The 287,671-nt window shown below is 35.0% G+C and overlaps 19 protein-coding genes across 47 annotated transcripts in view; 4 read left to right on the top strand and 15 right to left on the bottom strand.

Annotated features, from left to right (window-relative positions):
• LOC129789723 (uncharacterized) overlaps positions 1 to 10,644 on the bottom strand; it is a 274,016-nt gene extending 263,372 nt beyond the window's left edge. Inside the window, exon 1 of one of the 2 annotated variants that reach the window (XM_055826739.1) lies at positions 9,837 to 10,644. In XM_055826739.1, the coding sequence (XP_055682714.1) occupies positions 9,837 to 10,007 (171 nt within the window). In that variant the 5' untranslated portion in view covers positions 10,008 to 10,644. The remainder of the gene's footprint in view (positions 1 to 9,836) is intronic. The other variant, XM_055826740.1, reaches the window with a different exon arrangement.
• Positions 10,645 to 54,813: 44,169 nt separating this feature from the next.
• LOC129789684 (gastrula zinc finger protein XlCGF57.1-like) lies at positions 54,814 to 56,304 on the bottom strand. Its single transcript, XM_055826686.1, has 2 exons — positions 56,092 to 56,304; positions 54,814 to 56,019 (listed from the first exon to the last, which is right to left on the bottom strand). The coding sequence occupies exons 1-2, from the start codon at positions 56,215 to 56,217 to the stop codon at positions 54,886 to 54,888; spliced, it is 1,260 nt and encodes a 419-aa protein (XP_055682661.1). The 5' UTR covers positions 56,218 to 56,304; the 3' UTR covers positions 54,814 to 54,885.
• LOC129789606 (NADH-ubiquinone oxidoreductase 75 kDa subunit, mitochondrial) lies at positions 56,287 to 60,496 on the top strand. 2 transcript variants are annotated; one of them, XM_055826544.1, is made up of 4 exons: positions 56,287 to 56,363; positions 56,559 to 57,819; positions 59,400 to 60,183; positions 60,245 to 60,496. In XM_055826544.1, the coding sequence occupies exons 2-4, from the start codon at positions 56,573 to 56,575 to the stop codon at positions 60,383 to 60,385; spliced, it is 2,172 nt and encodes a 723-aa protein (XP_055682519.1). In that variant the 5' UTR covers positions 56,287 to 56,363; positions 56,559 to 56,572; the 3' UTR covers positions 60,386 to 60,496. The 2 variants fall into 2 exon arrangements, with proteins under 2 accessions (XP_055682519.1, XP_055682520.1); XM_055826545.1 differs by having other exon boundaries at positions 56,295 to 56,444.
• Positions 60,497 to 61,377: 881 nt separating this feature from the next.
• LOC129789561 (transcription elongation factor SPT6) lies at positions 61,378 to 77,488 on the top strand. 3 transcript variants are annotated; one of them, XM_055826424.1, is made up of 9 exons: positions 61,378 to 61,596; positions 61,925 to 62,006; positions 67,313 to 67,617; positions 67,739 to 67,759; positions 67,893 to 68,056; positions 69,774 to 73,792; positions 76,445 to 76,584; positions 76,684 to 77,069; positions 77,147 to 77,488. In XM_055826424.1, the coding sequence occupies exons 1-9, from the start codon at positions 61,558 to 61,560 to the stop codon at positions 77,364 to 77,366; spliced, it is 5,376 nt and encodes a 1,791-aa protein (XP_055682399.1). In that variant the 5' UTR covers positions 61,378 to 61,557; the 3' UTR covers positions 77,367 to 77,488. The 3 variants fall into 3 exon arrangements, with proteins under 3 accessions (XP_055682399.1, XP_055682401.1, XP_055682400.1); XM_055826425.1 differs by having other exon boundaries at positions 61,394 to 61,596; positions 67,739 to 67,753; XM_055826426.1 differs by lacking the exon at positions 67,739 to 67,759.
• LOC129789641 (membrane-bound alkaline phosphatase-like) lies at positions 77,433 to 87,304 on the bottom strand. Its single transcript, XM_055826626.1, has 4 exons — positions 87,130 to 87,304; positions 86,769 to 87,070; positions 85,629 to 86,480; positions 77,433 to 77,942 (listed from the first exon to the last, which is right to left on the bottom strand). Exons 1-4 carry the CDS (start codon positions 87,236 to 87,238, stop codon positions 77,526 to 77,528), a joined length of 1,680 nt encoding a protein of 559 aa, XP_055682601.1. The 5' UTR covers positions 87,239 to 87,304; the 3' UTR covers positions 77,433 to 77,525.
• A 439-nt stretch (positions 87,305 to 87,743) lies between these two features.
• Positions 87,744 to 90,601, bottom strand: LOC129789651 (alkaline phosphatase, tissue-nonspecific isozyme-like). The gene is made up of 2 exons (XM_055826641.1): positions 88,349 to 90,601; positions 87,744 to 88,280 (listed from the first exon to the last, which is right to left on the bottom strand). Exons 1-2 carry the CDS (start codon positions 89,603 to 89,605, stop codon positions 87,933 to 87,935), a joined length of 1,605 nt encoding a protein of 534 aa, XP_055682616.1. The 5' UTR covers positions 89,606 to 90,601; the 3' UTR covers positions 87,744 to 87,932.
• A 261-nt stretch (positions 90,602 to 90,862) lies between these two features.
• On the bottom strand, positions 90,863 to 92,658 carry LOC129789646 (alkaline phosphatase-like). Its single transcript, XM_055826635.1, has 2 exons — positions 91,327 to 92,658; positions 90,863 to 91,221 (listed from the first exon to the last, which is right to left on the bottom strand). The coding sequence occupies exons 1-2, from the start codon at positions 92,602 to 92,604 to the stop codon at positions 90,877 to 90,879; spliced, it is 1,623 nt and encodes a 540-aa protein (XP_055682610.1). The 5' UTR covers positions 92,605 to 92,658; the 3' UTR covers positions 90,863 to 90,876.
• Positions 92,659 to 93,211: 553 nt separating this feature from the next.
• Positions 93,212 to 96,699, bottom strand: LOC129789648 (membrane-bound alkaline phosphatase-like). Its single transcript, XM_055826638.1, has 2 exons — positions 95,381 to 96,699; positions 93,212 to 95,319 (listed from the first exon to the last, which is right to left on the bottom strand). Exons 1-2 carry the CDS (start codon positions 96,647 to 96,649, stop codon positions 94,975 to 94,977), a joined length of 1,614 nt encoding a protein of 537 aa, XP_055682613.1. The 5' UTR covers positions 96,650 to 96,699; the 3' UTR covers positions 93,212 to 94,974.
• Positions 96,700 to 96,782: 83 nt separating this feature from the next.
• Positions 96,783 to 99,705, bottom strand: LOC129789649 (membrane-bound alkaline phosphatase-like). The gene is made up of 2 exons (XM_055826639.1): positions 98,396 to 99,705; positions 96,783 to 97,218 (listed from the first exon to the last, which is right to left on the bottom strand). Exons 1-2 carry the CDS (start codon positions 99,650 to 99,652, stop codon positions 96,862 to 96,864), a joined length of 1,614 nt encoding a protein of 537 aa, XP_055682614.1. The 5' UTR covers positions 99,653 to 99,705; the 3' UTR covers positions 96,783 to 96,861.
• A 716-nt stretch (positions 99,706 to 100,421) lies between these two features.
• Positions 100,422 to 102,201, bottom strand: LOC129789652 (membrane-bound alkaline phosphatase-like). The gene is made up of 2 exons (XM_055826642.1): positions 100,909 to 102,201; positions 100,422 to 100,831 (listed from the first exon to the last, which is right to left on the bottom strand). Exons 1-2 carry the CDS (start codon positions 102,175 to 102,177, stop codon positions 100,502 to 100,504), a joined length of 1,599 nt encoding a protein of 532 aa, XP_055682617.1. The 5' UTR covers positions 102,178 to 102,201; the 3' UTR covers positions 100,422 to 100,501.
• A 1,467-nt stretch (positions 102,202 to 103,668) lies between these two features.
• LOC129789743 (calmodulin-A-like) lies at positions 103,669 to 174,425 on the bottom strand. Of its 14 annotated transcripts, XM_055826781.1 has the most exons (10): positions 149,075 to 149,246; positions 147,736 to 147,979; positions 132,175 to 132,553; positions 126,381 to 126,422; positions 115,372 to 115,522; positions 115,244 to 115,305; positions 110,939 to 110,972; positions 108,579 to 108,680; positions 108,140 to 108,424; positions 103,669 to 107,789 (listed from the first exon to the last, which is right to left on the bottom strand). In XM_055826781.1, exons 3-10 carry the CDS (start codon positions 132,262 to 132,264, stop codon positions 107,758 to 107,760), a joined length of 798 nt encoding a protein of 265 aa, XP_055682756.1. In that variant the 5' UTR covers positions 132,265 to 132,553; positions 147,736 to 147,979; positions 149,075 to 149,246; the 3' UTR covers positions 103,669 to 107,757. The 14 variants fall into 14 exon arrangements, with proteins under 14 accessions (XP_055682756.1, XP_055682757.1, XP_055682762.1 ...); XM_055826782.1 differs by lacking the exon at positions 147,736 to 147,979 and having other exon boundaries at positions 132,175 to 132,372; XM_055826787.1 differs by lacking the exons at positions 126,381 to 126,422; positions 132,175 to 132,553; positions 147,736 to 147,979; positions 149,075 to 149,246 and adding exons at positions 170,402 to 170,484; positions 173,645 to 174,425.
• On the top strand, positions 119,881 to 125,809 carry LOC129789778 (troponin C-like). The gene is made up of 6 exons (XM_055826830.1): positions 119,881 to 120,095; positions 121,693 to 121,723; positions 121,811 to 121,954; positions 125,179 to 125,295; positions 125,415 to 125,546; positions 125,638 to 125,809. Exons 1-6 carry the CDS (start codon positions 120,093 to 120,095, stop codon positions 125,664 to 125,666), a joined length of 456 nt encoding a protein of 151 aa, XP_055682805.1. The 5' UTR covers positions 119,881 to 120,092; the 3' UTR covers positions 125,667 to 125,809.
• Positions 155,083 to 157,200, bottom strand: LOC129789701 (vitellogenin-1-like). The gene is made up of 2 exons (XM_055826706.1): positions 156,498 to 157,200; positions 155,083 to 155,813 (listed from the first exon to the last, which is right to left on the bottom strand). Exons 1-2 carry the CDS (start codon positions 157,023 to 157,025, stop codon positions 155,166 to 155,168), a joined length of 1,176 nt encoding a protein of 391 aa, XP_055682681.1. The 5' UTR covers positions 157,026 to 157,200; the 3' UTR covers positions 155,083 to 155,165.
• A 4,951-nt stretch (positions 174,426 to 179,376) lies between the features above and the next one.
• Positions 179,377 to 183,694, top strand: LOC129789749 (derlin-2). The gene is made up of 4 exons (XM_055826793.1): positions 179,377 to 179,807; positions 180,000 to 180,233; positions 182,188 to 182,474; positions 182,556 to 183,694. Exons 1-4 carry the CDS (start codon positions 179,715 to 179,717, stop codon positions 182,692 to 182,694), a joined length of 753 nt encoding a protein of 250 aa, XP_055682768.1. The 5' UTR covers positions 179,377 to 179,714; the 3' UTR covers positions 182,695 to 183,694.
• On the bottom strand, positions 182,955 to 194,758 carry LOC129789734 (protein phosphatase PTC7 homolog). 3 transcript variants are annotated; one of them, XM_055826759.1, is made up of 5 exons: positions 194,388 to 194,758; positions 190,231 to 190,410; positions 189,845 to 190,161; positions 184,893 to 185,031; positions 182,955 to 183,982 (listed from the first exon to the last, which is right to left on the bottom strand). In XM_055826759.1, exons 1-5 carry the CDS (start codon positions 194,596 to 194,598, stop codon positions 183,933 to 183,935), a joined length of 897 nt encoding a protein of 298 aa, XP_055682734.1. In that variant the 5' UTR covers positions 194,599 to 194,758; the 3' UTR covers positions 182,955 to 183,932. The 3 variants fall into 3 exon arrangements, with proteins under 3 accessions (XP_055682734.1, XP_055682733.1, XP_055682735.1); XM_055826758.1 differs by having other exon boundaries at positions 183,896 to 185,031; positions 194,388 to 194,710; XM_055826760.1 differs by lacking the exons at positions 182,955 to 183,982; positions 184,893 to 185,031 and adding an exon at positions 185,215 to 188,647 and having other exon boundaries at positions 189,820 to 190,161; positions 194,388 to 194,712.
• An 899-nt stretch (positions 194,759 to 195,657) lies between these two features.
• Positions 195,658 to 196,718, bottom strand: LOC129789756 (uncharacterized). Of its 2 annotated transcripts, none has more exons than XM_055826801.1 (5): positions 196,463 to 196,718; positions 196,213 to 196,394; positions 196,037 to 196,142; positions 195,812 to 195,966; positions 195,658 to 195,756 (listed from the first exon to the last, which is right to left on the bottom strand). In XM_055826801.1, the coding sequence occupies exons 1-5, from the start codon at positions 196,628 to 196,630 to the stop codon at positions 195,687 to 195,689; spliced, it is 681 nt and encodes a 226-aa protein (XP_055682776.1). In that variant the 5' UTR covers positions 196,631 to 196,718; the 3' UTR covers positions 195,658 to 195,686. The 2 variants fall into 2 exon arrangements, with proteins under 2 accessions (XP_055682776.1, XP_055682777.1); XM_055826802.1 differs by having other exon boundaries at positions 195,658 to 195,744.
• Positions 196,719 to 196,814: 96 nt separating this feature from the next.
• LOC129789787 (transcription elongation factor SPT4) lies at positions 196,815 to 197,468 on the bottom strand. The gene is made up of 4 exons (XM_055826839.1): positions 197,359 to 197,468; positions 197,190 to 197,296; positions 197,074 to 197,129; positions 196,815 to 197,001 (listed from the first exon to the last, which is right to left on the bottom strand). Exons 1-4 carry the CDS (start codon positions 197,425 to 197,427, stop codon positions 196,883 to 196,885), a joined length of 351 nt encoding a protein of 116 aa, XP_055682814.1. The 5' UTR covers positions 197,428 to 197,468; the 3' UTR covers positions 196,815 to 196,882.
• A 187-nt stretch (positions 197,469 to 197,655) lies between these two features.
• Positions 197,656 to 204,870, bottom strand: LOC129789695 (transmembrane protein 165). The gene is made up of 5 exons (XM_055826697.1): positions 204,101 to 204,870; positions 203,484 to 203,888; positions 199,710 to 199,994; positions 198,171 to 198,356; positions 197,656 to 197,960 (listed from the first exon to the last, which is right to left on the bottom strand). Exons 1-5 carry the CDS (start codon positions 204,242 to 204,244, stop codon positions 197,775 to 197,777), a joined length of 1,206 nt encoding a protein of 401 aa, XP_055682672.1. The 5' UTR covers positions 204,245 to 204,870; the 3' UTR covers positions 197,656 to 197,774.
• A 9,330-nt stretch (positions 204,871 to 214,200) lies between these two features.
• On the bottom strand, positions 214,201 to 278,497 carry LOC129789639 (broad-complex core protein isoforms 1/2/3/4/5). Of its 9 annotated transcripts, none has more exons than XM_055826616.1 (9): positions 266,716 to 278,497; positions 231,143 to 231,342; positions 230,862 to 231,050; positions 229,238 to 229,385; positions 228,849 to 229,106; positions 228,525 to 228,771; positions 228,314 to 228,456; positions 226,728 to 226,781; positions 214,201 to 215,228 (listed from the first exon to the last, which is right to left on the bottom strand). In XM_055826616.1, the coding sequence occupies exons 1-9, from the start codon at positions 266,729 to 266,731 to the stop codon at positions 214,804 to 214,806; spliced, it is 1,680 nt and encodes a 559-aa protein (XP_055682591.1). In that variant the 5' UTR covers positions 266,732 to 278,497; the 3' UTR covers positions 214,201 to 214,803. The 9 variants fall into 9 exon arrangements, with proteins under 9 accessions (XP_055682591.1, XP_055682592.1, XP_055682599.1 ...); XM_055826617.1 differs by having other exon boundaries at positions 214,201 to 215,225; XM_055826624.1 differs by lacking the exon at positions 214,201 to 215,228 and adding an exon at positions 217,246 to 218,367.
• Positions 278,498 to 287,671: the final 9,174 nt, after the last annotated feature.

The following is a 287,671-nucleotide window of genomic DNA, read 5'->3' as shown; positions in this document are numbered from 1 at the left end:
AAATAATTTTCTTTTGCGTAACTAACCTAACTTACTGACTTTAATAATGGGAATTAGGTTAGAATTCTAATCTATTTAATTTATTTTTTTTTATTCGAATTTCACCAAAAATATTTTTTTTAAAGTTGAAACCTTCTATCCTATTAAAGAATTTTGTTAATTCTTAATATTTTTACAGAAGATTCAAATAAAAATAAATTAATTTTTATTGGGTAACTAACCTAACTAACTGACTTTAATAATAGGAATTAGGTTATAAATCTAATCTATTTAATTTTTTTTTAAATGAATTCGAATTTAACCAAGAATAAAGACTTATTTAAGTGATAATTAGGCTTATCAAACTGAAAACTCTTTTACCAACTTAACAAACCTAGCTTCCTAGTCACAGCTTAATTCTTTTTATAGAACTTTGAACAATTTTTAAAGTAAATTAATTTAAAAAAATATATTCAACTGCAATTTAATAAATTCGAATCACATTACTGCGAACCAGTTCACGTTGGATATAAAAAAAATATCCCACCGCCCCATGTAGACTATCACTAACTCCTCAAGTCCACCAAAGAGTCTTGTCTTTTCCCTTGCAGTGCACTGGTACCGATAGAGATCTCCATGTACAAGCAATTTAATGGCATTTTATCCACTCTGATGCATAATAAATTTATTAATACCGCGTGTTCCCATTCACTGTAGCACCAAGCAGTGGATATTGGAGTGAAACAGGAAATTTTTATTGTAAAGTAGGAGTTTTAATAGGTACACACTAAAATGATTTATTTGTCCTGAGACACACACAATTTGATTGACGAACTACGTGACATGGCAGCGGAATGTCCCACAATTGCACCTTTTTCTCTGCCAGGTAAAATTTAATTTCAGGTGCAAAATTCATTTCTGGGGTGATGGATGAAAATTTGAAATTCACTCTTGATGCTTATCCTGGGGAGAGAGGATGAAGTGAGTGCGAATTTTGGGCAATGGGTGGTTAAGGAGTATGCGGGGAGAATCCTTGGGCGAGGGAGTAAATTATGGAACACACCTCAGAGAGACAGGTCAACCCCATGGGTCCTTTGAAACTTCGTCACTCGAGCGTCTCTGTCTTGCAAAAGGTGGGTCCATTCAATCTAAAGCTCCTGATGTGTATATTAATATGGATGCTATGTACACACATACATATATAGTAAGTTTTTCCTTTGGGGGTTTGGGTGGCGACTGTGTGCGGGTGAGGTGTGTTGAGTACAGGAACTTTTCCTTATACACAGACACATACTGTGTGTGTGTGACTAAATAGATTTTGCCAGTTAACTCCAACGACCCCCAGGATTCAGTGTGAGTGTGCTTAATATGAAAGCACACGGGAGACCAACCACCCCACCCCCGCCACGCTTGAAAGTTCCTTCATATTTAAACCACCCTCGACCACACTCAATGCCATAGAGTTACAATCTTCCCGCAGTTACACAATATAAACCCCGGCCTCAAGTACAAGTTTTGGGTAAATATTCGTCTACATGAAACGCTGCGGAGGCTCAATTGTGCCCACAACTGAGAGAATTTTCCATGAGAGAGAGCTTTTCCCGCACTATGCGGCTCCACTTTATACCATGGTGCACGTGAGCTCTTCCCCAACCATTCCCTCCTTCCCACCCTGTGTGTCTGCCCTCCTATGCTGTATGGGCTCAAGTGGCAGACACACGATGCTTCATCCGCCACACAAATTACACACCTTTTCTCGCATTTTTTAGGCATCACACCATGAATTTGTAATGGGGCATTTGGCTACACTACACACATGAGAGAGAAAGCAAAAAAAAACCTTCAGCCCCTCCGGGTCAAGGTGTCTAGCCCACAGGGGGTTAGTGTCATTGATGCAAATAAGGTATGTTCAACAAGGAAGGGTTGCGTGTCAATCTTTAAGCGATTTTTACCCCAAAGCAACTGAGAACCTTAAGAAGAGAAAAAAAAACCAAAAGCAGATTGAGAATGGAGATTTTAAGATGTCAAAAAGAATTGATTTTCCCCTTAGATTGAGCTTTTTTTGCAGGTATTGAAGTTTGCTCAGAGCCTCGAACAATTGAACTGATTTAAGAAAATGTATTTTCCATTTATCTACCTTAAAAAGAATTTCTCTTTACTAATTTCTATTATTAATAAAAAAAAGTATTTTGACGATTTTGGATTGACTTTAATTCGTAATTTCTTGTGGAATATTAGAGATTATAAAAAATTCCTTAAAGTTGTAGGTCTTATGAAAAAGAGCAATTATCCATGAAATTTATTTTTATATATTTGAAAAACATGGAAGAGGGAATATGCACGAAGTTCTATTTAAAAAATATACTATGTAGAAAAGGTTCTAAAAATATTTTCATTCTAAAATTAATATGATTTCTGATTTATTAAGGTAATGAAATGAAGCTAGATTAAGTTATTGAAAAAAAATGAAAGTCTCCCTCATAAATAAGGCCCACCGTTAGCTTACATCATATAAGTCCTCTTCTACTTTTCTCCTTTATAAATAAAAGACAAAAATGTATCCTTTCAGTCTGAAATAAATATTTCTAAACTCTACGACATAAACTAATATTAAATTTAATCTAAAACATCTTTAATTAAAAATAATGTTCGTTATGCAAAACATTTTCCGTACAACGAATGAATTTTCAAACCCAAACCGACTTATTTACAACAAAACTCCACCCAATCGTTAAGCAAGAAGAGAATAAAATAGTCAAAAATTAAGCAAAATAGAACGTTCCCAAAATCCAGATTATAAACTGATAAACTCTTCATCCACATCAACACGAATTATTTTGGGATAATAGATACCTCAGCTTGAGCACATAACTTCACCGTGAATTACTATCGCGTCTTTTTGCAACAGTTTATTTTATGATAATTTAATTTACCACCTACTGTTTTGCCTCTTCTTAACATGGAAACATGACTTGGTTGTTGTCTCTCCCCGTCATCGCGCATAATATTCCTTCGCGACTCATTTCCAACTCTCTGTCCAAATTCGCCGGTTGACTGTGAAAACTCCCCGCAATGTTGAAGGTGAATAGACGCGATGTTTTTGCAAAATATAGCGATGAGAAAAAATTGGGGGCTCATCGGCGGAATTTACGACCATGAGATTCAGTGATTTTGTAAAATATTTTTAGGAGAAATCGCGCACCATTTATGTCGCGGAAGAATCACTATAAATGCTTGACAAAAGCTCAACATGATCCAAATGGTTGAAATACTTCATAAAATATCTTGTAAAAAAATCTCAGCGACTAATTATGCAAATTACTTCTCTGTGTGGTGATTTGCGGATTGTTAATTGCTGAAAATTTCAAAGAAAAAAAACATTCCAAAAGAACGTGAAGAAAAGAAAAAGAATCTCTATCTTGCCCCTGTGATGGATTGAGGAGGGCATAAATTAATAAAGCCCCAAACAACTACTGCATTTCGAGGCGGGTTAAGATAAATTTCGTCTTCGCGTCGATCAGACGATAAGAACGGAATTCACGCGGAGTCAGCGGAATAAGCAATGGGAATCGATATCGAAATGCTGCGAGGATTCTTTTTTCCCTACAGCTAAAAAGGGGCCCACGGTGGATGGGAAGAACGAACGATGGGGTGAGGGAGTGGAGGACAAAAGGCGAGAGAGCTCCGGAGGAGCACACACGTCGTCAAGTTTTGGGTGAAAATACATTAGGAGCCATGGCACACAAGATGTTGGATGTAAGCACGGATCTCGGTGCGAGGGGAAGGAGAAAAGAACAATATTGTGTTTCGAAGATCCGTTTTATAGGTCACTGAGCAAAACGTTTAAGTTGTCTATTCTAGTACAATGAAATGTACTATAGCATACGACTCCGGGGATGCTGCCTTCCCACCCCCTCGTACGGATCTTATTTAAGAAATTCTCTTCCAACCCCTCGTATGTGTGCTTTCGTGTGATTTATATGCCTCCTAAATATATGCTTTCATATATAGTTTCAAATTGTCTTACATATTTGTGGAATCCCCAGCAATATATTTCTCCCTGCCGCACCCCCAACCACCCCACCCACCCAAAAGAAGAAAAAAGCTCTCTATGCGAAAAAACAAGCATTGGAGATGACTTTGATACGATGGGATTCACCCACCGCAACCCACTTACAATTTACAATATAAAATTACTTTTATGGTTTACGTTTTATTTTTGCAACCAGAAAAAAATTCTAGACCATGCCTTACGAATGGGAAATCACGCTAAGAGCCAGGAAGAATTCGTACAAGGACAACCGTAAGAAGAAATCCCCCCCATTGAGAATCCTCCCCCTGAATCACCCACACACACACGTGGGGGTAGGAAAAAAAGTGTCTCTGTATTATTTGTGTGAGACACGAGACATTGGAGATAAGGCCACCCCCTCGTCGAAGTTTTTCCTTAAAGTTTTGTGTTGTGCTTTTCCCCGTCGTTTTTCAGCCTTCGCATGTGGCTCCAACATCTTCCGAAAAATATTGTGCACACATTTTCTATGCTCTTACGTGTTTCCACTACATATTCCTAGCTTATATGTACTACACACAATTCCAATAATTCACAAAAGCGCCACACCCCCTAAACAAGAATGCACTGGGCGATGTTCTTAAAAGCTTGTGCCAAGTTGAAAGATGTGTTAGGTTATGAGAACTAGGTCGTTGGGAATTTAGGGAAAAATCTAGATGGAGGATTTTTGTGCATTTATCTGACTACAGACCTTAATCTTAAAGCTCTTTTAGGCTTTTACGAGCCTTGAATTAAACATAAATTGGAAGGAAAATACGTGGAATTTACGTAGGAAGTACGTAGGCTTAGGTTTCCTTAATCAAGGCTTAAACCTTTAAGGTCCGCGACTAATCTAGCGAGTTTATTGAACTAAAAATAAATTTTATGGGTTCCTTTGAGCTCAAATAAGACATTTTTAGCAAAATATCATAGCTTAAAAATTTTCGGTTTTTCGTCCTTCCTGATCCTGTGAGTCCTTGGGGATGTCCTTTTGGGGTCATAAAATGAGGGATTGTAAAGCAATTGTTTTGTAGTAATTTGGATTCAATGTCATAAAATAACTATACAAAATGAAACATTTTCAAAATCGAGTCTTTTGAAATGGACCTTAAAGGGTTAAGTTTTTAAGGCAAACTTAAGTTTTCTAGTAATTTTTTAGATCGACCAATTTTTTTTGTTGTTAAGTTTTTAAGATTAAAAGGTTAAATTAATCTGAATGGGGACTGAAAATATTTTTGAATGATTTTTATGAATCTGACCGTTTTCGAGCAACGAAATTAGTTAAAATCGTTCAAATACAATACCTTCAATACAAAAAAATACTACTACTAAAAATTCATTTAAATTGTAAATTTTACCTAAATTTGATATTTAAGAAATCCCTTATTTAGCAGCTGAATAGTTTAGACTAAAGGACATCCAGCCCTTCTTTTCAAAACTATAAAAAATATTTCATCTAACCTTTTTCTTTAGACAATTTGAAAGCTCAATTAAGTCAAACTTTCAAGGTAATTTTACAGACAAATTGAAACTCTCAAGATTCTACAAAACTAAATGAAAACTTAATATTCTTAATATTCTTAATCATATTCTTCACGCTTCTAGATCACTTAAAACTCACCCTCAAAAGTTTATGATTTTTCATAAAAAATAAAACATAAACTCGACTTCTACAACATGAAAAGATCTCTCTGGGATTCGCCCCAAAAAGAAAAACATCCCAAGTTCAACCACCTTCTTCCCTCAAAATTTAAGCTTATGGATTTCTCACAATTCCAGGTGATTCACAAAAGCTGCAATTCCTCTCCCCAAAACGTGCAGAAGAGAAAAGTCTGATGGAATTGTAAAGGTTCTTGTGAGATTCTCATTGTAGCATCCATGGCTCCTTTTTTGTGTGTGCGCTTCTTCCCGTTAATATTTTCCGTATATCCACTCACCCATTTTCTTCCTTTTTCCTCCGTCAACGAAAATTACTATGCAGAAAATGATGGAGGGATTTTCGGAGCGAAAGAACACCCCCAAAGAGGGTTGGTGTGGGTGTGTGTACCCCCCAAAAAAAAAAGAGAGAAGTGTGCTCTTCGTGTGCCGCCTTGTGACAGGGGAGGGGTGGCTTTTTCTCATTCATACTGCAACAGAAAACTCCACCACCGGTGAAGGAGGATGGCAGTGGAAGAAGATGAAGAAAAAAAAGTAGAGGAATACATAAAATTGAGCAAATATGAAACATTCTTGCAGTATTTTCCATGATTAATTCCTTTGTGAGTATTCTGTCTGTTGAATTTTTATACAGCCTCAGGGAATCGACGGAAATACTCCTCTCTCGGTATACAAGTCGAAAAAGAAACATTCTCTATGAGAGATTCATATATAGCATAAAAATTTCTATATAGTAAAAATAAGAGAACGCGGAGGAACAAAAAAAATATGACAAATCCCATTTCAACCTCATATCTTTGCTATCATATGAGGCTCTTTGCAAAAATGTTAATATATCGCGAAAGAGGGAGGGGTTGGGAACTTTTTTTTTCGGGGAGTGGGGGGGGGGGCAAAACGAAAGAAGTCACTCCCGGAGAAAAAAGCTCCAACGATGCGATGGTTTAAAAAAAATATCATCCAGCGCGAGATTTGTAGAAGAGAAACTTTTCGTGGAAGGCTGAGGGAATGGGTGGTGTTAACACTCCACCAAACCCACTGTGTGATTCCTACTCTACTCCCCCCCCTCCCCACCAAAAAACAACCCGCTGTGAGGGATGAATTTTGCGTGGCGGATAAATTAAAAACAATTTACAAAAGTGGCACAACTTCCTGAACGCTTGGGCGGAATAATTGCGCAGGGGTTTTGCTGTTCTCTTTTTTTTTTCTCAACTTTCCTCAACATCACCCGCACATGCAAAAGGGGGTTAAGGGGAGGAAGGGTGGTACTGTGTGAGTATCTCAACTCTTGCTTGGTTGTGACATTTCAACAATTTTAAAAAGAAATAACATCCCTGACAGGGCGCATTGTTCCAATTTTTCTGCCATGTCTCTTCGGCGGAAGTTTTTTTTTGCGGAAGGAAGAGCGCGCGTGGTTCCATGAACTTTTGCATAAGTCTATGAAGGGGGTTGAAGAAAGTCTCCGCTGTGCGTTGACAGCGAGTTCAATTAGAAAATGTCACCGGCGGCAAAGATTTCAGCAGAAATGGCTCGGAAATGGCAAATAAAATAATAATAATAATAATAATAATAATAATAATAGAATAATAGGGGATGAATATTTGATGCAAAGAATCTAAAGATAGGGAAGAAAGAAAATATCAGGGGTGTAGCTAGAAATCTTTCCATGAAGGTACTACATTAGAAAACAAATTAATGTTATTTTTTATTATTTTTCATTAACTCTTGGAAGATTTTACTAGTCAAGGTGGCCAAATCGAAATTTTTTAATCAAAAATCTATTAAATCGTAATCTATTAAACATTTCATGATAAATATTACATCTGTGTATAGGGAAGTTTCATACTTCAAGATCGTCGAAAGAAAACTTTGAAAAACATTTTCTTTGAAGAGAAAATTAAGGTCAAACTTTTAAGGGTTAGAAACCTCGATCCCCTAAGTGTTAAGGAAAAGTTAGAAATGGATTAAGAAGAATGTTAGGAGCCGAGATTTATAAAAATTATTATTAACCTATGAAACAAAGGCGGAAATATTAAACATAATTCGATAGATTTTATGATTTTTTAGTAAAAAATCGTTGGAAGTCCGTAGAATAAAAAATGCTGATTGAAACTATCAAGTGTTATTGAATTATTAATATCAATTTTCAAACATAGAGCCTAACTACATAACAATTTCCTAGCAATCAGAAAGAAAATTGGATGATTAGTGAAATATTCATAATTTATTAACAATTAAAACTTTTGAAATTCTATTGAAACTCAATTAGCAGTCCATAGACCTTAAGTTTCAGGAACTATCACAGCTATCTATAATATACCTTTAGTCGATAATGAATTTGTTAGAAAAACTAAATGAAGAAGTCACATAAATTCCCAACTAACTCTTCAGAAGTTTTTTTTTTAATGAAAATTGTTTATAATAAAAATTGATTCATTATAAAACTTTCTTTTTAATTCATTTGAAGGATTTGAAGCGTTTAAAACTTTTTTGCTTAAAGTTTTCTTGAATTGCTGAAGCAAATGATTCTTTTGATTCACTTTGAATTACAACGCGCAGTTCTATTAAGAATTGAAAGTTGATTGTTCTATACGGAATATTTTTAATCACAAGTGCAACGAGGTTTAAATCTAAACTCAAATCATCATTTTTTTTCTCAACTGATTAAAATAATTAAATTATTCACAGAGAATTCATTTTAGAAAGCTCCACCCACAGCATTAACTCCAAAATTAGAATTAGAAGAAAACTTTTGAATGAAAATTTCGCTCAAGATTCACTTCAATGCAGAATAAAACCAACACTCAGCAGCTAATAAATTAAATATCGTCGCACATTTAACGACTAGAGACGTGATATTGCGGTGTACTTGAAACCTTTCCACGTTTTGCAAATTTTTCACTGATTTTTCATTGCGTTTCCACGTTTTTCCCCACAAAAAAAACTACGATGTTGTGTGGTATTGAAAAACACAAAATATTTGAAGGAGTAGAAGAACAACAAAAATCGGAGATTTCCACTTCACTTGCCGGCTTTTGCTCAAAATGCAAGAAAATTCTCCCCCAGTGGTGCAATTTTAGGTGTGTGGGTGGGCTGTGTGAAAGCCCAAAAGAGCTCGTGATTTCCAATTTTCCCATCACAACATCCAAACGGATTTTATTGACAAATTTCTATGAGAGAACTTTTTGTGTGATTCTGCTTTTTCCAATTTGCTCCGGGGATTTTGGTTGTGTACTGCACTCTTGCACTCATATATTTTGCCTTTTGCACATAGAAAAATTCAGTTTGGAGGGATTTTCATTTTGTTGCGGAAAAAAAGAGTCCAGTACAACCACGGGGAAAGCATTCACAATTGACTTCTCTCTCTTCGATTTATCCACCAAGTTGACACACACAAGGAGTTTTTAGGGGAGAGGGGAGCAGAGAAAAATCTACGTTCAAAATAGATAAGCAAGGAAAAGTTTTTCCTTTTGTAAGTATCGTAATTTTTCTGCAATGCTCGGAAAAGTCCAATGGGAAACATTTTAACACACATAGCCTGGTTTTTCGTGTATATATGCGGAGATTTATGGTCATGTGACGAAGGGGGAGAGAGAGCACACGGGCGGGAAGTAACAACCAACAACATAGCACAAAAAAAAGGATAAGAAAAATACACATAAAACACTATTTAGTTGATGGTGGAGAAGCACCCAGATGTGGGGCAGAGAGGGTGGAAGTATCGAAGGAGAGCCAGAAGGGAAATACAATGGGAAATGGTATTTCTATTTCATGTACACCACATAAAATATCTTCTCCTACATATTGTTGAGCAACACATAAATCTGACTCTGGTGGAGCATTTTTATGCAAATCCACATCGCACTTTTCTTTTGCTCCACTCACTACCTATAATATGCTACAGGCTCTTGTATGTATGTAGGTATAAGGGAGCTCCAAAAGCTTTTTTTTTCGCACGAAACTATGTATGTTTTGCACTCTAAAGTTTGTGACGTCGTCCACACAGCATAAGGGAAAAACATTGCACATAAGACACACAATTATGTCTACAGCCCCCAAAGCTCCAACAGCAGCAATTAAACATGTGGGGGGTGGGTGGATGAATGGGGGAAGAATGACGAGGTAAAAGAAAAAAAAGGTGGGTTGCCCCCCGTACCTTTTCCAAGCATCCTTCGCGACACTGCTGCACTCGAGACGGCGGAGCCGATTGCTCTGAATGGAGGCCAGAGCTACTCCTGGCTGCCGTGAGTGAGCCCAGCATACACAGCATAGCTGCTGTCAGCCAAAAAACACCAATTTGCTGCATTTTATCACCACTAAACACCATTTTTGCTTTTTTTCTCTTTTAGAATTTTTTCTCTAATCCGCTTTTTCGTTGAAAAAATAAAACTTGCGGAACGCTCAAGATAACACCCAAAAACCAAGAAAAATTAAACAAACACAGTGTAAATCATAAAACTATGCTGCGGGAAACAATGTAAAACTTCTCCAAAATGATAAAAAAAAAATCAGAGATAAAAATGGAAGAATTACAAATTTTCTCTTTTAGAGAATGAAGATGTTTTTTTTAACACTCAAAACAAACTTATTAGAACGCAAAAAAACTTCACACAAAACATAAATTTTTTGTTCACAAATTTTCTCTGAAAACCCCAACACTGGTGTCACACACGTAGCGCGACAATTGGATTTTTTAGGACCAATTTAAACATCCTCCAAGGATTTCAAAATTTCCTTGTTTGCGATTTTTTTTTCAGCGAGCTTTTCACGAGCTTTCTTTTGCAAAAAAAAGCTGCAGCACGAAAATTCGGAGAGAGATGATTTTTTCTCTTGAGAGAATCAGCTCCTATTGATTGCGTATTCGCGGAACACTTTAACCGTGGTTTTTGAGAGCAACGGCTTTAGCACGACCTTCGTGGGTGAGAGCCTAAACTAAACTGTTGGCTGCGCGAATGCAACTAAACCCGAATGTTGTCCAGAGGCCTTCGCGACTTCAGCTGTACCCACATCCCGTCTCTTTCTATTGGATTTCCGAGTGAGATGCCCCTACATTGCAGTGCGGTGTGTAAGAGCATAAACTATGCTCAGTATACGGAGAAGAATCAAGTGGGAGCAAGACAGCAATTTATGCTCACATTTTACCATCTCATCTATCCATCTCCGGCAGAAGGGGACAACATAACCGGGTACATCGGAGAAAGTGATCAAATGCGTAGTTTGTCGTGAATTAGAGGAAGATAGTGCGGTAAAAGAGTTGGACAAAAAAGTCACATTTTACCACTCTTTTTCCCCCTTGCAACATCATTCCTCTCACTCTGCTTCAACATAAGCAGCAGCATGATTTGAAATGAAAAAAAAAAGTTCCCTAAACTTGCGGGGAAAAACGAGAAAAATCAACATGAGAGTGAATGCGACAACTACATATAGGCATGTTTGGTGTGCTATGTATGAAGGAGTTGAATTGAATTTGCATTAATTGAAGCTTCCCGGAGCAATGAATGAACGAATGAATGGGAGACAATTTAAGGAACAGCACAAAACTTGAGATTAATTAAACCTAAAATAATTATTCCTAATTAATAACACCATTCCATTAGCAAATCTTACGGGATGTGTGTCATCGGGAAGCTCTGCGACAACCCCCCATATATGTATATACGATGGGGGGTCGTCTTTATGAATTATGGATCACCCCCCAACACACACCTAAAACGGCTGCAGAGTTTGCTAATACTAACATAGCGTGGGGGAGGCAACAACCCCCAATGACGGGAAATAGGGGTTGGCAAGTAGGAGTTTTCAATCTCACAATCCCCGTGACACAGATTGCGGGGACGACGGAGGGTGGTGGGGGCAGGACAAGGAGCCCATACTATGCGAGGAGGGTATATGATTAAAGTGCATGTCAATTAGTATCGATTCTCCCTTTAGTATTATGAATTACCCAAGCTCGATGGTTCACATTATGGAAATACCACAAATTCCACCAAGCTATTGTACCACCCCCTCCGCCTTCCCTTCTAGGTGAATTTCTTCCACACAGAGAGCACACACACCCCCATTACCCCCGGTGTGATATGTAGATAATTAATAAATACAAGAATTTCCTCACTGTGCTGCAACGTGACTCTGCTAGACTTGCGGGGGAACAATATAAAAGTTGGCAGTGAATTGCAAAAATCTCTGCATATCTCTCCACATCCAGATATTGCCATCCAATGCATTCAGCTGTGCGTTCTGTTGGGGATACCAAAAGAAGAGGAGAGGATGGTAGCGCAAAAGAGGTGCGATGTGCAACAGAAAATTATTCTCACTACACCGTGTACACTGTAAAAATTACCAATTTTATTTCAGCGAGTTTTTGTGTTGGGGATTTGTTTTACAAATCTGCTAAAGCTATATAGGAACTACACTGGTAGAAATGGGATGTAAAATTTTTTTTTTCATAACTTAGCATTTCGTAACACGATCTGACGTTTATGCGTTGTAATTTGATTTTTAAGCATTTCGTAGCCTAGAAATTGAAAGGTGTTGAACAGATTGGAATAGAAAAGGTAACTTGGAATATTCTTTATTCCTTAAAGCTTTAATTTAGCTTCAGGGCCACAATATTTAATAAAAAAAATAGTTTTTTGTTTAATGGACGAAAGAATTTTTCTAAGGAGTGTTAGTCTGAAGAATATTTTGAATTTTTAAGAATAATTAGAATGATCAGAACAATGACAAATAAACCGAATAGTAGCGGATAAGTAATCGGAATATAAAATACGAATAGTAAACACCTCATAAAATTTGAATACATAATAATAAAATCCGAATATTCTGAAAATTAACAAAAATTCCGAATATTTCCAATTCATCTCTTTTAAATCCAAATATCAGAATATTTTTATTCAAATAGTTGCCCCTTAAAATTATCCCCTAAATTTATATTTTCAAAGTTTTAGGTTTTGTAGTTTAGCTTTGAACTAAATTTCTCAAAAAGCTGTAATTTAACGGGATATTTTTAGTAGATATATTTATTCAGTTATATTCTGAATATTTATTTTATTTCTTTCTAGACTTTTTTTTAAGTCTCCGAATAATTTTTCATAATTATTCCGAATATCCTTTTTTATCCGGATAAACACTCCTAGTTTTATTTAGGTATTTCGTATTAGGCATTTAATCTTTAAATATTTTATCTTTTTAAATTTATTTAAATCTTTTAAAATTATTTAATAAACCAAAAATCATCTTTTTCTTAAATTAGGTATGTGAATGAATCTTTAGATCAAGAATATTGGAATATGAAAAAAAAACTTGAAATACATTGAAATGAATTATCAACATTTTGAAAAAAAAAATCTATTAAAAATTCTTTAGAATAGGGGATAGAATACTTAGGTAAATGCTCCTAAACGAGGGAGACTTCAAAAATGATTTTTTTTATTTTCAGAAAAATATATTTAAAACACCTAAAATTACTTTTCGGAAAAGCTAAAAAAAAGTAAAGAACAAAGAATTTTAATAAGAATAAAAACCCAATCAAAATTCATTTAAAAACAGTTCTATGTATTCTCATTAAAAAATTATCCTTTACTTAAAATACTTCTCAAAGAATATTTTAAAATTTCCTTCATGAATTCACTTTAATAGCTTAGGTTTGTACGTTACGAAGAAATCCAATCTAGGAGATTTTAATAAAATTATGTTTTTCCTGGAAGACAAATTTAGAAAATATATTTCTGAGAAATGTTTTCAAGATTTTCTTTTTTTTTTATCTGTGTAAAGGACGCATGGATGTGCGTTTCCATGCCATGCCGTGGATACACTGCCCGAATCCTCGCGCCGGAGTTATTTCTTTTCGTGCTTCTTCTTTCCCAGCAGAAACGGGGCAAGAGTAGAGCCGACCAAACACCCAATGCATGCATGAATCCGGGCAAGTCGGCTCACAAATTGTCGACAATGGTCACGAGGAACCTAATTATGTGTACCAGCCTTGTGTCGCGCAGACATCCAGTCGCACTGCCTCCAAGACATTTTATGTACAAAACGCAACAGTAATTAGCGTGGATTATGTTTCTGTTGATTTGCTTTCCATACTTTTATCTCATTTTGTGCTTCCCATGCGCTCGAGCTTTTTTTTCTCTCCTGCACTTTGGGCTGGTTTGTTGTGGTCTTTCCTTTCTCTCGGACTCCTCTATGTTGCTTCAGCACTCCTCAAAATGATAACTTTTTTTTGTGAGTGTTGTTGTTGTTGCCCAATTTGCGACACAGTGCTGAATAACAACCAAAAAGATCCCCTTGAGGAAATCACGCTATTGCTCCTCGCCGTCCGTGCGATGAGAGCGATGAGAGGCATGAGGGGAAAATGGGAATAAAGAGAGAAAGAGAGAAGATAGGGAAAGTTTCTTTTGACACTTGCATAATTAGTATGCACATAGTGAAAACATTAATTCTCTGTGAGTCCAAACACAAAACAATTGAAAACAACTTTGATTGAATTTGCAAATCCCAGGCTTGCCATAAAGTTTACCACCCCTCACCCCCACCCTCTGTTTCCATTGTATATGTACGTGTATATAGTTTGGCCCACCCCCTCCAGGAGTAGCTTCTCATCCACATGGATTCCGTCGTCCCTTTGAACTATGCACAAGACTGGCAGCTCTTCCTCTATACCACCAACACTTGCCATGGGTACCAAACAGTTTTAGCATACAAGCAAGCAAGAAGATGGTAGCTGGGAAATGGTCAACTTTATCCTCTCAAACAAAACTTAATTCACATTTCCGTACACTACTCACATATTCCGTATATATGTATGCATGGGGCTGCAAGAAGCTCACTACTACCCCTCCTCTGTTTTTCCACTAAAACCCTCCCAACTCACCCCATTCTCCCCTCGCCCCAGAGTGCATGCATATAATTGTACGGAGGGAAGAACAACCACAACAGCTAAGTACAATATCTTGAGCAAAGCACAAACTGCATACAAGCGACCCATCCTCGCAAATGGCGGAAGGGGTGAGGCCTCCAGACGACCCCAGACTAAGTGCGAAACTCCGTGGGATGACAATGAATCTTCTCTTGCCTCGCACCACACAATCCCCTAACGATCCCACCCAAGGAATCAACGAAGATTTGCTACTTCTAATTCTATAAAATACACACACACACAGGATCCCCCGCCCCGGGATGAATTGAACTAAAAGTTCCACATCCCCTCATGCTTTTCCTGGGATTTTCACATTGCAAATATTTATTATTGAAAGTTTTACTTTTCGACCTCGCACGGACAATACGCCGGAGAAGCCCATTAATTCCTAAATTCACACAGAATTATTCATATGACTCCATCTAAGCTAATCCTCCCCACACATATAGAGGGGATGATGAACTATTTAATTTTAGACTTATATTACCAAATGGATTGTCTTTGAGTGCAAAAACCTCTAATTCTTTCAGCCAATGAAATTTATACTTTTGTTAATTCTGTTTAATTTTGGATTTTCCGCAGGAATAAATTTTCAGTTAGTATTAAAATTTAAATAATTTATTAATATAAAATAATTATTGCAAAAAGACGGAAATGCATAAAACAATAATTTTCATGAATTAGTTTGAGGTGGAATATTTCAATATTAATGTTGATAATTAGTTGGTTTAATTTTAAATTATTAATCAATGCTTGACCATTTAATCTGTATTTAAAAAAAGTAATTTTCATTATTAAAATCGGCTCAAAAATAAATCAGAAAGGTCCTTTACCTCATGAGAATGGTGGAAAATCTCGTAATTAATTATTTCTTAATTTAGATGAAAGTTATGCCTGAAGTTATGTCGAAAGAAGTTTTAATTAGCCTAAGATTAAATTTTAGGATTTGACATTAAAATATAAAAAATTGCAGTTAGAATACTTAAAGGACCTTATGCAGTTTTCTGGAATTTTTGATACAATTTTTATCATAACTGTACACACGCAGAATAAAATGCTGTTTTAAAATTTTAACGAGGTTCTTCATGGATTTTTCTTGCAGTTTTAAATGCATTTTTAACGTAATTCCCTAACGTATTTTTAATTTAGGTCTTTATACAATAATAACGCAGTTTTAAATATATTTTTGAAGTAGTTCCTAATTCATTTTTAATTCAGTTCTTAAAACAGTTTTAACGAAGTTTTAAAGCAGTTATTGATGCATTTTCTCGCAGTTCTTGATACATTTTTCTTGCAGTTCTTAATAGATTTTTCAACGAAGTTTTAAAGCAGTTCTTGATACATTTTTCTTGCTGTTCATAATAGATTTTTAACACAGTTTTAAACAGTACTTTATGCATTTGAAGGCAGTTCCTTATACATTTTTACCACAGTTCTTAAAGCATTTTTTTTTATTATTCAGTTTTTATTACAGTTTTACCATACAGTTTTTATGCAGATTTTTCTGATAGTAACCATGCAGTTTTCCTTGTAAGCATGCAAAATACATTCAATTTTCTCGTTATATTGAAGCACCTAAATGCATTTTTAATGCAGTTAAATACGCACTTTTCCTGAAGCCTCAACGTTGAAATTTAATAAAAAATTTAAAATTTTGCAAAACGTAAACATTTTAATTGTTCTAAAACTACTTTACTGCAAAAGAATCAAAACTTTTCAATTGGGTGAGTATTTTGTTAATAAACAAATATCGAAGCTTAGCAAAATGAAAATTTCCAGATGTTCTGAAAACTTAATCTCATAGGTGTTGTATTCCAAATTGTATACCGGTAATGGATTAACGACTTAGATTAACTTTTACAACACACCGTTGAGGGTATTCTAAACAAGCAATTAGAGTTCTAAAATTTTTATTTTCTATAATCCTCCCTGGAAATTCGTCAAATATAAAGTAAATTCTTTGACATAGCCCAGTATTGATAAGCAAAATAATTCTCTTTGTGCTATTTGATGAATTAAAATTGAATTGATAAAACAGAGAGATATATGTAGGTATAAATTAACTTGATATTTAATTTAAGGATTTATAGCGATTATGGTGCTTCGGAAAATGTAATTCAAACTGCCATTGAGCAATTTTCTAAATTGACTTTAGTAAAATGATGCTCTTTCAGGTTAATTATGCAATGAAATTTGAAAGCTTATTTTCCTCTGTGTATGTGTATCATCCAAACATGAGATTTTAGCCGTGCAATTTTCATAAACTCATTGGCAAACTTCATCACAATTGAGTGCAATTTATTCCACGATGGAAACAACCCAATTGGTTTAAAAATAAATTGAATTTGTGAAAGTAATTTAAATAAAACTGATTATATTAAACACAATCAATCGATTAACATTATTTGCAACAGCAACAACAGCAAAAAAGTAAAGTGAAGAATGAGTGGAAAAATGTCCATGCAATGTAATTAAATGGAATTCATTGTTATATCCACGAGTATTACAAAACTTTCGTGATTTAGGGTCACATTTGTGGTGAAAAATGCATACGATTAATTTGAATTGGACATGGGGGTGGAAAAATTTGGGGATTTTCCGGTGGGTGGGGGCGGGGGGGGGGTTTGAGCATTTAAAGTTCTCTACTGCAAAAGCCTACAAATTCAGCAATAGAGCGTGGATTAATGATGTCGTGTGGGATTAAAATTTGAGATATGGTTGAGTTCAGCGTGCGGATTAAGTATTAATTTGTAATCCTTGGTGTGTGTCTGACGAAGGAAACCGTGCACCATGAAGATGGGGTTTCTGGGGGGTAGTTTAGCACCCCTAAAAACTTGCGGTGTACTCATCAAAAGTGATGTACTCTTCGTGCATCGTGTAGCAAAAAGGGGGAAGGGGGCAAAGAAGAGGGTTGAGGAAACCAACACTTTGCACCATAAACTCCACTTTTGGGAGAACAAGCTTTTCGGTTTTGGTGCAACGACAAACTTGTGGAATATCTTACAATATATACACACATAGCACACATACTTTAGTAACACATAAATCCAATATTGTCATTAAAATCAAGAAACTTAGTTTTACTTTTCAATTTTGCATCCTAATTTCATGTAGACGTTTTATGTTTTCCTTCCACCCCCTCACATTTACCCTAAATCCCCATTCACCAGCCAAGTTGCCCAGTTGGTGCTGAAACTTTGATTGTACACCCCCACCCAGCCCCGTCATTGAATACCTGCAGCACTGTGTTTTTACCACCCTGATGAAGAGTTCCACAAGTTGCTGCGGGGTTGTCTCTCCTGCTTGACTTCGCGCACTTGGTGGAATAATCAGAAATATTTCCCACTTTCAGCTTTATGGTGCACATACACCCACTTTTGAGGAAAACTTTCATGTGACTGAGGGGTCGTCTTATCAAAATAAAATTAGTGTAACTTGACACTTTTTCAGTTCTTTCTTTTACACTCCACATTCATCCGGCTGTACTACCTTTTTCTCCAACCGCTAAAAATGCCAGAACTTTGCGCACCAAACTTACATCAACAGTACCCTCCCGGAAAACGTGAAGCAGGCATTTTTTGATTTTTTTATTTAGAAATTTTCTCAAAATAAATTCTTTTATTTTTGCTAAAAATTGTTGTTTAACTTTTTTTATTGAAGAAATTTTTTTTTCTTTAAAAAAAATTGATGGGGTATATCCTGGGAAAAAATTGAGCACTAAGACTATGGTGGACGCAAGACGAATGATTTCAGAAGACGATACTGGAGTGAATTACTTCAGAAAATGGCTCGAAAGATAACGTAGAAAAGTCATAAAAATCCGTAAGCAAAAAAAATAACTGTGAGAGAAAATTAATAGTGCAAGACATGAGTTTATTCATTTTAAGATTTTTAAGGAAGTTTTGTTAGAAACACATTAAATGATTCAAAAAATCATAGAACTTATAAAAAACTAAAAAAATAAATGAATTGATTGTCTATTTTACACAGAAATGCGAAATTATAGAATAGATAGATTTGTAATTTATTTTCTGGGCACAAAAGGTATTTGTTAAATAGGATTTTCAAAATGGCCGCCATCTGTTGTTTTTCAACATGGCGTTTTTCAGCCCTATTTTTAGTTTTAGAACTGATTGGTACATTTTTCTTCATCAAAAATTAAACTAAATTTTTAATTAAAATAATTTTTCTAAGGACAATTCTCTGTACACTGTCATTCAAATTTTTGTTGCCAGTACTCAAACTAGCACTGACGAAACTTTAGTAGAAAATTTTTAGTAAAAAACGTTCTACTAAAATTCTAGTTCACAGAACTAAAGAATTTAGTAGTTATGTATATATTGGAAACTTTAGTGAATAATTTGACTAAATTGGCTACTAAAGTTTAGTTTTAAGGGTGTAAAACACACTTTAGTGAAGAGAACTAAAGAGTTTAGTGAGACAAGTCAAAATGACTAAAATTTCCAGTTATAGTTACTAAAATTTTTAGTTAAAGGTCAATTACTAAAGACTTTAGTAGCACTTTACTAAAATTTGAATGACAGTGTTATAATTCTTTCCATGTCTATTTTGTATCTTTAAATTATGATACACACAAAATGAATAAACTCCTTTCCACATCGGAAATTCTTTTTGGCTAATTTTTCTTGGAAATCTGAATTTTTTTCGTTGATTTATTGATTCATTCCACCCTCTTTTCCACTCCTCCTCCCCCCTATTTATATGCTCTTTTATCCAGGAAATATCAACCAAACTCAGACGAGCTGTACAAATTTAGGGCAACATCATAAATAGAAGTGCATTTCCTGTTGAACATAATTCACCCATCCACCTACTGTCTGACACATGGATAAAAGTTGCACCACCCCCCGGCACTACAAGTTTTCAACATAAATTCTCACAGGGTAAAATACGAAAATCATGAGACATGGGGGTGTGGGAGGTGGGCTAAGTGTCAGAAAAAAAAGTTTAGGGAAGAGAGTCTTGCATGTGTGAGACGCACAACTTTCTAACCCACCAACTTTCTTCCTTCAAGACATTCGCCTTTTTTTTATTCCTTCTTCACGAACACCCAACTAATGCCCGAATGCGACTCTTTTAAGAGCTTCTCGTGTACAGCTAGACGAGCTAGACCATAAGACGACAACACTACTTTTCTAGCATAGCACTATGTGCTTTCCCACATGGGCCCCGAGGCCATACAAAAACTATTTCTCTGTAAGACATTTATGCCAATTTAACTGCGGCCTCCAAACTTTGTGCAATTCAATAGACACCCCCCGTTCCACAGCAGCCCCACCGCCACCCCCGCACAAGTGTGTGACTCTTCTGGGGGGGAATCTGAAAATGTGTTGAACGTGTTATTTAATAATAAAGTCTGTCGGCGTGTGTGAAGCAAAGTTGTGGAGTTCTCCAAACAACAATATGTTGAGTTTTGGGGTGGTTTCTGGTGACTTTCACCCCCCTCGAAAACACCGTTCTTGACGGGGATGGGATGCTGCGGGATGTGTGCTCCACATCCTCACACACCGTCATCCATCTTAAATGTCGAAGAAGTGGAATAAATCTAATATATTTGGTGGTATGTGCGCAACAATGACGCAAATAGAGAGTTCGCAAAATATTAAACAATCATGGCAAACAACTCGTGCAAATGAGCTTCAGTGAGCACACGGCGGAGATGGTGGGTAAAGGATTAAAGATGATATTCCAGGGGGAAGGGTGTGTAAGGCGCCGTGAGGGGGGGGGACGATGCTTGTTTTCAAGCACATATTGTGGGAACTTTGAGGAAAATTCTGAGAAATCTGGGCGTGATTTGAAAGCCTAATAAATTATTAATGGATCCGTTCCATTTACAACCTTTTCAAACTTTGGCATCTTTCGCCAAAACATCTCAAAATGTCTTATATCAAAATATATACATATACATTGAAAACTTTTTGGGGATATGTCTCTATCGCAAAGGCTTTCAGCGAAAATTGCGGCAAAGAGGAAGAGTTCTGCTGTCAATCACCTGTTTCGCGCATTGAAAACTGATGAATATATAACTTTAATTAATGTGTTTTAATCAAGCTCAATCGTCAAAATATGTAGCACTGTTGCTTGAGCTTTTTGCACCTCTTCAGTATAGTTTATGCTTAAAGAATTGAAATAACCTTGAAATGAACGTTTTCATGAATTAATTTAGGGGCATTCAAGATCAAACTTTATGAACTTTTCTTTGGAGCTTTTTTTATTATTTAATTTTAGCAATTGAGCAGTGACGTGCTAGGCAAGATGTTTAGGTGTTTGAAAACTCTAAAAGTTTATTTAAGGGATGAAAAGAATTTTTTTTATCAGATCAAAGTAATTTTCTAATATGAAAAATGATATTTTAAACGTTTTAAATTGTTAGAACGTGTAACGAACGTTAAAAAAAAACGTCAGGAATTATCAAAGAAACGTCAAACGTTGGAACAGGAACTTTTAATGTTAGAAAAAGTAAAATGTTAGGAAAAGAATGTCAAATGTTTAAAAAAAAAATGTTAAAAACTAAAAAGGAAATGTCAAATGTTGACGAACGTTAGAAAAACGTCAAGAATTATCAAAGAAACGTCAAACGTTGGAACAAGAACTTTAAAATTTAAAAAAACGTAATATGTTAGGAAAAGAACGTCAAATGATTAAAAAAAAATTTAAAAACTAAAAAAAGAAAAGTCAAACATTGATGAACGTTAGAAAAGAAAACGTCAAGAATTAGTAATGAAACGTCTAACGATTGCTGAAAATTAAACGTCAAGCTTTCGAAAAGAATTTTTAAGTATCAGAACAAGAACTTTCAAAGTGCGTCTATAAGATATTCTTTAACTCGTCTTAACCTTATTTTCAAATTGTGTCATAAAAGATCCTCAAAGGGCATATTTTAAAATAAATAAATAAAAAATAAATAATAAAAAAAAAGTGCATGAACTCCTTTTATCAAGAAATAAATCTGAGAGATTTTAGCTGTGTTTCTTTCAGACACAGCTTTTGTGTACCGAGCAAAATCGAAAGTCGTCAGATCGGGCTCAAACTTGGGATGAGCACGAATTAGAGTCCCCACATTCCAAAAAACGTATGCGCCAAAAAAATTTTTTTTCCGGCCGGCCGTCCGTCCGGCCGTCCGTCCGGCCGTCCGGCCGGCCGTCCGTAGTACAACGTTAAATTGCAAGAGAACGGTAATAGATAGAGACTTGCGGTAAACGGTAAAGTTTAAATATCGACTGGAAGACATCCGATTATGATGTCAAATTTTACCCCCCACCCCCCCGTCCGCCATTTTGGATAACCTCAAAATTTTGTTTTCGCTATATCTCAGCCCCTGTAATAGCTAAAAATCTGAAATTTTTATATGTTGTAGGGGCCATCAAGACCTTTCCAACGATACCTCATTTTCGAAAATCGGTCAAGCCGTTTAGTCAATATGGCCGCCACAATTTTTCATCGAAAATCGACCATAACTCGAAAACGGCTTGACCGATTTCGATCAACCCGGGCTCAAATTAAAGATCTCAACAAACCCTACAACTCTCTAGAACATCGAAAGTTTCAAAAGTGACCGCTAGGGGGCCAAAAATCAAAAACAAAATTTTCGATGAGTTTTCGATGAATATCTCGAAAACGCCATTATCGATTTGCTTCATTTTTTGATATGTTATAGCTGACTATATTATCTAGCTCCATGCCAAAAATGAAGAAAATCTATGTCGCCGTTCTCGAGATATAGCCTTCCAAAGTTAGCATGTCATATCTCGGGTTCTACAAGTCCGATTTCGATCAACTCAAGCGCAAATGAAAGGTTTCGTGAAACCTTACAAATGTGTAGAACATTGCAACTTCGAGAAATGACCGCGAGAGGCGCTAAAATCAAAAACAAAGTTTTCGAAAATTTCGAACTCGAATATTTCGAAAATTCCATTATCGATTTACTTCATATTTTAATATGTTATAGTTGAGGTTAAGACCTTTCCAACGATAGCTCAAACTCGAAAATCTATGGAGCCGTTCCCGAGATATGGCGTTTCAAAGATTTCTTAGGGTATGACTTTTCAACTTTTCCCGATTTTGCGCGTATTTAAATTAATTTGCGTTCTAGTTTGCTCTCACAAAATTGGTACACTGAAAGAAACACAGCTCTCGTAAGCTTGGTCAGCTTACCAGTACATTTCTAATGAATTTCGTAATAAAGCTCACAATTAGTTGGTATACCACAATCGTGGCATACCAAGTATTGTAATCGTCGGAAAAACCGACCCCCTCAGATCGGGCTCAAACTTGGTATGAGCACGTTTTAGACATCCCACATTACGAAAATGGTGGTGGAAAATTTTTGATCCGGCCGGCCGGCCTGCCGGCCCGGACTCCACATTTTGCCTTATAACTCAAGAGTGGTAACCGATAGAGACTTCCGGTTTGAAGTTTTCTATAGAAATGTGGGTGTAAAATTTCATTTTTTCGCATTTTCAAAATCCAAGATGGCCGCCGTCCGCCATTTTGAAATACCGTCGATCAGTTCCCTTAAAGCTAGAGGTCTGAAATTTTAGTATGTTGTAGAGCTCAGTGAGATGTTTTCATCAACAAATCATACTTGAAAATCGGTCAAGCGGTTTAGCAAATATGGCGGCCTAAAGCAAAAAGTGTTTTTTCGATATAACTCGAGAACGGCTTGACCGATTTTGACCATCTTGGTATCAAATGAAAGGTATTGAGAAGCCCTACAACTGTCTAGAACATTCCAAGTTCCAAAAATGGCCGCAAGAGGCGCTAAAAACAAAAACAAAAATTGCCTAACTTTAAGGGGCTATATCTCCCAACATCTGTTATCGTTTTCCTTTAAATTTTGATATGTTGTAGCCTGACTCAATATCTTTCATCAGTCCAAAAATGAAGAAATTCTATGTCACCGTTTAGAAGATATAGCCATTTGAAAAATTCTTGAATTTTAAAAGTTCTAAGAGTTATATCTCTTGAACGGATTGTCCGATTTTGCTCAATTTGGTATCAAATTAAAGGTTTTGCAATTCTCTACAACTTTCTGGAACATCAGAAACCTCTAAAACCATTCCTTGAGGACAAAAAGTCCAAAAAACTGTTTTGGTAGAACAAAAATCCGCAATTTTGTGTTCTGGAGGTGACCTTGAAATGTATCGAAATATATGTCAGATTATAGCTTATTTCAATACCTTTCCAAAACTAGTCAAGAAATTTCTGTATGTGCAATAGAACTTGAGATATAACCATTTTTGTCTTTCGAATTGATGAATTTCATAAAAAAAATCAACTTTGCCTACTAATACTACTTAAAAATTAAATTACAACGCATAGACTGACCCATCCGCGTTGTGGTATACCAACTTTAATAACTGGACGCGTTATGATTGACTTTCCCGAGAAAAACCTCATCGTGATTATTTCAAGAAAATAAAATTAATAATTCACAGAACGTCCGCAATGAGAAATTCTCATAATCCGACACACCACTGTAAAATTTTTAATCCTCAACATTCAATTTTTTTTTTTATTTTCCAGAAGTTTTTCTTCTAAGCATATAATTTTTGCAACATAATTTTAAAGTCTGCTAAAAGAAAAAAACCGGAGAAAAAAGTATGTAGATAGCACTGACGGTATGGCATTTCTGCTTCACAAGCAACAAACCTTTCAAGAGAAATTCATTAGTGAACCCCCGAGAGAGGATGAGGGCAAAAACCATGGATTTTTCGTATTTAATCCCGTCCACCTTTCTTTTTTTCTTCTTCTCCCATCCATGGCCCTCTCAGCTGGAGTAATTTGTTGGTTTAGGAGTGAGGGGAGGTGTGGGGGTGGATGTGGGAGCTGCGGGTATTCTTGGAGATGGAATTTTTCTCAAAAACAAAAGGAATTTTCTGCATAAAATGGGTACCCAATGACGGAGGTTTGTGGGGCGAGATTAAAAGACAATAAAAATTATGCAAATTCCCGGTTAATTCTCATGATGTTCGGGGTACTTTTGGGTAGATGCGGGGGTGGTTGGCTAAATCCTCTGTGAGTGATGAATGCAGAGAGTTCTTTATGGTGCAAAAGTTCACCCCCTGTGGGGAATGGCTGCAAAATTGTGTCCCTTGGGGGTGGTGGCTGTATGAATGGATTAAATCTCATAGATGAAGGATACTCTGCTCTCTCTCTCACCCAGAGTCCGGAAGTATTGTAAGGAAATACTTGGTGCATTTGTGGGCACTCCTTGCAAGTTATACCTTTAACAGCTTCACCATGGAAGAGCAACATTGCTGCCAAAAGTGATTAAAATTCATCTCTCGGAGTTCCCACCGTGTATGATGTCGTGTCAGACACTATGGTGCCACACGTAATTTTCCTATTGCAAAATACCAATGTGAAGGGTCGATGGAGGAGTCACATCGGGTGAATACCTTCTCACAGTTGGTGGTTAGATGGGATCTCCCTTTTTTGCGGACGAGTGAAAGGTGAACAATGGGGACTTTCTTATCTCACCTTGCTGCTTTTTTCTCCTCTCTTTCGCCTCCTTCTATTGCTTTCTACCCTCCATTCACACCCCCAACAACGAAGAGACTCCCCGCAAGACTGCCCAGAGGAGGTGTTGTGTAGTATAGCAAAAAAAAAAGCTGTTCAGGTGAATTTAAAAGAGAAGAAGCATTGTTGGCGTTACACCAAAACCCTGTTCAGGGTTTGGATTCAAAAGAAATCCGTTCAATACATTCAATGCACATCATTCTTCCGGCAAGTTCTACTCACAGAGAATTTTCTTGGTGGTGAATGTATTGAGTGAGGCCTGGGGCTATTCTTGACTTCTTATCCTCCGCAACCTTCTTTAACTATCCAGCGCTGCTAAGACCCTATTGTCTGGATCTTGTCTCGAAAAGAAGGTGAAAAGAGCTCATTCTAGACCGAAGTCAGAAAAGGGATGATTTACAAGAAAAGACAGAGAAATGTGCATAGTCTTACATACATACTTGAATTACCTTCTTGTTGATTATTTACATCTTTTTAATGCCCTTTAAAGTCTCTTGAATAATTTTTCACTATTTTCAGAATTTTTTTTCATAGCAAATATTTAAAAATTGAATAGAATATAGAATAAAATCCATCCCTTATTCTCATTTAATTCACTTCATTTTATAATCTCAAATAAATAATTTTTAATTCAATTCAAAGATCATATTCAAATGCTTTCCATGACCATAGCCAATTAACTCTCTAAATGCGACAAACAGTCTCAAGAAAATCCCAAAGAGACCCTTTCCAGCTTCCAAATTATCTCCTCTTATCGAATATTTCGAATTTTTATGAAGATTATTTTTGTCTCTTCACACACTCAGTCTTTTAGTTATTTGTAATGCAAGTGTTGAGTTCTTTTTGTTCGCTCACTATCTCCAAACCAATTAAGTTGAAGTGATAAATTTTAAGAGTTCATTGAGTGACTTTACAACCATGTTTTTATCACACTTATTGTGGTTTCTTTCTCGTTTTTTGTTACAAATTTCTTTTCAAAACTGATAAAAATTATTTTCGTTAAAACAAAACTTTTAATGGGATTTTTAAAGTTTTTTACCCACAAAACCAATAACTTGACTTGACTGTCTAACTGCCAAATATAAAGTTTGGAATTTTGTGTGTCTGGTTGAGGGAATTTTAATAAGAAAATTATCACAGGAAGTGCAGTATATTGTTGGTGGAAAATCGGTGTGAAATGCAACGGAAGACTTCCACAGAATCTCATAAGAAAAGCTCTCTCATGTAAGCTCGGGAGAAAATGGTGAAAATACACCCATTTTGCCACAATTTGGTTGTTGTATGAAAATAGATAGATAATTTACGAATGAATGAACATTGCCTCTGTGAATCCTCTTGAAATCATCTTTTGACTCTCTGAGGGGGTGTGTGGTGTGTATTAGAATTTCAGTTTGCTTCCCGCCGACAAATCAATTGCTCTGCCGGAAGTCTTCATCGGAAATTCAAATACACCATATTGTGGCAGATATTGGCAAAATATGCCACAATCCCAGAATTATTTCCTCTCTTGAACATCTCTTTGTAACCTCAACCAGCAAATTTCATCCCTCTGTGAGCATCTCTCTGGGTGCATAAATACATACAAATATCATACATATTTCGCCTTGGTTGCAACGTCTATATATAGTTAAATGGATCGCAATATGTAACCGGTGCTGTATGCTGTGAGATTATGTTGCTCCTGGATCGGTGCAACGGATGAGGAGGCGAAAATGCAACATTTCCAATGTGAAAGATTTATTTTCGCCATCCAATGCAGTGTCATTTGACTAATCAGTGTAAATTATCGTGAAAAGGAAGCAATTGCACCGTCACGCGAGGCTCCTCGCGCGCAATGATGATTTATGGATGAAAACTTTGACATCAAGACAATCAAATTTACTCTCGACGATCTCTCACTACAAATTCCCCTCGATTTATTGCAAAATTCATCATTTCCTCAATTCCCTCTTCGCTCTCTTTCTCTTCCTCCTCATTTTCTTCATCTTCTCACCCAAAATCCTCTGTGTGTGCGCCTCCCAACTGGACATGGGACACGCTCTGTGATCTCTAAATCCCATTTCCTGGACACCCCTATTCACTCAATAAAGGTACAGTGTCCCTGCGAGCGAGGACACGATAAAATGCGGATTATTTCTTCCCTCTGCACAGCTCAGGGCCCCTTTCATCCTCTCAGAAAAAAAGAAGAACCTTATATGTAGCATTGAGTTACTTCCAGCAAACATCATTTGTGTTGATCACAATTACTCCCGGAGCTGCACCATCTATTTGATTCCTTATGCTGCGTGAAAGAAGGGCCAAAACGGGGGATATAAAGTAGTATATGTTGAGGGAGAATAGAGCAAAAAAAAACGAAATATATAATGCTTATTACCAACACTAATAGTATCAAACAACAATTGGCTTTCCTTTCACATATCATCCCCTTCTTCATGATAAATTTGATAGTCCGGATTTTAGCAGAAAAGGATCTAATTTAGGGGTTGATTCTGCCGAAAATCTTTTCTGTTACTTTGTGTTCATTTTTCTTTAAAAAATCTTGAATCGAAATTTTTTGTATGAAAAATATTTGAAGAATTTCGAAATTTTGCATCGCATTGAGTAAATTTCAATTGCTGGATCCTTTAAGGACTTTTTTGGAAGATTTTTGAAACAAGAAATCATTTATTTTTTCTTTTATTGAATGACAAGAACGATTTAAAGAATTTCAATCGTCAAAAACTTTCAAGAACTTTTAAGTTAAAAAAAAAAAGATTTAGGACAGAATTGACCCCTAAAAGTCTTCTAAATTTTTTATATCTTCAGAATATTAAAGAATAAAATTTATTTTCGAGTCAAGAATCCCTTAAATACTCTGAATAAGGCTTCGTTTTAGCTTGAAAGGTATTTACCCGCTTTCCTTAGGCGAACCCTCTCATACGAGGAAATAATCAAGATTTGTATAATCTTAAAGATAATATAAAATGAAAAATAGATTGTCAAAGAGTTTTGTATTTTCCCACTTGAAAAAGCTTCCAGAGATTGATTTTTTTTAAATGTGAAAAATGACGTCATCTTTGTGATTTTTGTCTTTTTCAATTGATGAAGTAATTCTCACCGATGAAACATTAACGCGTATGTTTCATGAATTTAAACAAATTCATTTTTTTTTAAATCTGAATCTTTGGAAGCTTTTTTCAGTTAAAAATTTTAAGTTTTTTGTTTGACAACTTCCTGTTATTTTTCTGTGGAAATCACATAAACTCCTTTCTTTCAATAAAATCGGATATTTCGTATCGAAAACCCAACCATCTTCGGCTCTTCTTTTTCTCAAGGGGAGTAAAAATGTGTTAAGGTTAAAAGAGATATGGTGAATGAATTTATCCGAATGTGTGTGGCTTTCATCGTTAGTGAAGTGCCAAAATATTCTCCGTATGTGCACATCACACGCAGAAAAATGTCCACGACAAAAGGATATGATGGCGGAAAAAACTCACTGTCACTCACACGAGAAAAATGGAAAATAAGGGACGAAAAGGGAAGAACGCACACAGTTATATATAGAAAAATTCCTCATTTCATCCCAATTCTTCACGCTAAATTTGATTCAGTTACCGTGACTAATAAGTCCTACCAATTGTGGCACGTTTCACCCAATATAGGTAGCATTTATGCCATTTACGCTCAATCAATGGAAGTCGAAGTGGAAGTCCTTTTTCACGGAATCGCCCAAAGAAGAGAGAGGGGCGATGAATGTGCAAAAGGAAATTCGTGTGGAACTTTTCCTACCCCAAATATAACAAAGTTTAGGGGAAACTAAAAAAGTAAACGGAAAATTAAGAACTTTTTCCGCGAAAAAGCCCCCAAAAACTACTTCATGCGGAGTGTTACGCTTATTATGTATGTACATAGCTGGAAAAAAAAGTAGTATCATAAAGTTTTATCTGCTTATTGTTCCCAGCTTTTACAAACATCTGCGAGCCACCAAATGGTTATATAGAATGTATTTTAGTATAGGATGGAAGGTATTATGTTTTCATTGGCAGATAGCCAGGTGAATTAGCTATAAAACTTGCAGAAATTATATTGATTCACTTTCAATGGGATTTGAATGTTTATTTCTCTTGCAAAAAGAATTAATTTTGTATTATTTTTTTTATAGGAAAATTAAAGCTTTGAGCTTTTTTATTCAAATACAGAGGAGTCTCGCAGTGAAGCCACAAAATATTAGAGTTCCCCATATTGTTCTCAGAATAAACAGTCCGAATTATTACAGAACAATCAACGAATTTTTCGCAATAAAAAGCTTTTCTTTCGAATCAAGAATTAATTAAAATTTTCCTTTGAAATATTAATAAGAAATTTTTTTTTTTTTTTAGTTTAACAAGCTTTTATTCCACAATCTGTTTCATATAAAAGTACATAACAATAGGTGGAAATTTTGTGACATAGTTTTAAGAAGTCTTGTAGGGGTTCACTCAGTAGTGAGCCACCTTTAATGAAACATTACATAAAAATGCAAGAATAAGAACAATAACTAAACATTACTAAAATCAACAACACGTCTCCTTTTAAGTCTGGTAATTTTTGGCCTTTGTAGTAGCTCTCTAACTAGTGAATTTGTATGATCAGCGACTCTCATCCCGTGCTTCTCTGTCCGACTTGCTATTTCCTCTCTGACATCCAGTAGATCTGCGCCTGCTCTAATTGCATAATTGGGCACGAACCATGGCGCTTCAGTTATGGTTCTTAAGAATTTGTTTTCAAATCTCTGCAGAATTTCTATGTTGGAACTGGATGCGGACCCCCATAATTCGATGCCATATGTCCACACAGGTTTTAAGATAGTTTTATAGAGCAATAATTTGTTTGATAATGACAGTTGAGATCCTCTTCCAATAAGCCAGAACATTTTGCGGAATTTCTCACTAAGTTGCAATCTTTTTTTCCATATATGGGTCCTCCACGTTAGTCGTCGATCTAAGTGCATTCCCAAATATTTGGCACAATCATCCGCTGGGATGGGATTACCATTCATGCTGACGGGCGGGCAGTTCCCCTTCTTCAGGGCGTATGTCACCTGCACAGATTTTGACTCATTTGTCTTCAACCTCCATCTTCCAAACCAATCTCCCAGGACATCCAACCCCTTCTGGAGTCTGAGTGAAGCTATTCTAGGATCTTCATGAGACGACAACAGCACTGTATCGTCCGCATATGTCGCGATAGTTGTGTGCAGAGTTTTTGGAATATCAGATGTGAAGAGGGAATAGAGAACGGGCCCAAGGACGCTCCCCTGTGGGACTCCCGACTTTATCTCAAAAAGCCCAGTGTATGCCTGCCCCTGCTTCACGAGGAAATGCCGACCAACCAGATACGACTCAAGAATATTGCAAAATTGCATCGGGAGGAGAGCCCGAAGCTTGTGAATCAATCCCTTATGCCACACCTTATCAAAGGCAGCACTGATGTCCAAGAATGCGGCAGAGCAGAATCTCCCACCCTCCAGATCATCGCTTATGACTTTCACCACACGGTGGATCTGCTGTATCGTGGAATGCCGGCGTCGAAAGCCAAACTGATGGTCAGGGATGAGCCGCTCACCATGAATGATTGGACTCAGCCTCTCAAGGAACAGCTTCTCAAAAACTTTCGAGAGCACCGGGAGGAGACTAATAGGTCTGTATGACTTTGCATCTTCCGCCTTCTTTCCAGGTTTGAGAATCATGATTATCTGCGCTGTCTTCCACTGACAAGGGAAAGTTTGAAGCCTTAACACAGCATTAAAAATGTGCGTGAGATGTCTCAAGCACTTGAATGAAATTTCCCTTAGAACTTCCCCGGTAATCAAGTCGTATCCAGGAGATTTGCGAGGACTAATTCTCATAATAACACGACGAATTTCCTTTGGGCTGAAGAACTTAATTCCCCTTGAAACATTGGATGCACCGACATTCCGCAGAGGTGGCAGAGTCTCACTATCCGACGGCCACGGCGTGAAGACGCCCCGCAAATGTTCAGCAAAGACAAATGCCTTCTGCTCATCAGTTTTCATCCAGCAATCATTACCGTCACGGATAGGTGGATTCGGCTGTTGGGGACGCTTCAAATATTTGGTAGCCTTCCACAGGCTGTAGTCAGTGGCTTCAGTTGGTGACAATCCCGAGAGATATTTTTGTACACCTTCATTCCTAGAATCCCTCAGCGCCCTCTTGACATCCTTAACCGCCACATTCCACGCGCGCTTGTCCTTTGGCAATCTCGTTCTTCGCCACACGTCTCTCAATCTTCGCTTTTCAGCTATCATGCTTGCAATATTTTTCGGACAATCGATTTTTGATTTTGCAGGACCACTCACAGGAGCCACAGGTGTTGCACTCCAGGCAGCACTCTGTATAGTGTAAGTTAATAAAATAACTTAAACACGGGCTGGGACTTTCGCCCTTTTTCATGCTGTGGAGGAACACAGTCTGCGGTGACGTGTGTTCGCTCTCACAGCAACAGCCCAACTGATCTTTCTCAATTGAGCTGCAGTCCTCAGCACCGTTATGGGAGAGAGAGGAATTTAGGGAGAGGAGAGGGTTACATTTGACCGTCGAGAGGGCTCTCTTCTCGAATTGGTCAATGCGCTCCTACATTCGGCCATTCTGATCTTGTTGCCGTCCCTTGGCAACTCACAGTGAATAGTAGGAACCCGAGCTAGGAGCGTAGCTCAACTAACCCGTTCCTTTAAACCCATAACACCACGAGTACCAAGGTCCGTTGAACTCAATCAGAACTAGGCGCGAATACCATTAAAATTCCGCAATTTTATGAGCGCTCAGTTCTACTTCCAGAACTGAAAGACAGAACACATCTGTCAGTGGTAGATTCGGTTCTACCCCAGCATCTCTGTGCTACGAAAGACAGAACACATCTGTCTGGGGTAGATTCGGTTCTACCCTCGCATCCCTATGATACTCTACACACAGCAGCTTTAACCTATGAGGCCCAAAACCTTCATTGGTGAACCACTATATGTAAAACATCACTTCAATTGGATGCTTCCCTTGGCATGTCACTCATGCCATTGGTGGCTCGTTTCCACCACAACATCCCTGTGATATTCCCCCACGCACACCAGCTAAACTCATGAGGCCCAGTACCTACAAGAGTCAACTACTATGCGTGGAAAAACACACTGGATGGCTCTTAACTTCTGTTCGGGCCGTTCCCATGGAGTCAAGACATATGCGATCTTTCTCGCATACGAAACTTGACATCCATGAGAGGCCCTACCTCAACTTTCTCTTGTGACTTATTGCGTCTTCAACCACGTGTAAGTTTTGAACCCTTAAACACACGTTTGTCACAACTTATTCTCACACTTAAGGTTTTCACCTGAATGGGGATGACTCTCAAAATGGTAAAGTTCTAACCATTTCGTACACTACCAATTAGTTACTCACTGACAACCGTCTTCAAATATCTTGGTTAGGGAACTTCAGATATTTTCAGATTTCAAGTGACTCTATTTGCCGAACTTAACTGTTTATGTCCGGATTGCATTTTCACTCTTGGACACAGAAACCCTCGCTGGCTTTCTAGCGGATTCTCCACTAATCCGTCTCATTTAGCCTCAACTTTACACTGCTCACCGTCACCTGAAGGAACTCAACCACCCATCATCTGCAAATAGAATTCCCCGAATTTTCCTTTATGTCTCGATACTACCCTTCTGCTGATCCTTCTACTTGAAAATCCTATGCATCACCTTTGAAGCCTCACTATCATCGTGCTTTTATCAGAGATGTCGTTCCAACGCTGGTTTCCTCGGAGTTTCCTTTGGCCACATTGAGATCCTTCTCGAGATTTATGCACATCTCTGTATAGCCCGCAAGTATTTTCTTCAGCATATTCACACGCAATCTCAGATGATTCTCCGGTGTTGCACTCATGGCTCTCTAGGGTCCGGAAATAGTTAAATCCTTCTCATAGTTCTCACTCAATTGCTTATAGCAGTCACACTCCTTGGCCAACAGGAGCATTCTCTTCTGCAAACGCTGACAATTCCCTGACGATTCTTCACGGGATTCTGAAGCTCTGCATTAATCTTCAGCAATGATTTATTCTGTGTACGCAAATCGTGATTCGGTACCTCAAGACTCTTCTCTCTGTGTTATTCTTATTTCTCTCACTCACAAGAATCACATCCTTGTGGAGGATTTCCTCAATTTTCTGCTGTAGATTCTGGGTGCAGTGATCCACTGCAATTGCTTTCCACTGATTTAACTCCTTTTCAAGTTCCGTCATTCGTTATTCTCTTCACTCTTCTCAAGGCGACTCTTGATAATGATGATTTGCTCCTCAAGCAACAATTTATTCTCCACGGTATCGTAGAGACTCTTTCCCTGTGTCCTGAGATGCTCAACCTTCTTCTCAAGATCCACTTGCTTTGAAAGTCGTGCCATAGCTGATGTGGACACATCTTTCCATTCCCCATGACCAGAGATCTCAAATTCAAGCTCCTTTATTCTCCTCCTCCACTCCCGTCATTGACTGCACGACCTCACTCAATTGTCGTTGGAGATCGCTCACATCATTATTGTAGTCACTACTCGCTGTCCGGAAGTTCTCTTCCAACGTTGCCAGCTTCCTTTGTAGCGAACGAACAATCTCCTCGTGCTTTATTCTCTCGTATTTCTTCTCATTTCTGCACTGCACGAGATCTTCCTTGGCAATTGCCTTCCTCTTCCGCAAATCCGCCAAGTGCATCTCAACTTTATGGTATTTCGCTTAAAATACCCCACTTGATCCTTAAGCCCATCAATCTTGGACGTGTAGTCCTTCTCCATGTTCTTCCGGATGAGATGCTGGTGCTCCACTTCACCCTGAAGTGCGTGATATTCGCCTTTGCCACCATAAGATCCGCGTTCATCATTTTCATTTCCCACGGACTCGATGGGGCTGCTGCCGTGGAGTTGTTAGCACTACCAACACTCGAATTGGGGAACTCATCGAGACATTTCTTCTCACAATTCTTCTCCGAGAGGGAATCTCTCGATTGGATTTCTTCTTTGCCGGATATTTCTCCTCGAAGGAATCACCAAGGCAGTCAAAAGTCAACTCTTTGGGCAAAGGAATGGTTGGAGTGTCCATCAGGAGCTGATCAAAATCTTATTGATGTTTGTGTGAGTTTCTTCCATTGCTTTCAAGCACATCTCACATGCCCCAGTTCGTCTATTATCCAAAGACACTCACTAATCCTCAAGATATACTCGGGGTGGTGACATAGGTGATCCAAGATGTACTTTTCACTTCCACAGAGCGATTCATCTTTCCCACAGCTTTGAGAACAAGTCGCGCAATTGCTGTCCGTTTCTGAAGTTCATCTTCCGTGCGCGCATCTCAACACCTTCCACCGAATCGCTGTATTGCTTCCAGAGCATTCGGAATAGCACATCTCCCCGTAGCCATTGCGCCTTTTGTCACCTTCACACGGGATGTCTGCCGTATTCCTGAAAGATAAAACTAAAGCGGAGAGCAATCACTATTCGGAAGATTATATCACATCTACGGAAATAATTTGATCGCAAACTCTCATCACTTTCATCGAACATTTATTGACTCCCGGAAGGCACACTTAGGAGTCTCTCATGATTTTAATCACTCTTTCAATCACACTGGGCCCCACAATCATTCATACATTCACACTTATACTTCTCTATTGCGATAGATTCTCGAAATTTTCCACTGATGACATTCTTTCGTGAATTTTGCATTCCGCTCCGTTGGTACAACAGCATAGGGATTATAGACATCACAGTAGCCGCACTTCCTCACTGAACATAGCTGCAATCGTCAATTTTCCTTTTCCACATCGTCCATTTCCCAGGGATCATCTCGTCACACTTTATAAGAACGGCAACCCCTGAGAGAAACCCAATGACTCGGAATATTCATCCTTCTGAGACTGCCGCTCCACTTTGATGGAATTCGCTTCACTATCTGGCACCGTTGATCCTAATAATGCGACACCGCACACCTTTTTTAGGCAACTTTGGTCTGCGTGGACCCTTCCATTCATTTCCGACGTCAGATGATCCTTTACTGCAGCGGCACTGCTTTCCCGGCACATTTTTGGCACTGGAATCGCAGAGGAGCTCCCTGAGGTGACGCCAGCGGTCCTCCGCACTTAATTCTTATTCAATCTATCCATCCGCAGCCGACGATCCTTTTCTTTGAACTTCCCGTGCTCATCATTACGCGACATGAGAATCTTTTAGTTGAAAAACATCCGCGGTCTGCCGTTGAGCTCACTCGAGGATTCTCTAGAGTCCGGAACAGCCGTGAAGAGAACATTAAACATATTCCGGGACTCAAACACGCGATTACGCGTCTCACAGGGTGTCGAGAAAGGCCACATTGTTAGCCGTGTACGATGCCAATCGCTGAATCTCTCTGATGTCTTTCTTGTATTCTGCCTTTTCCGGCTGGAACCACAAATTATTACGGCACGTGTTCCCACGTGCAGCCTCTCTCGCTTATTTGGTGCCCTCCACGGGGACTCCGGAACTCTCCATGCGGACCTTTTTCTCAATCACACACTTTTGTTCACACTACAGCACACAAATTTGTTTTTGATGACCACGTGGCATTCACTAAAACCACTAAAACACTTTTCCGCACCAATTTTCACCGATTTTTTTCCACAATGCTCCTTCACACAATATTTTCCTGGCATATTTTTATGTTTTAATGATGTCCGCATGCACCCGCAGTGATTTGGCTCACGCACGAGAATCAAATCACTTTTCCTTTTTCTTTCTTTTTTTTTTTTTTCACTTCACTTCCGCGAACTTGGGAATCAATCCCACTTCTGATATGTAAGTTAATAAAATAACTTAAACACGGGCTGGGACTTTCGCCCTTTTTCATGCTGTGGAGGAACACAGTCTGCGGTGACGTGTGTTCGCTCTCACAGCAACAGCCCAACTGATCTTTCTCAATTGAGCTGCAGTCCTCAGCACCGTTATGGGAGAGAGAGGAATTTAGGGAGAGGAGAGGGTTACATTTGACCGTCGAGAGGGCTCTCTTCTCGAATTGGTCAATGCGCTCCTACAATAGCAACAGTCAGGCACTCGACGGCCAAATCAAGATCCTCGGGCGTCTTCAGCGGAACCTCAAGCGAAATCATTTTATCGAGTGACTCTCTAAACAAGGGCCAATTGGTTTTCCTATTGCAGAGCATTGGTGGCTTTGGAACATTCTGAACCCCGCAACCGACCGACAACAACACAGGTGTATGATCCGATGACAAGTCCAGTAGTGAGGAGATCCTACATCTTCTAGCATCTACGCATTTTGTAACATAGAAATCTATGAGGTCAGGAATCTTGTCTCTGTCCGTGGGCCAGTAAGTTGGCTCTCCCCCGCTGATAAAGGAGCAGCCACAGTCATTGATAGTTTTCAAAAGTTCTCTCCCCTTGGTAGTAGTCAGTCGAGAGCCCCACATAGTGTTTTTAGCATTGTAGTCCCCTCCCGCGATGAATCTGTTGCCCAGGGTGGAGAAAAAATCTTTATAATGCTCTTTCCCATTCTTATGCTTTGGTGGACAATAAACCGCAGCGACAATCAATTTTGATCCATTTTTATCTTTCAAGCACACACTAGTAGCCTGGATGCATTCTTTCCTATAATGTCCTTCCACAACATGATAGAGATCCTCTCTGACGATAACAGCAGAACCTCCGTGACCTTTACCATCGGGATGATTTGTCGAATATATTTTGTAGCCAGGGAATTTTGCATAACTTTTGTCGGTGAAATGAGTCTCTGATATTAGCATAACGTCTATTTTATGTTGTACTAAAAACATGCGCAACTCCAGAACGTGTGCGCATAGTCCATTGGCGTTCCAAATACAAATTTTCATCTCGTCCATCATCATTATTTAACTGATTTCGTGACAAGGACTGTGAGAATATTCATTATGTTATTCATTTGATTCATCATCCCCTTCATTTGCTCCATCATCCCCTTCATAAGTGATTTTAAATCATCCATATCAGTTCTCTGTTGCTCAGAATCATATGACATGCTGTTGTGGGGGTTGTTGTTTTGTATATTTCCCTGTAGCACCTCAGAATATGTAGCCTGATCGTCAGGTGGGGAGGGAATGTTCTCGTTGCTCCGCTGTGGTGTTCTCTCTCTAGTAGTTCTTGCCCGAAGTGCTGGATAGAGCTTTTGTCTCAATTGAACATGCACAGAGCAACCCCTGTAATTGGCAGGATGGTTCTCCCCGCAGTTCACACATCTGACTTGATCATCCTTAACAGTCCTCCCACAATCCGCTGTAGAATGCTCACCCAAGCACTTCACACATCGCGGGCTGCGCGTGCAGAATGCCTTTGTATGATTATATCGCTGGCAGCGCGAACATTGAGGAATTTCTCTCTTTGGTTTGGGGGGTTCAAATCGCACAACAGTGTGCAGAAAGGTTGTCAAATCATAAATCTTTTTGTTGTTGTCCTTTGTCTTGAGATCAATGAAGAACATTGAAAGGGATTTCTTCGATACTCTGTGTTTAACGTTGTACACATTTGTAGCCACATGGTCACTTTTAAGGAGTTCCTGCTTGATCTCATCAACATTGGTGGCATGGTGTAGTCCATTGAGAACCACTCGAAAGCTCCTTTCCTTTTTAAATTGATATGTGTGCATCTCAGTCTTTTTTTCCTTTAGGACCGCCAAGACTTTTCTGTATAATTCTATATCAGTGAGTTGGATCTTCACTTGGTCATTTGAGAGAACTTTTAAATTAAAAGCTCCCTTCGTCAATTCTTGCAGTTGCTTTTTAAGAGGATCTATGCGTTCCACCATATGCACAAATATCGGTGGCGGTCTCGGTTGCTGTCTCGACTCATCATTTTGGGCATTTTCTCCCATTTCGTCATTCACTTGATTGTTGACATCCGAAGTGGTATCAGTCATTGGGTGGTCTTCATCTAGGCCGGAAAATCTATTGCTGGTGGGTGCCCCCAGCCAGTAGTGATTCAGTGTTGGTTGTTTGGATGATGGTTGTGTTCCTCTCAGCGGTGGACTCGATCCTTTCCGTTTGCTGCCACTAGCAACAGGTGTCAATTTTGCTGGAGTGTTTTCATTGGTGCCACGCACTTCATTCACCACCGACATGGCAGCAGCAGGTTGTCAGTGGGTGAGATCAAAAAAGCTCAAAAACGGCCGGCACAGGGGGGCCCACGGATAGTTTTCGCCTTATAGTTGTTTTCCGTGGACTCCTGCGCCTGAAAATATTTGCCAAGTTCGGCTCAAAGGCAAAAAATATAAGAAAATTGCCCAAAATCCAGGAGCTTGTCAAGCTATGGTTTTTAGTACTTGCCTGGAAGTTCGAAAGTATTAATAAGAAATATAAGAAAAAACATTTTCTTCCAGTCAAATCTAATGCAAAAAATTAAGAGCAAAGAAAAAGCTCCAATGCAGCACCTCACTGTATAGAAAATGGAATCATCTGCATTTTCCAAAGCATCGAACCATAAATTTCAAATGCAGAAAGAACAACTAATTTAATCTTAAGAAATTTCAATTGAAAACTCAAAACCAAAAGGTTGTTTGAAACTTTCTACATTTTATTTATGATGTTTAAACTCTCTTCTTTCGCTTCTTTTTTTTTCTCTAAACTTAATTGGCAATATAAGACTTTTTTTCCGTGTCGCTGAAAAGCAAAAATGTATCGGAAGATGGTACGTTAGTGTTATGATAAGAAAAAAAAATGTGCCGTGAGAGAGTTGCAAGATGTTCTTAGTAGCAGAAGAAAAAGCTAAAAAGTTGGAAAAGTTCAAATAGTTGAAAATTTACGAGATACTTGCCAACGAGCGTTGTGTGTGTGTTGTGTGCAACTTTTAGTCAAAAGCTCAGAGGTAGCCTGCAATGACGGGGGTGTAGAGAGGTATACTCTTTTGCTATTTATAAACATTTCACAAATATCCGATAATGCTTTGTGTGTGAACATTATCAATGCACAGATACACAAAAGAGGATTTTAATACAACACACAAAAGCAGATTCTCACGATGGGTTCTTTTGTGGGGGTGGCTTTGGATGGGAAATACGAGCTTTTCCTCACACTCCCTTCTCTCTTTCTCCGTCTTCACCCCAAAAAGAGGTGGGTGGAATTTTTTGAGCTATACTGGGTATGAGTGCCTTTTCACCAACCTCCCCCACCCCCCAACCCCCCTAAAAGGGGGGCATGAGGGGCGGCTTTCTGAAGTGTCTTGGCAAGAAATGTTTCGCATTTGAGTCGATGGGTGGGAAAATTGTATGGGTTCCGTAATCTGCGTTTGAAAACTCCTTATAGGAATTCTCCTTCGTTTGTCTTAAGTATTATTAAATGTTTATATTTCGTGCCATATATAATAAACTTTCTCCTTTATATTATTTAGTTTTATTTGTTTGAACAAAAGCGTCGACAAAATGCTTCCGTGGTTTTGTCGTTTTTGATATCATACACCCGCCCATCTGTTCCTTTTCTCCAACTCACCCCCATTGCCTCAATTTTCCACCCCCCCCCCTCCCCCCTGGATGTGGCCTTACTTCCAATTTCTAGCTATTGCGAGTGTCGTCCTTCCACAATATATATGTAGCTTTTGTGTCGCAGAGTACAAACAATATTCTCTGCACTGCCAAAATATTCTACGAAAGTATCTATATATGGATGGTATTTTGGCAACATGGCAATTTGTCGCCACCACGAAAAGTTTCAATAAATGTACATAATCATCCCCAAATGCTTGAGGGAAACTACCCTTTGCGAACCTACACATTAGTTGTGTTAGTTTTGTTCGTTTCTTCTTCACATTATAACATGTGTTTGTTGATGAGGAACTTAGAAGTGCCAAATGTTGCGTTTATTGCTTTCTAAATTACAATTTTAAACATTAATTTTCATATTTATTCTACGAACATAAAACCTTAATTTAATGTATTTACTATCTATGTAAAGTAAAAAAAAGCTTAATAGAGGCTTTAATACAACTGAAATGAAAGCTCATTAAACTTGGAGGATTCAGTATTTCTAACCTCAAGCTCTCACTTTGATTTTCTCTCAAAAATAAAATATTTCTCCTAATTTTCCTTTAAGAACATAAGTAATTGAACTTTCCATAAGTAATTGAATTAGCTATGATTGTCAGCAAAATAATGTTAAAAAGCTTGCAAATTTCTTAAGAATAAGACAATTTTTCAGTGTAATTTAAAATAATGCGGTAGATTTTGATACAAATCCTTTCTTTTCTTTCCTTACAATTCGTCAGATAAAAGATTTTTGGTATTCTGGGAAAATTTACTAAGATTTTGATAGTTTATTTCTTTCTTTAAACGGAATTTTCAAGGAAAAATATTTTTCATGGCTCTTTAAAGTTCTTTCTGACTGTTTTCTAGAATAATAAAATCCTCGTTTTTTTTTTTTATAGAACGACAACAGAAAGATTTAAAAACTCCATCTGTCAAAATCTTACAAAAATTTTAAGTTTTTTGAAAAGACAAGAAGAGATTTTCATCAGAATCTACCCCTATATTATTGTAATCTGCGGAAGAACCGACCACCTCAGATTGGGCTCAAACCTGGTATATTTCAATGATTTTTGTCTCTTTCTTCGTGTATAATTCTTTAGAAAATTGTTACTCTCAAAATGAAAAATTATAAAAGATTTTCTGCTGAGCTTTCTCTATTAGCCTTTTAAGGTCTATTGGGTTATACGCTGACCCATAGGCTCGATTTTGAAAATGTTTCATTTTGTATAGTTATTTTATGAATATTGAGTCCAAATTAGTACAAAACTATGTCTTCACAATCCTTGATCATTTTATGATCACAAAAAGATATCTCCAAGGACTCAAAGGATCAGTAAGGACGAAAAACGGAAAATTTTTGAGTTAGGTTTTTTTGCCAAAAATGTCCTATTTGAACTCAAAGGAACCCATAAAGATTATTTTTAGTTCAATCAACTCGCTAGATTGATAGCGGTCCATTAAGGGTTAAAATAAAATATCTTTAATTAAAACTTAAATAAATAAAATAAAATATTTAGATAAAATTACCCGAATTAAATGAAACCTCCTCTTATAATTATCTTATATTAGAATATAAGTTTACTTTTTGTGCTGTAATTAAAAGAAAACTTTAGGGAGCTTTCTTAATGAACATCCCCCTTCACTTGACCGCAATCCTTTTGTCTCTCACATTGGAAAACTTAAAGGACCTCCTTCTAAATGCACAACATACATACAGTGTACTAACTGCACTTTGTGGGGATTTTCTCCTTGACAAAAGCACCACATTGTTGTCTGAATTGGTAGAAGAATTTCGGATTAAATGTTGCGGAATCTCCCGCTTTTTTTTGCCTTCTTCGTCTCCAAAAGCAATTCCCTGGGATTCGTCTTCAACTCACTCCTCCCACTCCCCAAGAGCTAGCGCGAGGGTGTCCTCTGGAGGGCTTCTTGCACTAACAATGGGGTAGCAATTCCCACCCCATCCCCCACATCGTACACATTTCAATTGCGAAGAACATATGCAAAGCGCTTGCGGGGGGATGAATGTGGGGGGAGGGAGGGGTGGTGTGATACGATTTTGGCACGAGCACAATATCCACCTTAAATGGAAATCCATCCACCACCCGATATTTGCCTGCGAGAGTGGAGATTTTGAATAAACTTGAGCACTTTTAATGTGATTCGGAAAAGCCAGACATTCATGGATTTAAACTTTTCCCACTATTGTGTCCCCACACCATCACCCCCTCCGCTCCCTTCTTCCCCTGAAATTCCATAAGGGTATGTGTATGTATACACAATGTAGGGGCGATGGGTCCTCCCGGTGCGGATGTGGCGAAAAAGGAGATGTTTATCGTGAAATCGACAATTTATTCCAACTCCCTCAATAATCATTCAACTTTCTAATGTATATATTTCCACTGTGGAAATTGCGGAGGATTGTACTGGGAAGGAGCGAAAAGAAGGATGTGAAGAGGCCTTTCCACACCGCCGAAATTCCAAATCAAATTATTCAGCATTCCGTATGGGATATTCAATTCAATAATGTTGAAAGCGTATTTTCGACGCTTTTTTTCACTCCCACCACCAACCCCCTCTTTTTGGATTTTCTTCAATGGGACACACAATAGATGATGAAAATACACCCCCACACTAGATCTCCCTCATATCTACACACATACATACACTATATAGCACTATAGGGGTGCGCATTTATCTGAAAGAAAAAGCTCCTTCAAATGAAATTAATCGTATTGACTCAATACAAAATTATTTTAAAAAAAAATAGTTGAAAAATTTGCAAATAGATAAAACTATTAGATAAGAAACAAACAATGCCCCGGAAATTATATGGAAAATCATCAGCTAAAAGAGAATTTAATTTCACGCCCCATTTTATAAAATTACCACAATTTTCAATATGAGGATTTTTTTTGAAGATTATATCGCAAAATTATTTACAGTGATAGTAAAAATAAATAGCATGAAATATGATTGTTATTACATAATTAAAAAATACAAAAAGGATAATTTTGCAAAAAAACAACTGAATTGGAAGAGGAGATAAAACCACAGCCGTAGTGAAAATTTATTAATTTTTGTTTTTGAGATTGAAATTGGATTAGATTTTATCTTTGGAAATTTTTTAAATTCATTTTTGACAAAATATTTTTAAACTTTAATTGTATTAATTATAATGCAATTGTGAAGTGTTTTTCTTAGCCGAAAGGTTCTAGATTCTCTGTATGATTTTCTATGTGTTGAGGGTTCAATTCCCGTTTTATTAAAATACTTTTCTCTATTTTCGTTTCCTTTTAAAACATTTTCTAACTTCGACAAGTAATTTGAATTCTCCAAAAAAGATCATTTTTAAAATAATAACTTATTTCACATCCATTCCTTTTTAGTGCAATTGGTTAAAGCGCAGGCTTTGCTGAAAAAGTTCATGGGTTCGAATCCAGAACTGAATAATTTTTTTTTACAAATTAAAACCTACTTAAATTGCTTCTATTGTTCAACAAAATCATAAAGAAATTCATTTTACATCCAAAAACCTTCGTATTGACGCAAAAATGTACAAAAAAGCCCTCTCTGACTGATTTTCTCGTCAAAAGGGACGAAAAAGCCATAAACCTGTGGTTAATCTTCATTAACACAAGGCAACTGATATGGTTTGTGGAAGAATTGTATTTAAATGGTGTTTTTGCAAAATTGTTTGTATACATCTCAAGTTATTCTCTTTTATCTGAGCGAGTGCATAATTTGCCGCGAAAACCACGACGGGGGTGGTTGCAATGTTTCCACCCATAAAATGTCACTGGTATTATAATATTCTCACCACACACACACGGCGGAGGGAAAATATTGGATTGGTGTGGCTTAGTCGCTTCTATAACATGGCAAAAATCTGCAAAAACCGCAGACGAAATGTTGCAAAATATATTCCACCTTTTTGCCAACATCCGCAACATTTTTGGCATCAGTGCTGTTTAAATTTCAGCAGCATTTTCTGCACACAAAACATCACTAAATGCTTTTTGGATACATTTTGGGCATAAAGTGCAATTTATGATCTTCTCATTCTCACACAGCTTCTCTTCTTTCCTCCTAGCATAGGTAGCAAAAAGACGAATGTTCAAACGCGCGAGAATCTTCAAGAGAAACTCGGTAAATAAATTAACTTTTATAGTCTTCTCAAAACATAATGCTGATCTAATTTCCATTTGCTTCTCACATTTTTTTTTGCAACGTTTTCCAAAAAACCGCATATCCCCCACCCCCTTGCCACCCGAAAAAATAAGATAAAAGTGATGTGGAGAGGAGCTAAAAAAAGCACGCAAGAGGGCGAAGAATAGATTGAAGTGGGAAATAAGAGTATTAAAAAATTCCTCCTTGTGGTAGATGAAACAAAAATTCATTTTGCAAAGGATAAGGCACACACAGAGCAAAATTTGATGAACCAAATTCTTCTCTCCATAATGAATAATAAAATTGTGCCGGATGAGTGGGGCAAGAGGAAGAGGAGGGAAAAAATGAAGAAATTCGCCCTCGAGGCAATAGAATTTTGGGCCCGTTTTCTTGAGGAGCTTGCGGAGTGCTAAATTGCCCAAAGAAAATGAGAAAGAGGTTTATTGGATGATTAGAAAATCCTCAGGGTGACAGCGATTGGATTTATGCGATTTTTGTGTTATGTATGCCAAGAATGGTTGATTTCTTTCTTTCTTCCTCAAGGAATTTCGATGAAGCAGCAAGTTTGATCAATTTTTCTTAATACAATGTTTCTTGTGGGCAATATTAGATAACCTTTTTAGGACTAGAAATGATTGGTAGAGCCTTATTTTTTGTATATTTTAAAATTAAATTTTTACATTAATCCCATTGATTAACCTCTAGGCCGCCAAGCGGGGTCGTTGAACGACCCCAGACCTATATTTCGTGCTATAACCTAATAAATATAAAAGATACCATTCCCATCTTTTGGAAATAAGTTCTTTGGTTATCTGAGGAGGTTGTGTAAAAATTTCAGCTCAATCCGTCCACCACAAGAAAAGTTATTAAGGAAAATGTAGAAGAAGGGAATTCAAAAATTGGTGTAACGGCCATGCTGCGGAAAATTTCTTAGAATGAAGTTAGTCACATAATAAATCATATGGTTGAAGGGGGTTGAAGGGTTGTGTTTACTTTCTCACTTTACCATCTCAGTGTCAGAATTATCGCGAATAAGTAACATAAACAACATAAAACATAATTAGAAGCATATAAATGTGCAAAACAATAAAGAATATTCGAGAAATATTGCCATTTATCACGGTGCGGGAAGTGAGGGGAATGTGGGGAAGTAGTGAAAAAAATAGCAGTTGCGGTCAACTTCGTGGCAAATTTCTCACGAAGAAAGTGTGAAAAATGAGTGAAAAATGTTTTTCCCTAATATCTTCTTCTGCGTGTTTCCGGGTGGCGAATTTGTGATGCAAGGGGCAAGAGGACTATATAAGGAGTCTAAAGGTAGTGACCCGACAGTTCCCGGTTGTATGGTTTATGAGAAAATCGACTTCCTTCTTGGGGTCGTTCAACGACCCCACCTTGGCGCTCTAAGGAAGCTCCAAGGTCTTGGCGGCCTGCAGGTTAAAATTAGGCTAAAATGTTACGGGAACGTGGCCCAATTCCGACCTCCAGAGGTCTGTGAATAGTGAGAGAAAAAAAATGATATAAGATTAAAAACAATATTCCTAAATTTTGTGCCATTTTAAAGCCCATTTGATGCTCTTTCTACTCCCATAATTGTCTAAAATCTAATCGATTTCAAATAATAGCTGATAAAAAAAGGCCGAAGAAGATCGGAATTGGGTCACGTGCCCCTACGTAAAAAAGCTAAATTTCATAGAAATAAAAAGTTCTTGCAAAAAAATATTTTATCTCCTCCGTACTTTTTGAAATTTTATCTTGTTTCAAATCATTTCAGAAATTTTATTTCATCCAAGAAATTGTGCTAAAATTAAATAAAAAAATGTTCATTCATAAAACATGACGCAAAAGTATTCAATTTTAAATCTCTATTTAGAATTTATTTTCAAAAGAATCTTCTCTTCATTTCAGGACGCTTTCCCATAATAATGGCAAAGAAATATTTTTTCGTGGAAAAGAATTCGTGACTCTTTGGCATTTTGCAGTGAATTCAAAGGGACTTTCCAGGAATTTTTTTTTATTCCTTCATTGACAGGATTCGGGCGAGATGTTTAAAAGAAGAGCGTTGTGTGGATGTAAGTAGAAGGGATTTTGTCACCTCACAAACCCATTTTTTTTTCACAGCTCTCTCCCTCAAAAATCTCTTGACAAATTTGACTTAATTGGATGTGAAAACAACCCTCGTTTTGCTCTCGTTCGCCCTCCTTGAGAGCCTTTTTCGGGGGTTGAGATAGAAGGGAAGGTAGGTAGGTAGACACACCGGTGCCTGTCTGAGGTCCTTCTTATTTAGTGTCCGAACAATTGTGTCCACACAACACATACATGCATGGAAGTTCAGGTAATTTCCTCGAAATATTAAACCTAAAAGGTCCTTGGCCATGAGGGATGATCGTGGAGGGTGAGCAGAGTACATGGAGAAAAAAAATCCCTCGCAAAGTTCCATTGAAAGGACCGCTTTTAGAGAGAGCAAAAAGCCTTCAATGTGTGTACAAATTCTTCTTCCTCACCATTTGGCACAAATATAATTTGTATCCTTAAAAATGGGAGAGATCCTTCATTTCATGCTCGATATTGTCTGTAATTTGAAATCAAAGGTTATGTGAGACTGTGGCGTATTTTTTCTACCATTCCTCCTGCTGCATCCCCTGAAGGAATGTTGGATGGATGAAGAGCTGAGTTGAGCTGTGTGATGGAAATCGCATTCATGGTAGGTTTATTGCTCCACCCCTAAACAAATGCTTTTGTTGTGTCACCTCGGGCCCCGGGAGGGTGAGTCGGGGGTATGTTACGTCCCCCGATAAAAAAAAGAAAACCCGATATATACTTCCCTCAGCATACAACATACAAAAGAAGTTGAGAGAGAAAAAAATTCAAAAAAAAATCCATCTAGATGGAAATCACATAACAAGGAATTGGAGAATTTTATTCCACAGCACGAAAGGCAAAACAACTGAGAAATTGTGTCATTTTGCAGAGAACAAAACCTCCGAAACGAAGTCTCGGGAGAAATGCAACAATTTTATCAATTGGACAAAAAGAAGAAAAGCAAAAAAAATGGCACAGAAAGTGGAGGAAAGCAGATTGAATTACACTGTGAATTGCAATGAGAAACCATTTGGGATGGAAAAAGCAGAGAATTTCTCATCCCAACCATCGTCTGATTATCTATTTGATATTTTTATTTATCTACAAACACTTTTCTTCATCCTCCGTCTCGTGTCTTCGCTCCGGACAAAAAAAAACTTTTTCTTTTGCACAAAATAGAAAATTCGTATTCTCTCTGACCATAAGAAGATATGAAGTGAAATGGAAAAAAAGTCACGAGCAAAGGCGGTAGACTTTGCTGTTTTGTTGTATTTCTTTGGGAAAATATTTAGGAGAAAATTTTTTTGAATTTTTTTTACAAAGAGCTTGAAATTCTTATAAAATGTCACGTAAGAATTCGTGACAATTTATAGGACATTTTGTATAAGTAATTCATTGAGGATTCTAGAAAATCAATTTCATATATTTAACCCTTTCGCATCCACGTGTAATATTGAAACATGCGCTCTTTTTATCACGATATTTATTCTGTGGATGATTTCAGAGGATGTTCCTCAGTCAAACTTCTTTGACCTTTTGGGAATTTGATGCATTTATAACTTGAAAAAGCAATTAAATTCATAAAAAAAAGTTAGAAAAAATAAAATATTTCCCTTTGGGTCAGCGTATGACCCAATGGACGCGAAAGGATTAATATTCAATTCATATAAAATATATTTCGTGATAGCTTTCTATACATACCAGGATATTTAGATTTCCAATGTCCTGTGTCAAGTTGCGCATTGTTATGGGACATTTTATCAAATTGATTTGAATATTTTTTGTCTGTTTTTTTTGCCAAATAATTGCCTCAGATCGAAAGTTTTCCTTTAAATTATCAACTCAAGCTCCTTTCTGCTAAATCCTAACACTTTTTCCAGAAAATTTTGGCTTTCTGCAGACTTTCATCAGGTTAAAAAGAATTTTTTTTTTTTTAAAATCAGAATAAAATCAATCAAACATAGCTGGAGCTTGAATTTTGAACGAGATTAAACCACAAAAGTGGTGGAAGTTTCAGATGCTTTTGCAAGAGATTGATTTAGATGTTTGCATAGGATTCTCTCACTGAGAAGGGTATAGATTTTATTTGTCAAACAATGTTCCTCTCTCCATATAAGGGAATTTTTTTTGCCATCACAGATAAAGCGTTTTAGATAAAAATCTCACTCATTATCTGTAGCTTCTCGCGTGGAATGAGAACAAGGGTGGAAAATCAGTGTGAGTGGAAAATTGAGGCGGTGGGTATTGGGGGGATGGATGGGGGTGGATTTTCCAGCAGCGGTATTCAAAGCCTGCGTGGGAGTACATCGTCAAATGGACAAAACCACATGGCAGAGAGGCACGTTGGTGTGATAATTTGGTGATTTATTTGACTATGGATACCCGATTGCAGTCATGCCGAAGGATGCTGGCCGCTCATTCATCAATCCGACACTTGGTCGAATTTCCTGTGTGATGCTCACATATATGCCCCTCCAACGGTTCAATCACAAAAACTCTTTTACGATCCGAGACAATTCGTCATACACGCAGCAGGGAAATGCTCATGAAGTGGCCATGAGACGCTCCAACCAGCCACGAAATCATAAAATCATTGTACGTCCTGAAAATCCTTTTTGGCTGCAGATTTTCCCAAAAATCACACCAATCCAGAGAATCAGTGTCAAACCCTCGTACGCCCTTCAACCCCTTCTTTAACCCATAAATGAGGATGAGGAGATAGGCGATACAAGAGAATATTTTCTAATTGACCCAATTTTCCTTGCAGAAAATTTTCATCGTCCTTCCGGCAGGGAGGGGGATTCAACATTTGCGCTGATGTTTGAAAATTTTAATTAAATTCACAAAAGAAACTTCACAGCATTCAACGGAAGTTCACTCAATGGACGGGGTAGATTGAAATAAAAATATATTTTCATGTGCTAGTCTTCGATAGACGATGATAGTGTTGCACCCTTTGCTGTACTTCCTGCCAAGCTTCCGTCGTACTGAATATAATTTTCTTGCATTTCAAAGCATGAAAAATTATTACAGAAAATTGCATTTTTTTTAAATCAAGGACTATTGAATTTAATTATTTCTTTAATTTATAAAAATGTTGAAAAAATCTTTTTTTTAATCTTCATTAGTTAATTAAAAATCATAAATAGGTACATTTAATAGTCTATTATGTGTTGAAATAATTATCATAAATTGAAATAGAAACAAGGATAGAAGGTATTGTTTCCTCGTTTAAATAGGATTTTTGACTCCAATTAAATTCTATTGAATAAAAAAGAACTTGTGGGATATTCACTTAAAGTTGTAAAACATGGCGTAAAGCGAATGAAGTATTTATTTTACATTTGAATAGTAAATGCGTAAAGAACATAACATCATTTATCACAAATTGTGATTTAAATTATCATTTTTTTATAATCTGTTCTTTACGCTATGCTTATCATTTGTGTAAGAATTCATATAAATAAGAATATGCAAGTTTTCGATAAAAGTTCTTTATGTAGAAAAAAAAAAATACTCAAACAAAATTATAAATTTAAAGAAAATTATTTTCATGGCAAGAAGAATATGCAAAAAATGTTATTAATTCTTCAACATTGATTACAGCTCGTCAAAAGTTGCTTCAAATAATCTTTTACAAAAAAAATATATTTACGACTATATTAACCTAAAAAAAAGTTTAAAGGACATAATAAAAAAATTAATTTCTCTATTTTCGTTCATGAGCTGCACTTGATTATTTTATAAACCTTTGTTTTAATTCATGAAAAACAGAATAGCTAAATAATCAAGAAGTATATAGATTTAGATTTTAATTTTTTTTATTGCTAAATGTTCAAAGGACAACAAAAAATGTAAAGAATCAGATATAATTAATTTTCAAACTAAATTTAAAATTTAAATTTGAGGTTATGTCTTTTACTCGATTATCAATCCTTATTTTTCTCGTAAAAGGTAAAGTAAGGGCATTTTTACAGCTTTCTTTTCCTCTATTGTAATTTCTTTTCCAGTATTTATAATCTTTTTTTTTTGTCATTCAGTTGCGTAAATATATTAACGAAGAATTTGCCATTTACGCACGTTACCATTTCAAGTGAGTTCCGTATGTGTTATTAAAAAGTAATTACACATTAAATATAATTAGGTTGCTCTTTGATATCGATGAAAAAAGATTAAATTAAATATTCTAAATTAATTAATTTGTTTGCAAAATTACCTTTAAATAATAATAAATGTTATTAAGTATATATTTATTGTTTAATTGCCATAAAGAATCTATGTAATTCAATTTATTTCAATGATTGATGAAATGCCACAAAATATTTCTAAAATCCTTTTTGTGGGTCCTTCTTGCTGTCTTTAAGCGTTCAAAATTGGCTAATAAATATGTAACGTACAACGTAGATTATGTACCTTTCTGTAGCATATATAATTTCCCCCTGGAAAAAAAGGTAAAAAGACATGAAAGTTCGCCTTTCTTTTGGCTCTCTCTCCTAATATAAAATTATGATCGAGATAAAATTGTCTATCCTCTCCACCCCATGGAAAGTCACACAAATTGTGGTGCTTCCGACAAAAGACCTTCTTCCGCTGTCCTCTCTGTATTATGTAGCAAATGGATTGCCCATTGAGGAAAGCGGAGCGTTTGCTACATAATTTTGAGGATTTTAGAGGGACAAATAAACAACGAATTTTACGATTTTCTCCAATTCTGCCGAAGGGAGGACGGAATAGAGGAATGTAAAAGGAAAGAAAAAAAACAGCACCATCCAACTCAACAGATGAAACACGTAGAAATAGCACGAGATAATAGATAAATACAAAGACACTGAATCTGCATTGAATGAAGCGGAAGTTGACTCCGAAGACCCATTGTTGGGCGGAAGGTAGAATGATGAAGGTTCAATGAATGCTCCACACACAGTTGGTTTGAAAAAAAAAATAAAATAAAGGAATTTATCCTAAAATAAACCTTTGATGCGAATAAATTCTAAATTATTGATTTTTCCTTCGAGTTATTTTCAGATCAATGCGGAATTGGGTTAAAATAATATAAATATTTTTAAAAATTCATTGAATAATTTTTTGCATGAAAAAATGTGACATAAAAATGCCAACGCATATTTTTTCTCCCATGAAAATAAAATCCATTCTCTGATTATTTTAAATAAGTCCGGAAATCATGCAAATTATAATTCAGTTTTAATGCCTACATGCAGCCCAATATTTTATTTTTTTGTACCTTCTGAATTTTCCCTCAAAAAGCTGCGAGTTATTAATGAATTTCCGTTGCAATATCGTAAAAATTACATAGTTCCCGTATTAAATATTCAAATTTAATCCCTGGGTGATGTGGAAAAATCACAATGAAATAAAGTATTAAAATATTCAACAAAACTATTTTAAATAATAAACCGCGAAAGATGAAATTCTGATTTTACAGCAGCAACAAAAACCTCCACGACTAGGCCACAAAATGCTGCGGTACTGTTTGGGGTTGCTTTTTCTCGGTGCAACGGAAAGGATTTTGTGCTTGCGTGGAGCACAAAGCCTATCATTCAACAATTATCCCCCTAAAAACTCTCCTGACCCATGCTATAATTTACCATTTTCGCATAAATCCACTCGGAAACTACCTGGGAAGTTTTTTTTTACTACCTCCCATATTCACCTTCATAGTTTTTTGGCCACAAAAAGCCACATTTTATGAATTTTCAAGCTACAGACACGTGCGGGAAATTGTAACGCACTTAATGAGAGATTTGGAAGTAATTTTGGAAGTTTTGTCTAACTGAAAATGATAACAGAAAACTTGCATTAATAAAAAAAAAAATGTTTCCTCGTAAAATATATTCGGATTTAAGCTTCTGCTTTGAAGGAATTAATATAAGAAGACTTAAAAATTTTCAAGATGGCTGTTAGTTAGACTAATCAAACTTCATAACAACTTCTTATCTGCGGTAGAAAGTCCCGATTACACGATTTAAAAGATACTATTTAACCCGAGCCCACAATCACCTGTGAGCAAATTTCATTTAAAACATGATGACATGCATTTTTAGACGTCTTCAAAATGGCGGCCAAGATCTTCCGCCATTTTATTACTGAGAATTGCTCAAAAACTACGCCTTAATGAAGTTTGAAGTACTTTTATCGTAGATACTCTTTAATAAAATATATATATTGAACATGCAGAGATTTAATTTTTTGATAGTTTTCATGAAAGAAAATATTTCTTAAAAAAAACATTAAAAAACATACAAAAAAAATCAAATTTGTCACGTAGGTACTCCCAATTTTAAAATAATTAAAAATTTTCTCTATTCAATTTTTTTTGTATCAAATCTTTTTATAATAAAGGGGTAGATTCTGATAGAAATCTTTTTTTTTTTACTTTTCTTAAAATTCGTCAATTATAAGATTTTTTGCATTCAAGGAAAAATTTTATAAGATTTTGATATTTTATTCCTTTTTTAAACAGGTTTTTGAAAGAAAATTACATACTTTTCCAGGGCTCTTTAAAGTTCTATCTGGTTGCTTTCTGGTACAACAATTCTTTGTTTTTTCTTGATAGAATGACATCTGTCAAAATCTTACAACAACTTTTAAGTTGTTAGAAAAGACAAGAAAAGATTTTTATCAAAATCTACCCCAAAATTTAAAAATTAATTACAATTCAAAATAAAACATCTATTTTCGTTCCTTTCAGAAAAAAAAAATCTCCAATAAACCTCCAAGCATCCCAACAATCCAATAAATCACCACTGCTCCACTATTTCAGGCACTCACCTGTAGTCTACTAGTAAAAATGCTTCTCTCTAAAATAGCACACATAAATTCATTTTTTTTTCCAATGCTTCCCCCAATGCTCAAATTGGTGGCATTTATGATTTATAATTGAGGACGATCATCTAATGCAACGCGAATGGAATCCATCTCCTCCTCTTTCTTTCACAAATCATCCAACGCTCTATGCGTGTCGCTTAGCACGCTAACTTAATATTAGCCAGCTTTAGCCTGGCACAGTTTCGATGATGGACAAAAATTGAGATGAGCTGAAAGGTGCAAGATTTTTTTCTTCTTGTTCTTCTGCTGGTGTGGGACTGATCGTCTCGCAAAAGTCTCGAAAAAAAAACAATGATCGACGTCTTTAAGAATTATTGGGAGAAGGCGAGAGATGGGCAAAACAAAGCCAACAACTGTTCACAAAACCACAAATTTGCCCAATAATTGTCCACATTGGGCAGCTCCCAAAAAGTATGTGGTTAAATGTGGTGCAAAAAACATTAAGAGCCATCGAGGGAAATTAACCCAATTTAGGTGTTTACTCGCACTTTTCTAAGGAATTTTTGAACTTACCTGTCTTACCTGCCTATTTTGTATGTAAAAATTCCTATTTAAGGACCCCTTTTTAGGCACAACGAAATCGTTTATTAAGAATTATTATTTATTCAGATATTTATTCAGATTATTTTATTCAAAATGACACTCAGTGAGCCACACTCTCCCCTAAGAAAAATTGCTTATTGAAGGTTCTTAAAGACTCTTAATGTAATTAAAATAATTAAAGATTCTCAACGAAAAAGAATTAATTTTAGGAAAATTCTTCTTAAGAAAATCACGTTTAAAAAATCGTATGAAAGTGAAATATTTTCGAATATTTTTTGTCATTTTCAGAGCAATAAAGCAAAATGCTTCTTGTAATGAAATTGAAAATGGCGCCGGATTTTACGTGGATTTAATTCGATTTTTAGTACCTTTTCACGTGATGATAAAAATTATTAAAGTTTGTATGTTTTATTTCTTATTTACTTATCTTTTTTGCAATTTTTTGCAGAAAACTTACCTGAATCTGTTAAAGAATATTTCTTTTCTGATTTTTTGAATTATTATTCTGATGAAATCAGGATTATAAGGTGAATAAAATCCTATAAACGCTTTAAACCTTTTTATCAATGCTGTTTCATAATAATAACTTCAAAAAATTCAACAACAAAAAACGTCGTTTTTTAATAAACATTGATGGATTTATCAAAATTCGTTACGTAATTCACTTTTAGACAGAATAAGAAACATAAGAAACCTCTCAAAAAATTCTTCTTTAATTACAAAGTAAAAGAAAAAGCAGTTTTTTGTAATTTTTAAATTATTTATTTCTTGAAAATAATAAAAACTTTGACTTACAAAAAAGTTATTCAATTCAGATTAATCCTTTGGAGGATTTTGCTGGCCAAAGTGGCCAATTCAACTTTTTTCGATCGCCATTTCTTGATAAATTCTTCATCAGTGTATAGGGAAGTTTTTTTTTTACTTCAAGATTGTCGAAAGAAAACTTGGAAAAATGTTTTCTTTTCTGAGAAAATGAAGGTCAAACTTTTGAGGTTAGAAACCACGATCCTCCAAGTGTTAAGTGGGGCAAAAAAAGTCACCCACGGGTTTATTGGAGAAGCCAAAAAATTTCTTCTTTCCTAATGAGGTAGTGCAAAGTTTTTCGGTCATTCTTAAAGGAAATTTTCCGCTCTACAACTCTTTCTTAGATCACTTTCCTCTATCTCGTTGGGAAATATGAGTTTTTCTAGCTTTTTATAAAACATTTGAGTGATTTTTACTGCTCCACTTTCTCCTAATGTAAAAAATTGTTTTAAATAATTTCTGAAAATCAACCAATAATGCCCTAATCTCCCCTATGCTTAAAACTTCCTGAATATTTAAGAGAAATTTTTAGAAAAATTCTTAAAGAATCTTTGAGAAGAAAATTAAAAGAAAATCCTTCTTTTTGACCAAGAATTTTCTCCTTCTGATGTCCATGAAAAGGCTTGAAAGCCTCCAAATCTTTTCATATCTTTAAGTTAGAATTAAGTAGAACCCAAATAAAAAACAATTTTTTAACATTAAATTAAAGAATTTTATTTAATTAACATGAGATCAAAAATTTCTTAATTTCTTGTTAATTTCATCCCACATCTTTATCCTTTATTATGTGGGTTGTTTTGTGCCTCATGAGCTTCCCGGAATCCCCAAAGTTCATCCCACAGATGTCACAGACAAAGAGCCGGCTGTTTGGATGCTTGTTGCGCATGTGGACCTTGAGGGAAGCTAAAAGGGGGAAGGCTTTGTCGCATTGAGTGCACTTGAAGGGCTTCTCACCCGTGTGGATGACCCGATGAGCCTCCAGAACAGCCCGGCAAGCGTAGGACTTCCCACATTCACTACAGATGTGCTTCACTTTGAGCTTCAGCCCTGGTCCTGCTCCACCATCTGTCTGCTTGTGACGCTGAATGTGAGCCTGCAGGGAGGGAATCATCTGGAAGCTTTTGCTGCAGATGGGGCATCGGAGGTTGTGTCCGTGATTCCGCAGTGCTGTCGTTGTGCGGAAGCCGACGCCACATTGGGAGCACGTGTAGGGAGTCTCTCCAGTGTGGCAGTTCATGTGCATCTGCAGTGTTGTCTTCCGGCGGAAGCCCTTCTTGCAGATGGCACAGCAAAAGGGGCGCTCATTCGTATGGCACATTGTGTGACTCTGAAGGGAGTGTTTTTGCGTGAAGCGCATGCTGCAGATGCTGCAGGAGAATCTCTTGACGCCTCTGTGGGTATTTTCCGTGTGCAGCTTCAGTGCTTGTGGGCAGGAGTACTTTTTGCCGCACAGAGAACATTCCAGGCGGTTTTCTTGGTATTTTTGGGGCTGTTCTGAAGCTTCTGAAGGGATTTCCGGAAGTTTCTCTTTGTTCTCTTCCGTCTGTTTCACTCTCTTTTCAGTCTGTTTTGCTTCCTCTTCAATTTCTTCGATTTCCTCGTCAATCTCTTCAACTTCCTCATCAATCTCCGGATCTTCCTGTATCATATCCTCCTCAAAATCATTCTCATCAGTCTTTTGGTTTTCTTCCTCCTCATCAGACTCCCTTTTTCCTTCAATTTCTGGCATTTCAGAAGCTTCTCGCCCCTGAATCTCCCCATTTCTCTGCTTCTGGAGAAGTCCCTTCAACACTCCGTGAGTTTCTCTGCACATCTGCTTAAAGTTGTACGATACTTCCAGATGAGAGAAGCACAGTTGGCAGAGAAAACAAGACATCCCATCATTCTTCTCAACCTGCCAAATTTGAAACAATCCTCAATCTCCTGACCAGACATTTCAAAACTCCCGGAAATGGTTCATTTTTACCTTCAATTGCGTGCAGAATTTGAATTTCTCAAATAAATCATCTTTCCCGAACAAATTGTAACACTTTCCTGGCCTCAGACATCCCCGACAGGCTTCCAGGGGGACAGAAATTGCCGCTCCACTCATTGTTTTGTTTACTTTTCCGGGAATTCCTAACCTCAAAGATTTCTCTGCACATAACCTCAAAAACGACGTTTTGACATTTGCAAGAAAAACAACTGTCAAAATTTGTTGAAAAAGTTGAAGGAGTTTTGTCAAAAATTGCAGAAAAGGTACATTTTCTGGTCAATTTCCCCACATTTTCCAGGAGTCTCCTCAAAGAATTCAAAGAAACACCCTTTAGGAATAGTTTGGTACAAAGATTTTCACTTGTTACCCGGGAGATGGGATGAAAATTGCAAAAAAAAGTTCCGGGTTATGTAATGCGAAGTTGCGCTGAATGAGATTTTTTGCTTTTTGCGCCGCAGATTCGTCTGGGAAGATGTTTCGAGCACCACTGGCCCGGGCTCTGACGCTGGGATCGCCCACAAAGGCCGCCAGCGTCGCCGTGAGGAGCTCCGCCACTGTTCCGGCAAAAGCCCCGGAGAAAATTGAGGTATTTGTGGACGATAAGCCTGTGTTGGTGGATCCGGGAACGACAATTCTCCAAGCAGCTGCAATGGTGGGGGTGGAGATTCCGCGTTTCTGCTACCATGAGCGCTTGGCTGTGGCTGGGAATTGCCGGATGTGCCTCGTGGAGGTGGAGAAGATGCCCAAGCCGGCTGCTGCATGCGCCATGCCCGTGATGAAGGGATGGCGCATTAAGACGGACTCAGAGCTCACCCGGAAGGCGCGGGAGAGTGTCATGGAGTTCCTGCTGATGAATCACCCACTGGATTGTCCAATTTGCGATCAGGGCGGGGAATGTGATCTCCAGGATCAGGCTATGGCTTTTGGGTCTGATCGTTCGCGCTTCACTGACATTGATCATTCCGGAAAGCGTGCTGTGGAGGACAAGGATATCGGGCCACTGGTCAAGACCATCATGACGCGGTGCATTCACTGCACCAGATGCATCAGGTTCGCATCGGAAGTGGCTGGAGTGGATGATTTGGGTACAACAGGACGTGGGAATGACATGCAGGTGGGCACGTACGTGGAGAAACTCTTCATGTCTGAGCTTTCCGGGAATATCATTGATTTGTGCCCCGTGGGGGCGCTCACGAGCAAACCCTACAGCTTCGTGGCACGCCCCTGGGAGATCCGGAAGGTTGACAGTGTGGACGTTTTGGATGCCATCGGGAGTAATATTGTTGTGAGTACCCGGACGGGTGAGGTTATGCGAATCCTCCCGCGGGAGAATGAGGAGATCAATGAGGAATGGCTGGCGGATAAATCTCGCTTCGCCTGCGATGGGCTGAAGCGTCAGCGTCTAATCGCCCCCATGCTGCGTATGCCGAGTGGGGAACTGCAGCCCGTTGAGTGGGAATCCGCCCTCATCCAAGTGGCTAAACGCATTCAAGCTGCTTCCGGAAAGGTGGCCGGAGTGGCTGGATCCCTCGCTGATGTGGAAGCAATGGTGGCTCTCAAGGATTTGCTCAATCGCAATGGGTCGGAAGTTCTCTGCACTGAACAGAGCTTCCCAACTGATGGTTCCGGAACGGATTTGCGTTCCAGCTACATCCTCAATGCCTCCATTGCTGCTGTTGAGGAAGCTGATCTTGTTCTTCTCGTTGGAACCAATCCCAGGTGAGAGATTATTTTCCTCCTGATCGGCCTCAAACTTGGTATGAGCACGTTTTAGACATCCTATTGGGTTGTCCAATAATTACACGGATTTCTAACCTAAGATATTCACATAAATTCAGTACAATTTTGATTTTCTGTCTCATTCATCCCCATTGAATGTAATGGTAAAAAAAAAATGTTAGGTTAGAAATCCAGATAAATATATTGGACAAATCAATACCTACATTACGAAAATAGTGGTGGAAAATTTTTTTTCTTTAGAAATGTTGGTGTAAATTTTCATTTTTTCGCATTTTCAAAATCCAAGATGGCCGCCGTCAACCATTTTGAAACACCGTCAACCAGTTCCCTTATAGCTAGAGGTCTGAAATTTTAATATGTTGTAGGGCTCAGTGAGACGTTTTCATCAACAATTCATACTTGAAAATCGGTCAAGCGGTTTAGCAAATATGGCGGTCTAAAGCAAAAAGTGTTTTTTCGATATAACTCGTGAACGGCTTGACCGATTTTGATCATCTTGGTATCAAATGAAAGGTATTGAGAAGCCCTACAACTGTTTAGAACATTCCAAGTTTCAAAAACATCCGCAAGAGGCGCTAAAAACAAAAACAAAAATTGCCTAACTTTAAGGGGCAATATCTCCGAAACCCCATTAGGCAAATCTTTTAAATTTTGATATGTTGTAGCAAGACTAATAATCTTGCATCAGTCCAAAAATGAAGAAAATCTATGTCGCCGTTTAGAAGATATGGCCATTTGAAAAATTCTTGAATTTGAAAAGTTCTAAGAGCTATATCTCTTGAACCGCTTGACCGATTTTGCTCAACTTGGTATCAAATTAAAGGTTTTGCAAAACTCTACAACTTTCTAGAACATTAAAAACCTTTAGTTTAGAACCATTATTTGAGGACAAAAGATGCCAAAAATTATTTCGATAAAACAAAAAGCACATTCAAAATGGCGTCTTTTAGAGCTGCCTTTCATTGAAATAATTACAAGAATTTTTACTCAATATTTCACGATTTTTTTTTGTTTTTTTTTGTATTTTCGAATCATAAATGTTCTTTTAATCGATTTGCAATGTTCTAGAGAGTTGTAGAGTATTGCGAAACCTTTCCAACGATTGGTCAACGACCTTTTTAGGTTATGTAGAACCGGAGATATGAGCTTGTAAAGAAAAATCTAAAAATGGCGATATCTCAGGTTCTAGGACACCTAGGAAGTCAAATGATCTATCCTTTGAAAGATCTTCATGCCAGCTAATAACATACTAGAATTTCAGCCACCTACAACTTACTAAAGATTGCATTATAGCTCTAAAAAACGCCATTTTGAAAATTGGCCGACGTATGCTTTTTAGCGGAAAAAATCAAACCGCATTCATCTTCCTTCCTTTATTATGCCAATTTTCAAGTTTCTAGCACTGCCTGCAGTCTTTTACCTTGAATTTATACTCACAAATTAAATTACAACGCATAGACTGACCCATCTGCGTTGTGGGACACCAACTCGTATAACTGGACGCGTTATGATTGATTTTTCCATTTTTGAGCTTCTTGACATTCTCTCTGTGCTTCCAGGTACGAAGCCCCCTTGCTGAACACCCGTCTCCGGAAGGGATTTGTCCACAATGAACTCAACGTGGGGCTTGTGGGCCCCAAAGTGGATCTCTCCTATGACTACGAGCACCTCGGGAATGACGCAAACACCCTCTCGCAGATTATTTCCGGAAGTCATCCATTTGCAGCAAAATTGAAGGCAGCCAAGCGCCCCCTTGTCATCGTGGGTGCTGATCAGCTAACACGCAAAGATGGCAAAGCAATCCTGGCCAATTTGCAGACATTTGCAAATCAACTCCAGGCCGGGAAGGATTGGAAGGTTTTCAATGTTCTGCAGCGCAATGCCTCCCAGGTGGGGGCGCTCGATGTTGGCTACGCCCCGGGCGTGGAGAAGCTGAAGGAGGCTCAGCCACAGGTGGTGTTCCTGCTGAATGCCGATGGGGGCGCTGTGACGCGTGAAAGCCTCCCAAAGGGCTGTTTCATCGTCTACCAGGGACATCATGGGGATGCGGGGGCACAGATTGCCGACGCTGTCCTCCCAGGGGCTGCGTACACGGAAAAACAAGCAACTTACGTGAATACCGAGGGCAGAGCTCAGCAGACACTCCTTGCTGTGACACCTCCGGGAATGGCGCGAGAAGATTGGAAGATTATCCGGGCACTATCGGAGATTCTCAGTACTCCCCTGCCGTACGACACACTCGATGAGATGCGCAACAGAATGGAGGATATAGCGCCCCATTTAGTACGTCATGGGCACAGGGAGACGAATAATTTCACGAAGGAAGCTTCGGAATTGGGCAAAGTAAGATTTTTGTGACTTCCGGAACATTCTTTCCAAGCTAATTGCCGCATTTTCCTTGCAGGGAGCTGCCCAGAGGATTGATGGCCCCATTGATGTTGCCCAGAAGAGCCTGCAGGACTACTTTATGACCGATCCCATCTCCCGGGCATCCCCAACAATGGCTAAATGCATAGCAGCCGTCAAGAAAGCCTCCACAGCGTAGGAGAACCTTCCGTAGAGAAAAATAATTCAATAAATTCTTTAAAAATGTTTATCTGCGATCTTTGGGGCCAGAGGAGCCCCCAAAATAGAACCACTTTTTAGACTAGATAAAGCCGCTTTATTTTCTCATTCATCGTCCTAAAATAAATCTAAAACAACTTTTTTATGTACATGGTGTGCCTCAGATGCTCCCGGAAGGTCTGCTCAGATGTTAAATCCCTGATCCCGCATACATTTCTTGTGAGCCTCAATGAGATCTTTGCAGTTCTCTTCGCCCTTCTCCACAATACAAGCATCTCGGGCTCTTTTTGTTTCCGGACAAGCACAGCAGGCTTTGCATTTCTTCTCTGCAGGTTTTGGGGCACCTTCCTGGCTGGGTTTGGAGTCTCCACTGCCCATTATTGGTTAGATTTTAAGGATACGCCGGAACCTTGAGAAGCTCTGAAATGAGCAAAAAGTGAGGTTAGATCACACTTCAATGCAATTTTAGCCGCTAATTGAATGTTTCTCACGCAGTTTGAGACTCACAGGGGATTCTTCTGACCACTCTGGGTGAGAATCAAGCGGATCTTAGACGCTGTGGCCTAATTTTCGCGTGAAAAGCAGGGTGTGAAAATTCACGGGATATTTTGCAATGTTTCAACACACACCTGAAACATGTTTCATTGAATGTGTTAATGTTTCATTGTTGTTTCACGGAATGACCTTGTAAATTAAAACATGATAGTGGAGAAAACAAAAGACTTTCCTAGGAGACAATTGGAGAATTCCTCTTGTCGAATGAAAAATTTTTGTTTACTTTCGCAATTCTATGATTTTTCAGCAATTTCTTGAAGATTTTCATGTTTTTTCCATCAATATTTGTCGAGATTTGCGCAATTTCGTATAAAGAAAAGAAAACTTTTCGCAGGGCAATCTCAAACTTTCCTTTCTTCCCATGGAGAAATAAGAGCATCGTAAGACATTCCAAGGAAGCATTTTGACAACAAGGGAGATAGTTTAGGGGGGCTTTTTGCGATAAACGTCACGCCAGAAGTTGTTTGTGAAAAATTGTGAGGAAAGTGTATTTTCCTGTGAAAAATCACCACGGTGCGACGCATTTTAGCACCCAAGGAGCCCCCAGACGCCGCGAGTGTTGAAGTGAGTGCGTGAAAGTCTCTGGGAAAAGCAGAAATGGCATCATTTCTCGATTCTGAAGCTGAGGAAAGCGATGTAAGTGTTTTGCGCATCATTTTGCACTTTTCCACCCAATTTCCGTGTTTTTCCCACGCGTGGGCAGGCAAGGGAGCCCCCAAAGGGTGCGGAGGAGGTGCTGCGTGGGGCAGAAGGTGGGATTTTGGGGATGTTTCTGCGTGGGGGGAGTTTGTTGATGAAATGCGTCAAGTAGCAACAATCGCCATGTTGGCAGAGAAATTGATGAGAGAATTTTCGCGATAAAATTCCACTTTTTGCGCCTCTTCCGTGCCCCCTTTGTCTCACCTTCGCGGGTCTTCCCCTTCAACGGAGCCTTATCAGCTTGTTTGTTTTATTGCACTTGCAGCAGGAGGAGGAGTTAGAGCCACATGAGCGCAGTAAACTCAAACGTCTCAAGGCTGTGTCGGAGAGTGAGGATGAGGAGGAAGGTAAGTCAGTGCGCGGAAGTTCCGGAAACGCGACACGCGTCATGCTTTTGGGTTGATTCATCACCTCGCGCTATTTGTGGGTTTCTGGAGCACGTGAAATGCCTTCGTTGAGAAATCACAAAGAATTGCAGGAGGTGCAAAAATTGGGCTGAAGAGGGAAGCATGGTCAGGAAGTGCTTTGATTTGGGATTTGAGGTGATTTTCAAAGGGATTGGGAATTAGGTCAGGATTCAGGGGATTGAGGATTGACTCCTGAGGAGTTTTTGAGACTTTCTACAAGTTTTGTGGAATTATTTTTCAATTTTTTGAGGACTTTTAAGGAAATTTTGTCATCCCGGCCCTGAAGCATAAAAGATTTCAATTCAAAGGAAAAGTTTCAAAATCTCAAGGATTGTCCACTTTAGAGCTCATTAAAAGAGGATTATTCCTTCAATAGTCTAGGCAGGCTAAGGACACAGATTTTACACAAAGAAGAGGATTTAGAAAAATTTTTTTTTTGAATTTGTAATGAAAATTCTTTTTTTTATAAATTCATTTAAAAGTAATTTTTAATAAATTTTCTTTTCAAAATTTTAAGGGCGTTTTTACTCTTCAACATTCTATGAAATAAATAAATCCTTAAAAATTTGGTTGAAAAATTAACTTATTTCGGCATAGATTTTGAGACCTTTAGGAATTTTAAAAAATTCTACTTATTTTGAAATACTAAAAAATCTAATATTAATTCCTTTAAATAACCTAAAAGAATTAATTGAGAAAAATCTTCGAGAAAAGCTTGAAAAGAAAAGGGTTTTCTTCAGTTTTTTTTTATAAAGAAAATTAATCCATTTAGTACCATCTGAACGCCTTCTATTATACGTCGCGTAAAAAATTCATTTTTGCATTTTTTTATGCCAGTTCTCAGCATATACCCCATAAAGAGTGTCCATGGACAATCCAATGGATTGTCCATGGATTCGTCCCATGTGTCCCATGGAAATTTCTTGTTTTTTTCTTATATTCTGTCCTACGACAAAATAAGACATCCTCAAAGACATTTTCATGACTTCCGAGTCTTGCTTTCGTACGACAGATTTTGGACAGATCATAGGACTTGTCACTTATTTCCGGTTAGGATTTGTCCAATGTTTACAAAATTTTTTATTGGACACGTCAGGGGACAGTCCATGGACAGCCTATACAAAGAACATAGGACATATCCAGTGTTTAGAAAATTTTTAGAAGACGAGTCAGTGGACAATCCATATGAATAGCATAGGACAGATCCGTGTAGAGTAAAAATCTAGCAGACACCTCAGAGGACAATCCATGGGACAGTCTATACAAAGAGCATAAGACATATCCAGTGTGCAAAATTTTCAGTGGATACATCAATGGACAGTCCATACGAATAGCATAGGACAGGTCCGTATTTAGAAAAGTTCTAGCGGACGCGTCGTAGGACATTTCATACGAATAGCTTAGGATATGTCCAATTTTTTTCTTTTTTTTTTTTTACTAAAAAACGCTTTGAATTAATTTTTTATTTTTTTATTTAAAAATTATATATATATATATAAATCTTACATGTATGATACTTTGTCCTTCGGCGGTTGAACTCTGACGTCCTGGGTCTTTGAGATGTTCTGCAACTCCTGTATTCCAAGACACGGGATGCTCTGCAATTTCTGTTTTCCAAGACACGGGATGCTCTCCTACTTCTGTTTTCCAAGGCACGGTCTGAAAAGACAAATAATTTTATGAATATTAAGTAAAATCTTCAAAATAAAATGAGATATAATCAATCAATGATAAGTACCTTTTCTTTTCTCCATTCCCTTCGTCATAAATGCTGATAGTTCTCTTTGGCGAGCTTTTGTAACGTGGGAGTATCCGTAAGATAGTTGTCCGGGAACGCCGGGAACATGTAGCTGTAAGAATATTACAGAATATAAGAAAAAAACAAGAAAAGTCCATGGGACACATGGGACGAATCCATTGACAATCCATTGGGTTGTCCATGGACACTCTTTTTGGGGAGCCTGGGAGAGTCCGGAGAATAGAAGTTGTCCGGGAACATGTAGCATGAAAAGACAAATCAATGAATAATAATGGAATAATAGAAAAATTTGTCAAATATTACATACATAATATTTACTACTACTACCCCGACTACTTCTACTACATACTACTGCTACTACTACTGCTATTACCACTACTACTACTACTATTTACAGAAGAGCGCTCTTTAATTAAAATACTTCTCTTTTTACCTGCTTTTATTCGAAAAAAATCTCTCACCTGGACTTGTCGAAACACGTAACCTGTAAAAAAGAAAATTTCTATTTTCGCGTACAATTATATAAATTGCAACTTAATTTCTTATACACATCGTTTAACTATATCCTAATTAGTGTATAATGTACTTACTTTGCTATTTTTCCGGATATTTTTCCCATTTTTCCATTTTCCAACGCTGCTACACACGCACTCTTCACAGAACAAAGACATTTGAACAAACGTAAGACATATCGATGGAAGCATATGTCGAAAGTCCAATGAAAATAGTTGGACTGGCATTAGATATATGAAATTTTAACGTCCTATGATATTCCTTTGGATTAGCTTTGGACGTCTGAATTAGACGTCTTAAGAGATATCGTAGTACAAGATATTATACAATCGTGGGATATATCCCAATCGAATGTTCAATGATGAACTAATGGACTGGCATTGGATACGTCTAACGTAAACTTTCCTCTGAAATTCCTTTGGACTAGCATAGGACGTTTGAATTAGATGTGCTAAGATAAATCGTAAGATTAAACGTTCGACCATCGTTGGACATATCTCAAACAAATGTCCAATAATAAACCAATGGACTGGCATTGGATATGTCCAATTAGAATGTCCTATAAATTTTCCTTCGACTAGCATTGGATGTCTGATTAAAGTGTCCTGAGGTAAACTGTAGGATTAAACATTAGACTATGGTTGAATATATCTCAATCGAATGTCCAATGGTAATCTATTGGACTGGCATTAGATACGTCCAATTAGAATGTCCTATGAAATTACCTTGGAGTAGCATTGGACGTTTGATTATGGTGTCCTAACATACTAAGAAACATTTTGTTCATTAAAACTACTTACTTTAGTTAACTTAGAACCTTTTACTTTTAATCTATCCTGTGAGTCATGTGTGATAAATCCTTAAAGAAAACTATTAAAATCATGTTTAGCAGACGCTTTTTGATGATAAATAAAACCAAATTCTCATCTGATTTTGATTACAAACTAATTAAAAATTAATTTTAAAAGTCCTTAAGGTAACCTTAAAATTTTACCAATTTTAGGAAACAAAAGAAGATTTTAAAGATATTTTTTAAGGAAAAAAAAATTTTTTTTTCAAAGAAAGTAAATTAGTCTTCCCAACAAAATTCTTCTGAATTTAAATTTGTTCAATTTTCCTCCTGAATTTCAAATAGATTGTTTACAGATTCTATTTGGGCGGCGAAAACTCCACAAAAGCTTAAGGAATCATCTCAAATAGCCACAAATTCAAATAAAATCTTCTTCTGGAAAAGTTTACGAACTTAGAATAGCTTAAAATCTCTCAGAGGTAGAAGAGAAATTTAAATCCAGTCTAATTGTCTTGAAGAGCTCATTAAATTCATTTCAAATCCCCTAACAAAGTTTCAATTTCAAGAAATTTGCTAAACAATTGAAAGCAATTAATCAGTAATTTCCAAGAATCATCAAAAGTTCTAGTTCTTCACGGATAGGGGTTGAAAGCTTTGGGAAGTACGTCTTTCTTTTTGGACAAAATTTTCTATCCCTGGCGACGACTGGAAAAACAAAGAAAGAAAAAAATAAATATTTATTTTTGTTTGTAATTTCTGGAAGATTTTTTTACTCCCTTCTTTAGAGGAAAAAGCTGTTCAAAGCAATTTTTTAATTGAAAATTTACCAAAACGTCGCTGGAAAAAAAATGAATTTTTCCTCTAAATGAAACAGAATTATATTCGCTAAAAAGCTTCATTGATTACCTTTACATAGAAAAAGAAACATCTAATACGGGAAAATCTTTATTTAGTGTAGAAAAATATTTTCATTAACCATCAAAAAACTTTTGCAAAGAAAAATGTTTCTGGCTGTCAAAAATCTTTTTTTTTATAAAGAATTTTTTTATTGGTGTAGAAAAATCCATTTTAGCGTAGAAAAATCGTTTTTGGTGCAAAAAAGGTTTTTAAGTGTAGTAAAATCATTTTTGGTGTAGAAAAAAATTTTAAGAGTACAAAAGTCATTTTTGATGAAAAATATCCTTTTTAGCGTAGAAAAATCATTTTTAATGCAAATAATTTTTTTCAGCGTAGAAAAATCATTTTTGGTGTAGTAAAAAATTTTAAGAGTACAAAAGTAATTTTTTATGAAAAATATCCTTTTTAGCGTAGAAAAATCATTTTTAATGCAAATAATTTTTTTCAGCGTAAAAAATCATTTTTGGTGTAGAAAAAAATTTTAAGAGTACAAAAGTCATTTTTGATGAAAAATATCCTTTTTAGCGTAGAAAAATCATTTTTAATGCAAATAATTTTTTTCAGCGTAGAAAAATCATTTTTGGTGTAGAAAAAAATTTTAAGAGTACAAAAGTCATTTTTGATGAAAAATATCCTTTTTAGCGTAGAAAAATCATTTTTAATGCAAATATTTTTTTTTCAGCGTAGAAAAATCATTTTTGGTGTAAAAAAAAATTTTAAGAGTACAAAAGTCATTTTTGATGAAAAATATCCTTTTTACGTAGAAAAATCATTTTTAATGCAAATAATTTTTTAGGCGTAAAAAAATAGTTTTTGGTGCAGAAATTGTTTAAGCGTAGAAAAATCATTTTTTGGTAGATAATCCTTTTTTAGCACATAAAAATCATTTTTGGCGTGGAGAAAAATTTTTAAGCGTAGAAAAATCCTTCTTTAGAGTAAAAAAATCCGTTTTTTGTGCAGAAATAATTTTATTAAGTATTAAAAAATCATTTTTAGTGCAGAAATAATTTTATTGAGCGTAGAAAAATAATTTTTGGTCCAAAAAAATTTAAGCGTAGAAAAATCATTTGTGGTGTAGAAAAATCTTATTTTTTGACCAAAAAATCTGTTTTGAAATTTTAAATTGAGAAACTCACCAATGGGGTCAATTCGGCTAAAAATCTTTCCTTACATCAACCGCCTAAATCTTACAATAACTTTGAATCAACCCAAATGTTCCTATTCATCCCTTTAGATAAAAATTTAAAGAGAAAAGTTGAGTAAAATAAATAAAAATGAATTTGCCAGATGACGACAACAGAGCCGTTGTTGATGATCTCATTGATGATCGTGAGATCGATGAGGATTCCGACGGATCGGGCTCAGAGCGGAGTCACAAACGCAAGAAGAGCGACGATGAGGATGATCTCGACGATCGTCTTGAGGATGAAGACTACGATCTGATTGAGGAGAATTTGGGTGTTAAAGTCGAACGGAAGCGCTTCAAACGGCTCCGTCGCATCCAGGACGAGGAGAGTGATGGCGAAGACAAGGATGAGAACGGCGAGCAGCAGCGGCAGCGCATTGCTGAGCGGATTTTCGATTCGGATGAAGTAAGTTCCAGACCAAAAGCTTCGATGGCGAGAAAAGAGAAATTTTCTTTACTTAATTGGTTGTTTTTGTGTGAATTTCATGACGGGAAAAAAATTGATTTGTTGGTTGTGAAATTAAAAGGAGATTGAACAGCAGGTATCGGTCAGTGTTCTTTGGCAGAACAGAGAGGAGGGTTTGACTCTCGAGTCTTCTTTTGCATTTTGGGGGTGGTGATTGAGGAAATTTGTGATAAATTTGAGTTTTTTTTGCTTTGTTTTATTTGTGGTTTCATTAGGATGAGGAGAGAGCAGCTGAGAGGCAACATGCTCCCGTTGAGGCGGATCACTTTGATGAGGAAGACGAAGAGGAGGAATCCGATGCAGATGATTTTATCGTGGACGACGATGGGGTGCCCATAACGCAGCGGAAGAAGACCAGAAGACCCATTTTTGGAGATGCGTAAGTTGACGGTTTTTTTTTTTGTTTTTCAACAGAATTTTTGTAGAAGGTTCAAGCCGTTTAGCCAATATTCTAACCTAAATACGGAAGTTATCGTTTTTGGGAATTACTCGATAATGACTTGACCGATTTTGGTCATCTTAGACTCAAATGAAAGCTCTCGACGAATTCTGTAACTCTCTAGAACATTGTAAGTTCCAAAAATGACCGCCTGGGGGGCAAAAAATCAAAAACAAAATTTTCGATAATTTTTCGATGAATATCTCGAAAACGCCAGATTTGCTTCAAATTTTGATCTATTATAATCTACAATAACATCTTTTTTATTTAAAAAAGAAAATTAAAAAAAATACATATATGTCGCCATTTTGAAAATATTGAGTTCCAACTTTAACATATCATATCTCGGGTTCTACAAGTCCGATTTTGATTAAATTAAGCGCAAATGAAAATTTTTAAGAAACCCTACAAATATCTAGAACATTGCAACTTCGAGAAATGACCGCAAGAGGCGCTAAAGTCAAAATAAAAAATGTCGATGAGTTTTTGATGAATATGTCGAAAATGGTTTGACCGATTTTGATCAACTCAGGCTCAAATGAAAGCTCTCAGCGAACGCTACAACTATCTGGAACAACCTAAGTTCCAAAAATGATCACAAGGGGCGCTAAAATAAAAAAAAAACATTTTCGATGAGTTTTCGATGAATATATCGAAAATGCCATTATCGATTTACTTCAAATTTTGATATATTATAGCCTGCTATAACATCTTACTATAAAAAAATTAAAATTTATGTCGCCATTTTGAAAATATTCATTTCTAAACTTGACAAGTCATATCTCGGGTTCTACAAGTCCGATTTTGATCAACTCAAGCGCAAATGAAAGGTTTTGTGAAACCGTACAAATGTCTAGAACATTGCAACTTACATTAGATAAATGACCGCGAGAGGCGCTAAAATCAAAATAAAAATTTTCGAAAATTTCAAACTCGAATAGGTTTTCTTAAAAGACGTATTTTCGGTCTCAAGCTCGGCTAATTAAATTTTATTCAAGGCCAACGTTTCGGACTACATATTTAAGTCCTTCCTCAAGGCCTACAATAATATAAAAGAATAGGTAAGGTATGTCCTTTAGAGTCTTTTGTATTCTTTTATGTTGTTATAGGCCTTGAGGAAGGACTTAAATAGTCCGAAATGTTGGTCTTGAATAAAATTTAATTAGCCAAGCTTGAGACCGAAAATCCGTCTTTTAGGAAAACCCATTCATCGCCTACGGTCGTCCCTTTACTAGTCAAACTCGAATATTTCGAAAACGCCATTACCGAATTACTTCACATTTTAATATGTTATAGCTGAAGTTAGGACCTTTCCAACTATAGCCTAAAATCTGAAATCTATTGAGCCGTTCCCGAGATAAGGCCTTCTAAAACTTTTTCAGGGTATGACTTTTCTACTCTTTCCGACTTTGCGCAGACTTAAAATAATTTCCGTTCTAGTTTGCCCTCACAAAATTGAAACACTGAAAGAAACACAGCTCTCGTAAGCTTGGTCAGCTTACCCGTACATTTTTAGATGGTTCAAACCGTTTAGTCAATACTCCAACCTAAATACGGAAGTTATCGTTTTTGGGAATTACTCTAAAACGGCTTGAACGATTTTAACCAAATTAGCCCCAAAGTGCTAAAAGAAGATTTCCTTCTTTTGCTTTTGCAGAATTCTGCAAGAAGGGCAGGATATCTTCGGAGTTGATTTTGACTATGATGAATTTGAAAAGTACGAAGATGACGAGTATGAAGACGAGTACGAGCTAGACGGAGAAGGTGATGGGGAGAAGAGGCCGAAGAAGCAGGCCCGGAAGAAGACGATGCGTAAGTCAATATTTGAAATTTACGAACCGAGTGAGCTTCAACGGGGTCACTTTACGGATTTGGACATTGAAATCCGTAAGACGGACATTCCGGAACGCATGCAGTTACGTGAGGTTCCCATAACGACCGTTGATGCGGAGAAGTCAACGGAATTGGAGGCAGAGGCTGAATGGATCTACAAACAAGCCTTCTGTCGTGAACCAATCTCCAAGCAGGAAGTCTTCGGAGCAGACTCGCGCGACAGGACAAGGAAGCCTCCAAGTGCAATTGGGAAGATCAAACAGGCGTTGGATTTTATGCGAAATCAGCAACTAGAAGTTCCCTTTATTGCCTTCTACCGGAAGGAATACGTAAAACCAGAGCTGAATATTAATGATCTTTGGAAGGTTTATAAGTACGATGCAAAGTGGTGTCAGCTCATTTCGAGGAAGAAGGCTTTAAAGGAGTTGTTTGAGAAGATGCGGGAGTATCAATCGGATAAGATAATGGAGAAGCCCGATGAGCCACTTCCGGATGATTGTCGTCTGATCAAGGATGAAGACCTCATGCGATTGGAGATGGCTCAAACTCCGGAAGAACTTAAGGATGTTCAAATGCATTTCCATCTGTACTATTCCCATGAAATCCCCCAAATGCAGGAAGCCTGGCGCGCTAAGGAGCGCGAAAGGAAGCGTCAGGAACGCCTGGAAGCGAAAAGGCGTGAAAAGGAAGCATTGGAGAACGGGGAGGAACCTCCGGAAGTCACTCAAATTGATGAAGATGATGACGTTGAGATGCCCGAAGAGTCCTTAAAGCAAGCAGCCGATGCCAGGCCGTACACAATGTGTCGCAAGGGAGGAGTCTGCGGGATGGCGAAGAAGTTCGGCTTGACGCCAGAGGAGTTTGCTGAAAATCTCCGTGATAGCTATCAACGGCATGAAGTTGAGCAGGAGTCTACGGAATTAATGGAGCTGGCTAAGCAGTACGTCAATACGAGGTTCCAAACCCCAGAGGAAGTCCTCTACGCTGTTAAATACGTCGTAGCGAGACAACTTTCACGTGAACCGTTGCTGAAGAAAACCGTCCGGGAGATTTACTTTGAACGCGCACGAATTTCCGTTGCACCCACAAAGAAGGGGATAAAGGAGATTGATGAGAATCATCCCTGCTACACAATGAAGTTCCTCCGGAATAAGCCGGTACGTGATTTAGCTGGTGAGCAATTCCTCCGGCTTGCAATGGCTGAGGATGATAAACTCCTTGAAATCACCTTCAGTGAGAAGCTCGAAGGGAATACGTCTGTTCCGTATTTGGATGAGATAAAGGCGTTGTACCAAAAGGATGAATTCGCGAAGAATGTTCAGGAGTGGAACGGAGTAAGGGCTGAATGTGTTGAATTAGCCTTGAACAAGATGGTTTTGCCTGAATTGAGGAAAGAACTGCGCTCAATGCTTATTGCCGAGGCAAAAGATTGCGTTCTCAAAGCAGCCACAAGGAAGCTCTGCAATTGGATTAAAATTGCTCCGTACACGGTGTCCTTCCCTGAGGAAGATGACTACGAATGGGATGCAACGAAGGGACTTCGGATTATGGGTATTGCCTACGTGCCAGATCAGGAATTTTCAGCCTTCTGTGCACTCATTAATCCCGACGGTGAGGTGACAGACTACCTGCGCTGTCCTAACCTACTAAAGCCCAAGATTTCCATTTGGGAGGATAAGCGTGGTCTGAAGGAGGCAGAACTGCAAAATATCAAGCAATTCGTTCGGAATAAGAAGCCTCATGTAATTGCAATTGGCGGAGAAAGCTACGATGCTAAACGGCTGAAGGAGGACATAATGGAATTAATGAAGGAGCTTCAGGATGAAGAGCAGTTCCCTCCGATTGCCGTGGAAATTGTTGACAATGAACTTGCGAAGATCTTTGCAAATTCCCACAAGGGAACAGGAGAATTTCGTGAATATCCGAACGTTTTGAGACAAGCTGTGTCAATTGCAAGGAAACTCCGTGATCCGCTTGTTGAGTATTCACAGTTATGTACGGCAGATGATGAGATTCTCTGCTTGAGGTATCATCCGTTGCAGGATCAACTGCCAAAGGAGGAACTCCTTGAAGGGCTCTACTTGGAGTTTATCAACAGGACCAATGAGGTGGGCGTTGATATTAATTTAGCCGTTCAGAATCCGCTCTATGTGAACCTCGTGCAGTTTATCTGTGGCCTTGGTCCGCGCAAAGGGCAAGCTCTCATCAAGATCCTAAAGCAAACAAATCAGCGTCTTGAGAATCGAACGCAACTCGTTACAGCTTGTCACATGGGGCCGAAAGTCTTCATAAATTGCAGCGGTTTCATTAAGATTGACACCAATTCCCTTGGGGATAGTACAGAAGCCTACGTAGAAGTCCTCGATGGATCACGCGTTCATCCTGAAACGTACGAATGGGCCAGGAAGATGGCGATTGATGCCCTTGAGTATGATGATGATCAAATGAATCCAGCTGGAGCTCTTGAGGAGATCCTTGAATCGCCCGAAAGGCTAAAAGATCTGGACTTGGATGCATTTGCCGTTGAACTGGAGCGTCAAGGTTTTGGAAATAGGAGTATAACACTCTATGACATCAGGGCAGAACTCAACTGTCGGTACAAAGATCTCCGAACGCCGTATAGATCACCAAATCCAGAGGAACTGTTTGATATGTTGACCAAAGAGACTCCGGAGACATTCTACGTGGGGAAGATGGTGTTAGCCGTTGCGAGGGACTTTACGTACCGCAAACCCCAAGGGGAGCAACTTGATCAGGCAAATCCAACGAGGAATGATGAGACAGGACTCTGGCAATGTCCGTTCTGTTTGGAAAATGAATTCCCGGAACTTTCGGAAGTTTGGAATCATTTTGATGCAAAAGCCTGCCGCGGACAGGCAACAGGTGTCAAGTTGAGGCTTGACAACGGCCTTGCGGGGTATATTCACATTAAGAATTTGTCAGATAAGCACGTAAAGAGCCCAGAGGAGAGGGTCCAGATTGGGCAGAGTGTCTACGTGAGGATAATTAAGATAGACGTTGATCGGTTTTCCGTAGATTGTTCATCAAAATCCTCCGACTTACTCGATAAGAATAATGAATGGCGCCCTACGAAGGACTCCTACTACGATCAGGAAGCCGAAGATCAGATCACACGAAAGGATGATGATACAAAGAAGCAAAAGGCACGACATCACTACATAACGCGCGTTATCTTCCATCCGGCTTTTCACAATAAGTCCTACACGGAAGCCCTCAAGATTATGGAGAAGATGGATCAGGGTGAGGTCATAATTAGGCCTTCTAGCAAAGGATCTGACCATCTAACAGTCACGTGGAAGGTAACAGATGACATTTATCAGCACATTGATGTCCGGGAGGAAGGCAAAGAGAATGCCTTCTGCCTTGGGAAGAGACTCTGCATTGGCAGCGAAGAGTTTGAGGATCTCGACGAGATTATTGCTCGCTACGTCAACCCGATGGCATCGTACGCTCGGGATTTGCTCAACTACAAATACTACAGAGGATCGCTCCTTGGGATCAGAGACAAGGCCGAGGAGTGCCTGAAGGAGGAGAAGGCAAAGAATCCCAACAAGATTCACTACTTTGTGTCAGCTTCGAAGAATTATCCAGGCCGCTTCCTTCTATCCTACCTTCCGGTTAACAAGTGCAGGCATGAGTATGTTACAATCACCCCGGAGGGCTTCCGCTTTAGGCAGCAGATCTTTGATTCCCTCAATGCGCTCCTCAAGTGGTTCAAGGAGCACTTCAAGGATCCCCTGCCAGCGGGGACGCCACTCACGACGCCTCGTATGTCCCTGAGGACGCCCTACGGAACGCCAGGGCAGACAAGTGGATCCAATTGTGAGTATTTCTTCTTTATTTATTTACAAATTAGTTTTTTTTTTAGCGAATTATCTGAATTCCTCCGAAAATCTGAATATTTTACTTCACGTTTTGCCCAAAACCGGAGAACTCAAAACCGGAAAAAATCCAAAAACGTATTTAGGAGTTTTCGGTTTGAATTTGCTCTTTTTTTTAGCTTCAATTTACTGTTTTTCGGTTCAAATTTAATACTTTTTTTGAAGACTTTAATTAATCTTTTTTTTCTTCAAGTTTTGTTCCTTAATTTAAGTTGTTTTTAGGACTGAAAACTAATTATTTTTCGGCTTGAATTTACTACTTCTCGGCTTGTTTTTAGTCTTTTTATGCTTATATTAAACATTTTTAGGAATATCTCCAAAGATTCGAATAATCAAAAAAATAAAAATCACAAAAATATTAAAGGAAATTTTAGGACAAAAGTTTGATTTTATTCATCGAAATAAGGACGTAGAAATTTGTAATAATAAAAAATACAAAAATGCAGAAATTGATTCAAATTTTTTAATAATTTTTTTTTTATTTAATGTTAATGTTGAAAGCAAAAAAAAAAAGAAAATTATTTTGGGTTAGAAAATTCTTCAAAAAAAAATTCCAGTAAACAAATTTTGCCAATAATTGCTCAATGAATGATCAATCAGATTGATAGAAGTTATTGCTCAATTATTGAATCAGTTATTAAGCAATTTATAATTTATCTGAAAGTGATCTATTTTGGCCAATAATTGGTCAATTATTGAGCCTAATATTGAGTCAACGTTGGTCCATATAGTTGGTAAACAATAAATCAATCAAATTCTAGACAATTATTGCTCAATAAATAGTCAATCACAGAAAAGAGAGCTGTTAATGCATTTTTTCGTCTAATATATAAAAAAAAAATTATTACAAAAAAAACTGATTAATTTTTCTTTATTAAATTTTTTTGTATCTAGTTAAACTGAATTCTAATTTTGCATAGTTGATCAATTTACCGAAAAGAAAAAGATTTTGGTGTGGAAAACAAATTGTAAAATGTTGTTTTTGCTTTAAGATTCTCAGTGAACAAATTTTGCCAATAATTGATCAATTATTGAGCTTTATATTGAGTCAACGTAGGTCTCACAGTTGGTTAATGGTTGATCAATCAGATTAATGGACAATTATTGGTCAATAAGTAATCAATCACAAAAACTTAGAGCAGCGGATATATTTTGTATTTAATATGAAAAAAAATTTCTTTACTAAAAATCTAAATTTTTAATTATTTCTTGGCGCAGATAAACTGAACGCTAATTTGGATAGTTAATATTGATTGAGGTAAAATTGTCTCAGTAGGGGAGGGCGGGGCTATTTGTGTCAATTTGGATAAATCCCTATTTGCAGGACTCCCATGGTGCAAGAAATTTTCCTCGAGAGGTCATTCTCATAGGAAATTTCCTTGTCTACAACTTTGTCTCAGACCACTTTTCCCTATCTCCACGGGAAATATGAGTTTTCGAGCTTTTCCTGAACCCTTCCGCTTCTGACTTTTTTAAGAATCCGTCGACGAATATTGTCACCAGCGGGGGTAATTAAGTAGGTGGAATTTTCCGACATTTCCAAAGATTTTCCACCTGAGAGATTAGTTGTAGCTACTAACCGAACTCCTCACCTGTTCATCCACGGCAAGGAATTTCACTTTTCTATCCACTAAAACACAAAATTATGGAATTTTCTCAACCACCACATTTTGCAACAAAAAGGTTAGAAAACGTGTCAATATTTTGACGTTCCATATGATTTACATTGGTGACAAAATTAGCCCCAATCGACATGTGTTGATTTGTATAAATATGCAAAAAAATCATTAAAAGTTAGTGAAAAATACACCTTGGCCGACCTTGGCAACGTTTTCTGCATTGACCTAGCTCGTGGAAAAGACGGTGAGATTGGAAAATCGCTAAAAGAAAAGTGTCGGAAAATGATTTTTTCTCAACACCCGTATTTTTGGAGGCCTCAAAATTTGTTTATTTTTTTATTCCTAAACTATTCATCGGATAATCTCCAAACTACAGTCAACTATTGAAGGTAGATAGGACTTCTTATCCTAATTTTTTCAGGTGCTTCCGATTAATAACTTGGGAGAAATCGCGATTTGAAAATTCCAGACTGTCACAAATAGCCCCGCTCTCCCCTATTGATCAAATATTTAGCATTAATTGAGTAAGTTATTAATAAAAAAAATTGATGATATATATTTGGCCAATAGTTGATCAATTAATGATCAAAAATGTATTGAGTTGAAATTGACGCAATATTGAGACTATCAATATTGAGTCAATGTAGTTTCGCATTAGGGATCAATTATTGGGCAATCAGAATTAACTTGTGATTGATCAATAGTTGCCCAATAATTGATTAAAGTGATTGACTAACTCAATTATTACTAATCAATTTGTTTGAACGAAATCAGTATTACATCAATATGATTTTGATAAGAAATTTTAATTTAAAGAATCAAATTGTTTTTAAGAGCTAATTAGACTTTTCTTGTTGACAGATTTTAGGGGAATTTAAAACAATTTCTCTTATTGAAACTTTCTTTATTATTTTTTTTTATTCAAAGAACAAAATTCAAATTATATTAAATTCGTTAAAAACTGCCCATTTCAGCCGTCAATGCGGACGCAATCACGAAAGTAGCGCAGAATATGCCATCCCATATGCTGCATTCGTTGTCTCAAGTTGCAAATCAGACGCCACACTACCCCCACACGCCTGGAGGCTACGCTCAGACCTCCTACGTCAATACTGTGAGTATTCCGGAAGCATCAAAAAATCATTCAAAATCCTTCAAAATCTTCGCAAGAAGAGTTCTAAAATTGTTTGTTTTTTGCTTGAAATTTGTTCAGCCGTACACACCGAGTGGTCAGACCCCGTTCATGACGCCCTACCACACGCCCCATTCCTCCCAGACGCCGCGGTATGGCCAGACGACGCCCACGATGAATGGGCCGTTCGTGCATCCGGGCATGAGTGCTTCACAGCAGCCGTACAGGAGTGGAAGTGTGGGCAGTGGGGCAGGAGGAGGAGGGTACCATCATGGGTCGGGAGCACCGCCAATGCACAACCCATCGCCGAGGAATCGCTATCACGGCAGCTCACCATTCGTGCCTAGTCCGCAGTCTCGCTATGGGTCACAGAATGAGAATTTGGAATGGCAACGAGCTGATGATGCGTGGGCCAGGTCAAAGGGAACGCCCGGACAGGCAACGCCACGTGATCGTTCCGGAAGGGGGTGAGTTTCAAAGGAAATTTTTAAGAAAAAAAGAATTTTTTTTAAGAAAATCCGTTAATTTGGACTTTTGTTTGCAGTTCCAGCAGAACTCCGCGGTATGATGAGTACCCGCAGCAGCAGCAACAGCACGGAGGTCCCCGGAAGACACCGCAGTATGACAATGGACGACCAATGAGTCGATCAGGGAGATCAGACTACGGCAAAAGCCCAAGATCGTCACGTAGTTCCCCAAGGACAAACACATCGCCACGATCGATGACAATAGGTGATTCAACGCCCCTCTGGGATGAGAACTAAGGCGCGGCATTAAAGTGTGTTGCACAGTGAGCGAGAGAGAGAGAGAAAATTTAAAAAGAGAGTGTGTGAATTTATCAAATTCAATTTTAGAACATAAAAAAAATAAACAAGAGTTGAATGAACTTTAAAGTCTTTTTCTGTCCAAAAAGAGTTTTTTTCTTATAAAATGTTGATCTGACGAAGAAGGTGAATGAACAGGAGTAAGAAGATGGAGCCAGCCAAGGTTGATGCAGAACTACATTGAATGTCATCACCATAGGCTCCAATTTGAGCAGCATAGGCCATAGCGTAGGGCAGGATGTTCTGTTCGTACTGGCCGACAAAGAGATGAGCCCAAGGCCCGGAAGCGTAGACTCCAACATCATCCCCACCGTGGCTCTCAACGTTTAGTGGAACAGTGGCGAAGTATTGGAATTCAGGATCAGATGAATCAAAGCCAGTAATGTCAAGACGTTGATCTCCCAACTCGTTGTAGGTGTTCTTGTAGCCAGCACCGTTCGCATAGCTGAGCACAGAGAAGGGCATCCGGTCGATGTTGCTGTTCTGCGCAATTCCCAGTACATCAGCTCCACGAGACTGAAATTTTTAATTAGATATTTGTTAGAGCGGGTTCGCATGGAGTACGTCTGCTAAAGAAGCTTGATGAACAGGCTTCATCTTAATGGTTTCTTTAAAAGGTTTTTTAAAAATTCATTGAGCAGGTTAAATTGGAATTGTTTTGAGCGAAATTAGAAGCAAACTGTCTGATAAAAAGGTTTCTTCAGTTTTTTAATTTAGTTTTATGAAGCTTCCAAGAAAAGTCTGTTAATCAGGCTTAAAGAACTCTTTAGACCGAATCAAAACTAAAGCTTACTAAAGCTAAAGGTAAGTTTTCTTAAAAGCATAAAGGCTGCTTTTAAAATCAATTTGGTTTTATGATTCTTCAATAAAAAGTCTGTCAAGCAGGTCTTAAAAGATTCTTTAGGCAGGATAAAGTTAGATCAGATCTAAGCAAAAATTTGATTCTGAGAAGCTTATTAAAAAGCTAATTAAGTAAGTGGTTCGGTGTCTCGCTGAGACAACCTAACATTGATGACTTTTGTGGGACAATTTAATGTGTGATGAAGTGATTTTTATGGCGGACGACGCGAATGAGTTTTTGACAAAAATAGGTGAAAATTAGTGAGAAAAACGAGTAAACAAAGTGAAAAAGGAGTTCAAAGGACAAAGAAGTGAATTAGGAAGTGAAGTAAGAAGTGAAGGAGAACGGAGAAACAAAACTGAACGAGAAGAGTAGCAACGTGCTACCTAACCTCACCAAGCATCCGGAAGGAGCAATTTCGCCGATCCTTTTCGCCGGAAGGGAAAGATCTAATAAGGCTCCATTGGGTATTTAGGTGAGTACACTGATCCTTTTCGCCGGAAGGGAAAGATCTAATAAGGCTCCATTGGGTATTTAGGTGAGTACACTGGTCCTTCGAGGGAAAGAATACACCGGTATTCTTAAAACAATCAGACCCCGGCCAGTGCAACGGCACGTCCGGACCCCTGTGGTGATTTGATTCGTCAACTGGCGTGAAGACAGCGGTCATCCCGGCCAGCGATTTGACACATTGTTTGATAACGACGCCATCATGTTCCCGGAATTGAAAATTCTGCACAGTCAGGTACAGCAGTTGAACAAGGCTGTGAAGAATTACCAGGATGATGGCAAACTCGATGGAGATTTTCAGTGCGACGTTGAGGCCAAGCTGCAGTGCCTCATGGGGTGGCAACAACGGTTTTCCATGGCATCTGCAAGCGCTCAAGCGGAGCTAAAAACACGTGAACAACATGATTCGTTCAATAAAATGTGTACAGAATATTGGGAGTGGTCTGCAGACACGGAATACCACCTGCGATTGTGGCTATCCCGGACGAAGCAGAAGCTTGCCGGTGCCCAAGCAGCATTGGGTGCAAATAGTCAGGATTCATCAGTCATGGCCACGATGAAAGAGCTTGTCAACGCCATGCAAGGCCAAGCTCGTTCCAAGGTCAAACTTCCACAGCTGCAAATTCCGACATTTTCCGGCAAGTACACTGAGTGGCAGGCCTTTTATGACAGTTTCGTATCCACGATCCATGCAAACAAAGAACTCAGCGACGTGGATAAATTCTCATATCTCAAGGCGGCACTCACTGGCACTGCAGCTAGTGCATTGAAGCATCTTCCTGTGTCAGAGGCGAATTACCACGTGGCATGGGAAATATTGCAAAATCGTTTCAATAAACCGAATTCAATTGTGGCGGAATACGTGCAAACATTCTATGCGCAGCCAAAGCTCAATCAGCCAGACAGTGGAAAGCTCCGTGGTATGTTTAACGTGTTCGAAGAGGTCACACATGGGTTAAAGGCAATGAATCAGTTGAGTCATGATCCATTTATGATTCATTCGGCATTGCAAATGGTCGACGCGGAGACCAAAACCCTGTGGTACAGGGAAACCACCGGGAAACACAGTGTGACGTGGACGCAATTCTGTGAATTCCTGGCAAGACGCTGCGATTCGTTGGAATTGGGCGGGGCCTCGGGAGGGTCACATGCACCGGCAAGGCCTTCTCAACCTCCCAAGCAATCATCAGGGAAAGGTAAGAATTCTCTTGTGACAACAAATCCGCAGGAACAGGGATCACAGGCGTGTGGTTTCTGCCAGGGGGCGCATAAGCCGCATCAATGCCCCACGTTTCTTGCAAAAACACCTGCGGAACGCCGCAATGCTGTGTATACGCTAAAGCTTTGTTGGAATTGTATGAAGCCAAACCATTTTACGAAGGATTGTCCCTCCGGAGCTTGCCGTCAATGTGGCAAGAAACACAATACTCTTCTGCATGATGGGTTCCAAAGGGAGACTGGAAATGGTGAGGCACCGAAGAACGACAGCGCAAAGCCCACGAATACCCCAGGAAGTTCCGGAGGCTCAACAGGCAGTGGTTCAATGCCACCTCCCGCAGTGTCATTCCCAACAACGGTTGCAGCGAATGATGTGACTTCAATGGCGGCAATTCAGTCCCACCAAGTGCTCTTGCCCACTGTGCAGGTATTGGTGGCAGACATTTGGGGCAATCAGCATCGTTGTCGTGCGCTCATTGACTCTTGTAGTCAGCCAAATTGCATCACGCGCTCTTTGGCACAAAAACTCGCACTTCCTATGAAATATTCGGGGCAGAATATAAATGGGCTTGGACTTTCCGGAGTATCTGCGTCGCAATCAGTGAGTCTTATGGTACAGTCTCATTGTTCACCTTTTGCTTTGGGGGTCGAGTGTTCAGTGTTGGACAAAATCACATCCAATCAACCATCGTCAATGGTAAATCGTGACATACTCTGCATTCCAAACGACGTTGTGCTTGCCGACCCCGACTTCTGTAAGCCGGGTAGGGTTGATTTGTTGTTGGGTTCAGATGTGTTTGGAAAGGCTGTTCGTCACAATCATCGTAGTGGTAGCCCAATGCTATTGGATACAGCATTTGGTTATGTTGCAATGGGAGAATGTTCAGGCACAGCGCAATCGACAGTTCATTCACACATGGCTACATGTCTTTGCGCGACGCAGCCTCAGGACGATCTCAAGGACGATTTGGCAAAGTTCTGGCAAATTGAGGAAGTTGACAACGGTCAATCTACTCTTACTTCCGAAGAACAGAAATGCGAGGAGCATTTCCAGCTACACACAACGCGCAATCATGAAGGTCGCTTCATCGTGAGTCTTCCCATACGAGAGGATCTACTACAGGAATTGGGGAGCTCAAAGGAAATCGCGATGAAGATGTTCAAATGTGTGGAGAGACGTCTCCAACGGGACAACAATCTCTACGAGGAATACCGAAAATTCATGAGGGAATATGAATCACTCGGTCACATGGAATTGTTGCCTCCCGATTATACATCATCACGTCCGGCAGTGTACCTCAGTCATCATCCTGTGATCAAAGAATCAACGACAACACCGGTTCGAGTTGTTTTCAATGCAGCGGCAAAAACGAGCTCTGGGAAGCCCCTCAATTTTGCACTGATGATTGGAGGAAAAATCCAGGACGACATCTTTGAAATCCTCCTCAGATTCCGGCAGCACAATGTGGCCATGAGGGCGGACGTGCAAAAGATGTACCGGCAAATTGGAGTCTGTAAAAATGATTGGAACGTGCAGCAAATCTGGTGGCGCGAATCAGCCGATCAGCCTCTCAGAACTTACGTTTTGAAAACCGTCACTTACGGCACAGCTTGTGCACCGTTTCTGGCAACCAGGTGTCTGAAACAACTCGCGATTGATGAGCTAAACTCCTACCCGTTGGCATCGAAAGTCGCACAGCGAGACTTTTATGTGGATGATGTCCTGACAGGAGCTTCTACAATTGAAGAGGCCATGGAATTGCAACGGCAACTCGACCTCATGATGTCCAGCGGCGGATTCAAATTGAAGAAATGGACTTCAAATTCTCCAGAAGTCTTGGCTCAAATTCCCGAAGAAGATCAAGAAGGTAGCTCGACGCTCGACATGGATTTTGAGGGAACGGTCAAGACACTTGGTCTATTCTGGAACAAAATTCTCGATGTTTTCAAATTTGCTGTGTCTGAATTCAGTGAGACTGTGACGAAGAGAAGCATTCTTTCGGAAATGTCGCGCATTTTTGACCCACTTGGTTTTTTGTCTCCCATTACAATCTCGGCAAAAATCCTTCTTCAGTCCCTGTGGCCGCTCAAGGTAGAATGGGATGACGAACTTGGCGAAGAAGTGGTTCAGAAATGGCTGCAATATCAGACAAACATTCGTCGTGCTGTCCAGGGTGTGGCAGTACCTCGACAGGCCACGTGCAAAGGCAAACCCCAACGTTCGCAATTGTTTCTGTTTTGTGACGCCTCAGAAAAGGCTTACGGAGCTTGTGTGTACCTCCGCACCACGGATGCAGACAATCGTGTTCACTCGAAGCTCCTCAATTCAAAGACAAAGGTGGCTCCTCTGCAGCAGTTGTCTATCCCTCGACTGGAATTGTGTGCTGCAGATTTGGGCGCAAAATTGTTGAAGCGGAATCTTGACGCCCTTGAGATTCCCATTGATGAAATTCATGCTTTCTCAGACTCAATGGTGACACTTCACTGGATCAATGGCGAACCACAGCGCTGGAAAACGTTCGTAGGCAATCGTGTGGCTCGCATTCAAAACATTATCCCGGCTGAGCGATGGCATCATGTGAAATCTGAGGAAAATCCAGCTGACATGGCTTCTCGTGGTGTGACTGCAGAAGCGCTCAATCCTGAATCCATCTGGTGGCATGGGCCTCCATGGATGTTGGATCCAGATCTACAATTCGAAACCCCGCAGCTCAACCCAGATGACGAAGCAGCTCGCGAGCAACGCAAACAGGTGTCTCTAGTAGCTGTCAATGAGGATGTGTGGTCATTCATACCCAGATTCTCTTCTTTCACGCGATTGGTCCGATGTATCGCGATTTGGCGGCGATATTTCACAATCCTCAAACAGCGAGTGGCTAAACAACCAGTTCCCCATGGCCCCTTGACTGTGGTTGAGGTAAAATCAGCAAAAGTTGTCTTACTGAAAGCTGTACAGCTACAAGCATTTTCATGGGATTACAACAAATTGAATGTCAAGTGCAAGGTCTCCAAGAGATCCAACATCCGCAAACTAAGGCCATTTATGGACAACAATGGACTTATTCGAGTTGGTGGTCGTATCAGCAAGGCAGACGTCTCATATGATCACAAACATCCTATTCTGCTACCTAAGGAGCATCACGTGACACAGCTCATTGCAGCAGAAATACACAAGGATACACTTCACGGTGGTGACCAAATGGTGTTGGCTCACATCAGACAGCAATATTGGCCTCTTCGTGGAATTGAAGTTGCTCACAAAGCTGTCCACGATTGCGTCACCTGCTTTAAGGCCAATCCCAAAACTGTTCAACAACTCATGGGTGATTGTCATGAGTCTCGGGTAGATCCTGTGTACCCATTTTACTATACTGGAATTGACTATTGTGGCCCACTGCATGTCAAGCTGCCCACTCGATCACGGACAGTATTGAAGATGTATGTGGCATTGTTCATTTGCATGACAACTCGTGCAATCCACATTGAACTTGTATCGGATTTGACAACACAGGCTTTTCTAGCTGCATTGAGACGCTTTGTGAGTCGCCGTGGATGTCCAGCAAAGATTCTGTGCGACAATGCTACAAACTTTGTTGGAGCAAGGAACGAGATGAAGAAATTGGAGCAACTTCTTGCATCAAATGAACACCAGCAGGAAACTCAAGCCTTTGCAGTGAAACATGGCATAGAGTTTGTGTTCATTCCTCCACGGAGTCCACATTTCGGCGGTTCATGGGAATCGCTCATCAAACGCATCAAACATCATGTGATTCGAACAATGGGCAACGAACGCTTCACTCAGGAGGAAATGCTGACCATGCTAGCTCAGATCGAAGGCTGCATTAACTCTCGTCCGTTGACCCCACTCTCAAGTGATGCAACAGATCTTAGTGCTCTAACCCCTGGGCACTTTACAGCGCTGCGTGAACTTACTGCAGCACCGGACGAACCCCTCACCGATTACCCTGAAAATCGGTTGAGCAAGTGGGAACGACTGCAACAACGTGTACAATTCTTTTGGAAGAGGTGGACAACTGAGTATCTCCACACACTACAACAACGAAACAAATGGACCGAGGAACATCCTTCCCTCATCATTGGCGACATGGTGCTAGTGAAGGAAGACAACCTTCCGCCAATGAAATGGATGATAGGAAGGGTTATTGCTGTCAGTCCTGGCGAGGATGCCAGAGTACGTGTGGCTGACGTACGCACATCAACTGGAGTTTACAGGCGTGCTGTAGCAAAGCTTTGCTTGCTACCCATCGAACGGGATCTTCAGAAACATCAGTTTCTGCCCGGCCAGGATGGTTCGGTGTCTCGCTGAGACAACCTAACATTGATGACTTTTGTGGGACAATTTAATGTGTGATGAAGTGATTTTTATGGCGGACGACGCGAATGAGTTTTTGACAAAAATAGGTGAAAATTAGTGAGAAAAACGAGTAAACAAAGTGAAAAAGGAGTTCAAAGGACAAAGAAGTGAATTAGGAAGTGAAGTAAGAAGTGAAGGAGAACGGAGAAACAAAACTGAACGAGAAGAGTAGCAACGTGCTACCTAACCTCACCAAGCATCCGGAAGGAGCAATTTCGCCGATCCTTTTCGCCGGAAGGGAAAGATCTAATAAGGCTCCATTGGGTATTTAGGTGAGTACAGTAAGTTTGAAAGGACTCTTTAGGTAGGATAAAAACTAAATCTTAGCAAAAGTTAAGGCAAGATTTCTTAAAGGCTGAAAAACTTCTTCAATTAATTGGGTTTTGTGAAGCTTGAAAAAAAGTTTGTTAAACAGGTTTCAAAAAAGTCTGTTAAGTAGTCTTCAAAAAAGTCTGTCAAGCAGGCTTTTTAAAGAGTCTTTTAAGCAGGTTTTAAATGAGTCTCTTCAGCAGGCTTTTCAAAGAATCCTTTAAGAAGGTTTTAAAAGTCTTTTAAGTACCAGGAAGAGCATTCACAACATCCCACGTGAGATTGTTTGAAGAAAGTGCTGGAAATAAGTCAGGCTTTAAAAGAGTCTGTCAAGCAGGCTTTAAAAGTGTCTGTCAAGCAGGCTGAAAAAGTCTTTTAAGCAGGCTTTAAAAGAGTCTTTTAAGCAGGCCTTTCAAAGAATATTTTAAGTAGACTTTAAAAGAGTCTTTTAAGCAGACTTTCAAAGAGTCTTTAAAGCAGGCTTTAAAAGAGTCTTAAGCTTTACCTATACCTTTTGCTAAAAAGACGGTGTTCGTTGTTTTTTCTCACTTGCTCATTGTCAAATTATATCGCGGTGTCACTGTCAAACAAGAAACGCGATTTCTATGTTTTATAACCGCGTGACAGCGCGATACAATTTGACAATGAGCAAGTGAGAAAAAACAACGAACACCGTCTTCTTACAAAAAGCTTTGGTTAGGCCTTTAAGCAGGCTTTTAAACAGTCTTTTAAGCAGACTTCAAAAAAGTCTTTTAAGCAAGCTTTTAAAGAGTCCTTTAAGCAGGCTTTAAAGATTTTTTTAAGGTTCTATTACATAAGATAAATTAGCAATGAAGTTCTTGAAGAATTTGATAATCAAACTCCAGAAACATTATTGTTAAGCAGACGCAATGAACAGGCTTTAAAGCAAGGCCTTGCAATTCCTGAAACTTGAGAGAATTGGTCTTACCGGATATCCAGCGAACGTCATGGTGTGCCCGTGATCTGCAGATACAACAATCAGAGTATCCTCCTCGCTTGTCATCTCCCTGGCCAGCTGGACGGCATTTGAGAACTCCAGTGTTTCATCCAGAGCACGTCTTGTCCATGATTCATGATGCGCAACATCGATCTTTCCGCCCTCAACAAAGAGGAAGTATCCCTTCTCTTCCTTCTGCAGCATTTTAATGGCAGTTGCCACTAATTCGCTGAGTGTTGGCTCTTCTGGATCAGCAACAGCGTCCAAATGGAACTTCATGTGGTCTCCCTCAAACAGTCCAAGAAGGTAGTCTGTACTGTTAACGTCCAAGCCCAACAGTTCACTCTTGCGCCAAATGTACTCCGCATTGCCATCCTTGCTGCGTTCAGTCTTCCACTCTTCAATCAAATTCTGCCCATCTCCACGCAATCCGGGATTTTGTTCTTCATCTGTGACTGATTTATCGAGGAATTCACTTCGTCCTCCTCCAAGGATGACCTTCAGTTTGCTCCCAACTTTGCTCCTGATTAGCTGCTCTGCAATGTCGTCCGTTGTTTCAGGATCACAATTATCGTCTTCGACTTCAACATCATTCTCCCAGTAGCGATCAGCAATGTGAGCAAATAGTCCTGCAGGGGTTGCATGAGTGATCCTGGTTGTTGTTACGAGGCCCACTCCTTTGCAGGAGTCCAGAGACCATTGACCAATTCCTGTTGTTTGATGCGCCTCATTGGCCTGTCCTTCGCAGTCGTAGCGCGAAATGCCGGCATCAAGACCAATTGTGCCGTAGTTTGCCTTTACGCCGCTCAGGTAAGCCGTTGCGGTGCATGCGGAATCAGAGACCTGAGAAGAACGAGGAAAGAGTTCAGATCAGAGGTTTGTTGTAAGACTACTGATTACGTCAGATTATTTTTTTTTTCCTTAAACTTTGAGCCTTTCTAATTGGTTGACAACGAAGTTTATCAATCAACTTTATCAAAGGCATTGATAACAACCAACCAGCTTCTTTTGATCTATAACCAATCAACAATTTCTTCCGTAATTTGGCTCTGAACGCAGCTCTGACTTTATCTTATCTCAAGACTCTTTAGCAGATTAGTCTTGAGATTGGTAGTCCCCACTGAAACCTACCTGTCTATTAACGCAGTACGTCTTGGCCATTCCGAAGTAGGGGAACTTCTCGAACGACAACTTGTTGTTCTCATTGCCGCTGTGCATTCTCGTGGCAGCAACAGTTTGGAAAGACATGCCATCGCCAATGAAGAAGATGATGTTCTTGGCGACATTCGTATTGGGTTTGCTGTAAGTCTCAACCTTCTCTGCAACAGTTTCCCGCGCATTTCTCATCCAGAATTCCGTTTCGAGTTCCTCAGGCAGGATGGCTTTGTTGTTGAAGGGATTCTCCACCGGCAAATCTGGATGAATTCTTGAATCTAGGAAGAAAATTCAAATTAAGTTCGTTGAAGGCTGTTTGTTTCAGGATCATTCTTACCATCTTCTTCGTCAAAATCGGAGTAATGCGAATCCCGGGAACTCTTCACTTTTACAGGTGAAAATGCCAGAGTTCCCAGAAGACAGAGAACAATCACGGAGTTCTTCATCGTGCGGAATGTTGAGTCCTACTGAATACCTCTTACTTGGTGGCTTGTACGGGCTCAAATAAAAGTCTCAAGATCAGGGAGTGATAAAATAAACTTGAAAATTGCCTTATCAAAGGCAATTGCAGATTATTCGTATTTTTTTCAGGCTGTTGATCAAGACGGTGTGCGATTGTGCTAAGCACGTGCTATATATCACCAAGTGATTCCCGCCACTTTGTGGATATTGAGAGCCAATGAGTGGCTTAGTAAATCGATCAGCATCTGATCACTTTCTTCCGTTGTTTGCGCCATTCCAGAAACATAGCCTAGATCGCCTAGACGACTATAAAGTAGCTTTTATGGGCATGTTGAGGGCATGCTGTCGATGAAGGCTGTAAATGGATGAAAATTGCTACGCCTGATGTCTTGAGAACCACGCGTAGGTGTAATAAATGATCATAAAACAAACTCCAGATTACTACGCTTAAGTCCTTCATTACAAAGATTACAAAACAACGTATGAATCATTTCAACCGTTTTATATTTGAGTCAATCAAAAAATGTTAAACTGCGCAACAACAACAATCGTTCATTTTATTTTCATTCATTTAATTCCTCCTTTCACAATATTGATGCGATCGCGCCATGTTGATTAGCAGCCTATATCAATTTCAGGTAGTAAATGGGGATTTTTTCCAGCTGCCAGTTCGTTGATTTATAGTCCAAGATCAGCCTTAGACAGCCATCCGTCTCCAATATAATCTGCTGCGAATGCTATGAGGTGAGGAATGACGTTCTGCTCGTACGTTCCCGTAAAGAGGTGTGCCCATGGGCCTGATGCGTAGACTGGCACGTCTTCACCTCCGTGCGTTTCTGTGTCCATTGGCGCAAGGCTGGGAAAGCCAAAGTTCCAAGCGCTAGTATCCATAGTGCTAGGATCAACTCTTCCAACGCCTGGGACAACGTGATCGTCGTAGTGAGGCCCGTTGCCGTAGCTGATTGTGAAGTAGGGCTTACCATCCGTTGCATTGCCAACATACCCGAAAATATCGTGCTTTCGATTCTGAAAAGAAACAAACCTCAAAGGAAAAAGTTCACTTGAAACAATCCTAAATAAGCCTTAAGTCTTACAGGATATCCTGCGAAGGAGTTAACATGACTATGATCAGCCGTTACAACGATCAACGTATCCTCTTCGCTGAACATACTCCTTGCTAGATCAATTGCTTTACTGAATTCGTTTGTTTCATCAAAAGCCGCTCTGGCTCTGTTGCTGTGATGCGCCAGATCAATACGACCGCCTTCAACAAACAGGAAGAATCCATTTGGGTTCTTACTAACAATCTCCAAAGCTTTTTGTGTCATCTCAACAATTGTTGGCTCTGTGTCTGTTCTGTTGTTGGCAATAGCTTCCAGGTGATAGAGCATATGAGTGTGCTCAAAAAGTCCCAAAACATGATCTGTTGTTGCAGGATCAATATTTAGGAGTTGCTCCCTGTTCCACACGAACTGTTTGTTTTCTTTTGAGGGATCATCAAGCCATTCCTGTACCAAATCTTTCCCATCTGTACGACGTCCGCTGCGGTTTTCCTCATCACGAACGCTTACATCGCGGAAATGACGACGTCCACCTCCCATGATGACCTTAAAGTGTCGTCCAACGTCTCCGTGCACCAGTTGCTCTGTCAGATCATCCATGACTTCAGGATCACAGCCACGACTTAGAATTTCAGCATCATCTTCAAATCCTCGTGAAGAAGAGTGCCCAAAGAGGCCAGCAGGTGAAGCATGAGTTACTCTGGTATTTGTTACAAAACCTGTAGACTTGCCCTGCATCTGAGCTAACTTTGCCAAGGAAGTTGTCTGATTTTCTGGATCAATTCCATCAGTACAGTGATACCTAGCTACTTTAGGGCTCACACCCACTGTGCCGTAATTAGCCTTCACGCCTGTTAAGTAGGCAGTTGATGTACTGGCTGAATCAGGAACTGGCCGGTTAACGCAGTAAGTCATCGATGAGCCGGTATAGGGAAACTTTTCAAAAGAAAGCTTCTTCTCTTCACCCCCGAGGACATTTCTCGAAGCAGTTACCGTGGAAATTCCCATTCCATCTCCCAAGAAGTAAATTACATTCTTCACCTTGTTCATATTGTGAGTCCTCTTAATCTGATCCGATACATAGGCCTTAGCAATTTCAATCCAGTACTCCTGAGTCATTTCAGCACCTGGTACAAAAGCAGGGGTAATGCCATCTTCTGGCATCCGTGGGTGCTGCCTTCGTTCCCTGCAATCGGGGTTGGAGGGATTTTTAGCGCAGAAAGCTTCCTTAAGCGTTGCCGCGTTAACGGTCAAAACCACGCAGGCAACAACGAAAAAACGCGCGAACATTTTCACTTGCAAAGTTGACTGTCTCAGCGCTACTACCGTGTGAATGATTATTCTGGGGCCATTGAGGTGTGGCTTTGAGAGCCAATACTGCAGATCGAATCTCTGAAAATTTGATAGCAACAGCTACTGAAAATCTCCCTCCTGTCACATGGCTTTCTATCGTAAAACCCCTGCTGTATATCATCCAATTAGCAGACTCCCAAAAAATCCCGGTAACCTTTCATCACCTGATACGCGCCTTATCGGCGAAGCAGGTAGCAGGAGAAATGTCGAAAAGGCTGAATTTTTAAATTGTTTGTAAACAGTAGAGAAGGAATGTGTTTCCAAAGACATTTAGTACCAATTAAAGGTAATCAGGGAGATTAGATTATTGCTATCATAAATATTTCATTTATCTGAACAGCTCCGATAAAGGAGGATTATCGGGAGAACCTTGTGGCTGTCGTAGCTAGGGAATAAATGATCGTGTATTAATCAATTTCAATTGAATGTCTTTTGGGCATTGAAATAAGCTTGAGTCATGGATCTAAAAATAAAATTTTTAGAGTTTGAAAATTTGAAGATTTTTCAAGGGAAATTCAATTTCTAGTTTGATAGAGAGCTGCTTATGGGCTTATGAGGCTTGAAAAAATCGATTTGCGGTAATTCGCTTGGCTCGGAAAATTTTTTAAGCGAAATTTTCTTAGGTTTTTTAAGATTTTTTTTATTTTCTTAAGAATTCCTTATTTTTTTAATAAAATTTCTTAAGAGAAACCTAAGATTTCTTAAGTTTTTAAAAATTTTTCTTAAGATTTTCTTTGATCATTTGAATTTTCTTTGAGAGTTTTCATTAGCAACAACTGGATTTCGTCAGATAGATCAGACAGTAATTAAGAGTTTGAAGAGGAAAATGTCTCAAAACTTCTTAATTACTTCCTCCTGTGATACGGCCTGTTATCTGTTCATCTGATGCTCTACTTAATGGTAACATTTTGTATTGTATGATGAACATTGTAGCCTCAAGTGTTCGATCTTGTCTTCTTTTTACTGCTTAATTGTTTTATTCATTGAAAGCAAATAACTTGAAGCATTTATTGACGGCTTCAATAGGGCATTTAGGAAGAATAAATCAACCCCAATAAATAACGATTGTAAAGCAATTTTGTATTTAATTTAAAGAAAGTTCTTGGCTTTAATCATCGAGCAGTAAAAAGTATTCTTTTGAGGACTTTGAAGAAGATTTAACAGACAAACTGATAGCTGAAATTTCTCAATAACCTGAGTAAAATTTATTATTGTTTATTGCTTCTTGAGAGCCATCCATCACCTGTCATATCAGCAGCGTAGGCAATTAAATGCGGAATTACATTCTGTTCGTATGTTCCTGTGAAGAGGTGAGCCCACGGGCCAGATGCATAAACAGGCACATCTTCCCCGCCGTGAGTTTCTGAATCTCTGGGAACCATAGCAGGGAATTCAAAATCCCAAGCACTGGTATCAAAAGTTCGTGGATCAACACGACCAATGCCCTCAACAACATGCCTCTCATACCCTGGACCATTGGCGTAGCTGATTGTAAAGTAAGGCTTGTGATCGCTCGCATTTCCAATATGTCCAAAGATATCGTGCTTACGATTCTGGAATAAAAAAAACATGAAGAGTTTGGAATTTATAGTCTTTCAAACTGATAAAAATGGAGCGAGTTTTTCAAAGATTTTGATTAGATTTTCAGGCACACTTACGGGGTATCCGGAGATGGAAACAGCATGACTATGATCAGCCGTTACAACTATCAGTGTATCTTCTTCGCTGAACATACTCCTTGCCAGTTCAATGGCTTTATGGAATTCAATGGTTTCATCAAATGAAGCTCTCGTGAATAGATCATGGTGCGCCAGATCAATTTTACCTCCCTCAACAAATAAGAAGAATCCTTCATCATTCTTACTAACAATCTCCAGAGCTTTCTCCATCATTTCGCTCAAAGTTGGTTCGGTTTCTTCGCGTCCTCTAGCCTTAGTCTCCAGATTGTACAGCAAATGGCTGCTCTCAAATAGCCCAAGAACGTAGTCAGTTTCAGCAGTATTGAGATTGAGGAGTTGCTCCCTATTCCAGACGTAGTGCTTGTTCTGCCTGGTTGTATCGTCTATCCACTCCTGAATCAGATCCCTTTCGTCAGATCTCCTACCAAGTGAGCCTTCTTCGTCGCGAGTTTCTCTACTGCGGAAGTGCCTTCTTCCACCGCCCATTACAACGTTAAACTTCCTCCCAACATCACTGTGGATGAGTTGTTTGGCGATGTCATTGATATCATTAGGATTGCAACCATCAGCTGCGATCTCACTATCATCCTCCCAATCTCGATCAGCTGTATGAGCATAGAGTCCTGAGGGCGAAGCATGCGTAACGCGTGTTGTTGTAACCAATCCTGTTGATTTTCCCAGTTTCTGAGCCAATTCCGCCAGAGATGTGGTGAAGGTTGTATCATCCTGCCCAGCTAGGCAATCATACCTGGGTACTTTGGCATTAACTCCAGTTGTTGCGTAGTTACCTTTAACTCCTGTTAAATAGGCTGTAGCCGTGCACGCTGAATCCGCAACCTGCTTATCAACGCAGTACGTCATAGATGATCCTGTATGGGGAAATTTCTCAAAGGAAAATTTCTTTTCTTCCCCACCTAGAAGCATTCGCGATGCCGTGATGGTTGTTATGCCTAAACCATCTCCAAGGAAGAAAATCACGTTCTTTGCTTTCTTTGTATTTTGCGCTCTTTTCGTTTGATCAGATACGAAAGACTTTGCAATCTCAATCCAGTAGTCTTGAGTTTGTTCAGCATTTAAATTTTCCTGAGCTGGTTTTACCTTATCTTCAGGTAACCTGGGATGCTGTCTTTTATCATCACATCCCGGACCAGAAGAATTTTCTGCACATGGGTGCTTTTTAGCTAAAGAAGGCACAGAAGCTGACCTCACAAAATACACTACAAACACCAAGAGAAAAATCTTCACCAAAAGACTCATTTTGGAGGAATTTTTTTCAAACTGTTTTCAGCTCAATTGATTGAGAGCTACTGACTTTGAGGAAGAATGATTACCCACGTATTAGCTCTGGATGATCGAGGTGCTTGAAATGAGACAATAAGATAAGACTTTGGTATCAGATAATTTTTTATTAAAGAAGATACTTCGTCAAAAAGATAAGACAGGTAGGTACATTTTTTACATTAGACTTTGTTCTTTTGGAAGTAATTCAGGGTCTTAAAATAAAAAAAAATTCATCAGTTAAGAACTCATTAATTTTAACGGATATTTGGATATTTTAGTCAGAAGTCTGTAATATTTTTAAGATATAATATTTGAATTCAAAGAGAATTTTAGCAAAGTCTGTTATCTGATCTTAATGACGAATTAATGACATTATAAGTGTTTTAAGAGCGGTTAAATCTCAAGTGGATCATTCGATCTTTTCTGCTTTTTACAATCATTTAATTGCTTACAGGTGAAGGCACGCCTGAAGCATTTATTGGTTAATTATTAAACATTCACATGAGACTTAACATTCGATATAGACAAACACGTGAAGATCACAACAAAAACGTTACATTTCTTTAAATAGATAAAAGTTACGTCTGATCTCAAAAAGAGCATTTATTCATTTTTCTACAAATCAGCCCGGCGTTAAAAGGCGTTAAAAAACTTTGTTCTTTAGGGCATTGTCAAAGACTCAAGAAAAGTAAAGACATTATTCGGAAAAGCGCTGATAAATATACAAATTTTCCCGTTTTATGTGAAACTTATAAATTGATTTTTATCTTAATTTCTAGCTATTCTAGAAAATTCCTTTTTGAGTCATCTATAAGAAAAAAATTCAATGTAGGTTCTACAAAACCCGGAAAATTCGTATTTTTCCCAGCGCTTTTCCGGGAAATGACTTCACTTTTTAGCTGTGATTCTTTCTTCAAAGAAGCACAGCTTCTGTGTACACTCTAAAATGCAAAGTCGTCAGATCGGGCTCAAACTTGGGATGAGCACGAATTAGGGTCCCCACATTCCAAAAAAAAACGTATGCGCCAAAAATTGGTCCGTCCGTCCATCCGGCCGGCCGGCCGGCCGGAGTACAACGCTGAATTGCGAGAGAACGGTAATAGATAGAGACTTGCGGTCAACGGCAAAGTTCATATATCGGGTGGAGGACATCCGATTATGAAGTCAAATCCAACCCCCCACCCCCCCGTCCGCCATTTTGGATAACCATGAAATTTTGTTTTCGCTATATCTCAGGCCCTATTATAGCTATAGGTCTGAAATTTTGATATGTTGTAGGGGCCATCAAGACCTTTCCAACGATGCCTCATTTTCGAAAATCGGTCAAGCCGTTTAGCCAATATGGCCGTCACAATTTTTCATCGAAAATCGTCCATAACTTGAGAACGCCTTGACCGATTTTGATCAACTCGGGCTCAAATGAAAGATATTAACAAGCCCTACAACTGCTCGGAACATCACAAGTTCAAAAAATGACCGCAAGTGGTGCTAAAATCAAAAACAAAATTTTCGATGAGTTTTCGATGAATATCTCGAGCACCGCTTTATAGAATTGCTTCATACTTTGATATGTTATAGTTGACTATATTATCTACCACCATGCCAAAAATGAAGAAAATCTATGTAGCCGTTCCGGAGATATCGCGTTTTAAAGTTAACATGTCATATGTTGATTTCCATAAGTCCAACGCCCCGCGAAGCGGGGCGTTTTATATATACACATTTAAAATTAAATAATATCTATAAATGCATAGATATATACATTATATATATATACATATAAAAATGCAAAGATAAATATATAAAAACTGCAAAGATAAATAATAAATATAACATGGATGGAACAGTATAAAGCGAGAGAACGGTAAGTAAAACTTACAGGCTGTGATTCTTTCTTTGTCAGTGAAATGTGAAATTGACGGAAAATTGAGGATAGGCAAATTTTGAGGAAGGCTTTCTCGCGTACTGAATCACAGCCAACGCCCACGATTAAGGTTTTTCACTGAATTTCTGAGCGTTGGCTGTGATTCGGTGCGCGAGAAAGCCTTCCTCAAAATTTGCCTATCCTCAATTTTCCGTCAATTTCACATTTCACTGACAAAGAAAGAATCACAGCCTGTAAGTTTTACTTACCGTTCTTTCGCTTTATACTGTTCCATCCATGTTATATTTATTATTTATCTTTGCAGTTTTTATTTTTTCTTGAGTCTTTGACATTGTTTTACGATAAATTAAAACAAAATTTAATTACTTACGCCTTTAAGAATTGATTCATAGAAAAAAACGAATAAAGCTTTTTTTCAGAACTGTTCAATGCAGGTAGCAAGACAGCAGACGTCTGATCTTTTAGTTTTTAGTCCTAATAGGCAGCCATCCATCGCCACTCAGATCTGCAGCATAGGCAATCATATGCGGTATTACGTTTTGCTCATAAGTTCCTGTGAATAGGTGAGCCCATGGCCCAGACGCATAAACCGGAACATCTTCTCCTCCGTGAGTCTCAGAATCCAAAGGAACTGTGGCGGGAAATTGAAAATTCCACGCACTTGTATCGAGACTTCGTGGATCAACACGACCTTCTCCAGGAATTACGTGTTTCCCATACCCTGGTCCATTAGCATAGCTCAATGTGAAGTAAGGTTTGTTATCTGTTGCATTTCCGACATATCCGAAAATGTCGTGTTTACGATCCTAAATAATTTTGAAGATTTAAAATATTTTAAAAATCAATTATAAGAAGTTCGTTACTTACTGGATATCCAGTCATGGATACAGCGTGGCTATGATCAGCAGAAACCACAATTAGGGTATCTTCCTCGCTAAACATTTCCCGCGCAAGCTTAATAGCTTTGTGGAATTCAACGGTTTCATCGAGTGAAGTCCTCGCGTATAGATCATGATGAGCCATATCAATTCTACCTCCTTCGACAAATAAGAAAAACCCATTTTCATTCCTGCTCAAAATTTCCAGAGCTTTCTGCGTCATTTCCGCCAAAGTTGGTTCAGTTTCTTCCTTTTCTTTTGCAATAGTTTCCAGGTGGTAGAGCAGGTGAGAAGATTCAAAGAGTCCCAACACGTGATCTGTCGTAGTTGAATTAAGACTCAGCAGTTGCTCCCTATTCCACACATACTCCTTATTTTCCTTGCTGCCATCATCAAGCCATTCCTGCACAAGATCTCTTCCATCTGCTCGTTGGCCTAGAGAGTCTTCTTCATCGCGTATTGAAGAATCGCGAAATTCACGCCTACCTCCACCCATTATCACGTTAAACTTCTTCCCAACATCCCCGTGAACTAGTTGTTTTGCTATATCATCAATTTCATTTGCATTACAACCTGCTCTGGTAATTCTTGCATCATTTTCCCAATCACGTTCCGCTATGTGGGCGTAGAGTCCTGAGGGGGAAGCATGCGTAACGCGTGTTGTTGTAACCAATCCTGTTGATTTTCCCAGCTTCTGAGCCAATTCCGCCAGAGATGTTGTGAAGGTTGTTTCATCCTGCCCAGCTAGGCAATCGGACCTAGGCACCTTTGCATTAACCCCTATTGTTCCGTAGTTATTCTTCACACCCATCAGGTAAGCAGTTGCAGTACAAGCTGAGTCTGGTACCTGCTTATTTACGCAGTAAGTCATGGATGAACCGGTGTATGGGAATTTTTCAAAAGATAATTTCGCTTCTTCTCCTCCTAGAAGTAGCCTTGTTGCAGTGATGGTTGCAATTCCTAGTCCATCTCCAAGGAAGAAGATCACATTATTTGCCTTCTCTTTATTCTGTGATCGTTTAGTTTGCTCTTCGACAAATTTCTTTGCAATGCTGATCCAGTGATCTTGAGTTTGTTCAGCAGTTAAAGCTTCGTCTTTGGTCTTAATTTGATCTTCTGGTAGCCTAGGATGCTGCCGTTTATCATCACACCCCGTTCCATAAGGATTTTCCGAACAGGATCGTTTTGTAGGCACTGAAGCTGATCTCACAAAACCAATTAGAAGAACACACAGAATAAATTTAACAAAGATTTCCATCTTGAGCTGTTGGACTTCTAAGCTCGTTGGATGCTTCACAACTAACTCTGATCACCTGCAAAGTATCCCTGAGCTAAGCTGTGGATCACTTAAAAATTCGAAACACTTCCGATAGACAATAAGATAAGACGTATTAATTGATAACAGAGTCATTTATTAAGCATACAGTGTCTTTTGAGTGCCTCATGCGGCTCATTAAAGTTGTTTTTGTCTTAACTCCGGGGACCTCTTCCCATGCTGGCGGCGTATGCCATCAAGTGTGGCAGGTAGCTCTGTTCCATCGTGCCCGTGAAGAGGTGTGCATGTGGGCCTGATGCGAACACACACACGTCGTCACCTGCGTGCGTTTCAATATCACCTGGCACATAGAAGGGGAACATTGATGACCATTTGCTGTAGTCTGACGTAGCTGGATTAACGCGTTCTCCTTGTTTGAACTGTGTTGACGTAATTGGCCCATTTGCATAGTTTAGCGTCATGTAGGGCATACCATCTTTTGCATTTGATGACAGGCTACCTGTTCCTTCAATAGTACGGTCAACTGTACCAAATATGTCTCTTCCTCTTGTCTGCAAATAAAGGGAAAAAAATAATAATCTTACGTCTTAAGATAAGGCTATTATCTCTGAAGAAATATTTATGCAACATTTTTCCTATTAAAATAGAAAAAAAAGCAAAATGTTGTTTATCATTGTTAAATATTTTGATTCTATAGAAGCCGAATTGTCTAAAATTTCTAGATCAACTCCTCTTATAATTTTCGTCTTATCTAATCTTTTATTTAACTTTTTAAGCTTTCGCATTTTCGCGATATTTATTTAATAAAATATTTTGGATTTGCAATTCTTATCATGGGCAAGGTCGTTGAGGTCATTAGTCTGATGTTTAGGAAGTTTACATAAAGCATAAAGTAGCATAGACCTAGAAAATCTTCCAAGTAGCATTTTAACTAAAAGAAAAGTAATTTACTTTTTATTTAATTTTGACAATTTTTTAAGTCTTCTTCCTCAATTAAATATTGGGAAGAAATTCAGCCAATTAAAACCGAACTTGGTTGCACTTATAGCTCATTAACGTGCTATAACTATGTTTATAAAATATTGAATATAATAGCTCCCAATTAATTGGAAAATTCGATTAAATAATATTCAATTATTTTCTCAAGTAAGTGGGAAATATTTGAAAAAAATATACATCTAACCTAATTCAGCCTTCCTTAAGGAAAGTTTTCTTAACATTTCTTTACTTTTTCTTAAGAAAACTAAAGAAATCTTAAGAATTCTTAAAAAAAACACTTAAGGCTGTCTGATTAGTGAATTTCGCCCATTGTTTCTTTATGAAATACTAGTCAACCCGAGCCCCCAATCACGTGTGAGCAAACTTCATTTTAAGCTATAAAAAGGGAGCGTATATAAGTAGGGGGATGAATATGGTACTCCGAAAAATTTTTAAAACAAAAAAATCCCGTTATCTGACCCTTCAGCAGGTAGAAAATGGGAAAAATCAATTTTTCTGTGGGGGCGCTATAAAGAGGGGTTGGGGCGGAATCCCATATAGCGCTTGCAACTCGTATTGACCCGCTCTACCCCCATACCAAATTTCATCAAGATCGGCCCAGCCGTTTCGGAGGAGTTCATGTGCCACAAACAAACAAACAAATTTACAAACTTTTCAGCTTTATATATTAAGAAGAAGAAGAAGATTAAGTAATAAGCTAAATTAGAAAAAAATTTATAAAATTCTCACCGGATATCCTGCAATGGACATCGTGTGGGCATGATCAGAAGACACAACAATCAGAGTATCATCCTCACTTAGCATATTCCTGGCAGCTTGAACAGCCTTGTGCAGTTCAATTGTTTCCGAAACCGCTGCTCTTGCCTGAGTAAAATGATGTCCATGATCTATTTTTCCACCCTCAACAAACAGGAAGAATCCATTTTTATTCTTCTTCAGCACATTTATTGCAGATCGCGTCATTTCCTCCAATGTTGGCTCTGTGTTCTGACTTCCACGCTCCTGACTCTCCAGATAGAATTGCATGTGGGAGCTTTCAAACAGCCCCATCACGTGTTCGGTATTTGAGGGTAGATTTAGGAGATCATTGCGATTCCAGACGTACTTCTTGTTGCGTTTGCCATCATTGAGCCATTCATAGATCAAATCTCGTGAATCGTTGCGGAAGCCAAAGCCGCCTTCTTCATCGGGAATTTTTGAGTCCCGGAAGTGTCCTCGACCACCACCCAGAATCACGCTGATTTGCTTCCCAACTGGCCCATGGACAAGCTGTTGGGCAATGTCCATCACCTGGTTGGGATCACATCCACTCCGACGCACAACAAAGTCATCCTCCCACATTCGATCAGAAATGTGAGCATATCCTGCTGCTGGGGATGCATGTGTGACTGTTGTGGTTGTAACAATTCCCACAGATTTCCCCGCATCGAGAGCCCATTTTGCGAGGGATTCTGTGTGGGTGGATGGGTCATTTGAGGCTGTGCAGTCGCTCATTGTGACCTTTGCATTCACCCCCAGAGTCATGAAGTTCGTCTTGACTCCTGTCCAGTAGGCTGTTCCTGTGCAGGCTGAGTCAGCCACCTGGGCGTCCACACAGTAGGTCTTTGCGAGTCCTGAATAGGGGAACTTTTCCCACGAAAGCTCCTGCTCTTCACCCCCTAAGGCCATTCTTGCAGCAAAATACGTTGGAATACTCATCCCATCTCCAATAAAGAAGACAATATTCCTTGCACGGTTCCTATTGAACCGGCGATTGACTTTATTAACCACATGCTGATACCCCAGATCATTCCAATACTCCGAAGTTCGTTCCCACGGATAACTCACAGAGCGTGAAATGAAAGGACGCGTAAGCCGTGGATGCATTGCCTCTTCATCAGTGATCTTTCTGCATCTCTCTGAATTTTCTGCACAATTTTCCGCAGTTAAAACTACCGCGAAGAAGCCCAAAAAAGCCACAAAGAGAAGACACAAAAATCGCGACATTGCGATTCTTCCTAAACACCACACTGAGATTCCCCAAAAACCCTCTTTTGCTTTTATATCACCTTCCTGAGGGGCGAATTTTGATAAAAAATTAAATATGCATAATATTTTTACTCCAAAACAAATATTTTAAACCTTTTTATTGCCTCCAAGTGATAAGGAGAGATAATTTTTGGTGGGCCTGTAATACTTGGAATTATCACGAAGGCAATGATTTTCAAATTGTTGCCAAATTGGCTGGATTTTGTGTCTTATTTGCATTTTAATGTGCAAAAGATAGCTGATTTTTTTGCCAAAAATAAAGGAAATGATAAAGGTGTTTGGATTATTTCCATTGTTGAGACTTTCTTTGAGCTTGAGCCTCGAGGTAAAGTCTTGAGGTGTTGAAATTGTAAAAGAAATCGTCATTGAAGTTATTTAGTCAATTTTTTTAAGGGAAATAGGGCAGTTAATTAAAGTTCTGTAATCTAAAACATGGTCTAGAATCTAAATAAAATAGGTAGTTCTTAAATAAGGGATTATGAAGTAATTATGGAAATTCTTCGAGTACCAAAATTCAAATATTTTTTGAACAAACATTTTTTTTACAAAGTGAAAGAAAACTTTTGAATTTTTTAATTCAAAATTGACTCGAAAATCGCTCTCAATTTTACTCGAGCTTCCAACATTTTTTAAGCATCCCTTTAGCTCTTTTCTTATGATCTAACTATTCCAGCTTTTCTTGTAATAGGAAAGCGGAGGGAAAATTGAAAAAGAAACTTCATAAAAATTTTAATTTCAGCAAAATTTATTTGAAAGATTAAATCACATTTTTTTTTTAAAAACATTTCTTTGGCAAAACATTTAGTTTTAACGTTTTGGTCCATTGCCAACGGACAAGGCGTAGGCCATCAAGTGAGGCAGATGACTCTGCTCAATTGACCCTGAGAACAAATGAGCATTGGGGCCTGATGCAAAAATTCCCACATCATCACCAGCATGAGTTTCAAGATCAATAGGAATGTGGAAGGGGAACACTGATGACCAATGGCTGAAATCAGACGTAGCAGGATTGGGACGACCTGTTGCCTTGTACTGAGGTGAGGAAATGGGGCCATTTGCGTAATTTAGGGTCATGTAGGGCATGCCATCACTGGCCTCGATTCTATCAGATTTCCCAAAGATGTCATTCCCGCGAGTCTGTTAAAAAAAAACGAATAATTAGATAAGCTCCACATTCAAGAATTCTTTAAGAACTTTTAAGACTCTGTACTCACAGGATATCCAGAGATGCTCATGGTGTGAGAATGATCAGAAGACACAACAATCAGAGTATCCTCCTCACTCAGCATATCCCTTGCAGCTTGAACAGCCTTGTGCAGTTCAATTGTTTCTGCAACTGCTGCCCTTGGCATGGTGTAGTGATGTCCATGATCAATCCTACCACCCTCAACAAACAGGAAGAATCCATTAGGATTCTTCTTCAGCACATTAATAGCAGATCGCGTCATTTCCTCCAGTGTTGGCTCTGTGTTCTGACTTCCACGTTCCTGACTCTCCAGATAGAACTGCATATCACCGCTCTCGAATAAACCAAGAAGGGTTTCAGTGTCAGAAGGCAAATTCAGGAGATCATTGCGATTCCAGACGTACTTCTTGTTAGGCTTCCCATCGCTAAGCCATTCAGAGATGAGATCACGTGAATCTCCGCGGTAGTTTGTGCCTCCTTCTTCATCAGGAATACTTGTATCTCTCATGTGTCCCCTTCCGCCACCGAGAACAACCGACAAGCGACTTCCCACCGGCCCGTGAATGAGTTGTTTGGCAATATCATCAATTTTACTGGGATCACAACCACTATGACGAATAAAATTATCATTCTCCCAAAAACGATCAGCAACATGAGCGTAGCCAGCTCCTGGGGAAGCATGTGTGACTGTTGTGGTTGTAACAATCCCAGCTGATTTCCCAGCATCCATTGCCCATTTTGCAATGGATTCCGTGTGCGTGGAAGGATCAAGAGCAGCCTGGCAGTCTCCCAATGGGACCTGGGCGTTAACTCCCATAGTCATGTAGTTCGTCTTCACCCCTGTCCAGTAAGCTGTTCCTGTGCACGAGGAATCAGCCACTTGGGAATCCACACAGTAGGTCTTTGAGAGTCCTGAAAAGGGGAATTTCTCCCAAGATAGTTGCTGTTCTTCACCACCAAGAGCTACCCTTGTGGCGGAGAGAGTTGGGATACTCATTCCGTCTCCAATGAAGAAAATCACATTTTTAGCACGATTGGTATTGATGCTCCTGCTAATCCTCTCGTTCACATGCTGATGCCCCAAGTTGATCCAATAGTCTGAAGTCCTTTCCCAGGAGTGTCCAATTGAACGGCTAGAGAAGGATTCTTTGGAAGCTGCTTCAGGGCGTGGGTGCATTGGGAGGTCTTCAAAGGAGTTCTTGCACTTTGAGGAATTGGGGTCCTTGCACTTATCTAGGACTCCTCCAAAAGCAGAGGAGGCCACTAAAAGGAGGCACAGTACTTGAAAGCACTTCATCTTGCTAAGAGAGAGTTCCCTAACTTCACTGCCATCGTCAGCTGGAGCTTCTGCTTTTATATTCGCTGTTCTGGAGGGTCAATTTTTCTCTAATCTCGCTCTAATCTTGAATGATTGGCAAAAAAGGTCTTTTATTCTCTAATCTCGGTGGGAATTTTTCAGTTGGGGGTGGAGTATTGCTATCTAACCGTTTAAAAATTAATTCACTATTTAGTTCAATCAAAAGTACAGTCAGATATTGGTTTGCGTCACATGGGATATACTCTTTCCACACATTATTACTAATGGGTGAGAAGAGTGACGTTAACTTATACCTGATTGTACCTACAATAAGCTAAGACTTAGCTGCGCTGATAGTTTTAAAAATTTCTTAACATTTAAGGATCATCTCTGTATTTTCAAGAACTTTAGCTCGTATATATTTTAAGTTACTTTTAGCCTTTAGCAATGAAATTAAATTTTTATGTTGTTTTTCAATTTCAAGTTAATACTTAAAATATTTTATAATTAGTTTAATTGAAAAAAAAAGTTTATAAACAATTAGAATAGAATTAGAATGAATTGATTTAAAAATAATTTGAAAAAGGAAGGAAAAATATGGTTTTATGTCATTCCAACTACGTTTCGGTAATTTCTATTAACAATCTTACCTTCTTTTCCTCCCAACTGAAATTTCAATTGAAGATATTCGACAAATGTAGCAAAAGTCGTAAAAATTAAACCTAAAATCCAATCTTTACTCACCAATTTTCCTTTAAGAAATAATAATAATCATCATCATCAAATCCATCGAATCGAGCGTCCAGTAAAGACTCCTACACCAATTTTTGGAGGCATTTCTTTTGAAAAAGTTTGCATGATAACATTTAATCATAGCTCGGTGCTTTTCTACTTAAATACAACAACTCATCACACGTGAGATCCGTATGCAAGCAGCATTCGTCTTAACAAAATCATTCAGGCAACACCAGACACATTGGTTATCGCGCACGAACGTGCCATGAACTCTTGAGCAGTTGGGCGGTGCCACAACAGCTGGTGGACTGATAAAGAAAAATTTACGATCGTTCCAAGATTAAAAAATTCTCTTTATATACTTTTCAAATTAACCGGAAAACTCCAAGAATGTGGAGGAGAAGGTTTTTTTTTGCTGATTTAGCATAATAAAGAAACTAAAGTTATGCCTGAAGTTGTGTGAAAATTTTGAAAATTGCCATGAAAATTGGCAAAATTAGTCTTTAGTTGTATGGCGCCATTCGAGTTTGGTTAGTTGGTTACGACCTTTAAGTTTCAGTGGATTTATTAGTTTGTTAATAAAATAAAATAAAAGGGTGAATGACTGTGAGCTTTAGCCAAAGCAAATATGGCCGTGATTTTATAAAGAAGTAAAGTGGAAAATTGAATTGAACCATGGAGCATAATTCTTGGGAAAATTGAATTAATACTTTTTAATTAAGGATTTTGTTGATAAAGGATAAACGAATTAAAAAATTGTTTTTTGAAGATTTATTTGTATCATGTCCATTTGTGTAGTTTTACATAATCCATAAATATTTTTTTTGTATTATATATAATATCAATATAATATGAATATTTTTCTGAAGATAATAGAAATTTTTTTTCTTTACAAACATCATACATTTATATGAAGTGTGATCAATTTTTTTCTTTCTCTGTCTCGCTACATGGGAAATGCATTTCAAAAACAAATTTAAAATTCTTTTACAACCTCTAAAGGATTTTCTATCAAAAATAAATTAATAAATAGATTTTTTTTATTATAATTTTTCGTTTTTTTTTATTTTTAATAAAATGTATCGTGCATTCCGTGGAAGCATGCTTATTTCGAAAGAAATTTTGTTTTTTCTAAAAAGATCATAGATTTGTTTTTTTTTGTTTTCATTAAATATTTTATTGTTTAATTTATTTTTCGCTTGAGCTCTAGAATTTTATATATTTTATTTTGTTTTCTATATAGATTCGCTTTTTCTTTGAGTATACATATATATTTTTTATTATGTTGAAATTCTGGTTTTTTTTTTGTTAAAACTGCAATTTGGGATGGAAAGTTTTCTACTTACCAGAGTAAAGTTTTTTTTTGTATCTTAATATTTGTTTTTTTATTTTTCAAAATATTCATTTTGGATGTCATCGAAAATATTCATTCTTTGATTTAGGAGGGAAAATATATTTTTGATTAAACTCCTTTTTAAAATTTACTTTTTCTTTGTTAAAACAGATTACTTGAATATGTTAATCAGTATTATTTTTCTTTATTTCTTTTTAATGTCTCTGGAAGACTTAACTTATCTAGTGAGAGTTTTCTGCGCTTTTTTCCGTTTGTCTTTTTTAAAGAAATATTTATTATTCTTCTCTTGTCTCAAGAACTCTGTGAAGGATTTTTCTATATTTCTTTTAAGTGTTTTCATTTTCTTTTAATAAAAAATATAGGTATGCAAATGAAGGCATCTCTAAAATTGTTTTTTTATCACGTAAAAATATAAGTTAGGTTTTATGTTTCCTTTTTTCATTTTCTTTTCACGATATAATATAAAGTGTTATGGTATAGATTTTTTCTTTATTTTGTTGTTAATTTTTGTAGAATTTTTGTGTGGAAAATGTATGAGAAAAATATTTGTAAAAATTATTTCTGTAGCGCTTTTCTTTTTAAATCTTCTTGAAAGGTTTTTTTTTGTGGAGAATAGACCCTACGAAAATATTCTTTGGTTGTGGATCATACCCTGATATTTAGGATGAATAAAGTAAGAAGTTGATATTTTCTTTTGGATAGTTACATATACATATATAATGTAAGGGGTTCGTTATGTACATTTATGTATACACTCAGTACATTACATACACATCTATATTCTTCTTTTTATTTATTTTTTAAATTTATTTTAAATTCATTACATATAGTTTACGCAGGCATTTAGTGGGCATGGCAGCTCAGATTCGGCCAATTTAGCGAATGGGCGGAATTTCGAGTCGCCTGCGCGTTGGGAGTTCTCTGGCTTGGACCCTCTGAGGTTCTCCGAAAGGTCACTCCCCTCTGTCTTCATGCCATGCCATCTGACTACGTGGTACGTTGCAGTTAAGAGAAAAACGTGTCCGTGTGGCGAATAAGGAGCCACGAGCTTTGATTAATTGTTAATACAAATTTGATTAAAATGTTCTTTTCTATATCGCCTCATTAACATATCATATAAACGCACATTTATTCATACATTGTTACATAGTTTTTTTTTTTATTTAACTTGTCTTTTCAATTAGTTGGTCATAAAAGTTTCAATATTTTTCTACCTTTTTTTTTTCAACATTCTATAGAGATTTCTTTTTGCTTCCTCTTCTAAATAATTCTTCTTTTCATTCTAAATAGTTTTTCTTTTGTTAAATATCTTTTCACAGGAGGTTTTTATATAGGCAATGGAATATCTAGAAGCGTACATTTCGAATTTCTTGTTTTTTTTCTACTTATATTTTAATGCACGAATATTACATTTTTTATGGATTATTATATGTGACGATTTATGATTATTTATAGACATTAATTTTTTTAGTTGTGAAAAATAAAGCTCCACAGAAGAGAAAATTGATGGAGAAAATTAATGGATTGAGAAGGATTTTTGAACAAATTTGTTTTCTTGAAAAATATGACTAAAAATTGGGGAAAAAGAAAATTAAAATTGGCGCAAATAATGATAAATTCTCACTAAATACCAGGTGGGCCAAAAGTTAATACACGTGTTTGATCGTCTATATCTTTTGACTTACTTGAGATATCTATATAGGTACGTTAAAAGCAAAATGTAGAAAAATTCAAAAATTTTCATTTGCATCCAATTTCAAGTCAACATCTCAAAAATTGTGGGAGCTAGACTCTAAAATGTGAATATACTAAAAGTTCCATCTCACATTTTTGGGTCTAGCTTCCAGAATTTTTGAGATATCAACTTCAAATTAAAAGCAAATGAAATTTTTTAAGTTTTTCTACATTATACTTTTTAAGGTATTTAGATATCTCAACCCAGTCAAAAGATATAGACGATCAAACACGTGCATTAATTTTTGACCCACCTTGTATATTTATAAATAAAATTTATTTCTTTGTCTAATAATTTCCTAAAATTCCACCCATTTTTCCAACGTAGTGTTCTAAAAGGTTTTAAAGCTCTGAGAATTGGTTATTAAATTCAATTGCAAAGGAAATCTCAAATCAAAATGCAAATAAGGCAATTTTGTCGGAAATTTTTGTTCAACTGAAGGACGCCTCAAAGGGTTTTCCATTTAAGTAGTGATTCTATGAAAATAGAATGATTTTTTTTTAATTCAAAAATTTCTTAAAGGATTTTCTTCATTAAAATAATAATATATTGATAAAAAGCTTTGTGGGGAGACATATTTTAATGTGAAGAAAGGAGCTTTTATGCCATTTGTGGGAAAATTCAAATGAAAACCTATTGTTTTCCACCACGAAAAGACCTTCTTCTTCTATAGTATTGGTGCCATTTTGTGAATCTACCCACAGTGCAAATCCTATATTATATTTTCTCATTATTTTATTTTATTTTTGGGTGTTTAAATTTTATTAAAATTTCGATAAAGATGACCGCGCTTTACGGTTTTCTCGCGTATTTTAGGTATATAATAGAACTTTTCAAGAGAGGGTGCTTTTTTACGATTTTTTCACTAAAATATTCATTTATAATGCGATTGTTTTCTCCTTATATCTATTAGACAATTTACGATTTCTCTGTGAGAATTCATCTCGTGCTTTATTTTACTTTAATCCTTTTGTTTATTTAGAGAACATGCAAAGTTCTATGCAGACGGTTTTCTTACGTTTTTGGTGATAACACTGCACATTCACACATTGCATATACACAACGTTAAATCAATTGATTATTATTTTTTTTCTTTATCTTAATTACGGCAATATTCTTAATAGAATTTAAATGTTTGAGAATTGGTTTTCTCCTTCAAAGTTCTAGACTAAAAAAAAATCTTTCGATTTTTCGAAATTTTCTTCAATAAAACCCTCTACTTGAACATTTTATTTTTGCTAAATTCTTATTTGAGAATTTTCTTGTGTGTGTAAGCGATAGAAAACTGCATTCTACTGTTAAAAATAGGACTTTGGTCGGTCTAGGAGCCGCATCTTCGTCCTATACGAACTTTTTGGGGAAAACAAAAACCCAATTTAAATTGGAAAAAAATCCGCAATTAAAAATATTTCTTCTGTGGTAATGAGCGGAAGTTTTAATCCGTTTTTTTTTTGCTTTTGTTGGGGTGGAAAAACTGAATAAATTCAGTGGTGAATGATGGGAGTTTATTTTTCTGATGGTTAGGTACCATCAAATATGTTAAATTAGTTGTGCTTGTTGGAAATAAAAATCCCACTCTATACGGCGAGATGCTGTTTGTGGTGCACCCACCCGCGTTCTCTGAACTCTCGAGTATTTCAATTAAGGAGCTCCCAAAATATATTTTTTCTTACTTTTCCTTTTTAGTATCGCCGAGGCTTTTCACTTTGCTTTTGCTTCTTGATTTTCTGCCAGCTCGACGATAGCAAAGTTTGCACTAGTTTTTCGCCGTAAGTATCATCACGAACTCTGCAAAAAAGAGGATTATTTATGGGATAATGCATGATTAATGCAATAACCCTTAATAAATTAGGCTGGGCAAGATTATAAAAGGGGACACAAATGTTGAAAAAATTACTTTTCTCCACTCTTGAGGTCGCTAAGAAACTACAACGCTCCAATTCATCCCGCTTTAAAAAAAATATTTTTTGTACATAAACTCCTTTTCCTTACAGAAATGACGGTGATTGAAGGATATAATGTACCTATGTATGAAATATATCAAAAGTAGGGCAACATTTTCACAATATAAATCCAATCAAATTTTCCTCTCTTGCAGAAAAATGTCAATTTAGTGAGGAGAAAGAGGGAAAACTCACCATTGTAGTTGACCATGCCATCACCGTCCAAATCTGCTTCTTTGATCATGTCATCCACCTCCTCTTCGGACAGCTTCTCCCCGAGATTTGTCATCACATGCCGTAGCTCCGATGACGAGATGAGCCCATCGTTGTTTTTGTCAAACACCCTAAACGCCTCCCTTAGCTCATCCTCCCCGTCGGCACCTTTCATCTTCTTCGACATCATCTGGAGGAATTCATTGAACTCTATCGTACCATTCCCATCCTGATCCACCTCATTCACCATGTCACGGAGTTCAGTTTCTGTGCCACAACCAAACAGTTTCCCAATGTCCGACGGGACGTGGTTTCCGGCGGGGGGAGGATGATGGAAAATACGAGAGAGAAAAGGCAAAATTGAAAGCGATGCTCTTTGGGGTTTGCTACCCCTTCCGAAATCCCAATTTAAATTAATTACCAGTTGGACGCTGACCGAGTGAACGCATCACAACACCCAATTCAGCCATCGTGATTGTACCATCTTCATCCTTGTCAAACAGCATGAATGCCTCTTTGAACTCTGCAATTGCAAATTGAAATAAAAAACCATTGCGTGATTTATTTGATGGACACAAAGATTCAACGCTGATGAAGTGATTGTTGTCTGAATTTGAGCAGAAAGCAAAAAAAAAAGGTTTGTTTATTGCAAATAAATTGGTTTAAGTTGACTAAATTAATGAGGATTTATTTACCTACTTTTAGTGAATGTTTTAAGGGAATTTTAAGGGGTGTGTGAGCCTTAAAATGGAAAAATTTGATAGAGTTCTTAATTCCTAAATTTAAATAAAAAAAATTAAATCCTTTCAATAGTTAACATTTTCGGTTCTCTTATTATTATTGATTCTTAAAAATAAAGCCTTTAAATCCTATAAATATTTTATAGATGAATTGAATATCCTAAATACTTAGATACTTCTTTAAGTAAGGGGTTCCATTACGGCTGTGAAATTGTTTTGTTGGGAAACTCTTTAAGTCCTTGAAGTCCTACAAATCCCATAAATCCTTGAAATTTTTTTAAAGGGCATCAGGCATATAAATTCACGAGATAAGTCTCTAAAACTTGAAATTTTTTTCTAATAAAAAACTTTCTTTTTTTAAGCTTTTAGAAAAAAAATATTCTAAATTTTAATTTAAAAAATTAAATTTAAAAATTTTGTTTTAATTAATTCTTTAGTTTTTTTATTATTAAGTTTTTATTTAATTAAAAAGATTTAAAACAAAGGGTGTATTTCACTAATTAGACAGACTTAAGATTCCTTAAGAAAGACTTGAATTTTCTTATGATTCTTTAGGTATTCTGAAGAATGCCTTAAGTTTTCTTATGATTCTTTAAGAAAAAACTTGAAATTTCTTAAGAAAAATTTAAGATTCCTAAGTTTTCTTAAGCAAAACTTAAGATTTTTCAGAAATTAAGCTAATTGCATTTTTTATGATTTTTTCGAATTTCAATGCCCGAAGGCGATCAGAATTTTGCTAGTTTGCTAGTTTTGCTTAAGAAAACTAAAAAATCTTTTTTTTTTCTTAGGAAATTTTAACTTTTTTAAAGAATCTTAAGAAATCTTAAGAAAATTGAAGTCTTAAGGAATCTTAAGTCTGCCTGAATAGTGAATTTTGGTCAAAGTTTGTTCAGTAAATCTCAATGAATTAAAGTGGCTTCAATTATCTCAAGGTTATAAAATGTTGTCAATAACTTCTGTCATTAAATTACTTCTTAATTTAAAAAAAAATCTTACATAACTCTCTCTTGTGACCTACTTAACTCCAGTCTCTCCTAAAAAGAAAACTTTTTTTTTTCAAACTGCAACTACCTTAACAAAAAATCTATTCGTAACCCATCATAGTTTTCTCATTTCCAAACACATTTTTTCACATGACAGGTTAATTTATTTCTTTCACAGACATGAATTTCTTTTCTAAAAAATAAAATCCCTTTTGACAGAATTCATTTTAGTCTGACCTACATCTTTTGGCGCACTAATTGCAACAACAACGACAAAAAAAAACTAATAAATTTCAAAACTTTTTAACAATTTAAAATTGATTAGCTGTGTATGGGGTTGAATGGGCAGGGGTTGAAAAGGCGGGCGAGTTATTTGAACAGAAACTCATTTAGTGTAATGTGGGGGAGAGAGCTTAGGGAGTGAAAGTACAAAACAAACAATGCCCATTGGCCCACATGGACCGATTTATTGCATTTCCACCGAGATTTCCTCCCTTGTGTTAGTTTACGGCTTTTAGTTAAACTTTAATCGATATATTCGACAAAGTCCCAGAATTCTCTCCATTAAATTCCACACTCTACAATGCAAAAAAGCTTTATTATATGGAGTGAAGCTCTATTTGGATGTTACCATTGATATGGACTTAATTTTTTTGAGCCAAATTGAAGCCAAAAAAAAAGCTCTGGGAATTAATGGAAAAGTCCACGGGGGGTGGGGAAAGGTGGGAAAGGTAGGTAGAGGGACGAAAGTACATTTTTGCGAGAGGAGTAAACAAGAAAAGTCATTGTCATCATTTGGGCATCGTAAAAAGTGCCATTAGATTGAAATGTTTTCCTTTTCCCCATGAGGCGGCAATGACTACACACAAAATGGGCCGCTAAAAAAGAATAAAAAAGCAATTGGGCTCACACATTCATCGTCTACCACACACATGAAAATGCCTGAAGTACTCCACAAGCACTTCACGTGCTCATGCACGGAGAAGGTAAAAAAAATGGGGGTGGGTGGTTGATAAAATTGTACATAATGGAGTGACTTTGAAGTATGTTATGCGTACCTGCGACCTGCTCCTCTGACAATCCATACTCGGTCTGAAAAACAGCATGAAATTCCAATTAATTCAACGAAAAAGATTAAAAGTAACTGCGGGATGTTTTTTCTTGCCAAAAAAAAGAGATTTGTGTGAGGTTCTCACAGAAGGGGGTAGTAGCAGCTTATTTAGGATGTGGGGCACAATTATAAGAATTGTGAGAGAAAAATAAAACAAACCACGACATGTGTGTGAGAAGAAGTATTTTTATGTATAAATATGTGAGTTTATTTTGTATTTGTGCCTTTAGAATTATTGCCTTGCACGTACCATGCGGAAAATGTTATCGCAGCTCATTGAGTTCCTAATTAAATGAAGTTTTTTTTTAAATGATTTTTTTAATTAAATTGTTCAATATTTAAAAAAGTATTAGAATTTATTGAAATTCAATTTCTCTAAAAATTTTGCCTAATTTTTTCAGAAGAGTTCTAAAGAATTTTTTCAACTAGATTAAGATTCAGACCTAAATCTAGAATCAACTAAACCTAGATTCAATTAACCTAAATCTAGACAACAAACCTCAAATTAAACAGAAATCTCTTTAATGTAGAGAACAGAAAAGAACTTTTAAAAGAAAAAAGAGTTTTTAAACAAACATACAATATTTGACACTTTTTCTTTGGGAAATTTAAAGAAATCAAAGAAAATTTTAAAATTTTGAAAAATAACAATCACTCACTTCTCAATCGAATTTTCTGAGTGTTCTGACTGGAAATATCCAAAAAATATTCAATTTTCAACTGAAAATCAAAACTTAAAAAAAGAAGCTTGAATATCGGGTCAAAAATCTGAAATTTCTAACTAGAATTTAAACAGAAATCTCAGGATAATTGTTCTTGATTTCGTTTTTAATTTCTGAATTCTTAAAACCAGTCTTAAGCATAAATTTACAAAATTTCCATAACAATTAATTGTTAATTTTAAATTTTTATTAAGAAAGAAAATTAGAAATTTTCTGGAAGTTTGATTAAGTCTTAAGTCTTAACAAGAAGTTTTAATTCCTTTATGCAAGTTCATTTAAATTTTATGCAAATTATAGCTTGTTTTTGCTATCTTTACACTCAAAAACGAAGCAAAATGATTCGAGAGTAGTACTAATAATTCAATGAATAAATATCGATTTTTTCTAAATTCCACGTCAGTGCGACAATATTTCCCTCACGTGCCTGTATTTGTTGCTTATATTTAACTCACAGATTGCTGTTGAATATCTATTCGACTCGTGAGTTTTCTCAGACGTTTGTATTCCTTTCGGTACACTGAATCATCTGACTTTTTGTCATTCGATACTGTGGCCATCTAAATGGGGGGCTTTCTCCTCGCAATTTCACGTCAAACCTTAAAGTACTTTTGCACCAGAACCAGAGTGGCTCTATCACACAATAATTGGGTGGATCAATTTGCAATAAAAGTTTGTTTTTCTTTCCCCTTTTCTTTGGATTTGCGGGGAGGTCACACGAACTAATCAACAATTTGTGATTAAAGTTCAATCATGCACTGATCATTCTTCTTTTTTTGCGGGGGAGTAATTCTATTGTCCATTCATGCGTTATCACGAGGAGAGAGAGATATAATCACTTTGAGAAAAAACTTTGTATAAATAAAAAGCACAAGACTTTCCGACCACGCCATAGCGACTGAGAATCTTCAGCTAAGATCATCAGCTGCGTAGAGGCTGAATTTAATGTTATGCTACAATGTTATATTTGCCAAAAAGTTCTTTGAGTTGTGTTATCTTTTCTGCAGTTTCGGGGGCATAGCAGAAAAGATTTCTCACAATCAACTTAATTTGGAATTTATTGTAATTCTTGTTCTTCTTCTTCTCCTCCACTCCAGCTCTTCCTAGGAGAGATAATTAAATTTTCCGAATGTTTCACACAGAAATGGCTCCCAGGAATGGGATTTACATGCACAAAACAGTTTTGAATTTCCTCCTCAATGACATTGTTCCACTTTCCCTGGGTGCAACTTGAATGATTGTGAGTATTAATTTTTCCGCCATGCACTTTTCCCATAGTTCCCCCCACCCTTCCCCCACTTATGTTTCAAAATTACTCTATCATAGTTCTCCAGAGGGATTTTGAAACTCCCCGTGTGGATTCATTGCGAACGATCCCTTTGGAATTTCTCGTTTTGTTAAGGTATTTTGAATAGCTTATATTGCACCGGAAATATAAAAGGACCTCTATATCGCATGGAGCTCAGAAAAGTCCTCGTACAGTACTACATATATCTATATAGCCATTCATTCGGGGCTTTTTCCTGAATATTCGTGCTTCACAGCATTGCCTTTTTCTGCCTTCAAATTTTCATTATAATCAAATTTTCTTCACACATGTGGTGGCTTTATGCACGACACCTTTTCCCCGATTACATGCCACACACATGAGGATTCTAAATGAAAAAAAAATAATAAAAGAAAACCGTCAGCAAAGGCCTGGAATCAATATTCGTGCAGGCAATCAAGTCCTATATATAGCGTCCTTGGAAGTGCAAGAGTGCGAACAGAAGCTAAAATTTTAATTGTATGTCACAGAAATAGTTTAATTCTTTTTTTTTTGTGCCTCACATACAGCTTGATGCTATTTTCGAGGTGGTTAGAGCGCTGAAAAGTTTCTTCATTGATTACAAACGAATGGATGCTAAAAATAATATGGTTAAACCAGCATTTTCAGCACTCCTACACACACACACATAGCCCCCATTCAGCAATTACATGGTCCATTTAGGAATTGGATTTTCACATTAAATGCCCCATCGGGAGTGGACGGATAATATATATCTAGGTATAGGTAGGTAGTACATCCGATATTGTCACGGCATCGCGGATTTTACGAGGTTGCCAAATTAAAAACGGATTACAAGAGTTTTCCATTGATATGTACACCGACGGTGAGAGGAAATTCATTGCTACGAGTGCACGTTGGGAAATGGCAGCTATTGCAATTGAATTTGTAGGGCAATGCATCAAATATCTTTAACACTTAGGTTTTTATAATGATTTAGATTACTAAATTACGTTAACGGCTGTGGCATTTGAATTTTAGGCTTTCTCTAGTGGAATCTGACGGAATTTTAAGTTTTTATTGGTATAGGATAAATCCTTCCGATTGCGTCAGCCTACACACAGAAAAATTATTCGTATTAGTCGAATGCGAGTGAAATATTCGCACATATCCGCAGTTGGAGTTGCACTGTCTAATGTAAAAGATATAGGAAATATTCGAAAAATGGTGAGTTTCACTGCCACTTTTGGTCGAAATTTATCTGAAAACGCATCCTTTCAATTTTAGGGCCAAAGCTTCCGACCACTGAGGAAGACGAACAGAAGCGTCGAAAGCTTTGGCCCTAAAATTGAAAAAAAAATTGAAAATTGGCTGACGCAATCGGAAGGATTTATCCTATATCAACAAAAATTTTAGGTTTTTGTATAATTTTTTTTGGCCAATTGTAACGTCTGATGATTCCTTTCAAGCATTTGAGTTCCTTTTCCGTCGTTTAACGTTTATTTGTGCAATTTAACCTGTATTCTTAACATGAGATATTTCTTTTCAATCGTTATAGACATTACTTTTAAACCGTTTGATATTTCTTTTCTAATATTTATCATTCTTTTTCCTTACACTTAATTTTTTTTCTAGCATTTGTCGCATATTTTCAAACACCGGAAGTTTAGTTTTCTATCTTGATGTTTCTTTTCAAATATTTGATTTTTATTTTCTTTATTTTTCTCCATTTTAAATTTTAACGGCTGTTGAATTCCTTCCGGATCCATTATAGCCAGAAATTTTTCTTTTCAATCATTTGATATCTAACGTGCAACCTCAAGGGAAGAAATTGTCCTAAATATTTTCTTTAAAAAAATTTTAATTCAATTTTAAGCTGTAATTTTTTTTATACTTTAAAAACCGACCTTACGGTGGTTAGACAACCGGATATCCACCCACTGATCCAGCTTATCTACGCAATTGCCCAAAACCTACATAAGAATCACAAAAACAGTAAGAGCAATAAACATCTCCACCGATGCATCTGAATCATCTTGTCTATATATTTTCTTGATCTTATTCTTGATTTTCTTTCAAGTTTTCTTCTTCTCTCACATTTTGTGCCCCATACGATTGAGAAGAAAAATGAAATATTTCTTATCAAAAAATCGCAATTTTGCAGAAAAATGGGTAATTTGTTTGGCAGGGGATGTTTTGGCATGAAAAATTGTTGTTACACATAGACAGGGAGGAGAAAGAGAGTGAAATGCAGCGGAAAACTCACCAAATCAATACGAACAATCAAGTCGTGCTGCTGATGCTTCTTCTTGGGCTTCTTCTTGGATGCTGGTGGAGGTGGGGGTGGAACTGCAACTTTATTCTGTGATGCTGATTTAGGGGTTCCAGGCTTACCTTGAGCAGCTTGCTGCTTTGCCGGTGCGGGTCCTTTAGCTGAGTGTGCAGTGGCTTTAGCTGGGGCACCCCTCTGCCCCGATGGGGTTTTCTCTCGTTGCGCCGAACTCTGCCGTAGATGACCACTTCCGTCCGCTGGTTTGTTCCGGGCCTGCAAGGGAGAAACCACATCAAGACGTGAGTTGTGGTCAACAAAAGGAACCTCACAGAGAGTGAGAGAGTGAAGAGCTTTTCAAACGAAAATTAATGCGAATTTCATTCACATCAACTTCCCCTCATGCTTGTCCGCAGTATGTTGGTGCTTTTCATTCATCTTGCTTTTCTAGCCGACAAGTTTATCTACATGGTGATACATAATTTGTGAATTTCCTCATCTCCGTCTCTCCCAACTCCCCCTCTGAAGAAGCAGGGAATGAGGGCGAGAATCATTAGAGCGGGAGAAACTTTCACACGCGCGCGTAGATCCTCACACAGGAAATTGAATAGAAAATAATATTTTTTTTTCTTCTTCTACACCCAGATAGCGCAATAAATGTTTTTGTAATTTATCATTTGGTTATTATAAAAAAAAGAAAGAGTTTTTTTTGTGTGCGCGAAGGAAAAAAAGCAGCTATATTACAGCAAGTTCAACTTCCAAGCCATACAAATTACTTTAATTCTATTTTCAGGCTCCAATATTAAGAGATACCACACCAACCATACCCATGAGCCCGTGAGGAGTAGCATTTTATAAATATATATTTATAACGTTTATAGTGGAAAGCAGCATAGAAAATCATGCACGACTTTTATATATATTCTTCCGTGTATATGTAGCATCTCATAATTTTCATTCGTGCGGTGACATTATGAAAATACTTGAGGCAAACAATATGTGTATGAAATAAGATGTCTCACACCCCCACTCTATTGAAGAGAAAATCTTCACGGCAGTGCCAATTCATTTTTGTTGCTATACGACCAATTAAATGAATGTGTGTAGCATCACTAAGATAGCGAGAAGAAGGAATTATTTGTGAAACACTCAACGTGGCGCTTTCCACCCGCAATGAATTTCCTTTTCAAAATGTCAACCATTCTAATGAATCCCATTTCCCCTCCCCACTCCCCTGAATCTCCACCCATAAAGTCAACCAATTCACAAGCGAATAAAATAATAATCTCATCGAATGATTTATTAATTAAATCATGAGTCATTGAATAATATTTAATTAAAATTGTATTTTTCATTAAACTGTTGATTTTGAATTTATTAAACCGATATATAATTAGTAATTTATTCATTTATTTTATTTCAATTAAAAAGGATTTTAATATGTATAATTTGAGTAAAGTTTTAAATTAACTAGAAACCAATTTCTCCATTTCAAACAAATTGAATTTAATTAATTTTTGAATAGAAAAATATAGGTTACAAAGTACTTAATGTACAAATGTATAAAAAAGCTCTAAAGGGATAAATTAACTTTTCTTATACAAAGTTGATATTCAATTCAAATCTAATTTTTATCATTGTATATTTTTTTATTTAAAGCTCAACACGATAAATTCTGTTCTGCAAACGTAACTAAATTATTTAGCAAAGGAGTTTATTCATTGATGTATGAGAAAATTCCTCGTTCGAGGAAAACATCTTAACGCATGATTTATCTTGCAAAGGATCAATGAATAAAAAAATCGCCAAAAAAATCACTAAATAAGATCAGCTGGGAAAAATTAGTGAGATTTTACCAAAAACTCATTAAATTACGTCATCGGTGTACTTTTTGTGTCTTTTAATGCATGAAACCTTCGCACTGATGTTTCGTCAATGATTTTTCATATCTTGAAAGAGAATAAAGCTTTATAATAACGTCATTCCATGCATTTTCGAGCTTTCGACTTTTCCCAGCTGATCCGTATGGAAAATAGAAAATTTGTTTAGGGATTTTTTATTCTTCTTCTTAAAGTAAGAAAGAAAAGCTCCGTGATATTTTCCAATTTCTAATATGTTTCTTTTAAAGGATTCGGCATTTAGACTCAAAGAGATGCCTGAAAGTGACTTAATTATACGGTCCATTCAATAAGAGCATTTAAATTATTCATGAATGAATTAATTTGTGATTTAATTTTCTCAGCGGAAAGTGAATTGAATATTGAGTTGCTGCAAAATGGGGTTTTGCATCCTTTTGATTGATGGATTCCATGAATTCTCACTTTGAGAAGTTAATTAAAACGGGGAATATTTGATATTTTCATTGAGGCAATAAGCTATGTAAGTTGATGCAAACTATGGTAAAATGTTGAAGCATTCAATTGGCTTTGATTAAAGTCTTTCATGTCTAATGATTCATGAACTATTGGATGGTCTTCTCTTTAAATCTTACTGCTTAAACCGCTTTTTGTGAGTATGAAAGTTTTTAAATGAATTTTTGAAGTGCAAAAAAAAACACAAGAATTTGCATAAATTTCTAAGCAATTTCATTAAGACTTTGAAATTAAATTGTTTTAACACTTTATGGAACAAAATTATGGACAAAGGAATGCATTGAGGAGAAAAAAAATTAATATTGTATCATTTTTTTTACTCCTTGTTGCAATTAAAAGAGATAATTAAGTTAATTCAAACAAAAATGATTAAGATTGAGAGGAAATTCAAAGAACCTCACCACCCACAATCAAACATGTGCCGAAATATAAAATTATACCTACTAAAAAGAATTAATGTGGGTGAGTAATAGTGGATTGTTTTGATTAAATAAATTCTCAATAAATGATTCACAAAAATCTTTCATAAAGCGACTGAAATGACGACATTTTTGTGAAAGAAATTTTGCTACAAATTTTCTATCCAATTGCCATATTTAATTTTTCAAAAAATTGCTCTTGAGAGATACGGAAACATTGAGAGACTAACAGCATAATTTGGTGCTTTGCAGAAAGCTCACAGGCAAAAATTCGTCTATGCTTTTGGATTGAAAAACTTGATAAATCTATAAGAGATTTTTCATCAATAAAATTTTCACAATCGTCGCAATTCTTGGCACCATTACCCACTAAAAGATGGAAAAATTTGCTGAAGCGTTAAGAATGTCTCATGAAATGCATATAAATCGATGTTGATTTCATATATACATACATATCTCTGTCATCTTGGGGAATGCCATGAATTTTTTTTACCCCAAAAAATAATACACCGTAAATACGTCTATTCGCATTTGAATAGCAAATACATCAATGCGGAAAATTGTGATGAATATGAGAAAAATTCGGTCAATTTATTGTTAAAAATTTTTATGCCATCGTTATTCTAAATTTACGACTTACAAATCTTGCGGCAAGCAATTTTCCACTCTTCAATTATAATTTGTGTTTTCGGAATCCTACGCGGAGGTTTTTTTTTCCTTCCTCTCACATACAGCTCCCCATCAGTTGAATCATTCCTATTATTTAGTGTGTCATCCATCCTGGTTGAAGTGGAATTACACAGAAAGAATAAAGGGGCAAACAGCTGGCTATAGATTTGTGTCGCAATTTGAAGTGAAAACTTATTAAGAAAAGAATAAACTTACGAGGAAAATTTCTTCGCAATGTTAACTAATTATTTACGTAAGAATTTACTTTTCCTCTTTACGTAAGAACAACCTAACATTTTAACTCTTATTTTGATTGATAATTTGAAATTTTTATCTTCTATTTCTGAATTTATTCGAGTCCTTGTATCAACACAACAAATAATAATTTCTGCGAATTTTGGTGTTTAAATTTTGAATTTTATAAGAAGGCCTTGTGGCTTGAAAAGGCTGGGGCCGTAAAGCTTTGAAATATAAAAAAAAAATTATTAGAAATTAATCAAAATGTGAGGTTATGTATTCTATGTTACGATAATACTACAGCTATGAACTATCGGATTTTTTTCTCTTTTCTCACGTTTTTCCAGACACGTTACGTAATTTTAGAGTATAAATAATAATTTACTTCTTTTTTGATTTTTTTTTACATCTATTAAAACATTTTAAAAGTGAGGGCCCTTTATTTTTTTTTTTAAAAATCCCAACCAGAATATTTCAATATTTTTCAAATAAATTGCATAATTCTCAAAATTTTCCGAATTTTCTCAAATCCATCAGAATTTTCCAGTTGTTTGCCCCTTGTGGAGAAAAAAAATTCAATGCGGAGGAATGGACCAGAAAAACGCGTGTGTGGTAAGTGAGAATGAAATGATGGGAGATAGATTGGATAGACAAAGTGTTATTGCTTAAGAGAGCTTGCAAAGGAGCAGAGTGAGAGCACACACTTATGTAGAGAAAAAAAATGTATATTCTCAGCACGATTTTCCGCCACGTGACCTTTTTCCTTTTTCACACAAAAATCTTTCGTGTTTTTATTTATTTTATTTTCGTACATAATTAAACTTGACTTTGTGAAATCTTTCACGAGACACCGCGATAAGCGCGCAAAGGAGGCGCGCGAGGGTGTTTCCTCGCACAAGAAAACTCCGCGTAAATATACACATCGGTTCGGAAAACCACTGGAATTTTAATTCATTATAAAGATTCACATGAAAATAGCTAGACGCGCGCTCCGAAAAATCCAAATCACGTTTTAGTTTCACTTGGTCCGTCGACGGTTGTGCTGAGAAGAGAAGGTGGTGGAATTTCTTTAAGGAGAAGGAGCTCCCTTTTATTGTGTACCGTTTAAACATTTAGTTAGAATTTCCCTCAGATTACAAATCTCATAAAATGGTTAGTAAATTGTGTGCGGGATTTAACCCTTTTCCACAACAGAAACCCAACAATAAATCCTCGCAAAATGTTTAATTTAAAATGATTTTTTTTAATTAAATGTGGAAAAGTTCAATAAAAACAATTCCATTGAATATCAACACCAATTAAAATTGTTGGTTGAGTGTTATTTAACAAAGAAAAATAATCATTAAATTATATGGGTGATGCAAAAACAAAAAAAACCCTAAAAGAGTAAAATAAATTCATTTATTTAGTGACTGCAGGAGGTGATATCAAAGGAAATAAATAAAAATTCCAATAAAATAATGATAAATTAATGTCAGATTTTTTTTTCGAAAACCACACTCGCTAATATAAATATTTGAATAATAAATTAAATTAATTAAAATATATTTACAAAATAATCGGAAATCCGCTTGATTGTTGCATTATAAAATATACATCGTTAAATTGTGTACGGTGCGAGTTTGCTGATTAATTAAAGGGTTGAAAGTGAACTGATGAAGGAGTTCATGCAGTGGCAATGAAAAATTTCCTCTATCGCAGAACAATTTTGATCCATTTCATCTTGTAGAGGATCAAAAAACATTGAAAAATCGCGAGAGGAACTCTCCATTATCTACTGGGATCACATATAAAAATACAAAAAAAAGATTGCCAAAATTTTGAAATATTGCGACGCCATTTGCCGTTTTTGTCTCTCTAAAAAAATGTTTCTCTCTGGATTCTTTAATGTTTTTTGATCCTCTACAAGATGAAATGGGTCAAAATTGTTAAGCGATAGAGGAAGTTTTTACATGGTTAGTGCATGACCTCCTTTAAATGGAGTTCAGGGAAAAAGAATTTGCTTTACTTTTTTAAAGCTTTTGGTTGGATTTTTGTAAATTTTCCTCTTTGAATAAAAAACAATTTGATTGATTTTAAGGTGAAAACCTTTAGTCAATGTTTTTTTTTAAATAGCAAAGTCACTTTAAAGTCTCTGAAACTTTTAAATTATAATGATTATTTAATTAATTAATGAAATATTTATACACTAAAAAGCATTTAAATTTTTTCTCATTTTTTAAGAGCTCATTTTAACTAAAAAGTCAAACTTTTCACATGAAAGAAATAAAAAATATACGTAATATTGCTCTCTAAATATATATAAAATTTAAGAAGCTTAACCATACATAGCGTAAAGTCTTCTCCTCTAGAGGAAATTGAGAATTTAATTTATTTCCGTGTCAAAGGAGTGAAAGCTCCTTTTGTTAGTAGGGGTGTGTGGTGAAAATAAAGGTTGACATAGTTGTGGGAAATTAGTTCCCATCCATCATTGAGTGTGGCTCTAAAAATGCAAATTTTCCCACCATTGTGTCTAGAGAACAATATCCCTCCCAACCATTGCGTTGTCTTTTCAATGCATCATCCGTCTGACAGTCTTTTAGAGTAGGTATTTAATCGATTTTTCTGTTGAGGCGTCATAGATGTGATAAAAAAAACTTATATAGATTTTGTGAAAAAAAAACATAAAATTGAATTTTTTTTATACCAAAAAGTCCCTAATGAAAGCTTTTTCTCTCTCTTTTTTTCAAATAAAAATATTTCCATATAGGCTGACGCTTTGGACAACGAGCAGGTGCAATGTAAGGAATGGAAAAATTCTTTCTGCAGTGAAAATTGATTGATATATTAAATTTCAATTTGCGCTTTTCCCCAAAATCCATTTTTAGTATTCCGCCGGGCATTTTCCATGTTCGATTCGGGGAAAACGGGTCGCATTGAGAAGGAGAAAGTTCGTACAATCTTGAACACATTGGGCCATACTTATGACGATTCAGAACTTGAGACGCTTCTCGTTGCTGAAGATGTCGAAGGTAGGTGAGCTTTTTTTGCACATCTATATATGGCGTTGAAAGCTCTGCCCGTGTGGATTTACTTTGGATTTTTTTCTGTTGTACTTCTTGTCAACGCGATGGGGTGACGAGAAAATGATGGCAAGAAATGGTAGAACAATCCATATATGTGGGCAGTAGCATTGGAAATTCTGGGAGGGGGGGGGGGAGTGGGACTTTTACGTAGCATATTGCAAATATTGGGAAATATGATAGCTGAAGAAAAGGGGGGAAAATGTGGTGATTTATACGGAATATATCGTTCTCACCATGTCGCAGTGAGGCGTTGCGGGAAAGAAGAAAAATCCCCATAAAAAGAGACATTCGACGATTGAGATTGGACTTGGGGTATGATATACGACCATCCTTCGTATTTCTCCCCATAGGCCGCATCCACACACACGAAATGGTCGGAGAGAACACAAGAGATATGATAAATTAAATTTTGCAAGGGGTCGTGCGGAGATTTTTTTCCATCTTGGTTCAAATCTTCTTTAGAAGATGTATAAATTTTCCATTTTAAGAAAGTCTCTCGTGTTTTTCTATCCCCATCCATAAGATTGATAAAGTCACACGGTGTGGTTTCTTTTTCCGCAAAAGAGGGTATAAAAATAAAATTTATCAGCACCTTGAACTCATTTAGTAATGATCTCAAACAAATGGTTGAATTTTCTTTTATGCGAGATTTCTCTTTTTTTGAGTCGTCAGTTATTTTCCATTCTCCTCGATTTTTTTTCAGCTCATGAAATATATAAAATTCTAACAATATTTCACTCTTCAAGTGTTGAGGGAATTTCGTGAAATATCTCAGGATTTCTAAACTCTCATGCCGCATACTTACAAATAACCGTGATTTACAATTTGAGGCATTCTGCTGAAAGGGGTTGTCATTCAGCTATTTTGTGTATCTGCCAAGAATTTTGAATTTTTATTGTTATTTTAGCTGTGATTCTTTCTTAAAAGAAGCACAGCTTCTGTGTACACTCAAAAATGCAAAGTCGTCAGATCGGGCTCAAACTTGGGATGAGCACGAATTAGGGTCCCCACATTCCAAAAAACGTATGCGCCAAAAATCAGTCCGTCCGTCCGTCCGGCCGTCCGGCCGTCCGGCCGGAACCTTTCGCTAAATTACAAGAGAACGGTAATAGATAGAGACTTGCGGTCAACGGCAAAGTTCATATATCGGGTGGAAGACATACGATTATGAAGTCAAATCCACCCCCCCACCCCTTCGTCCGCCATTTTGAATAACCCCTAAATTTTGTTTTCGCTATATCTCAGTCCCTATTATAGCTAGAAGTCTGAAATTTTGATATGTTGTAGGGGCCATCAAGACCTTTCCAGCGATACCTCATTTTCGAAAATCGGCCAAGCCGTTTAGCCAATATGGCCGCCACAATTTTTCATCGAAAATCGGCCATAACTCGAGAACGGCTTGACCGATTTTGATCAACTCGGGCTCAAATGAAAGATATTAACGAGCCCTACAACTGCTCGAAACAGCGCAAGTTCAAAAAATGTCCGCAAGTGGTGCTAAAATCGAAAACAAAATTTTCGATGAGTTTTCGATGAATATCTCGAGCACCGCTTTATAGATTTGCTTCAAATTTTGATATGTTATAGCTGACTATATTATCTAGCTCCATGCCAAAAATGAAGATAATCTATGTAGCCGTTCCGGAGATATCGCGTTTTAAAGTTTACATGTTTACATGTCATATCTTGAGTTGCATAAGTCCAACGCCCCGCGAAGCGGGGCGTTTTATATATACACATATAAAATAAAATAAAATATTTATAAATGCAGATATATACATTATATATATACATATAAAAATACAAAGATAAATATATATAAACTGCAAAGATAAAAATTAAATATAGCATGGATGGAACAGTATAAAGCGAAAGAACGGTAAGTAAAACTTACGGGCTGTGATTCTTTCTTTGTCAGTGAAATGTGAAATTGACGGAAAATTGAGGATGGGCAAATTTTGAGGAAGGCTTTCTCGCGTACCGAATCACAGCCAACGCCCACGATTAAGGCTTCTCACAAAATTTCTGCGCGTTGGCTGTGATTCGGTGCGCGAGAAAGCCTTCCTCAAAATTTGCCCATCCTCAATTTTCCGTCAATTTCACATTTCACTGACAAAGAAAGAATCACAGCCCGTAAGTTTTACTTATTTATATAGAATATTTAGCTCTTAGCTTAGGAGAATTTTTTTATTTGATTTAATTTTAATCAAAATTTAATTTAAGCTGAAAAAAATTCAAGAAAATTTAAAAACATTTTTCAAAATTTCAACAATCACAATTAAAAAAGTTGTAACCGTTGTAACCGATCTTTAAGATACTCGAGGACAGGCTGAGTCTAAATAAGAAAAGAGTTGAGTCGCAAAAAGGGGAATTGAGTCTCAATTAGTCTTTTTCTGCGTCACAATAAGGTAAATTTGCGTCAACATTAGTTACAACTTATTATTTAAAGTGTTTTCTGTTTCTTTCAAGTTAGCAGATTTTGACAAATTATGCATTTCTAATGATTAACGTTTCTTGTCTAACGTTTAGGGGAGAGCGGGGTTGAAAAAGTCACTTAAGGGTTTAGAAAAAGCTCAAAATATCATATTTCCCAAATAGATAAAACGAAATGTATAGCTCATTTCTTTAGGAAATTTACTGCCCTATAACTCTTTCTCAGATCATTTTGTTCTATTTAGCTAGGAAATATGATATTTTTGGCTTTTTCCAAACCCTTAAGTGACTTAATTAGCCCCGCTCTCCCTACGTTTATTTTCTAACTTTTGAAATTTCGAATCTTTGAGGTTATTTTATATATATAAACGAATGAACTTTTTTTAATAAAATTTTTTTCTAGCAATAATTTCATGAAGGAATAATTATTAAAAAAAAATCTTCTTTGTTTAAAATTCTGGGACTGATTTTGATTAATTTTTTGTTAAAATATTTAAGAGCTTTCAATGTTCTTTTAGATCTCTTTTTAGTGGCTCTAAAACAACGTTTTTTAAGTTCTAAAAGAATTATTTAAAGAATGTTTGATGAGGTACTTTCTTAAGCAAGATGAATAGCCCATCGATTAAGATGAGACACATTTTATCACCGAGTACATTAATATTAATCCTATTCCAAATACTCCACTATATGCCGCAAAAGAAGGATGAGCTCTCAAAAATATTTTTCTCATTGAATAGGGTCGGGAAAATTGGATTTTGATTCGTTCTGCCGGGTAGCTGGGCGATTTGCTGAGGAGGATGACGAAGCACTCCAAAAGGAACTCAAGGAAGCCTTCCGATTGTACGACAAAGAAGGTATATCAATGATTCATGTGAATCCCTATACCACAAAAGGGATAATGCGGAGGGGTGGGAATGATGCTGTCAGGAAATCTCACGCGGGTGCTTTTCGCATTTATTTCTCATTCGTGTAGGAAATGGCTACATCCCAACATCGTCTCTCCGTGAAATTCTCGCCGCACTCGATGATCAGCTGACGAGTGATCAACTCAATGAGATGATTGCGGAAATTGACACGGATTCATCGGGAACGGTGGACTTTGATGGTTTGTGTTGTTGTTGGAAATTCCATCAAGGATATTTTTCTTGAAGGAAATGAACATTTTTTTTCCTTTTTTCCATCTCAATCTTTTTTAGAATTCATGGAGATGATGACGGGAGATTAAGCAGCCAGACGTCAAATCTTGTAATTTTTCTACACAAATTCATTAAATCAAAAGAAAACGGAAGAAGTACTTGAGCTCTGTGGGAGTAAATTAACGTCACGTCGGAAGAACAAATTTTACAAAATAAATCCTTTTCCAACATTTTCAAATGCTTTGCTTTGCATTGTTAATGTATCAATGAGTTTTTGTTGGCATGCACTCTCTAGTCGGCTTGAGGAAATTTCATGCTACAACGAAGAAGGAATTTACTTGTCAGCCCATCAAGAATCTTCAATTTTGCTGATGTACAAAAAAAAAGCCAGGCAGTTGAGAGCGAGAGAATTTCTGCTCGGCGGTGGGTACAAATTTATGCAAATTCGGGTAAAATTGCAAATAACTATGGAAAATGGAAGGAAAATAATACAAAAAGCCACAGAAAAGCACTTAAATTCAGGCAAAATGCAGCAGAAAGGTACATATGTAGCATTATATGGTTGCAAAGTTGGAAATACTCTCTATTCTACACAAATTTCTCATTTATCAATGATTATTTCGCATTAAACCTACAAAATGTTTTATATTTTTACTTTAACATTTTGCAATAAATTAACTACAAAACTCCATTCGTTTTACTACCAGTAAAAAAGTAAACAAAACTGCTCATTCCAGTGTGAAAAAGTCGCATTTTGGAACGAGAAAATTCGTGAGAAATAATATTAATTTGTTAGTTTTCACCTGACTCAGGCTCCTAAAGCTACTTGTGCTGACACTTCTGGCCTGAAATAAATTGGTAAAGTTGATAGTAATCACAGAAAAATGAGATTTTCTTTAAAGAAAAAAAAGAGATAGAGAGAGAGGAAGAAAAATTAAATTATAAATAGAGTTTCCATAAAAGGCAAAAGAAAAAACATTTATACATCACATTTACCATTTATACCAACTAATATTACCTATATTTACATAACATAGATAGAGAAAATGAAAGACCATTTACTGATTTACAGCACATTTACAACACCATCTTAAGGCCGTTACAGCAGTAAAGCCAGAGGTAAGAGAAATTAATATTTAAAAAATTCATTTGGAATTGGATTTTTTTCAGGCGATATTTTACACCTGAATCGCCCAAGGAATAAATTACCGTAGTAGGGGGAGAATTGATCGTCTTTTTACGTACCTAAAAAAGTCATCATTGAACAAATTTTTTTAGCTTTCTGTAAATCTGTTCTTATTTTATAAAATTCGGGTTTAAAGATTCTTTTGTGTTCTTTGAAATTTTAGTAATACCGCCTTAGCCGTATTTATGAAGAAATACTCTTCATTAACCAACAAATTGAATAGTTTTGTTGATAATTTTTGTGAGATATTTTAACTAATTTTTAGTCTATTTTCAATTTTTTAATAATTCTTCCCCAAAATATTTTAAAAAAATATATATTTTTTTAATTTGTAAATTTATTGAAAAAAATATTTTCGAGGTAAATTTACCCCCATCGACGGTATTTGAGTACGTATTTATGTCTTTTTACGCACAGAAGAGCATTTTGTCCTCTCAATGCTTTACAATGACAGCCCTTTAATTTACTAAACTACCCCCAAAGGAGTTGGTTGTCCTTTTATTTTAAAGAACCTTAAAAATTTAATGCCAGGACTAGTTTTATGAGTTTTATTGCGAGTGTGGCGTATTAAATTTTAATATTTTTATTCATTTTATTTCAAATGAAATTTAAGTAGAAAAATTGGGATGAGATCTTCCCAGAACTTTTTCTTTCTTTCTAGAACATTGTAGACTATTGAAAATATTATTTTAGAACGTTCAGAGTCAAGGATAAAATGGTAAAATTATTGACTAAATTCACCCGTAAAGGAAAGAAATGAGAAAGTCTCATTGTCTCTTTGTTTTTGGCATAAGTTTAATGTATTTAATTTTAAACTTCATATTATTTTGAAAAAAAAAGACACAAAATTCGCCAAAATAGACTAATAACAATAAACTTGAGAATTTATCAATTTATTTTGTTCATTTTGTTCATTAAAGACCTCATCAGTGAATGATTTAAAAAAGCTTGAGAGGGTCATTTTTTTGTTCTTTCTTACTCAACGTACAAGGATAAACATATTTGTGGAGCTTTGTATAAATTTAGAAGGTTGCGTGCAAGATCAAAGCTCATAGCCTTCGGTCTTAATCACAAAACCTTCTCGCATTGAACCATTGAGAGTCCAGATTAATTTATGAGTTCTCACACTATTATTGCCCTCTTAGTCAGGGGCTTTAAAACTCAAAAATAAATGTAGCATAACGAATTATGCATTAAATTGTTGTAAAATCGCAACATATAAATATTATAAAGACATTCACACGAATTATGACAAGTGCTAAAGATTATTATTAATGGTGGACAGCTGCTTTGGAGAAATTGGAATAAAATTTATGAAGATCATCAGTTCAGTGGTGTCACTTCTCTCGTTGTCGAGCAATATATTTATTTTTGATAAAATAAATTTATTGAGAACTTGAGCTGAAAAATTAATGGGATGTTGTCAAAGGCGAGTTTGTAAATTTCAGATAAGATCAAAGGGGAGTCGGTTTTTTTTTTTTGGTTTACCACCACCATGTGGGAAATAACCAAAAAGTAAATCGTTGTCAAAAGATTGTTTGAATTTTATATATAGTCATGAATAGGGGTTGATAAATTGCAATCATTTTACGTCTTCTATTGTTGAATCGTCGAATTATCTGCAGATAATTTAGAAAAAGTATTAAAATTAGAACATTTTTTTTATTTCTTAATTTTGAACTGAAAGATTTAATATATTTTTTGTTATTCTTTATTTTGTTAATCTTGTTCAAAATGCCGATTTTTCTTACAATTGTCGTCGTCTCTAAATCACTTTAAAAAAAATTTAAAGACTCCTTCAGCTTTAAACTCATTTAATTGATATCCCGAGCTTAATTTTAAATTGACCTTTAATATTTATTTCATTTAGAGATATTGAGAATCGCAATCAAAATGCTGAATTTCTCTACAAATGTCATCTAAATATCTTTTGATTTAATTTTATAAATACACTACCCGCAAAAAGTTTCCGGGCAAGCAAAAATGGGGTATTTTTGAAGGCAAATTTCAAGTGACTTTTTCTCCGGCTGTGGTCAACCGATTTTCAAAAATTTATTAGTTTTTGAAAGGTACATTTCTCACCTTTCCAAAACTGGCAAATTTTTGAAAATCGGTCAACTTGTTATTTCTTGGCAGCTATTTTGGTTAAGCTATGTAAAAGCGTTTTTTCACAATTTCAAAAATTTTCACTTTTATCTCTTGCATCTCGGCCGCTAGTGCACCGATTTTTATGAACAGATTGTCGTTGGAAAGGTACTTTTTAAAAAGATTTTATCCTTTTTAACAGATATTAAATGATTTGATTATTCAATTTCTTTTAATTTCCTTAATCTATTAATTTTTCATCATTATTTTTTTATTATTTTAAAAAAATTTATGTAAAAAAAAAAATACCTGAAGAGGTTCATCCTTCTTCAGTTCTTTCAAAGTTTCTCTAAACTTTTTGGAAAATCAAGAGAAGACAACTAAAAGTCACATTCTATATTTACGAATTTACATGCTTCACAGTAATAAATTGTAGTTCAGTGCCTTTGAACATCTCATCACCCACAATACATTCCAGTTGGGTTTTTCTGTGGATATCCTTGTCAAATATTTTTTTTTATAGTTTTCTGTCGGACGAGAAGTGAAGAGTTTCTCATTTGCAAGTCAACAATAAATGGTGGGAAATGCATCAAGTTTACAATATATGTGTATACATCAACAAACCCCAGTGATATGGAGAACATTGCAAACAGTCATGGCTGTGAGGCGGTTTTGGATTGACCTGTTTCCCTCGAATCTCGCTCTCGCTCTCAACAACTCTATGGGGTTTGGAAAAGTTTCCGATGCACAGAAAATGGCAAGTTTGCCACCATCTGACCCACATGCATTTTCGAACAGCACGATTTATCGATTAAGTCGCTTCCACACGGGAGAGTTTACTGCACCCCGAGACTTCATCATCGACATGTTTGATGGCCTGACTTTGCGTCTTTGAGGAAGTATCTATCACACAGACTACGGGTGACTAGAGATTTGCACTGAATACAGTGAGAAAGATCCCACGTCCGTGGGGACTGGGGGACTCTCATATGGCACACATACGATGGCTTCATTAGGTGAGCTTGCAAGTGTGGCACTCCTCACTGTTAAAACCGTCCCCCTCTCATGTCGGCACATGGCGCGTTTTATTAATATTTATGGATTGCCATGCTTTTATATACATATATAGCACGTAACGACTTTCTAATGTGCAAAGTGCAAAATATTGCAAGGTGAAAGCGAAATCAGATAACACGCGTCTCTCCTTTTTCTTCAACAACCCTCCACCCCCCTCACACCCCTGCTAGAACTACCTCATAACCCACCCACCAATTCTTCACTGCCTACACACGCCTGGCAAAAAGGAATATTTCTCAAGAGAATTTCTATGAGAAATCTCGGTCGTTTGTAGTGCATTCACCGGAAATTATATATCTCAAGCAGTTCCTATTCATACATAATGGCGAACTTTTGCTAACATAAAATGCTTTCGAACTCTACTAGAGAGATTAGTGTGGTTTGGTTGGAGAACACATCCAGCAGAGAATTATGTTTGCTATATATAATGTGCATATATATAGCAAAAAGGGTTTCTGATAGAATTATTGTTACTTTCTGACAAATCCAACCCAGGGCGGACTCTTGCTGACCCAAATCTTCCAACATAAATTGCCTAGAGAGGAGAAATATGTATTTTGAGGCTAGCAAATTAAATAGATTTTATTTTACAACTGTGCCACATTCAAGCCAATCATTTTGTCCTTCGGAAGCATTTTAAATCGCCTGCCTCAGGGAATTTTTAACACGACCAACTTGCCGGGGCACCATGTCCGGGAAAAGTTTCTTCGCGCAAGCAGTTCCTTTTTTTTTTACCTATATTGGAAAGTTACCTGTGAGGAATTGCAAATTAAGGTCGAAAAGGAGCTGAAATCTCTCTAAAAAACAACCTTTTCATCATGGAAATAGAAAATTTTACATTTATGTTAAGGAAAAAACTTTTTCCAACTGTTTTCTTGATTTTTTTTTCTTTAGAGGAAACTTTAGAAATCCCTACTTCAAGAACGAAGTGGATTGTATCATTTGTCTTGGTCGTAAATGGATCGCAATGTTCGCTTAATTAAAATTCAATTAAATTCTTAATCACCCAAAAGAATGGCATGTCAAAATATTTTCAAACTTTCTCCAAAAGAATTTTAGTACTTTTGCAAAGAATTTATTTTACCCTGAGAAATACTTTATTGTTGGAGCTTTTAAAAGCTTTCTGAGTTTTTCTTGGAAAAGTTTTCGCAATAGTTTTCTTAATATCGTTATTTTCTTCTTGTTTTAATTTCTTACCGAAAAAAGTCTCCGCGCCCTTAATTTCATTCCCAAAAGTCCTTTCGTCCTTAATTTTCATTGCCAAAAGTCCTTTCGTCCTTAATTTTCATTGCAAAAAGTCCCTTAGTTCTCAAGTTTGTACCTTCATAAAATTTTTCCCAACGTGCTAGTTAAAAAGCATGTTAAGTTTTAAGCCCACCGGTGATGTTTTTTTTATAGAGAAGTAAAAGTTTTCCTTGCAGAGAAACTTGCTTAATTTCTCCCTTTTGTGAAATGAATCGAAGGGAAAATTTTTGGCCACAGGAAAATCCTTCTGGAAGTCGATGCTTGTATACTTTGTGGTTTTTCCACAGCAGTGTGGTAAACTCGAACTGTGTGAGAGATATACGGAAGTGATGAAAGGAGTTTACCAGCCGCAGAAATGTGTGGCAAGATGTTCTGTGACACTTTACGGACTTATCTGTTTGCGACAATATATTTTAAAGTAAAGTTCTTGATCTTATGCGGAAAACTTTCCACAAAACGTGAAGATAAAATGAGGCAAAATGCGCAAAGAGAATTGAGAAAATTCTTTTCTTTGCGCCTAATTTGGCAGTTCAGTGGCCTTTTTGTTTTAAAAATAGAAATGAGGTTATGCCAGACATAACCTCACTTTTAATGGCGTCCTTTCAATCTAACAGGTCTTCCATGCAAACGTAACTTTTTTTTATTTCCATAAAACACGAGAAAATAATATCATTTTCTCTCTAATATATTCTTTTACGACATTACAAATCTCCCAACAGCTCCATATGTGGTATTCATAACATTTTTAGCATCGCCCATTCAGCGCTACACACAGTAAATGGTCAATTTGTAATCCTTATGTGTTGTAGGTTGTCGTGTATACAATATTTTCCCAAATGGGAAAGGTCTGGGACCTTTTTCTTGTTGTCTTCAGTAGCAGAAAAGTGATACATTTGAGCCAATTAATCACTCTGTTGGTTTTCGGAGGAAAATTTCATAACAAAATGGAAAATATGGTTTTTGTCAGGGGTAAGGGGATAACTATATATGTACAATATACATACTTTATTGCGGTTCCTTGCAGCTGGAGTAAAGTCATCTTTAGACTTCCTCCTCTTGTCCTTAAGGATCATTCGGGCAGCAGCAAATGCCATGTTGTGTTGCTTAAATACACAGCACCTCGTTTAATCTCAAGTGTTGATAAATGCTCGTTGGAATATTTTACGCGCGCCTTAAACTTAATTAATTACTTATCACTCTCTCTGTGTTTGCCACAAAATTGTTTTGTGTGTTTGTGTGCGTTAGATGACGGAAGAAAAGTGAGATTTATTAATCCATATGAGAGCTATTAAGGCAATCACTGACTCTCCCTTGTTCATCACATCCCTCCACAGATGGGTTTATTGCTCCTCTAATGCCATTTAGTGTCCACTTGACTTCACCCTGAGATTTATGACTTGTTTATGGGACTTATCACTTCATCTCTCTCTCGGGCTTAAACACCTCCGGTAGGCATTTGAATATATATTCCCCCCAAAATCCCCCTCAATTAATAATTAAGCCATTCATCAATTTGCAAATTAAACCATATTACGTACAACATTGCGCCACTTCTTGCACCTTTCTCTCTAACGCAAATTACGTGTACTTCCTGCCAGAAAGGCATTAAAATAAAATGCAAACACTACGCGCCAGTAGCGTGATTAAACCCCATCGACGAAAAAAAACAGAGTGTCTGGAAAATCATTTCAAAAGCACAACGTTTCGCAAAAAAAATCCACCCTTGCAACGTCAAATTCTTAAAAGCAATAAAGTGCATTTCAATGTGAAAAAATCAATACAATTCACATTTTTTGTTGTACTTCCATTTGTCCTATTTTAATGAAAAACGAAGCATTTCCACGGAAATCTAATCGTGATATTGTATGCTTTATGCAACTTTTACAGACGCGATGTGACCAACTTGTGTAGACGTCTTGACAGCCAAACGTCGGCAATTAGAGCTCTGTTTGGCTCTTCACATTCAATTATTCACGAAAATAAAGAGCTATACCGTGGAAAGCCATTACAGTGGATTTCATTGAACCCACAAAGTGATGTTCTGGATGCCGTGCAATAATTATTTGATGTAATTGCAACAGTTTTCTTCAACGCTACTACGCTATATATAATCATTTATGTATCTAAAGAGGTAAGAATGGGAAAACTTACAGATCTATAGAGAACTATGTATAGTTTAATGAAAGCTTAAGGAGTTCAAGGGTTTCCTTTTTCCCATTCTACAGCAATGACTGAAAACTTAATCGTTATTTAAGACTTTTTGAGGTGTAGAGAGATGTTGAACATCTGCTGGAATTTTTAATTTCAGGATTTACATGAATATAGAATTTTTATCATATTAGGTAAACGTTCTTGTTAGTTTTAATACATAATTAGAAAAGATTTTTTTTTAGTTTGAGAAAATTGCGAGAAATTCATTAAGTCCGGCATAATTTTTCTCAAATGTGATTTAAGATTTTTTAAAAGTTAGGTTATAGAATCGTTAAACTAAATTTAAGATTGTTAAGTCAGGCTTAGAATTTTAAGCAAGGCTTAAGTTTCTTGGGGCAGACTTAAATTTTTTAAACAGAACTTAAAATTTTAAGGTCTAATTTTAAAGGTTTTAACAATTGATCAGGTTGAATCAATTTTATCTATTTTGGACTATTTTTAACACTTGTTAATTTAACAATTTTCAATTTTCTGGCAAATTAGTCAGATTTAGGTTAAGATTTAAATTTTTAGTTATCGGAATTAGATCTTAATTTTTTACTCACAAATAATATTTAAGAAAATCCTTTGACTAGAAATTTAATTCCTTTATTGATTTTAATACTTGATTAGGGGAGGGCGGGGCTAATAAAGTCACTTAAGGGTTTGGAAAAGGCTTAAAATATCTTATTTACTAGCTAGATAGAACAAAATGATCTGAGAAAGAGTTATAGGGCAGTAAATTTCCTAAAGAAATGAGCTATACATTTCGCTTTATCTATTTGGGAAATATGATATTTTGAGCTTTTTCTAAACCCTTAAGTTACTTTTTTAACCCCGGTCCCCCTTACTCTATTTTTAAATAAATTACTCCAACAGTAAAAAAGCTTTTATCGACTTTCCTTGAGTAAATAATTGTTTAAAAGCCCCACAAACAGATTAAATCATTATTTACGTGTTTTTTTTAATAACAAAAATCAAATAAAGAGAAAATCAAACAAAATATATACATAGGTAGCTCCCCAGCTAGCCTCTTGTGGCTGTGGCTCCTGTGGCTGCTACGGGGATCCACAGTAGCGCCACCAGACAGTCCCAATTCGTGGCTCTTTCAGTTTTTGCCGTGACCGAAATTGGCGGCCACAGGGGACCCACGAATGGTTGCAAATTGTGACCATGCAGAATTCAATGAATCTTGAAAATCGTATTTCACGTATTTAACACCAATTTAATGTAACAGAAACTTTATAATTTCAAATAGAGATTACTTAAAAATCGATATCAATCGGAAAAGTATAGAATTTTAAGAGAATTAAACATTTTTGTAAAAACGGCCACGAGAGGGTCCCAGAGCAGCCACAGCGGGGACGAGACGTTTACAATTTATGTGGAATATTAGCAGTTTTTTAGCTTTTTCTTGAAAATAAAATATCTGGGCATCTTTAGTATGTTGATAACAACTGATAAATATCATTTTATCTAAAATATAAAGAAAAAAAATTTTTTTTAATCAGCCACAAATGTATAGTCACAGGGGGTCCCCTTTTTTTTGATTCGTGGCCGCCCTGTGGCTCCTACTTTGGGAAATTTCCCAAAATAATTTTTTGAGCCACCACCGCGGCGCTAGTTATGTTGAGATATTTCTGTGTGAAAGAGAGGCACATAAACGTCATGTTCCTATACTCTTCATACACATTAGAGTAGATTACTTGGTGACAGACCCAAAACGCATTAGGGAGACAAGGATAGAAAAGTGAAACAAATATATATCCGCAAGCGGTGCGCGAACCACGTGGACGGCCACTACGTGGTCACCACACGGCCACAGCGATCCTAAGAAGTGCATGACGTCACAGCGATGCTTCTCACTCACAAGATCAATGATTCTCCGGGAGATCAATGCCAAATGAGTTTAAAATAAAAATATTAGAAAAAAAAATTTTTATATTTTTGAATTAAAATATGCTTTTACATTAATTTAAATAATTAAAAATTATCCGAAGATACTTTATTAAATTTTTCGCGTTTTTAATTTCATTTTATCAATGCTCTCTTTAATTACTAATTATATTTTTTGTGATCGTTCAAACCAAAAATCATAGTTATTCATTTTTTAGTCAGAAAATAAATTATCTTTAAAATAAAAACCACTCAATCGATATTTAAGTACGTTCAAGAGAGAAAAAAATATGTTTTACCGCACCTACTAAATAACATGTTAAACGTAATTTTCAATCTTAATCTTAGGTATGAATATAGGTAAAAATTTTAACACAAATATTACTGTAAGTATTTTCCTTTAGTTGAGACAATTGCAGGTAATAAATTGGTTTTATGGTATTGTACTGCCGAAAGGCTTAGTAGGGAAAACTAAAAGATTATGCTCCAGGTAGCAATTCGAGCAGCACTTGGGCATCAATGCATATGTTAATATTGGAAATACCCAAATGTTTTGCAAAAAAACTCTTAAACTTTCCAGACGCACAGTAAAATATATGAATTAATTTTGTTTGCAGAAAATTCATATTATTTAAAGTCTCGAAAACAGCGTATTTTCAGTTTTTTAGTCTTTGCAATAGCTATCTATTTTACGTAAGCCTACGAGAATAATGTTTGCAATGGTTCCCTATTTAGCCCATATGAAGCACGTGGAAAAATATCATTACAAATAATCTTAGTTTCTTTATAATCCTGGACATTTATTGGCTTAAAACAATGTCAGGACCCTTCTAAAAGGGTTTAGTTTAGGTTTTGATCAATATTTTGCAATTTTATTATTTTACCCTAAAAATCGTCAATTTTAAATCATTTAATTAATAAAATTGCATTAAGGACCCGCATTTTGAGATTATTCATTAAATTTCAAGACGTAAAGTGGATATCGCATTTATTTCTGAATGGTTGATACCCCGAAAATCTGATTACAAAGTTATGATAATTCTTTGACATATTATTGTATATTTCATAAGGGAATATACCATCGCCATGCCCTCTATGTATGTTGTAGAAATATATATTGAAAGAATATTTTTGGGATATTTTTGTGGGAAATTTTTCTGGATGCTTGCGCCGTAGCCACGAGCCATCCACAGAGGGGACGTCACAGTGACCGGTCACGATTTATTCCCCATTTGTATGTCACCTGACCGTGTGGTGGCTGTCTGGTGGCGCCACAGGGGCCACCCATGACCGCCACGGACCGCGTGGTGGCTGCTGAAGGTGTGCTGGGATCTGTATGATTTTATCTAATGAAATAATCAAAATTAAAAATAATGGATTGATATTTTGATTACAAGGTTCGTGGCAATTTTTTTTATTAAAATTATACGTTAAATTATAAATCTATCAGTACCTTGAACTTTTTTTTTCATAATCCACGTGCATGATATGTTTTTTTACAGCATTGCACTCAAATTCATTGCAATGCAGTCCATTAGAATCCGCATGCATACAACCTACAACCCTTCTGTGAGTGCATTAATAGTTAAGTGCAACATATTAAATTATAATGCCAGGACTTTTAGTCATCCGGTGTGGCTTTGGGGTTCGTGCGGCAAATGCAGAGAAAATTATTTTAATTGCATTAACAAAAAGCACGGAGTTTTTCCTTTCGGCACACCCGGCGGCGGGAAGTGGAACGAAATTCCTCAAATTGAAACACCCTCTTTATCGTGCCTATGTACGTCCAGGAAAACGGGAACAAGGTGTTGGTAATAAGGAGGTAATATAGGGGGGAGACTTTCATTCAACACACCCACCTCCTTATCAGGGTGTTGCGAAAAATTGTGCATATTATGTACTTTGTCGTATTTATTTAGTGGAGATTTTAGCATGTGGAACGCCGTGTGAGGCTTGATGGTTGAAATGCCGGATTTAGTTTGGCACGCAATTAATTTTCAACACGCAGAAGCGTGTTCAACCTAATATACATCTGTCAGACTAAGGGGTGGTTCTAATAAATCGGCAGCCGTTTGCTAGCCCAGTTAATTAGTTTTGCTTTTTGTACGCCTGCCCGTCAGGGCAAGCCATCCAAAAACATGAGGATTTGCCCGTAAACATTGTTCAATGCACCCCCGCAGAACATCAAATTTTCTTCATTAATTTTCACCTCGCAGGGAAATGTGGGCTTTCCGTCGAAAATATCATAATCTATATACAAATTCTCCAAATTATTTGGAGCTTTTGTGATGCTGCATCGCCGAATACCGCGAAAGCTCAATATTTTATATATAATATTCTGTACACCACATTAAGCTGCATTAATGCATTTACGAATGACTATTTTATATTACCCCCCTAAAGGTATTATGTGGTAGTTGATTAAAATTAGGTTAACTCATATTTTAGGGGTTGGAAAGATAAACTTATATACTGCAAACACTGCAAATTTATCTGATAGAATAAATTGGGTAATTATTGGAGGTGTTAATTGGTTCGATTTTGATTGCATTTAATTTGTTATTTTCCCAGATAAAAATGAAATAAAAGTTGGAAATAAATCATGAAATTGCTATTTTGTTCATTTTTTTAAATTGTTTTTTCAAACTTTCAAATATTTAAAAAATTTTGTGTTCAAGTTATCACTTAAAAATAAAATTTCTTTTAATGACTATTGATAAAAATAATGGGTCTACTTTCCTACTCTGAAAAAAATAGTTTGTAGCGATGTTTGTCAAAGTTTGTTAAAGGATATTACTTTGGAGGTAAATATGGAATTTAACAAACATAATTTGTATTTGGAGATGATTGGTTGTAAAATGTTTGTAAATTGAGGAAAAAATACAAAAAAGTACAAACTTTAACAAACATTTTACAAATTTTTGCAAACAAATTTTAATAAATTTGAAAGAACAACCTTTTTACAAACTTTACAAAAATGTTTGTATGCTGGTTTGTTTATAAAATCAAACGTTAACAAACATTTTTGATAAAGTTTGTTCAAAAGTTTGTTATTTTGGTGCATTTACAAGCTTTATCAAACTTTTTTGATAAAGTTTGTTATTTTGTTAAATTTTCATTAGAGTGGACGCCGTTTAAGGAAAGTGTGAAAAACCGATAAAAATAATGGATATTTTTTGAAATTCATTATTTATTTTGTGAATAGTCCCCAACTGTATAATTTTTGCGTACAGTTTGGAGTTCCTGGAGCATCTAAGTCATTAAATGGTAAGATATTTCAATATAACCTCAATCATGAATGGCATTATCCTCGAGTTAAACATCTTTTTTATTTATTTATAGATAACGAGATGATTGAGGAGTTCTTTCTTCTGATCAGCCTTATTCGACGTCGCATACGGATGGACGGGGTAACGGATATACAGAAAAATTTCTTCAGAGAAAAATCAGTAATGTAATTAAATAATACTTGATTATAATGATAAAAAAAATGAATAAACTTTGTGGATTCTAATTTAAAAGAATGTCTTTTATTTTAAAAGATACAAAATAAAATAAACAAGCTTGTAATAATTTGCAAAGGTTTGTAAGGAGGGATATGCGAATTTTTATACAAAATTTTACAAACAATAACAAACTTTTACAAACATGGATATTATATTTTGAAATAACAAACTTGGAGATTAAAAAGTAATCTCCTTTGACAAAAAAGGGCTTTGACTCCTTTTCACTTCCATGTTTGTTAAAAAATGTATGGGAGTTACAAACTTTGACAAACTCAAATACAAACCTTTTTTTTTCAGAGTATATTTTTGCATAATTATTTGTTAACGAAAAAACGTTAAAAGGAACATCAAAGGTTTTTAAGAAAAAAATCTAAAAGATTTTTAAAAATATTTTTTTCAGTAAAATTTTTTAAGTTGCGAAGAATTTTCCAGAAAATTTGAAGCTCTGAAGTCATTTTATTCAATCTCAATGGAAAATACAATTTTTCAAATTCAGAAAACTTTGATGGACTCCCTCCAACCCTCTTCATCCCCTTCATATGAAAACAATTAAATTAATTTATCATTTTATTTTCATTTGAAAGGAAAACAAAGAAAGAACATGGACGTATAAAATTTCCCATTGAGAAAATTAAACGTCTCAAGGAAGCAATTAAATTAATATTTATGCTAGAGGAAAACATTTAAGAATCTGCAGGTGGGCGACAACACCACAAAACATTAGAAAACATCCAATTAACTCAATTCTCAACACAATATCGCCACAAATAGTACAAACTTTCTTGAAACAAAAACCAATCGATGAAAGTATAGGTATGTGGAAACTTTTGCCATTTAATTAAATCAAACAGAACCTTCTACATTATTCAAATATTTATAATTGCTTCACCCTCTGTCATTTTTAAATGAAAAAAATAAAATTTTATGCTAACACCATCTTCATTCTCTACTTAAATTACATTCAGGAGTGTATAAAATCCTATTTGAGAGCAAATTAAGATGTCCTGTCGTGCAATAAAAGTTTTCCCATTGGGCGATGCTCTCTCTCTCTGCGGGGGTGGTTGAGCTTCGAATGGGGATGAGGGAAGCAATGATAAAAGATCATGCTGGCTTTTAATACCTTCCTACTCTTCATCTTGGTCTAATGACAAATCTCCTGACGTGCCTCAACATTGTTGCCATCTCTCACGCCATGTTAATCGGTGCAAGGAGCAATTTTGACCTATTTGCAGTCTAAGGAAGCACCCCATTAAGAAGCTAGAAAGTCCGTGAGTTCTTCCTTTTCTTCCACATAAATTCACTTCTTTTATATGGTGTACCTATTTCCCCATTCTACTTCCTCCACACAGAACAAAGTACATTGTCTCTGGTGGAGAAAAAAGTGGGGGCGGGATGGGCTTTAAATTCACATCGTTGTACATTTTTATGTGAATGTAAAATGACTAATTTTCTGGAAAACATTTCCACGACTGACCCTTACGTGACGATGGTGGAGATATTGTGTGAATTACTGCAAAAATGCCTTGACATAATTTTGCAAATCATTTTTAGAAATGAAATGGGGTAAAGGAAGACTAAATATTATGAAGTTATTTGCTCACGAAGCTTAAACTCACTCCGCCCCGTGTATTTGGTTTCATTCTTTATGTCGTGTGTTTGAGTTGGAAATACAAATGTTTGTGGTTAGTGCCGTCGTCATGAAAGTATACAATTTTCCTGCAATTTATGAGCTCTTGTAAATTCCCCGGAAATTCTTCATTTAGAATGTTAATCTCGCTGGATTCTCTTAAAAATTTCAATTGGGATGATTTTGTACGCGAAAAGCTTCACAATTTGTCAGCATTTTGTGGGTTTTAGTACCATGAAAATTCCATTCCAGAGCTTTTGTCTCAATTATGTAATAATTGTTAGATTTATTTTTGTAAATTCAGATCAAAAGGGGTTAAACTAATAAATTTAAAATAACATTTAAAAGAAAATTTTGAACTTATGACAGAACAATTAGCATGCGACTTTCCTTGAGCTTTTCCACATTAAAATTGTTTACAAAACTTTCTGAATTTGATGTAAAAATTAATAATTTAAATTTTATGTAATTTGCACCCTCATATAAAGTTAATTTCATTCCTCTAACAAAGAAATTATTGCAGTTCAACAGCTGGATTGGATAAACTTTTCAAAGTCTTTTGCGGAATGAAGAACTCTTCCCGCGAGAAAAAAAATGAATTATTCACATAGAGATTTGTTAAGAAAGTTTCTTTATTGTTTCTTTCAGTGAAGAAGAAAAAAAGGCAATCACTGTGGATTGCAACCCCAGGAATGACTTTCAAGGTTCCCATTATTTAAAATATGTGTAGGTACCGCCATGGAAGTGAACTGAACAATAAAGCAAAATCTCACTGAAAAATATGCAATGATTCATTCCTTCCATTCCTTCATATTTTTAGCGGAAGAGTAAAAAAACATGCAAAAAATAGTGTTTTCCATCAGTGATGTAGTCAGGGGTGTTTGTTTAGGGGTCTAAGCTGCCCCCCAAAAAACTAAAACAGTTTCTTCTTTTTCTTTTAGAAGTCAAAAAAATTATTTTCATGACAAAAATTAGATAATTTTCAAACATTTTCGGATAATAACGTCAAACGTTAAATAATAAAGGAAAAACATTAAGAAGGGAAACGTCAAACCTTTAAATATTATATTAGATTAATGTTCAAACGTCAGAGAAAAACTGTCAAACGTTAAAATTTACTCAAAAAAATTGTTAAAAGTCGAAAATTCAAACGAAAAAAAAATGTCAAACGTTAAGAAAGGAACGTCAAAAATTAGAAGGGAAACGTCAAATTTCTAAATATTTCGAATGTCAAATAAAAAATGTCAAACGTTAAAATTTACTCAAGTAAATTGTTAAAAGTCGAAAATTCAAATGTTAAAATGTCAAACGTTAAGAAAGGAACGTCAAACATTGGTAAAGAAAAGAAAACATTAGAGAAAGAAACGTTAAACGCTTTAATAATAGAAATGTCAAAAGTTATCAAAGAAATTTATTCTCTGAAATCACCCCCTTAAATAACTTTTCAAGTACGCCCCTGTGCTTTCCCATCCAAAGTGATTTTATATTATTAATAAATCGCGTTTTTCGTGCTTATTCACAATAATTCTGCATTCACAACAAAACAACATTCATTCATAAAATCCACAAAAATATATGCGAAAAAATATTGCAAAAACATGCCATTTGTTGCCCCAAGCGGCTACAATTTTGCGATTAGAACGCTCGCGCGAAAAAAATGATGAATTTGCAGAAAATAAAATATAACAATTTCCCAACATTTGAGGACACACAGAGAGAGATGAAAATCTGTCCGATGCAATAAATATGAATTTGAATAAAAGTAAGATTATAATTAGGATGAATTATATATCGTCACGGACATGTTGTCTGTTTGGCGCCAAAGCGGCGTCATACAGCACTAAATTTTATATACTCATCGTCAATGAAAATTTTGTGTACGAATTGCACCAATGCTATGTGGGGGAACTATATGGATGAATTTTTAGGTAAGAATATTGCATTCTGTGCCAAGAATCGCAGTTGTATTCCGTCCGGAATCAAATATAATCTTGCGAGGAATTGTAACAATGCCTCGAGAAAGTAAATAATATTTTTCATATATGGAAGAAAGTTTTTCCTCCTCTTTTCAACTTATATGTATAATGTTTGTGTGAAGGATTCTCTCACGAAGAGAGGTCGCGCTGCATGAAACTGTGTGGCCCTTTGTGGAATTTTTCGTTGGGATATTGGTGTGTCAGAATCAAAGAATTATGGTGCAAAAAGGAAGCTCTCTTGATGTAGAGGCTACATGGATAGATGGGAACTACCACAGTTTGCTTCAACATTACTCGGGTTATTTTTTCGCGGGAGCTTTATGCATCCTTTTGGTAACTTTTTTTTCCTATCTCCACCACACTGGCATGAAAAATATGAAAAGCAAGTTTGGAAAATTAAATTTCCACCTGCATTGTGAGGGGAGGGGTGGGCATAAGTCCCTATAATGGAGCTTTGAACTCCAAATAATTTAATTTTATAGCAATTCCGCAACGTATGCCACAATGTAGCGTTGAATTAATCGCAAATTGAATTGTTTCTGAAGGATTGCTGCGGCATTCCATCGTAACTTCCATACATCTTAATTCAATTAGCGCTCTTAGATTATTTGTATGCGGATTATAATCCAGCAATAATTTACATGCATGTACATATTAATGTATGCAGCATTAATAAATTCCACCAGCTACCAGGGGTAGTAAATATTTATATTATGCTGAAAAGAGGGATGGGGTGGACGTGGATTTCTCTCCACTTTTACATGCACAGCACATGCACCTTCTTTTAGTGTATCAATTTTCCCAATTTACCTGCATAGTTTTATGCAAAAAAAAATTAAAAGCTTTATGCTATGTATTAGCGAAAGTTTATTTTGACAAAATAAATGGTTAAAGAGAATAATTATTTCTTCGAACGGAGAGTTTTTCCATAACGAATAGACTCCTTTTTTATTTGTATTTAAAATCGATTTATTTATCCCATGCTGTTAAAGTGTTAGAGAGAAAGCTCATCCAGTGCTCAATAATCGTGTATAAGGGCTTAAGCTATATATGTACGTATGTAAATAAGTAGTTAACATCCACCCACACATCTCAGACGTCCCACATCCCACAAAACTGTTCTACATTTCACCATTAATATTCCAATGCACACAAATACACAGTGAGATTGTGAGAATTGAAAGGCAGCGGAGGAAGTGACGATATTCATGCTTCAGATGAATTTCCCGGGTTGTACGAAGAATGCAGGCTGTGTGTGATGCAAGAAGTCTGTGATTTTCTTCACACAGAGAGTGTTGATTGTCTTCAACGATATGAGAATCATGCACGAATTCCACCCACTCACTTCATCGAGACTCTTTTTGCATAACACCCTCTGAAGGTATACTTGTACTCATTTATTCCGAATGACTACATGAATTTTCCCGGGAGTATGGTTATACTACTTGCGCGCCTACCCCACTGTCAAGGTTGGTGGGGTGTGAAGAATACAAGCGGCCTGTAATTGTGTCAAGTGGGTGTTATAAATTGCAATATAGAGCATCTTTTCCCTCGCCTCGGGGCTCAAGAGAAACAAAATTTAATGCGGTTGTTGCTGCAGACATTCTTGGCACGACTGTGTGGAAAATATTTCCCATTTTATCAAGTGACCTCGCGAATCCTTTTGCTCCTCTCTCTCCCAAAGCTCACCCCTTATGGCTGCAGATTCCCGACTCATTTGAATTTCCCTCAACTTCCAATTGAGAGGAGTTTTAAGGACTCATTAAAAAAAATTCCATTATTAATGCTTAAATTAAAAAATCCTCACAATTCCCCACATTTTCAATGGAAAACTCAACTGATGAAAATTTTTCCCATTGAAATAAAAGATTTGGGACGATGACAAAAGCACGAGAATTGTCGTGAGAAAAAAAAAGCTTTCTAAAAGCTCGTTTAAATATCCATCAGAGGAAAATTATTACATTTTATGCTCCATAAAATTCCTTTCTTGGGGGATTTGAAAATTTTATATGATAAAATCCTCGAACAAAGCGCTAAAGAACTAATAATAATTTTTCTGTATGATTTTTTCCCTCATTTTTCGGTTATTCATTTCCTCGCTTATTTTATTATTAAATCCCCCAAATTTACGCATTTACACCACTTCTATGGTGCGTCAGAGAAAAGTACGTAATGTTGCTTTAACTGATAAATATTAAAAGCTCCATAGAATTTACATGAAGCCTGAAAATTTAAGAGCTTTTACTGCATATTTTTTGTTGTATTTTTTTTTCATTTAAATGTGGAATAAAATACATATGAATGTACTTTTAATCAGCAGGTATCTACAATCTACATGCATACATATCTATATATGTAGGTATATCTCGTATTAATTTTCGCCGTGATATGGGATTTTTGAACACAAAATGTTGAAAGCTGCATGAAAAGATCAAAAGGTCTGAATTTATTTGACAATTTTCCCTCATACCTTTGCAGGTAATTTTGAGAGCTTTCTGTCACAAAAAAGCTTTAGAATTTTTTGCTGATAAAATTCAGTTCTTTGGGAGTGATAAAAATAATAATCAACTGATATTAAATTTTAGAGAATTTATTAAAATTATATATGATGCAAAAAAGGCAAAAAAGCCACATTATTGACGAAAATTTGATGAGCTTTTTAAACAAGAAAAAATTGGAATTTTCCACTGGACATTTCCACTCAATTCAATTCAATTGAGAGCGAAAAAAAATCACTGCATAATTGAATTTAATTGAATTGTTTGAATTGGTAATATGCCGCTGACAATAAAGTCCAACAATTGAAAACAAGATTGAAAATAATATATTTAACATAGATTTTATAATATGTTTGTACACACAGAGCTTTTTAGTTGCTTTTCTGCGACGTCCCGTCGGAATTGCGTGTCTGATTAATCATTCAACACAAAGTGATGCCAAAACTACACGTACTACCGCGGTTACATAGCTCTCACGATTACAATATATTATGTGGAAATTGTAATGAATAAACCCACACAATTTTCCCCACGTCCAAAGGGAAATTTAACCAAAATTGTTTGGTTCGTTTTTTTTGTTATACTGAATTAATCAAAACACATTTGGAATACTGAGAAAATTTATTTTGTTTATATGAAAGCTCCAAGTTTTGTGGACAAAATTATGCATAAATTTATTCCGGGAAAATTCCGTGGAAATTCCATTTTGAACTTTCATTAGAGCTTTTGGGGGAAAAATGAGAGAAATGTTGTCAAATTAATGGAAATAAAAATTTATATTTCAGCAAAATTAATAATTTTTTTTTAAATTCTATTTTGCTTCTTGGAGGATAAAATGCGGAAAAAATATGAATCAATATATTATTAAATTTATTCTAGATATTAAATTATTGGAAAACTTTTCTATTAGATCTTAATAAAAAATTATGAGCAAAGTCTTAGAAAAACTTTTTCAAAATTCGATTTAAAATGATTTTATCAAAATCTTAAATCTAATTAAATTTTCACAAGCTTTGCAATAAGTTTGGTGTTAGATCTTTGCAAGTTCTGATAAGAAATTTAATTAAAATTAGAGAGAGAGTGAGTATGTACAAAATTTTTCAATAGTCTATTCAATGCAGAAATATAAAAAATTGTTTACTAAATAAAAGATTTTTTAATGAAGAAAAATTCTTAGAATCTCCACTAGTACAGACATCCAATTAATTCTCACTATATACGAGGAAATTCCCATTAAAGCACCGTATAAATCATATTCCAAAAGCTCCACTTAAAGTTCCCGAAAAGTGCCAAAAGACATTTCAAAGAACTTCCACGGAAAATCACGAATAATTGGGAAAAACAAATCAATTTAAAATAATCGAGATGAAAAACTTTTCAGAGCTTTCAAATGTAATTTCCTTTTCTTTTTTGCCTCCATATATGTCTTTCAGTTTGGTCTTTAATTTGCACGCCATCTCTTCCTTATTCTTTTTGAATGATAAATGATTTTGCTATGTGAAAATCCATGGGAGGTGATTTACTGTTTTATTTTGTGGATGGAATTTTCAATTATCTCTGCAATATTTCACCTTCACCCCCCAAAAAGCTCATCGCCCTCAAATTTACTTCCTTTTGAAGCGCACCCAAAATCATCTATAAGAGGAAACCCCGTAAATAAGTTTAGGAGACACATTCACCCATAATGAGCATTTTACGATAATGTCTTAAGGTGCTTGTTTCCCATCTACTCGTCTCCGCTGTCGAAATTGAGAGACTCCGAGACCCAGAGGAGGGAGCTTTAGCATTTAGCACCACACACACTGCAAATAATTCGAGCTCATTGCTCATGTTGGGAAAATTGCTCAGTGTAAACACAAAAAAAGGAGCAACTAAAAATCTCTTGGGGGGAAGTCCGTGATTTCACAATGAATTATGAGTGGGGGAGCCATGTGTTTCGAGTGTCGAAGAAAAAGTTGAACAATTTTTCCCCAGTATATCCGTTTTTTATCGTCTCTATATCCTACGAAGGAAATTTTTATAGGAGCTATATTTGTTCAGAATTTTTAGTTCTTTTTTTACTTCTCACTTTCCTCCAGTAGTGTGTCTTGTGCACTGGACCATTCCAGCTGCAGGAGCAATATTGTACATTATTCACTGTAGCCGTCGCGTAAGGGAGAAAGTATTACAATTCTATTTAGTATGTTTTATTTGTGATTTAAATTTGAATAAAAAGAAACTTTTTTCGAGGTTCTGAAGAAGCTTTTAGAGGATTTCTGAATTCGATTCAAATTACCTTCATAATTGGGGCTAAAAAGAACAATTGAATTTTTTATATGAAATCGTAGGAATGTATGTAAAAGATTCTAAAATTTATAAGAATTTCATTAATTTATTTTGTTTTTAGGCAATTAGATTAGATTAGATTTTTATTGAAGGGTCCTCCCACATGTTTCAGACGCTTTCGCATCCATCTTAGCGTCGTGGGAGGATCCTATAAAAAATTATTTCCAATTATTTGTTTTTAGGCAGTATCTTTATTTTTATTTGTTTGAAAATTTCGTTTTAGAGCTTTCGAGCTTTTATCATTTCAGGAAATTAAAATTAGAATTTTCTCACAGAAAATTAGATAAAATAAAATACAATTTTTTGGATAGAAATAAAAATCATTTCAATAAGCAAACTTTGTCAGTTTGAGCTTTATGTGATGCGGAAAGTTCTAACTGATTTATATTCACAAAATTTCCGCAGAATTATCCAAATATTTTAAAAAAAAACAATAAATTCTTATTCTCCTCCTTCAAAATACATCAGAAAAATCACAAACAATGGCAATTATTATTGAATTCTTGAGGTAATAGCATAAAGCTTTCAATAGAGAAGATTATCTCACTATTTCCCATTTTATGATTAATCAAACTCCACTTCCTCATTCAACAAACCCCAATCTCACACAATCACACAATTAGCATTAAGTTTTCGATTGTTAGAACCCTTGGCGCCACAATTGAAACACCAACAACCGACGTCCATTAGAAATCATTGCACTTGGATTACTTTTTAATAGTTTCCTCCGGACACGACGATTTTTTATTGTATACATGGTTTTCCCCCCATTCATTGGTATTTGCTTCCAACTTTCAATTTGATTTGGGAGGAATGTAATAAAAATTTCCGCAAATTAAAATACAATACAGAGAAGGACATTAGTCATTTTTTTGCTGTGTTAAATTAATATAATTACAGGGCCTATACAGATGGGGGGTGGGGGTGAGAATGTATGGGCTTTCAATCATCATTAGGGGGTCTCGTATCGGGTCAAAAATCAAACACTCATAAAATCTCCATTGCGTGATGCAAATAATTTCTTATATACCCCCCACACACATAAACTGATATAAATCCAATTCTATGTTTTTTTTCTCCTTCATCCTTCGTCCATTCGCATATCGCTTGTGGATGTATATCCATTTATTATAGCACCGCAGGTGCGTCTATGGGACGTAACACAATGAGCCAGGAACTCGAGGAATTTTCTTTTATTCCTCTGGGTTTAGGGGATGGCGCGGAACACTTAAACTTCGAGATTTTCCCAGAGACAACCACAATTTTTCATACTTCTACGCGGAATGGGGGTGGTTGTCAGGTGAGTTTGTACACAGAATGGGGCACTTAAAAGAAATCCAGGTCGCGTGGAATTGAAGGAGTTTTCCCGAGAAAATTCCCCCCGAGAGGAGTGATTGAATTGATTGCAAAATTGTCACAGTTTTACAATTGGCACAGGAATTTCAAACTAATAAATCGTGCGAGGGCTGCATGGAGCCAAAGAGTTGCGGGGGATGCAACTCTTAGACGATTTAAAGCTCATTTTGGGTGATTACGTAAGATTTTCCTGCACCACCGCACGATAGCCTTAGGAATTATACTAGAAGGGTTTTTCTGTTAGAGTTCTCCCACTCTCGTGGAGGAACAACGCCAATGCCAGAAGCTTTTTAAAGCTACCCAAAAAAAACTTTCCACAAGAGGATTTCCCAGAGAGAGAGGAAAAAACCTCAATCACAGCTTTTCTTTTTTTTTTTTTTGAAAGCTTCCGCGTGATTTTAATTAATTTAGCTTCAAAGTCGACAAAAATAAGAGGGGATAAGTCAGTGAGAGCCTTGAAAAGTAACCTATTTTCACGAGAATTTTCTTTTTGAATTTTTTTTTGTAAATTAAATTTTTAAAAAATTCACCAATTTCCGTCAAGCGATGTAAACAATTAATCACAACACTTTCAGCTGTTTTTTGATATATATGCTTTTCCGTTGCGGGTATACTATGTATGTTATGTAGTGTGTAGGAGTTCGGGGTACGCCGCAGTCTCGCAAACAGACGTTGAGTCGGTTTTACGTCCGCCGGTGGACTAAGTGTCTAAAAGTTTCGTTGCGCGTTCATATACATAGGTCCGAACCATTCCTCCGCCACATCAAACCCTCCCCTTTTGTGCCGAAAAACCGCCACACAGTTCTCCAGTTTATGTTACAAATACATGGAGCATACGCGCCATTGGGAAAAGGCATGCTGTGTGGAGTCTCACAAGTACCCCCCTTTTTGTAATTCAACACAAGAGGTTGCGGACGAGCTATCAATGTATTTGCACACACTATCGCCAACTTTACCCCAACTAACATTCAAGTTTATTTAGGCAAATTTCCCCAAATTCAGCATTCATCCCCCAAAACTTACAAATGCCCAACCCTTCCTCTCTCTCTGTGTGAAACATTTTACCTACAAAAACATAATTTTATTCCTCACTGCTTAACCACGCGATGATTATTGGGTTTTTTTCCTTCATAGAATTATCAAGAAAATCCCTCATGAGCATGACGTTGCTGCTTTCAGTGTGAGTTCAGCAAACTACATAATATTCGAATAGGGGAGCACCACATACAACACACTAAAAGGGGATATCATGCCATAAAAAATGTGTTCAACTCTCAATTGGAAAATGTGGGAAAAGCAAGAGGAAAAGTGGTCTCTCAGTGTGTTTGAGTATGGGGATTCAATTGCTTGATGAATCAATCGTTCGGGAAATGGTTGAGTTTTATTCCAAACACAACAAATAAAATCCTATAAATTGATCATTTGTAATTCCAATACGATTCATGATTGACGTTAGGAATTAAGGAACATATGGTGGAGGCACTATAAGCCAGGAAAGATGGAATTAAGATCGTGATGAATGATTTTGGGAATTTTAAATGTTGATTCTCGCTCAAAATGGTTGAGAGTTTTCTGCTAGACTAAAGCACTCAAAAAAATTAAGTGAGGATATAGAATAATTTATTTGCTTTGCAAGTTTGCAATGAAGTGCAGTGCTGACATAAAAAAATCATTAAATTTTGAAGGATTAATAAAATTAGGAGATCTGCCAAAATGTTAGAACTCTCTCTGCAGCTTCTCTGGAATTTTAAATTAAAAAAGGAGCTTTTTGGCTTATTTTCAAAAAGAATAAATCAAGTTTTATGACGAAAAATTCATTCAATTTTTCTAAATTGAAAAATTAATAATTATTCTAGAGATTTGTCAATTTTTTTTGCTAACATTGAATGTAAATTTTTGAGTTTTTCTACATTTTGCTTTTTTCCGCATTGAGATATCTCAACCCAGTTCAAAGATATATACGATCAAGCTCAGACATTAACTTCTGGCCCACCTTGTATATTCGCGTAAAGAAAGAGTCTTAAAAATTATTAAGCAGATTGTTAAGAATTTCTTAAAATAAATTCTACAACTCTAAAACTTTCTTTTTCTGGCTTTGCTTCATCTTTAAGAAAAATTTGTTTTACCGAGCTTTTCCGAATTCTATTCGAATTATAATTTAAAAAAATAAATCTAATTTCTTCCTAATTTTTAGACTCGAATTTAAACCAAACACAATGCCCAAATTAATACCTGCTATTTTTATGAACATCCCTGTTAAGCTTGTAAAATAAGCAAAAGAAGAGCTTTCTCGGTATTTTCCACTTGCACTAACGCACCCCTTTTTGGAATGCACCCAGTTGAAGAGATAAACCAAAAACTCTGGCCAGTGCGCCTCTTGGAAAGCTCATGCTGGCGTTGCATGCTTATGTAGGGGAGCACATTGAATTTTGGGTGAGTTACATGACAATAAAATGGGCCATGAGGACTTCTCGGGGTGGATGGTGTGAGTGGCTTTGGTGTGTTGCCAACCCCGAAGTATTCTTGACAACAGACGGGGTATCCTCTGTTTTGTCTGCTCCATTCACGACCCCCAGAAAGGCAACCCCCGTGCGCACGCATCGTGCCGTTTCACAAATTCCTCAAAAAGCTTCCCCTTAAACACGAAAGCTCACACATATGTGTGCAGCACACTACTGTGGGTGCTCTCAACTACATCCACGCAGAGTGTGGGGATAAGCTTTTTTTTGCCATGTAGCACACCTCAAGAATTATTACATTTCAGCTGATAGTATCTTATGTGGTGGATGTTCAGTGGAACTCATTCACATGGATAAAAGGGGAAGGACTGTGGGTAAGACTGGGAGGTGGGTTAGATGGGTGATTTTCCTAATTCAAACATCCACCCAAGGATTACTTCTTCTTGGATTTGCCCGAATTCTTGACTCATTTCATGCGAATATCGAGCTTTTCGTCGAAGTTGAATTGCACATGATTTCCTCTCTATACGCTCTAGCAAAGATATTGAACATGTCAAGGAAATTCTTCGCAATATTGCTATCTCTGTGGATTTTTATGAATTTTTATTATCCTTCTTAGGAGTCTCAGGGAGCTCCAAGAACTGAAATATTAATATTTTATCAATTTCTTTAATCAAAGTTTTCTTGGAAAGACTTGAATTTGATTCTGAAAGAAAGGTAAGAATCTATTAATTTTTAATCTAATATAATGAACTGAATATTAAAAAAAATGTAATAAAAATTTCTTCATAGAATTAATTTTATATCCCTTCCAACAGTCTCCAAAGTTCCTTCTTTTCCTTTATATTCTGAGCCAATATGCGCTGGCTGTTTATTTTTAGTCAGTGTTGCCTAAATGTTTGCTTTGAAAATAATTAAATTTATTCAGTAAAATATTAAATATCGGTGTGATTGAGAACTAAAAACCTTCAATTTATTTGACTTTGAATGATTTTCGAATGAATTAAAATTGAATTTAAAAGTAAATTAAATTGAAATAGTTTTACTTATAGTTTCTGAATAGATTTTGATTAGATTCTGATTAAATTTTCATCAGTTTTTGATGAGGTTTTGATTTGTTTTCCTCTTAATTGAATTTAATGAAGCTTTTCATAGAATTTCGGTTAAATTTTCTTTTCAATTGAAAAAATTAAATTTTTGTATCCAAATAAGTTAGATTTCCCTAATTTTCTATAACAGAATGCTTCAGAAAAAAAAGTTTTCTTCCAAAAAAATTATTCCCATTCAACTCATTGCCAATGAATGATAGAAATAATCCATAAAGAAAGCTCCAACTGAATGATTTTGATACTTTTTTGGCAAATATTCAGCTACTATTGGTCACAAAAAATTATATTCACCCAAGTAAAGGATGTTCAATGAGAAGAAAATAATTATATACACCAAACCATCTGTATGTATTAAAATCTTGTAAGACAATACAATGTGAAATAATCCAAAGTCTGTTCGTAATGGAAGTGTCAAGGACATTATGAGGAAATAAAACAGATTGTTATTAAAGATAATAATAGCCAAAAATGCAGAAAATGCTGCCAAGAAAATATTGAGTAGAGTTTGTAGTGCAAAAGACCGTTTTAACTTTCAAAAAAGCTCCCAGCTTTGAATGTATATAGTGCAGTGTTTGGTAGTTGTGAAAGCTTTCTTCCAATACACATTAGTTGAGCGTTCAAACTTACAGCATTCCATGAGCTTTTGCGTCTTGGGTCAATACTGTGAGATTTGAAGGTGAATTTCTGTTTTGTCTTTAGCATCAAGAAGGAAAATCTTCTTCTTTCTTTTCAAAGGCGCATATAAACACCCGGAAGGTATAAAATAACAATAAAATAAAATATGTAATAATACAGAGACGTGATTGTTTAACAGTAACTTATGTTCATGGGCTGTGTACACGCTCAACACACCGGATTAAGCTTCCCCTCGAGAGGATGCTACTGTACAACACACAGCATATAGTGGACATAACAATAAAAGCAATGAAAATGTCTGACGCACATTCATTTGAATATTAAATTATTTCTCCATTCCTCTCGTGGAAAATTCTTATATGGAAATGAGATGCAAAAGAAAATTCATAAATAGCCACAGGATTAATGTAAAATTATATTCATCCCATACAATGTTAGTGAGGGTCATGTGAGTTTAAATTAAATATGAAAATCCCTTTTTAGTTAATCCACAGCTTAAAGGAAGGATTTAAAAAGGATGTAAGAGAACAAAAACCCGTAAGAATGAAAATTTATCTGAGGTACTTTGAGTTAATTTTACTGCAAACGAGTTGGTGCTGCTACTGCATCAAAACTTACACGAATTAAAACTTCTAATTGGAAGAGCTTTCAATTAAGTTTAGTGTGAAATTTTCAAAGAGTTGTTTTAGTGGAATTCTGTGGAAATTTCCCGGTATGGGGTCAACTTTCATTGCTTTCATTGCAACCTTGTTAAGAACTGTCCCCGCACTGTCGCTATAATTACATAATACTTTTCAATTATGAACGTCCTTTTATTTTGCAACAAAATTGATTAATGAGATTGAATTTTGTTGTGAAATAATTATGAATTTTCCTGGAAAACTCTGCATTTTCCAACATTTAAAAAAATAGTGAAGACGTGAGAAGAATTAAACATGCAAATGGGCCTTAAAATAAAGCTCAAGAAATTCATTTCTAACCCAAAGAAACAGAAAACTAGCCTAAGGAAAAGTTTAACGAAAAATTTCTTTTAAAAACTGTTTTCGTTTGTATTAGATTCGATTTTTTCAGCCTTGTAATTCAAAGTATGGAGGCTAAATAAATTATTTAATTCAAACTAAATTACTCATCCGATCTGCCTTCCTATATTATTAGAAGAAAATAATTTAATTATTTGTTTTTCTTATGAATAAAAATAGAATATGGAGAGCATGGTGATGATTTATGTTCATTGGATGGTAATTTAATGGGGAAAGAAATATCTCATGGAATAAATTTATCGAAGATGAATAATAATTTTAATAGGATTTATTAAAAAATTATAAGCAAGAGAAACCAGGGTTAAAAGCTCAGTAGAGAGCTTAAGAAAAAAGCTTAAAATATCATATTTTTTAAAAACGTAGAGAAAAGAGGTTTGAGAAAAAATTATAAAATTAAACAAATAATTTTTCTAGAAGATTTATAAAAAAGATTTTATTATCAGACGATTTTTACCAGTGCAAAGCAACTTCTCAATACAAAAAAATCTTGCTTAGCCAAAGAGTTGCTGAGAGTGTGCTCTTTGTGGATTTTTCTTTTTCTTCAGAAAATGCAAATAAACTTTTTTGCGTGAAGTTCGACTTATTTGGAATTCCCTGTATTCGTCAAAAAGATTTCAAATTCAGAACCCGCCACAGACTTGGATGTAAATAATATATTTTCAATTGCTAATTTTGGAATTATATACAATACATATAGTCAGCAGAAAATGTCAATCACCACTTTTGCACGGATTCCAAATCGCAAAGATAAATTTAGAAAATAAACGCGTGTGGATTAAACATTTATGCACACACACACAAATGTAATCGATTGCACGCGGGGGGTCATGATCCGTATTTGAACTTTATGTAGTTTTGAAAAATCTTTTAAGTTTTTTTTGTTGTTTTTTATCTTCTGGGGTTCCCGCTTAAATTTGCATATATATTTATTATTCAAATAAATGAATGAAAATTGCAAATTACCGTTGAAAATATTGAATTTTCGCGCTTTCAAAGTATATACCAGAGATGTGTTGGAAGTTGCAAAGTTATTTTTTATATAAATACATACATACATAGCACACAGCTCAATCGGAAGCTACTATAAATGTAAATTTGAGCTTTTATGTGCTGCAAAGTTCGGTGTATTGGAACAAAAGTTCACAACACACAGAAGGGTGCCAATTTACATGTTTTTTTTCTCTCACAAAGCTGAGATTCCTCAATGAAGTAGGTGCAGAACTTTTTTACAGATCTTCCTTTTCTCCCCTTAAAACGAGACACAAAGTTTATAAATAAAAAAAAATCTTCCTCATTAATTTGAGCTTTTTTTTTATTAATGATTCGTATAAAAAAGAACTTTTAATGACATTTTGGTTGATTTTTAACAAATATATTTTATGCTGTACATTTTGGTTCCTTGACCGCATCCTTCCCATAGGGAGTTTCAGAGTTGGTTTCCAAGAAATAATTTCCTTTGGCATTTGGTGGTGTGGAGTAGCCCATTTGGATGGGATGGTACTTGCACTTCTTCTGCTGAAGGGAATTCAGGGAATTACATCGTGTAGCCGGAAAAGCCCTCTCATTGCCGGGATAGACTGATTCAGCATAGTACCGCCATGCCATTCCGTGTGAGCAGCTTATATCGAAGCATCCGGGCATGAGGATTTTCACACCATTCGGGTAAAAGTCAACATCCCCAATTGGCTCCTTCTTGCCGAGACCGTCGGAATTGGAGTGAATGACATCCACTAAATCTGCATCACCCCGCCCAAGGCCAGACAGTGCTTCGCCTTGATTGAAGCACGGACGTGCTGGGTCGAGGCCAGTAATACGGGGGAGAGATTTGTCCGTTAAATCCTGAAAATATCTCCCCGTAGCACCGGCAATATGAGCCCCCAAGCTGTGGCCCATAACGTGAAATTGACTAATGTTGGCATACTTGGTGAGGGCATTGATGGCCGGAGCTAAGATAGCGCCCAAATCTTCCGTATTGAGAGCTGACCATGCGTACAGGGTGCCAACGTAGTCAGCAGTGTCCACGAGCTATACATTGAGAGGGAAAGTTTATTGATATTACAGCAAATGAAAATAATTTGCCCGAGCTTTTACGATGCAGCACAGTGAGGTAAATTAAGTTTTCTTATTAACCCTGTTATGCCGAGTGGCTCAAGAATAATGAAGGATTTTTTATTCTTATCAGATTTTATATATAAAATGATTTATGTTGCATTTCGCAGATATTTTCATTCACAAGAGAAAACAGAAAATTTCTCTTTCATGGCTTTTTAAATTATTTTTTGTCTAAATTTAATTTCCAAATTAATTCTCTTGTGAAAGATTAAAAATTTAAAAAATCTATAAAAATTGAATGAGATTAAATAAAATAAAATATTATTACCTAAGATTTAAAATAAAATATTCAATAAAATTATAAAGAGTTTTAATGTTCTTTCCTTTGCAAAATATTTTATTTAATTAGTTTTGTCTTCAAAACGATATGAATTTTAATAAAAGATGGCGTTAGTAGCCTTAAAAAAAAATTTAAGGATAAGAATTTACCTTAAGAAAGAATCTAGAAAAAATATCTTTCTTTCAATTTTAATTCCAATTTTGGCCACAGAGAAATTTAGTTTTTAAAAAATCAGTTAAATAGAAACTTTGAAGGCCTAAAAGGGTTAATAAAATGCACCGCTTTAATATTTTTATCAATTAAAACCGATAACTTACAATGAAATTCGTATTTCCTCGACACTTGTAGGCACTGTAAATGGTATCAGCTGCTTCATTGGTTTTATTCTCCGAATTGGACAGCCATCCTGTGATAAGGATCACCACTGGGTTGTTCTTATTGAAGGAAGGATGTTGCGCTAGCCTATCCATATCTGTTAGAGGGAATGAAGCATTCTCCTTGTCATCATAGAGGATCATACTCAAATTCCTGTAGTCTGGTTTAGTCTTCTCATCCCTGCTGAGGTTCGTATCCGTTGCAATGGCCAACGAGCAGAATTTGTTGATTCCATCGAGGAGGACACTCGATGGCAGCCCAAAGAAGGCCTCCTTCCCCAGTGATCCCAACTCCTTGGGCGATGGAACAAATTGCGGAGCATTCTTGGCAATATCATACCCCTTCTCCACACCCAGCTTCACACCACTCGTAACGCGGTCCACAAGGCTGAGCTCAGGTGCACCGAGAGCACATGAATGTGCGAGAATAACGCAGAATATTCCAAAACTCACAAATATTTTAGCAGGCATATTGAAGAAAAGTTTTTCACCTCACAAACAAAAGCACTTCCCCGTCCGCAAAGTTAAACCACACTTTAGCACCAACACCTCCCGACTATCTCACATAGCGCAGATGCTATCGCTCTTTATATACCCAGCCGATGGAGACGTTTGTGAATTGATTAAGTCAATCTCTCTCAATTACAGGTAAATTGCGGAATTGCTGTGCTTGAGAATATTCCACTACTACCGTGCAAACCTCTCCCGTCTCAGAGAACAAAGCTCACAAATGACCCAGTGCGGAGAGGGGGGATGACAAATGGAAAGGAATTCTCTCTGGTGGGAAATGAAAAATCTTCCAATATAGGGATGAGTTAAGATGGACGTGTGTGGATTAGCTCCTTACGTCGTATAATGTCGATATAGCGTAATTTTATGCTCCAATTAAAGTTCTAATTGAAAAAAAAGGTGGAATTTCATGCATCAAAAGAACTGAAAGAGAAAATTCTCGCCAATATGGAGCTTTTTTGTGCTTTCAGTTCGCACTGCTGCTTCCCTCTCTTTGGTCGGTGAACTCTCAACAAATGACGGAGTAGTTAAAATATTAATTAAATTGTAGAAGAAGGAAAAATAGTAAAACTGATTAATTTTCTTTCTAAAAATTAAAGAATTTTCCGGCTTAATATTTTAGCTATGTAGTTATGAATATAAGGAACGTCGAGCTTTTATAATCTTAATTGGGATTCTTTCTTCATTTTTTGAAAGCCTCATTCTGTTTGATTTTCATGAAGTTAGTCATGCGAGGGTTTCGGGAAAATAAGATATACGAGATAAACACATTTCCTCGGAAATTGAAGAAAATTGTCTGAAATAAAATCCTAGGGAAGAATATTACGTTGAAAAATATTCTATTTAGAATATTTCCTGATTAAGATTCTCCCTGATTTTCCTGATAATCCGGAGATGCTACAAAAACTATTTCAGAATAATTTTATTGAATTTTTATCATTTATCACAATCAGAGATTTTTAATATAAAATTAATTGAAAAATCAATTTCTATAAATAAATAAAGTGAGCAAGGGGTGTTTATCTGGCGATATTTTGGCTTTTCAAGCGAATCATCTTAATATTTGGCTTCACATCAAAATCTTTTGCTAAAAACCGAACAACTTAAAACCGAAAAAAATATCCAAAAACGTATTTAGAACTTTTTAGTTTGAATTTAGTCTTTTTTTTTTTAATTTACTACTTTTTATTTAGCATTAAATTACAACTTTTTGGTCTGAATTTAGTCCTTTTTTTTAGGCTTATTTTTTTTTAGTTTTGTTCTTCAATCTATACCTACGGTTTTGGGATTGAAAACCAAATATTTATCGGCTTGAATTTAGTCTTTTTATTGGGTTGAACTTACTGCTTTTTAGCTTGAATTTATAACTCTTTGGCTTGAATTTACTACTTTTCGGTTTAATTTAAGAATTTTATGCTTGAATTTAATATTTTGAGTCTAAGACTTATATTTGAATTGCCTTGGCAAATCATCCGAATATTAGCGAATAATCCAAGTATTTCTTAAGATCCGAATAATTTCGTCCAGATAAACCCCCCTTGAAAATCAATAAATCTTAAGAAAATAATTCAATATTTTTCTATTTATTCAATTTGTACGCCACACTCTTTAGTATGAGACATTGTATGAAAACTAACCCAGCAATTAAGTCAATTAATTTGAAAATTAATTAGAATTCTTTTCCTTGGGATCAAGCAATGAATCACTAAAAGATTTTAATATTAAAATAGAAAAATGTGCATTGTATAAAAGCAATAAGAAACGCATAAATGGTGCTGCACACGCAAAAGGTGACGTGCCTGGGGTATTGTGACGGCTTAAGAAACATGCCGTGGGAAATCAAGTTCAAGACTATGTTGGGGTATTGTTTTTCCTCTGCTCGTTGACACTGCTGTGATAGTTTAAGAAATCTCGTCAAACAGGATTTTTATGCGTCAACCTTTTCCACAAATGTGTATCAATTCTATTTCCCGCGATGTAACCTTCAGAAAAGCAAGATTAGCTTGAAAATTGAAATTTCAGTATTGATTTCTCCACAACATCATCTCTATGTAATTCATTGAGTGGTTGAGCAGGTAGATGAGGAAGATTCAGCGAATTCACAGAAGCTATCCATTAATATTCAAATAAAACGTGCTGCTTGGGAAATAAGATGAAGAATGTGTTTCGAATTCACAATTTTGTTTGCTCATTTGCATGATTTTGACTCATTTTGCGCATATCTGAGTACACTCAAAGTGAACAAAAAGGCTCCCCCCCACTCTGCGTGTTAATTGTTGTATTATTTACCCCGTCTCTTTTACATATCTCACTGCATGTAGCATAGAGAAGCGGAAACGGAAAAGGCAAACCACCCACCCGCAGAGTTTCCACTTCAAAACCAATTGCAATTACATTTCATTTGGTGCAATAATTGCTCGTCAATACCAACCGCATTTCCCACACCTGGAGCCCCCGCTTCGTAACTTTATTTAACATCACATCGTAATATATATGAATTGGACGCTAAAGTGAAGCACCAGCGGATGACTGGGCAGGGAGTAGATCCCAAAGGGGTAGCTTTATACATGGATGGGAACATACTACACAAGGGGGTGGATATGGAGTGGAATTATGCAATTATCTTGACACTTCAAGAGAGGTGGTAACATACATACATACATACATATCATACAATGTGATGACAGGACATTAAAACTGGGCACGGTTCTCGCTCTCTTACGTTTGCTGTGAATCAACCCACATGTTGGACATCGCAAGGTGGATGGAGTGGGTTTGTACCATTAATTATGATTTAATTACACTCTCTGTATTTGTAATTTATTATGTTTTTTTCTACCCAGGTTAAAGCTTCATCCAACGCGCGGTACTCATCATTAGCGCATTCACCGTGTGTCCGATAAAGCCACAAAAATAAAAGGACAATACACACCGTTGTACGGTTCAAGTGTTTCAATCAATATAAAAAGGAAAATATATTAATTAATTTTTACAAAGTTTGCAAAATGAGCTTTTTTGGTTTAATTAATTTTGTTGACTTTGAGCTTTATTTTAAAATAAAATGGTAGGTAACGAAGTGTGGCATAAATTGAGCTTTTCACTATATAGATTTTTTATTCTTCTTTTAAAGAATAAAATGTAAATAAGTTCTTTAAAAATATTTAAAAAGTTCCTTAAAATTGAGAAATAAATTTTTAAATTTGAAGAATGGATGAGATTTTAGCCATCATTTATTATTAAAAATTCAAAAAGAATAGCTAATTGAATCCTTGGATGTTTTTTTTAAAGAACTTTTAGAAATGTTAGAATTTTTTTCTGTATTACTGGTTGCAACAGCAATTATCGTATCTGCTGTAGAAATCCCTATTTTTATACGACATTTGCTGCTTCAACCAACGGTATGTAGATTGAAAATTTAACTGAATTAACTTACTACTAAATAAATAAATAAATAAATAAATAAATAAATAAAAGGTAATAAATATATAAAAAACATAGGATAAGATAAACTCATTTTCACAGAAAAAAATATTTTTTAAATAAATGGAAAGAAATGAAAAAAGATTTTCTTTTATGGAAAATTTTGAATGCAAAAAAATCATGTCGATAAATTTCATTTTTAAAATAAAAGATAACGAAAAAATATAAATTATCCACATTTTCATGCTATTTATGCTCAATAAGCAATTATTTAATTGGCAAATAGATTAAATTTATTAATAAAGTGCAAACTATTGTTATAATATCTTTTGAAATTGTATGCTGCGAAGTATTATGTGCATTTGCCATTGTGAAGAGCAATGTATGTGATTTATATGAAGATATTGATCACTTGTATTGTTTGCACACATATTATATACATAGATATAACCCTTTTGAAACTACATCTTGACAATCCACAAGGACATTCATGGAAAATCTGCTAACATGCATGTTACAGAAATGTTGCATTTGTCAAGGAAAGACAAGAGATTAGGTCTTCAAAATATGTGGTTTTATCACACAAACCTTCACTCGCAAAGACAGGCATTGTATCAACATTTCTCAGCTATATTTTTTGCTGAATTTGAAGGATTTTCTCTTTTAATTTATCTACCAGTTAAAGTTTGAGAATAAATTATTTAAATGATGTTAAGCTAAATAAACGACGGAGATGTCAAAGAATAATCTTTAATAACATTTTTTTCTGTCCTTATTGTCAGAAACAATTATTTTCATTCATCAAACTGAAAAAGAATTTAAAAAAAAAATGAGATAAAAAAATGAGAATTTTTGGTTGTTTGAACAAAGGGCTATGCAAGCATGGTTTTTAATGGAATTTTATTCATATTTTTTTTAGTGTTGTATATTTTTAATTTTTGTGCAGGGTCTATAAAACATAAACAGCCGGAAAAAGTTAATAGATTTTTTAGACGGATCGATGAAGTTTTGAAAAATAGTTTTTTTTTTACAAACAAGTTGAATGAAAGTTTCATGAAAATTTTAACATATTTCGTATTTCATAAAGCTTTCATATTTAATTATCCCACTTAAGAAAGCTTTAAATCCTATCACCTGTTGAATTAAGTTTCAACAGCTGATGTAATTACTTCTCGAAAATGAAGGAATTTATTCATTTTCAAGCTCAATCAGAGCATATAAATAAGTAATTAAGAGTTATAAAACATTCAAAAATGTTTTTTTTTCTATTTATCTTAATTTAATTCATGAAATTTCTTACAATAAAAAATATACAATTTTAAAATGAATAATCTCTTTTTAAAAAAAATCATTCTCTTCACCCAAAGCTCTCCTAATTTTCTAAAAAAAAATACAAAAAGAACCGTTTAACTGTCAAATGCGATTGCAATTTTTGCAAATAATGCTCTAAAATTGCACTATATTGAGGGATTATTGGCACTTCCGGATGTAACGAAGCATAATCCTTGGCTTATTGTGCAAAGCAATAAAATGTACATATGTTGGCATGGCATTGTCGGAAGTTAAACCATATGCTTTATTGCTACTCATCCGGTACCGCACAAGGAGTAAAGTTTTATTCTGACATTTGGTTGTAATAGTTCATGAAACAATTTAATTAATTATGAATGAAGGGGTATCTCTCAAGGGGACCACATCACTGTCTTGATGCGGTAACTGTGGAATCCTTTTTCCCTCGAAGACCCCGTACTTTTGCCACAATTTGCTAACTATATATGCATATATGTGGATGCCACAGAGAGTGTCTTCCGACATGCCCATAAAATGTTCCCCAGAGACGGCGTATTGGCAAAACTTTGTGACAATTTTCATACACATATATGCAAAAATTAGCAATAATTTGTGGTTGCCGGCAAAATGGGGAGCAGCAGCCTTTCTTGGGGGCCCTCAGGGGGTATGTATGTGTACGCGATTAAATGTCAAAGAGAGACATTGGCTGTGTGAAGAAAACCAGAACCTTGAGAGATCTCCGAGAGAGAAAGAAGTTTTTATGGATTTTGTGAGAATCCGTATTAGCAATAGCCGGATAAGGTTTATGTTGGCGCGATAAGTGAGATATCACGAGCAACGAGTAGCGATAAGCGCGATGGTGTGGCGTTAAATTTGCAAATGTAAGAAGATAGCGTCCCAACCCAAAATCACATTATTCCTCCACGCATTCCTTCGCCCCTACCCCCTCGCAAATGTCGCAATTCCTTTTGCCATGTAACAAAATAATAAAAATTGATTTTTTTTTCTTCTGAGCAATTTCTCTCTATTTGCACAATGTACCCTGCCTTGACGACACAATAAATTGTATATATTTCATTCAGCAATTGTGAGAAATTTCTATGGTTTGATCTCTAACAAAATCGAACATTTCTTCATCTTATCCATCGGAATTGGCGGGGGGTGGGGCAACATATAATTTCTCCACCAAAATGTCTCGCCCAAATGTTATTTCTTGTACTGCTTTTTCCTTGTGCTAAAAGTGACGCCACAGTGCCAATAAACTTTTTACAATGCCATTTTGCAAGCAAATTGAATTCAACTAAAAGTTTTCCACCCCACACACACACCACCAGGAAGAAGTTTTCCTGGGGTACACAGAATAAAAGTCATGTCCGTACAATTTATTAGTCTTTTTTATTTGTACTACCAAATAAAAGACTTCATTCTTTTTCCATTTTTAGTTTTATTTTTTGATCGTGACAAATTCTGTATTTATTCTAACTCTCCTCTTGTGTTTATTTGTGTGCAATTTTATATGCACAAACAGGCACAGGATTGGAAAATAAATACAAATTCCTACAACATACTCCAACATTATGTTGCTGTCAATGTGGGGTTTAGTGGTTTTTCCGAGGGAAAATGGATTTTTTACAAATTTAGAATTCAATCAGTTTGAATTTATTTCAAAGGCACAGAAGTTAGAATTTTGTTGAATTGAAAATTATTTGTGAGGAAAAAATTAAGACAGATCTGCCCAATAAAGCGAACAAATTCGTGTTTAAGAAGAGTTTTATCATTTTTTTTCGCGAAATTTCACGAATTTTGGCTGAAAAAATATTAACCATTCTGAGCAATTTTTCAATCAAAATTAAAAAATATAATTAACATCAAGAATGATTAATTTAAAGTTTTTATGATTAAAATCATAAAAAATATTTTTAATTCTATAATTAATCATTGATTCTTAAATTATGCAGAAAATTATTAAATTATCTGCTTAAAACCTTTTAAAACTCATCTATTTTTTCAACTCTATTTCCTTAATTCAAGTCGGTAGAGCACAAAACAACTCTCAACTACAAATTAAATTTTATATTTTCACCAAAAACAATTTGTCTTTCAGATAAAAGACAAATTTTCATGGGGTGAGAAATAAATTCCGCTTATGGCATTATTTTAATGAAATACCGGGAAAACTCCTTTTTTCCTTCACTGCCAAAGGAGTAGTTTATTTTGCATCCTCACAGTTAAGTTTTCTTCCATTTTCCTCGCCTGTGTGCATCCAGACAGCAATTATTGAACAATTTATTCACACCCTTTTTTATTTTATTTTTTCTTCTCCCTCCAAAAGAAAGCTCCATTGAAATTCAATTAAGTGGAAAATTATCACTATAATAGCAAGGAGGAGGGTCTTTTTCTTATTTTATTTCAATAATAGAGGTAAAAGAAAATGTAGAGAGACCACCTCGGGTTGGGCGAATGAAGTAACAACACAAACCTTTTCTCCTCCACACACAATCCTGTTTTTGTGACAAATTTTGATTCTCAATTTTCGATCTCGCAAGATCCCTTGGGGGTGTTTTTGAGCACGATTCACTCAATGGGGGCTTTTGCCATTCGAGTCACGATTCAAATTTTTGCGTGACTACTCCCTGTAGTCGGAATTTCTCACCCTAAATACTGCGGAATGTCGATTGCACGAGGGGGTGTGGAAACAACCCCAATTATGTGTGTGCATGGTGAGCTTTTTCCACTTTACTCTTGCGACACGACGAACGCACAAAAGTGAAAAGCTCTGTTAACCATCTTTCACACCCCCAACTACCTCCCTGTTCTCAATTTATTTTTTACAATAAATCCATCCCCCGCCCACGCACACGGGGGTGAAAATTTTCTCAACAACTTATTTGAGAGCTTTCTTAATTTGCAAATGAGTGAAAGCTGCGGGAGAGAAAGTTTCCAGTAGGATCTTCGAGTGGTTGCCCCATAAAATAGGAAGATCTTCCAGGACTTTAATTATAAACTTCTCGCTGCGTCATCGAGTCAATCAGCTATTTAGGTCATAATTAATATGCTTCCCATACAAAATTAGCACAGAATTCCAGTGAATTCAAGTACATTTCGCAGAAGATTAAATTACATTTGCATTATAATGCTGATCCGTGACATTGCATGATCAATAATAGAATTAATAAATGGTATTATTAGAAAATTCTCTGAATGTAATTTGCAAAAATTATGTGTTGATTCAACTGCTGATTTGTGCTTTGTCATATTGACTGTAATGCAAACGAAATATGAGGCATTTGTGGGGAAAATAAATTATTTACACAACACAAAATCCGTAAAAGATACAAAGGAGTCTCATAGAAAAGCCCCATCAGACCGCAGAACTTAAAAGCTCTCACTATCAAAGCAGAGAGCTTAAAATAAATACAAATCTTCCATTCTTTTGAGAGCTCTTTTGTGCTTCTTCAGTGAGAATTATGCGAAAAGAGGGAATAAGGCTCTACTATGAAACCTCACAATAAAAATACTCATCAATTGTAGTATTGAGTTTTCCAGGCAGTTGAAGTCACTCATTTCTATGAGAATAATTACAAACTTAAAATAAATTTGAACACAATTTCATTAAGTATTCGTATTGAAAATTAACTTGAGCTTTGATTTAAATTTAGAATTTTGTCAGACTTTTAGGGAGTCTTTAGACAGACACCCAACTACCTTCCCTGGCTAAGCTGCTGCCAATTTACACACATTTTACGTAAAATTCTATTTTGTATCAATTAATTTTCTTCACCCTGAAAACATACAACATTTAATTAAAATTAAAGTGAAATCCTTCATCTTTCGTGGTGCTTTTTCATTTAACATTCTTTTATAGGGGGTGGAGGGAGGGAAAACCACTTGTTTCATGCCACAGAGCCACACGAAGGCTTTTCCACAACCACAGAAATTTTACCCAAAAGCACACTCCAAAAGTAAGAAAAAATTCATCAAACAGCTTTTCGGCCAATTTGAGAAAGAAAATTATAATCAAGAAGAGAATTGTTTCATTAATTTCATCAAATTTAATTAAAAACTTTTATAGACATACCGCGTAATTTGTGGATAATACGGCTTCCCTTTTCTGTTTTGTATGCTCATTAATTGAACCTTTTGCGAAGAGATTAAATTTTTTTTGCAATTAAAGGAGAGGAAAATTTTGCAAGATTCCCAATGTCCTGAATGAGGAGAATTTTGTTTGCTATTTTCCTGCATTTTGTTAGTGTTCTGTGAAGTAGGTAATCACGTGTGAATTTGCGCTTAAATTGTAATTAAATTAGAACAAAGTGTGAGGGGGATGGAGGGGAAATACTTGAGAATTATTATTGTGGAAAACTAAAAGTGTTTAGTCATAAATGTAATGAGTTTCCCTTTCTTTCATGCTGAATACACATACTTCACAATATTGAATTTATGTGGCAGAGCTTTAACAGGATGTCTATATTCAGTTGCCTGTGAAGCAAATAAATAGCTACATGGGGGTGGAATGATGGAAATTGCTACGAAAGCCTGCATTTTATCAGACAATTAATTATTTTTTGCCTTTAAGCTCAATAATCAAAAGGATAAATTTTAATAAAGCAATTAGAGGGACAAATAATAACTAGTTCAATATTAGCACAAACACTTATTTGATTTATGTTATATATTTTCACCAATAAATCATTTCAGTATGCATGCATTGATAAATCCAATCCGAAATCATAATTTATTAATATCCAAATTATGCTGCGGTGGGTGATATTAATCAGTGAAAATCGTTAAATCATAAATGTGAAGTGCTTTTTCCTATTCTAGTATTTACCACCCTCTATAAAGCTTTATGCTTTGATGTCTTCATTAGTCCATCGTTCAGGTTCAACTTAATGTAATCAAGTCATAAAATATTCTTTTCAAAGTAAAAGCTTCCAAAAATCATGTAAAAGAGAAATTTTAATGAAAAAAATTAATGGAAAGACGCTAAATTAATTTCCCCGCTAGAGGGCTAACAATGAGTGCTGACATCTACTGGAGAATTTAAATATGTAGTAGAAAATCTAAAGCTTTCAGTAACAAAACAGAAACAACTAAAACTTTCTGGTTATTCACGTCGCTCCTCAACAATGCTCTTTTGATACCTTTTCCCTACAAGTAAGCTTACTTTTAACAAGAGAGCAGATTTATAGAGACTGAATAAATGCCCCCCTCTCCTAACTTTGGCGCAACTTTTCAATTAAAGCCCGCATATTAACACCTTGTGATGTGTAAATAATTTCAGCTCAATGAACGCATGTTTAATGAAATTTGCATAAAAATAAAGCAAGGTACCATGATATTTAATTTGCCTCCACCAACACAATCCATAGGAAATTAATTTACTGAGAAAAGTCTATCCAATTTGGGCGCTAACGTCTCCCCTCTGCGTGGCCCTAAAAAACAAGACGGAGCTGAGAAAGTTTTCTTTTGAAATTTTACGATGACAGATTGTCCTTTTTTCTGCTTTTACCCGCAACATGCCATCCCTAATGAGGATCTCCCTATTGCTGTTAATCGCTCATTATGACTTGATTACACAGAAAGGTTTTATTTACTCACGCAAAATAATGGGGCAAGGGCCATGGCTATTTGGCGAAGGATTTTCAGCAGAGAGTGGATTTTTGGCATTTTGCAAAACCTCCGCATCATATACATAAAGTAAAACCACCCTGATTCGTTCAATGAAATTCCCCTTTAGGGGGAAGGGGGAGGAGTAAAAAAACAACATTCCAAAATATACAAAATCTGTGTGAGGTACCCTTAAGCCACTACACCCACCCCCTCATCCCTTAAACAAATCAATAACTCATCGTTACACCCGTATCCACAAAATATACCGCCCATCTCCTAAATAATCGCTTTTCCGGTAGTGCCGCAGGTTTTGGGCTCCCAAATCTCCATAATCATATATTTGGCATTAAAGATTCACAAATTCTTACTACAAGGAATCACTTTCGCACCGGTGAGATGTTTCTAATAAAAAATTCACAAGGAATACCATCCACTCAAGTACTTCTTTTACGCCAATGTTTGTCCTTATTTTTTTTTTGAAAGTTTCTCTGTGAGCAAATAGAAATAAAATGCCATACATTTAGCTCTCATTCCCTTTCTAAAATATCCCCCCAGAATCCCTCCAGTCTCCATCCACCCCCAACTTGAATGAGGAAATAGAAGCTTGGAGGAAAATCGTGTGCACGAAGAAACACTGAGAGACGAACACCTGAATGACTTTCCTTTTGCAAAAGGGATTTTCCCTCAATGTCGAAGCTGGTCACCCATTTTCATCTTTATTCCTTGAATACATTTCCAAGCAGCCCCCCCAATGGTCGCCACCCCCACCAGAAGCGTATTGATCGAAAGATTGCAATAAATGCGTCAACGGGGAGAAAATTGAGCTTTCTCCTGTATACTATATACAATGTGTACAGAAGAGGGTGGAACCTTCGCTATACACACATAAATATATATATGTAAGCATGTTGACACATTCCAGATGTGATTGAATTTGATTTCGATTTAATAAGATTCGAAATACAGCCAAGATGTGTGTTTAAAGGTATAAATCGAATGTCATTTAACGAGCTTTTCACATCTTGAAATGAAACTCGAAAAGGTGAATGGAAATAATTCATGATGAATTGGTTTTTTTTTATTGTTTTTCTCTTATAAATAACTAATTTGTTATGGAAAATTTGGCTTTTGGAAATCAGCAGCATATTTTTTGTAAAATTCTAGAAGCTAAAAGAACACAAAAATTCTTCTTTAGACCCTGAGGAGTGGGATAAAGTTGTCAAGTAAGACCACACTGTAATTCCACGAATATAATGAACAGATTAATGCTTTACTTCTACCTCAATAATGTTTGTTCTGTGTAAACTAATTAGAAATAAATCCTATCTATGAGTGATAAGCAAGGTGATAAGTATATAATTACGAGATGTTGACGAAAGCTTTCCATGGGAATTCTAAGCTTGGAGCTTTCTCCTGGAATTCTTTCTTCGCAAGAACGAGTCTTTTTATCAGATAATTTTCTCATTTTCTCTCATTTTAAAATTATTTCTAACCTTTGTGTTGAACCTGGCTTGAGACAATTTTCTTTGCTTTTCACATCGTCGATAGAGGAAGAAAATTTCGTCCAAAAAGAAAGACGTACTTCCCAAAGCTTTCAACTCTTATCTGGGCCTTCCTCAGTGGCTGGAAGGGGAAGAATTTCTTTATTTAACTTTAATTTGAATGCATTTTTGTTAAATAAAGAAATTCACCCGCTTTTCTTTCTTTTTGGACGAAATTCTCCACTCCTGGCGACGACCGGAAAAGCAAAGAAAATTATTTTCTAACGTTTCGATCATTATTAAATCTTCTCCCAGATATTTAAAATTCTTTAATAATAATAACTCTCCCAAATTATTCCCTGAATGACTGGAAAAGCTAACTTTTCTCCTCGATGGTTGTTATTTGTTAGAAAATCCTTCAAAAATCCTTCACTTTACAAAGTCCATCCCCAAGAAAAGTTCACTACAATTCTCCTTTTTCTCTCAAGAAAGTATTTTTGACAATGCTTATTTAATTGAATTTCACAATTTATACATTGAGAAACTAAATAGGACATGATCTGCGAATTCTTTTCCACCAAAAAGTTTTTCTTCCCATCTCCTTATTTAAATCAATCAAAAGTTGTGTTGAGCTTTTGTCTGCTGGGGGATTTTCCCCTCTATCATGGCAGGAAGAGTTGCAGGGAATTTGATATTGTTTGTTTGAAAAGTTTATTTTCTTTTCGGGGAAAGAGTTGAGGTGAAAAAAAAAGAGCTACAAATTCGAAAACATGTCCATAAATAAATGGATGGAGCATTGTTTTCAGGCAGCAATTTGTTACTGTTGCACTTTTTTTTTTGAGAGTAGAAAAATAAAAAAAAAGAACATGCGGGTGTAATTCTTGTTCAATAGATATGGAATAGATCCCATGTGGAATGGCTATATATTTCCGCGTGTACTGAAAAAGGAAAAAAAAGAATGGGAAACGGAAAATACCTACAGAGAAAAAAAGGTAAATAGCAAAGGGATACCGCCCTGAAAATTGTTATACTTCAGAAGACATTTTTCTCATTCCTCACACACTTCTCTTCTCCCCACCAGCACGGTGTTGGTTGGGAAAGTTCTTCATCGCGCAAGGAGTGGTGTGGAATTTTTGGTAACTCTGTCCCGCATATACTTTTATAATCCCATTATCATCCGCATGACATTATCTGTCTGTTTTGATATAATTTTCCCTCCAATTTTCCTGTGTGCCGCTCATTTACAAGCAAATGCTCACCAACTTCATAATAGAGTTATATAAGTAGCAAAGAGAGAGAAATATATAGGTATACACCTCTGTAATATTTTCTGACTTTTCTTATGCTCGTGGGGGGGAGTTTTTGTCTAAAGGAGGATCACTTCTTTTGCACGTTACATCCCCACTTTGTCTGATGATTTCCGGGGGGCCAGGGGGGGCGCGAGAATGAGCAAAGAGTTTAGAAGGGGGTGTGTATCGTTTTACAGTTGGTTGAATACTTCCACAAATATTGTATATATATCGTCAAACTCACCCTTCTCATGACACGAAGTGAAAATGATGAGGTCTTCATTGTTTGTGCGTTGAAATTCCCTTCAGCCGCTAGAAATTTATACTCTGCAAAGAAAAACAGGAAAATCCTCTCAGCAAATTAAATTTTGAAGATGCTCAAAATGGATTTATATTTTGATATATACTTATGATATATTCTACGACACTATCGTGATTTAAGGGGTTATATACGCATCCTCTGGGGGATTAATTAAATCTGCGAAATCATGCAAAATCCACTCCCTATAGAATTCCATCGAGAGTTGGTTATATTTTTGACCTAAATGCTTAATTTACATTCCAATGAATCAACGATTCAGTCAACTGTGCGTAAGAGGAGCTTTTCTGAAAATTGAGCTTAAATTAATTTCGTCATCCCTCCGAACCATTACATAAATGGATAGAAAATAATTGAAAACTGTTTTAACGATGCAAGGTTGGAAAAATAAATATTTTTTCTACACGTTTTATACGTGATTTTCCTGGAAAATTTTCCATCCAATTGGTTTCAAGGATATTTTCACAAATAAATAAATATTTGACGTAACCTTGTATTAAACTCTTCAAACAATTTAATCCATTAATACAAGTGTGCAATAATTCTTGTTTGAGAAAGTAATGAAGCTTTCGCTGAATATTAATTACATTGCAATGTACTTGAAACTCATCTTCAAGAGGAGCTTTCAGGTTTTCCTTCTACCCTCTACGAACAACTCAATGGAGCTTAAAAAGTTTCAGAAAAATTGTAAAATTTCTCATAAGTTATTAAGCACGAGGAGATATATACTTCCAGAGAATCCACCCTGTGACCATCTATACAGAGATATAGAGACCAAAAGCCGTGAGGGATGATGTGAAAAGTACTTTCCCGCAGACATTTTCTTATCCCGGGATGAATTCCTCCCTGCGAAGGGTGTAATGATGATTGAGGGAATCCACATTGTGCGATAGATAGCACTCTGTTGGCTTCCGCAATACTTCTTTTTTTATCATTCCATGAAAATTGACAGTAATTGTAAAACATGGAGAGAAAATGTAAATTTGTGTCGACATAAACATCCCTGGAGCTTTTTCAGAAAATTTTTAGCATCCAATTGAGAAAAACTCCCAAGCAATTTTCCTTCCATTTTGTCCGGGAAATTCCATAACAATATAACCGAAGGATAAGCGCTGTTTCATGTAAACAAGAGGCTTAAGAGGAGACAATAATTCAGACGACGTGTATTAATCGCTATAAAAAGCATCTCATTTCACGGAGAACTTCTCCCCTTCACCCTCACGCTTTTCTTCCCTTAATATATGGAATAAATTTGTGGCTAAGGTTGTAGATTAAATTTTTATGTTAAACAAAAAGAAAGTAGCAGCAGCACACAAGATGGCTCTTGATTTATTAAGTAGGTAGCAAATTTTATTTTTTTATTGCTTGAAATAATTAAATTCTTATTAGATTTTCTCAATCACAATATAATATATTTAATTCTTTAATAAAAATAAATTAACCTTCATTGTTATTTCAATATTCCATTAATTTCCATGAAATAGAGGCAACAGGTATGAGCTTTTGCTATATACATTTCCCCATTTAAAAATTCTTTCAGGGAAAACAAACAGAATTTTTCTCAATTTAACAGCTTTCCAAAAGGCTCTAATTCTGGATAAAAGTTCCTGCAAGAGCTCAAACTGTTCCTAAGAACCAAAATCCCTCGGAAAAATATTATTCTACATCGCCATAGTACTATGGAAAGCTCCTTTCCCTTATTATTTATCCGTTTTTCTGCTTTTCCTTAAATGTAATTCGCCGGAGTAAAATTGCAGGATATCTGTTTAAAATATCGAATGGAAACTTATGTTGCTTTCATGTGGAGCTTTTTCCTTTTAAGTTTTGACACATCACAGAAATTCAAGGAGAAATCTGATTAAATCAAGCTTTTGTACCCTCGGGGGTGAAAACTTTTCTTCCTTTTCACATTGAAAAACGAAAGAATAACATTCTACAGGCAGGTAATAACATTTTGCACCGAGACGACATAATAAAAAACGAAAGGAAATGATGTGAATTGGAAAAGAGCCAACACTTTCAGTTTTCAAATGAAAATATCCATTAATTTCTTTTTGCAACTTAAACGACGTATTGTGACAACAATTTCCACCCAGTTAAATTCATTATTCAACGTCATTGTTTTTGTATTTCTTCGGGTTTCTTTTTGGTTTTTAATAAAATTTTAAAAGAATGTTGAAAGTGACAAACTTAGAAACGATTTGAGATTTAAAAAAAAAAAGAAAACTCTTGCTGTTGAGATTTAATTTTCTAAAAATGTTTCAGATTTTTTTTTATAATTTTAAGGATTATTTGAATGGGTCAAACGGTTCGATTTTGATCAGTACTTTAGTAAATTTGTCTAACGTTAATTAGCTTTGAAAAATTCGAATCCTTAACCAATTTTGGTTAAAATCTTCTTGTTTGAGATAAAAAGCTTTGATCTAGGTCTATATTTTTGCAATAGCTGTCAAATAATTTGATTTTTGAGCGCATAAAAACAGCTTAAGAAGCTTTTATCTACTCTAAAATCGAAAAGTTTCGATTAAAGAAAGATAGTCTTTTCATTTTATGTGTAAAATTTAAACAGTTTTAGTAAAGAATTGACTGTTCCAGATAATTTTCAATTGAAGCTTTTCACAAAAATTTCCTGAGAATATTCAAAGTCATAATAATAAAAAAAAATCAACCAATAAAAGCTTTTCTATTGACTGCAATGAATCGACAAATTCTCCAAATGAAGATATTAATCTCAATATCACATAGACGATACTTTCTTATTAAGCAATACAAACCATTAGCATTCCAGCAGGAATGTTTGTGAGGAAAAAATAATATCCTTCCATCAAAATGTGTCTCTTTGGGCACTTAATTAAATCCGTGTCCCTTCTGCCAACCCCCCGTGTGGGTGACTTTTCCTCCATGACAATGATGGAATACGCAGAGGAAATTTCCTCTCCCCATCAATTGGCACAATATGTTGGGGGGATAAATTGTTTCCTTTTGCCACTGAATGGGCAGAGAGTGCATTAAATCCGGGTGGATGGATGCGAAAACATTTGGTTGAGAAAATTATAATATATGAGGGATGCGAGGACAATTGGGTGGGTGGCAGAAATCAATTTCTCCACCACATGTGGATGGTTACAAATTGGTGATTATTGTTTGGGGAGAAATAGTTGACCTCACCTCTGGGAATTAATTAACTCGACAGCCAGTAGCTATAACACAACCAAACACTTTAATGAGCTTTTTAAGCTCAACACACTATAAATGGGGTAAAATTCGAAACTTGCTCACGCACAGGAATTTATTGTGAAACACACGGAAATTCCTTTTAGCACCAACAACTCACTTCACTCGAGATAATATAGATTAGATAGATATTATGTAGGATAGGTAAATGTTGGTTGGAGAGGATGTGGGTGGGTTAATAAAGCTCACTTTAGCAGAAAGGTAAAAAAAAAACTATCGTGGAAATACCTTCGTTTTACTAAACTTCGTCGCACCACCTTTTTTTTCCTACTTCATTCAGGCAGTAGATTTCCTTAAGCACAGCAGCACTCCGTGTATAAAGGGGTTGGCACAAGCAAAATGCCTACGGATGTGGAAAATGCAATAAACTTACTTGTTGCACACAAAATCAAGTGTATAAGTTCACTGGAGCTTTTGGGGGGTGCTTGCAACCCATTCGTTGGGGAAAGGTGGTCCTACAAACCGCATAGAATTTAATGTTTGAAGATGGAAAAAAAGCTCTCAGTGCCGCACAAATGAAAAGCTCTACACGAAAGGGACGAGGGAGGGTTTTTTCGTTTTTTATCTCCAGCCAGAAATCTATAGAGGATGGTCGTTGAATAAAATGGGGATTGGCCCAGGTGATGATGTTTTCTGGTGAGATGGAAAAAACTGAGAGAATCTTTGGGAGAGCTGCTTGGTGCGATGTGTTCTACCAAACGCGAGGGCGGCAACTGCTGGCTCCAAAGCATCCTCGACATGCGAGAAGCTTCGTGTAGCGTCATGGAGAATCATCAAGTCGCCATCCTTCACGACTATCATGTGTATGGCACCACGCAGAGGAAAAATCCACTCGGCTAGCACTCAACTGGTAGACGACGCTCACCCGATGCTTACCCACCAACCCCCACACATGCCAGCCAGCCCCACAACAATATTTCCCACCCTCTGTACGTGCCAAAGGCAGACGACGACAATGAGAGGAGAATACTGCAAACGCTCGCAACCCTCGATATGCGTCGAGAAATGATATTCGCACATCAAGGACACAGCCAAGGAAGAAAAAAAAAGGGATATATAACTCGATATCCTTCGAACCCAGAGACTTTTCTCAAGAATTTTCTCTTTTTTTTCTTTTTTGTTCTTTTCCCTTCGTCTGTGCTATGTGGAAACATCCCATGTAATCAGCTTTTCGCATTGTGAAGGGTATGACATTATGTATGTATGTGCGTGCCAGTTGTAGTACCCAAACGGTGCTGTGAGAAATAACCTCAGAGAAGGACATCCTTTGGCGACCTTTTCCGCGATGAAGCGGAAATGTCGCAGCTCAAGAGGATGCTGCTACTTCACTCGACGAAAAGTCAGTCAACAAGGAACCAAAGAGCCACCACTACTGCAAATTCATGTCTCGCCACTTTGGATGTGGAGAGATGGTCATAAAATGGATTTATTGGACCACAATTCACACACAATATCATGCCACAATATATTTTGTAGATTCTCTGCTATATAGATGTCATCATAATGTATAGTTTTAGTTCATTTTTTTGGGGAGGATAAGGAAATTAGATAGTGCATGTAATGCATCAAGATTTAGATATTTAAATGATGCTAGTTGAGATAGAAATTAAGTTTTTTTAGTGTTTAATTTAATTTTTAATTTTCTTGTTAGAATCCTGGTTGAGAGGACGAAAGGAGCAATCCCTAAAAATAGATATCTTTTCCCTTTTCCCTTTATATGGTTTCATAGTTCAGAAAAGCTTTAGAAAGCTTTCTTTTTAAATGTGATAGTAAGAGTTTGAATCCTCAGATAGACTTACTTGCCTTTATTTTAATCCTTTCGTAAAAGGCTTCATCTAATCGTGACTCAGAAAAAGACTAATGATGACTCAATTCCCTTATCGCGACTAAAATTTTCCCTTATTTAGACTCAGCCTTTACCTAATGTAGAGAGGGACAGACCCTAAATTTTTGTTGGAAATAAATAATAATAATAATAATAATAATAATAATAAAATTTTTAACTAATGAAGACTCAGCTTTTGCCTTATGGTGACTCAATTTTTATCTTATCTGTACTAAAAAAAAATACGTAATATAGCCGCGAGTTTTAACTTAAGGCGACGATAAAAAACTTTTTTATGGAATTTATGTCTTAAATCTTATCTGACAGAATATTTAGAGAAAAATAGAAAAGAATTATGAAAGAAAATATTGGGGAAAAAATTAGAATCTTTTGAGCTTTTCAAGAATTTATTTTTTATTTTGTTTATTTATAAAGCTTACCAAAAATCTTTTCATTAATTTTCTTTTTTATAAGTTTTTACATAAATTGAATAAAAGAATTCTAGAATAAAAATGTTTTAAGCTTCTTGGAGGCTTTTAAAGAATTTTTTCTCCATCACAGAAAGCTCTCATTTCTTAAACGAACTAACGCACTCTGTAAAACGGCTCTACTGCGTAGCTCCTCTGTATTTGACTGAAGGATTTATTGCAAAAATATTTAATGAGAAGAATGATACCAAAATAAACTTTAAATATAAATTCCCATGAAATGGAATCAATATAAAATGAATTATTCACCATTGGAAATGCTGGATATGTATCTTCCCTTTAAGGAGGTGCAAAAATAGATATTAAATTCAATTATACCAGAAATGGATAAAATGCTCCAACTTCCAGGGAATCCACTAACGATCTCTTATGAAGATTATGTAAGTTGTTTATGGGAAAATTGAATTTATAAGTGAAGGAAAATGGGAAGATTATTAATTTAATAATAAGGCAACAAACTAATAAACTTTCCGGTGTATTCTTGAGGCTCATGCGGAGTGTCTCAGCCCCGGTAAATAAATTATTCAACCACCTCAATTTTGGCCAAATGGATAAAGTGCAAGGGGATGGGGAATTCCAGATGAAGAAAGCAAATTCCTAGCACACACGCGCCCTCCCCTAAAATGCTCCAAAGTGTCTCTCAAAATATTTCTCAGAAGCAGAGACATAGAGAAGTGCAGGGATACATGAAAATCCTCCCATGAGTGGAATGTTTGCCTAAACATTTACACAGAGTGTAATAAATTTTGCACCATCGAATGCAAAAGCATGTTCGCACTCAAGATGACGGGAATTATGCTCTAAAAATTCTACCGACAACATTGAGCTATTTGAGTCAATTTAAACAATCTTTATGCGTTACATTTTTGTCCCCATTTTGAGTGAAGTTTATGGCTTTTTTCTGCAATTTATCTCCATATTATTGCTGATGCCTTAATGGCTAATCGAAATTTCTGATGCCAAAGCGTGGTGTGAGAATGAGAAGAAGAAAAGCTCAACGTGAAGCCAAAAAACTTTATCGTCCTTCCAGACACATTTTGTAATATCTATGATTTTTTTTGCACAAGAGTTTTGTTTTGTTATGCGACTATTTTGGCTGATAAATTGGACAAATATGCCAAGAATTGTAGAACAGAGAACTATATAATACAGGACGGAATGGGGTTGGCAATCAGCTGGAGGGAGAATCAAAGGCAACAGAAAATTAAGAAGAAAAAAGCTTTTGACTTTGGAGCTTTTTTGAAAGAAATTTTATTAATAAAATAATTATTACAGAAGGTCCTGGAAGAAGATACGAGGCAGAAAGATCGCAAAAATCAAGAATTTATTAAATATTTTTGAAGAAGAAAGCAGGAGGGTAGTTAGAAATTAATTTAAATGGTTTATCTTTAATATTTTTTATTTGAAAAAATGCTACAGGTGGATGAAAAGGATCAACTAACACTGCCAACACTGTATTAACCTAATGAATTTAGGGTGCGTCTGGACCATTAAAAAAAACAGAATCTTGGCTATATCGCAAGCTTTTGCAAGGACAAAGAAATTTTTTTAAAAAAATCTTAAATAAAATAGTTATTAATCTTTAATTATTTGGCAACTAAAAATTTTAAAACATAAATCGCAAAAAGATGGATTTGCCAATATTTACGAAATTAAATAATATTTAATAAATATGTCTGTCTGTGGGCGAAGGGAGTAAGAAGAGCGATTTTAGTATTCTCCATACGCCCTCAGGGGGTGCCTTCATATTTTTTCGCATGTCAAATGAATGAAAAGGAAGCAAGAGAGAGAGAAAACGGAAGATTTACTCTCCATCAAAATTTATTACTTTGAAATTACCCTTCATATGATTTTTCTGGCAGACTTTTCCTTCAAAAATGTGCGGCAAAGTTTTCCCAGCACCCAGCCCTTCTGGCACTTCATCAAGAGACTCCAACGAGGAGGGTTGAATGGGGGTTGTTGCAATTTGTTGGCCAAAAAGTCATGAAAATTCATTTTGGAATTAGTTCTGTAGTTTATTTTTATGGGTGGAAAATATTTTTCCGAATGAGGGTTGATTTCCCACGCACTTCTTCAAAAAACTATATATGTATGTATAGAGCTATATATGTATGCGATGTATATATATATAGAAATTGAATGAAAACAGAGTGAAAAGGGAGTTAGTTGACGATGGGAAAACCTCCAATAATTCCGACCACATTCACTTCCAATCACTCGGAAATGATTGGACTTTGGAGAAGTTGATACCCATCCAACCCTCCCACCCCCCTCGGTGTTTCCGGTGGACGTTGCTTGAAGCTCAGAGAGTGTGCGAAAATGAAATAATATTGTTGTTAAAGTACAAATTCCATTCTCGAATGGAAGGGATACTCCCCAAGGAGAGGGGTTTAACAGAAAAATAAATCAAAATTGTATATAATACGAATTTTCCTTCTACTAGACGAGTGGAAAAATTTCATTAATTCTACTTTTGGCATTCCACGAGAGCCAAAAAGAACAGAAAGATTTTCCAGGGGGGTGGGAGCTCTTCTCGAGAGATTTTCTCATATGCTTCCCAGTCAGAGGATCATTTTTACCCTCCTGCCCAGTAGATTGATGATTTACTGGACAAAATGATAAAATATATTTTATGCTTTGATTACCGTCCCGATGCTCCTTCGTATCTTCTTGTTTTTCCCTCATTTTCTCCCATTTTCAATGCGCAATTCTCATACAAATAGAATGTGTGCACAGAATTCCCTTGAAATATTTCCCCCCATTCTCCTTCATAATATTCATATGTACAAGAATTTTCTATTTCACCTTTCATGCGCTTCACGCAGATTCTCAAAAGCTGGGGAATTTTTTTTTTCTATTTCGCATTTTGTTTGGGAAAATTAGGGAAATTTTAATAAGGAGAATTTTCTCAAAAGTAAATTGCAGTAAAAAATATAATGAAATTGCACAAGAGACAACAAAACAGCGAAGAACATAATAAAAAAACGCAAAAACTATTAAATTATACGAGAAAATATTACGAGAAATTATCAATTAATAAATGTGTTAAAATTAACTTTGAATGATTAAATTTTCTTAAAAAAAACATTAAAAAATATATTTTATTTAGTAAATTGGTAGAAAAATAAAGGAATGAATGCAATGGAAATCCGGGAACCTTTTTTTTTTTAAATTATATAATTCATTTAAATACAAAAAATAATAATAAAGTAAATTAAAAAAGGAATTAAATAATTAAAAAATTCCATGCATTTTAACTCCTTTTTGAATTTGGCGCTCTAATTGTAGTTCCAAAAGGCACCACTCTGCTAGTTTTTGGCACTGTTGGTTAAAGTGAAAATGACACATATACCTTTCACCGCTCGCCATCTCCCTTACACATTCAATTTTTCCCAATTTTCTCGCGTTTTTCGCTGAATTTTTTTGAGAAATTACCAATTTTCTTCTTGATGTAATCTTTTGGCATCAAAAATCTCCACCCGGCTGGAAAAATCTCCATAAAATAGGAGAAATCCCGGAAAACCTTAAAGTGTGAGTGAGACAATACGAAGTGACATATGCCTCTCTCATCCATTGTCAATATCTGTCAAAACAACATAACCTCAAAATGGGAAATCTGTGAATTTTTCTTCCCGGAAGTATTTGTGGAAAAAGGGCATTTTAGAGTGAGTGGACGTGAATTGTGCGTGCAATGGCGTTTCAGACGTTCAGGCAGGAGTACCTGCAGATCCCAATAGTGACCAGGATGTACACAACGGCATGTGTTTTGACAACAGTAGCCGTGGTAAGGAGCAAATCCCACACACAGCCAGCTCTCTCTCGCATCTCTAGAGCAATTGCAGAACAACACGTCATCGTTCCTCCAGCTGCGATGACGTGCCATCTGCCCAATGGCTCATGGGATGGATGCGCTGTCCTGTCCAGGAAAATGAACAAATTGTTGGAATGACATGTCCTACTTTTCTTTCCGTTGCAGCACCTGGACCTAGTCTCTCCGTTCCAGCTTTACTTCAATCCCACACTCATTGTGAAGCACTACCAGGTGTGGAGGCTGGCCACAACATTCCTCTTCTTTGGCACAATAAGCTTCAGCTTCCTGTTTAACATGATCTTCACATACCGATACTGCAGGATGCTCGAGGAGGGCTCCTTCCGGACACGAAGTGCAGATTTCGTCATGATGTTCCTCTTTGGTGGCTTTCTCATGATTGTAAGTTAAACTAATTCTCTGATTCTTGAAGACTTCCGGAGGGGCTTTAGTTCTCTCCTCAATCTCTTATTGATAAGAAGGAAGTTGAACTTTATCCTCTCCTCAACCCCTAATTAAAGTTTTGCCCCAAGTTTTGGCAGAAATTTCACCATTTCATTCCAATAAATAGTTGGGAGAAATTCCCCTGGAAAGTTTATCAGAAAAGCCAAGAAGGCATTTCCCAAAAGCTCTCTGCCAGGATTAAAGGGATGATGGGAAAAGAAGTGGAAATCCTCATAAAATTAATTGATATCACTGCGTGACAATTTCTCCGCACATGCAGCACAATGAGTCGCATTTTTATTGATTTTGCCTTCTTATTTACTCAAGCGAGGCCCATTTTCGAGCTCTTTCCGAGACAATGATTCAGCTTTTTGTTACTCAGAGATTGAGAAGAAGGAAAAAAACTATTCAGATTTGGAGGCGTTTGATGAGAAAATTCTCCTAAAAAAATCTGATTTAGAAGATTAGGATGATCTTAAAAAAAAATGGGAAGGTGGTTACAGTATCATGCTAAAAATGTTGAAGCTTTGAAGGATTTAGGAATATTTGGGATAGATTCTGATAAAAATATTTTCTCTTCATACAATTTCTTCAGTTATAAGATTTTAACATTCTATTTCTTTCTTTAATCATGTTTTTTAAAGAAAAATTGGTTTTCCAGAGTTTTTTAAAGATCTCTCTGAGTATTTCCTAGACTAGCAATTTCTTTGTTTTTATAGACTGACAATAGAATGATTCAAAAATATCAACTGTCAAAATCTTACAAAAACTTTTAAGATGTTAGAAAAGAAAAAAAAAGATTTTTATCAGAATCAACCCCATTGTCCTAAAATAAAATTTAGCTGAAAATCGGGATTTTTTTATCAAAATTCATAACTTTTTTCAATTAATAAAATTTTATTTAAAATATAGCCATAAGATTGCAAATTATGAGCTACTGAGACATTTAGGGCCATATTCTGCGTATAAAATCTTTTACATACCTATATTTTATGATCTTTTATCATAAAAAAAACGTCAAAAGAATATTTTATTCAAGGGGTGTTTATCTGCCGAATATTTTGATTGTTTTGGCGAATAATCTCAAGATTTCCAAAGTTCTGAATATTCTCATTTTCAGCTAGAATTTAGTACTTCTTCATCTTGAATTTACTACTTTTTCGGTTAGAATTTACTATATTTTCGACTAGATTTTTTACTATGTTTTCGATTAGAATTTAGTACTTTCAATTATTGAATTAAAAAAAAAGTACTAAATTCTACTCAAAGCAGTAGTAAATTCAAGTCGAAAAAGTACTAAATTCAATCATTAATAGTTCTAAATTTTATACAAAAAACATAGTAAATTCTAGCTGAAAAAGTGTACTGAATGCAATGGGAAAATGTACTAAATTTAAGCCGAAAAAGTACTAAATTGAATTTAATTTCTTCGACTTGAATTTAGAACTTTTTAGACTTTTGTCGCTCAGTCTCTAACAATTTAAGACAAAAGGAATATTCCGTCTGTTGAATATTTTGATTTCTTTGGCGAATCATTCGAATAATCCGAATATTTTACGCAGACCACCATTTTTTTTTTAAATAATAAAAAAATAGAATATTTTATCAATTTATTCTGTGACGATTTAAAAAATGTTGAATTGGCCATAGTGGCCAGTAAAATCCCTCAAGGGTTAATCTTTCCTCTTCTCTTGATCGATAGAAAAAAAAGCAATTAAATCGATTTTTAAATTGTCCATTAAACGTGCATTTAATGCCAATAAAAACATTTAATAACACGCAATTATTAATTCCACAAAGGGACAATGCTAGCGTGCAACAAAACCGTCGCAATGTCTCCAATTCTCTTAAAAAAAAACTTCTTGAAAAAGTTAATGATAAAGTTGCTAAAGTTAATAAATCTGCTTTACAGATAGCAGCAGTTTTCGTCAATCTCCTATTTCTGGGACAGGCCTTCACGATAATGCTGGTCTATGTGTGGTCACGGCGCAATCCGTCGATTCGGATGAACTTCTTTGGGTTGCTGAACTTCCAGGCGCCCTACCTGCCATGGGTGTTGCTCAGCTTCTCCGTAATCCTCGGGAATACCATCTGGGTGGATTTAATGGGGATGATGGTGGGGCACATCTACTACTTTCTCGAGGATGTCTTCCCCAATCAGCGCAACGGATGCAAACTCCTCGTCACGCCGCAATTTCTGTAAGTTTTTCTCTTGTTTTTCTTTTTGGGGGATTTTCTTTGCTAAAATGGTCCTTTTTGCAATTTAAATAAAATTCAAAGAAAGAGGATTTTCGATGAGAATGAACACAACCCTGAATATGAGGCTCTTCCTGAAGATCGCCCAGGTGGTTTTAATTGGGGTGAGCGTCTCAATCGACCTGTTAATGCCCAGGCGCAGGAAAATAACAACGCTCAATAGACTCCCAAAAAAAAAACTAAAATAGTTGAGGGCTGGGCTCATCACTGTGGTTCGTTCAGTGTGTCCACTCGTGCATTCGCCAAGCTGCAATTTGTTGTGTAAATAAAATGAAGAAGAAGATGAAGGAAACAACCTCCCCTTTACCCCCAAAGAAGAAGGCGCAAAATCGTCCACATTGTGTCGCAATTTTTTTGTAAACTGAAAAATCAATTTAAATAAAACAAATATGAAAAAAAACGTAACAAAGAAAATCTCATCAGTTTTTTTTTCTTTAAATTCAATCTGTCTTTATTTCTATTTTATTTTTATACTTACATTTCATTTTATTACGCAATGCCCTACATTCTATTATCCATTTTTTGTTTATTTTATATTATTATTTCACATGCTTTTCTCAATTATAGCTTCATTTGTTTTCTCTATTTTTTGTTTATTTATGTTTTTTTTTTTATTAAAGATGTGTGTAAAAGACATTCTGAGAACCTAAATATTAGGCAAAAAATATGCACATAATGAAAAATTTAAGATAGAAATTATTTATTTTTTACAAAAAGTGAAAAGCAAATATAGGAGGAAAAATATCAGGTTCACCCACACTAAGGGCTTTAACTTTGATTCATTAAAAAATTTAAATTTTTAAAAGAATTTCCTTAAGATAAAATACCGAAAAATGATTAACTAAATTTTGAGAAAAATAAACTTTAAAAAATGTTTGAAGAAAAGAAACTTTTGGACAGCCCTTTAGTGCGTTTTTTCTTTACAAAATTCATCTAATATTTTCATTTTATTGCTTAGTAACTTTTCCAGGCTTAACTAAAAAAAAAAGAAAAGAAGGAGAAAGAAAGAAAAATCAAGTTTCGTTGCAATTTACATCTTTTGGTTCAACTTTCTCGAAACTTATCTACACGCGCGATATTTTTTTCTTCTTCCATTATCTCGCAAAGCAAATGCACGCAGTTCTATTTAGATTATTTTTTATCACTTCTCTTCTTCTTTTTCATCCAAAAAAAAACCTCCATCTCGTTCAACTGACCTAGTATTTACGAGCCAAAATAAGAAAAAAAAAAGAACAAAAAACGCGTTCTAGCTAATTCAAGGAGATATTTTTCATTTTCATCTAAAAACAAGTTTAAAATGAAAATCGTTTCGTTTTTTGAGGGGGGTGGAAAACAACACGATTTAGGGTGGATTTTCCGCTGCATTTCGGCATTAGTTTAGTAGCTGCAACTGCTTCATTTTCAGAGCACAACAGTTGCCAGTACAACAGTGATATCATCTGGTTTACCACCTGAAATGGAAATGTTTAAAGGTTTTTTTCTTAAATTATTTTTCACAAGAATTTCAATTTATTTTTATTTAATTTATTTCGAAAAAATTACGAATATTCCCTAAATATCTTAAGGATTTCGAATTTTTTTTCAAATACTTCGAAAATCTGGGTTTAGCATTGGATTTTATTCTTCAAATGATTCGATTATTCTATACATAAGATTCTATAGATTCTATAACACATTTCGAATATTCTTCGAAGTTTTAGAACAGTCTTCAATAAGATGAAGCTAAGTTTGAAAAAACTCTTTGCTGGTAGCAACGTGAAAAGAAGAATTTGTGATAAATGATTATACACAGATTTAACATTGATTTTTGAAGTTCAATCGCTTCAAATACTTTGAATACCTACTTCGATTAATATTGAATTACTTCGAAAATCATATTTACTTCAATTTCCTAATTAGCCCTTTTATTCCAATTTGAATGAAGTTAATTGTTTTCAAAGAAAGAAATGCATTGAATTTATTTAAAATAACCGAAGAAAACTTTATGAGAAAAAAATATTTTCCACAGAATGTTTCCGTGTTTCATGCGGACGCAAAAGGGTTAATTTTTCAATTCAAGTATTGAAATATCTAAAAATAAAAATTAAGAAAAATTTTTCACACCTTTTACTTATCGAAAAATCATTTATCTACATAAAGATCACATCAAAATCAATCCTTTAATAAATTTTGAATGAAGTAATTAAATAATTATTAAATCAATTAAATATTTTCCAATCCAGTTAATTTTTAATTCATTCAAATTGCATTTAATTCATCAAAATATGATTTAGATTTTAATATTTTAACACCCGCACAGACCTTGACCCTGTTGCAACAAAGCACAAAATATAATTAGAGAAAAAAAGAAAGAAAACTCACCTATAGCATTAATATTATTTTTTCGTGCATTAATAGCGAATGGTGACATAAATTCACTATCAAATGCTAATGATCTCGCCATCAGGGCAATTGTGTTTGCAGTCATTTGCAGCTTAACCGCATCTTGTTCTCCTTCAATCTATTCAGAGGAGAGTGAGAGAAAAAGTTGAAAATTTAGAATTATTAATTGTGAACTTCTAAGAATTGCGCGACGAATGTGGGTGGAAATTGTTGTTTTTATGTACTCCCTGAAAGTAAAAATTCGTGAGAATCCAATACCTACTTCTATGTGCCGGATGTCTCATCATTTTAGCTCACAATTAACATCCACGCACACATAATCTAATCTCATTTAACAGATAAATTACTTCTACTTTTTTTTTCTTAATGCCTCTTTGCGCGCTTTAAGCTATTAGTGATGTCATTGTGATATTGTATTGAAGAGAATTTCATTTAAATGCGTTTTATGAATTGACTGAAAGTTTGTACTTGAAGTTTTTATCAAAACATTAGTTTGGAACATATTTTCTAAATATTCATTTTGTTTACAGAGTTGTTTAAAATATTTGAATGCTCCACTTTGCTCGCAATATATATTTTAGTCTCTGAACTTGTTTCATTTCAACTTTTAATTTATTCATAGCTGGTGCAAATGGAAAATTTTAGCTTTTAATTGATATCTGTTTCAAACATCATCATTTTCTATGCATTGTATAGGAAACTATTAAAATAATGAGTTCTAATTTTTAGTTTATTTTTCTTCAAGAAGTTGTCTAAACAAATCAAACCCCTAATCCATATGTTGAGGATTAATACTATCTCAAAACTCCAATTCTTATCAAAAGAATTTCAGCAAAAAAACGAAATCCTAAACAAACTTTCTTATCAGAAGATAATTTTATCACATCACGTCTTAATTCCAAAATTATATCAACACAAGTTGCGAAGAATTATAACTTCGCAGAAAAACTGCAACAAACTCCATACATACACTGTGCCGCTTTTTTAATTTAGTAATCGTGAAAATTAACACTTAAATACAAAGTTGAATGCCAATTAAGAATTATATCGCTCTCACGTGCATCGTTTCCAGATTAAACTCACAGTAATTGCTAAAGAGTCTTGTTGGTCGTCTTGCTAATGAAATTTACAATCTTTTGGGAATATTTGTTTGTTGAGGAATGCAAAGCAATTTATTCTACTTTGTGGTGTGACGTGATCATTTTGCAATTATTTATCTACTTCAGTTTTAATTTGTTTTGTAAATTCCCAACTGAGAATATTGGTTGAGAAATTCTAGAGACATTGTTGTAGTTTAGAGTAATTAGCTAATTAGCAAAAACTAAACATTTTATTAAACCTCGTGATACATTTTGTGAGAAATTTTTTTTAAATTTGTCATTGATGGTGTTTTCATTGGGTTTACTACCGAGATTTAAGAATTAACATTTTATTATCATTTTTCTTGTTGTTCTGATTTAAATGATTCCTGAGCAAAAATATTTATTCAATCTTTTTATTATAATTAATTTTTAAATAAAATTTTTTATATTTGTGGTAAATTTTTTCTTGATTTGATTTTTTATTTAAAGTTTATAAACATTGCATCAAAGTCTTTGCGTTTAGGACTTTTCAATAATCTATATTTTTGTATTTATTTTTTTTATTAATTTATTAAAGTCTGATAAGATTTTACCAACTCTTGTAGGTAAAAAATAATAAAAATCGTTTAAAAATTAATAATTCTCTGAACTAATTATTTAATTTAAAAAAATTTTATGTTCATACTTTGACATAAATCGTGCATTTTAAGTCAGGCTAGCAATGCAAATTGGAGGGACGTAAGAAACCGCTGGACTCTTACGCGTGCGTGATGCTGCCTTAAGCTCACTCAGTTTATTTACCTACATTGTGGACTTGGTATAAGATACTCTTGGAAGAACTACTCTCGTTCATTACAAATAATGCATGTGAAGAGTACATCCAAGAGTATCTTATACGAGGTCTTCACTGAACTTTAAAAGATCTGTGATTGATTTAAATACTTGAAAGATTTTAAGAAGGCAGTGCGTGGTTGATCATCACAGAGTATAGGCTCATTCTCCAAATCCCTTCTAAAAGTGAAGAGCATTCAAATTTATGGACGTAAACCAATTAATCAATATTTAATTTTTGGAACAAACATTATGTTTTTCTTTCGGAGAGTAGTATTTTTAGAGCATTAGAAATAAGGAAATTGATAGTTATGACATGAGTTTTTTATATACCTAGGGGAGGGCGGGGCTAATAAAGTCACTTAAGGGTTTGGAAAAAGCCTAAAATTTCATATTTCGTAGCTAGATCGAACAAAATGATCTGAGAAAGAGTTATAGGGCAGTAAATTTTCTAAAGAAATAAGCTACATTTCGCTTTATCTGTTTGGGAAATATGATATTTTGAGCTCTTTCTAAACCTTTGAGTGACTTTTTTAACCCCGGTCTCCCCTACTATTTAACTTATAATGAATTATAATTAATTTTATTAAGTTTGGTTAATCTGGTGTTTTCCATTTAGGAAAATAATTCTAATTTAATGGCATTTGTATAGCGCTTTATTTATTGCGCGACATTAATCCAATTATTTCTCATGTTTTTCATATATTTGATTCTATATTAACTTAGGTTTTTAAAATCCAGTGAGTGATTGGTTTACGTATGTACATATTACTCTTCATCTTTACAAGAGTGAAATGTCTAAATAAAATGTACGTAAACCAATCACTTACATGCAATTTTTGAAAACAGATTTCATTTTTTATTTTCAGAAAATCCAAAGATTTTTAGGATAATTAAAAAAAAATGTAAAAGTAGATATTATTGTGATCAACTAATTCAGAATACCTAATAATTATTTTTTTTATTTTAAAGCAGATGATCTTCATAGAACATAAGCTCTAATAAGCTATTTGTTTGGTTCTATCATTCTATCTCGTTTTGTATGAGAACTTCTTGGATATTGTAGTCTATCGGAGTCATTACAAAATATTTTCAAAAACTTCGCATTCTCGGTTCTGTTGCAGGATTTTTTTTGCTATTTTTTCTGATTTATTTGTTTAAAGTTTCAATTTTGCTTCAACAAATAACTTACTGATAAATATAATATAGAAAGTTATTTGTTGAAGCAAAATTGCAATTTTCGGTTGGAAAATTATGAAAAAACTTTCAAAATGCCATCTTTAAAAAAAATTTTAGTTAGATATTCAATTTTTTAAATTGATTTTCAAATGATTCCTTAAAATTAAGTAAAAGTTATAATTTTATCTTTTTTTACATGTAGTCTATATGTCTTTGTATTTTAATGATCTATAGAACAGTATAATATTTATTTTTTTTAATATTCTATAATGCACCATGTTGTGAGATTGTTTCTGTTTTAAGAGACATCTAAATTGTTAATGTCCTTGGAGTCAAAAACTTCTTATCATTAACAAAGCAAGACATCTTATTAATCTTTTAGAGATTCCTTCAATTACCTTTGTAATGTAATTGAGCTCTTGCTAAATTCTTGAAGCGTATTTTTGATAAAAGTTTGTGATTTTTTGAAATGCTTCTTACAATTTTTAGTTCATTACTTCAAGCAACTTGTCCTTGATATTTGGATCATTGCACTTGCAGCTAAATGATGAAATATTATTTCTCAATAAATCTCTTCACACGTCTCAGAGTGAAATGTCACGAATTGGAGCAGAGAATTATAAGAAAAGAAGAAAAAATGTACTGGTAAGCTGACCAAGCTTACGAGAGCTGTGTTTCTTTCAGTGTACCAATTTTGTGAGAGCAAACTAGAACGCGAATTAATTTCAATACGCGCAAAGTCGGGAAAAGTAGAAAAGTCATACCCTAAGAAATCTTTAGAAGGCCATATCTCGAGAACGGATCCATAGATTTTCATAAATTTTTTTTTGTTTGAAAGGTCTTGAAGTCAGCTATAACATATCGAAAAATGAAAAAAATTTATGTCGCCATTTTCGAAAAATTCGAGTTCGAAATTTTCGAAAACTTTATTTTCGATTTTAGCGCCTCTTGCGGTCATTTCTCGAAGTTGCAATGTTCTAGACATTTGTAGGGTTTCTCGAAACCTTTCATTTGCGCTTGAGTTGATTAAGATCGGACTTGTAGAACCCGAGATATGACATGCCAACTTTGGAAGGCTATATCTCGAGAACGGCGACATAGATTTTCTTCATTTTTGGCATGAAGCTAGATAATATAGTCAGCTATAACATATCAAAAAATGAAGCAAATCGATAATGGCGTTTTCGAGATATTCATCGAAAACTAATCGAAAATTTTGTTTTTGAGTTTTGGCCCTCTAGCAGTCACTTTTGAAAATTCTGATGTTCTAGAGAGTTGTAGAATTTGTTGAGATCTTTCATTTGACCCCGGGTTGATCAAAATCGGTCAAGCCGTTTTCGAGTTATGGTCGATTTTCGATGAAAAATTGTGACGGCCATATTGACTAAACGGCTTGACCGATTTTCGAAAATGAGATATCGTTGGAAAGCTCTTGATGGCCCCTACAACATATCAAAATTTCAGATTTTTAGCTATTACAGGGGCTGAGATATAGCGAAAACAAAATTTTGAGGTTATTCAAAATGGCGGACGCGGGGGTGGGGGGTAAAATTTGACGTCATAATCTGACGTCTTCCAGTCGACTTTTAAACTTTGCCGTTTACCGCAAGTCTCTATCTATTACCGTTCTCTTGTAATTTAGCAAAAGGTTCCGGACGGACGGCCGGCCGGCCGGCCGGCCGGCCGGAAAAAATTTTTGGCGCATACGTTTTTTGGAATGTGGGGACCCTAATTCGTGCTCATCCCAAGTTTGAGCCCGATCTGACGACTTTCGATTTTGCTCGGTACACAAAAGCTGTGTCTGAAAGAAACACAGCTAAAAAGAAATAAGTCTTTTACCTCTTTTAGCGTATCCAACAGAAGTTTCGTAGGCACATTGTCAAAGACCCCATCTGTTGCCACGAGAATCACATCGCCATCTTTTACGGTGAAACTGAGGGTATCCGCCGAATCGGGGCTATCACTGAGGACATTATCCCCATGACCCGGTGGCGGGAGAGATAGTTGGAAAGGTGTGTTGAAGTAGTGCTGCTGCTCCTCAGATCTGTGCACAATTTCACCCTTTCGCACCACAATGAAACCACTATCCCCAATATTTGCTGTGTAAACTGTACTATTTTCACGATTCAGGATCAAAACGCACGCTGTGCTACTTCCTGCATTTCCAAGAAAAAAAGAAAAGTTAAGGAAAATCAATCATAGTTGAGGAAAACTAGAAAACTGACCTAGGATTGGTTTCTTCTGCTCCAACAATTCACAGTAACTATACGCTAAGAGACTGACGGGTTTTTGAGGATTAAAGCTGGCACAGTTGACTAGCCGTTCGCAGGTTTTCATGAGGAAAGAGGAAAATTCTCCCGGATCGATGCCGTAGCTACGCCAACCACCCACACCGTCTGCCACACCTGAAATTGCATCAGACCATTTCATCATTTTATTGCACACAACAAGACCATCGTCGTTGGGTCGTTGTTGATGTAAAAATAAAAAGAGGATGAAATTTTGTTTGCAATGCACATAAAATACGAGAAAATAAATAAATCAGTCACCGCATCCAGAGTTTATATTTTGAATTTTAGATGCATTTGCAAATCAATGTGCTGCAGACTTTGCATATTGAACTTGCATAAAGTGCATAAATTTCGTGGTTTTAGCTCATATTTTGATGGAAATATCCCATTTTGTTCCCAACGGAATTTCCATGAGATGTTTATTTGATTTTATTATGCAAAAATAGGTTCAAATGAAGTTAATTTGTTCATCTCAATTAATTCTATAGAGGTCGATTCTGTTTAAAATCTTTTCTTGTCTTACATGTAGAAAGTTATTGATTTTAAGATTTTGACAGTTAATATTTTTGAATTGTTTTATTTTGCATTAAGAGATCAGAAAATCTCGAATTTATTCTTTCAAAAATCTTTTCATTTCTTAAAACTTAAAAGCCGATAAAAGATTTTGACAGTTGATGTTTTTAAAATGTTCTATTCTCATTCAAAAAATTATTTGTTGTTTCAAAAAACAGTCAGATAGGTCTTTAAGATTCCCAGAAAAGTAATTTCCTTAAAAAAATAACAATTAAAGAAAGAACCAAACTGTCAAAATAACAAAATCTTTTAACTGACGAATCAAAAATAAAAGATTTTTAACAGAATCAACCCCTATATCCCAAAATGTATTAGCCCCTTTAAATGATCAGTCATGAGACTGCCTTTACTACGCCACCACGATATAAATCCTCTTCATTTCTGCTTTCTCTCATCGTAACAATTTCATAATCGCCATAAAGCTTAACACTGACTGCGAAAGATAAATAGAAAATTAAGCATCGTGCCCATTTTCTTCTCTTATCAATATTAAATCGGATGATGGAGAAATGGAATTTCTTATCGGGGACAAAATCACCGTCTCTAAGCTATCAACAAATCCTAATCACCCTGTTTTGCTTTTAAGTAAAAATGACTCCCCAAGTCCATACTCCGTGGGATTTATTGCTTCATCTTCTTTTTTACTACACCAAACTCTCAAGCTTATCACTTTGTCTTGTTTATTTTCCATACCACTCAATGATTAGACGTTGTTGTGTGTTGCGGAGTTTTTATTTCCGAAGCATCTATGCTATAATACCAATTGACTGGGCAACGCCATAGAGAGATTGTTGTGGGCATCATAATCTCATTTCCTCGGCAAAATACTCATCATCGTGATGAATTTGACAATGAAAGCGCAAAGGAATAATATTAGTGTTAATCACATGGTTATATATTTGGGGGTAAATTGAAGAAATTCTTGTGATTATTTCACCCAAAATTATCTACTTTAGATCCAAAAATACTTTTTGAGAGGAAATTTTGAAATGATGCCAAAATGTTTTGCACACTCCGTGAAATTCAGCTCTTTACGCTTCAATGGCTATTTTCAAGACAATCTCTCATAGTCAATGGATCACACGACTTTGCGTGATAATAGAGATCCGAATGTTTTTCTTTTTTTTATATTTTATTTTTCTTAATCATCCCACCTCCCACTGTTTGTGGCAATTAAAACACGGCGTTTGGATTGTCGCGAATTAAAAAAAAAATACTCCTTTAAATCACTTCTCGTGAAGAGAAGTAAATTTTGACTTTAACGACCCGAATAAAAGTATAAAAATATAATTTTTTAATTTAAATGCATTCACGTGATTTTCATCGTTGTATTTTTACTCAATACAACGATGTTTTTGTTGTTGCTGTGTTGTATGTCGCAAAGCTATCAAAGAAATGCGTCTCAGAAAATACCAAATTGACTTAATGTTGAATTGGTCAGAGAAACTGAACTTTGGAGCCACGCATATTAAAATATATACCAACTTATTAACATTGGTGGGACCGGAAAGTAAAAGGTGCGGAACAAAGCAATATGTTCACATCTTTGAGATCACACTCATGAAAAAATTTAGGGGCTTATACATTGTAATATTTATTTTCAATTTCATTTTGATGACAACAAATTGTTCTCTCTCAGAATTTGGCTCAAATTCATATTAAGATCACGAGTTGGGGATTTCTTTTTTTTATTCAACATAAAAATAGCATAATGCAGTCATCACGTTGCACGTGGTTGTGTTGCTTTGCAAAGTTCTCTGCGCGAAACTTTTCCACCCTCTGCCACCTCATAAAAATTCCGTGGGAGTTTCGGTTTAAACCACGCCAAGATGTTACGTAAATCAGGACGTAAAAGTGCATCTTGGTAATGTCAATGAACCACTCTCGTGATGCCACTGTATTGATTTACTAGCGTCCTGTGCTATTTTTCCACAAGAGACCCACTTTAAAGGGGTTTCATCATTGAGTTAAATTAGGAAATATATTTGATGGTGTATTTATTGTTTTTGAAAACGACGTTATTTCGTGTTAATGGACATTTTTCTTAATGTTATGAACTGAAAATGAGTCCCATTTCTTCAAATTTTAGTAAATAAAAACATACTAAAGTTAGTCAGTGTTAGTTTTAGTAATAATAATGAAAATTTGAATGACAATTTACACCTTTTTCTTCAGGTATTTTAATTTTGTTTAGAGTAAGGTATTGGTTAGCATCATATCAGCGAATAAACTATGTTTGGTATGATGCTAACCAATAGCTAACTCTGTTATGTTTCTATATTTCTTAAATTAATATTCTACGTTGCATTTTTTTTGTAAATTGAGCCAAAAATCAGTTTTGAACATTTGAAATTTTCCGTTGAAGTGATCAAACGGTAAAGAGATTTCATTTAATTAAATTTGATATTTCATAATTTAAAGATTGCATTTGCTGCATAAATCTGAGTTGGGCAATTTTTTGTAACATTATGTATGTAAAGTATACTGAAATGCAAAAAAAGATGTAAAGAATTTGTAAAAACAATATTTGTGGGAGAAATGATCGGAAAAACCTAAAGTTTGACGAAAAGTCTTTAAAATTAATATTATTAGAGGGAACCAAAGACTGATATATACATTTAAAATTCTCAACTGAAAGCTCAGATCAGACTTTAAGTATCGAATTTGGAAGTTCAATGTCATTTTTTTTTATAAAAGAAAAAGTCATTTGAAACGCTGAGTTGTAATTAAAAATTGCATTCAGAACAATTTCTTAATCATGTCAACTATATACTCGATATAATCGGTTTTTCTCTTAATAGATAATAAATTTTCCGAAGGTCAGATTCACTTAATCCTCGCTCTTGATGCAATTTTTGCTTCTTGACAGTTTGAAATAGAAATTCTTCAATTAACTACTGAGCTGAGTAGTTTTTCATAAAGCGCAATATCAGAACCGCTTTGTTTTAGAACTTTTAATCATTAAAGCTTAACTTGATAGTGCAGTGATTTGAACCACGTGGAAGATTGTCAAGTTCTTAGTTTGATAAGCTTTGAGACATGACGTCAATAGAATATCTTCATTGTCCTTAAAAAAATTCAAAATATTAAAAAAATTATAAATTTCTTTCATAAAACAATAATAAAACGAATTTATTTTAAAAGAAAAGATTTTGAAAATTATTTTAGAGAAAAAAATCAAACATTGGAGTTTGTTTTTCAACTGATAAACCTCTTGGTGTTATAGCATAAAGCAAACTTTTCTTATATGTACCTTAACTTTTTGGAATGATTTCAACTTTTAATGAATTTAGTTTTGTAGCGATTTAAGGACTTTGTGGCTCATTTACTTTGGATATGGGGCAAAATGTTCAAATGAACCGCGAACTAATTGAATGCTCAACCTTTGAAAATCGAGCATGAAGGACAGTGTAGCCCGCGAGCTGTGTCAAACACACACTTCGTTCCCGGAAGGGCTTTTTGGAAGTTCTCTTTTTTGCGTCGCACGCGGAGCTTCATTGCGTGATTGTATGGCTTACCTATCACGTCGGCAACGCTGGTGCGGGTGGTGAACCAGGCATCTTCGCCGAATTTGCCTAATTTGTATTTGGAACGGAGAAAATCTTTTGGGAATCCCACGACAACGGATACTAAGTGGGGCTTTGGTTTATTGTTGGGTTCGATGAGGGTACTGAAGCTACTCCTGAGTGCTCGTGTCACGAATCTAGTGGTCCAGCACAGTGATTGCATAGTCACTACGGGCCTAAACTAAGCAGAAGCACACCTTTTTGACACACAAAACGAGGAAAAGTTCGCAACTCCGTTTTTCTTTCACACTCACTGCGCCATCTTACAAAACGCCACAACGCAGATTTCGCTGAATGCACGCTCAGTTCACGTTATCCAATCACGTGTGCTGTGTCGGTTAGCCTCGTGATTGGTCGTTTACTTTTTCTCTTTTTTAAATTTATTTATTCTAAGATTGATTTTCTTTCATTTAAATTGTTTTTAGGCGTTATTTTCAGTTTATTAGTGAAGAATTCTTTGGAATTTTGAATTTTTTAGGTTATTTTTCAGTTTTGTCTGTTTATTTTAAGTTCAAAGATGATTTTTCTGTTGTTTCAAAGAATTTTTCTTAATTTTTTTCTTGAAATATTCTTCAGTGTCATTTCTATTGTTCTATTTGTGAGGAAATTTTAAAATTTCAAATTTTGTAGGTTATTTTTCTCCTTTTATTTGAAATTCAAAGTAAAAGTGAATTTTTTGTGTTCTTTAATACTTTATTAGGCATTATTACATTAAGAATTGGGTTTAATTTCTTTTAAATGTTTTATAGCGTTAGTTCTTTTTGAATTTTGTAGATTTTTTTACTTATGTCCTTTATTATTCAAATGAAAAATTAAGTTTCCTTCATGAAGGCTGTTCTGAAGAAAAACCGTTAAGGAAAAATACTGTTTGTTTTTTTTAATACTTAATTGAACATTAATTACATGGAAAAGTAGGTCAAAAAACTATTAAAAAAACCAAATAAAAAATTTTAATTTTGAAAAATCCTCAAAATACAATTCTAACAAAATTTATTTTTGCCTCGATCAATTACAATACTAAACGACCCAAAGAACTTCACGAGTTAGCATCAGCGCCTCTTGCGGACTTTACCTGCATTAGGTTTTCCCATAATGACCCCGAATAATTTTTCTAAATCTTCCATTTTTTTCTTCCGAGTTCAAATCAAGAATAATATTGAACAACCCAATAAGGAAACGTTTCAAAGGACCAAAACCCTCAAAATTCCCAATAAAAGACAACTTTTCTTCATAAATATTACAATTTATTGTTTAATCAATGTCTCCAATGTTACTCGGGGAGGTTTCTATGCCACACTCATTGGATTCACTGCAAAAGAAGCTGAAATTATTATTTTAAAATTAAAAATTACAAACAATAAGTTGGAGGAAGAAACCTGTCAAGGGATGGCTCATTGCTGAACATCTCATGGGGAACTGTTGGGGTTTCCGGGAGGAGCTCCATGAGGGAATGCCGGGACTGGAGGTGCCTCTCAATCTCCTCAGCTGTCATGTGGCCATCCGATGGGAGGCTGGATGTTGATCCCGTGACCTGAAGAGAGAAAATTAAGGATTTGTTGAGGAAAATTAAGAAAAAAATAATTTCCGGAAGTTTTTCTTACGTGAATTTGAGGCTTTTTCGCGACGGGTTTCTTCCTCTTTGGTTGCACATTTGAATTTCTGGACTGTATTGAATTACTTCCGGTACTAATTCCGTCCAATTTCTTCCTGCAAAGAGGGAAAAAGAAAGGAGTTTTAACCTCATTCAGGAAGGGATTTAGAGGGATGTCTTTCTCACCTCTTTACTTGGTCAGATCTTGTGGTTTCATCCTCAGATGTGTCTGTATCTTCACTCTCTGATGACGTAAGTTCTGGCTTCTCGTACTGCAGGAGTTTATCCAGCAGGAAAGATTTATCCCGCGAAGCTTTGAGAAAACGTCTCTGGGTGACTCTCAGGGAATCCTGGAGGAATTCATTCTCCTGCAAAGCGATCCGGGATGAGTATTAGACATTCAGGAAGCAGAGAAAGCTAAGGAACAGCTACTTACATAGATGAGAAACTTAAATTTCTTCTTCAGCATCATGTACTGAGCCTTGAAGTCAACAGACGGATGTTGATTGACACTCTCCTCATCACTTGAAGCCTCTTCAATGTCATTCATGTCGTTCTCGGCCTGTTGATTAGCCATTGTACGACAGTACCACCCGTCCAGCATCTCTTGGTCCTTAATTCTTAAGGAAAATTCCCAAAATAAATCACATAAACAAAAAGATTCTCTTCAGTCGATGGCATCAAACTGAAACCTTTCAATTTCCCCCGTACACTGCTGCCAACTTTTACCAACTACTGAAAAACTAACCTCAATTTTTTTCTCAGCTATTAAAAAATCCTTTTATTCATTTTAAAATCAATTTATTTCTTACAGGAAATGGAAAATAAAGTTAAAAATGAATGTAGGAGTTGAGATTTATCGCTGACTTGTGTCCCTTGGTCTGTATGTGAGACCCTTTTGCTTCATCTCGCGGATGATCCCGTTTGGAAGTCTTCCAGCCACGGAAATTGCATAAATTCCTTTTGTAAATCGATCTAAAAGGATAAATTGGCAATAAAAGGTTAAAAAACAGTCAAAATAATCAATATTTAATCAAATAAACTCACTAATTCTCTGCCATTTGCACACCCAGCTGTCTTCCGGACTCGTCACGGCGATTAACCTGCAAAGCAAAAGAAAAGCAATAAAATCAGGATATTCTGGGAGAAAGGACATTCCCTACCCATCGAAATTGTTGCTGGTACAGTCGTAGATCATCTCCTTGTTGTTCTTCATCCTCAAGAATTCATCGCAATTGTCGCATCCGTCGTATTCAAAATGATCAAAAGTCTTTGGAGAAAATCGTTAAAAATCAATAAAAGGAGAGATTTTGAGGTTAATTTGGGACTTACCTTGACAAGGGAGCACACTAAGCATGCCCTGAGGCCCCTCAGATCCTTTGGAATTGTGTCGAAAGACATTTTTTTCACTATTTTTGAGTCAAAAAATGAGAATTGTTTACGTTTTCACACGACGTCCTGTGAAACCTTCCAATTGTTGGTACTGGTGAAAATGAAATCCTGAAATCAATGCAAAATGAAATTCGGTAGAGAATCGTCAGAAAACCATCGATAAAATCGAGACTATCGATATTTTGTCTGATAATTGAAAATTCAATAAAACTTCAGAGAAAAACAATAAAAAAGACCTTTTTACTAAATTAAATTCCTGTTTTCTTTAAAATATATTCATCCTATGATATTTTTCATATTAATTTACAGTCTGACAGCACTTTCAGAGCTTTTCAGTGGGCTTGGGGGGTGGATGCTCAATTTTCCTCTGAGTTGGGATTGAAAAATAGAGCACTAAAGGCAAACAGGAGGAACACCACGCCACCAATCAACGTAACAGTCCTCACGGATATTCTCTGGGCAATCATGCGGCCCCCAATCACGGCCAGACCCGTGCAGATGCAATGACCCAAGATACCGCCAACCACAACGCCGTAGACGTCCTGAAATTGAAAGAAAAAATTCGTTATTTTTTAAAATATTGTTTTTAACCCTTTCAAGTCAATTGGTGTATTTTTTACGTAATAAATGATTTTTATTTTATATTTGATCGATTTTGAGCATTTCGATATTTTTTAACTAAAATTTTGAGACAACATAACCTAGAAAATATTTTTAGAAACATAAATTCAAAAAATAACGGACTTTCTAACCTCTCTTGCACCCAAAATAATCGTAGTGAGCTGAGATCTGTCTCCCCATTCAGCGAGGAAGGTCATTGTGAAGGCTTGCATGAAGATCCTAGACACCACGTAGGCTATGCTGCGTGCTTTTGTCTTCCTCACAGCACCTGATTCCGGATCCTGCGATATCAGCATACTGCTTGTCTCCTTATCAAACTGCGCGCGAAATGAGATTTAAAAAAAGAAAGAAAGAAAAACCATTGAGAGCTTCTGCTAAAGCCAAAAAGCAAAAACAAATTATTAAAAGATTTTTTTATTTAATAAATTTTTGCTCAAAAGATACGTTTTTTTGGTGTGATTTTGTGTGCGCAGGCGTGTATTAAAACAAAAATTAAACCAAACTGTATGTTTTTTTAATTAATAAGTTAAAGAACGTGTAAAAAATTGTAAAAATATGCATTTTGTGGGACGAATGTGCGAAGCGAAAAAACGACAAAGCCAGAGTGATTGTTTTTAGCACAAATAGACATTTTGTTTTGTATTAAAATTCCTAACTAAATAAGAAGAAGAAGAGAACTCAACACACAGAACATGTAAGAAAAGATCACGAAAAAATAGAGAAAACACGAATACCAATGTGGGACAAAAAGGATATCTACTAAAAGGTGACGAAACTAAATTAAAAAAAAACGTTGCATTGTCTTGCCTGCGGAAGCGACTAATTTTTTTCTAACGTCTGCAACGTTAAGCCGGTAATACAATAAAACCTTGGCGAATTAATTAAGGATATTTCTTTCTCTTTTACCCATTGGCATAGAAAGTCACCTTTGAACTAACTTGTCTAGTATTTCAGTTTTTGAAACATTTTTTTATAGGTTATGTTACCTACACTTTATGCTTATTTTTTTAAGAAAAAAATTATTAGAAAATTTAAAAAATCAGTAAAGTTTTGTGAAAAAAAAACAAATATTATACTTAAGAAATTTAAGAATCATTTAGAATCAAGGGGGTGTTACGTCCTTTAAAATAAAGTAAATGAGGCAAATTGACAGTTTGATACACAAAATATATGAAAATTTTTTCGATAGTATCGATATTTTACCGACTCACGAGATTTTATTTTACTTTTCGTACATTAATAGATCGATCCGGATGATGAAATATGGATTAATCGAAAGCTAATTAAATAAACTTTTGAATAGAGGTGGAACTTTGTAGATTAATCCCTTTTTTTTCTGACCGGTATCGATCGTTCCTACAAAAATATCGGAGTTGCTTATAACTTTATGTTAAGTATCTGAAAATTTCAAAAAAGGTTATGACTTTCCGTTAAACCGCCATCTTGAAGCAAAAGAGACAAAATGTATTTCCTCAATTCAAACGCCAAGGATTTTGTATTTAGGCACAAAGGTTTGTATAATGTAGCGTCTGTCGGATCTTCAAGGATCCCCAATAGACCCCAAAAAAGGGGCCGTCACTGTGTCGTTTAGAGGACGTGTTTGATGAGCGAGTAAATTTGTAAAGAAAGATATTTAAGGGAAAAAAAAAGAGATCAAAATGTCACCTAACCCGTGGGCTTGTGGCTGTACTCTTGGGCATGGCTCCAGTGGAGGAGATTGAGTTGTGCTCTGAGGCTGAGTGATTGTTCAATTGGCGCAATTCCACGCCATTTTCCTGGCTGAGAATTGTGGGGCCACCATTGCTGGTGTGCGTCGCAATGGACTGCCGGGACCCCGTGAGGGATGTCTGATGGTTTTCCATGGGGTGCAATTCAATACCATCTGGCACATCGTGAATAGAACGGAGTGACACAGTCGGCGATTGCCTCTGCTCCGTATTCATGGAGCGAATGAGCTGCATAAGAGGATTTTTTTTGCATGTTGTTTTTGGTTTAGAAATCCTCCTTGCTAACTTTTATTCTCTTTTTTTTACGAAAGATTTTTCAAATAAAATTTTTCTTCTCATGTTAAGATTTTCTTTCATTGGATTGATTGGGATATTTGTGTTAGAGGCCTGAGTTTGCTTAGAATTAGGTTTTACAGAAGATTAACATAAAAATTACTTCTTCTTGTGCATAAAGCTTATGCTTTCATGCTTCATTAGACTCTTAATTTTTTAATTCTTTTATATCCGTAATGAAGCATTGATGCATTTACTTCATGGACGAAAACGCAAATTGAAATATAATTAGGGCGTGGTTTATACATTTTTGGCAAAATATTCTTTTCAAATACATTTTTCAGTTATTTTTTGAGATAAAAGAAAAATCTTTGAGTTTTTTTTTCATTGAATTAATTTTCTATTTTTTTTGTAATATTTATTGTTTTGTGAAAGCATCAATTTGTATAAACTTATCTAAAAATTTTAATTTATATTTAAATTAAAGCATCAAATTTTTATTTTATTTTATGAATCCCTACAGGGTTTAAGAGCAATTTCCTTAATTATTTTGAGCATCAATATAATGATATTTCATTTAGAATCAATAAAAAGAGTTAAAATGAATCAAGATGAATAAAATCCTTTAAAAATCATTAAGGATTTAAGGCCTTAATATAAATCAGTTTATTCTTAAATAAGTCATAAAAAATATTGATTTTTTAAGCATCAAAATGCATAAGTTCTCTTAAGAGTCATTACAAAAAGTTAAAAGACATCAAGGTGAATAAACTCCTTTAAAAATCATGAAAGATTTAAGTTCTTAAAACGAATAAATTCATTCAAAAAATGAATTATTTCGTTAAAAAACATTTTGAAGAATTTAAGCATTACAATGAATAAACTCCTTCAAAAATCTTCATGAAAATTCTTAAAAAGAAAAAGCTTTAGTCCAAAGCTCTTAAAAGTACTAAACCCCTAAAGCCTCTAAAGCAAATCTTCTTCACAATCCAATGAAAACTTGAAGAAAAATTCTCATTTAATCACATCTCCACAAAAGCTTCTCCGCAGAGTCTCCCTGTCTTCTTATAACAATCTTTCCACCCCCATACAACTCAGAGAAATTTTTTAAAGAGACCGTAAAATTAAAATAAAAAGAATAAAGAGTGTGTACAGGAAATTGTAACACGACAGCGCACATAAAAGATTCACTCCTTCATGTCCTTTTTAAAGTTTTCTTTGCCAATTTAATTATTGGATTTATCCTCAACACTCCATTATATTGATTTCCATGGCTTAACCTCAACTGATCCTCCTTCAGCCAATTTCTCAGTTTTTTCTTCTCTTTTAATGCGGAACAAATTAATTTCAGGCTCTAATTTTTCTTTCAATAATACATTTTTCAGTGCAAAAATGAGGACAAGGATTTAGTGAGAAATGAATGAAGAAGAAAAAAATCAAAAAAAAAGTTCAACATTAGTCAGAGAAATTAAATGATAAAACGCCCCTATAGTGAATGAAGAACAATGCGTGATTAAAGGGTATTCACTTTCTTGATATTGATTTATCATTTCATTGGACAAAGAGGGTGAGGAGGAAAGAAATTAAAATGCCAGCGAGTTATAAAACAATGAACGATTTATGTTTCTTATGAGCTAAACTTTGCGTATAATATTTTCTTATCGAATTTCTATCCTAAAACTCCTCGAGAGCTCGTCTTTTGCACGTTTTCTTGTGAAAAAGCTTTTCAAAGTTATATTTTTAGATTCATTTTAATGTATTCGGGAGTCAATTAAATATTTTTCCACGAATTCTGTGAGTAATTTAGTTTATTTTTATTGTTATGAAATCATGCAAAATCTGTGTGTTGACTATTCTCCAGTTTATGAAGAAAGGATTTTAATATGCATCGTTACCTAAATAATAGTCATGCGGTTTGAATTGTTTGTTTTATGACACTAATTAAATTATGTAATGGTAAAAAAATATGTACCTACATCAAGTTGAATTTAGGATATTTAAGAGAATTTTTATATTTATATTTGATTTTATAAAATTGTTTTTTTTTGCTAATAAAGCTTTTGTACAAAATCTTAGTCTTCAGTTTTTTTTAATTCGTAAAGAACCGGTATAATACTAGAAAATTATATTCTACACAACGTGTAATAAATGACAATTATTGTTGTAGAAAAGGTTTAATTTAAAAGTTTATTTTTTCGTAGGTTAGGTAAAAATCCCATGAAGCGGAAAAGAATCTTATATTACTTCTACGGGCTTGAAAAAAAATCATAAAACATAAACAAGGTTAGGCCTAATAGAAAACTAAAAAGAAGAAGAACATAAACAATTCAAGAGATCGGTTATTCTTTAAAAAAAAAACTAAATTAGAAAACTGCTGATCAGAAAAAAGTGGAACTGATCTAGGATTTTAAGACTTAACGTATTTTTTCAAGGATTTGGTTAACTCTGGAGGATTTTGCTGGCCACCGTGGGCTATTTAACATTTCAAGATAAATTCTAAATCTAGTAAGAAAACTTTGAAAAAAAAAAAATTCTTTTAAAAGAAAATTAAGGTGAAAGTTTTGAGGTTAGAAACATCGATTTTCCAAGGGTTAACCAATGCAAAAGAAAACGTGAAATTCGTTCCGTAAAACGTTAAAACGTGAAACTTGCTCTAAACTCAAAGAACTAAGAAAAATTCAATATTGTAAAAACAATATAAAAAACAAATAAAAACTAGTCTAACACCCCATTATTTTTTTTAAAAGATTTTCCCAACTGAATTGGCTTCCTTTTCATTCATTACTCAAGTTAGTTTCAATTCACTTATCATCAATGAAATTGTACGTAATCATCACCTCATTATAAAACAATTTTGATAAGCTCCAATCGGTTTAATATATACAAATATAGAAGTATAATTGAAAAGAAAAAAGTATAATAAAATAAACTTTACTACGTGTCAGTTTGACTACCTTAATATAAAACAGGTACTAAGAATCACCTAAAAGACTCAATTCTTCAAAATAATAAAAAAAAGTAAAAATAAAAACAAAAAGAAACATTGAAGGATAAAGTCGATTGACTCATTGTGCCCCGTGTAACATATTCAACATTATTATCAATGCCACGCACGGAGGAGGAAAAAATAGGTAAAAAGAAGAAAAAATTGTGTGTGGAAAATTAAGAAAAAAGACAGATAAGTTTAGAAATCACAACCAGGCTGTATTAAAATATTACGGACGGTCAGAAATAGCACAAAACAAATGTGATTCACGGTTAGTGACTCCACATTTGTTCGCATTCACCAGGCCTGCCATCGATAGCCGGTATCAGGCAGAGTCAATTTGGGGTAAACGTACATCCCGAGAGATTCTTCAGGTGACTCTTGGGAGGAGCAGTTGAGGTTAACGCGGCCAGATTAGTAAACGTGTGATGTGGATACTTCTTAGGGGGGCTACTCACCTCATCTTCACGCTTCCTTAGGTCCGACTGTACCTCCTCGAGCTCCTCCTGAGCATCCGAGGCGGACATGTAGTACCCATCTTTGAGCATCTTGAGGCCGAAGATGGCAAAGAGTGCCGTTGAGATGTAGTAGGTGTAGACACGGGGGATGATTGTGGCAGCCATGCCGAATACCGCTGATAAGACGGTCATCAGGGCGAGCGCTGAGATTGCGCCCACGAATACTGTGAGGCGGGGGTGTCTCATTGCCATGATAGCAGCAATGAAGAAGGTCTTATCACCGAGCTCTGACACAAGTATCACAGATATTGAGGCCAGGAAGCCATGCCAGAAGCCCAAATCCGCTGGGATTGTTGAGCTACTGGCCCCACCTTCCGGAGCTGTGCCATCCGGACTTGGGAAGTTCTGCAAATAAAAAAGGCCATCAAGGCCAAGAAGAAAACGCCCGTAAGTCTTGGTTAAGATTTATTGCGTCGTCAATGATTGGAGGTGTTCAGTACAATCTCAATAATCCCATCAACATGGGAACTATGCTCCCAGATCTGCTACATCTCCTCTCTTTATGCTTATTCCTAATTAGAAAAAAATAAATAAATGAGATTTAGTTGGTGATTTACCGCATTTGCTGAGTCAGTAACATCGGCAAACTCTCTTGGCTCAATGTCGGCAAGCGCGAGTTTTGTCGCGATACTCAGCGTTGCTGTGATAATCACGAAATTCACATTTAAGTGCCACCTCGGCACTATCCTCCTCCACGTCATTGTTTAATTCACTAAATTTTATTTTATACGTTAAACTTAGAATTAGTGAAGGAAAAAAAATTCGACCTAGAAACCCAAAACCTTGGAAAAGATTTTGGATGGGTTTTTTTTTGTTGGTGGCGAAGAAGAAGAAAATGGGGCTAGTCCGACGGAAGTTTGAGGCGAAATTTCCGCATTATTTGCACACTGGTTGCGCGATATCAAACACAATAGATCTCACACTTCTTCTGCAAATACGTGCAGATGTCAACAATCACTGATTACACCGTCTTATTGCACATTTTTCAACTGCGAGATAAGCGAGTTTCGAGAGAAATGCGCGATGCGAGATTGATGTCTTGCTGCTGGTTGTGGAGCCGAATAACACGCGAAGGGTGACGTTGCGATGAACTGTCAAAATTGAAAAAAAAAAGAGGTTTATCAATTGCATATTTTACGATTAAAGTTTTTGTTTTTGAAAAAAGAAATAGATTTTTCAAGAAATTATTAATCCAAGAAAACTCTTAATATGGTAAATATTTTTTTGCAGACATAAATAACACCATTTCCTAAGAAATAATAAACTTTTTCTTGGCATAAAAGTAACCCTAACTGCGAGCGGTGCAACAGTTGAGTACACCAAACTTTGAGTGTCTATCTGGGACGTTTGAATGACTATTGAAATAAATTTTATTCCGTTGGCGCAATAAAAAAAATTTCCGTGAAAATGACTAATTTTGTAGTGAAAAACAGTGTGAGGAGCTATCTTATTAAAGAAAAACCGAGAAAACTGACTTGAGTTTTATTTGCGTATGGAAAAAAGGCGTTGGAGCATACAAACGATTAAATTAAGTCAATTTTAGTTGAACATAACCAAAAAGTTGACAAACTTTCCAGAAGAATTTGGGAAATTCAAAGCCTTCTAGCCGGAAATTCAAAGAACTTAATTATTTGTCCATCTACCTCTCTAATAAAAGAAAAAAAAACAACGTATGGGGGGCTTACAGGGGGTAATTGAGACTTCTGGTGCAATTAAACACAGAATTAAATTTCATAAGGACGTTAGACAGCCCACCGAGATGGACACCGAAGATCCGTAGTACAATGAAATGTACTTTAATGTATTTTATAAATGAAATAATTTAATATTTTATTTAATTAGACCACGAGTGTGGTAAAAGTTGAAAAATTGATGTTAAAAAAAGACGGCAAGAAGCATTTCGATATATTTATTGCTGTACTGTGTATACTTTAAAATTTAAATAAAATCTTAAGATAAAACTGACTTTGAATCAATGTTTGTCTTAATATCTTCTTTAGGATGTATTCTATGAAAGAAAATCTGATTAAGATAGAAAGACGATGTTAATTCTGTAAGTTTCTACAAAAAAGGTGATTTGGGTGCACATGGGTTATATTATGTGTTCTTTGTGCCAAATGAAGGCGACCTTCCAGTGTAAAATTTATCGTTCTAATTATCGTTTCTGTTAAATTAAAGAAAGCGCCAAAAATTTAGTAAAAGCATTCTTTTTTGGGCGCTTTCTGTAATTCAACAGGAATGTAACTCAGAATGATAAATTTTTCCGCTAGAGGTCGCTTTCATTTGGCGCAAAAACACGTTAACCCCTGTGGTCCTAAGACATACAAGTACGTATTAAATTTTATTTTAATGTATTTTCACAAAAATAGAAAACAATCAATGTTTGGGAAAAACTGAACAAAGAAAAATTAGGGTAAAGGTGGGGAACATTACGATTTCATTTTTAATTCAGATAGGGCCCAGTAGACACTGTTCAGTGTGAACATGCAAGAGCACGGTGAGAAATTTCCTTATTTAAAAGTTTTCGGGGGTCTCAGTACACTAAAAAACTTTAATAACAAAAACAACAACACACATAGCCATTTGTCCCATTACTGGGGTTGGCTTCTCACACACAAATTTTGGCTTTGATTTTTAATGACCGGCTGCCGACCTGACGTCAACCTCAGAGAGGCATTTTTGTTGCATTGTGACTTTGTGTTAGGAATATTCCTCATTCATAAGTTTTTTATCACAAGCAACGGTGCAGAGCAGTCAATATCAGTTTAAGAGTTGCCTCTCGTTGTAATATTGCACTGGTGGGAACGAGTGGGGGCATTCCTGACCGAATGAGATCTTTTTTCATATCTGCATTACAGCCAATCGAACACCACCGAGCCTCGAACCCGCCGACCCTCCCAGGGACAGAGCAAACGGACACTGGGACCGTCTGCTTTGCCACTGCTCTACTGGGCCTTTAATAAAATTACAAAATCATCCTCAAGTACAATTTAAATTATCAGAAATTTAACATTGCTTACAGATTAAAATTATTCAACAAAATCCCTCACATTATTGAACAAATCAGAATAATTTCACCACTAAACACAAATTTCCACCTGTTTGAATGAAGAACTTCCGAAAAACTGATGTGAAAGGCACATCACTGCGGACACATGAAAAAGTAAAATGCGAAAAAAAACGCCAAAATAATAAGTCTGTTATCAGGTGAAACAACCTAAATTGGTGCTTAATTGCCAGGGTAATGCCACTCGTGGACAAGAAAGAGTCGCTGATAAAAATATGTCGTCAAAACTTCTTATACTGATGAATTGAATCAATGGTTTTATTTTGAGATTGAGATAAAATTTACTTTTATTTTCAGAATGTGATGAGATTCATGCTCTGCTGATATACGAGTTGCAAATTAATGGATAATAGTTTAAAATTTTATATTTGAGGTTAGAATTTCTTAATTACCTGTGGCGTCCTTTCGTCTTCCATCTTTGCTTAGCTTGCTTCCTTTGTTAAGATATTATAAGAAAAAAATAAAAGACATTTTTTACATGTAATTTTATTATAGTAAGAGGGGCTTACATTTAAAATTTTGTAATTCCTTCATCACCTAAGTAATTTTTAATTTATTTTCTTTAGATAAAATATTTCAACTGCTTGATTAAAAATAATAATGTCAAAGTAAAATTATCCCATTTTCACATGATTCTTGTTTGTTGTATTTGACAATATTATACCTCTGATTAACAAAATAATTGATGCAATGTTATCCCTTAGTTCTCTATTACCAATAATGCTTCAATTTAATATCTTTTTTCTTTTAACTTTATTAAACTAATTTAGTTGGAGTCATGAAATAAGGATTGTTTTTTTGTGATCCATTTACTTTTCATTTTTTTTAATATTTTAAAACTTACAAGATAAAAATTTGTGAATTTCACACAAGTTTTGTGAAATTCATGACATTTAGTTGAATTGACAAATTTACATTTTTTTTTAGAGTGTACTGGGTTTAGATTTTTGTTGATTTTTTTTTGTATTTTTCACCTGTATTAGCTGGTAAAAAGGTACTTTACGATGTAAAATGCGCTAAATGTTTTCGGGTTTTTGAATGCATAATCCTTATATAGACGATTATAAGGTTTGTTTGTGGGTTTGTGTTATCTTTTTTTTAATTGCAAATGCCTTTGATAAAGTTTTGTTTTTGTAAAAATTTGCTAATTTTTACTATCTCTTTGTTTCTATAGTTTCTGGCTTTTATTTTTCAATATGAAAGAAATATTTAGCTACACGTCCGTCCACTAAATAGTAAATTTACGTTAAATGTAATTTACTGATCCTGAGTTGATTTATTTTTTTAAATGTTTCTTTTGTTCTTTTTTTACCTTAATCCTTAATTTTTCTCTTTCTTTTTTGTGTTTTGTTTTTCTTCCGAAGAAACTGCTCTTCTAAGGACTAATGACATTAGTAAAATGTTGTACTGTCTCAAAGGCAACTGGTTGCATTTGAACTTGATCTGGGTTTAATCTTCTTTTTTTTTTACTTTCTTGCTATGTTGACTGAAAATGCACGCTTTGAGAAAATCAAAAAGCTTTCTTCTTTCATTTTTCCTTCAAATTATTCATTTTTCTTACTAAATCCATTTTCTTGTGATTTATTTAGTAATAGATTTTATTTTGAGAATAATGAAAAAATATTTTATTTTTAACTCCCACTCTGTAAGTTCCGATAGGCCAAGTTGATTTAATAAATTTTCTTTTCTTCTATTTTTTGTTTCTTTTTTCTTCTTTAACCTTTATAATTTACTTTGTCTATTTGTGCCTTAAAGAATTCAATTTAAAAATGAAAAATAATAATGAGAAAAAATACTCGAAACTCTACAAGAAAAAATGTACAATAAAATGAAAACTATCAAATATATAAAAAAAATTAAACAAAGAAAACATATCTGATAAATTTCATTTAACCTGGGGGGCTTATTCTGATGATTTAACTCAAAAAATAATAATATTTCCATAATGGAATAAATTATATTGCAAGCATAATAATGATTATATGAAAAAATATATACCAACATATTTACATTGATCTACAGCGCTGGGAAATTTCATTTTCAATGATTTTTTTGATTATTTCTTTTATTTCATTGAATTCAATGTCTTTGTTTATGAAATTAAGTTTAATCACAACTATATTTATTCGTTCGCTTGTCTAGATGGCGCTGCTATTTCTTTTGGCAGTTTTGAGTTTCATTTAGAAGCTTAATAGCTTGATTTTATTTTAAATCCTTTAATTTCTGTAGATCGGAATTTGGCACATTTAATCTCATGAAATTATTGAATTCGGAGTTTAATCAGCGCACAAAATTACAGAAAATTCACTCAAAAATGCCGCCATTTTGAATTTCTTCATTCTCGATGCATTTTTGAGCATATCTCCGGTTCTGCTTATCCGATTTCGATCATCAAATACTCTACGAAAAGATCGTTAAATTCTCATTTCAAAAATGAATTTTCCCAGTTCGCCATAATTGGAATGATAGTGAATAAATGGAATTGTTTATTCACATTTTGTGCAAAGTGCGTTTGTTTTATCTTCAAATAAACGGTATTGACGATCACCACTGTACAAATTGTACCTTTCTTAAATACAAATTGTGTCACTAACATTTTCCATTTTCTTTTATCAATATGATTTAACTAAAAAAAATCTTTTACAGTATTAACCAATATTAAAAAAAAATGTTTTAAAAAATAACTTAAATAAAAAAAATTACAAAAATATTCCTATTCTCGGCACAAAACTCATACTAGCAGTTCACAGGGCTATACACTTCTGTGTGTCTTGCTTACTTGGCTCAGTGTCCCATATTTATCCTGTTTTATCTTTCAGCTGTACAATACACCTCTGACGGAATAAAATTCCCCATTCATCTTAAATCAAATTTTATCTATAATTCTTTACAACTGTGTCAGCTCGAATAAAAATTGCACATTTTGGCACACTTGAAGTACGCCGGGTTCCTTTTTCTTCTTTTTCTTTTTGTTTATAGAAAAAAAATCTGAAAATTAGTTGCAGTATTTTCGTCACTCTCATCTTCATCCTGTGAATGGACAACAATTACATACAATATATTTGTTTTGTTTTTTAGTTATTTAAGAATTCCATATACGTGGTGTATATATTATTGAATGTCCTTTCTCTATCCAATCTCTTTTCCTTCAACAAATTTCTTACCTAAATATACCTTAGTTCAAAATTACTTGTTATTAATTGATAAACAGAGTGACATAAACTGATAGAAACTCTGCTGATTTTTTTTGTATTTTTATGATTTTAATTTTATAATATTTTATATCATATTCTTTATATATATAATATGCTACATTTATAAATTCGGACTTTTTTATATTTTAAATATATATAATTATTTTTAAATATATTTCAAGTGACATGTAAATGTTTGAATCTGATTAATAATTTCCATTCTTCATTCATGTTCTCATCATTTTATTTTTTTTTTCAATTAATTTTCACTTTATCTCTCTTGAGTGTAATTCCACCAATTAATTATTTTTTTTAATCGTAATTCTAATTAGTTTTTTTTAAACATAATACTGAAATTTATTTTTTGTCGTTTCATTTTATCAAGTTTTCATTTTCTTTCACTTTTATGTTGAACATAATGGAAAATATTGAGCCAGGATATGTAAAAAGGGTATTTTCTTTAAAAGTTTTTCATTTTTTTTTCATTTAATTTAATAAGTAGAAAAATTTGTAAAATTTCAAATTTTTTACAATGGCACACATAGCGACAGTTTGTGTCTGAATATGTTAATCAAGTATCTAATCTCCTGTTTTTGAGTGTGGGGGTGTTGTTTCTTTCATTTTACAAAAAAAAAATTGAAATTGAACAAAAAAAGAATCTCTCAGAAAAGTGCATTAATTTCACCATAAATATTAATTAGTTAATTTTTCTTTCACGTTTTTTTTTAATTCTTTGGTAGCCGAAATCACTAACAAAATTTATCCAATTCAATAATTTAATAATGGTCTAATCAGTTCTTTAAATCAATAACATTAAAATTAATTCAATCACAGATTTTCATTTTTTTTTCTCATTGAATTTTGTTATCATACATGTAGGTTAATATATATTTTTTTGATAAACATTTCCAAATATAAAAAATTTTGAATATACAATAGTTTTCGTAAAAATAAATTACATTCATAGATTAATTTTCTTTTTAGCGAAACACAAAAAATAAATTGATATGTTACTTTTCTATCGTGAGCTGATTTTTTGAACTTTTTTTTCTAAGAAATAATTCTAAAAAAAATTTTTTTTTTGACAGTCTGTGTCAAAGTAAAATGTGATTGGTTCCTGCAGTGAAATGCAGGCTTTTTTGTATATAAGAAAAAAAGAACTAAAGTTCTCTTGTGTGCGCTGTCACACTATACGTCACCGCGGCATCTGCTGTCACACTAACTTCTGTCATATCAGTGCTGTCATTGCTGTGACATTGTGGCAGTGTCACACTGACGTATCATAAAGTTAAAAAAAATAATAATTCTCTGATCATGAGAAAAAATTTCCTGAAGAAATTCATTAATCATTTGTGTCGCAATATGGCTAATATTTTTTTGAGTTCTCTAAAAAGGGAAAAAGTCTCTCACTATAAATACCTGAATATTTTTTTATGAGGTTTTGTGTAATCATCCCCTATTTCGTTAATTCTTCGAATGAGTAGAACTATCTATAAATTTTGGCACATAACATAGAGCTTAGTAAAATGATGTGTGTACCCTGAATTTGTAAAGAGTGAGTTCTTAGTAATGATTCTTTCATTTTTACTTTAAAAAGTACTTTTACATTCTTACAAATATATTAAAATATTTTTTTTCTTTTCGATAATATGAATATTTTTTTTTTTATTTTGAAATTTTAAAAGATTTTCTTTCTCTTGAGAAATATCAGTTTATCAATATTCACCAATTAAATATATAGTTCCACATTTTTTTTTATCAGAAGAATTTGTTTTTTTTTCTCTTTTTGTTTCACTGGAAAAGACTTGGTCAAAAATGTTTCTTTTTCTTTGTTAAATTCTCTACTTTCTTTCTTTTTTTTTGTCTAATGACGTTTGTTCTATGTTTTATATTTCTTTATTACAAATTTAATTTATATTTCTGTTTTACCTAAATTTTCCACCCAGTTTTTGTTTTTATTCAAAGAATAATTTCTTTTTCTCATTTTATTCACAAAGGGGATTTTCATTTTCACGACTTGACGCATTCTCGATATTTTTTTTTTCACATAATATTTTTGAAAATATATTAAAACACTGACTATGTTTTTTTTGTAATCAGAGAAGCATTCCTACATCACAGATTGAGAAGAATAAATTTTTTTTAGTCATTCCCGTGTCAAAACTAATAAAATTTATCTCATTTTGCTTTCCGATTATCTGTTTCTGTATTTTTTTTTCTTAATATTTTCTTCACTCTCATTCAATTTAATGTTAAAAAGAATTCATTTTGTTTTTTTTTTTAATATAATATAGCTAAGATATTATACAAAGAGTACATATACATAATGTATCTTTATGATATATTTTTTAGTTAATATTTAATGAGCTTAGTTAGGTTTGTTTTTTTAATGTAAAATAATAATGTAAGTTCCTTACATTGATTGGTGAATGATTATACATTTTGTAAATATTACAAAGTGAATAGTACTTCGATGAAAATCTATCCCTTCATTTCCACATTCATCCCACTTTAGATGGCTCCTATCCAATCTACGATAGTTTTGTAGAAGATTTTCGAATTTTCTTGGCTGTTCTTTCTTTGACTTTTCCTTGAGGAAAACTCATTCTCTTTTTTTCTCTTTGACGTTGATTCTTTTCCTTTTGATCAGGTTGTGAAAAGTAAAAAATAATTTCTATGGCACCATAGTTTGAGATATGATTAAATTGATAAGCTTTCAGATTTGTTTTAAGCTTTATAACGAAGCAACTAAAATTGCCCAAAAAGGAAAATCTATCGCCACAACTCCCACTATCCTGACACCACATATCTATGGATCATTAAACAATTCTTTTCTAGAGGTCACGATGTTTGTTTTGCCTTCTAAAGACAAAACAAACCCGACACTCCATCATCGAAAAACAAATTCTCAATGAACATTTTTCCAAAAAAGAAAATTGTAAAATTCTCCTGAGCGCTTCACACACTCAGAGAGTCCAAAATGACTCCAGAGTGTGGAATATTTTTTCTTTTACTTTAAAATAATTTTCTTTATCAAGATATGTTGACACAAAAATACATTTCCATTTTTTTTTGTTTAAATATACTAAGATTTTTGATATTTATTTTACTTTAAAATATGTTATGCAATATGTATATAATATTTAATTCGAAATTTCTCCACATTACAATAAAATTGTATTAATCTTCCTTGTTTTTTGTACTTGAGCGGTGAATCACTGAGGAATTTGTTTAGATTTTCTCCTCTTCAGTTGGCATCACTTGAAGGGCTTTCATTTTGAAGATCTTTTCTTTGTTAAAAATTTTTTGCATTTTTTATTACACCTGAAACCATTTTGCAAATTGATGCGGTTTGATCGATCCTCTGTTTAAGGTTGCAAAAGAAACCATTTAATTGGTTCTCTGCTGAAAGTTGTTCATTTGGCAGCTCAATGTTGAAAGAAATGATTATTTTTTAACCCTTTGATGACCGCAGTTTATCCATTTTTTTAGGGGCGACAAATTACTTTTTATTATTTATTTTGATATAATTTATGTTGATGGATAAAAGATTTATGATAAAAGATTTCTAATCTATTTGTTTGAATTAAGTGTTAACCAATTGATCATCAAAGGGTTAATTTGGGATGATAAGATCTATGAAAAATGCGGTGAATCATAGAGAAATACCAGAGATATTTTAAAAATCAACTGAAGAACTTTTTGTAGTTTGAATACAGCTCAGTGCAAAAAATATTGGCACATTTTAAATATTATCTGTATATCAGTGTGAAATTGCCATTGTCAGTGTGATTGTCATATTTGACAGATGATTGACGGGAAATTTTTAAATTAAAATTGTAAAGAATTTGGCAGTAAATCCACTTAAATTGTGTCAATGAAAAATCAGTCATTTGTGCTGAAATAAGCTCATTAAATGAATGAAAAGTTTTCTATTAAATCATTCTTTAGTTTAATCATTTAAAATTCAGTTTAATGTCAAAATTACGGTGTATGTCAGTTATATGTCACTTAAGTGAGGTTATCATACGCCTTATTGACTATTAAATAATTCTTGTAAGCTTTGAAATGTAGTTTTGGTACTTTTTGGGTAATTTATGGGCTCACTATCAATATTGACAAAATCCTGTGAGCTGTCAATATTTCAGTTAAAAAAAGTAATGTTTACATAAAAATCAGAATTTGTTAATAAACATTTAATAGATATAACTCACGAGTAATAGATAAAGTTATCTTCATACACTGTATTAGAATCAGTTAGAATTGTTAGAACAACAAAAATACAGAGATCTGTCAAAATTCTGACAGCACTGCCAATGACATTTTCAAATTTAGAACTGCAACGATTTTCACGACAGTTAATTTGCTAAAATATCCCAAAATACTTCTCCCTAAATTAGAATATAAATCCATTTTATTCTATTAAGAATATTCTTCGGTGAACATCGTGTAATTTATCCCTAAATTTCAGATGTTTTTTCGATTATGAAATAAATTTTCATTTAATGGCGAAACTTTGAAAAGGAAAGAACTTCAATGGTTTTTATCTTGTTACACAGAACGATTGGATATCTGTGTGGAATTTCAAGGTTTTTCTATCGCAAATTTCTTTCATTTTTAAAAGACAATGAATCTACCATTTGTTTTTGTAACCCTTAATATCTAAAAGAATAAAATCCTAAATCTCTCTGCAATAATTTGTTGGTCAATTTGTGTCCATTTTTTTTTCTCATTGATGTAAGACACTCATTTTTTTGGATCTTTGAGTGTCTTTTGTAAATGTTGGAGTACATTTTTGTATGTTATTTTGAATCCAAGCTGTATTTGTTGTGTATTGCACGTAGCGTCCACACATTTGGGTGTGTGTGGTGCACAGCTTTTCACGAGGGGGTGGTTGCGCGCGTTGTACGTTGATTCAACTGGGAGCGGTGTAAATATCACGCTGGTGTCGCTTGAGTGTAGCGAAGAACATCGCCGTGAACGATGTCTGGAGGTCGGTCTATTGAATGCCTGGCGGTGGCTGGCCTAGCTCTGCTGCAAAATCAAACAGATGCGGCCTCGGGTGCGGCGCTGCATGATGCGGTCCCAGGACATTCTTAATGGCGGACGTCTTGAGGAGCCGCTTCAGCATACCGCTCGAGCCACGATGCTGCAGGCTTTTGTGCGTCGTGAGTGAATTCTTCGTTCGGTACCGCCGATGGCAGAATTCACACACGTACAGCGTGTCGGACTGTTCGTGTTTGTCCTGAAAGTGCCGCTTGAGGGAATAGTAGCAGGAGAATGTACGATGGCAATAGGGACATTCCTGCGGTTCATTGATACCACCACTCGTGGGTGGTGGCATACGCAATTGCGATCCCGACGATGCTGTTGTCGATGATGATGCCGACGTACCAACTGATACAACAGCACTTTGGGGGCCTGCTGGGCAAATAACAACAAAGAAAAAATTCTATATTCTCTCACAAAGCTTCTTGCGTGGCTTTTTCAAAGATTTTCTTTTTTGCTGCAATTTTTCATTGCATTTTAGTGTCTCTTTTTTTTCTTCGTCAAAAAATCGCCTACAGAGCTGAAGAGAATTGAGAAAAAAAAAGTAAAACTCTTGCACTACGTTACTGGCTTGATAAAAGGAGAAATTAAATATAAAAGAAATTTTGAAAAAAAAAATTAGGTCAGAAAAATGTGGAGAATTGACTTTATTTTCGACTTAACGAGCAAGAGCAGAGATCACTCAATACAATTGGAAGTAGGTCGGAGAGTGGAAATGTTTGCAATTAATGTTAATCACAGAAGATTAATTTCTTCACGAAGAGTGAATAAGGAAGACATAAGATTGACATGCACAAGTCAATTTCCGCGAATTTTTTTTCAGCATTTACAGTGAGGATAATAAAGTATTTAAATCATTTTTTTTCTTGCACAAATATTAGTGTTTAGAGACTTTTTTATCCAAAAAACTAAAAGTCTCCAAATTATGAATTTATCTGCAAAATTGAAAATTAAAAATTATCTGTTCTTATACTTTTGTACCTCACTGTAAATTTGAATACAAAAAAAAATAAGTCAAGAATAAAGCCAATAAATTTTTGGGGATGATTCATGCGATAAGTTACAACAGAGAAAGCAAGTGTGACAAAAGTTGATTCTGAAGGGAAAATGGTACAATATATAAATCTTCTAATGGCCAAAAAAGGATGTTTGTAGAGGATAAAGAGAAAAGTTATACCTACCTATTGTGCTTTGCCAACAAAACATTGAAACAACAGACAGAACATGCAATTTTTATTACCAAAAAGATTCTCAAAACAAAAAATGATCAAAGCGAAAGAAAAACTCGATGCACAAATAGTTTTTTTTTTAGCACAAAACACATAGAAAAAAAGTTGAAGGAAAGGAAAAGTCTGAAGATTTTTCTTTCCATTTTTGTGTGATTTTGAGACCACATACAAATAATTGTTACATTGACAAATATTAGCACAATCTTGTTATAAAACAGCAAACAAGCACAAACACTAAATTTTCTTTTTAGAGAAGAAAGTCGATTGAAGATGAAAATTTTTCAATTTTTTTTAATGGATTTTTTCCACATTGAAATGGATTTTTAAACGTGATTTTTCTTTGAGATATTCGTTTAATAAAAATATTTTTATCAAACATTTTCAATTTTTATTTCCGAAAAATCATTTTCTTTTCAATAACACTGAAAAAAAAGTAAAATAATTTATTTCTTCATTAGTTTTCATCCTCAAAATTGTCAATAATTCAAAAATAAAATCTTAACCGAAACAATTTGCATTGAATGTGGAAAAAATCCAAAATTGAAAAAATAAAATAAAACTTTACTATTCCGCGACATTTTCCATCGTTGCCTTAAGAATTTTCTTCTCTTTTGCGAGAGTAAATGAACCCAAAATAAAAATTTATCGAATATTGAAAATTTTACAAAATAAATGTGTGGAAAATAAAAGAATTTTACGTGATATTTACTTTGAAATGAAAAATTAAACTATTTTTTCCATCATACTTGATAGACTCCAAGAGATGCACTCAAATTTAACTTTGTGTCTTTAGTAATGTCTATTTAACAGCTTTTTTGTAATATTTTTTTTTAAATATATTTTTTTTTATAATTTGTTTTTTTTTTTCTATAATGGCAAAAATTCTAAAAATACCTTTTTTGTGATTTTTTGTTGATAAGAAAAAAATCGATAGAAGCATTAAACTGTGTCGATGATAGGTGGAAGAAAGTCATAGTTTTTTATTTAAATAGTAAATATATAAATATTGCATTATATATAAATGTATTGTACACTATAAAATTATTTGTATATTATCTCTCAAAATATTTGCTTTATTTAGGCGTAATATATTTAGGTAAGATACCTTTTTTGGTGAAAACAAAAAATGAAAAAAGATTCGATTTAAACTAACTATTTGTCAATTTTATATAGTTGTATAGGTAATGTAATATATATAAAATAGAGTTTACTACAGCAGAATATACAATTTGTAATAATATAGTAAATAGTAGCAAATAGTAATAGCAGCAGCAGAGGAACTTTAAGTAGAACTGCATTCCGATTAAGTGTTGCAATTAATTCATTGTATATATAAGAATATAATGAGGTAGGTAATATAAAGGTGGCAATATATAATATTGAAAATTTATCGAAAAACTATATAATAGAGATAAATATATTTTTTCAACGAAGGTGGATAGTGAGATACAGCATAGTAAGGATGTAAAAGTAGATATTACTATGTGGGAAAATAGAGATTTATTTTTGGTTGTAAAAAATGGCTCTCTTTTACTTTTAAAATTATATAATGTATAGTAGGTAGTATGCGCTTTAATTTACGTAGTAGGAGGAAAGAAGAAGAGAAGATACTGGGAATGCTTTAAAGAGGAGGTTATATGCGTAGGTATAATAAAAGTTGTGTGAATTACTTTGCGTTCTAATAAGAAATTTTTTGTCGATTTTTTTGACTTGTGATAGTTTTTTGTATACTTTTTTTTTTAAAGAAAGAGTAAATTGTGAATAGAGGAAAGGCTAACCTTGGCGCAAATGGTTTAGCGGACACCAAAATTGGAGAAGACTTCTGGCGATATTAGCGTGGTGACCCATTGGTGGGTACATGCCACAGCTAAAATCGTAAGTTGAATGCGATGGAGTTGGTGAATCGTCAAAATCGGATTTAAATGTGGTTGCAGTTGTTGCTAAAAAGTGTAATGTCGTATCTGGTTCGTAGAGGAATGCGAGGGATTGCCTCGGCGACGGGACTGATGACATGGATGATGATGTTGATGACGATGGAGATGGTGAAAACGACCCCTAAAAGAACTTTATGTCCTTAATATCCAGTTCGCCAGGCCTTGATTTGTGATATGTGTAGATGTGTGTCATCAGCGAATTCCGCGAACAATACACACGCTCACATATTGAGCAACGATATTCCTCCTGGCGTTCCGCGTGCTTGTCGGCAATGTGCCGCTTAAGTGATGCCTTTGAGCACAGCACTTTGCCACAGAGTTGACATGAAAACAGTTTCTTGGGTGAACAGCCTGGAATACAAGAGATACCAGATCCAATACACCGACACACTACAAAATGATTTTTCCACCATTTTCTCTCATTTTACTTTCTTTTTTTTTACTTTTGTATCTTACTTTCTTCTTCTTTTTTTGTCTCGTAGTAATTTTTTAATAAATTTATGGTATTCATGGTAAATTTTACCATTTGTCATTGTAAATGCTACTAAATACTATTTTGCTTGCATCTAAATATTCAATATCTAATATTTTGCCATTTAAAAAAAGTCACCTACACACCCAAGAAGTTTGGAATGTAGCTGACTATGTATTATATATTTTATACAAAATATATAGTAATAGATATTATGTAAAATCTTAAATAGATAAGAGAGATAGTGATAGACAGAGTGAGACAGATTGACAGCTTGTCAGTGTGTATAAAAATTAAGTTGATGAATTAAAGCTCATCGGTTATTAATTTGAAGACTTTTTTTTTTAAAGTTCTTTTACTCCTTACAGCCTATAATTTTTTTTAAGTGTATTATTCTTTTAAAAGTTTGTAGTGTGCATCAATTGGACAATGCCCAAGAAATAATATTTTGTCGTTTTACCGGATTTTTATGTGTGTATTTGTATAATTTACAATTGATTTCTATCAGTGTAACGCCCTAAGAGTTTCTTTGAGTAATTCTTTTTTCCTCAGACAGGCCCCGCATGCCGTGTATATATGTATATTTCTTTGTTATCCTTTCCATTTTGCAAATCCTTTTGCAATTTTTTTTCTTCTCGATTTTGTCAATGAATCGAAAACAAAGAAAAAAAAACTTAAATATTGTTCCACACATTTTTTAAAGCTTGCGTATGTTTTTTTTTCAAAATTTTTTTTTGTATAAATTTGTTTTGATTTAGTCCGGCGCAAGAGTGAAACGCAGCACAGAAAAAGAAAAAAAATCTGAAGGAAAACTCGCCATTGAAATATATGCAAAAATAATATATTTGATAGAATTGTGTATATATATGTTACTTTTGTCATATATATTATAAATAAGATTATAGTAAAATCAACGTATACAACATTTACAGGATAATTAACTAATAGTAGAAACAATTAATTAATGTACTTGAATAATAGCAAAAAATAACCATTTTCATTGTTTTTTTTTTTTTCAATAATGAGGATACTATTTTTATTGTTTTCGCAATTGTAGGTTAATGATTTTTTTCATGTTTTATTTTAACGTGATTTGTATCTCTTTCATCATCAATATTTTTTTTTATTACAACTTTACACAACATTGAACTCATGCTGATAAATCTATTTTTTTTATTTATTATTTTGTATTTAATCCTCGTTTTTTCCTCACTTTTCTTCTTCTCTAGTTAGTTTGGAAACAGGGTGACATTTGGACAGATTACTATAAATGACATTAAAAAAAAACAGGTATGCCCTATAAGGAAGTTACAAGGAAAAGTTATATAAACATTGAATGAACTAAAGAAAACTCCTAATTCTATTGGCGAAGAAAAATTAAAGAAAAAAAACTTCTCAATAATATTGGTTTTAAAAAAAATTTATGAATATTTTTTTCTTTTATTTGTTTAATCCTCTATCTCACTACACATACTACATTTTCATCATCATAATATTGTAAAAAATATACGCGAAATATAATCGAAAAATAATTTAAAAAATGTCAATACCAAGCCAATCTTTTTAAATTTTTGTTTTTTTTTGTAAATATTTTTTTATATTTAAAAAAATTGGAGCTTGTATATAATTTGGTATCAAATAAATTTCAGACTTTTGAGGCCAATTGTTACAAAATTTCGATTTTTTTTGAAACTTTTTGTTCAACGAATTTTTCTTTTTCGTCAATTTGTCGTATTTTTTTATAAATTTAATTAATTAAATTTTTAAGTCATCAGTCTTCGACGATCACAAATTGTTAATTAAAAAAAATAATAAATTTTTTCCGTAAATTTTAAGTTTCTCATCACATTTTTCAATATATCTGCTTTTTTTCACCTAATTTTGACAAATTGCATTTTTTTCTCGTAACGAAAACTAAAAATTATATTATTATACCGACAACTTAATCACAATTATTATTTACTTTATTCACTTATCTAATATAATTCCTATTAATGTAAATTTGCTTTCACTGCATCTTTTCCTTCTTCTACTTTACACGGGTTTTTTTTCTTCTTTTCCTTTATCTAAAAAGAATGTTTATTAATTTTTTTTAAATAAGAAATATCAGTCCATTTACGAATGATTTCATTTTCTTCTCTAATTCATTCTCTTTTCTCTTTCTAAGAATTTCTTTTTAAAAGTTTTTTCACAAGCACTGTTTGGATATAAAATAAGATGTATTTAATTTAGATCCTCAAGAAAAATTTGGAGATCGCGTTCAAATAAACCAAAAGCACTTTAATTTCTTAATTTGGAAGGTTTTCTCTTTGAGAAAAAATCACGAATTTATCTACATAAAAAAGAAGCACTTAACGACTTTGTCGTTTTGAATTTTATTCTTCTCGATAGAAAATATAACACATTTTTCTTTAGACTTCTACGAAGATGGACGAATTTTTCAAGAATTTCAATAATTTTTTTTTATATAAATAAAAATAAATAATTTTTGTAAAAATAAAAAAAAAAAGTTTTCCAAATGCTTTTCTGGTAATAAAAAAAAAAACGAATAAGCTCGTAAAGTATTTAGTCTGTTTCTTTTTTTTATCTTAAATAAAACGTTTCATTAACGATACCCTAGCACCGCCTATAGTCCTTTTTTTTCCTTAATTAAGAAGGGTATGTTTTTATCTCATTTTCTCTAAGATTTTTTTCTTATTATTTTTTCTTCTTCATTTAAGATTAGGAATTATTTCTACTTTTAGTTACCTTTTCTTTATACAAGTATTATTACAATTTCATCTATTTATTTATTTTCTTTAATTATTTTATATTTCTTTTGTTTTTTATATAAATAAATTTGAAAATTAAATTATTTTAATTAGAAAGTAAATAAAAATGGAAGATTTGTAACTCAAATATAAATTGCAATGCCACGAAGAGTACACAATAGGAATCCGTTGAATTAAAGAATTTCCTAAATAAAAGGACATTATGCACAATGTATGAGGAAGTTTGCAAAATCGAATAAATTTTGACTAGCTGATTCATTAAATTATGAAAAAGATGGAACAATAGCCTTCATTTTACATGAAAAATAATGAAGCTTTTCTCAGATTTCTAATGATATTTTTCAAATAAATTTCAAGAAATTTTCAAACCTAATTTGAAAAGAAAAAAATTTAAGGATTTTTCTCATAATACTGTGCATAGCATTCTTTCCTACTGATTGATTTCACTGAGAAAGTTAAAATGTATAAAAGAAAAATAAATACACTGGTAGCAATGGTAAAGAAATTTGATGGTAATTTTTACCAAAACATGTTTTTTTCTATGCAATTCAAAGAAGGATTTCTCTCATGTGTGGCAAATATGAATTTAGAGGAATTCAATGCATGATTTGACTTGAAGCGAGGGAGCTGCCATTGAGCCAGTGCTTGGGATTGTTGACGGATGCTGTGGGTTTTGCTGTTGCTGTGCCGACTGACTTGAGTGGTGTTGCTGATGCTTCTGGCGCCGATGGTAAATACTTTTGTGATTATTCAAGCTGTTTAGCGTACGGAATACCTTGTGACAGAGATTGCACACGGCATTGTTGAGCGGCTGCAGGTGCTGCTGCTCCTTGTGACGCTTCAATGTCAACTTGGTGCTCAACAATTTGCCACATACATCGCACCGATGGCATGCTGTCAGTGGCAGTGGTAGCGGTAGACGCCCGCCACTACCCATCACCGATGACTGCGCCACCCCGACGCTGCCGCCACCACAGTTGGGGCCACCTTTTCGGCATCACCGGGAAAAAAAGAAAGAGACAGTAGTGACTATTTTTGATTTTTTCAACTTTTTCTTGTTTTTTTTTTCTTTTTCTATTTGGATTTTGGCCGTAAAAATGTTTAATATTTCAATTTTTCAAGAATTTATTCAGGCTTTATTTTTGTTTTCTTTTTAATTTCGTAAAAAAAATTGTGTAAACTGAAAACATGTTTTAATTTTGAAAAAAAAAATGAATAAAAAAGGTTTTTCTCTGCAAGGATTTTTTCTCTAATTTTTTCTTTTATTATGAAAAACAATTAAAAAAAGAAAGGTAAAAGCAGGACGATTTTGTTATGTGATCAGTTAAACACACACACTTGAAAATTATACTTGTTTTTCTTATTATTTTCTTGTAAAACTATTTTGTAAATGAAAACAAGTTTCTCATAACATTTACAATTAAATTCTTTATGTGCGATCAACCCCAGGGTAATCAATGATTTTTATTTGCATTTCAAATGCTAACTTTTATTGCATTTCTTTATTTCAAACATTTTCAACGTCTTTTTTTGCAAAACACATTTTCTGTACTTTACAAAAAATCCAACGGGTTCACCAATTGGAACCAATTGGTTGGACAAATTTCCATGATGTTAATTTCTTTTGGATTTTTTTTCAGTGCAATTAACTCATGAAAATTTTTCTTTTTTTTTGGAATGTAAATTTGATGTGAGATAATTTTAAAAAATTCCAATTTTTTTTGGCAAAAGAAAAAATCAAAATTCCGCCTGGGGGATTTGCAATAAGAAAAAATAAAATAATGTAAAAAAAAACAAAATCAAAAAATCAAAAAGTATTCTATGGCCTGATTTTGTTGTTCATATTTTTTTACCAAATTAATAAAACAAGTTTTTTTTGGTTTTTCATTTTCTTTTTGAAAATCACAGTGTCACTAATGTCTCAATCTTTAATTTTGTTCCCAATGCGTGGCTCCCCGTTGTATTTTCAGCAGTCAAAACATTCTCTCCACCGCCCATTTTTATTGTTTTTTTTTGTGAAAATGGGGGTGGATGTTTTGACACAGCATTATGGTCAAGTGATTAAGCACAATGGCAACATAAGATAAAAGAATCTGCCAATTGGTTTTGAACGAACCTGTCGGATTTATTGTGTACTCATCGTCCATTTAATTGGATAATAAAAACCATCCTTAAAAACTACAATAATTTATCAGCAAAAAAAATTTGTAAAACAATTTTGTCAGAACTTACGACTAAAGTTGTAATAATAATAACCTTCTATAACAAAATATTACAATTTTTTTGTTTACCATTATGTAGAAAAATATTTTAACAGATATATTATTCTCTCTTATATACGATTTGTTTTTTTGTTGTTGTTTAGTTAAAAGGTAAAATCACTATGTTAAATTAAATTTAAAAAAAAGGTTAGTTGGCTTTCAACATGAAACACTTTGAAAATTATTTTTGCATACTTTTCTTTAAAGTGAGGCAGTTAATTTTTCTTTTTTTTTTGTAAAAATTGCAATATCTGGGGTAAAATATACATTACAAATAATAATTTTCTCAGTGTTTCTGTTCTATATATAATCTATATATTGATGGAGATTTAAACTAAAGTGGTAATGTTTGTACCCAGAGCTGTAAATTTTGTTTTCTTTGCAGTGTTTATTTTTGTATTAAATAATGGTTATATTTATTTCAATTTACCACGTTGTTACGCAAAGATTTTTTTTACAGTGTAATGCAATCTTTTACAGCTCTGGTAAACTCCCATCAAAGTGTCTGGCATTCTGTCCCCGATTTAGAGATTTCTGCTCCATGTTTTTTATAAAAGATTTTACTACGAAATGCACCTATTTGATTTTTTTACAGTGTAGTCTGTGAACCTAAGTTTCAGGCGCGCCATTTTCAAAAAAAAAATGTTTGTAGACGCGTATTCGAGAGGGAATTTCAGGGGGTTTATGAGGGGGAGGGGCTTTTTATATCGACCGATGGTTGATGGGATAGAAGAGACGACTGGGATTACTACAACTAGCCCCACTGCTCGCAGTTGAGGTTGGGGTTGTGCTAGTACTAGCCGACGAAGCATCCTCCCGTGGGGGCTTCATATTGCGATGATAAATACTTTTGTGATTGCGCAAACTATTAAGTGAGCTGTAGACGCGCTTGCAAATGTTACAGACTGGCTCCTTGGTAGGTCGCATATGGACGTTTTGGATGTGACGCTTCAAGCGCGTCAGCGACGAGAGATTCTTATTGCAAGGGTCACAACGGAAGTCTTCGCCTGTGCCACTGGCGGTCCCACTGCCACCCACATTCACACTACTGCCGGGATTGTGAACTGATGACGTCGATGCGGACGATGACATCATTGTAAGGGCCGCAGCAGATATTTGTGGTGTGGACGTCGTCAGATGACCTGACGACAAGAGGCAAATACGTCGAATTAGCCCAATGATTTGACACCATCACCACCGTTTTTTTTCTCATTTAATTGCTTCTTTTTCTTTTTTTTGCAGTGTATTATCTTGCTTTTTTTTGGTTTATATTTTAGGGGATTAATCGAAAAATTCTATTTTTATACACACTTTTTTTTCAATTAAAAAACCAATCTTTGAATTTCTAATAAAAATCTATCATTTACCGTGATCAAACTAAATTTTTTTTCAGTGTACGCAATACTAGTAAAAATCCTTTTTATATGTAAGAAAATTTTCTAAATATAATGTGAATCAGCGAAAAAAATTATATGCTGTAGATTAGTTAAACAGCGTTAATACATAAATAAATATTAAGATTCAAGAAAATATTATGTAGAGTAAAAAAAACTTTATGAAATGTACATTGTGTGAATAATATTAGGGAACAAATGCAAGAATATTTATTTTTAAAAGGGAATATTATCTGGTAAAGGCTAAAAGGGGGTACCCTAAACCCATTAGTAAACCATTAAAAAAAATAAGAAAATATTCTAGTTTTGCTCATTTATAATACATTGTGAACTTAAACTAAGGGGAAACACTATGCCTTAAATTATTTCTATATTTAGCAAAAAAGTTATCAGTTCTAATTTTCTTCCCATGTAAATTTTCCAATGAGTTTTGTTTTTGGTTTTTTTTTATCTTTTCAATTTTTTGTGAAAAGTATTTTTTTCCAAGTTTTGGTTTTGATGGTGTCACATTTTGAACTCCTCGATCAATTCCTCTGTCGTTACAAAATTTTTCTCATTCATTTGCACAGTTATAATACAAATTTTGATAATTCTCGACAATTTGACAGTGTCACATTGACATTTGTTTGACACTACCAACTGTCTGACGTGTGCCATCCGAAGTCTGAATTAATATACCAAATTATCACTAAATAAAACGAATACCGTTTTAACTTTCGAAAAACTACTACATTGTTGTACATAACGTCGGCTTTTAATGTCAATTTGACAGCTATTAATTATAAATTTAGTACACTTTCTCCCTAAACTATGCTACCTCTGACATTTTACAGCTTCTTCTTCTATGGAATGTCAACTTATTCATTTCTTTTTTTTTTTTTTAAATTAAATTATTCTTACAATCTATGAAACGTAAATAGTAAGAAATATATTTTGCGAAAAAATAAATGTATATATGGTAACAAATAATCCACTATTTAGTTATTTTATGTAAATTGAATGTAATTTATACATATATTTAAAATTATATGTATACCGGATATTTAATAATAAATATATATATATGTCATAATGCAGCAGAACACATTTTAAACACACATACACGACGAAATGACACGAGATACGATACAAAATTAGCACACAAAACCAATTCACGGAAATTCTCATATATATGTAATAAATATATATATATAACAATTATTAAGAGAGGAGTTATGAAGTTTGTCGAAATAATAAATATAAATTAAAAATAGTAAATATATTATATTAATTATTTTTTTTATATATAATCAGAAGGTTATTATGTGGAAAAACAAAAATAAATAAAAAATAAAAACATTTTTAACTCCCAACATTGATTTTAATATGCATTTCCCAGAAAAATCCATTAGAATTAAAATGGAGAATTTTTAATTATACACCCAATGAATAATTCAATTTATCTCATTTATTTTTATTAATTTGAAACTTTTTTTTTAAAAATGGAAATGCAGAGTAAAATCAAATGGCACCTAAAATAGTTTTAGGAGTTCACCGAAAATATGCATTTTGGGAATAGAACTCTTTATTTATAATATTTTTCATTAAATTCTTTTAATCTTTTATTTGTAATTTAGAACAAAATTGAAAAAAAATGAAAATGAGATAGGAAAATTGCTAAAACAAATTGAAACTCACAAATGAGAGATCTATTCCCCAAAAACATATTCCATTTGCTCATAGCTGAGGTATTAGAAAATAAATTTGGTAAGTATTATGTGAAGAAATGAGCAAAAGGGAATAATATGAGAAAAAAAGTAGGATTTAAACATACCTTGAGGCGATCCTGCCAAGTCGACGGCTGAGTGTAAAGCTTGAGAATTAAAACCTGAACGATGAAAAGAAAATTACATTGTAGAATAAGCAAAAATTCAATCTTGCTTTTATATTCGCAAATAAATCATTTTTTGTTGATCTTTTTGCCGTTTTTTTTTATTTAATTTTTTTTTATCCCTTTCTTGGAGATGATTTATGTTGCTTTCAAATGAAAAAAATAAGTAAATTAAAAAGAAACTTTCTGTGGTGTCCAAGATATTAGTAAAAAGCTTGAAATTAATTTTAAAAATAATTATTAATACGTCAATTTCAGCTAAGGGTAATAATTACAAAAAAAATAATTATTGAGTAAATATTTTGTAACTTTTTATTAAAAAAAAGAGATTTTTTATACGAAAAACATTTCCTGTGCAGAATTTAATGCCAATTAATTCAAAATAAATTAATTAAAAAACATAAATGATTTCCCAAAACTGTAAACCACAAAAATATTTCTTTTCAGTTTAATTTTAATTTTAATAAAGCGCCTAAAGCTGCCTAAAGCAGACTTGATGTTCATTTCAGTGGAAATTGTCCTGACAGCTACTATGAGCCGCCTCTATCCAATTACTTTAATAATTATTTTCAAAGTATTAAAACATTTAATAGGACGCATTTTTTAAAAGTTTGGAAAAACTAATGACCGAAGAATTTCCTCGGAAAAGCGGTCAAGAAGGGGAATGGTAAGAAAAACGCAACTTTTTTGCAATCAGCGGCATTTCGTTTCGTTTTTTTTTTTTTGCATTCTCCCTTCTTAATCGCTTTTCCTAGAAAATTCTTCATTCAAAAATACCACAGTCTTTAATACTTCTCACTTAAGAAAATTATATATTTTTTTAAACAAACAAAATTTCCCTCAAAATGAATATTTTGGAAAATGTCCTTAAATTTTTATTGTTGAAAAGCGTCGTTTAAAAAAGAAAATTAAATTTTTATTTATTTGAATTTTTTTCTGAACTTATTAATAAGAAAAATGGATTTTCTTCTATTCTTGTTATTCTTTCGTCGCTAAATCTTTCTCATTAATTTGCAACTAAACCAATTCAATTACGAAGTTATTTTTTCTATCCTCTGTAGAGCTTTCTTATCTCAGAATTAATTTTTTATTCGAATTTTTAATCGTTATTTTATAAATATAAGATAATACCGTAAATTGGAGTGAATTTAGATCAAACAGGTAGAATAAAGACATAAAAAATACTTTAATGTTTCGAAAATAATACATTTTGTGTCAGAAAGATTACGATTTTTCTAATAATTTTGCTTCATTTTTTTTTAAATGAAAAACAAACAGAAAATTTTCCACAATTAACAATTTAAAAAGTTTCCTTTTGGCTCAAAGCTTTCCTTAATATTGGTTTACAAAGTCCTTCAATTTTAAATAAGACTTTCAGCAATATAATCACAAAGTTCTAGATTTTATTTGTGTTAGAACTTTTCTTTGAATTTAAACAACAAATCAAAAGAAAACAATTTCAAAGAGAAACTCTCCCAAATTCACCCCATTTTACAGTAATGAATTAAAATAAAAATTTAAAGACTTACCTGCCAGGGCAGAGGGATCAGTTAATGCTGAAATTGGGAAGTTGAATGATCCTGGCGTTGGGAATAATTTGCTGTCTGACATGAGAAAAGGTGGTGCTGTGTGAGAATGTATACTATTATCGAGATCATCCTCATTGGGTGAGCTGAAAGAAATTAATTAATTCAATTAAATAAATTAATTTTCAAATCAAAAATTATTCGAAAAACTCACCTAATGTGACCCTTAGTCTCAGACATATTCCCGGAGTGATTGATGTCATTCTCTGGCACAGAATCGTTGCTTTGATCATCGTTACCGGTGTTGTTGTTGCCGCACACAAGTTCCATTGGCTCAGCCTTGACATCGTCACTGTGGACACGGGTGGTGGGTGGTGATGGGGTGAGGCTGTCTTTGTCACCTGTTGAACCCAGACCATTGCCCGTGGTATTGAGTGAGTTGCCTGATTGATTGTTGGAACCTGCCGGGTTTGCAATTTAGTTGAATCGTTTGAAAATTCAGCAACGCGCCACTCACTGGCACACCACAAAAACTCACCATTGTCATTGCGATCATTCTCCTTAAGCGGTGGCGTATTGTTGTTGTTGTGCTTGACACTGGTGGAAAAATCGGTGGCTGTTATTTGGGGCATGTGGTTGATAACATCGGGGCTGTTGTTGTTGCCCAGGATGCCGTTGTCGATGCGATGCCGCTTCTGTGCATAGTCATCGGATTGATTTGAATTATTCCTTTCGCGACGCAATGCAACGGCCGCAGCACGACGTAGCAGCTGATTAACCGTCGTACCCGAATGAGCTGGTTTTTCACGGGGTTAACATGAGAACAAGAAGTAAAAGAAAGAAGAGAAAAAAAAATGAGCATAAGATGGTAATTGCGAATTGTTGGCTCCTCATGCGCCAAGAGGAGAAATTGGGTGCAACAATTACCGGTTGGTGTGTGCAAATTATTGAAATGTGGCGGTGGTGATGCACCGTGTGGGAACAGGGCGTCCTCTACGAGTTTATCTGTGAAGCTCTGATGATGATTTACAGGTGGTCGTCCACCTGAGCTCGTAAGATTCTGTACTTGCGCTAACTGTAAGTGTACAAAGAAAATGAGGAAACAATTACACACTATGCAGGTGCACTGCGAAATCGAGTTTACTCTCCCTCCTCCTCCCTCCGCTTTACATCTTTTTCATTGGAATTTTTTTTTAGAATTTACTTTATGCTTGTTTCACTTTTTTTTATTAAGAAAAAATGTTTAATTTGGGGCATTGTGTGTAAAATTGCATTATCAATTTATTGAGAAAAAAGACATAACAAATATCAAGGCATCTACCTTGTTTTATGTATATAATACAGGTGTTGGCTAGAAATATTGGCGCAAACAAACATTTGCAAAATTTTTATTTGATTTGAAAAAAAAACTTAAATAGTAAAAACGTAATAAACTTAAGTGGCGTACAGCATAATTTGGCAGTGAAACTGTTTTGTGTACTAATTTAAGTTAAATGGAGACTTTCATTGATTTAAAAAAGCAATTCTTTTTTGATTCATGACTAATTAAAAGAAGAAACTAAAAAGAAAATAAAACGACCCGGCGCCTCCATTCACATTTAAATACACAAACATTCTTTTAATGTAGATATAGGTATACTGTCTGGCTACCAGGCGTCTCCATCGAAATATATATTAATGATTCTAAATTAAAATTAAGATTGAATAAAAAAATATTCTAACTATGTAATCAAATATGAAATAAACAAAACAAAATAGATATTTGAATTAGATGTAGGTACGTTGCAGTAAAATTAAAGTATTAATTTTTTATTGTTTGTTTTTCTAACATTCTATTATATTCGTTTATGACTAGACTGTCTGACTTTTTCATCACAATCTTAATCAATTCTTTATCACAATTTTTGTTTCTATTGTTGCATTAATTTATTAGTCTTTGTTATTTTGAGATAAGATCAAAGACATGATTTTCAAAAAAAATAAATAAAAATTATATGACTGACGATTTTTTTTTAAATGAAATTTGAGAATTAATAAAAAAATCATTGAAATTGTTCTTAATGCCATTTAAAGGGTCGATTCTGATACTTTTCTTTCTCTTTCTTGTAAGAAAAGAAAAGAAATTTTCTTGTTTTCTTGTAAGATTCTGACAGATTATGTTTTTAAATCGTTCTATAAAAAAAAAACAAAGAATATATTATTCCAGAAAATAATCAGACTTTAAAGAGCCCTGGAAAAATATTTTTTCTTTAAAAACTCTATTCAAAAAATGTCAAAACTTATAAAATATTTCCCAGAATACCAAAAATCTTATAACTGATAAATTGGAAGAGAATAAAAAAAAAGTTTTATATCAGAATCTACCCCTTAATATGAATCCTAAACCTTTAAAATTTAACTTTAAAATTCCTCTTCAATATTTTTAAAAATTTCCACAAAAAGCTCAAGTAATAAGACGACGGAACCTTAAATAGAACTCTTCTTCCCTCCTGAAGCCTTTCCTTAAAATAAAACATTTTTTTTTTTAAATAATACCCTAAAGTTTACTTACACTGTGTGTCTCCTCGGCTTGTTTCTGCGTTAAACCCGACACCCTCAGAACTTCAGCTGTCTTCAAGAAAGAACTGAGAGATCTCTGATGCACATTGACTTCCCCATGGTAGATGAATTCCACCAAAGCGTGCAGATCCGTGAAAGCGACGTCCTGCAGCACAATCACTGGATGTTTGCACGGGGTACTCTGCACGAAACGAGAACAAACAGCATGTTATGATGGTTAGGTTAATTGGAATGCAATAGAGGGCAATCAAATCAATTCGAAATAAAATGTACCTTTAGCAATTCTCTGAAGTACGGACTGCATGCGGAGAGGACCACCCGGTGGGCCTTTAAGCTCCGTCCATCGCAGGCCAGTGTCACATCCACAAAGTCCTCATCATCCCGTAGGTTCTCAAATGCCGACGTTATGCTGCTCTGGTAGTTATTCCATCGGAGGCAGAAATGCTGCGTGTCTACCATTTTGGCGGAATCTCCTACAATGAAATAAATACAAACAGAAATTCCCATAAGATAGCTGCCAATTTTTATTCATTTCTTCTTCTTTTTTTTCAAATGGAAATATTCCCGATAAGAACAATCTTATTAGACAAAAAAATTCCACACAAGTTGGGTTTTGTGGAGGCTAAAAATAAAAGTTTAGTGTGATTTATTGCTCATTATATCTATATTTATTGTGTGCCACCCAATATAATGGAAACAACGAAGATTAATTAATATTTCACTCGCAGTGCTGGATGTTTTTCTCAAGAAAATTGCGTCAAATTATTTCTATTTCACTTTCTATACTAATACCGCATTTTATTCTTAGACTATCTCCCACTAAAAATACCCAAAATTCTTTTTTTGCGAATTGAGTTGAAGAACTAAATTAGATTTTAGTGGTTTTATTTTTGGGTGGAATCCCTGTGATAGTTAAAAGTTGATTGATTTCAGCATCTGTGGAGCAAAACAGGGGGGCATTGCCACCTAAATCACACACCTTAAGATCTACGCTCATAGACCGAAAGATTACGAACGAATAGGTAAGTAATACCAATTCCTCAATGAATATTTAATGCAAATTTCAATTTGTGTTTTCAACAAATTACAATTTCAAAGGGGGGGAGGAAGTGTCTGAATTATGTGTTTATCTCCCATTAACTATTAATGCACCATCTCACTATACCTCAAGAAGCTTAACCAGAGATAGACTGTGTCTGACTTGGAAACTCTAAACGAATGAAACTAATCACTCAAGACGAACCAACTTATTCAAATTGCAAAATGTAATTAAAGCTTTTATATTCACGTGTTAGTATGAATTTAGTTCTTTTTATTATTAGTTTATAGAATGAGAGAAAAAATTAAAGTTTAGTCTACTTTTTCCTCTTACAAAATAAACTCAGACTTAACTTTAGATTAGGCTATTTTTCGGTTTCTTTAATTAAATAAAAACTTCTTTAAGACAGTTTCAAAAAAAATTCTAAAGCACAATTGGGTGGGAAAAAAACAAAAATAAGACATATGTTTATTTTTAACGGAGTTTTAATGTATTTTAATGAGAATAAGTAAGAAATCTGCAATGTTACCTATTTAAAAGTTCAACACGCAAGTGTACCGATCGCAGAAATGTGGGACAGGTGTTACAAATTTTTTTGAAGAGAGAAATGAAGATATAATTCGCTGCGTTTTAATTATCTATAAATTTTTTAAATAGAGCATTAAGCTTCCTGTTTGAAGGAGCTTTTATCAGGAACATTTTCTATGGTTTTTCTAGTTAGCATTTCGCAAATATGAAGGATTATTTTGGAAAAATTTTGATTTAGAGATATCCGAAAAAACGGGGAAATCGCATTCTTTTAACGGAACTTTGTGAAGCTTTTTTCCAATTGAAAAAATTTTTTATTTTCATAAATCTTGAATTAAATGAATAGGTAATTGAACAGTCAAGTTATTCAGGCTTTTAGGCCAGACTTAAGTTTTTTAAAGGTCGGAAGTAAGGCTTTACGGTCTGGCCTAAGAATTTTTTTTTATGAATTTCCGACTTTAAACTGTCTAGAAAAGTTAACTTTATTGGCCATTTTTATTTAATTTCTTTCATAAGTTAAAATTTTAATTTAAAATTTTCCACTAATAAATAAAATCATCAAAACTAAACTATTATTCTTAAAATATGATTTAATTACACCATATCTTAAGATTATTACAAGACACTCACAATTAACATAAAAGATTTTTTTCTTCATTTAAATTTTCCCACCTGTCTAGCATTTCTTATTTTAAACCAGAAAAAAAAAGCTTTTCAATAATTTTTAATGTTCAAGTTGTTCAAGATGTTCACAGTTCTTGCTTCGGCTGAACATAATAGTTAAATTAAAACTGTCCAGATGTTTAACAAAATTTCTTCCTTGTTGTATATTTTCATACTTCCTGTTAATTTTTTTGTTTTCTTTTTAATCTATCGCCAGTATTTGTTATTCTTGGGAACTTTTACTCTACTTTAGTGCAATAAAATGATTCAGTTAATCACCCCTCGATGTTAATTTATCTCTTTTAGTTTCAAGTTGAAAGAGCTGCTTAAGACAACTTTCATGTGATTGTTGCGGGGAAATTCCATGAGTATTACCCGCTTTGCCTTTTGATTTGCAGTTTACGCCGAACCAACACTTTATCAGCATTCTAAAGAGGGCAGAAGAGGGCATTTAAAGTACTCTGAAAAGCAATGAGGGTGTGAAGAATTTGACCTCTTTACCTATTCACGTCAATTTTCGGGGGTGCAGTGTGGTGCCTTGTAGAGGGGTGAGATTATTTACTAATATTAGTTGGTGTTCCACTTCGTGGCCAACACCAAGTATTGTAATCGTCGGAAAAACCGACCACCTCAGATCGGGCTCAAACTTAGTATGAGCACGTTTTAGACAACCCACATTCTGAAAATGGTGGTGGAAAAATTTTGATCCGGCCGGCCTGCCGGCCGGCCTGCCGGCCCGGACTCCACATTTTGCCTTATAGCTCAAGAACGGTAACAGATAGAGACTTCCGGTTTGAAGTTTTCTATAGAAATGTGGGTGTAAAATTTCATTTTTTCGCATTTTTAAAATCCAAGATGGCCGCCGTCCGCCATTTTGAAACACCGTCAATCAGTTCCCTTATAGCTAGAGGTCTGAAATTTTAGTATGTTATAGGGCTCAGTGAGACGTTTTCATCAACAATTCATACTTGACAATCGGTCAAGCCGTTTAGCAAATATGGCGGTCTAAAGCAAAAAGTGTTTTTTCGATATAACTTGAGAACGGCTTGATCGATTTTAACCATCTTGGTGTCAAATGAAAGGTATTGGGAAGCCCTACAACTGTCTAGAACATTCCAAGTTCCAAAAACATCCGCAAGAGGCGCTAAAATCAAAAACAAAAATTGCCTAATTTTAAGGGGCAATATCTCCGAATCCCCATCATCGATTTTCTTTAAATTTTGATATGTTGTGGCCTGACTCAATATCTTTCACCAGTCCGAAAATGAAGAAAATCTATGTCGCCGTTTAGAAGATATGGATATTTGAAAAATTCTTGCATTTGAAAAGTTCTAAGCACCATATCTTTTGAACCGCTTGCCCGATTTGACTCAACTTGGTATCAAATTAAAGGTTTCGCAATTATCTACAAGTTTCTAAAACATCAGAAACCTCTAGAACCATTTCTTCAGGACGAAAAGTGCGAAAAACTCTTTTTGTGAAACAAAAATCCGCCATTTTGTGTTCTACGGGTGACCTTGAAAATCACTGAGATATATATCATATTATAGCTTATTTCAGGACCTTTCCAAAACTAGTCACGAAATTTCTGTAGGTGTTATAGAACTAGAGATATGACCATTTTTATGCATCAAATTGCTGAATTTCCCAAAAAAATCAACTTTGCCTACTAATTCTGCTCACAAATAGTATTACATCGCATAAACAAACTTCTATACGTTGTGGGACACCAACTCTTATAACTGGACGCGTTATGATTGACTTTATATAATATATTTCTCACGCCATAAAGTTTCGATCCCGACAGTTTAATGAGTTTCGGACAAAGTTCCTTTAAGGAGAAAGGTGCGGGGGTGTGGTGTATTGACTTTTGGTCATCTCCCTGAGACATCCGGGGAGTGTTTTTCTGGTGAATCGATAATCAGATGCTTGTGCCTCAGAGGGGGTGTGTATATGCGAAATGTAGGACGAAGGGAGCGTTATGGTTTTGTCCAAGGAAAGGCATTCATTTGTATGTTAGGTCAAGAAAAGGTTCATCCGTCATACCGTCTTCATCATGTAATAGTCCGCAGCTGTTGAGTGTGAGCCGGGTCGCTTGGCCGGGGGGTGGTTTGGCGAAGTGGGGGTGGGTGTGCTATATACATTACATACATATATTTGCCACCCAACAATGCGGACTGTGTGACAGCGACAGCAACAAGGCGAAGGCGTTGTCATGGAAATGATTTTTCTTTTTGGATTTTCCCATCTTCACACAAGGTGGTGCGGTATATTATATACCAAAAAGTACACCAGCTATATACCTGGCTATCTGGAGGTGTCGAGGTCAAACCCATATACATATATACAACGGATGGAGAGAGAGAGTGAGAAGAAAAAAACTCAAACTTTTCGATACGTCCAACATTTTGTCTTTGCTGGAAGATAAAATAGGCAATATTGGAGACACTTTAGGGGTGTGTGTTATGTACAATGTAGAACCTAGAGGGGTAGAACCTTTAAGGAACTCGAGAGTGCAGATTTGTGCTTACGCGTGGCACACGGAGGTTTATCTCATTCTGTGTGCATGGGAAGGATTTTCGTATGTTCAAGACGAAAATTTCACTTTCATTTCCATTCATTTTCATGCGCTTCACATGTTAGGTACTTCCCAGCCAGAGCGGTGGTTCACATATGTGCTCGGGGTCTCTCCACTCGGGTACATGGCACCCGTAGCTCACTGCTGGTGTGCCATTGAATATTGTGTACGGAACTGTACATGCCGTGTATGTAGTACCACACTCTCGAATGTTGGGAAAAGCTTAAACGCGACGTCAAAGTGCACTTTTCCACCCATTTTGCCATTCCACCCACCAAGCACAAGCCACAACACGACCAAATTTGCATACATGTCGTCTGGCGGATGCCACTCTCGGGCGTGCTGCTTCTCTAGGCGACACACCGTGTTGTCTACCCTATTACCTACCCCCGTGAATGTAGCACCCACCCCTGCGCTGAGGTGAGAGAATACTATATGTGTGTCATGTTTGAATATGCTAAAGGTATTGTGAGAGGCAAACCCATCCTATATACACAACCCCCATAGATTGTACATAGCACACACCACCATATACATAACATATGGGAGTTTATCTCCTTCCGGCTGAAAGAAACAAACTCGGGTTGTCCCCGTATATCGTCTTTAAGGGTAAAAGGAGGGAATGCCTCAACACCATGTTCTATTTGTAAAAGCTCAATATATCCCCTCCCATCAGTACGATACCTTAAGTCGCATCATTGTTGTCATTTATCTTGCCAAACTCGCAACACGCACAATATTGTCAAAATTTGCATTACATGAATTTCAAGGAAGATGAAGAAAGACTTTCTGCATAAATTCACATACCGGCGGCAGCACGAGAATTATTTCGCATGACAAATCGCGGATAAGAAGCTTTCATGTTTAACACTAATTTATCCATCAATGACTTAATTACAAAATCCAAAATACGCATCCCCCTTTTTCCCCCAAACTAACTATATAGAATTTATTTAGGAAAATAAATGTCTCTAGAACGTACGTTCTGGTTATAGAAATATTTTACACGAGTATAATTGCACGTAATAATATGTAATACACTCCCCAGATAATAATGCTGAAAACATATAGGAACTAAATTCCTATATTATGTCCCCTTCCGGTCTGTTAATTCAATAATATGTGGCAAATTAATGCATCTGCTTGTATTCCAAACTAATCACTTTCATCCTACGCATTCCACATACATACAACGTATGTATATATATAAAACTACCCCATAGCTATATGTAGGGCATCAATACGCTTCAGACGTTTGCGAAAGCAAGTCAGGGATTCTTATCGTGTCTGCATACTCTTTTTTTTTACAGCCGACGGTTCGCACTATATTTTGCAAGTTGTAGCAACAAAGGCAACACATTACAAATCATACGAGATCTGCAAACTGTGTGACTGATAAGATTAGGGGTAACGAAAAAAGGTACATTAATACATAAGATGTTAATTGCATGGCAATAAATAACGTGATGTGGCGAAACTGAAAGTTAGAAAAACCATTGATAAACTCCTCCATTAATCTATAATATTTTTCCTTAATCTATATTTTTGTTTCTAAGAATATACAATTTTTTTTATTAATTGGGAAAATAAAGCGTACGGAGCTTATCGAGTACCCACCAGTATGTCTGGTTCACACCAGGTAATGCAGTGTGTGTCATACACTTCTTCCGTCGGTTGAGGATTTTGATAAGGAAATATGTGTTTAGAGAAAGATTGCGAAATTATCACCTAAAATAAAATTCTTTTAAGCTCGTGGAATTTATTTTGCAAAAGAAAATTATATTTTGCAAAGAACTAAATTTAGATCAGGGGGTTGGTATTGGTGTGATTTTTTTTTAATGAAATGAAGAAACTTTTAAGGCTTAGTTCAGTCATAACTGCAAGCCTTAAGAAAGAGGTTTAGAAAAACTTCCTCACAAATCATCACGGTCGTTAAATCAACTTTACAAAGCCGTTTAGACTGTGAAGGTTTAAACTTTATTTTCCCTTTCTTTAGTTCTTTTATATCAAGTTAAAAATGAAACTTTTATCACTATTTATGTAAAATTAAACTTCGGGATTATTGCCTAAGATTTCCTTAAATTAAATTCCTTGAGAAATTCAAGAAGTAAAATTTAGGAAGATTTGTAACTATTCGTTTTATGAAAAAAAAAGAACAATTAAATCTAGATATGTCCAGAAGTTTCTTAAAATTCTTATTAAGTCTGATTTAAAAGTTTTCTAGGAAAGTCAATTCTTTCAAACTATTAAAATTTAGCACAAACACAATGCTTGCTGGAACTTTTAACGAATTTATTCGACTTTTACAAAAATAAAAGCTTTTTCAGTCATTTTTATGTTCTCAAACTCAACAAAAATTCGCTAAAAGTACTGCGAAAAAAATATAGGTTTTATAAAAAAAATGATTTTGTCAGATTTAGAATTTAGGTCAGTTTTTCTTGTTATTTTTTTTAATTTTATTTAAGACCCAAATAAATGAAGTCTTAAATAATGGAAAACTTTTAACCACAATATTTAACCGGAAATTGTTTTTTTTTAAATATCTACCCGAATTTGAAAATAAATCTATGTTTTTCCAAGACAATCTCCAAGTCTCCCTTAGTCGACTTCAGAACTTTTAAACATCTTAAATCATATTTTTGGAATAAAAATCATCAAAAAACATTTTTTTTTAAAATAATTCCACGATTTTTTTCAGCCCTTACACACACCTAATAATTAATTGAATTTTCTCGGAGTGTTTACAAAAAAATATGATAGTTCGCGTGTACATTAAGTTCACAGCAAAGCCAGCAAAGCCCAATATAGTGTTGCTTACTTATAAATTCATATTGCATTATGCAATTAAATTCCGGTACATTGATACCGGAAACCGATGAATTGGGTGAAAGTGGAAATTGATAAAATAACAGCAGATCACTTTCCTCGCACACACCGTATTTAGCTATATATAGTGAAATATAGGTAGCGTACGGTTGCTATATATATAGAGGAAGAGCTGGAAAATAGTTTAAGTGTCGTGACGGTAGGGTAAAAAATGGCACAAATTTGTGGGAAAAGTGGAAAAAAAAAGAGGAGATTCGCGGCTAACTGATGGTCTGACACAAGGACAGGATGAAATGGTATTTTTTTTGGGGAGTTGGTAAATAAATATGAGGATGGAAAAAAAAGAATGAGAGCTGCGAGAATGGATGAAATTGAATGTGATGGCTCTGAGTCGACGATGCGAAGCTCTATGGGATGCTATGCGAATTGGCGATGATGGTGTTTTATTATTAAACTTTTGATGCACATTCGCGCAGTGTTTTGCCTATTAAATTTTTGCCCATCCACATGAGCTGTGTGTGCCGGGCGATTGCGAATAGAAGCGCGACGATAGTGTGTGCGGCAAAAGGCAATCGACCGTTCGCCCGACACTGTCACTAGGTTAAGGTGAAGGTCATATCTACTTTGCACATACCACAAAGAGAACTCCCCACATAGAGAACTTATAGACCTGGGTGATCCGGTACAGCACACTCCACTCCGCCACAGCACTATATAGCGAGACAGACAGTTTTCAGAGAAACATACACAAGCCGCCACCAGCGTATAGCCGCTCGTTCACTACCAGCCGCTACAAATTCATGCAAAACCCCAATAGACACATGGGGGGCGAGAGCGTATAGAGAGACATGCGGTGACTACAAAACTACTATATGTAAACCGTTCGCGCGCTGATGTTACTCTTGAATTAAGCCAAGTGGGAGAGAGCGTCGCATACCGACAAGATTGTTTTCATTTTCATCCACCATATACCCAACTATCCGTGTGTAAACAATGATTCTATTTTGTATTTCCCACCCATGCCCCACCGCACTCTGCCCCCGGTGCTCGTGTGTACGATGAGGAAAATCACAGACAGTGATCTTCAGGCGCAAATCAAATTTTTTCTCTTCTACATCCGACTCTCACACAGCCGGGCAATGGAGACGCGATCAAGTTGAAAGGACTGCGAAATGTATTTCAGCGATTTCGAGGCCACATCATTAGTTTCAAGCTCATCATTGTGAATTTTGATCTCATGATTCTCCATATAGCCTGTCATACTGAAGAACTCTCACTCTCACTCTATATATGTACACAGAATGTCCTACATAGCGAGCATTCTAGGTGATTTTCTCTTGAATTTAATTTGCAAAATATTTTATAGAATATTTATTTAAACATTTGAACGCGCGATATACACATTATTAAAAAAAAACTTTTGAAACTTCCGAAGTTCTAGAGAGCTGTAGGGTTTGTTGAGAGCTTTCATTTGAGCCCGAGTTGATCAATATCGGTCAAGCCGTTTTCGAGTTATGGTCGATTTTCGATGAAAAATTGTGGCGGCCATATTCATTAAACGGCTTGACCGATTCTCGAAAATGAGGTATCGTTGGAAAGGTCTTGATGGCCCCTACAATATATTAAAATTTCAGATTTTTAGCTACTACAGGGGCTAAGATATAGCGAAAATAAAATTTGGGGATCTGATAATCGATTAGGATTTTACCTCATAATCGGATGTCTTCTAGTCAATGTTTAAACTTTGCCGCTTACCGCAAGTCTCTATCTATTACCGTTCTCTCAATTTAGCGTTTATACTCCGGCCGGAAAGATTTTTGGCGCCAACGCTTTTTGGAATGTATTCGTGCTCATTCCAAGTTTGAGCCCGATCTGACGACTTAGCATTTTTGAGTGTACACAGAAGCTGTGCTTCTTTGAAGAAAGAATCATAGTTAAAGGAAAAGTAAAACTTAACCCTTTTAGAACTTAATTCCAAAACAGAAGTGAAAGTTAGTTGTATTCGAACTAACAGCTTTTTTACATTTTGTGCAATTTTAACGATTGACGTTCCTTGACATATTCTAACGTTTAACGTTTCTTTTCTAGCTAATTAACGAACTAACTATCTAACTAACTTTTCCTTTTGAATATGTGGAAAAATCCAATAAGACTTTCCAACTAACTCAGATAACAAACATTACGCAGAAAATAATAACAAAACGCTCGTTGTGTAGGACACTCAGTGTATACGATATTCATTTTCAAATTCAAAGTGGAATTCCAATATTACTCTCATTACCATGTTTTCCAACATGCGAAAACCAACTATTTCCATGGAATATATAACTCCCCATGTTTAGATTGCTTTAGGAAGGAATTTGCGGTTTACCCAACAAACTAACACCTTACAGCAATAAAATACAACATACTATCATAATCATGTAAAATAGTTAAGTTCTTCTTCACCTCTGTTTTCGCAAGTGCGTACAAAATTATGTTTGAGAGGAGCACGAAAACATGGCACATAATTGGGGATTTATGTTGTAGGTGTGTGTTTGGCTTACAAATTAATTTAGAATTGTTGGAAATAACTCTTTATTCAATGATAAGGTGAGGTGAATTAGTTAAGTGAATTGAATCAATTAACTTGGGAGTTTTCTCTTTTGCTCAAAGGAGTTTGAATTGAAAATCAGATTTTTTTTAAATAAATCAAAAATTAGTTTCTAAAAATTCTAAGGAATCTTTTTGTTAATTTTTAAAAAGCTTTATAATAAATCTCTCTAGGTTAGAGGAAAGAGTAATAGAAACAATTTGTTTTCGATTTCTTCAATTTACTTCTTGTTTTGTAAAAAAATTTAAAGATTTTTGTTATTAAAAAATTCTAACTTAGAATTAAGAAATAAGTAACACCGTTCTTAAAGACAACTAGACTTTATAGCTCTGTTTCAAGCTGCTTAGAGCATTTATTTCCTGTCTAATAATTATTTTTTATTTATAAACTAGTACTTGCTTAAAACCAAATAAAAAAATGAAAAATAAGAAAATAAATCTCAATGTTACCTGATTAGAATTTTTTTAGAGATCTAACAGATCTAACTCTAACATCAAAGCATCAAAAACAAATTTTCAAATGTTCACCACAAACTATTTCTTTTAAAAAAAATTGAAGAAAAACTAATAAAAAACTCGTTTGAATTTAATATGAGAAAAATTATTTTAAAAAAATTGAATAATTCTACTCACAAATTACAAATTATTTTTTTATGCCACCACCCGTCTGGTCAACAGCACGATACTCAACTTTCTGCCATTTTCATTGATAACTTGGAAAAATTCTGGCTCTGTACGCAGGGATTTTGACCCTAAAAGACTGTCTGAAACATATCATCTATGTAAATATTTTATCGAAAGCATTGAACTCGAATTTTTCGTAGTCAACACATTGTTATGCAATGCTTACGTTTTGGGTTTAGGTTTAAACCTTTTGGCTCTAAAATTTGTTGTGTTTTTGTTGTTGTTCATGCAGCATAGAATGATGTTTAATTCGTCATATTAGTGGTGTGATTTTTGGAGTTTTTATAGTTCTAATTTCCACAAGTGCTCTTATGTAGTTTGGTTTAAACTGGTTTTATCAATTTGAAAAACTCTTCATGCGAATTATGGAATTTTTCTCTCAGTGTAGGACCATCATGTGAAGTGAGAGAAGGAAAAAATAAGCGAATAGATAACACAGACAGAGGCAGAAGTGAGAGAAAAATTCGCAAATTGACGAAATCAACATAAGAAGGTGCATCATAAATTGTCTGCGATGGTTTGGAAAGGAAAATTTGCTCGCGTAGATTTTTTTTAATACCCGGCGTCCCCATTTCGGTCTATAGTCGCCTTACTGATCACCCTGTTTAGTGTAAATTGGATGAAATTTTTTTCGGAGTGTGTGCAAGTATGTAGTTTAAATAAAGACAGTATTCTGCGGGAGGTGGTGGCGGGAGTATGTCTGGGGCATTGATATTTTGGACGCGCGCTGTGTGACTGCTCGACTGGAACGTCTTAACCCATTTTGAGCTTCGGAACATTTTTCAAGTCCAGCCCCACACACATCGTACACCGTTGAAGTGAGAGTAAAAAAATTTCACTGTCAATGGGAAGCTCGGGCACTGTCAATCGCGCGATGCGTCATCCTATTGCATTTCAATTAACTTTTTATTTTTTTTAACACTCTCATACAGCGCTTATGGGCACACAGAGAGAATTTTCAGCTTCAGGGGGTTCTTCACCCCAAACAAGCGACCCCGGCGTGCCCCCACCGACCATCAAAAGCTCCCCGCTAAGCTCGCCGAAAGTTCTCCTCTTCTGCCTCACGGAGTTATTTTTTTTTGCTCGCCGAGATTATTGTGGTTGATTGCCACGTAAAACTTTTCGAGAAATTATTATCTCTGCGTCTGTTGACATGGATGTGTATATAGACGAAGGGTGATTAAAATTTATTTTCTTACATAAAAGGTATAATATAGTTAACAAGTTTGACTGATAAGATTGCGTGGTATGCGTATTTTCATTACATATATGTGGGAAATATATGGCAAAGAAATCATACATACCAAATATACAGACATGCACGAAAAAATTGCTCGTCTACGCTAAAAAGAACTTCAAAAATATGTGTAAAATATGTGTAACTAATAAAAAGCTCTCTCTTTATTTTATTTTCCTCTCCATTGGTTCAAAATGGCGCTAAAAAAAGCGACACAACATCACGCTGGAAAATTTCATGTATTATCTCTTGCACACTCTTGCACTTCTTCGTTCAAATGACGTGCACATGAAATGGGGAATAAATAATTAAGACGAGTGAGGAATAAAAAATTGAGGATAATAGTTCAGCAAATGTCAATTCGGATAAGATAAATATTTTATTTATAAAACAAATTGTACTTTTTATTGTGCTAATTCTCCTAGTTTTGTTGCAATTTCTCGCTGTTTTTTTCATTCTTTCTCAACTTTTTTTCGCATTTACACTGATAAGGCCAGAATAGGCTGATTGTCACCACTAAAGTGGATTTTTCTTTATTTATTTTTTTGCCATGTCTTTAAGATGGGTTTGCAATGCAAAGTGGGTTTATTGCAGCGATTTATGTTTGTCTGTCTTTTTTTTTAGTTCACTTGTTTTCTTGTCAGAACGACGAATTAGGTGGAAAACTTATTGGGCTTTGAAGGACAAGAAAATTCGGACTTGTGGTTTTTCCTCTGTCACAGCAGTTTTTTCCAGTTTAGTGGTTTTATGGGTGCATATTTTAAAAGTTGGCACGTTTTTCTAGACATTTTGTTTGACTCCAAAAGATCAAAATCACTCATGCAGAACCAGAGATATGGTTTAATTTTTTTTATTTAGAAAGAATATAAATGGAGGATGTTTTAAGAAAAAATTAAGGAAAATGACGTCTAATCTAACCTTGGAAAATTATTAGATTTTTTTTTTGACAAATTTTTTAAGTTTCCGATTTACTATCTTTACATCAAACAAACGGTCAATCCAAACAAAAAACTTAAGATAGGAAAAAAGCTAATTAAAAGTTTCTTAAAAATTTTTAATTTTCATTTTTCTATCGTTTTTAGAACTCAAGATATTTTATTAATATTTCCTAGAATAAAATGTTATTAAAAAAATTTAATAAGTTTATTAATAAAATTTTTACTTTGATTACAAAACCAGGTTTCCTTTTTATTAAAATTGAAAAAAAAATAAAATTTTTTAAGGAATATATTTAAGGGTTAAACGTTAAACTTTTCTTAACACAGATTGACTCCATTTGGCCTAATTTACTGCGTTTAAAAATTTCATTAAATCACAAAAAAACATTCACTTGTAAATGATTTTCCCGAAAAAATAAAAAAAATGTATTCAAAAAATTTTAAGTCGTAAATTTAAGGGTTAAATGAAACACTTCAACAGCTCTTAAATTTTTTAAATAAATAAACTACGCGAGTCATTAGTTTTTACTTCATAAAATTGTCTCAATGACGTCTTTCGCACTTTTTCTCTTTTTCTTTTCAACTTTTTATTCCACCAATAATTTAATTTAACGGCCAGAGTTTAGTCAACTTGGAAAATTACAAGAAATGCAATTTTTCTGTTTATTTATAGACAGATCTATATAAGTTTCCTCCACAAAAAGAAACTTAACAAAAAAAAAGAATTTTTTATCACAAAAATTAAGAGATTTCGGGGAATCTTACCTCAATTTGTGCAAGTGAATTTTCCAATGAGATTTACACCTTCACAGTGCTATGTATGTTATCCTTTTTTTTCCACCAAAAAAAGAGTTATGTAGCTGAGAAGAAACTCTCAGTGTGATATCATAACACTATTTTTCTCACTTTGAGAGTTCAAAATTTAAATTCGTGCTTGTATTTGAGCGTATTATTAGCAGCAAAAGCTGATCACTCATAGAAACAGTCGTTTTCATATTATTGATATTTAGTGGATTTATTTCAGCCACACAATCGTACCATTTAGTCATTCTCTCCCATTGAATGAATGCATTCAAATGTGGGGAATTTTTTATTCTTTAATTTTTTTCTTTGAAGGTATTTTTTTGAAACAAAATTCGACAATTTAAGCTGCAAAATTGACTCACGTGAAATGTCTCTCTGTCAATTATTCTTTAAATTTATTTATCTTTTATCGTGTTTTATCACTTTTTAATTTTTTTAGCTATATTACTAAGCTTGAGAATTTCTTTTTCTTATCATTTAAACTTTCACTGCACAATCACAAATTTCACTTGGTTTTAATTTCTTTCACTAAATCTTTTCTAATTTGGCAACTATGTTACGATATATGTATCTTTGATGATTTGTTGTTTTTTTGGGATTGGTTATGTATTATTTAGTTTTTTTTGGTGAAGAAAATTCCGTGTGAGGAAAGCCGCACACCCGAGCAAAAATTCCCTGTTCGCTTTGGTATATAGAAAGAATTTGGAGCTTTTTTCTTGTTGTTGAGAAGAAGAAAATTTTTGTATTAAATGTGTGATGTATTATTGGGGAAAAATAAAAGTTCTATCTCTAGTGAGCATCGGGGCCTAACTAAAAAAAACTTGGGCATGATTCCGAAGGATGGAAAAAATACCACAGTCCACATACAAGCATAAGAAAATCTTGCCACACCAATATACGCACGTTTTTCTCTTACTTTCTTGTATTTTTTCTGCGAATGTATTTGCACAACCGAATTTCAGCACACATCAACCATGAGACCCATTCGGCTGACGGAGACACCACAATGCAGATGAATGGGGCGCGCGAGTGTTGGATTCGGGAAAAATCAGCGAAAAATTATTTTTCTCTTCACACAACTCCCATATCTATCGCTCTTCTCTGTGAGCTTTTTTTTTTCTTTACTTATTATGTACTTTCTTTTAAGGGGGGGAGAGAAACTTCTCTAAAACACACCACGTAAAACACGCCTAGTTTTGTCCAAAAGAAAAATAACTTCTTGTAAGGAAAAACTTGCAGATTGATGTCCTTTTTCTTCCCTCAAAATCACATTCTGGTCCACCACGTGAATTTTCCTCCCAAAACCAAGGAGTTTAAAATCACAAAATTGTCCGTTGAAAATTCAATTTTTTTGGCACAAATTTGAATATTTTCTCTCACTCCTCGCGCACGGGGGGAAAAGTCAAAAATTTCCACATTAAATCGTCCACACAGTCACAGAAAAAAAATCCTCAAATTCCTGAAGCTTTCAAGGGAATATTGGAAGAAAAGTTTTCTTTTTATGAAAAAAAAAATCCCCTATTTATGATACGGGGGTAGGTGAAGATGTTATGAAGTTGTGGTACTAAAAAATTTGATGTAAGGGTTATTTTTTGTTGTTGTTGGTAGTACCAAAGCGGTGCCAAGAGTGGTAACTTCCGCCGTTCAGGTTGATGTCGTCCGTGTGACTGTTTAGTAAAGTTGAAAATCTTTTACTGACTGGAGAATTTGATGTTGTTATGTATTTTGTATGTTTTTCCCGTTTAGAGTTTTTGGGCCGATTCGATTCTCGCTCTCTTCTCCTCTTGGCTCTACCCAGCCGCCGTCGCCGACGTCGTCGCCACCACCATCACCAAAACACCCGGCACACAACCACCACACCATTTTCCGCTACCCCCCGACCTCCTGTTTCAGCAGGAAAAACTTCCGCACACACTGTTGGAAAATTTTATAACGAAAGCGCACAAGAGTACCAAAAATTTTCTAACACCGCCTACACGCGCGCTCCCCCGTGCGCCAACCACTCTATTCCAGGCAATACAGCCATCCCGAAATGATGGGGTGCTTGGTGCTGTTTTTTTTTTTACTTGAACCCACTTAAAGAGAGAGAGAGGAGATGCCTTGTGTACCCCGCAACATCCCTCCGCGCGCCATGAGCAACCCCGCCACCCTCTGCACGATTACATCTACACACCACCCTGTGTGTATATATAGCACGTTAGGAAATAAAAGTGTGCGCTTGGCTGAAATATTATGTTAACCACCCCTTCATCTCGCGTCGTCGTCAACGGAGGGAAAATTCCTACCCCCAGTTTTGCCGGGAGTAATCTTTATTCGCATAAGAGACATCTGCTACTTCGAGGGGGGTGTGCGGCGCACTAAAAAATAGTGCGTACTCCGCCGTCGCACACATACACCCCCGCACACCCTCCTAAGCATCTCCTACCCCAATACATTCGCACACATTAGTTTTATGGGTTTTTCCGGCGATTTTTCCCCAAATGCACCAACACAGTCACACCACTCAATTCACACACAAACACATTCTCTTCACAGTAAACCTTCGGCTCTGTGTCCTTAACGGCAGGATCGCACCTTACCAACCAAATGATTTCAATAGAATTCCTCCCTTAAAAAAAAACCTCAATGTAACAACCCCTTATGAGGAAAATAAAATTCCCAAAAAATGATTTTTTTTCTTCAAATCATTTTATCAAAATCAACCCCCTCTTTCCATATAGGTAACATAACACACAAGTTACAAAAACATAACATAGAAAGATTAACCACGAGCCATACGGTGGCGGAAATAGTGACGCTGTAATTGGGTGTTATGAGCAAGTTTTAAATGAACTTTCACATGTTAACAGCCATTAATTTATGCAATTTCTCACTACTTAAACAATGCAAAATTTTAATTAATTGCTTTTCAGGTGCCCGCAATTCGGGTGGGTATACGTACTCCTCTAAATAAAGGTCGTCGCGCGGTGTTTTTCCAACAAATTTAAATTGTTTACAATAATTCTAGAGGCATAAAAGAATATTACCTACATACCTATATGTATTATTTGTAGGTATGTTAACCGATTTGAGTCATTCAGGGATGATGAATAATTGTTCTTTGTTCTTATAACGAAGATGTGAAATAAAGGAGTTTATTCATTTTTTATTCTCTCCATTAATAGAAGATACATACAAGACAATAAAGATATTTTAGTAGATCATAAAATATATTTTTAAAAAAACCTAAAAAGATTTAAAATTCATTGCTGAAATAATTCGGAAAAGTTTAAGAAAGATTGACTCCGAAAATGCATAAACCACGCCCACATTGTATTTAATTTTTAGTGGACAATAGAACGGAGATTATTCACTGATACAAAGAAAAATTTCTTATTCGAAAAACATTCAGGACACGGTTTTTTGTCTGTTTTATTTGAGAAGAAATCTTTATGTTTCTTGCTTAATTAATTTGGGTCAAATATGCAAATTATTTTAATGATTTTCTTGACTGTAACAGCTTAAATCAGATCTTAAGGCATTCCGTTAAATACAAATTTCTAAAAATAAGATATTTCATAATTTGAAAACCAGAAGATAATTAAAATTTCCAGAACTCCTAAGTTTTCTTTTAGAGGTCCAACAATAAATTTTAATTCTAACTAGAACCCTAAAGATTTAAATGTTAGGGGAGGGTGGGGCTATTAAAGTCACTTAAGGGTTTGGAAAAATCCTAAAATATCATATTTCCTAGCTAGATAGAATAAAATGATCTGAGAAAGAGTTGTAGGGCAAGAAATATCCTAAAGAATGGAGCTATAGATTTCGCTTTAAATGTTTGTGAAATATGATATTTTGAGCCTTTTTTAAACCATTAAGTGACTTTTTTAACCCCGCTCTCCCCTATTTATTTGAAAATAAAATTTAAATGATTCTTGTAATTTTCTTAAATCCTTGGAACTTATAGTATAGAACTTTTAGGTAGGTATTCGAAATTGTCAAGAATACAAGAAATTATTGGAAAAATTTCTTTTGATGTATTTAAGTTTAGCAATTAACGTTAAAAACATTAATGAAAATAATCAACAAGAACTCCTATCTTTTGGAACATTTAGCACACAAAAAAAAAACTTTTTTTTAGCATGCCCTAAATTCTTGTCTTTAATTAAATTTACAAAACTATTCACAGCCGCCAAAGATGAAGCTTATACCCCATGGCAACGCGTAATACAATGTAATATTTTCAATATAAAGAAAGGTATCAAGTGTCGAAGTTTAAATTTAATTGCATTCACCTGCACTCCCTCTTTTTTTTCTTAATTCATTTTCATTTCATCCCAGAGAGCCGAAAGGTTGCAATTGGAGGGTTCGGACTTGATAATTGACATGTTGCCCTTTATTGAAAATTACTCATGTACAAAGCACGTGACTAAAGGTGCTTAAGTAAGCGAAAAAATGACTATAAAATTATTAATTAAACTCCCTTTTGAGCGTTCAATTACATCAAACATGTGTTTAATTTTTTTTCTTTTTTTTATAAAAAAAAGATGAATTTTTGCGTGAGTTGTGCGCGCGAATTCTTTGCTCACAGGGTGCGAACCCTATTTGTGAGAGAAAAATTCGCATATAGAGACGATTCTTCCTTACTTTTCCTCAATACCTTTCCTCCTATCGTGTATATTGTCCGATAGCTCCACACATACTACATGAGGGGCTGCTCCATGCTTTAAGGGCAGGGGTGGGGATCGGGGTAGATACTTTATCGGTCATCTCGGGACTTTGAGCAACAGAGTGAAGTATTCTTTGGGAGACATTTCCCACGAGATTCCTCCCCAAATGAACATGTGGAAATGGGTTTAGTCGTCTTGACAGGGGACTTTGGTTAGTCTTGCTTTCAAGTTTGTATTATTTTTCGGGAAACTATGGTATGATTTTTCGGGGGTTGAGATTTGGGATGCTATATATTGATGGGATATGGCGCAAAAACTATGTTGTGCAGTTCCCTTCTCTCTGTCTAACCAAAGCCTCGAGAAAACCCTTGTTGGTGTGGTGGATTTTCTCACATTTATTTTCGGGATATTGAAGCGAGAAAAATTACAAAATTCCCTATAAAAGCTGGGTAAGAGTGAAAGAGAAATGGCAAAAAGGGTGTAATTGGAAGGGAGTTTTTGAAGGTTTTCTCAAACATTTACTACACACAATACGACGTCGATGACGATGCCGACGTTGTGAAAAACCGCCCCCTTCGTAGACATTACACACCAATACATCCTCGAAAAAACGGAAGGGAAGATATATTTTATAAAATATTTTCGCGAGATGAAAATGCGCAGAAATAACGAGTTCAGCATTACAATTAAAAATGTAAAATGTATATATTTGGCGGTGTCGGCGCGCCCTGTGTGTGTATGTGTGTGTGTATGTAGTATGTTGGCGCGAGAGGGGGGGTTGGTTTAGGGGATGATGGAGTGCTGTTACAAAGTTAAAATTTTAAGGGGAACTTGCCAGCAGCACTCTCGAGCCTTTTTTGCCAAAGCAAAGTGCTTTTCTAACTCTGTGGTGGGGTGTATAAGCGCCCTTTTTTTGCACCCTCCGCCTCCCCCCTTTTCGCCGGGAGAGAGCCACCCTATATACAATTTTTCCCTCGCTATTACATACTTTCCTCCCCCATTTGCCTTCCCTTTCCCACACAAACCACCCACCCCAACCTCCCCCCCGTACCCAACATCGCGAAATCATCCCAACTAACTACTATTATACGGTGCGCCCGTCTAACACCCAAAAAAGCACCCCGGCAGTGGGACGACGGGGCGGTGATTTTTTGTTTCACTTCCACACAGGGGGGTAGATCGCGAGAAAGTTGTACTTTTTTGCTCTCGCTCAACATTACTGTTGCCGAGTGCTTTTTCTCCCATATATAATGTACAACATTTTACACATTATTTCAACCCCCAACTCGCAGCTCAATGTGGAGAAAATCTTTATAGTCAAAAATTTATATCATACCAACCAATCACCACTTAATAATGCAAATTTTATGGACTTTTCATCTCAGGCATACAATTTTGCCGCATTCAACATACACATTGCTTCATTATTGACCCCACCACCGAAGGATGCTGACATGAGAGAGAAAGAAGTTTAAAAAAAACGGCAGACCTAGAAGAGCAGGAACTACTAAATAAAGTACTCTAATTAAGTTTCAAAAGTTTTCCGCATAGAAATGGTCCACCAATGATAAATCTCCACTTGTTTGTTTAAACTTTAATGCTTATATACATATCGCTATATATGTAGGTAGCATAGGGTTGATGTTTTTAAATTAGATGGACGTGAAAGCTAGGAGACTCGCTGCATGGTAATGATCACATTTTTGAGGAAGTGAGAAAAGATAAATATTCCAGGAAATACTTTTTCCTTATTTTCAGTTTTTTTCTAAGATTTAAATTTTTAGTTTTGCATTATATTTACTTTAGAGGAAATGCTGATAAAACTTTAAAAGAATACAGATAAAGTAATGCAGTGAAGGTTCGTAGGAAAGGTTTTCTGAAGAAACAAGGTCCTTAACCATTTTAGTGTGTCAAAAAATGATCATAATTTATTAAAATTATTAGGACAGTCCCTTATGATGAATTTTCCTTAAAAAACTATTTAAAAAAAAGTATTTGAAAAAAAGAAATAAAAAAACAAATACAAATACAAAAAAAATGAAGAATTGATTTCAAAAATCGGTCAAAAATAATTCTAAGACGCCAGAATTCTTTTTTTCTTTTTTTTCTTTTTTTTTAATTCTCACGGTCCTTAAAGAAAAAATTTTTAGAAAAGAATTCTAGATAGCTATATTCTCAGCAGATGATGTCCTTTTTTATTTTTATAGATAAAGTGTTTCAAATGATTAAAAATAAAGTTGTTTTATATCATTTCTTTTTAGTCATTTTAAAATATATTTTTTTAAATAGAAAAATTAGTTTTCTTTTAACATTTTCATAAAATTTCTTTATTAAAAATCAAATTCCAATACAAAGAAAATAAAGAATTAAATTCAAAAACAATTAAATACATATAACTCTAAGACGCCAGAATCCTTACGGTTCTTTCAGAATTAATAAAAAGAATTCTAGCTAGCTAAATTCTCAGCAATTAATGTCCTATCTTATTTTCATAGATAAAGTTTTTCAAATGGAATAATTTAAAAAAAAATTGTTTTAATATTATTTCTTTTTAATTATTTTGAAATATATATATTTTTAAAATTATTTATCTCTGTCATATCAGCTTTGAAATGATTAAGAGTTCTCAAAAAATTATATATTTTTTAAATAGAAAAATTATTTTTTAAAAAAAATTTTTTCCTAAAATTTCTTTTTTAATATATTTCATAAAATATTTTTAGGTCCTTTATTTCTTGGAGTCTAACCCCGAATCAAACTTATTCCTTCTTCACCTACACTCTGTACTATACTTAATACTATATAATTCTATAAGAACAAAGAAAAGTTGAGTGCTAAGGACAGATTTTGGCCATATTCCCCTTTTAAAATGGAACTGAACTGAATGTGACCTTTGAACCAGAAAACGAAGTAGCTTTAGCTGCTGTCCAGCTTCAGATTTTAAAAGTAAATGAATTTTTTAGTTGAATTAATTAACATATTTCTCTACCATTGTCCCCACCATCTCGTGAATTATAAGAATTTCAATTGAAGTAAAAAATTTAGCGAATGTAGGTCTTATTATCAATGCCTATAACTGGGTAATTATCCATTCTGTGAGTGAGTTTTATGTTTTTTTTGTGCTCTTGCAGAAGGGAAAAAGGTTACATTGCTAAAAAGATGAAATATTCTCTATAGATTTTGCATGAAATGCTGAAATTATACATTATTCATATTATGTGCTTCTTTTCTTAACTTGAAACTCCTTCCATATATATATACTTAAAATTTATAACCATATATACATTATTATTCGCTGGAAAATATATATAAAGTGTAAAATTTCTATTCGAATGAGAGAATTAATAACTTTGTACCATGCGCAGATCGTGCTTTTTATTATTATTTCCCTTCTTTCTGTTTCATATGCCTTTTTACTTGGTCCCCCGCCCCCTGCAACCCACCTCCACCTACCCTTCCTCCCCCAACCCCTCCCGGCAGCTCCAAGTCGCGGAGTAACGCAACCCACTACTCAGCTCCACAGCGCGCGGTACTCTATAGGGCAATAATGGGGTAGAAATTCGGTGGAGAGATACATGGGGGGGTAACCCACACTCCATTGAATAATAATTATAATATATGTGTAGTATTATGCTAGGCGCGCACATATAGCTCTCTCGCGCTCCGCGAAGGCAGCACAAGACTATCTACACTGTGGTGGGGTGGCAAAAGTAAGAAGAAAGCAGAAGTAGCGTCAGTCATGTAGGATGATAGTAGGTCGCGCGGGAGTGAGAATTTTTGGGGCGTTGAGGACCTTCTTTTCCATTCGCTCTTAGCTCTCGTCTCTTTCAAACTTCAGACCTAACTTTCTTTTCCCTTCGCACCCACAGCCGCGCGATATATTTTATGTGTTGTGTAATATTCTTTCTTTAACAAAGACGCTATATCCAACCATCTCCTAAGCATTAACTTATAGGTATACCCAGGCACTACATAAAGTACCATCATCAGTAACGAAACTACACGAACCCAACCCCAAAATCTGTGGGTTATACACCCACCCACACCCCATTCTTCTGGCACAGAGAGAAGAGGGTCGACAATAGCGTCTTTCCTAACGACTCTCAAGCTCCAGCAGCGAGGAGCTCGCACTGTTGTGCTCAATTTAGATCACAAAAATATTCCTTCTTCTCATTTAATCATCCTTCTTCTATGTACATACATAGTTATCATCCGACCACCATTACTTTTTTTTCTGCCTCTCCCACACTCCCTCCCCCACGACTCTTGCTCCATCCATCCACCCACCTCAACCCCCTCCATTGAAATCAAATAGATGCAATGGAATTGGAAATTGATTTTTAAATTAAATTTTTATCACACCCCCTGCCTCCCACACGTGTATAGCCCAAAAAGCACACCCCAAATGCACCACCCAAATTGCAATTATAATTTTGGATCCAGTTTAATTATCTAGAATAGAATATTCATTTTTCATTCCCTTTTTTTTCAGCATATACCCTGGCTTTTTGGAAAAGATAATTTTTACACGGCTTTTACCACACGATAGGATTAATTTTAATGGCATATCCACTGCATAATGCATACTATTGGGAATTCATCCCCCAGGCTATGATGCTCTACCCCCTGCGGTCCAATGCTGTGTGTGCTGGAAGATTGAACAAAATCAAGCTAACATTGAATTTGATTACTCAAAAAAAACTGCTGCACTGGGTGTTCAAGAGGGATTATTTTGCACCCTCTATCACACATGTGGTACGTGCAATAGTAACATTGGAACATCGGTATAGTTTAGTGGATAAAATTGTCTTTTTGTTAAAATTTTAGACTATCCTATCAATGGAAATTTTTTCACGGAATTTTATGTCTCTCTTTTATACATATTTTTTAATGAGATGTGAAAGATTTATGCTCAATATTTTATGTTCATTTATTTTATGATTTAATTAGTCCCTGAAAATAAGTTGTTCTGCTTAATTTTTCTGTTAAAACCGTTAAAAGAATTCCTAGCGTGCTAGAAGTTTTAGTTTTTGAAAAGAATAATCTTTGGATTGAATTGAGATAATATACTGAAAACATGCAGATATGCTAAAATTATGCAGAAAAATATGCTCCAATCTTATATTTCTCACAACGAAAATAATTGCATAAAACAATAAATCTATTTGAATGTTTTTTTAAATTAAATTTTAATTTATAATTACACAGATACAATGCAAAGAATATGATTTATTTTTATGATTATTTAAATTCAAAAAAATGATTATTTATTTTATTTAAAATAACAAAACCATTTTTGTTTACAGAAGTAAAACTCTTTGAAACCAAGCTTGAAAAAAATCAATTATCAACGATCAGCCTTTTGCTTATTAGTTCAGTTATGAGTAAGAATTACATAGAGTTTGTGATGTAGGTAGAAGAAATCGAACGGTTTTTCAACCGATTCTTGTATCATTCTCTTCTTTATTGACAGTTAAGTTATTGAATTTAGAAAATATTGAAATATTATTTTATCAGTTAAAAAATAAAAAAAAAATTAAATAATAAAGGAAATTATTGAAGTTTAGTGAGCTGTGATTGCAAAAGAATGTGCTTCTTTATAAATTCTATACAGATTTTTTTAAAAAAGATGTTAGTCGATTTTTTAGAAAGTAAAATTCTTGGAAAAATTACAAAGAAAATGTTAGAAAGATTTTTAATAACAGCTACAAAATTAAGGAATGAATTTAGAAGTTTTAAGTCTTGATTTCTCCCCTAAAAGGTAGATCCAGTCTTGGACTCTACTAGTTAGTGGGTAAAATTCACTATTCAGACAGACTTAAGTTTTCTTAAGAAAGACTTAAGTTTTCTGAAGATTCTTTCAGAATTAGGCTAAAAGCACATTTTTTGATGATTTTTTTCTGATCGTCTTCGGGCATGAAAATTCGCAAAAATCATAAAAAATATGCAATTAGCTCGATTTACTTAAGTTTCGCTTAAGAAAACTTAAATATCTTAAATTTTTCATAGTAAATCTTAAGTTTTTTTTAAGAAACCTAAGAAATCTTATGGAAACTTAAAACATTCTTAAGAAAACTTAAGTCTGTCTGAATAGTCAATTTCATCCCAGTATCTTTTTAAAAAATCTATCAGGAGAGATAACTTTTTGATTTTCTAGATATTTTTTCAAAATTGATTTTGTAAAAAAAAACCAGAAAATTTTCAAACAAACAATATTTTTCAATAGATCAGAAAAGACAGTGCAAAGTGCCTTTCAATAAAGTTTCCTCGGTGGTACATTGCGGGAATGCGGAGAATGCCATATTTCTTTTATGTGCGAAAAGCAAAAAGGGGTTGTGTGTGAGACAGTATCCGTGCCAGTGAAAATGGAATAAATGTGTAGTGGGATTTTCTAATGTGGCAACCATGAGAATCTGGGTCTTTTACACAGCAAAATTTTCCTCTTTTCTCATCATTTTCTTCCCAAAAACTTTCCAATATATATACCCGTCGCTATGTGCTTTATAAGGACATGTATATTTTCTGCTACTGCTACTGCCGTTATATTTTATTGATTGAATAATCAATACCGCGTTATAGCATAGACTCTGCAGTGTTTTTAGACCGCGCCGGGATGCGATATAAACTCACGAAAACGAAACGAAATGCGCGGGGTTTTACTTTGCCTTCGCCTTTTTCCTATCATCCACCCTCTGTCGTAACTACACCCCCACCCACCATCATGGTACATAGTATTGGCAGTGCGAGCACCTCATACCACCACGTGGTGCTCTCGCTCTCTTTCACTGGAATCAAACCCACCCACCCCCGCGGGGGAAAAACTGAAAAATCTTTCAGTGTTGAAAATTTTCTCGCTCACTCTCGACAAATTTTCTCTTACTACCCCACTATATGGCATACTTTGGCATGGTGTGCTAATACAGGGGCAATACCATCTTGTAAATGGTGATGCTTGTTATATCGGTTCGGCATTTTCTATATTGCAGGATTGCCATATATATATAGATATGTATATTCAGGCAGGGGGTGAGGGTGAATGGCAAATGGGGTATGGGCTATACCTATACTCTACAAGTGCGTGTACAATTTTTAGTTGGTACGAAATTGAAGCAGCACAAACCCTCTCGAGCCACCTTCTCACCCTACCCACCCCCCTTCCACATACTCTGTAGGGCTCACCCTTTTGCTCACGTTGGCATAGTGCGAGGTGATGCTGTTGGAAGAGATGGGGTGTGAGGGATCGTTTCGGAGAGATTTAGAAGAGTAGATGCCAAGTACTCGTTTTTGTGTGTTTGGGAATCGAATGGCTTGTACAAGGGGTTGGGCGATCGACGGGGGTTGGGGTCTTATACCATGAAATGGGGGATGAAATAAAGAAAGTTCCTTGCGATATGAAAGAGGTAGTGACGTTAGAGGGTAGTTTGTTAGTTGATGGTAGTGCTTTGAGAATATATTTCCCCCAGCAACTCCTCCATTTTTCGGGAAGATCGGGGTGTGGGGGTGTAAGATTTCTCGTGGTCGGGTGAAGATTGTCTTTCTCGTTGTGCCAAAAATACAGAGAGGGATGGCGCGCGGTGGTTAGGCAGTGTAACTGCCACACATTATATAAATAACGAAAAAGAAACATACATATATACGATTGTGTGTTTCTGAAAGAAAAGCGCGCATGGAAGAATTATATTTCATACAAAAGTCTATATATATGTATTTACTCCCCCATAACACAAGGGTAAGAGACGTATTAGGATGATAATGGTAAAATATTTATATGGGAGGTAGAGAGAGAGAAATATAAGAAAGATGACTTGGGGGGTTGATGGCGTACAAGGATGTGGGGGGACGGATGAATAGTATATGTAGGCAAGGCCTTGTTGTTTCGATGACGTTGCGGGAGCGAAAGGGAAAGAGGAAAACCGACAAACGGAGAAAACTTCTGATATTACTACAAGGCTTCTTTTGCAGACAACGCGAAAAGGGGAGTCCCCCCACACAACACAGTGGGTGTAGATTGAAATGAGCTCTCATGGTGTTCTCCCATCATTCAAGAATGGAAAAAGTATAGAGAATGAAAAAAATATATACACAAAGCCACTATACTTTCTTCCTCCTTTTCCGCTCGCTATTTGTGGTGCTCTATGTATGTACCAAACCAACCCAGCCATACTCGAAGTTTGCTCTCAAAGTGAACCTTCGAGACTATTTCGGCTGTAATTTCTTTTCATCACTCCCCGAAATATGCTCGAAATATTATTATTTTATTGGGGTGGAATGAAGGTGCACCCACATCCAATTGAACTGTTATATTCCCTGGTTATATTCTCTTTGCTTGGGGAATTTGCGTTTAAAGCTTTAATGGTGTAACTTTGATATATTTTTTGCATTTTTATGCTGGACAAAAAAAGTCTTATTATCTCTAAAAAGAATAAACAGCGCTAAGAATTACTTCTGGAATATTATAGTTCTTTGAATACTTATAAATTTTAAAGAAATAATTGCGAAATTCGTTTAAAATGTTTCAAACCAAAGTATAACAAAACTGTTTTCAAGGCTTCCGGTGTTCGTGAGAGAAAACTCCGCTCACCCAAGGAAGAGCATCAATTTAAGCCAAAGCTTTCGACCCTAATAGCGGGTCTTCTTCAGTGACTGAAAGAATTTTATTCAAACATTTAACTTAGGTTTTTTTTTTTTACATAAATTTACATGATTTTTAACAATTTAACAATCAAAAAAACCAATGTTAAATGTTTGAATAAATGTGTCTTTTCAGCCACTGAAGAAGACCCGCTATTAGGGTCAAAAGCTTTGGTTTAAATTGCTGCTTTTCCTTGCGTGAGCGAGAATTTCCTCTGAAAAACACCGGAAGCCTTGAAAACAAATCCTTACCGTCAAAAAAAAAAAGAAAAAAAATAACAATACAGTGGGACCCCAGTACAACGACCACTCCGATGTACTCTTCACACTCATTATTTTCAATGCGCGAGAGTAGTTCAACCAAGCGGTCGTTGTACTGGGGTTCCACTGTACTATAAAAAAAAATTACGGAAAAACCTTTCTAATATTTTAAAATTTTCTTTTAAATTCTTCTTTATGTTCTTCCTGTTTAATCTCAGAAAATCTTCAAGAAGAGAAGATCTATCAGAAGAAGAAAATGAGATCCTATCAGGGAAAATCTTCAAGACTTTACAGGCCCAACAAATCTTTATTGCTTGTTTATTGGAATAATATAATAGCAGAACCCTGAGCCAGAACAGTTACAATGCTTTTACACGGAACAGGTGATTTAGTAATAAAAAAATTTATATAAATAATTGAATTTTTTGCAGCTCTACCGTCATCAATTATCCGTAAAATTAAAAAAAATCCCTTAAGAAATTTTCTTCTAATAAATTGACTTTTTCAAAGTTTTCCTGAAATTTTCTTTGTGCTTCATTTCCCCCCAATTTTCTTTTCAATTCGCAATGTTTTAATTTCTTTGTAAAATAAAATCAAAAATTTAATTCAAAAAAATATTCGCAAAATAATTTGAAATCATTTCAATTGCCCCACTGTGTGTTTATGAGAAAAATCATGAGATAGATTTTCTGCCGCCGCCCTTAGCAACATAAAAGCAAGAAAATAGTATCTAACATTTGATATAAAATCGAGTATAAAATCAAATATGAAATACACATAGCTCTTATGCTATAGAACCACATAAATTCGATACAAACAATATTACAGAAAGAGGAGAATTTTTCGTTGGTGAGAGGGGGAGGGTAAATGGGGCAGAGGGTGGATATTACTCTCTGGGAGATTGATATAGAATTTTATCCGTTATGCCATTCTATGGGCAAGTTAACCCACTCAATCCAATATCGTATATTTTGGCGAATTAATAAACAAGAGGATCTCGTGGCTGGTGGGACTACTTAAGGCATCGTTCTACCCCCATTTGGGGGTGGGTTTTGTGTGAGACAAATTCAAGGAAATTTCTCTCTCACTCCCATTTCAGCACAGCCCGTGGCACCCCGTGGCCTGGAATGTGTGTGTGCTCAAAAGGTGGCACAGAGACTTCTCTCGTGGACCAACAGGTTGTTACGCGCGCGTACACACCGAAATTTGCAGGAAAATCGAGGAAAATTGGAATGCTTGTAAAGTGAAGAAGGGATGATATCGATGCGGGGCATTAAGTCCGATGTTTTCGGGATGAAAATCAAAAATACATTTACCAGCTAAATTAGTCATTAAACTAATATTAGATTTTGTTGCCTAAAAAAAAAGTCAGAGAGCCTACAAAGCCACCCCCACTCCCTTGGTTGGGCCGCCCTTTCTGCGTGCTATGGAATAAATTTTGCGTGCGTGACTTAATGACAAAATCTAACCATATCGGGGGACTATGGTGGTGCGCGAATATAAAATATATACACGGGGTGGGTGGGTTACAAGAGAAAATTTAAACTGAAAAATATTTGGGGTATTGATGGAAAATAAATTGCACACCCTCCACCGCAATATGTTAGCAGAAAACGCGCGCGGGGGATAGAGCCACGGAAGTTGATGTGGTGGATCGAAGGTGGAAGGGAAAAATTATCAGACGGGAAAATTTCCATTTATTTTCGCATTAACAAAATTTCATTTACATTATATTAATTTTTAATATCCTTTTAATCAAAATGGCTGCTTGTTTTATTTCATACATCGCTCTCCTTTTTTGCCTCACCCCACCCGCACCACCCCCACCCTCGCACCGCATCTCCCATATACGCCACACACCCCATACATTATATTTTTCACCCCATCCCACCCCGCGTGTGCTATACCCCGAAAAAAGCAATGTATATATCTACATGTTTGTGTAGGCATAGGTAAATATGAAAATTATTAATAAAGCATATAGAGATGCGGCATTTTTCTCCCATATATACAATCTACATGCGAGAGGATGGGCCGCCCTTTTTATTTCCTAAGCAATAGAAATCGCATCATGGTTGAAACTTTTATACTTTTCCACGGAAAAGTAAATTAAAATTTCACCAATATCTCCCCCTTTGGGCATGGGAGATTGTAATGGAAGTATAAGAAGAGTTTCCAATTGAGAAATGAAAGGTGGCCGGGAAGAGGAGAAAAAGATGATGCTCGTGGGATGAAAAGAAAAACGGAAATTCTTCAATCGATACTTTGTGCAAATCTATCAAAATTATACATTGAATTTATGCAGGTAAACTTTTTGAGAAAATCCCTAACGCAGCCCAACGGAGGGGCGAACAAATGGTCATGAAATAGTAATGCAGGAGGAATATTTTTGCATGAAAAATTGGAAATTTTACTGCTCTTCAGGGTCAAGGAAAGAAATTTACCGCTAGATGGCATTAGTCGGTAGGTGACCCTCTAGTGGGAAAAAATTAATTGTATCAAACTGAAAGTTTGAAGTTTACTTTAAATAATATATAGAAGATTAAAAAAATATTAGATAAAAATAATTTTAAAAAAGTACAATTTAAAAAAATTGTTTGTTTTTTTTTAAAGCTTTGAAAATATCTTTTTTATCATACAAGACTTTACATAACGATATAATATAATGGAAAATATATATATTTTTTAATTGAATGTGATTTTTCAGTTCGATTCTTATTCCAAGTTATTTAATAAAGTTAAATCTTATTACTAGAACATGAATAAATTTAATTCTAGAAATAATTTTCAAACTAAGTTTTGAATTCCAAGCTAGATTAGATACTAGACTAAAGCAAAATTTCACTCAATGATTCATACATGAAATAATTAAATAAAGTTAGATAAATTTTATTTATTTTTCCAGACATTATTATCCATTAAATAAACATTAGTTGAATGAACTTTTTGTGACAAAATATTTTATTTTAAATTTAAAAGAAAATGATAAAGTAAAACATTGAGAATAAAATTAGGCTGAGAGCAGATTGTTTATTTTTCAAACAAATTTTCCCTTTTTTTTGAAACTTTTCAATTCAGAAGCAAAAGTCTTAAAAAATAAAGGAGAATAAGTGTTAATTTTCTATTACTTTGAAGGGTTGGTTTATTGGATTTTATCTACGAATTAATCTACCCCATTTTGATTCAATTCAATCCCTGATTCTAACTCTTTTGGTTTAATAAATAATTCATTTTTTGAATTTTTCATTTTCAAAAACAAAAAGATTTCAATTTCCTCCTGAGAAATGTTTTAAATTTCAAGACATTACGTCAATAAAATGTGGAGAAAAACTAATCTTGGAATATGTAATAAATGTGCACAGCCGACGGGGAATTTTGAGTGACAGATGCTGGAAGCTGATAAGTTATCCACCCCATGGTGTGCGCTTACCCACCCACAAACCCGGAGTATTGTTTCGCGAATTTTATTCCTAGTTGGAAAAGATAATACATAAAGCATAATGGCAAAAGTACAAGGTATATACATGCTGTAGGTATGTATATTTATGTCGTTTTCGCTATGTATCAAAGTAATACGATATAAAATTTTCCATTTCCTGTTACACTAACTCTCCCAAGTCCCGCATCCTGTCTCTGTCTCTCTAAAACACAAAAATATTACACAACACATTACCAGTTCTTTATATAAATAAATATATCGCCCACCCACCCCGTTGTGCGCTCTGTCTCTCTCCCTTCCAGGGACCGTAGTTCATGGTATACATGAAGCCCAGGTTTTTGCTATAAATGCCGTGTGTATACCCCCCTCTGCCTGCCTAAAAAAGTATGCTCTCTGTCTGTATCTATATCGTGGGCGGGGGGCGCCGTGGGGGCGAGAAGGGTGCTTTATTGAAGGCGGGCAAGGGGTTGGGTGCGGTGAGTAGCGGAATGGGATCCTTGAGAATAAATCCATTTTCCATTTCACTCTTTTCCGCCAAAATACACAGCGGAGTCCCCACTATTACAGCCATACCTCATCCGCAGCAAATCTCCCCCATCCCAACCCCGGCTGGGTTGTACTTTCGCCATCGCCCCGCGCACTCCCTATTCCACACTATAAAACCCAGGGAAGTACTCCAGAGCGATGGATAATAATTTTCTGGTGATGCGCAAAAATTTCCCCGCATGTTTATACACACTCACACACAACCACCATTGTAATGGGAAATATATTTGTTCGGTGGTGCTGTACATTTTCCACATAATGTGCATGTATTCCAATTTTAGATGAATATTTCAACTTTTCTTTCTTTTCATCGCAATTTCGTAAGTAATGTCGGTGGCTCCGCCGAAAAAGAAGACATATTTCACACAGCCCAAAAGGAGCGATACAACCGACCCCCCTCCCTTTCTGTCCTTCGCGCCTAACATACAAAAGCCCCCCCCCCCCTCCCTTGAATGGTAGTTTACCCAAAGAAATAATGCAAGATGCTTTGGGGAGGACTCCTCTTGCACGACTATACCTAACTTTTTTGTAGCCACACGCTTTCCACAATTTGCCGCATGAATGGAATATTTTTATAAAATTATATTACTTTTTTCTCTTTTTTTTACTTCCACCATCATTTTGAGTTATACGCAAAAGAAGGAGAAAAAAAGTGCGAGAGAACATCCCGAATTGGTGAAAATTGAGAAAAAAAAATGAGGAATAAATAAAAAGAAGAAAAGAAAAAAAAACCTAGAACTGCGGGGGCAAAACAGAATTTTATAGTAGGTGAACGATCGTGATGAGATGAAATTAAAATATCAAAAATTCATCTAATGGAAGAAAAGAGAAAATCCCTAAAATCTTTCCTTGATTGAATGGAAAAAATGATATTTTCAAATAGAGAAGAAAATTGCAGAAGAAAACATTTTTCTCAGAATGCGGAATAATGAATAACTCTCAAATGATTTAGGGGTGATTAGGGTTGAGTTGGTAATATATAAGAGTTTTGTTAAACATCTCAAAATTTAATTTTTGGTGAAAGAAAAATTATTATTTTATTTAAGAAAATTATAGAATGGAAACTGTTCTATCCAGAATACTTTCCCTATAACTTAAGCCAGTGCTAAACCTTAGAACTTTAAGAACCTACCACTGAAAAACCTTGATCTTTGCATTTTATGTTCTTTTCTGTCGCTAAAGATTTCTTCTGACGAACATCGGAGGTCTTAAGAAAGAAATCTTAAAAGCTTTACCTTTTAAACTAGTTTTTCAACTAAAGTTTAGGTTAGAAAACTTAAGCCGAAATTTTGAAAATTAGTTTAAGGAAACTTTAGCCTAACTGAAAAAATTAGAACCTAACTTAATTAACTGATTTAAGAAACAGATTACCCCAGACTTATTAGTGGCTTTCACCCACAGTCTAATGAATTCAATAAAATCATTTTTTTTTCTAATTAATGATTTGACCTTTTAAACCCGGAAAAACATTACAAAAAATAAAGAATTGTGGGGAATAAAATTTTCCAACTTTGCGCTATCATTTTATAACTTGAAAATAAAAAGGAATGATAAGAAAATTTATTTATTGAGTACTCAAAATTCTTACCAAATTTGGTTGTTTTCAATGCTCAATTAATGGCTCAATATTCTCACACCATTGCTTTAGGATTTTCTGCATAAACTACATAGTTCTATCACAAAAATTAATCACAAAAAAATCAACAAAATTTTCTTAATTATTGAAAAAAGTATCAAAAGAAAATCGATTAAATATTTAGAAGAATAAAAAAAATCAATAAATCTCGTGTTGTTGCGTTGAAATACGATTAGTTCGCTTTAGAAAGTATTTAAATATTATATTGCACTTGATTCACATAGAATTGCTTGGGGGTAAATTAACTCAAAAGCGTTGAAATTGCATAATTTCAACGAGAAAAGTGTGAAAATATGAATAAATTCTCGCGACGGAGCTGTGCACCATTGCGGCCGGATTAAATTACACCAGCAACTAAAACCGATAAGTGTATTCGCGAAAATTTTGGCAAAGACTATTAAGGTCACGCCTGGTACGGAGCACTTGGGGGCTTTTTGAGTATGTGTGGGGCAGACAACTGGGTGCTACAGCAAAATATTTCAGCTTTTGCCGAGATATTTGGTCACATTTTTCCCATGTATATGAGAAACACCATAAACTTGCCCGAAAATATTCAAATTCACGGGCAGGGGGAGCTTTTACTAACCCAGTGTGGGTCGAGGAATGGGGGAGAGCGGGGTAAAAAGTTGATATTTCCAAAGAAAAATCACATTATTGTAACCCTGTTCCCTCTATGTCACAAATTTATAAATATCTCCTTATCAATTTCTTTTCAATGTGGTCTCGAGCATATAGAAAAAAGTGTTTATTGCCAACTTTTTATCTAATAGTAAACCTATTTGAGATACGGTGTATCTGCACCGACATCGCCAAAGTAGTTTGCCAAAAATTCTCTTTTTCTTGCGTTTGATAACACCACATATAAAAGCCATAAACACCTTTTCTGCAGACACGGGAAGAATGTTATTAGAGATAGACAAACGGAGACAAGAAAAAAAACACCAACTTGAGAAAAAGAAGGTGGTTGTTTCTAAGTTTTTCATTTTTTGCGCAAAATTCGCGATTTGAATGGATGGCAGCTATTGTAATTGATTGAAAAATAATTTTTCTTCAAAGGAATACTTGCGAAATAGCAATTATGATGTGAGGAGAGCACTAAAACAGTGAGGAAGTTTACAATATTTTTTATTTGTTTTTCTTATTTATTAATTTAAGTCATTAAATGAAATTTGAGGTTATGTTTGCGCTAAAGAAAATTTTATGCTAAAAAATCATTTTTCTGACTTTTTTTTTTCAATTCAATAAAATAAGTATAAAGATTTTTCAATTTTTCTATGCATATTACTCGTCTTGTTGCTTAAGTTTTTCATAATTAACTTCTTAGAGGCTTACTACTAATTACTTATTATTTACGTTTCACTCTTACGCACCCAAGTGAGTTCCCTATTTAAATTTTAAGTTTTCTAAGAAGGCTTTCTACAGTTTTTCTTTTTTGTGAAATTTTGAGCATGAAAAGTACTATTTTCTCACTGTTCTAAATAAGTTTGGTTAATCGTTAATATAAATTAATTTAAAACAAAAGATTTACTTTACCCCTTTTAGGTCCGTGATTAATCTAACGAGTTGATTGAACTAAAAGACATAGTCTTGTATTAATTTGAACTCAATATTCATAAAATAACTATTCAAAATGAAACATTTTCTAAATTGAGCCTTTGGGTTAGCGTATGACCCAATAGACCTGAAAGGGTTAAATTTAATTTCAGAAATGATGATTTATTTTAAGCTTCTACTCAATTTATTGACCCCAAAGCTAATAAATTACAATGAGAGATTTTTTAGCGATGTAAAAAATTATTTTACAAATTTTCTTGGTTAGTTTCAGTATATTGTTATCAAGAATTTTTTTTAAAAAGAATTTTTTTTAAGCTTAGAAATCAGAATAAAATTGTCTTCCCGCCATTTCCTCTTTGATCTTTAGCCCAGAAGCTTAAAAATTAATTAAAAATTGGGAAAGAAATTAAAAAAAACTTAATCCAATGGTATTGCACCTCATAAAAATCACAGGGAACAATAAGCTGGCATCCCTTAATGAGTCTTCTTTTCTTCACTTCTAAAATATATAAGAAGAAAAAGTCCCGTGACATTTGTCTGTATATTTTATGACAAAAATCGCCTGTTTATTCTTCAGAAATCCACCAAGTTCTTACCAAAAAAAAACACAAATTAGTTTTTAGCATTTAGCAGCGAATGATTCTTGCAAAAGAGACAGGAAAATAGGGGAATTATATATGGGAATCTTGGTGGGTTTTGTTGCGAGAATAAAATCTCAAAGAAACTGCATACATTGGCAGTCTTTTTGCCCGCGTTTTGCTCCTCGCAACCTCTCAATATGATGCGCGACTTGACGACAAGACTATATAAAATAAATTCTAATTCGCTCGCAAAATATAAAAATTGCCTTAGTGAAATTAGATAAGATAGTGGAATTCTTTGTATGAACTTTTGTGGGGGGAATTTACATACATACATAGCTTAAAAAGCAAATGAAACAGCGAAGAAGAAGAAAAAATTGAATATTGGTGTGAAAAATGATTTTATTTTCTCCTTGCGATTTTTATATAACGCAAACTTCTATAGAGGAGAAGACCTTGGTCTCTGATCTCACACAGACAGAAAATTTCTTATCGCACAAATTGCAAGCACTATAACTTTTTTTTCAACTTCTTCTATGACCAAAATTTCGCAGTGTGACCTCGCTCTATGAAATTATCAAATAGCACAACGCTTAAATTAAATTCTTCACGCATCTATGTGGAGTTCGGGGAAAAGCATAAAAGGAATGAGGTACTTACCTTGGCGGAAAATCATGAAATTGATAGAATTCACGAGAAATAGATCACAAAACTTGTCAACACCTTCCTTGCTGGTCAACTTGTCCAACACTAACTGCTGAGTCGCTACACAAATGCTGTTTGACTTCAAATTAAATTTTTTTTTGAATTTTTTTGCATATAGGTATATTTTTTTATCCAGTTATTAGTACAAGAAAACCCATATAGTGGCAAAGACGAGCACAATCACTGTGTGTCATTCATGCAAAATAGGCGAAAAGACACAAAATTTTTTTCGATGATTCATCTACTTTTACGAGGAATAGAAAATTTTACTTATAAGTTTCATGTATTAATTTATGTTTCCTTACCAACACGTTTGAGTGACTAATCAAGCTCTGAAATATGTTTGTTGGCTCAGCATTTGAATAAACTCCTATTTTACAGAATACTCAGCATTATGGAGAAATGCTTTGTATTCCATTCGGAATTCTTCTAATAAGGCCTTTCGCAATAACCCTGTCGTATGTTAATAATAACGCACGGAATATTGATTAAGCAATAAAAAGTATTTTAAAAAAAAGTTTAAGAATAAAAATTAATAATTTTTTTGTGACTTTTTGTACAAATAAAACGATTTTTAGGGAGAAAATATTTTTTTATTAATAAATTTAGGGGAGAATGGCCTAATTCGGACCTCTTAAACCTAGAAAGTGAGTGGAAAATACCGAATAGAAAAGAAATCAATATTTTTAATTTTAACCCTTTCAGGTCCGTGATCAATCTAACGAGCTGAGGCATTTTCAGCAAAAAAATTAAACTCAAAAATTTTCAGTTTTTCTTCTTTCCTGATCCTGTGAATACTTGGGGATGTCCTTTTGTGGTCATAAAATGATCAGGGATTGTAAAGTCATACAGTCTTGTTCTAATTTGGATTCAATATTCCTTAAATAACTATACAAAATGAAACATTTTCAAATTCGATCAGCGGGTCAGCGTATGACGCTATGGACCTTAAAGGGTTAAATCCTTGCTTATTTGCCTATATTATTTGAAGTCTTACCCGCTTTAAGTAAAAGCGGATTAAGAAAAAAAAACAATGGTAAAAGAGATCTGAATAAGGTCATTTTGCCCTATTCATTTTTTTTTCAAATGCGGTTACTGAACCAGAAATGTAAGAGTATAAAATATATTTTTTTTACGTTTCTTTTGTAATTTTTACATTACATTACGTAATAATTTTTTATGGATAAAATCTTTACGATTTTTTTAAAAATTTCTGTTTATGAATCATATTCTATTGCAGAGTAATTATTCTCTCCAAATATCCCCAGCGACGTTTTGAAAAATTTATGACTCTAAGGTATTTTTCTTTACAGTTTTGTTCTAAAATAAATTAATGCTATAAGAAAATTTCAAATAAAAGAAAAGTAAACCGTCGCTGGAAAATGAAAAATCCGCATTTTTCAACTTCTCTTTGTTCTTATAAATAGCTGATTAAATTTTTTAAAACATAAAACATTAAAATGTATAAGTAATGTACATTTCATACCAACAGACCAATAGATAAAATTTAGACAAATCATTAATAAGCTTTTCCTTAGAAAAAAAACTTTGGTAAAAAATTGCAAAATCATCAAGTTTCTATTTTATTACACCTCAATCCATCCCAGTTGACCACGCATTTGCATCTCAAAGTAATTACCCGTAAGTATAACGTAAAGGATATTGACCCAGTAGTGGTGGGAAATTCACTTCAAAGACACTTTTTCTCTCATCTCTACAGCATTTTTAGTCCATTAGAGGCCATGCCATTGATGAATGAGAAAAAAAGAGCTTGTCTCAGTTTCGCTGCAAATTAGCAAAATAAACAGGATACTCAAAAAGTATATGGAGAGTTACGTCATGCTGTCTGTCTAGTCTAGAGAGTCAATAGACGGCCGCAAAATGAGTGTGGGGCCATTGAATTGGACACAGCGTGTCTCACATTCGCATCCAATAAACACCGCGTGCAGCACACCAAGTCAATTTAGTTCGCGAATTTTTTTTTTGGTAAAAATGCCCCAAAATGAATTTCTTTTTTTTATACCTCAGTACGAGTGAATTTTTTAAAGCCTCGCGCGACATACAATTGTCTGCGTGATGGGTGATGTAAACAATTAAATACAATTTCTTCTTATTTTTACATGAAGAAAAGAAGAAATCTTCTTTTGTACATTCGATTTTATGTGCAAAGAAGTATTTTCTTTTTTTTTTTATTTGTTGAAAAGAAAAATGTTTTGGGTGCAAAATTGAGGCGTTTGCCAATGAATCAAACTTTATTTTTGCCTTTGAGACGCGCACAAGAGGGTGCAAAAAAATGCGCGAGCGGACTATACATAGAAGACGCGTTTTATTTGGAGTTTGGTGCATTGAATTCGTCAATTTCATGTTCCTTTTTCGCCATATTATACGCCACCAGAGAAACCGATTTTTTGACTCTAGTCTCAGCCACAGCCTAAAGGTCATCGACTGCAGTTCAAAGCAATACGCGATGTTTTCCTTTATTTATTTTTTTCTTCACATGTATTTTTCTTATTCCTTTCTGCACACCAACTTCGTTTTATATCTTGGCTATATATATATATTTTTTGTGTTTCTTTGCAAACTCCTCAAGCTCAACCACTGACGAAATGCAGTCACTCACATAACAAACACATCTATGCACAAAAATTCTCTTCTTTTTTTTTTATTTTTGTATTTTTTGAGCTAAAAAGAATCGCAGAAAAAAAATCTCTGTGTGGCTTAAAGCCATTTTAGAGCTGCGAGAGCATGTAGCTGAAAATGTTTCGTCGTTAATTTCAATCAAATAAAAATGTGAAGTTTTTTTTATTTAAAAATCTTTTTCTCTCTCCTATCCCCAATGACTCTGTGCAACAAGTTATTGCATTTTTATACCATGGCACTGTGTGAGCAAAATAGCCCCATTCGACCACTTTTAGCGCAAATCGTAAATGATTTTTTCTTTGAAATATTTAACACGAAGGTCAATGCCTTCCCGCGCGACTAAGCAGACGCTTTTGGATGTATTTTAGTACCTATTCGTAGCAGTTGCAACAAGAAGATCGCTATATTTTGTTCAAGGTTTGGGAGTTTTGGCTGTTTTTGCTCATTCGGCGTAAATTATTTTGAGAATGTTTATAAAATTCTGTACTAAATTTTTCTTTTATTATCATTAATAAAATTAAAGAGATTTTTTTAGTACAAAAAACAATGTAGATCAATTGAGATAGAAATTTTCATTATTAATTTAAATTCTTTTTATGATTTTTTTGTGAAAAAGTAATTAAAATTTTCAGTACTAAAAATCTAATCTGTACTAAAAATATTCTAAAAAATGACGGATTCTTAAAATTAATATAGTAAAGAACATATTCTTATATCAAATAAGATTTTTTCGACATTCTTTGTAGAAATTAAGATAACATTGTATAATATCTTTTTAAAGTAATTCTTGAATATTTAGAACAAAATTTAGTACATAATATATTTTGAATATTAAATTTATTTTTAGAGTTTATTTTAAGACAAAAATATCAGCTTAAAACTGAAATATTGAGAAATATAATTGTACTAAAATTTATTGTACTAAAAATTATGTTCAATGATTGATTATCCTGTCATGTGATTGAATTGAGGCTTCTTCCAACACGGATAAATTTTAAAATTCGAATTTACCTTCAGATTTCAAGATGATACTTCAAAAACTCTAGAATGACAGAACCAGAAAATTAAAAAAGATTCTTTTCAATCTTTAAACAAGATTAGATCTTCTTCAAGAATTACTGATATTTCAACATAATAAAATAATATGCGAAGATACAAAGTGAGCAATCCAATTTCCAATTTCCAAATTAACCAGGAATTTGTTATATAGCAAAAATTGGGCAAAAGATGAGGTATTTGGGAAGGTCTAAATTGAAACATCTTCCCATCCCCAAATTTTGAGGAAAAAAATTCTGTGGTCGTGCCCAATATTGGCGCTCTCCACAATAAAATACACTATAATTTTCGGATCAAATAAACACCATTAGAGACGGGGCATGTGAGGAGGTTGAGTGTGAAGAGAAAAAGCTGTTGAAAAGCATTTTTTATCACCCGATACGATGGAAGAAGAGGTGCCAGATGGACACGAATATAATAGTGCTTCGGACTGAGAATTATATAGGTATAATATATAGCAAAATATAGCCGCAGAGGAAACAGGGACCAAAAAAACCGCACTAAATATTGCCAAAGGGCCTCATATTTCTTTTATAAGTCGTCAATCTAAACCATCAGCACTCATGTGCCCCAAAAAAAAAAAAGATGAAGAAAAAGGCCCCAAAAGTTGCATGAAGAGGAAAAGAATTTATGTGTGGCGTATTGTTTTGCCCGATTTTTCATATTATATACCACTAAAGTTCCCTGGCCTTTCTTCGGCTCATCCTGCGGTACAAAAATTTTTGCATACAACGTGTGGTGTTGAAATGGCGTTGAAACAGATGTTGATGTGCATTTAAAAATAATAACCGTGTCAGATTTTTGCACTTTTCTCGGCAACAAAACTTTTCCACACACACAGGAAGTTAAATTGGGGTTTCTTGAGGGATTTCTGCTTCCAATCTGCACCACACGCCGCTGTAAGAAGAGTTTTTCGCAGCATCCTTTTGAAGTTTCTCATTAAAAGTAATAAATTTTCCTACCAATTAATGCAAAATTCATTGAATTTTCAACGAAATTTTGCTAAATTTTCTTGCTAATTTCCAACACCTCCCCCCACATCACAAAAAAAACGTGAGAGCTTTAAAGGATTTAATTCGGTATGTACTGCAATGACATAGATTCCTTATTTTATATGCAAAATGCAACACACTTTGTATTAATTACTATTTCATTGTGCCACTCAATTTGATCCGATTAAATCATCGACAATACAACTAAAATCATTGATAATGATAATTAGATTTGATTCGGGGTTTGAATTTAATGCCATTTTGGGGGAATTTTAATACAGAAATATTTCAATTGAAATACCTTTGCCCGTAAACTAGAGGAATTTTATTCTTTTGTGGAAATTATTTTGCATTCAGTGCAATGAGAAGTAGTTAAATGGAGATGGGTAAATTGTTGACACTTTCTGTGTAATCATTGTAAAGTTTACATTTTTTTTTAACAATTTTAGAAGCTATTTTATAGAAAGAAAATACACAGCTTCAAGAAAAATGGTTTTTTATTAGAAAATTTTCGTTTTTTTTAGAAAATTCTTTTGAAAAGAAATCTTTTAGGAAATTAGATTTTTATATTTATGCAGATTTTAAAAAAAATGAAACTTGAACTATGATAAAGTAGTAACACAAAGGGTGTTTATCTGGCGGATATTTTGGTGTTTTAGCGAATCATCCGAAAATTTCTGAAGATCAGAATATTTGACTTTACATGAACATTTTTTGCTAAAAACGGAACGCAAAACCGAAAATAAAATCCAAAAACGTATTTAGGAATTTTTGTTTTGAATTTAGTCTTTTTTTATGGGTTAAATTTACTATATAATGTTTATCAATAATTTACTACTTTTCGGTATGAATTTACTCCTTTTTTTAGGTTTTTAAGCTTTAATGATTTTTTTAAGTTTCGTTCTTCAATCTGTAGTTTTGGGATTAAAAACCAAATATTTATCGGCTTGAATTTATTCTTTTTTTGGGTTAAATTTACTACTTTTTGGCTTGAATTTAGAATTCTTAGGCTTGAATTTATTACTTTTCGGATCAATTTAAGTGTTTTTATGCTTAAATCCGAATACTTCCGAAATCCGAATAATTTCGTCCAGATAAACCCCCCTTGCTGATTTAGCACTCTAGAAGTTTCAAGCTTAATTTTATTTCTATTGAAATATTAATTTTCTCGCCTAAAACCACTTTAAAAAGTCGATTTAAACTGAATTTATCTAAATCAGATTTTTGGCTTTCCTTTCTTAAGGGAATTCGTAGTTTTTCCAATCCTGAAGATTCCAATGGATTTATTACAAATCAATCTTTCTCTAAAATTCATTATACTTAAAGGAGATGAAAATATGAATTTATTGCAAATTTCAAAGCATATTTCATACCAAAAAAATACAACGTAATGTAACCAAAATGTAGGTAAACAATTGCACGTAGACATCCCATCCCTAGCACTTGTCGCTTCACATATCTCTGAGTTTGATCTCGCGTGAAGAACTCCAAAATTAGCCGAATGACTTCGATGCAATAGTGCTCATATTTCAAAAGTTTTTTCTTGTGACTCCTACAGGTAATATCGTGTGCGTTGGACCTTGCTTTGTGAACTTATGCGGCTTCACAGCACAGTGAGAGGGTCCTTCAGAGTGGGCTTCGGCTTTCTCAAGCTTCGCTGGGTGAGTAATAATTCTGTGAAAATTTGCATTCAAATTCAAGTTCCATTCGATAGTGTGTGCGCGCGTTTTTATGGTTCTCCTAAGAGCCATCTCGTGAGTGCAGGCTTTTGAGGGGTCCACCACTGTGTGCTCCGATGAATTTTTCTGATCTCCTCACATTACACTGAAATGCTTTTTAACAAGCCCTATGTGAGGGGTGTACATAAGAAACTCCAATGCCTCCAATCTATTCTGCACTCTCTCACTCACTCAGAATTCTAACTATGGGATCGCGGGATGGGCGGGCGGGGTGCAATGGTGGTTGGAATATGGTGCGCATTGCGGAGCAAGAATAAATGGGAATAAATAGAGGAATCACGATAAAATTGTGGCTGAAGAAGAAGGAAAATAAATTGGCAAAAGTCTGGCTAAATAGAAAATACATTTTTCGGCCGTGGTGTATTAAATGCATGATCCTCAGTGTGTGAGTTTGTAAAAGCATTGTGGGCCTTTTTCATTACTATGTATATATATAGTTGAGAATATTGAGTGAGATTTTTTTCTGTGCACCGCCGTGAGTGTGTTTGGAAGTGAAGCTTCAATTCAATTCGCCAACATTTTTGCCGGACATTGACCTTCTCAAATGCTTTTTCGTCTTCATTTTTATATATATGTTTATACACACCACATAGTTATAGATTACGATCACACAGCACCAAATCAACAATCTTTATTTTTATCACTACAACCCATTGGTGTGGCGATAAATTGCGAAAAATCGCATTTTTTTTGCCTCGTATTAAGCTCTTTTCCACCTCCCGCCGCAATTTACATTGCTCCTCTCATGCCGTAGGTTGTATAGGAAGTAATCGCGGGGCCATGCAGTTTGTGGATGATTCCGCGGGCGGTTTGTTACATCAACCAAGAGGGGGTTGACATTGTTGTGCATTCAACAGATTGTGTTAAGATTATATGTATATTTTGCTACTAACAGATTCAAACGGAAAATATCAAAGCTCAATTTTCCGACGGAAAAAAGTATTTTTACATTTTTCTAATTTGTTTATTGACTTTTGAAAATTCTTAGCCTTGATTCTTTTATTGTGCGAAGAAAACTATCAAACAATCCTATTTTTGCTTTAATAATTTTCTAAGAAAATTCCTCAAAGTAGTTTACTCAAATAGACACACTTGTGGTCATGAAAACAGATATTATTTAAAAATTCTAAGAAAAGAATTAGAAATCTCTTTTATTTTCTTCTCTTAATTGGAAGTTTTTTTTTTAAATAAAATTGTAGAATTAAATAAATTTCAGACTTAGATCTTTTATTTTTTTTAATTTCCTAGCTTAGCACTATGTTTGTGCGGAATTTACCATTAAAATATTAGTTGGTATACCACAATCGTGGCATACCAATTTTTAATTTTAATTGTTTAAACATGAATCATTGTGAAATATTATCAAGTCCAATAACCTCTAGTAAAAGTTCTCTAAAAGTTGTACTAAAATAAATATAACGATATGGATATAAAAATGTCGTTACTTTTACCTCTTATTTTAGTATTTTTATAACAAAAAGTTTATAAAAAGAGAAATATTCAAAAAAAAAACAAACTCAAGAGTTTTTTGCTTGAAGAATTTACAATTAAGCTTTCACTTTATTTGTTAAAAGTTTATTTTGTAAATTCTTTTAAAAAATGGCTCTATTTAAATGCCCATCATTGTGAATGAAGATAGAAAAATGCGAAAGAAAGCAAGAAAGTAGCTAAACATCGTTAGTTTTTCGCGAGATTTATAGCGTCAAATATATATTTTATTTTCTATTTTTAAAAAGTGCGAAAGAAATATTTATGATACAAGCAATGATTAGACAAAACTGACGCTATTTGTGAATTTTCTTTGAGGGGGGGAAATATCTCAAGAAAACTTGCAAATGTGCTGTGGGGTTATTTTTGGTATATTTTACATGGAAATAATCAAATATTTAGTGCATTTTTGTGAATCCTTCGTCTTATAAATAAAATAAAACGAAGGATTCTAAAACGGAATCCGTTGAATCCTTTAAAAATTCAAATATATTTTTAACACTTTGAGGGCACGAATTTCTAACCTGACGATTCGACCTTAGTTTTCCATCATAAGGAGAACGTTTTTAAAGATTTTCTTTCGATAAGCTTGAAGTCTTTTAATTTTCCTAAACATCAGGGTTAAATTTATCACAATAACTTTAATAGTTCTTATTTTGTGATAATTCAAAAAAGTTAAATTGGGAGCAAGTACCAGTTTTGTCCTCCAAGTTTTAAGAAGAATGATAAAAATACTTCTTTTGGCCAATTTTCTTCGATTATTAAGTATTGTACAAAAGAGACTTTAGGATATGTAGCTAGAAATACAAAAGCTTAATAGGAAAGCTCTAAATTTTCACAAATTTCAAGTTAATTTGGTTTAAGGAAGACTTTTAAAGCAAAATTTCTTTTGTTAAATTGCAAGAATTAACTTTTCTGATTTTTCTAGACAATTTTGAAGTCAGACTTTGAGAAAATTTCAAAAATTCCTATTGAAAAACCTCTTCAAATGACAAATTTTAAATGTTTTTCACAGTTTAGAGTGATATTATATTTAAAACATGTCGCACAAGTCTGCGCAAATATTCCCCTTGGGTGTCTGTAGTTGCAGTATCGATGCGAATTGAATCACAAGGTGTGTCTATTGAGAAACCCAAAGTACATTCTTTATACCTTTTGCTGTGCGTACATTTTCGTCTATGTTGGATCTCTTTTTTTGGGCAGCATGCATTATACATAGTTGGTTAAAAAAAAACAACCAAGCAAGCAAAGTACAAAAATGAGAAGGGCTGGAAACAGGATTTTTGGTTCTGCACTTTGATTCTTTTATTCCATTGTGTGTACCTTCTATACCTTCAAAAATACATTTTGCCCCGCGAAAAATGCATGAAAAGGGGGAAGGCAATCGCGAAATTGCCGTCGTGTCTAACTTTTTGGCCATAGGATTCGTGCCTTTTCTGCAAATTACGATTATATGTATGCTTGTGCTATATATGTATGTAGTGTAGGTATGCCTATTTGCTCGTGAGCAAAACAATTTTTCTGCGATGCAATTTTCGGTCAAAAAATTGCGGAGGACTGTGATTTTGAACATTGGGTGGTGTGCGTATGGGTTTTAAGTGCTAAATTTGGTTTTCTTCGCAAATGCAAGCTAAATTCGTGCTTTGAGATGGGTGCGAATGGCAAAAAAAGAAGAAAACATATATAGCAAAATTGAAAAGAGAAGGAGTTGGTGAAAAAAGCCAGCACGTATTAAATAAATTCATACACTTACATGACGCGCTAGCACACTTTTAGAGTGGCAAGTTCATAGACATTTGATTTTATGGACTATTGTTGAATCACCCGTCTAGACGAATGTTTAGGCGCGCAAAAAATATAATCATTTTTTATTTGCGAGCTCTTTTTTTTTCGCTGTACCCACTTCCACACAACTATATACACTTCAATGCAGACATTTCATCGTCGCCATTGGAAGGCTTTTTTTTCCTACTCGTTCTTTGCTTCTTTCGCCTCTTTTTTAGCCATCTAAATGATATATCTATTTTTTTTGTCAAAAAGAAAATTTGTATGTAATTCTATATGCATAGATAAAATATATATAGTTGAATTTATAGGTATATATATTGTAGCATGTGGAGACGACAATTTGTGTGCGTGTCACTGAAAATGGGCACATTGGCCGTCTGGGTTGGCTCACTTTGCGTATTACCTAGGTTTTGGTGTGCTATATATGTGGGATGTGGATCAATGGGGAGCACACCGTTGCTGCACACGGGGGTTGAACGTTTGTGGGTGTATGTGGGGTGGTGTGAGGGGGTTTGTGGGGGTGATGGAAGGAATGCGAATTTTCCCCGGAATTGATAGCAACAAGTGGTGCCTGACTACTTTGTGGAAAAGCCATTGCATAGAGCAGCAGCAGGAGAATTGCCACTCGGTGGCCCGTCGACGATGTCGTCGCATTTTCCCAAACACACATTCTGCATTTTATACACATGTTCGACGTCAACATTCCAGCGTCGCGCTGGCTATATACCGAAAACTCGACGCTCTCTCTCCGCACCATGTATGTAGCCATGGAAAGTGGTGAAAGTATGTACAACACATGACACAATTTTCCAAAACACACCATGAATTTCCCTTGCTTGCTATTTTCCGTATTTTCCACATACCAACTGTGTGAGATTTGCAAAAGAAAATTGCACAAAAAATTGTCTATATGTGCAACACCCACCCATTTGGGAAAATGACTAATTTTCCACGCAAGGGAGCATACAAATGCAGGGAAAATTCCCCCGTGGAAAAAAATTGAAAATTTTGGAAAGAAACTCTTAAAAAAACATTTAAATTATTTACTTACTCGGTACGGTGGTGCTGGGATGATATCTTCGACGCTTAGCGTCGGTGAAAGTACGCAATCGTTTGAATTTATTCAGGATTCCTTCAACTCTTTAACTGTCTCTGCGGGAAAATGTTTTTCTTCACCAAATCTACCTCCACCACCCTCGCGCGTCACACAAGAAAATCTCAAAATGAGTCAAAAATGTCTCTTCATCAAATTAATTAATCACACACGCAGAAAACTGATGGAAATTCTTCTCAAAAGAAAAATCCGATTTTCCAATTTAAAAAAAATCCACGAGGAAGGAAAACTTCCTCTTCGCTGTGGGATTCAAAGGAAAAAATTCCCGCGAAATAATTGTAAAATAAATTGCACTGGATTCACACAAGAAAATTATCTCGAGAAAAGCGCGGAAAAACTTTCAGAAAATGCAAAACATCGCTGAAGGATTTAAAATTCCGAAAAAAATTCACTAAAGTCCAATTTGAGACTTTTCCCGCCGAGGAAAATGTTGGAAAATTTTTTTTGAGCCTTATCGCAAAAGACACGGTTTGAAAATTTGAATTTTCCCAAAAAACACCGAGAAAAACCTTGTCAACGCTCCAAAATCTCAACTGTGAATATTTGGACTGACCCCTTGTGAGAAGTGTCGAGGCTGTTTTTGGGCAACCACACAAATATTCAGGATGAAAGAACGATGCACTATGAACGACCAGTCCAAAAGCTCTCTTCTTTTAGTCTAAAACCACTATCAAATATTTTTCGGGTATAATATTTTTGTGTACATGGCCAGTCGAAATTGCAAACTGTAGATGCACACAGTTTTGCAACGACTACATGTACAACACATATCACGGATTCACCCATAAAAATACCATCATAAGCCCAAAATTCAATTCACAACACCAATATCCCTGCCCAGTTTTGCCCGAATACACCCGAAAAAATTGTAGTGCCAAATAAATTTAAAACATACAACTGTGTTGTATGGCCAAACAATACACACAAACACACCAAAATGCACTTTTCGGTTATTTTCGGGGCCCCTCTATGTGCCCCCCGTGTGTGTCGCCTTTTTTCCATTCCACATACCCCCCCCCTGTGCACTACCCTCCTCATCCCAAACTTGTCCCTCATCGCTTATTAAAATGTACAAAAATATAATGTTGGAATTATATATAATACAAGTACAGCACTACTATGTATATATTTTTTCTCCATATATATTCATAGGTGTCACAGAGAGCGCGGTACATGGTGGTGGCATTTGCCAATACACGTACACAATGTCATTCAAATAGTGTGCAAATTTTTTTTTTACACACCAAGTTCGACCAGCAAAAATTGCGCGACTCACATTCACTTCCACTAAATAATTTTGCATGGGCGCATTTTTAACTCGCCCCCCCACAACCCCTTCCCACCACCCCAAAATTATACCAGCATTTTGGGTGCACAACACACAAAATTCACATACATGGCTTTTCCCCCGCCACTCGACACCAAAAAATTTGATTTTTCTGGTACTTGTCTGGTGACATCCCATTTTCCATTATCTTCCCATTCATGCAATTTTTCCTACACGCTGCTTTTTTATTCGTTCCCACCCATGAGCACACACGATTTTTCCATAATACCTACTCATTTTTCGACACCACATTATGCCCTTCTCTCTTTTCTTTTTTTTCGCTATGTATATAATGCGCTATATATATTTGGCGGAAAAGCAACGCATCATCTGAGCCATTGTACTCTTTTTATTAGCATGGAAGTGAGATAACAAGTCATCCACTGTTAAATAATGATTTTCTTGTAATTGGAAAATTTTCTTATTAATTCTTGATTCTTTTTATATGTTGCCTGAAGAAGGACCTAGTATTTTCCGAAATTTATGCTTAAGAAAGGAAGATGAATTTATGTAAAATCTTAGAGTTTCAACTTATGGACGGAAGTATTAAAAATAAAACTTTTCAGGTTAAGAAATTATTCAATTTATTGCTAATTTCTTTTATATTAAGATAAATAAAGATTTAGATATAAAAAAATAAAATTAAGTGGAATATTTGAATTTCATGTTGATTGGCGAACTACTTTTTGCGCTAGTTATACGTTAAACGATAATTACGGAAAACATAACATTTTCCTTTTCCCTTTTAAATTATAGGGGTAGATTCTGATAAAAATCTTTTCTTTTCTTACAATTTGTCAGTTATAAGATTTTTAGTATTCTGGGAAAAATCTTATAGGATTTTGACATTTTGATTCTACCTTTAATCAGAAATCTTTCTGACAATTTTCCGGAACAAAAAGTTCTTTGTTTTCCTTTTCTAGATCGACAATAGAACAATTTAAAAACACCCATCTGTCAAAATTCTTACAGCAACTTTTCAATTGTTAGAAAAGAAAAGAAAAGATTTTATCAGAATCTACCCCATAATCTTAATATTTTATGTAAATGTTTTAAATAAAATGAAAAATAAGCTCAGTTTTTACGTGTTTTTTTTATAAGAAAATTTTAGAGATTTTTTTAAGAGCTTGAGTGGAATAACTTATAGATTTATAGATTAGTTGAATTAACAATAAATATTGCCTTAATGTTTGATAAAGCTTACAAGAAATGCAAAAGCTTAGGAGAAAATAGGTTTTTAAACTCCAAAGGTGATTTTCTTTTCAGGCTCTTAACCTTTTCTAGAAATTTCTTCTTTTCTGTTAATTTAATAAAGTGGATTCTGATAAAAATCTTCTTTTCTTTTCTATCTAATTAAAAATTGTTGTAAGACTTTGACAGATGTTGTTTTTTAATCGTTCTATTGTCGTTCTATAAAACCAAAAAAAAATAATCTGCTGTTTGAGAAAACATTCAGAAAGATCTTTAAATAGCCTGGAAAAGTAATTAATCTTCAAAAACCCGAACAAAGAAAGAAATAAAATATCAAAATCTTATAAGATTTTTCCCAGAATACCAAAAATCCTATAACTAACAAATTGTAAGGAAAGAAAAGAAAATATTTCATTTTTACTGAGCTTTTCAGAGAGAGATTAATTTTTATTAAAAAAAAAATGAAAAAAAAACAAAGTGAGACATTCCATTTTACGAGCAATTCTTCACTAAAATAATATTATATTTAAAGGATTAGTCCATGTATCAAAATTACATATTTACCACCTTGTTTTGCAATTAATTCTACATAAATTCACATTATTCCATTGATTGCATTTCATTGACTTTTTGGTTATTTATTGCCCTACCGTTGAATCGTAAAATTTAAAGTGGATTTATGAATGTTATTGCTACATAATGTGCCGACCCTGTTTGTTATATTATTCTACCTCTAAATACCATTAATTGTTCTTTTTGGCGGCTATCAAAAGCAATCAAAAACTATATCAACTGCCACCGCGCGCAACAAACCTTTATTGGTCATAAAGACATTTTGAGTGCGGGATTTTTAAAGGCCACAATGTTGATTTTTGATGCTGCTGAGGGGATTCAGGAAATGCAACACTGTGGCAATTTTTGGCGTTGATGGCAATTCACGAAAAATTTTTCCTTTTTGGCACAACAGTATTTAATTGAAAACGGACACTGGTGGAAAAGGAGTGGCGAAAAAATTGTTGTATAAAAAGGGGGTTCGCAATATGATTTTCCATGTTTGTGCATCGTGCTAATATCAGTGTGACACTTTTGAGTGGATGTGGCGACTGTATTGGCGTGAAATAGAATCTCCAGAGTGGAAACTAATTGATCCAATGTTTGGAAAAAAATCCATGCGGGGGTGAGGGTAGTGGCACCCCTCCCTGGGGGGAGAATAAAAGGGGTTGGGGGGGGGAGGTGGACGCTAAATCCGCGTATAAATAGATGAATCTGTTCAAAAAATGCCGCGGCAATTGGAGTGGAGCTATACACAATCAATATGCGCCAGCGAACCAATAACTATGCATAAGTAGAGTTGGGGATGCAAAAAAAAATGATAGAACCATCCCATTTTTGTGAAAAATTGCACATGCCTCCACCACTGGGTGTTACATGATGTGGGGAAAGTGAACACAGTGTATTGATATTTCCATCCCGAAAAAAAAAACTGCACACAATCCCCCTCAGAGCGGTGCACAACCACATTAAATTTAATGCCCATACACACCATCATTCTCTGCAGCCAAACCCTATTATAGTTTGATCATGAGATTCAACCAAGTTTTAGCCTAAACACACGCGCATTTCGCGCTTTTTTGGGCATTTTTTGCCAGCAAACGAGCGCGCACACAGAGAGGGTACCCCCATGAGCCCCAACACCACTGCACCGACCTCAACCTCCGCGCTTTGGTGCACACACAGTGCCATTTTTATGGTTATACCCAAAATTAATGCTGGAAATTTGCTGGGCAACTCAATGCTGCAATTTAGCACAAAAGCCTTTGCAATTTACTCCCGAGCGAGGCGGGGGCATGGGGCGGTAGGGCAGGCTGAAAAAAAACCATCACCACATAACCAAATCCACCGAGCACTGCTGCAGTGTGAAAGAGATGCAACCACTCGCGATATCAAATTGACTTGCGAGGAGTCGCGAGGTTTTATCACAAATTTTCATCCGCATATTAAAGCGTCCCTTCATGAGGTAGTAATAATCGCGAGAAGATTCGCATAACAATTTTCTCGATATATCTCCACGCTCCCCCCCCACCCCTAAATGCCAGCCAATTTTCCGCGCCCTTATCATACCCTGAAAATCTTAAGCTGTGGGAGATGTTTGAAAATTTCCCACACCTCATTCGAAAGTTACGCACAAAATTAACCGCATGAACCAAGAAAATCCACCCACATAACCCAATAGAGTCCCCCCGACCCATCCCCTATTCCAGCACTTAATAGCGAATTAAATTAGTTGTACTACATACATATATAATTATTATTGGAAACCCCTAATGAGTGTGGGCGAAAGCTTGCCGGATGATTTGCTGTATGAAAGCAAATTAACATTCAACCAAAAGTGGGATTGTTATTTAAAATATGCAACAAATAGTGTACGCTAAAGGTAATTAACCAACTAATATTTTGTCGCGGAAAAGCGAGAATCTAAACACTTCTATCTCCCCATATAGATAGTGAGTGGAAACTATGAATATTATAAATATTAAATGATCTACACTGAGGTCTTGGTGTGAGCATTAGAATTTTAAACATGTAGAATTGGAGGATAAGTTAAAAGGGAAAATTATATAAAGAAGCAAGGGGAGTTTATCTGGTCGAAATTATTCGGATCTTCGTAAATATTTTAATTATTCGCTAACATTCGGATGATTCGTCAAGGAAATTCAAATATTAAATGTAAGCCTAAAAATGTTTAATTTAAGCATAAAAACACTTACATTGACCCGAAAAGTAGTAAATTCTAGTCTAAGAGTGCTAAATTCAAGCCGTAAAGTAGTAAATTCAATCCAAAAAAGTTAAATTCAATCACATAAATATTTGGTTTTCAATTCCAAAATTTTATAGAGTGAGTAACAAAACTTTAAAAAAATCATTAAAGCCTAAAAAAGAACTAAATACAGACCGGAAAGTTGTAAGTTAATGCCAAATAAAAAGTAGTAAATTTAACCCAAAAAAAAGACTAAATTCAAAGTAAAAACTCCTAAATACGTTTTTGGATTTATTTTCGGTTTTAAGCAATAGATGTTTATGTGAAAACGGATGAATTAAGCGGAAGATTCGCTTGAAAAGCCAAAATATTCGCCAGATAAACACCCCTTGTAAAGAATTTTATTCATTATTATATAAAAAATTCCTCATTTGAGGAATGTATAGGACACTGTTAATTTTAAGGACGATTATAAGAGAATAAGTAGCCAAAGAAACTTCTCAATCGCAAATAGAATTAATTGGAAAAAGTCGGCAAAGATTTTCCGAAATCTTAAAAAAAAATGAACGATTAACCGTTTTCTGATTTTCCTAATGTATGAGGAATTTTTCCACACATGTCAGTGACTAAACTCCTTTGTATGAAAGCAAAATTAATTTTTGTTGAACAAAAAAATTCTTTTATATTAAAGAGATTTATGTATTTTTTATTTTAAACTTAGGATTTGTTTTTCAAGAGCTTTCGGCTCACTTTTAACTTTTACACAATTTACATAAAAAAGGAAACAAAAAGTCCTCAATTTTAATTTATTTTATATTTATAATTTTTTTTTTGGCAAGAACTGCTAAGCGATTCCTTTAAATATATTGTAAGGACAATTAAGAAAAACTTTTAAAAAAATATCTGTAAATTCAACCCTTTCGCGTCCGCATGAAACACTGACTTCTTTTATCGCAAATATTATTCTGTAGGTGATCTAACGTTTTCTTTGACCTCATATTTGCAAAATTAACTGCTTTTATGTAGGTATTAAGAGCTTTTTAATCGCTAGAAATATTATCGAATCCTTTTTTTTCTAAAAATCGTCTTTGTTAAGTTATTAATATCGATCGTTAAAAGAAATTTAGTAGGTACCTAAATAGCTATTCAAAAACTTCCTCATTTTTCTTTTCCTTCCAAAAGGTTTTCCATGCATTTCCGGGAAACTTATATGGACAATAAGCACTATCTCCTCCCTAGTTGAGATATAGAGTAATTAAGGAAATCGCTAACAATTAATTAAAAGTTGGCAAAGAGAGCAAAACTAGTAAGCAACATTGTTGTAGAAATTCAGCATAAAACTGATCTCGTTGAATTTTTTTTTCTGCTCAAAAAGTTCACGAAAATTCGAAACTACAAATTTTCCCGGAAATACGTTCAAAAAATAAATTTTGAGTTAATTATCTTTTCGCGGGTGTGTATATAGCATGAGATTCTCAACACATTTGAATTGAAAATGACACAGTTTGTGTGATTTCTTAAGTTAACAACCACCACCATCTTTTGCAGCGTAAGAATTTATAATTTCCTTTATAAATTTCCAAAGTAACTGGAGTGCCGGAGAGTTTGCTGAGAACTTTTCGATGCAGGTAATTAATGGCGGGAACTCCAATAGAGACATCCGCGGAAGTTTATCTCAATCCTTGGGATTTAATTGATAATGATAAGCAGTGAAATTAATTGGGATGATGAGATTTGCAGAGCCCCTTCAATTTGCATTATTTCCGTTGATGAATTGTCTTGCATAAATATATCGATGAGGGGGCTTTTTGTGGAAATTTTGAAAAGTAATAAATATCATGGTGGGTTAGGGACCACTTGGGGATTTCTCAGGGTGGTAATTTGTCGTTGTGAAATACAACGAGGCAGAAGAAATGGAGAATCGCAGTTATAGGGCAATTTGCTAAGCAGCTTTCGTACCACATGCATGATTTTCATTTGAAAGGCAAGCGAAGCATAATTTATTTTATGCACCCATGTAACTAATAAGAGAAATTGCATCGTTTCCTGCTGATATTTCCTTTCTTTTCTCTTCTCTTTTCCACCAACTCTTTCACTCCTGCATCATGTTGTGAAGAGTTTTTTGGATGAAGGTTTTTTTTTTTACTTCTCTCTGGTAGAGGCAACTTCTAAAGCACCCATGATGGTCTCTCGGCTTTTTTTTATGGGTTTGTAGCATTGTACATAGCTACACATAGCCATTGGATATTGGAGAAACTCTCTTTTGCTGCAAATTCATTGGGTGGTGTGTATGCTCCTCATGGTAGTGGCAGCAAGTTTGCAATGCTGGAGCAAATTGAGGTCGATTCTCTTATGTGATATTTAAAGTGCATTGCGTTTTCATGTTCCTTCTTTTTCTTCATCTTCTACACACTTACTTTTGACTACATATATGTGTGTAGAGAATGTGTTCCCTAAAACTGGCCGAAACGTGTTTTAACGTTTTGCCACAGCTATATAGCTGAAGTTTCTTCAAAATATATATATATGGATGATGATGATGATGAAAAAAAAAACGAAGAAGCATCGTCCCCTCTACCCCGCCACAGCCTTTTGTTGCAGCAAAGAGAGCTGCTGAAGAATCTTGCATCGCAATTTTTGGACGAGCTCTCACTCCTCATGAGGAGAGAGATGCTTTGCTATATACATAGGTAATACTATATGTAAGCATAGTGGTTGGAAAAGAGTTTTAAAACCATCCACAAATGTATTTATGTAGCAAAATGGTTGGGGCCACTTTTTTCTTCCCTTCTTTCCACGATGGATGCACTTTTGGGGTTTGGGAACTTTCGTGGTACGTATACGTATCGAAATTTGATGCGTGAAAATGCTTCATAAAAAGAAAAGAAGTTTTGGTCCATAGCAATAAAAATGCTGTGAGGGTACATGAAACTCTTTGCGCGCCTTTTGCCACACTATTTAAGATTGCCCCTTGGCCTATGTATGTGCCTTTTTGTTCAATGCATGGTCATTTTCTTAAATATCATGGAAGGAAGGTTGAAAATAAATTTAATTCACATCTCTTGCACACACTAAATTGTGTAGAGGAGAAGTTTCTTCTGAGTGCGCGGCCCACAAAAAAAAAGAGAAGAAACCTTTATCGATTCAATGATTTTGCTTCGGGAAAAATTATACCTCGAACCAATGCAATTGTCTTTTACATCCAATACCCGCAACCATCAACCTCCCCCCGCGTTGTGCGATGGAAAAGAAAACAACGCGAATGGACAAAAATTGCACATCGCAAAAGGAAATTCAATGTGGAGGAAAAGAAGAAAAAAAGCAGCAGCAACGAATAACCAAAAAATGTCCAGAAGGAGAAAAAGTCAAGCCAAATTGTCCAATTGAAGACAAATTCACCTCCAAGTCAGCGCTATTGGGAAGAGAACATTATAATGGCGCAGCAATGTCTTAGGACCCGTTGGTGCAGTTGCAGGTGAAAGGCATTTTTTGGGCGTTGCAATTGCATGGCTCTTGCACTTATTTTATTTTTTACTTGTTCTCTTTTTATTCGTTAAACTTGCCTGTGCACTAAAACCCTTTCCTTGCGGACCTCGGCTGTGCGTACCATGCATGGGTTAAAGTAAAGAGCAAATATTCAACAATGTACGCGTAATTGCAGGCCAATTTATTGGCCATTTTGCCCACCGAGATAACTTGTTTCGCATTGCCTTCGCTTCTCATGTTCTTCACCAAATTAGCTTTTCAAATCTGTGGGAAGAAAATCTAGAAGCGTCCCTCTCTTCATTTCATCTTTATGCACCTCTTCACAGCCAAAAGAGATTGAATACATGAGCTGGTCTAGAAAAACTGAAGATGATGCATTTTTTTTTCATTGAAAATTACTCCCCTTGATTGGAGTGCAATAAAATTACAAGTATTTTTGGTACCTCTACATGAAACTCATTTAATAGGTGGTCTGATTGCTCAAAAAAAAAAATGATTGGATGTAATGAAAATTGCAGAATAGAAAATTTCAGCTTTTAAAGAATCTGCCAAATGTTGTTTGAGAAGTAAAAGAAGTGCTTGTGATTGTTCAATTGATCAATTACAAAAAATTGAAGAGATTAAACCGATTAAAAAAAAATCCCGCCATTCTGAAAGAGTCCTGAATTAACCCTTTCACGTCTATTAGGTCATACGCTGACCCAAACATGAGAAGAGTTATAGGCCGGAAAATTTCCTAAAGACTTTTAGCTTTTCTTAAACTCTTTAGTGCTTTTTACCCATTTTAATTTCTGTTTAGTCATTTCATGTGCAAATTATGTAATTTCTATCTATAATTTACGTTAATTGACAAAGTATTCAAAATAAATTCATCAATTCTTCATTCACAATTAAACCTTTAACGGATGAATTTTGACAAAAAGGTCAAAGTTGAAGGATATTTTCCGAAGAATTCATTAAAATATCGTTTAATTTTCTTGGGAGCTTTTCGGAAATTTCTCAATATTTCGTACCAATATGCTTCAAGCTATTTTAGTCACTTTTTACACATTATTCCCTTATGAATTAACCAAAGAGAAGATGAAAGAAATTCATATTTCTTTTTTTTGTCGTTAATATTTTAACATTTCCCTCAGCAAAATGTTATATTGAAGCAGCAAGAAAAAGGAAATATTTAGATGATGAAGCGTAAGAATGATTTTTTTTTCATTGAGATGTGCCTAATATTTTAATCTATGCCTAATTTATTCATATTGCAAAATTGTTATCTCGGTTTTCTTGATATCTTTCTTTTGCTTAATAAAAAAAATTCTTATATTTGATAAGATATTT

This window comes from Lutzomyia longipalpis, chromosome 2 (assembly GCF_024334085.1).
Source record: "Lutzomyia longipalpis isolate SR_M1_2022 chromosome 2, ASM2433408v1".
Classification (NCBI taxonomy): Eukaryota; Metazoa; Arthropoda; class Insecta; order Diptera; family Psychodidae; genus Lutzomyia; species Lutzomyia longipalpis.
Note: the sequence above shows the minus strand (reverse complement) of the source record. Positions and strands in the feature narration are given on the sequence as shown.

What these genes read in the sequence shown, in the direction of transcription:
- LOC129789695 (XM_055826697.1), bottom strand. Translation starts at nt 204,244, where the DNA reads ATGACGTGGAGGAGGATAGTGCCGAGGTGGCACTTAAATGTGAATTTC. An exon ending in TAAGGAAGCGTGAAGATGAG is followed by an intron (nt 199,995 to 203,483) that starts GTGAGTAGCCCC and finishes CCTCTTATGCAG; the next exon opens with CTCATTCGCTCCATGAATAC. An exon ending in GTACAGCCACAAGCCCACGG is followed by an intron (nt 198,357 to 199,709) that starts GTTAGGTGACAT and finishes TTTCGCGCGCAG; the next exon opens with TTTGATAAGGAGACAAGCAG.
- LOC129789778 (XM_055826830.1), top strand. An exon ending in CCGATTGTACGACAAAGAAG is followed by an intron (nt 125,296 to 125,414) that starts GTATATCAATGA and finishes TCATTCGTGTAG; the next exon opens with GAAATGGCTACATCCCAACA. An exon ending in GGGAACGGTGGACTTTGATG is followed by an intron (nt 125,547 to 125,637) that starts GTTTGTGTTGTT and finishes AATCTTTTTTAG; the next exon opens with AATTCATGGAGATGATGACG.
- LOC129789606 (XM_055826544.1), top strand. Translation starts at nt 56,573, where the DNA reads ATGTTTCGAGCACCACTGGCCCGGGCTCTGACGCTGGGATCGCCCACA. An exon ending in CTCGTTGGAACCAATCCCAG is followed by an intron (nt 57,820 to 59,399) that starts GTGAGAGATTAT and finishes CTGTGCTTCCAG; the next exon opens with GTACGAAGCCCCCTTGCTGA. An exon ending in AAGCTTCGGAATTGGGCAAA is followed by an intron (nt 60,184 to 60,244) that starts GTAAGATTTTTG and finishes TTTTCCTTGCAG; the next exon opens with GGAGCTGCCCAGAGGATTGA.
- LOC129789684 (XM_055826686.1), bottom strand. Translation starts at nt 56,217, where the DNA reads ATGAGTGGAGCGGCAATTTCTGTCCCCCTGGAAGCCTGTCGGGGATGT. An exon ending in AATTCTGCACGCAATTGAAG is followed by an intron (nt 56,020 to 56,091) that starts GTAAAAATGAAC and finishes CAAATTTGGCAG; the next exon opens with GTTGAGAAGAATGATGGGAT.
- LOC129789646 (XM_055826635.1), bottom strand. Translation starts at nt 92,604, where the DNA reads ATGAGTCTTTTGGTGAAGATTTTTCTCTTGGTGTTTGTAGTGTATTTT. An exon ending in TTTCCATCTCCGGATACCCC is followed by an intron (nt 91,222 to 91,326) that starts GTAAGTGTGCCT and finishes TTTTTATTCCAG; the next exon opens with AATCGTAAGCACGATATCTT.
- LOC129789787 (XM_055826839.1), bottom strand. Translation starts at nt 197,427, where the DNA reads ATGTCTTTCGACACAATTCCAAAGGATCTGAGGGGCCTCAGGGCATGC. An exon ending in ACCAGCAACAATTTCGATGG is followed by an intron (nt 197,130 to 197,189) that starts GTAGGGAATGTC and finishes TTTGCTTTGCAG; the next exon opens with GTTAATCGCCGTGACGAGTC. An exon ending in GTGCAAATGGCAGAGAATTA is followed by an intron (nt 197,002 to 197,073) that starts GTGAGTTTATTT and finishes TTATCCTTTTAG; the next exon opens with ATCGATTTACAAAAGGAATT.
- LOC129789641 (XM_055826626.1), bottom strand. Translation starts at nt 87,238, where the DNA reads ATGAAGAACTCCGTGATTGTTCTCTGTCTTCTGGGAACTCTGGCATTT. An exon ending in CGTACTGCGTTAATAGACAG is followed by an intron (nt 86,481 to 86,768) that starts GTAGGTTTCAGT and finishes CGTTCTTCTCAG; the next exon opens with GTCTCTGATTCCGCATGCAC. An exon ending in TGACGTTCGCTGGATATCCG is followed by an intron (nt 77,943 to 85,628) that starts GTAAGACCAATT and finishes TAAAAATTTCAG; the next exon opens with TCTCGTGGAGCTGATGTACT.
- LOC129789756 (XM_055826801.1), bottom strand. Translation starts at nt 196,630, where the DNA reads ATGCTGGACGGGTGGTACTGTCGTACAATGGCTAATCAACAGGCCGAG. An exon ending in AATTTAAGTTTCTCATCTAT is followed by an intron (nt 196,395 to 196,462) that starts GTAAGTAGCTGT and finishes ATCGCTTTGCAG; the next exon opens with GAGAATGAATTCCTCCAGGA. An exon ending in AATGAGCCATCCCTTGACAG is followed by an intron (nt 195,757 to 195,811) that starts GTTTCTTCCTCC and finishes TAATAATTTCAG; the next exon opens with CTTCTTTTGCAGTGAATCCA.
- LOC129789652 (XM_055826642.1), bottom strand. Translation starts at nt 102,177, where the DNA reads ATGAAGTGCTTTCAAGTACTGTGCCTCCTTTTAGTGGCCTCCTCTGCT. An exon ending in TGAGCATCTCTGGATATCCT is followed by an intron (nt 100,832 to 100,908) that starts GTGAGTACAGAG and finishes TTTTTTTAACAG; the next exon opens with ACTCGCGGGAATGACATCTT.
- LOC129789734 (XM_055826758.1), bottom strand. Translation starts at nt 194,598, where the DNA reads ATGCAATCACTGTGCTGGACCACTAGATTCGTGACACGAGCACTCAGG. An exon ending in CAGCGTTGCCGACGTGATAG is followed by an intron (nt 190,411 to 194,387) that starts GTAAGCCATACA and finishes ATGCAATTTCAG; the next exon opens with GTGTGGCAGACGGTGTGGGT. An exon ending in GCAGAAGAAACCAATCCTAG is followed by an intron (nt 190,162 to 190,230) that starts GTCAGTTTTCTA and finishes TTGGAAATGCAG; the next exon opens with GAAGTAGCACAGCGTGCGTT.
- LOC129789639 (XM_055826615.1), bottom strand. An exon ending in GAGACTAAGGGTCACATTAG is followed by an intron (nt 228,457 to 228,524) that starts GTGAGTTTTTCG and finishes AATTTCTTTCAG; the next exon opens with CTCACCCAATGAGGATGATC. An exon ending in TGATCCCTCTGCCCTGGCAG is followed by an intron (nt 226,782 to 228,313) that starts GTAAGTCTTTAA and finishes TTCATCGTTCAG; the next exon opens with GTTTTAATTCTCAAGCTTTA.
- LOC129789649 (XM_055826639.1), bottom strand. Translation starts at nt 99,652, where the DNA reads ATGTCGCGATTTTTGTGTCTTCTCTTTGTGGCTTTTTTGGGCTTCTTC. An exon ending in TGTCCATTGCAGGATATCCG is followed by an intron (nt 97,219 to 98,395) that starts GTGAGAATTTTA and finishes CTTTATTTGCAG; the next exon opens with ACAAGAGGAAGAGACATATT.
- LOC129789701 (XM_055826706.1), bottom strand. Translation starts at nt 157,025, where the DNA reads ATGCCTGCTAAAATATTTGTGAGTTTTGGAATATTCTGCGTTATTCTC. An exon ending in GAGGAAATACGAATTTCATT is followed by an intron (nt 155,814 to 156,497) that starts GTAAGTTATCGG and finishes CTCAATGTATAG; the next exon opens with CTCGTGGACACTGCTGACTA.
- LOC129789648 (XM_055826638.1), bottom strand. Translation starts at nt 96,649, where the DNA reads ATGGAAATCTTTGTTAAATTTATTCTGTGTGTTCTTCTAATTGGTTTT. An exon ending in TATCCATGACTGGATATCCA is followed by an intron (nt 95,320 to 95,380) that starts GTAAGTAACGAA and finishes AAAATTATTTAG; the next exon opens with GATCGTAAACACGACATTTT.
- LOC129789561 (XM_055826424.1), top strand. Translation starts at nt 61,558, where the DNA reads ATGGCATCATTTCTCGATTCTGAAGCTGAGGAAAGCGAT. An exon ending in AGATTGAACAGCAGGTATCG is followed by an intron (nt 67,760 to 67,892) that starts GTCAGTGTTCTT and finishes TGGTTTCATTAG; the next exon opens with GATGAGGAGAGAGCAGCTGA. An exon ending in AGACCTCCTACGTCAATACT is followed by an intron (nt 76,585 to 76,683) that starts GTGAGTATTCCG and finishes AAATTTGTTCAG; the next exon opens with CCGTACACACCGAGTGGTCA.
- LOC129789749 (XM_055826793.1), top strand. Translation starts at nt 179,715, where the DNA reads ATGGCGTTTCAGACGTTCAGGCAGGAGTACCTGCAGATCCCAATAGTG. An exon ending in TTGGTGGCTTTCTCATGATT is followed by an intron (nt 180,234 to 182,187) that starts GTAAGTTAAACT and finishes TCTGCTTTACAG; the next exon opens with ATAGCAGCAGTTTTCGTCAA. An exon ending in CTCGTCACGCCGCAATTTCT is followed by an intron (nt 182,475 to 182,555) that starts GTAAGTTTTTCT and finishes TAAAATTCAAAG; the next exon opens with AAAGAGGATTTTCGATGAGA.
- LOC129789743 (XM_055826775.1), bottom strand. Translation starts at nt 132,264, where the DNA reads ATGGCATTTGCTGCTGCCCGAATGATCCTTAAGGACAAGAGGAGGAAG. An exon ending in CTGCAAGGAACCGCAATAAA is followed by an intron (nt 126,423 to 132,174) that starts GTATGTATATTG and finishes AATTTATTTCAG; the next exon opens with GCCAGAAGTGTCAGCACAAG. An exon ending in ACTCGGTCAGCGTCCAACTG is followed by an intron (nt 108,425 to 108,578) that starts GTAATTAATTTA and finishes GTTGTGGCACAG; the next exon opens with AAACTGAACTCCGTGACATG.
- LOC129789651 (XM_055826641.1), bottom strand. Translation starts at nt 89,605, where the DNA reads ATGTTCGCGCGTTTTTTCGTTGTTGCCTGCGTGGTTTTGACCGTTAAC. An exon ending in ACTCCTTCGCAGGATATCCT is followed by an intron (nt 88,281 to 88,348) that starts GTAAGACTTAAG and finishes GTTTCTTTTCAG; the next exon opens with AATCGAAAGCACGATATTTT.